This window comes from Rhinichthys klamathensis, unplaced genomic scaffold, assembly GCF_029890125.1.
Source record: "Rhinichthys klamathensis goyatoka isolate OS25496 unplaced genomic scaffold, OSU_Roscu_1.1 h1tg000123l_1, whole genome shotgun sequence".
In the NCBI taxonomy this organism is placed as follows: domain Eukaryota; kingdom Metazoa; phylum Chordata; class Actinopteri; order Cypriniformes; family Leuciscidae; genus Rhinichthys; species Rhinichthys klamathensis.
Genome location: NW_026606660.1, coordinates 3,173,412 through 3,383,981, shown reverse-complemented (window position 1 = coordinate 3,383,981; position 210,570 = coordinate 3,173,412). Strand labels below are relative to the sequence as shown.

At 39.4% G+C, this 210,570-nt stretch overlaps 4 protein-coding genes across 9 annotated transcripts; 3 read left to right on the top strand and 1 right to left on the bottom strand.

The window, feature by feature from the left end:
• Positions 1–12,135: 12,135 nt before the first annotated feature.
• qpct (glutaminyl-peptide cyclotransferase) lies at positions 12,136–23,623 on the bottom strand. The gene is made up of 7 exons (XM_056255904.1): positions 23,454–23,623; positions 17,304–17,450; positions 16,937–17,218; positions 14,556–14,723; positions 14,092–14,191; positions 12,731–12,847; positions 12,136–12,359 (listed from the first exon to the last, which is right to left on the bottom strand). The coding sequence occupies exons 1-7, from the start codon at positions 23,547–23,549 to the stop codon at positions 12,184–12,186; spliced, it is 1,086 nt and encodes a 361-aa protein (XP_056111879.1). The 5' UTR covers positions 23,550–23,623; the 3' UTR covers positions 12,136–12,183.
• Positions 23,624–24,710: 1,087 nt separating this feature from the next.
• Positions 24,711–39,708, top strand: mocs3 (molybdenum cofactor synthesis 3). Of its 2 annotated transcripts, none has more exons than XM_056255901.1 (13): positions 24,711–24,929; positions 25,325–25,457; positions 25,533–25,625; positions 28,030–28,150; positions 28,228–28,302; positions 28,406–28,523; positions 30,328–30,436; positions 31,512–31,574; positions 31,690–31,853; positions 32,267–32,314; positions 32,561–32,657; positions 38,089–38,190; positions 39,512–39,708. In XM_056255901.1, the coding sequence occupies exons 1-13, from the start codon at positions 24,837–24,839 to the stop codon at positions 39,667–39,669; spliced, it is 1,374 nt and encodes a 457-aa protein (XP_056111876.1). In that variant the 5' UTR covers positions 24,711–24,836; the 3' UTR covers positions 39,670–39,708. The 2 variants fall into 2 exon arrangements, with proteins under 2 accessions (XP_056111876.1, XP_056111877.1); XM_056255902.1 differs by having other exon boundaries at positions 28,228–28,309; positions 28,413–28,523.
• A 668-nt stretch (positions 39,709–40,376) lies between these two features.
• On the top strand, positions 40,377–143,248 carry prkd3 (protein kinase D3). 4 transcript variants are annotated; one of them, XM_056255898.1, is made up of 19 exons: positions 40,378–40,769; positions 41,122–41,781; positions 92,703–92,841; positions 119,854–119,985; positions 122,166–122,323; positions 124,607–124,796; positions 124,893–124,964; positions 125,055–125,238; positions 126,611–126,734; positions 128,179–128,256; positions 132,402–132,693; positions 135,973–136,025; positions 136,278–136,350; positions 137,103–137,209; positions 137,358–137,519; positions 139,016–139,114; positions 140,887–141,154; positions 142,679–142,764; positions 142,852–143,248. In XM_056255898.1, the coding sequence occupies exons 2-19, from the start codon at positions 41,494–41,496 to the stop codon at positions 143,023–143,025; spliced, it is 2,679 nt and encodes an 892-aa protein (XP_056111873.1). In that variant the 5' UTR covers positions 40,378–40,769; positions 41,122–41,493; the 3' UTR covers positions 143,026–143,248. The 4 variants fall into 4 exon arrangements, with proteins under 4 accessions (XP_056111874.1, XP_056111873.1, XP_056111872.1 ...); XM_056255897.1 differs by having other exon boundaries at positions 124,604–124,796; XM_056255899.1 differs by lacking the exon at positions 119,854–119,985 and having other exon boundaries at positions 40,377–40,769; positions 124,604–124,796.
• Positions 143,249–175,508: 32,260 nt separating this feature from the next.
• Positions 175,509–178,094, top strand: foxa2 (forkhead box A2). 2 transcript variants are annotated; one of them, XM_056255893.1, is made up of 2 exons: positions 175,509–175,950; positions 176,628–178,094. In XM_056255893.1, exons 1-2 carry the CDS (start codon positions 175,879–175,881, stop codon positions 177,786–177,788), a joined length of 1,233 nt encoding a protein of 410 aa, XP_056111868.1. In that variant the 5' UTR covers positions 175,509–175,878; the 3' UTR covers positions 177,789–178,094. The 2 variants fall into 2 exon arrangements, with proteins under 2 accessions (XP_056111868.1, XP_056111867.1); XM_056255892.1 differs by lacking the exon at positions 175,509–175,950 and adding an exon at positions 175,975–176,440.
• The last annotated feature ends 32,476 nt before the right edge of the window (positions 178,095–210,570 follow it).

The following is a 210,570-nucleotide window of genomic DNA, read 5'->3' as shown; positions in this document are numbered from 1 at the left end:
CAACTTTCTGCTAAGATATATGTGACTTTTTTTTGCAACAAAAATGCGGGGATAATGAAATCATACAAGCCCCGCATATTTTGCGTGGAAATCGGCAATTTATACGGCAAAAGTGCGGCGTATTTGAAAAAATGCCCCCGCATAAATATGCGGACTTTGGCTGATTATTGAATCATGCGATTGCATAATCGCGTTTTTCTGGAGGGACTGAAAGGTGATGTTCATAATAATAAATTCTAGATGGAATAGCAATTGGCATTTTACAGCACTCTAGTGCCAATTTTGGGAACATGCCATGATAGTTTACAGCAACCTATTTTTGTGAAATCATACTCGAAATAAAAAAATATTGCAGGACTTGGGACTTTCAGACAACTGTGGACATCTATACTTTATTTTTATGAAATAAAGATATTTTATGATATTTACAATATTTCAGTTAAACTACACTTGAACAATAACTTTTATCTTACTAACAGTTGGACCAAAAAAAGTGTTCAATGAGTACATAACAGATTACATCTAGCCTACAGTAATTTTATACAACAGACATTTTATAAAAATATATCAATAAAACCTAAATCAATGTATTCGGTATTGGACATCAATTTAACATTGACATTAGATGTTGAATTTACATTGAATTTTGGTCACCCGACGTCGCAACCAAAATTTAACCAAATATCAACGTCTTATGACGTTGTGTGCCTGCTGGGAATAATCTGTTATGTCTCATTTAACAGACGCTTTTATCCAAAGCAACAAGTAGGAGAGCATTTAACACACACTCGGCACAATCCGGCGCGACGTGACGAGGTCCATACAGGTTCTGTTGTCTTACACTTCTTACAGCGTTACAGTAGGTTAAATCATAATAAGGAAACTTTACGTGTGATTCATGTAATCGCGACATACTGTAACAGTGTGTGTTTGAAAAAAAATGATGTAGTCCTCTGCTTTTTTTTCTGGGGTGCATTAGACGGCCAAACAGCAAAGCGACTAAACAAACACGAAAATTCGCAAGAGCAACAAAAGATTTGAAGCTCATGGCAGACGCGCCCAATAGATGCTTCGCGCTGTGATTGGCTGAATGTTAGCTCACTCAAGTCTAAGTAACAAATCAGAGAACACGGGCGGAAATATTGGCGCGGAGTAAAAAAAAATGCGGGGGACAGAATCACCTGTTTCTAAAAGTGGGGGGGACGTGTCCCCCCCGTCCCCCCCGGTTGCTACGCCCCTGCTAACGCACTCACATCAAACTGACCAGTAGCAAACCACAACCATCCAATCAATTCCCCATGGAAAAAATGAAGTCCCATCCTATTTTATTCTCTAGTTTGAGAAGTGGTTATATGACCAACAAATTACTCAAACGCAGACTTACACGTGTACACAGGGTGTTTATATAGACAGCTCACTTACATGGAAAACACACACTAAATGGAGTACATCTTTATGCGGTTAAACCCAGCACAAAGGCGATCCTGAAGGAACTTCAGCACTGAACCAACTACTTGGTTCTGCACCAAAAAATTAAGAGTTTCTGCTTTAATGCATTCAGTTAAGGATGGCCTCAACAACTTCAGTTGAGAGACCAGAAGCAGAAAGAGGAGCAGAAAGATCAGGGGAAAAGAGTACAGGTGTAGCCTCGGTAACGGCCGAACCATGGCATCCAGCCCCAATGGAACTGGATTCATGTGGGAGAACCAGAGCGGCAGGGGCGTAGAATTTAGTAGGGACGCTAGGGACGTGTCCCTACCAATATCCAGTGACACTGATATATCCCTAGCAATAATTTCAATCAAAACTTAAAATATATTTATATATTGATGTCCCCGTCCCCACCAATTTCAAAATCAAACATACGCCACTGCAGAGCGGACAGTGCGTCGTCTCCTCTGATGCGACCACTTCCCTAGGCCATAGCCCCTGCCTCGAAAGGATGTCTGCTCCCAGAGTCAGGTGCCCAGGGATGTAAACTGCCCTCACTGAGAGTAGTTTGCCCTGGGCCCAGAGTATCTGGTGTGCCAATCTGCAGAGAGTGCAAGACTGCAGACCCCCCTTGTGATTTATGAATGAAACTACCAATGTGTTGTCTGAGTGGACAGGGACATGGGAGATCCGGGAGCATGTATATCAGTGCTAGAAATATAGCCATCATCTCCAGGGAATGTAAATGCAATAAAGGATGTTGACATCTCCACAGACAGGGGGCCTCCAGCACAAAAACCTGGGCCAAGAACCAAGGTTTCTTCCACATCTCTAGGGTATGAAGGCATCTGCAGGTAACCCAGATGATGTGAAATGGGTTGCCCCTTAGGGAAGTCTTAAGTCACCACTGAAATGGTCTCATGTCCCACTCCCAACAGTCTCTGAAACTGCTTTACCGTGATGGCTTAGCTTAGTCTGATATTGCCAACAGCTGAGAGAATTGAATTGATATGAGCATAAGACAGATGTGCCTACATCGTAGTCAAGTCCCATATCACTCTTAAAAGTGTAATGGAGAAAGTTCTTCTTGGAGTTTAGTTAACTCCAAGCATCTATGTGAGCGAGGGTGACACTTTGATGCTGAAACACCATCTTTCCAGACTGACCTAATAAATCAGTCATAAATGTAATTGATTGCATTCATGCGTTTTGCGAAGGTGTAAGGTGGCAAGCCTAGACCGAACGGAAACACCAGAGGTGGCGGGGTTAGTAGAAGGCTCACGAAGGCACCGAAAAAGAAGTTGCCACACTACAATCTTGGTGTGTGCTACTTCTTCTTGGAGGGGTCTGTCCACAAAGTCCTGAGCCCTGAGGCATCATGACTTTTTGCAAGAAGCCTTCCTTGAGAGGGTGACAGTCCTCAGATCCATCTCCCCGTGAGAAGGCTTCAGCTGCAAGTCAACCCCTCAACCCCTAGTCTCTCTGAGGGTGGGCTTAAGTAGGAGACACTCTGCTTCTATAATTTGCAAAACCCATGGAGACACATTTGGCAGAAGTTGCAATGCTGCCAAATATTCTGAAAGAGGAATCAGCCAGGTACTAGGGCTGTAATCAACCAAAGAAAATCTTGGTCGACTGAAGCCCTGAAATTTCGACTAGAAATCGACTAAATATCCGGGAAACCTGGAAAAACGCGGAAAAAAGCGTTAGATTAATTAGCTGCACAGTACTTGGTAGCCTTGTCCGCCTAAATTAATTATAAATAAACATAAAAACTAGTAAACTATTTGCAGTATATTATTTTGCACTGAGATAAACACTCGAGTCTGTCGGCTCTGACAGCGTTGCATCATGTGCAACGCCACTGCGCAATATTATAGCTATCCTATGATTTCCGTAAATAGTAGGCTACTATGTCAACTTGTGATTTCAGCACAAGAACTGTTGAGGAATATGCGACATAATTTAGACAATTGTTTTTGTCATATGTTATAATAACTGACAGACACTATCATTTCAGCCGCTCTGTGCATGTCCCCGCACAGAGCGAGGCTGAACATATAGGAGCTCAGCTTCGCGGCTGAGACACGAATAGACTATTAACTTAAAGCTTTTACTCTTAAACACAAAAGGCACGTCCACTTTAATAAAAAAATTATATTTATAAACAAACCAGATCAAGACGAGAGCAGAAACAAAATAAAGTGCATAACTGAAAAATAAAGCATAGGCTCAAAACAAATACAAACAGTGGGCACAGCGCAATTGCGCATTAGGTTTAGGCATTGGGTTGGGCTAATCCAAAAAAAGTGAAAAAAGGGGGGTGTTCTGAAGACAGACTGTTACCTGTAAAACAGGGTTGCTCTGAAAACACCCCCATTAGCAATTAGTGCTTTCCACCTGATTAAATTAACACGGTAAAAAAATCGACCAATCAGAATTTTGGTCGAGCCAGAACGTGTCGACCAATAAATCGTCTAGTCGACTGGGAGGTTACAGCCCTAGCAGGTACCCTAGTGGCTTGCCGGCAGGGGACAACCGAACATACTTCTCCAACTCTCTCCTTGGAGGGAGTGAGCTTCCCAGTTCTGAAACATTCCCGGGAGGAGACTGGGCCAAAAACTCATTGGAAACCGCTGCGCCCCGAAACACCAAAGGTGGTGAGGTTGGCGGACCAGCCTCCCGAGGGCAGTGAGGAGAAAAGTGGGCACACTAAAACTAGATGTGGGCCACTTCTCTTCAGAGGTGTCTGCCCTCAAAGTCATGAGCTCAGCGACAACAGGACTGACGCCTTCATCGAGAGGATGATGGTCCTCAGATCCGTCCGCCCCAGGGAGAACTTTTGCTGGGAATGGTGCCTCGACTCCCAGTCTCTCTGAGGGGGGGTTCGAGTACCGACACTCTGCTTATGCCGTTCTCTTCAGGATAATATAAGAGCAGATATAACACAGAGCACTTACTGAAGACACAGTAGCTGACAATGTTTGGTCCGGGTGTCCTTTATAGCTTCCTGGTGCGCCGTCATCTGGCCATGGACTACGTTTCGCGAATGAGATTGGAGTAATGTATTGCTCCAAATGTAAGACAATGTTTTTTTTTCTTAGAAATACATCTGAAAAAAATGGTTTGTCTTATAGTCTGGGTGTAAACGTTTTTATGTCAATAATAACCCCGCAACAATTGGTGGTGCCAAATACGTGTAAAACGAGTGTGCCCAGAAAATCAGTAATGTTAGAATATCTCAAGCTCAAAAAGACAGTCTTAAAAATGCAAACAGTCAAAGAAAAGCTTGCCGTCTAAGAGCCACGTGACTGTCATGTTTGCATGCCTTGCTAAAGGGACCAAACTTCCCCTGTACGCGATTTTAAAACGTAAGACGGTGTCCTGACATTCCATCCTACCCGTCAGATTGTCCTACCAAGGCTTACTGCGCATGCGCACATCAATATTGCGTCATTTTTGTCACGCTGAACAACACGCCCATAATATTTTACTACTTGCGTGAGAACTTCTTCATCTGAGGTAAGTTTTTCACTATTTATGTTAATTTTTATTATACAAAGATATATAGCAGTAATGAGAAGAGAACTGTTTACGGTCACATTCATACAAAGCCAGCTAGCACCATTGATCATATTAGCATTTTTCATGAAAACATTAGGCTAGATATGGGCGGGGCATATGATTTGATTGTTTGGTGTAAAATATAAACACACACAATTATGTCAAAATGTCCGTTTTGTCGAGTGTCCTCATAAGATCAGTCTTAAATTAATTAAATAAAGTATCAAATGATCGTAAAGAGTGTGAGGCGTGTGAGATCCGCGTCTCTCTCAGCAGCGGCAGGTCTTAAAGTGACAGCTGTTTTCATTCATAAAAATACGCCATATGATTAAACAAATATTTAAAATATATACTCTATATTGTTTTTGCATCAATTTGGAGATCAACTGTGAAATTATTACATTATAAAATACAATAAATGTATATATGTTTGTAATTACAATTAAGCACATCATTTTTTTTATTAATCTAGTTAACCCCCCTATATTTGTGATATTTTTTCTTGCATTTTTTGACAGCTATGGAAGATAAGTGGGAAGCACTGTATAATCTTATTTATATTCATGTTTATTTTTCTTAATTTAGGTTATTGATGCATACCTGCACCTGGTCGTTGAAAAACAACAGGTATGTATAGAATGTCTACTAATTTATACTGTAAGTATTATAGAACTAAGGGGTACTTATTCTACTATTATGATACAGCAATCTTACATTTGGGAGCAATTTAGCGAGAACATACACTGCGTACCTTTTTGTAATAATTGTGTACCAATACATACTGTATAGGCTTTTTTAAAATGACAGGGTACATATCTATTTTCTAGTTGTTGTTTTTTTATAGCAAAAGTGCATATGTTTAAGTTTGGCCTTACATGTTTCAATGCAAGAAAAGCTAAGACTATTGCAATGTTTTTTAAATACAGGGAAATATATCTTGTTTCATGTGGTTACAGGGTAAGTGGTGCTTGTATAATAAATAAAGGTTTCCGAGTCAGTGATATAAAATTGTGTATGCATTTTTATTGTACTTACCCTGTAACTACATGGAACAAGAGGGTAACAAGCACCACTTTAATTTACAGCCAATGAAACGCAATGTTTAATTTACCCCTTAGAAACGCAATGTCACACTTACCCTGTATCTACATGGAACAAGAGGGTAACAAGCGCCACTGCATGAAACAAGAGTATCTTTCCCCAATATTTAAGCAAAAGTTGCAATAGTTTTTGTTTTCAGTGCACTTTTGTTAAAAAGATTACTTTATAAATGCATAGATATGTACCCTGTAATTTTTAAAAAGCCTATAAAGTATGTACTGGTTCACCATTATTTCAAAAAGGTATGTTCTTGCTAAATTGCTCCCAAATGTAAGATTGTTATATCATAAAAGTAGAATAAGTTCCCCTTAGTTCTATAATACTTACAGTATAAATATTTTTATATGTTACCCCTTTATTCCCCAAACTTAAAATATTGTTCCCTTATACTTATATTGTAAGTACGTTATAGGTACACTATAATCACCGAAGGTTACGCTGTAAAATCGCTTTAAGTACTTTCCGGGCTGTAATCTAAAGCGTTACCGAAATGTGTTAGGTAATGCAGGGTCAAAGATGACACACTGCAAGTTTTAAAGTTGTGAGCAGAGAAGTAGGAGTAGGCTACTGCTCACTCCAAAGTCCCCACTTCAAGGGCTCTGCCCTTCGAAGGGAGTAGGGCATAGGGATGCTCACTTCCGTTTGGCATTTTCCCTCAGTATATTGCCACCATTCACTTATATTCTTATGTGTTATATTCACCTGCAAATAACTAAATCACTGTGTTGACACTTTCTCCATAATCTGCAGACATTCTTTAATGCTTTAGGTCAATAATTTAAAGGTTTATTTAAGCAGCTTCCTGTAGTTGTTAGTAGAGTGATCTAAAAATATTTTTAAAACCTTATTTATGATTACATGACATTATATTCCAGATTATCAACATGCCTGAAAAAACACTCCTTGTGATTGACCCAATGGGAAATGAACGTTCTTATGAACATAAAATTCTGCGGAACTGGAGGTAACCTTGTTAGAACTGTTTCATCTATTTTTTTTAATGCTATTCGATTCTAAACAGTACAAATGTCTCGACGACATCTAGGAATTGAGCAAACAGCCCAGTGGCAATTACGGACCCTGAAGCACGACCTGCAGATGGATTCCAGCAGTTGTGGTATTGAATGTATGTGTTCATATATTTTCAAGAGTGGCTTCAGGTCTGGATATGTTATAATGAATTTAATTAAGTCATCTGTCAATTAATGTCTCAGTTTGCTGAACAATACCTGCTGACAGGAACGATCAGCAATGTTCAGACTACGCCTGAAGCGGTCAGCTCAGCACGCATGACAGTAGCCTGCACACTTCTTGGATGTCGAGGTGAGTGCTGTTTTAATTCTGTAATACCGTAGTAATGTATGTATTGTAATGTACAGTGTGTCATGTAGTACACCTCTGTAGATGCTATCTTCACTCTGAAAAATGTATTTAATCAAGTAAGAATATCCAAATATACAGAGGGGATAGAGAAGAAAATTATATAGAAAATAACTTGAAGGATGCAAAAAGTAATGCAAGAATGATTTGATTTAATGTAATTTCGGAACAGGTCTGAGATTTTTTTTTTCATGGCGTTTATGTTGACATTTAGTACACTATGATATGATTGTCCAATGAATTCATATTTATCTTTTTTTTTAATGTTAACAAATGTATAGGTAATGCAGAGGAGTACTGTGTGGAAGACGACCCCAACGAAAGCATGATTGAAATGGTATACAACTTATAATACACACACCCAAAAAACAATAGTTTAACTTTATGTGCCATGTTTTTTTTGTAGAATTTTGTTATTTAAATGAAAAGGTCATTTTTCTTTTCATGTTTTCAGATTCTATATTGTTTTAAATGTACTAATTTACATATATATTCATCTCCTTTATTTCCAGGTACAGTGTGAGAGCTGCAATAGATGGGCACATTTTAAATGTTGCAACTTCAGTAGCCTAAATGTGTTTATGTGCAAAAAGTGTGTAGTATAGTTTCAGTGTATGTCCCTTTATCATTTGCATTGATAACAGTCTGCAGCACAGTGTGGTCTTAGTTCATATTTATATTAATAACTTATTGTTTTACTTGTTTTGTATTGTGCATCTCTGTTGCATGATTTTGAATTTTGAAATGAATTTGATTAATAATCTCCGTTCTAAATTGATCTGCTTGATTATAAATTATCTCAATAACTAATCTTATTTCAATTTACATTATCATCTGGTTTAGAGTAAATTTGTAACATCTGTCCAGGGACTATACAGATTAAAACTTAGACTGTCAAATCATCCTATCTGTTTATTTGTCTAGGACAATCTGATGAGGTATTTGCACTGTAAAATCATCCTACCCGATTATTTCATAGGACAATCTGATGAGGTAACGTTACTTTGCACTGTAAAATCACCTAATAAGAATATGCGGCAAAGTTACACTGAAATATTTGATGTAGTCACAGACGCGAAGCAGAAACGCGCAGTAGGATTTTACGATGTGGTAGGATGAAACGATAGATATGGCTATAATTTTGCGCTACGGTAGGAAAAACTGACAAGGTAGGACAGATCGACAGAACAACGGTACCCAGAAATTTTGGTAGACTACATGGTTTTCACTATGAGATGGCGAGCCTAATTGTTATTGTCAGATGGGCTACAGGTTATTTTTGTGGTATGCAAAAAGCGAAACAAATTTTTTTTGGCTGGGGGGGGTCTTAAATTCCGAACAATACGGTAATTTCCCACATGCTTCAGACGCAGTCACGCAAGAACGTTCCCATAGTATCAACTTTTCAATTGTTCTCTGATGACCCTTAGTTTTATATGTTGCTATGTAATGCAATGAAATGTTAACATGTTAACTGTATAATGAATATTCCAGACAGATTCCAGTTGTCTGACTGAACCAGTGTAGTTATTGTTAATAATCTAAAAGTATTAAAATCGTTTTGGTTTATTGAAATAAAATATAAAAATGAGATGAAAAAAAATTAAGCTTTAAAAAATTAAACGAAAATTTGAAATGTTGTCTTGGCAGTAATACAATTATTTTTAGCTGAAGTACTAAAAATACTAAAACTAAAACTGAAATAAAAATAAATTATTAAAAAATAAATGAAAATAAAGCTACATAGAAATATATATATAAAATAAACTAATAAAAATGACAAAAGCTCATACAAAATTACTAAAAAATTTAATTAAAAAAATTATAAATACTATAGCAGTATATGATTAATACTAAAATAACACTGGACTGAACATTGTAAACTTGTGGTAGTATAGTACTACTCAAGTACATTTTTAGTTGTACCTCACTGCAGTGACTACATTTTTAAAATGAATATACCAAAAATACACCCAGTGCCCGAAAACCCATATTTCTGTGTGAGAATGAGATAAATCAGGGGACTTTTGACACTGGAATTCATGGCAGGATCCTGATCATGTGGTCTGTAAGTTCATATTGCATGGGAACACCCAGTTCTAGGGAGGATGAAACCAGTCTATGCCACAGTTTATAGACAAACATAGAGACTAAGAGCTTCCTGCTTACAGACGTTCTCAGATGGAGACACACACTTCCTTGTAAATGAACCTTCAAAAAAACATTCAAAATAATTACAATCAGTCCTGCCCTAAAAACAGATCAGAAGTGAACATAAATCAACTCAAGATCAGTGTTATTTTAGATTTAGTTATATACAACTATTATAGTGTTTATGAATATTTAGAATTTGTTTTTATTTTATTTTCAGTTTTCATTGTAGTTAAATTTTTTGTAATTTTATGTGCTATTGTTTTAAATAGTGACATTCCAGTTTATTTTATTTTTCTGGTTAAAATCAACATATTTTTCATCAAATTAAACTTATTTGAAGGCAACATTTCTAATTTAGTTAAATGTAAAAAAAACAAAAAAACTTTTTTCTCTATGAAGACGTAATGATGTTGAGTAATATAGTATATAGTTGAGTAATATAGTATATAGAGGGTTAGTTCACCCAAAAATTATGTCATTAATGACTCACCCTCATGTCGTTCCAAGCCCGTAAGACCTCCGTTCATCTTCGGAACACAGTTTAAGATATTTTAGATTTAGCCCGAGAGATTTCTGTCCCTCCATTGAAAATGTATGTACGGTATACTGTCCTTGTCCAGAAAGGAAATAAAGACATCATCAAAGTAGTCCATGTGACATCAGTGGGTTAGTTAGAATGTTTTGAAGCATTGAAAAAACATTTTGGTCCAAAAATAACAAAAACTACGACTTTATTCAGCATTGTATTGTCTTCCGGTTCTGTTGTCGATCGCCGTTCACGAGTCCACAGTGACGCTGCTGACGTGTATCTGGTGCGTCCGTGTTTTCGGGTTCAAATAAATATGGCTGGGCAAAAAAATGCAAGTCTTCCTCTGTGTCGAAATCCTTAGACATGTTTTGCGAAGATTGTTTTGTTTCCAGCGTGCGTCTCCCTCAGACTGTAAACGAAGCTCGGGCGCACCAGACACACGTCAGCAGCGTCTTACGTCATCAGCGTCACTGAACGAGGATTGACAACGGAACCGGAAGAGAATACAATGCTGAATAAAGTCCTAGTTTTTGTTATTTTTGGACCAAAATTTATTTTCGATGCTTCAAAACATTCTAACTAACCCACTGATGTCACATGGACTACTTTGATGATGTCTTTATTTCCTTTCTGGACAAGGACAGTATACCGTACATACATTTTCAAAGGAGGGACAGAAAGCTCTCTGACTAAATCTAAAATATCTTAAACTGTGTTCCGAAGATGAACGGAGGTCTTACGGGCTTGGAACGACATGAGGGTGAGTCATTAATGACAGAAATTTCATTTCAGGGTGAACTAACCCTTTTAAAGCTTACGATGTACATAAATGCAAGAATGTAACCCTCCACAAATCCTCAACTAATCTGTACTGAAGCTAAAGCTATGAATGAACACTCAGAAGCCAAGAATGGTTTTACCACTGCTTTGTGAACTGTTTATTAGCTGTTTTGCTTTATAATCAGTTATTTAAAATGGATACATGTTTAAAGTAACATTTCAGATCTCACTGGACAGTGAGGAACACATTGACACCAGGAACACATGACAATAGCAGCAGCTCGCAGAATCACATCATGAAACACTGTGATTCTTTACACCAAGTTTGTTGATTCATAAAACAATTTACATTTAAGTCAAAAAGGCTACACAGTATAAGGCTACAATAAATTCTATTATTTACGCATGTAACCAGCAAAAATAAGATATACTGAGTACCAATATTTGTAAGTATTTCGTTTTGCCGTCATGTCCTGGTCTTCTGTTGCACAAGGACAGGGGCATTAACAGGTGACAAAAAAAAAAGAAAAAAAAGTGAACCCTGTATACCGAGTCAGATCCTGAATCAAGAGCCAGATTTACTAACAAACCCTCTTTTGGCATTAAAAAACTACTGTCAGGATCTACCAAGAACACGTAGTGAAAAATTTGTGCTGAAAAGGTGTGGACGGGGTTATTTTTGCGGCTGACCTTATTGCATATGCATTTGTAGGAGTTTCCCTTTCAGATGCAGTATTTATGAGAGGAGAGTATTTAAATGAATCAAGCAAGGTGATTTACTAAGGTTTGCACTAGTCAATTACCTGTATTTGCTCCATTATTTACAGTACTGCCCAAAAAAAGCACGTCTTAACCAGACGCTGATTTGCGCTGCTCTTGGTAGATCCCATTGGTCATTATGGAAATGATCCGGCAGTGTCTGTTCTTTAATTTCCGAGTCATCAGTAGATCACGTGAAGAACTTTCCACTCCCATCAGCGCTGTTTTTGAATTGCGCTCTCAAGCTAATTTGCCCTGTTAAGTAAATCTGGCCCTAAATGTCTTCTGAATTTTAACAGGCCGAAGACATTTGCAACCCCAGTTGTAGTAATGTGCATCTGTTTGGAACTCACATACCACAGAAGAACTTACTGATTGTGTGACAAATAAATTGTCAAAGAACAACCTGGAATAGGTGAGACTGGCTAACTTGCAATGCTTGTCAGAGAAATGTCATCGGGGACTGATGGTCTAGTTTGGAAAGATTAAGTGCTTTCAGCGATAGGGTTCTGACTTTTCTTGTTGAGGTACTCAAGAACAAACACCTGCAGGATCTTGTTGAGATTGCCGATGGAGGTACGATCCAAGTTATCCTCATTGTCATCGAAAGTGTGCCACACCGCAGGGAAAGGAGTCGTGATGAGATGAAGAATCCGGACTCCTGCGAGGGCAGAGAAATGGTGAACGTGATTTCACCAAGTACAACATCAACATCTTTATTGATCCTGGACCAACATTTCCATCAACCACTCAGATTTGAGGGACAAGTTCACAGTTTATGTCAAGTTTAGGCTTACAACCAGGGTTATGTGCTTCTACATCAGTGTTATTCACCTATCATTTCCCTCTGATTTTAGGCTAAGTTATGGATAGGGATAAGAGATTAGGAATTTTCAGACAGAAATGTTGTTCCTGGATCAACAATTCTTTTTTTCTAACATGAAAAATCGCGGCGACTGCAGAGGAATACATACAGAAGGCTTAAAAGCCTTTTTATATAAACATTCATATTAATCTCAGGAAGTCTTTTACCTTGGTTGAGAAATGGTATGTGGTCATCCAGAATAAGACCCACATGTAGGCCAGGCCAGAAGTACTGAACCTCATTAGGGTGATTCTCTAGGTGACCGAGCGCATGCAGCCGACGCTCTAGACAACAGTAAAGAGTTTTCCTCTCAATATCAGCTCATTTGGAGTATAACATTTATTATTTTATAAAGGTTAAAGGTGCATTCAGTAGTGTTTTTGTTTATGTTGTGCTTGTCAATATGACAGCCAGCTTTGATTATACTGACACCTAGTGGTGTAGATGCAAAAGCACTAGCTATGGGTTTTAGAGATAAATCCTTATTAATGAGGGAAATTCACACTGAGTAACTTATATTTTTATATATAATATTACCAGTTACAGTATATTTTTGCACCCCTAGTGAGTGTGCATCATTGTATGGAATGTGCACTTATAGTGTTCTTTGAAGTATATACAGTATATATTTTAAAAACTCTACTATAAAATATTCCTGGAATTAAAAAGCCACTTAAGTGCACTTAAAGATAAAAAACATGTAATAATGCCAAATTAATTTTTTTACCATTATATTTTAAATCATTGTTTAATCGTGCTTCAAAGAAGTGCACTTATTTTTGATGTGTTGATTATAGTAGTAGTTGATTATAATTTTAACTGTAGCATGTAATTATTAAATACTACATTTAAAGTTAATATATTTTTAAATGTACTAAATTGCATCTCCATCATTACAAATGTGCAATTACAAGTATATTTATATACAAATTTCAATAAAAATGACATAAAAGTAGATTTTAGTTACAAATAACATAACTGTTGGTCCGTACATCGGCAGTACACTCCAACCTAAACAATAGAAGTGAATATGAAACTACACATAATAAGCACCACTTAGGTAGGTCTGCATTTAATATAATTTTAAACCATTACCCAAGTAAATTCAAATAAGTGTCAGATAGTGTCTGAATAAGTTCGCACATAAGTATAATCTATATTTCTTTTTAAAAGTATGCTAAAATTGACTTTTTTCCACAAAGGCATGCTAATGAAAATATCTCTGAATGAAAGCAAATGAAAATCAACTGCACAAAAGCAACACATAGTGTTTAGTTTCTAAACGAATCAGTGTTTTTGGTGTAAAAAAAACAAAAACAACAACTGAATGAATGATTCACTGACTCATATATATGGGGAACATTTGACTCGAACCATTCAAGTATTTGAATCAATTATTTTCTTATGGACATTTGTTTAGACTTATTGTCATCCATAACTAAACCTAACTAAATTTCTCAGAGGAAAAGAATGAGAAAACAGAGGGAGAAAAGATGGGACAACAAAATGGAGCAGAAAAATTACTAACCAATTTTTTGAAGTTTGGAAAGCCATCGGGTCGTACTAGAGAACTGATTACCAAAGCGAGGATTAGGACCTCCAATCAAGTCCAGTAGAACAAACAGATCCTGGCGAGAAATTGAATGAATTAAACACTTTAACCGGTTTTGCGGTTTGCTTGCATTCATTTTCTTTAGCCGTACATTCACAATATATGATTGTCCATTTATGTAACACTTATACAGTGAATGAGGAAGTATGCAAGCACAAATTATCAGTGAATAACAACTTAAACTGTCTGTTCATCACACAAAGTTTAGAAAATCTTATAACACATCCCATAAGTCATATGGATCACTTTAATGGTACTTTTTGTATTTGGACAAGCTAAATATCAAAATATCTCATTTTGTAATCCATGGAGGAATGTAAGTTTGGCTGTATGTCAACTTTCTTTTTTTGTATTAATCATTGTTTATGAGGGAACTGTACAATGCTGTCGAGCTGGCTGGTGTTGGTGGCTTCTGGTGGATGTGGTGTCGTCGCCATTTTGTGGGCTAGGTGACGGGATCCGTACAGAGAGTCTTCAGAGGTCCACTGATACAGAGCCTCCTCTCCATCAAAGAAGAACAGCTGCAGAGACAGATCTGACCCAGAGTCCTGTGAGGGAAAAAACATATACATACTGCCATCTACTTGTGATGCTACAGAATACACACAAATGAAAAAAACATTTAATATGTAAATTCATTATCAATCCCATGAATTCCAATCGAATTAATAAGGAACCAAATAAGTAGGCACAAAATAAAGCTATAAGCTACCCACTGTCAAAGAGAGTTTACTGAACCACTGAAAACAACTTAGCAACCGCATTGCCACATAGAACAAAATAACTAAAATATCCGGTGAGTGGCGCTAAAAGCTCTATAGCATTTGCAAAAAAACATTCCACCTACTCTAACCCTGCCCTAAAGCGAACCGATAGAGTTGACAAAAGCAAATGTGAGATAAAAAGCATATGCTGAAACAACAATGAAATTTTAGTTTGGACTCGTACCTGAGCGCTCCGAATAATTTCACCAGATGAGCTGAAGAGCAAGTTTACTACATAAAGCCATACATATGAGCTGGTTATATGAAGCAAACATCAAAATGTTATTAGTTTACAAATCATGGGCTACAAATCAAAGTGTTTTGAGGTCATAACATAGTATTCTGCAGTGAACGACGTGAAAATAAGTCTTCATTATTCGATAATCTGCCCTTGTAATTTGTTGCCGTTTTACAGCCATAGTGTTCATTTTAGTTTGGAACTGCAGTGAACTGTATGTATAAGAGGATGCATTTTTGAAGATGCACTCTCCTGCGTTGCTCCTTCATTTATTCATCACAAACTCTTTCATTTCAATGTTCACGGTTATGTTTGTAGTGGCAGTGCTTTAAAGGGGGATGGATGCATACAACTTTTCCAAGAAAATTTTACTATAGACCCTTATAGACCCATTTATTTTTCTTGCAGGATTAACAATTATGTGCTTTTGAAACCTGAAATGTTTCTAAACACTTTGGTCAAAGTCAGTCAGTGTGTCTGAATCATGTCCGAATATAACAAAAGGGGAACTGAAACTAGACAAATGTTTAAATATAAAAACTCATGACTTTGAATAACACAGCTTCTACCTAGTAACAGAAGGGTTTGCTGAATAAGAACCAATTTTACAATTATGCGATGAATCATGTCACCTTTGCCATGCTCCTATTCTATAAAAACAGTTGTAGTGGGATTCTCCCTGAAATTGGTCTGAGATCCTCTGGCCGTGATTAAAACATATTTGAAGGCATTGTCTGGAGTCTGTTTAGTTCGGTTATAGGACACTAGAGATCTATATTCTCGAGTACTAGTGTAAAAAGGGACGAGACGTCGTCCGACTCGAAGACTGTAGACGCAGTGCTAGAGTATAAATATTATTAAGTAGACGCTTGGGTGTCGACGGGAGATGCCAGGTAAACTTAAGTCAGGTGCTTAGGGGAAAATCTACCACAAAAGCATTATCAAATACATAAAGTTCAAAAATTAATTAGCTGTATCTGGAATTTTTATTTCTAGAAAATATTCACATCTTTGAAATTGTACTGTAATGTCACTCTTTGGATGGTCGTATTCTGACCTTGGCGCTGACTAGGCAGAACTTTGGATCGTTTACACATAAGTCGTGTACGTGGCCATTCAGCAAATGGTTATAGGCATCTAAAGATTTATACGCCCTCAGTTTCTCTTTACGCTCGTTTTCTCTATGAGGTACTGTAGGTGTAGATGTCAGGCCACTCAACCGGAGCTAATCCTGTCAGATCGTCCATCCATTGAATGAGTGTGTACAGGTCGGCCAATCTGGTTCTGTCTATTAAAGTTAACCTTTTTAAATGACAATTGCGGTCCTGCAATTAAGATATTAAGATAAAATTAGATTTCCTCTAGTCATTGTTAAAAAACAAGCTATCAAAACGTTTCAGGTTGCGACTGTAACCATAGTTCCCTGAGAAAGGGAACTCGCGATGCGTCAACGACGCTTTGGGGACGCATTCACGCTGGGAGCGTTCCCAAAGCGTCGTTGACGCATCGCGAGTTCCCTCGAAAGGGAACTTGCTAGCCAGGGGAACTGTTTTGCCTCCACCTAAGCTCCGCCCACAAAAAAAAGTCACAATGTTTATAAAAACAAGTGACAGTGTTTTTTGCTGTCACCAAAGCTTATTTGCTAAAAAATCTTAAAACAAAAAATCTAGATATACATTAGATGATGACCTTACTAATCGACTAGTCAGTTGTTCAACCATTGGTGACCCATCCCTATTTTCTGTGTACATTGCCATACCTTCAGGGTCTTTAGTTCGTCATCTTGGGCTCTTGCCAATTCCAAAATCATTGAGCAGGGGACAGCAGAATCCGTTGCTCCGAGGAACTCACGGCCGTCCCATTGTGGAGGGTAGTATTTTGAGTCTAAGTGGCAGCCCAGCACCAACTGACGTTTTGCAGCAGGGTTGAGAGTAGCAATTATGTTGGTAAAGGGAAGTTGGCCGTAAGGAGTATGAGAATAGAAGGCGTCCTCTGTCACTTCCCACCCCGCGTTCATCGAGCCGAGGGTTGATTTAATATGCTGAAGAGAAAGAAACTCACACACTGATTACACTGTCACATTTAAACGTGAGATTTCATACACACACTCACACACACATACTGACCTCCCGAACTTGTTGGCTTCCAGTTGAACCAGGGTACCGCACAACAAGCATAGTCTTCAGGTCTTTCTGCCACATTCGGTCCAGATCGGTATGAGATATGACACTGCTCAGTTCACTGGAGCTCAGTGTGGTTGCTGCATGTTTTAGCTGAAGAGAAAAGGAATTACAAATTGTATTAATTTATTACACAGTGGGTTTTTGCAGATGCTGCTCATTAATCTTCATCCATATGAGCTTGTGATGTGTATCCACTTTCACTGTTTCTGTGTTGTGTGCATTCATACCTTTGAGCAGTGTTGTGGTTGAGACCAGCATATTCGACTCTGAGTAAAGTTTCAGACTAGAAGAGCGTTGAGATCAAGTTAGGATCAACTGCAAAACTGCTATTTTGTCAGACTGGTTTTTAAGATATACACTGCATCCAAAATCGATTACTTCCCTACAGTATAGTTTGTGAAAAACAGTACGCCAAAAGAGTGGTATGTCCGAATAGTATTTGAAAATCCAGTCCCTGGATGACCTTCTACTTCTGCCGAGATTCTGAAGTGTGCATTCGATGGACACTTTACTTTCTCATGAGGACATGGGAGAGGATTTGTGAATGGCAGTGAAGCGACGCAACTGACGCTGGTAGGTCACATGACAGTAACAACATGGCAAATGTAATACGTCCGAATTTCTTTCATACTACCCATATTCATATTATATAGAGCATACTTTTTTAGCGGTCGCAAAGTAAATTCAAATGTAGAACCTACACAGACAGTAGTCAAGTCAAGTCAAGTCACCTTTATTTATATAGCGCTTTTTACAATACAGATTGTATCAAAGCGCTTCACAGTGATAACATGAAAACAATATAACAAAGTTTGTTTCAAAAAGAAATTGCGTCAACGTCCACCTTAAGTAAGGCAGATCAATAATATTATTGAATATTAAATGTCCCCAACTAAGCAAGCCAAAAGCCAAGGCAACAGTGGCAAGGAACCAAAACTCCATCAGGTGACAGAATGGAGAAAAAAACCTTGGGAGAAACCAGACTCAGTCGGGGGGCCAGTTCTCCTCTGGCCAACGGAGGAACAGTGCATGATTCGGGCAGCATTACAAGTCAGATTGGATCGGAACATTTAGAGTATTTTTTGGAAGTCCAAGTATGCACGCCGGTCTTAAGACGAGTTGTTGAGGATCAGTGCCGTCCACCATAGAGAGTCCATATCGCCCGTACTGATTTTGGATGCAGCGACAGTCTTAACATATTGTCTGCGTTTATGTAACTGGCACCAGAAGACGGTCGAGTTTGAGTTACAAGTCTGAATCCACATGCTCCTGAGTCCATGACAAGAACAAGATCATTGAAATATGGTCCGAGTCCAAGACCATATTTTCATGGTCTCTGTATTGACATGGACTTGGGAGCATGTGGTCTCAGTCTCGACTCAGACTCAACCCTCTTCTGGTCTCGGTCTTGACTTGGACTCAAATGAGCTGGTCTCGACTACAACACTGCATTCACTGTATTCTTCAAGATTATCTGTACAGAGTCAATCTTCCCTCTCTTTTACAGCTGACATGCCTCTCTCTACAGCACATTGTAATACAGGGAAAATAGGGAGTGTCAGGTAGAGACAGAATTACAAAAGAAACCCGATAACAGGATCAGTGGCGTAGTAGAGTGTAAGGCTGGTGGTGTTAGCTTTTGACAAGACCGACACGAGATTTTAATCTGCCCATTTCTGAACTCATTCTAGTCCCTTTTCCCTTTGCATATCAGCTCAGAAAGGCGATTATATTAAATAAATAAAAAAGTGCCTAATTAATAGTGGGAATAGAGTGTTTAGCGGGTAGGGTTAGGTTAGGGGTAGGTGTAGGTGTAGGAGAGGGCTTTAGGGACATGGACAAGTAGTGACCCAATAAGACAGCATTCATTTATGATTTCAATCATTGTAATCATATATACTGAATATGTTATTATTGCATACTATTTTATAATGTACTACAATACACTTGTCCATGAACTGAATATAACTGAACATAATGGTGTCATTACTCCCCCCTCCGTAACAGAACAACAGAGGGAGGGCCGGAGGGGGCTCTGGAGGTGGACGAGGTGATGGAGAGAGGCTGGAGTGACAGGATGGTGAAGGGATGACAACGATTCCCTGGTGGGGCTGATGAAAGAAGCCTGGTGGCACAGACCCAGAGCAGTCCAGTGCCGACAGCCCACGACGGAGTAGAGGGAGGGAGGAGACCAGGTGGTGAAGAGGCTGACGGCAGCTGGGGAACGACCGATGGAGACTCTGCGGATCTCCAGAGCAAGTGAGGTCGCTTGAGTCCATCGGCTCTCCGCTTGCTCTGGAGATCTCTGCGATGCCGTAGCGACGAACACGGGAGGGGGAGCCAGAGTACCCGAGGGCTGAGGCGGAGCCGGTGTGATAGAGGACAGAGGTGATGCCGAGGGGAAGGAGGAAACCACTGCAGCCGTAGGGGTGGAGGGACAGAGCGCAGCAGACGGACAAGTCCGTGGCTGACCAAGGGGGTGCCGGCAGGGCAAGGGAACCCGATGGAGCCGTAAGTCTGATGGTCTCCAGTGGAGCCGAAGGTGGGAGGAGCCAAGACGGAGCCGACAGGTCGACAGGCCGAGATGGAGCGAAGAGGACCGTGGCCGGAGGGAGAGCAGCGGGATCCTCTTGCACGGGCGCTGAAGGTGGATGCACGACCTGTGGCTCGACGTCACAGGGACTCTCCGGAGATGGCGCAGGGCGGTAGCTCTACGCTTGCGGGGGGCACACACACGAGTTCTCCGCGGTCGAAGGTGGTAATTCGGGCTCTGTGTCTGGCTGTGTTCTGGATCAGGGCGCAACACTCTCCAGACACCTGATGACGGTCTCCTTCCAGTTCAGATTTGTGGTGTCTGGGAGGTCGATAGGATGGTGGAAGGTTGCCCGACCCAGAACAAGGTCTTCAGGGTTTCGTTGTCGAGGGGGCTGGTGACTGCAAGGCAACAAAAGTTGAGCCAGGATGATGAATTGGACTCAATAATCCATTATTTTTGGTCCAGTATTCTGTCACAATTAGATCCAAGGAAGACGGAGATGATTGAAATGTAACAAGTTTGTTTAATAAATAACTCAGAAACATAGCCAGCAGGCAAGACACAAACAAACAATACCGGACACTAGACAGAACACAGGCAGGAACTTAAATACACAATGGCGATTAACTAAAAGACTAGCAGCGGTGATGAATGTCATTAGTGTCCATGGTGACAGATCAGTGGCGGGAAACACAGACAAGGAAACACGTGAGGAATGAAAACAAACTAAAAGTCTGAACTGAACTGAATATAACTGAACATAATGGTGACAACACTGATATGCAAAGTATATGTATCTAACAACTATTTAAACTTACCAAAAATTGCTATTTTCACTTGGAGTAAATAGTATTTAATACAAACATCCTCTGACTTAAAAAAATCGGATAAAATCGAACATAATTAAGCAATATCACACTAGCTATGTTTACAGACACCTAAATAATTTGTTAGTAATTGGATTGATGGCTCAATCAGATTGAAAAGCCTTCACGTAAACACCTCAATCAAGCTCTTCCGACATATTTGTCAGCTTTCCTTTTAGGTATGTCATCAAGACAAAATGACAATTATACTCACAGTAGCTCCAGTGATATTATAGCGGTGGCTTTCTTTAGTTCTTAATGCTGTGACCGGGGAATTATGCATGCGCTGACGTTTTTTTTATATCAGCACAGCTGTGATTCGGCTGCAGGTAATCATAGTCGTGCTGATATTCGGATCATAATTTTGAGTCTGATATTGGTTTTATAACACTTCAGTAAGCGTAAAGTAACTTCTTTTATTGATATACTTTTGCTTCGCCAAAATAGTTCCAAAGCAGAACGAACCGCTGCATCCCTGAGCACAGTATTTTGAAGAAATCGGCTGAGTGAATCATTCAATGACTCATTCATAAAGTCACTTGCTGCCACCTACTGGCGTAAAATCCCTACTACTACTTCACAGGATTAAACAGTAAAGACATTGCTCTGCCAATCACATTTAAAGACCGGAGCTAACTAACACATTTATGTAATTTGACATAATAATTGTGATTAAAGAGCTCTGCTGCAATAAATCCCATACATGCAAAGTGATGAACCTAATAACTACAAGACCAATTATGTAGTTTTAATTATTTAGTGTTAATGCATTAACTATTACAAAAATGTGTCATTAAATGTTATAATCGATTGAGAGCCCTAGCTGTAATCCTTTCGCCTACCAGTTAAATGTGCAGACAACTATATGTACAGTTTGTTTGAACAATGGAAGACAATGAGCAGAGTGGAATACTACCAGTAAGTAGTGTGTGGAAACCAATTTTCGCACGTAACTTCAAATGCTAAAATGAATACCACAACTTATAACTTAAACTATACAATCTCATTGGCTTACAATGAATGAAACATTTTCTTCTTCATTTTCTTCAAAAACATAAGTAAAGTAGATCTTTTTAACACTTTAAAGCGTGTGCAACTAGTGACATCCTCTGCGCGCTTCTGTGTCACTTCAAATGTGGTAGCTTCACAACATGCTAACATTCATGTCATGCATAAACTCGAAATTCTTGTGAATGTGTACAGTTGGCCAGAAGCGATGGTTTACAGTTAAAAGTTTAAAATAATAATATAATAATAAAAGAATAATACATTTTTCAATTTCATACATACAACTATCATTTTGTTTCAAAAGATATAGGTTCATCCATTGGGATCGTATGGATTATATTGCATTATATGGATTCTTTTTCTAAAAATCTTTATCTGTGTTCACCTTAAGAAAGAAAGTCATATACATCTGGGATGACATGAGGGTGAGTAAAAGATGATTTTTTGGGCTGTACCCTTTAAGCTGGCTGAGACATCTTCCATGAAATGAATCTAATGTTCTTTATTAATAATGAATCATATATTAAAAAGTTTACACTTTCTCAATCTACAAAGCTGAAAAAAAAAAAAACCAACTTACAATACAATCTAATTCAGTGACTCCCATTACAGTCAGAAAAACATGATGATTACACTCTTGCTTAATGTTAATGTTGCAATCAAACTAGTATAGTCTTGTTTGTAGGATAAATTATACACTGCATATGTCTAGAGGATAATTATGTGTTCAAACTACACTATACATGGCAACAGAAGGGCTCTGAAATGAGTCGACACAGCTGGAGGACATTCACAGAGTCTGAAAGGCTTCTAGTTATATGATCTTTCTTGAATAATAATGTTAAGATGGATAGAAACACATAATTAAACTACTTCTGCTTTAAACACGATATTGATCTTCTGATGACATTTCGTTTTGTTTGGTCTCAAAGTCCAATTGTTCCTGTGCTGCGATTATTGATTCTTCATGTTTTATTTGAGCCACTTAATGAAAGTAGCTTGTTTTGAACAACACAGAAGTAAAAAATGTTTTATACAAAAAAGTATGTGTCAAGGTGAGGAAAATAAGATTATAAAAGATTATATTCCACTGTATAACTTGCCCTTTTCAGTTATCTGATCACATGCTGAAAAGCAATAGTGCAACAGAAGCATCATTCACAGAAATGTTCCCAAAATACTGATCTGCTATCTTTAGAACTGCACAAAAATAATTAATTCAAAAGAGTTTGAAAGTCTGTATTAAGATATCCTGCTGATGGATCAATGATGGGGATCTTGCTCCCATAGCAACTAGACAATGAGAGACAGACTGAGCAACATGAACTGAAGTCAGATGCAAGTGACCAGATCATGTACTTGTAAAGCCATGAAGCAAATTATCCTTACTTTCCTTAGTCAGTTTAAGTGATCACTGTCACGATTCTATTGGATATTTGAAATTAAAAAGAAGACATGCAAAAAAAGAAAAAAAAAAAGAAAAAAAGAATGCATGAATAAAACGGTTTTTCTTTTTGGTATGCATTAAAAACAGACAGATATTCCCTAATGAAAACACCATCCCTTCATGAGAAAAAAAATACATAGAATTCATGAATAATTCTAACTGAACATTGTTTAGATATCTATTCTATGCCAATTCTCTTAAAAGGAACCAAGCATCAGTTGTGTAAAGATTGCTACCTTCTCCTCCTGCCAGGGAACAGTGTCGCAGCTCGTCAGAGTCGCTATGATGCCAATGAAAGCCAACAGTCTCGCGGTCCAGCGTCGTTCGGCCATCTCATCTCCTCAGTTCTGTTCTCACGACGCTCTCTCACACACACATACACACACGCACACACACACAACTCCGATCATGTGAGAGAACGCTTTACAAACCCTACTATGGCGAACGCCTTGCTTATGAATATTAATAATGTTCCGTGACGCTCGGCAAACTGATTGGCTGAAAGGCAGTCATTGCTGGTGTATTGAAGGCTTAGCTCATGAATATTAACCAAAGGCAACCAACCAACGTCAGCGACGCTTTATTAATATGCATGAGTTACCACTTCGATTCGGCACAAAGAGCCAGCTGTTGTCGAGCGCTGGAGTTTTTTGTTACTTCGTCTTCTTTTCCTGTTCTTAAATAAAGAAACAATGTATATAATATTGATATGTTTTCTTTGTACTAATGGGTTCTGTGTATTACAGGTTCCATTTAAGGGATAGTTCACCCAAAAATGTAAATACTGACATCACTTATACTCGCCCTCAAGTTGTTCCAAACATCTACGAGTTTCTTTCTTCTGTTGAACACAGGAGATATTTTAAAGAATGTTGGTAACCAGACAGTTCACGGCACCCGTTGGCTTCCATAGTATTCCCATAGTAGCCTATGTTTTCCTACTATGGAAGTCAGGCAACCTCTGGGTAACCTCATCAGCTGTCTGGTTACCAACAATATTTAAAGATAAAAAACAACATTATAAAATAAAAAATAAAGAATTATAAAGATAATGTTATAAAATGGCTCATATCTACGCCACAATAAAGCAGAGTAAAATAATTCGAAGCTTAACTGTTGTTTATTTTAGTAGGCCATAAATATTAAGTTACAAACAATACTATTTAAGAAAACTCTAAACTGTATATTAGTGATGCTAAAAATAATGGCAGTGATCGGGTAACATGCCCATTTAGCAGGGGATTTTCACCCATAAACAACTGTAGGCTACTTATGGGACAGTTCGCCTGAAGCAAAATACAGCTATACAAGAGCTATCTCAGTAACTTTTGTTCATCTGCACCCTCGTGTTACTTAATGTTTCAGATTGTTCTATCCTTTTAATACTCAATAGTCTTTTCAAAATAGGTGTAATAACATTGAGTCGGTTATATCTATCTACATTAATCTCTGGGGAGCGCGTATTATGGATCTGTTGTAATCACGTGTTACGTGCGCTACACGTGGTCGCATGCGCGCGGAAACCCGGAAGTCCTGTGCAGTGTGATTTCTATACACATAATTGCTCGTGATAATAACTGCTTCTTAATCATAATTTGATATCGAGGTGATTGTTCGTGATGGATGATACAATTTTAAGTTTGAAGACACAGCTCTTGGAAAGAGAGAGAGAGATTGCAGCTTTGAAGAAGAAACTTCATCAAATGGAAAAGGTCTGCAATAGTTATTCACTTTACTCGGCAAATATTCAGATAACAAAGCCTTTGTGTGATTCTGTACCGTTATGCGTATGTAATGATTTTAACAATTATTTAATGCTAATTTATATGTGTTGTATGGAGTGAAAACAATATCAAAATTTTATTTTAAGGTTTAGGTTAGGTCAGACAACATTTATATTTCTGAAGATAAAGATTTAAAGGCTTGGATTGATAGAACAGTTCAAATCATTTATTTATTTTGTTTGACAGAATAAACTTTTGAAAGGCACCCCGTGTCATGGCGTAGATAAATAACGTTATGGTCATATATTTAAGAAGCCTTCTCAGAGCAGATCATTTTCTTGTCTGAAAACTGAAAAGACTTCTCCCCCACCCCCTTTTTTCAGGGAAACTCAATATCAACAGAGTTACAGGAGAAGGTTACCAATCTTTCACCACTGAAAACAAATGTAACGCTGAGCAATGATGACATCATGAGATACAGCAGGCAGCTTCTCCTACCAGAACTTGGTGTTAAAGGTTAAACAATATTTTGACTTTAACCTTTATAATGTAACTCTTTTCTTTTCTTAAACAATCTTCTTTTCTCTACAGGCCAGGTTGCCATAAGTAATGTATCTGTTCTGGTTGTGGGATGTGGAGGTTTAGGTTGTCCTCTTTCGCAGTATCTGGCTGCAGCTGGAATAGGTAAAGTGGCCATGTGTGTTTACTATGTTCATAATGCTGTTAAGTATAGGAGTTTATCTGTACAAGTAAGGTCCTGTTGACACCCGGTATTAAAGGGATAGTTCACCCAAAAATGAAATTTAGCCCATGATTTACTCACCCTCAAGTCATCCAAATGTATATGACATTTTTCTTTCAGACAAACACAATTGGAGTTATATTAAAACATGTCCTGGCCCTTCCAAGCTTTATAATGGCAGTGAATGGCCGTTTCTGTTTTTGAAGTCCATAAAAGTGCATCAATCCATCATAAAAGTGCATCAATCCATGATAAAAGTGCTCCACACGGCTCCAGGGGTGTCATAAAGGCCTTCTGAAGTGAAGTGATGCATTCGTATAAGAAAAATATCCATATTTAAAAATTTATCGACTAAAATAACTAGCTTCTGGCAGACGACCGTACGCATACTACACAAGTCGACTTACGCCACAAGAGTAACCAGTGACGCATGTGTAACGGAGGCCAGCTAGTAGTTGCTATGCGAGTAAACCTCACTCCTCTGTCCTCAATAGGCGCTCTAGCGACAGATGCTTGGACTGCAGTCTTTAGCCTCCTTGTTAGAGCGCCTGACTCTCATGCCGGAGACCCGGGTTCGAGGCCCGCTCGGAGCGGGTCGAGTGGGACCCGGGTGGAGGGGTTACACATGTATGACGTAGGATGTAAGTTTAGACGCCTCTCGCGGTTCAAACAAACAGGGCTCGGCATCAAACTCAAGCTCCTCCGACATTTCTCTTTAAAAAATTGACTTCTAATTCGTGACTGGTGTTTTGTTTTGCTCTATCCTCTGCGCTTCCGTGGTCGTCATTACGTTGTGCGTCAGGTCAAGGGTCACTCTTTCGCCGTAAATCGATGCGTACGGCCGTCTGCCGGAAGCTAGTTATTTTAGTCGATAATGTTTTAAATATGGATATTTTTCTTACACTAACAAATCGCTTCTTCAGAAGGCCTTTATTAATCCGCCAGAGCCGTGTGGAGCATGATGGATGGATTCACTTTGATGGACTTAAAAAAATATACGGCCATTCACCATTCACACAAATGACCCCACACTTATCATGGGGTAATTTTCATTTTTGGGTGAACTATCCCTTTAAGAAGCATTTTCGGCAATCCAATCACAAGTGGACGACGCTAAATACAGATGTAAACGGGGTCTATAATGACCACTTCCAGAGGTAGTCGAAAATGCGAATGCTTTCGAACAGCCACAAAAGACCGCCTTCTCCGGGATGGATTAAAACACCAGGGTTAAACGGGTATGTGTCTACTTGTGATCGACCAAAACGCATCTTAAAACCAGGTGTAAACAGGGCCTAAAACATTTTGAGCTTGTCCACATTTGACCACTTCCAGAGTTATTGCATTGGTAGTGTAGATACTCATGTGGTTGATCTGATAAGGTAGTTTGTGACGTCAGAAACACCAGCCATTTCAAACCGTGTTTTTGAGACTGTCTTTGGTTCACTGCAGTATTAAAGAGAAAATACTCAGAAATGGTGTTGACTTATGAATTTACACATTGTTTGTCTTAAAGCATATTAAAAACACCACATAGACATATAAACAACATTAAAAGTTGGATTTTCACCACAGGGGGACTTGTGTCAAATATGTGTATGTAATGTAATACATGTAATATTGTTAATCCATGTTAACTAAATAAACCAATGTTAACATATTAAACCTTATTGTAAAGTGGTACTACTAATTCTTTATATAGATATAGTTTGTATAGTTTAAATTATATATACACACTACCAAGTAAATAATAATAATATAATAAAAATAATAATAATACTATATGATGCATTAAATGGATCAAAAACATACAAACTTTTACATTGTTACAAAAGATTTTTATTTCAAATAAATGCTGTTCTTTTGAACTTTCTATTCATCAAAGAATCCTGAAAGAATTTATTTCACAAAAATAATAATAAGCAGCACAACTGCTTTTAAACTGTAATAATATTTGATAATATTACTGTTTTTAGATCAAATAAATACAGCCTTGGTGAGCAGAAGAGACTTCTTTCATAAGCATTAAAAAAATCTTACTGACCGGAAACTTTTGACCGGTAGTGTATAACAAACATATTTAGCTTTAATAGTTAGAGAGAGTCTATTTTTTAAATTAACTTTTTAATTTAAGAGAAATGCACACAAAACGGAAGTTACCATAGTTACCAGTCTAAATGCTAAAGTAGAAGAGATGAAGGCTGAATCCGCTGTTCATAATGGGTCCCATGAAAACCTTCATATCTCATTTTAGTTTCTGTCCCAAAGCAAACACTTGCATGAAGACACAGCTGTAATTGTACTATGGCACTAGTTGGCAGCCGTTAATGTAGTTTGTGTTTTCAGGACGTTTGGGCCTGTTGGACTATGATGTGGTGGAACTGAGTAACTTGCACCGACAGGTGCTTCATTCAGAAGTGACTCAAGGCCAGCCTAAAGCCCTGTCTGCGGCCCAGGCCATCAGCAGGTACCATCCTACCTCCCAAAACCAGTACAGGTGAACGACTGAACGACGGAGAGCTGACTGCTTGTGATCTCTTCCAGGTTGAACTCCACAGTTCAGTGTGTTCCCTATCACCTCCAGCTCTCCAGAGACAACGCCAGACAACTCATTCAACAATATCCACTCATGAATTGCTATTGAGAAGTTGATCTTGAACTTTTCCACAGTTCTGTACAGTGCGAAACCCATTTATTTGTCTCCTTGACTTTGCATCTTCATGTATGACATTGTGGCAGACTGTTCAGACAACGTTCCTACACGGTACCTCGTGAATGATGCCTGTGTTCTGGCCGGCAAGCCTTTAGTGTCAGCGAGTGCTCTACGAATGGAAGGACAGGTGAGCTCATCAAACCTGCAGACAGTGAGCTGTACATTGATATTTAAAGTTTTTATTTACAGTGGTCGCAAGTATTTGGATTCTTTTACACATTCTTTTAAATGTACAGTCAGCCAAAAATGAAAATATATACTGTATATGTATCTATACAGGAAGTCAATGGGATGCAATGCTTTTTTGACATCAACGTTCTTTAAAATCTCTTTATTTGTGTTGCGCAGAAGAAATAACGTTGTGAGAAAGTAAGTACAAGAACACTGAAAGTAATGATTTTTAGTGTATGTACCAATACCAATACTGCAACCTTGATTTTTCTCCCAATACAAATTGATACCAGGACTGTTTATATATTTATATGATTTAATGAAGGATCATGTGACACTGAAGACTGAAGTAAAGGCTGATGAAAATTCAGCTTTACATCACATCAATAAATTATTTTTAAAAGTATATTTAAAAAAAAAAAAAAACATTATTTTAAATTTTAATATTATTTCACAATATTACAGTTTTTTTTCTGTATTTTTGATCAAATTAATGCAGCCTTGATGAGCCACAAATTACCATTTTTACTCTGAGGTGGAAACAGGTTTCTATACTAATGTGGTGTTTAACACAGTTGTAATAAACCCTAAATAATATTAGATATTAAAGCCTAAGATATTAAAATATGAATAATCATATTTCGTAAATCATATCCATCAACAATATTAATAAATAATAAAATAAATAAATAAGTGAATGTGAGTGTAGACCTCTAATTAAAAAAACCTGCAATTTAAAACAACTATTTGTGTGACAAGAGTGTCAGCAATCTTATGAACAATACATTTATGATAGTTATTACTACATGAATATACACACTATAAACAGCATTTCTTTGTAATGTATGGTGCCGATTTTTAATAGGACAACAGACATGATAGATTAGATAGAACAAATATATAGGGTGAACATGAATTATCTCTGATTGCAAAAAATGGTGTGAAAGTTTTCAGTGCAGCGCAACACAAAAGCACTTATCGGCGCATGATGATGCGCTTTAAAGTAACCTCACGTTTTTGAGTCATTCAATCATGAGATTCATTAATTCTCCAGCACGCTCATCTTACAGACACTCAATAGTGAGTATAAAACCATTCAGAATCGCCAGTAAACTCCAGAAAAATACAGTTCTTTTCAACATATCACAGACCTTTATGTTCAGATTATAGATAATAATAGGAACTTTGTAACATCGTTCAGAGTTTTGCTGTCACAGCTGAATGTGGCATTCTGCTGCAGTGAAGGGAAGAGTTTCCATTTTGACTTAAGTTTAACATCCTCATATACTGTCTGTCTCTAAAATTAAGTTGCCGTTTGTCTTTAAAAAAACAGGAATATAGTGCATGAAAACGTTTATGGTGCATTTATAATACCTTTTGGTATTAACAGTAACAACCATAATGCACAGATTTGGATTGGTCCCGTCTGACCGAGACCCGGTTAAAAAAAAAAAGATCTGTATCGGAACGATGCCGAGTGTCGGATTGGTGCAACACTTCAGTTTAACCACAGTCACAATTGTTCATCCACTGACTTTTCACAAGAATAACGGGGCAGCTTTTTATTAGGGTTATCTCATTTTATTATGTTATATGTGTTTTGAATAACACTGTCACTTTTGATTAATTTAATGCAGCCTTTCTGAATAAAAGAAATTGTACTGACCCCAAACTTTTGAACGAGAGTATATATGCAGTTTGATTTAGTGTGTCTTGAGTTAATTGTGAGATTTTGATTATTTCAATGTTTTCTCTTGTAGCTCACGGTGTACAACTATCGAGGAGGGCCGTGTTACCGGTGTCTGTTCCCCTCTCCACCTCCTCCTGAGACTGTCACCAACTGCTCTGATGGAGGGGTTCTGGGAGCGGGTCAGTCGAACTCTACTTGACCTGATTATACTCCGTAGTTTCAGAGATCGCTGCTTCTTCCTCTTCATCATCATCTTCTTCTCATCATTCTTCTCCACAATGGGCGATATTTATTTCAGCCAGAACTACTTGCTTATTGTACAAAGTCTATTCAAACTTTGTTTCAGTCTTCTGTAGTGGTTGAGGACCCATGCCCTTTTACAAAGTCTTGATTTTGTTTTGGGCTCTACTAGAATAGGGTTTCATGCGTGAAAAAATTCCTTATTTTTCCACATATTTTACATTATTGCATCTCCTCTCTTCCCAGTCTGTCAGTAACACTTTTAGTTTCCTGCATGTCTCTATGAAGCCCCTCCTTCTGAAAAGCGCAATGTGTTCTGATTGGTCGGCTGGACCAGTGTGCTGTGATTGGTCAACCGTTTCGAGTGTATTTCGGAAACACACTACTAACACAACTCAACCAGGCCCCGCCCCTTTTTTGTATATGTATTGTGCAGCAATGATTTAAATGATGTGGCATTTACGTTCCTGGAAGAAAACTCAAGACTACAGTGACACTGATATAGAGAATCACTCCCGCTGGAGGGACTTTGTGCTTTGTATCTTTCAGAGCTTTTTAGTCCTCAAGCAGCAACATTACACACTAAAGAAAGATGAACATGTGTAAAAGCATAATAGGTCCTGATTAAGGTCATTTAGGAAGGAAATTGACTGACATTTGCATACTAAATTGCAGTTGGTCTTCTTTCATACTGAGTTTTGTATATGATGAGTGTCTCGACAAAGACCATCTCTCTCATTTACTTAAAACTGAATCCTTAAAAACTGAAAGAAACAGTATTGTTGTTTTAGATAAGCAAATAACTTCTTTGCTTATCTAAAACAACAATACTTTTTCTTTTTTTACTGCAGATCTTACCTCAAATTTTTTTTTTTAAAGTTATTTCTGACTTTAAAAAAAGTGAATATGAATTCTTCCACTGTAATGATCCCATAATCCCATAATTATAAGTTCATGTTGCAGTGTTCTGCATTGAGGATATGACTTTGAAGTGACCTGTTTCGATACTTGCAGTGCCTGGTATAATGGGTTGCCTTCAAGCATTAGAAGTTCTGAAAATTGCGTCCGGTCAAGGATGTATCCTTTCTACCCTTAATGACATCCTAAACTGAAACAATTATGCTTTTAAGCTCCCCTATTACCATACTGTAGGCAGAACATAATGAAGTGACTCCTTAACTGGTCTGTTCAGCCTCATTTGAGCAGCAGCTGCTGATGTTTGATGGTCAGGAGGGGCGTTTCCGGGCCATACGTCTGCGGTCCAGGCAGATGGAGTGTGTGGTGTGTGGAGAGAAGCCCACGCTCACTGAGCTCCAGGACTATGAGCAGTTCTGTGGCTCTGCTGCTACGGATAAGGTCTGAGGATGAGGAAATCTCACTTTCCTTCCTATAGTCATCCTTGTGTGTGTGTGTGTGTGTGTGTGTCAATGATGCAAACTAATCAGCTGTGGTTAAACGTCCACAAGGCGTCACTGTCACACACTTATTATGGAGAGTGTGTTTTGCAGAGACATGCTACTGTTGAGCTTTGAAAAGTTATTCAATTCATGCACATGCACCACACATTCAATGTAACTGTGTTATTAAACTTAGGAAAAGAAAACTCCTTTCAGCCATGGCAAACATTCAGTCAGAAATCAACTCTAAAACCAAAAAGGTTTAAGGTCACCTGATCAGACATTTATTTGTGGTGGTTTTGGTTTAAACGTTGTGTAATGAAAACCAGTGTTGATTTCTTCTCAGTTATTTCTGTTTTATTTCATTTACAGTGTCGGAGACTGAATCTTCTAACCAAAGAACAGAGAGTCTCTGTGCAGGTAGTACAGTTATTTGTCGTAATTCTGGGCATGCAGAGGAATGTAATAAGGGGTGTTTAAATTTCCATTTGGTAGTTTAGATTATATCTTTAGCAGAACCGCTCTATGTTAGCGAGTTCATTACTGAGCATTGTGGAAGTGTGTAGCTGGTCATTATATAAAGCAGATCTGATCTGTCATCTTGCATTTCTGTGCAGCTTCCCTCCTCAAATTTTGCCCATATATAATATTTGTCTTTCATTGCAGGAGTATAGAGCCATTTTGGACAGCTCAACCCCTCATCTCCTCCTTGACGTTCGACCCAAAGTAGAGGTGGACATTTGCCATCTGTCAACCTCAATCAGTATCCTTTCCCATGATCTCTCTTTAACAGTTTAGGATTGGACATTTGCTTCATTCAAATATACAACAGAAACTCTACATGTGAGTCAGTGCACTGTGGAGTTTCAAATTCCCCTAATTAGTTGTGCCTCCTAAGGCAAGTTTCACTAGTATTATTTTTGCTCATGGTTTGAGTTTGCGTTTGTTCAAATCCCTAACCAAAAAAAACGACTGTAACTCGTCCTTGTTTCCAATTTTTTTTGGATCCCACAATACATTTTTATGATTAATGTTGTAGATTAACTTTTTTTTTTTTTTTTAAGCTTTTCATAATATCTACTCTCGTTAGCTACACTACCGGTCAAAAGTTTGAAATAATCAATTTCTTTTTTGATGTTTTTGAAAGACTTATGCTCATTTATTTGATCAAAAATACAGTTAAAACTGAAATATTGTGAAATATAAATACATTAAATAAAACCTTTTCTATTTTATTAAAATGAAGTTTATTTCTATGATAATAAAGCTGAATTCTCAGCATCATTACTTTACACCATACATTACAGTCTTCAGTGTCACATGATTCTTCAGAAATCATTCTGATATGCTGATTTGCTGCTCAGTTATTATGGCCGCTCAATAGTCCTTATTATTATCAGTGTTGAAAACAGCTTTTGCAGCTTAATATTTATGTGGAAATCAAGTAACATTTTATTTCAGGATGCTGTGATGAAAAAAACAAATCAAAAGAACAGCATTTATTTGAAAAAGAAATCTTTTGTAACAGTATAAATGCCTTTACTGTCACTTTTGATCAATTTAATGCATCCTTGCTGAATAAAAGTTTTTATTTATTTATTATTCTTCGGTCGATCTGATTCCAAACTTTTAAATAGTAGTGTATTACAGTTTCCACAAAAACATATTAAGCAGCACAACTGTTGTCAACATTGACCAGGATACGAATTATATCTTTCTTGTGCACCAAATCAAAAATTCAAAATACATTTAAAATAGAAGAGTTGTTTTTAATTGTAATATAGAGTCCAATATTATTGTTTTTACTGTATTTTAGATCAAATAAATGCAGCATTGGTGAGCAGAGGGTCAATATAATCATAAAGTACCTTTTGAGACTTCACAATTTCCAAAATAAAAAGCTGAGATTTTCCATTGAACTTAGGCTGTTAGAAATGCCTGTTGGTCAAGCTCCAGCACAAGCAAACAATGTGCGGGCAAACCACAAAATATGTCCACCCTGTCATGGACAAAATCAAAGTAGAGTAAATACATTTTCATTGCATAGTGATTATAAAATGTAGATTTTCAGAAAGATATTTAGTCCCTTTCTCAACAATGCATTTTAGTTAATGGGAAAAGTCCTTTGATAATAATGAAATTACCACAACATATTTCTTTCCCTATAAAATATGTGATAGTTGCACTTTCTTTTCTAAATAACATCTAACAACAAATATATCTGGTCAAACAATACTAACTGGCCTCATTTCTTTATAAAGAAATTAAACAAAAGGTTTTGCTAACTTAAAATAATTAGCTTATTTTCATAAAATATGAAGATGACAGGGTGGACAAAGACTTTAATGTGTAAAGAGATTAGGAAGATGAGAGAAACAACAGGAACAGCAAGATACCCTTAAGCTATGTATGCTACTCTAAATATTGTAATGATTACAACCTGACAGAAACTAAAACCACTCACTTGATTAATTAAAAACAGCGGAGTAACTGAACACCGCTGTGTGTTGCTCGGAGATGCACAACAGTTTCGCTCTGGCTTTGTTTGGAAGTATTTTTGTTGGTGAAATAGAGCAAAAACTGACAATATTGACACTATTGTGTTTAAAATGTAACACTATAGTTTAGTTAACTGTTGTATAAAATCAATATCATATTTGCAATCAAGCAGATTTTCGGGAAAACGTCACTTTTGCTTGTGTGATTGCTTAACTATATCATATGATAAAAACCCATACAGGGGCGTTTTTCCATCCAATCTTGAGTTTTAGGCGTATTCTAACTGCAATAGGCTACATCACACAATGAGACGTTGCCTTGATCATGTTTATCACTAACCAACTGCATTGTGTTAAATGCATTAATCATTTCAACATGTTATTTTTTTCCATAGTTAATCGCACCAATTAACGTGTTAAATCGACAGCCCTAGTGAAAACATTATCAGAATGTGGCAAAAACTACTCGCATATCCTCCCTGTCATGGAAGGCTTGGTGACAGGTGGACAATGACAGGGTGGACATTTTCTTTTTACTAAAATTAGCATTTAATGAACACATGGTGTACCTTCAGTTAGCAAGGTGATTCATTGTTGAAGCTGACTGTGTACTGATGTTTAAAATATATATTTAGATATTTTGAAAAGTTTTTTATTCATTTAATTTAATTAATATTTTACTATGACAAGGTGGACATGTAAGCTTGACAACATCCAACTACAAACACAATATGAAAATTAGGAAATATAAGTGTAGAAGCTTGGTGTACTTGCTGCAGATGTTTTAACCTCCATTGAAGAAAGAGCAGATGTCACTGAGTACGCCTGCAGGTTTCTTAAAGGGGCAGTTACCCCATAATGACAGGGGCGACAGCAATTTTGGGGACACGTGCAAAATGTTTACCATTATTGCGAAAATAGCATATAAATGATCAAATTGACTTGTTTTATCAAACAACTTGAGGAAAATAAGAATATTTAAAAATTATTTAAATTTTGTGCCATTTAACCACTTTTTACAATGAGCAGCATGTGAGACATGCCAAAATCACACATCCAATCAAACAAAAACGCATTTCAAGAGATTTATCATTGTACTTTTATGTGTGTAAGTGTTTGGTTGAATTTCATTATTTTGCATTATGCTCATGAGTGATTCTGATGAGGACACCAGAGGCACTTTATAGTGATTTTGACCCAACAAATGTTAATAAATCTTAATTACTCTAAACTTTTGACTGGTGGTCTAGCTATTACCTTTTAGGCATTTTACCAGCGAGTCTGATTTCATACCGGCTACTGTAAAAAAATAGCCTGGTTAAAACCAGACCATTCTCAGTTGTAACTGAGTTATGGTCTGGCAAAGCGTCACAGACAAATCATTTCCAGAGGGGCGTCAACAACGGACGTCGCGGATAGACCTAAACCCAATCAGAGCGATGAAGGAGATGACGAATGCAGAGCGGCGGAGAAACATCTCCGAGTGTTGTTCTTTGTTAGGTTTTTAACAAAAAGGAAACGTTCAAATCGCTTAAAAAAGACGCGATGGCTGATTCGAATGAGTGATGTTCGACGGCGGCATCCATCTTTGTAATGTAGGCTACAAAATCATGTTCAAAATCCCAGAGCTGTCGTCATCGTGTAAAGCCCGCCCCAACGTTTCTGTTTGGTGCCTCGATTTCGACGGATTGGAAATGGGCTTGAATGAGCTCTTTGCCAGACTAACTTTCAGAGCAAATCTAAATTTGCCGGAAGTTGTCTGGGTTTTCCCAGGCTAGTAAAGAAAAAAGCAAATACAATAGAAATATTGTATTCTTTACACTGTGTGACTACAAATAGTGTAGTATATATTTGTTAAAATTATTAAGTGTATAGCTTGTTTTTCCACTGGAAGACAGTTTAAACTCACTAAATTATAGATACGAGAAACAAAAGCACGTGTTAACAGGCCAGAGGTGGAACACACTTATTCAGTAACATGTTACTGTCATTCCTTTTTCCTGTAAATGTAAGGGATTCTTTATTAAGATCCCATTACAATTTCCTGCATAAAGTTTGATGCATGAATATGCATATTTGGAGCTAATTTTTTGGGCTAATTTCTTGGTTTCCACTGCAGGCTCTTCATGCCACAGAAACTAATTGAAAGTGAAACGGTCACCCGCCATAATGACCAGGGGCCTCATGTATAAGAGTTCATCCTAAAAGTGTGCGTACAATCAAAAGTTTTCAGATTTATAAAACCATGCGTAAATTCCCTTAATGAAACTCAGTCAGTGGAAGACACATGCGTCTCCTCACCGAAATAATCATATGCAGTCATCTGCATATCATTTCCATATGCATATTCCCATCCACCTGATAGGCTACCATGTTTAACGATACAAGACTTTAGGAAAATATGAAATATGGACTATAAATCCCATTTGTTCAAGTCATATTACATTGCTAAAAATCATTCGGTATCCTTGTCTTGTTTTAGAATAAATAACTCCTTATTTGTTTGAAATACTGTCTAGAGAAAGTTTTCTGAGAAGAGTTATTTTCATTCTTTTCCACTGGCCAAATAGTATTTTTATTCGTGTTAAACAAATTCAAATGTATGCAGTTTTGCCTATAAGGTATTTTAGGATGTTTATATATTTTTAATGAGCTCTTCAGTTCAGATTAATGCATTTAACTTTAAACTGTATAAGTTTTCTTGCCCCTGGATCTAGAAGAACTGAGGTCCATCCCTCATTCGGGCTGTCACTTTTGAGAAAAATCTAATTCGAACGGATATCAAATATCAAGCAATGTATTCGAATATCTACTTTTTTATTTGAAGGTGCATCTTTTACAGTCGTTCAAACAACTGTAGAGTGAAGGGTGTACGTTTTTACTTTTTACAGTTCAAATTTAATAACTATGCTAAAACATACTCTATTGCTCTCTCTAGGCCCATTTTGTTGGATCATTTATAATTAGGCAATAAAACATTATGCAAATGAGGCAAATACAATTTTAGGCAATGTTTAAAAATGTAGTCTCACTTCAACTTAGGGAAAATGGGCAGTTATAATGTAATAATAAATAGTTATTTTTCCAATACTTTTCACACACAAAAATAAGCTCAAAGAGTGACAATAGTTCTATAAGAGGTTTTGGGGCCTTCATATTCACATAGGGCCCAACAGTAAGTTCCAGGGAGCCCTCGGAGTCCAAGAGCCTTATTTAAGAGGCCTTGTAGGCTATGGGACAGATATATTACAACATTAATAAACATTTCATTGTTAATGGGTTTTCTGAACCAAACTGGATTGCGCGCCCTTAAACCCCAGGGCCCCCGTGGGCTTCTGGTAGACAAGGGCCCCTGGGCAGTAATCCATCCCTGCATGTTCCTGTTCGCCATCTCAGTCTACCTTTTCAAAATCAGTATCCTTAGCGAAGTAATGAAGTAAACAAAATGATTTTAAACTCTGTTTTCCATTTGATATACACATTTAGATTAGCAATGTTTTTACAACAGGCCCCAGGTGACCAAATAGAGCATGTACCAGCTTGGCACAAACACTTGTTCATTTCTCGTGCTCAGGTTTGGAGGCACTAACACTCGTCTCACTTCTGCTGACGTTCCTTCATTCTTCATATTTAGTGTGAGATTTAGTAAAAATCAAGTTAATTCCTTCAGTTTAATTTTCTTACCTTGCATGACAGACATTCCACTAGCTAGTTTAGAGGATAAAAAGGCTGAGCACATCACACTTTTAAAAGATACAATTAGTAACCTCAAACAACAGACCAAATCTCAAGTCCCAGGTAAGAATCTTTATTGTTATATGCTGTTTTTTTGTGATTAATGTTTAACACTCCTTTCTCCTGCACCTCAGTTCTTTCTGCTCAGAAAAACTAAACTTCACAATGCGCAGGCATGAAAATGTATGGTGTTGAGCCACACATAATGATCCCATCTTTATCCAATAAGCGCTTATCTGAATGCCAAATGCCATCACTTATTATTAGATGTGTTGCGTATTCTGAGGACAGAGGAGGCATAATCATCAGAAACAGCTGGCCTCGTGTTGAATGATCAAGTAGTGTTTAGACTTGTATATTTAGATTTTTTAATGAGATGTTAATCTATTTAAACTAATTGGATAAGCCTTGATTTCACTTGAGATAGATACTAACTGCCTAAGAAAAGAGCCTGAAATTATAAAACTATATTACTGGAATATTTCACACCAACATCTCAAGGAAAAGGTTATAAAAAGAAATAGAAGAATAAAATCGAAGAAAGAAATAACACTTATCCAGCAAGTACACAATAAATTGATGATAAGTGATATTAAAGATATTCATAATGTTACAAAATATTTCTATTTCAAATAATTTTTTTTACAACTTTCTTTAGTAGCATGATTTTCAGAAAAAATTGAGGAGTAAAACCAGTTTTGACCATTGTTTGAACATTGTTAATAATGACCATTATTAGTAATTAAACATCAATAAAAATTGATAACAGAACCAGTTCAGCCAATTACATTTTAAAATATATTTTTGATATATTCATAAATATTCATTATAGTTATCATTATCCCATGGTAATTTATATAGTACATCTGTAGTGATCATTTATAATATAATTGTGATGAGGAGTTTACGTACACATTTTACACACACACACACACTCACGTTTGATAATACATAATTTGGTATATATATAATATTGGGTAAAATAAAGTTCTTTGTGTGCCGTATGATTGCTGTGAATAAGCTTACTTTGTAAAAATAATTTTTACTTTTATAAAAAGAAAGAAAATGATACTTTTATCCAGCAAGGATGCATTAAATAGATTTTTTTTTTTTTTCTGTATTTTTGATCAAATAAATGCAGACTTGGTGAAAATTATAATCTTCTATCAAAAATGAACTGGTGATATATTATATATATATATATATATATATATATATATATATATATATATATATATATATATATATATATATATATATATATATATATATATATATATATATATATTTGTAAAAGAAGATTATTTGTATGACTGGAGTAAATGAGCTTGAATGGAGTGAACCAGCTAACTTTATCTATGTGTTTACCTTTATTGTCTTGCAGTGTTTGTGGTGTGCAAACTAGGCAATGACTCCCAGAAGGCAGTTCAGCTCCTGGAGAAAATGTCTGGGCTAGAAATGGAGCAGATCACTGTGAGGGACATCAGTGGAGGATTGATGGCCTGGGCCAAGCACATAGACCACTCTTTCCCTCAATACTGACATTAATGAAGGAAAGCATTAAAGTTCAAATGATTTTCACTTTGTCTATTTATTTCATTTATGCTATAATTGGTTTGATTTTGGCACCTCATCACTCCCCAGCATTTTTGTTTTTCAATGCATCTTTTAATGTGTGTAATATAATCAGACTGATTTCTCCATTTATTATGATTCTAGTAAGTTATTCCTACTCTGCAGCTTTAATCATAATCATTATAGTTATCACTATCCCATGGTACATTTTTACAGTAGACCTGTAGTGATAATTTATAATATAATTGTGATGCAGAGTTTACATACACCATGCAATTGTGGAATATACAAAATGTTACAAAAATATTAATATATTAAGTGAATGACTACTTAATTGTAGCTATCATTACGTCATTACAAACATACAGGTATATGACTGTATACAGGTCATTAGTTAATGTGTATTGAAATTATTACAAATTTAATGCATGAATCAACCCCCCCCCCCCCCCCCTTTTTAAATTCCAATGAACTACTAAACCCTCCGTTTACATAATAGTACTATATTTGTGATCAATGCTATAATTATGATGAGCAAGAACAGCTTGAGCTTTGTGGACAATCACAGATAAAAGCCGCTACAATGTATCATTAAGGACTCTATAATGCTTTATTGCGTCATAGTGGCCGTGGAATGACGCCGCTAGAGGGCGCGCACACGCGGAATACTCACATAACGGAAACTGCGCGTGAGAGACATGCGCGTACGCCAGTGAGAGAAAGAGAAAAACATTTCTGCACTTTTGAAGCTCAACTTCACTTCTTCAGCTCGACAGACCTGCCATTTCCTTCAGCCTTTACTTTCTCTGTCTGTGCGGCGTTCGTTATTTGCCCGCGGAGATGGAGAGCGCACATTAAGACGCGTGTAATGTGACATGAGAAGAGGTTAGAAAGTTTTCAAATCGAGCTCATGTAACGAAGTCTATAACCGAGCGATGGTTAATAGGCTAAAATAAACCCCAGAAGCCTTAAACAAGAAACCCCGAAGCTTACAAGTCCTCGTTTTCCATTGATAGTAAGCCAAATATCTCTTCACTTGTCAGGGAAACGCCTTTCCAGCATTGAAGGTATGTGTTCCTTTCTTTCCCTCTTCTGTTCAGTGTGTTTATTTCGTCTTGAGATTCAGTTGTTAATGATGCATGGTGATAAAGCTCGAACAAAGACATTGTATAACTTGTTTTGCTGGTATTTGTGGTCTTGTGCCAGTTATGCGATCTAGAGTGGGAGGGTCTCCAGATGTGCTTCCAGATGTGAGCTGGAGTTCTTCATAGCAAAAGACAAAAATGTGCAAAACTCCTCCAGAAAAGTTTACACTCTTGATTAGGATATTCAATACTATTCTTATTAATGAATGAGTTCTGTAGCTCACAGTCAGGGAATTGTGGAATAAAGACTTGAATCTGTGTTTGTTTCAAACAGATATGAGGAGCTGGATTGCAATGGAAAGCACTTTGTCAAGCATCATGCTGGCATCCTGATCGCTCAGCCGTGGAGTGACACTATCAATTCAACATGTGCTGGATAGTGCACAGACAGCCATGAATATGCTATCGGGAATCCGTGTTTTTAGAGGGCGACGTAACGAAAAATAGGCACCTTATCCCTCGCTCCAATTTTGCTGCCTCGTACACCACGGCTTGCGCATGCCTGTGCCAAATCTGTTACCCTGCCTTAGGACAGAATAACATTGTGTTTGATTAAAAACACAACCTGTTCCCTCATCGGATATCGGCCACGGTTTCCAAGCTTGTCCGTTTTACACAGTTTACTCTCAACCTGTGGAGGTAACTAATGTCTGCCAGTAGTAGCACCTCTCCTCTGACCTTACCTAAACCCTTCGTCCACTCTCAGCATCAGACTGCCCCCCCGACCCCCTCTCCATCCCCCAGCCCTCCGGTGCCACTCTACGTCCGCCTCTCCAATGGGAATCACAGTGTCCCGAGCCCCACCTGCTCCCTTCACGGAGGAGTGTCCTTCCTCCTTCAGATCGGACTCACCAGGGAGATGGTCACCCTGGAGCCACACGATCTGTCACTCAATTCGGTCAAGGATTTGGTCTGCTCCATAGTCGATCAAAAGGTAATAACGTTTTATTTGTGTGACGATCTCTCACTTTCATCAAGAGTACTGAATCGTGCATGGTCACACATTATAACATCATTTGAAAGAGTGTCCCTATAAAAGCTCTACACACACTGTGTTCTTGCTTGATATTTAGAGCACTTGATTATTTATGAAATTGAATTCTGTTAATTTTTCTAAAAGGGTGAGACTAATTGACTGATGTGAGTTTATTCCTGTAATCGTCAGGAAGTTGATTTAGGTGGATGAGCATGAGGAGCATTAGTGACTGATTAAAGAACACATTTTCATTCAATCTCATCTAAATCTGCTTTGATCCACAAACACGGCAGATGAGGTGGGATGTGTGTGTCGTGCAGCACATTTCCGCTGGTCAGATGGTTAAGGCAATGGCTGTGAATTTTTGACCTCAGTCGTAACATAGTATTATAGTAAATATCTTACTGGAATGAAATGGTTATTTTAGTAGTAGTTTTGAAGAGAGACTTGAATGTTGAAAGCTGTGTGGTTGCTAGGGTGTTGCTTGGCCATTTCCATGGTGTGTTATTGGTTTCTAGGACAATTCTAAGTAGTTAGAGAGAGAGAGAGAGAGAGATACTGATATTAAGTGTTGATAGTTGATTAGATCAGATTTAAAAGGTCTTATTCGTCTTTGACCCATAATATCATGTTTTAGTGTTGTTTGCATTAGATTTCTTTAATTGCTTTGTCCTATAGTTACATATAGGCATGCATGTGTTATAGTTGATCAATTTAATATTGATATGTCAAACAGAGGTCTGGTGTTTTGGACTCATGTGGACAAATAGAACACAGTGACTCTCGAACTGATTTTTGGATATACAAGGTTACAAGCACATCTTTACCCTACGATGTGTTTCACAAGATTGTGTGTCTCAGTGTCTGTGTGATGCATGAGGCAGATAAGTGCATACGTGTAAAAATCTGTTAGAACGGAAACACACTTTTTCAATCAGTCACACATTGTGTAAACATGCTCTTTCTTCAAAGATGTCATCATTTACATTAAATATGATGAAGAAAAATATGATATAGCCTAGGCCGTGTGTGTGTGTGTGTGTGTGTGTGTGTGTGTGTGTGTGTGTATCACACTAACATACACACACACACACACACACACACACACTTGCATATATATATATATATATATATTCTTTCTTTTTTTTGTGTGTCCAACATTTAGGTGCATATTTAAAACATTTACAGGTAGGTGCATTTTCAGGTGCGTGAACAACGTCTACTCTGGCCCGCCCTCAAACACTGTAGCTGGTGTTGTGTACATGTCGAGAGGACACTTTTCTGCGCTGCAAAAGTAATTCATCTTTGTAAACACTTCCAAAGTATGAGGATGTGAAGAGTCAGTGGTTAAAATGACACAGCGATACAACAGCAGTACAATCTTTTAATGATTGCTTCTCAAATTTACATGGCGTCTAAATAAGATTTATTCAAATTCAAATTCAAAAAAGCTTTATTGTCTATCCCCACTGGGGTAGAAAATTGTCTTTAAACAAGGGCTCAACAAACAATACAAGAGACAACCACACAACAACAATTTAAGATAAAATAAAATAAAAATACCGGACATATGTGAAATGAACTATACAGGGGATGGGAAGAATCTGTCACAATAACGGAGGCTTTCCTTTGTACTGCCACAGTGTAAAGATCAGACAGAGTTACTTGTTTCTCACCAATAATTTTACCAGCCATGTTTATAATCCTTAAAAGTCTGTTTTTGCATTTAACAGAGAGAAGAGAGATGTACCAGGATACAATGTTGAAAGTGAGCACAGATTCAATGAGTGATTTATACACAACTATCAGAATGTCCTTTTCCATATCAAAACTCCTCATACAGGATAAGCCTTTTAAAAAAACACTTTCTGAATGCTTATCAAATCTAAACAGGGAGTCAGTCTCTGTACCCAGGTATTTAAAAGATCCCACCTGCAAAGATTCCACCTAATAAAGGCTTAAAAAGTGTTACGTGCAATATTAGCCCCACAACACATTTCTTTGGTTTTGTTAATATTAAGCTGCAAAGAACTCTCCTCCGTCCAGGCTGTGAGAGAATTAACAAAATTAAAATATAATGTCCAGTGATTGGGTGTCCTTCACACATCCCACCAGTGCCATGTCATCTGCATATTTTGCATAAAATTATCATTATTACAGGTTATAGAGAAAAGAATTGGTGATAAAACACATCCCTGTGGGAGAGCAGATTTACAAAACGCTTATCTATTAAAGATGGGTCAGTACCCACCAATTCGACCAACCCTCAAAATCACAACCTGTTATATGATTAATTATTGATGTATTTTCTACCAGGTGGTCAAAATGCGTAGTTTTGTGTTTTATATTGTGTAGGTCTCCGGCTAACAGCTAATCAGCTGTGGGCCACTTTAACTTAAAAATGCGCCCATAAATGCAGATTGTCTGTTGTTCTTGGTACTTTGAGCAATGATAAAGGATGGAGCAAGATTTGGTTTACAAACTTTAATGTTAAATCAGTCATTAACGCTAGTGCTGCTCGGCTAACATATGTGCTGTTATTGATACAGTTAATGATATGTTCCCACATGTGCACTGCAATAAGTTAGAAGTATACATGATTATATGTAGAAATATATTGGTTTGTTGTGGACATACACTTGTTAAAGGGTTAGTTCACCCAAAAATGAAAATGATCCTATAATTTACTCACCCTCAAGCAATCCTTGGTGTGTATATGACTTTCTTCTTTCAGCCAAACACAATCAAAGTTATATAAAAAAATGCCTTGCTCTTCCAAGCTTTATAATAGGAGTGAAAGGTATCATTTTTTTTGAAGCCCAAAAAAGCGCATCCATCGATCGTAAAAGTAATCCATACGACTCCAGGGGGTTAAAAAGGCCTTCTGAAGCCAAGCCATGCGTTTTTGTAAGAAAAATATCCATAATTGTAACTTTATAAACTGTAAATCACTAGTTATATCACTTTTTATATAACTCTGATTGTGTTGAGGGTTAGGAATTACACAGTTGCAACATCTCATAATGTAAAGTCAAGTCACCTTCATATACAATACAGATTGTTTCAAAGCAGCTTTTTAGTGATAATTGGAAATTAATGCAACAAAGACTGTCTTGGTTGTACAGCAGCTCTAGAGGAAAGTCATTGTCCAGCTTAAGTAGTAGGTTTTTGATTGATTAATTTCCATTATAAAAATCATTAGGCCTAGTTATTAACTTAGAGGCCGCTTACACAACACTTTTTTCACCTGAAAACAGAAAACTGTATACGTACGTCAGACTGAATAGTGTATGACCAGAGACAATTTATATAGAGACATGCCACTTCCTCAATCCTCAATACAAATAAAGGGAAAACCCGTAACGCCAAAGATGGCGGTTGTATGCACATGCCCCGCCCCTCCCGCTGGAAAGCCAATCGTCTGCTTTTAACAGTCAAGCCGGGAAACATGTAAGCCTATCGTCTGGTTCCACTGACGCATGCGCACAGTTGAGGTTTGCGACAGTGGAGACGAGAACCCTTGCACATGCGTAGTAAACTTATAACCTGTGGGGAAAAATACCTTTTAAACCTTATTTTGAGGCAAAGTCATCAAACTTTTTCAGCGATTTTTATCATATTTTACTGCTGTTTCTATACATGCAGTTTTTATGTCCCGGTGACCAGTGAAACTGCAGTTCTGACTCTCTGCCCATTCATTTAGATAGGAGCCTGGTCTTGTTAGTCCGAAATAGCTGCCCGGAGGCGTTGCCAAGATGGCGGCCGAGTGGCATGACTTGCCTAAAAGGACTTTGGTATGACTGAGAAACATCCTGCTTCAAGTCTTCCTTGCGATGGAGGTTCGGGTTGAATAACTAGTTCGTCCAATGTTTCATCATCAGATTCGCACTCGGATTGATATGGTAAAATCGACATCATTGTTCGTTACTGTCTTTACAGTGTGAACAATCGCTGAGCTTTAGGAAGCCTCTGGATCTGAAATTCAGTTATGGTAATGGGCGTTTCGTTTCCAACAAGTGCTGTAAGCGGTAAACCAATCACAACAGACTGTGCTATCTGGCCAATCAGAGCAGAGCAGCCTCGGGTAAAGGCGGGATTTAGAGAGAAAAGATCATTGAAAGAATGTGGTGATGTGCAATGTATATTATTAGAAAATGAAACTTTCATTTAGTTTTTTGCCTTTTGATGCATGTAAACCTGTTGTAGGAGACTCCAAAACAACATTAGGAACCTTTAAAATAGCATAATAGGGGCATAATAGAGGCTTAAGTTGCTTTAGGGTGTATTCACACCTGGAAAGTCCGATAGTTCACTTGCTTTGGTCCGGACCAAATAATGTTTTTTTTTTTTTTTTTTTTGGTACGGTTCGCTTTCACACTGCTCTTTTTGCAAGTGAACCAAAATTTGTAAACAAAACCACACGTGTGCTAAGGTCGTCCATTCATTGGACAAGGATTCTCAAGTAGGGAAATCAGGAAGTGCAAAAAAGGCTCAGCATGGAGATATTTCGTACTGCAATATTTGTTATTTTACTAATTTTGTGTAATTCTGTACAAACGCAATATGAAGAAACTGCGCAGAAGACGGATAAGGTATAAAGTTTTGATTCATAGAGAGGGGCTATGTTCACACATTCAAATTATGAGATTCTTATTGTATATACTGCTAACAAGTGCTGTCAATGTTAACGCTTGCGATTTAAGTTTGTCCAGTTTAACGCAGCGTCATCCTTGTATTGTAAATATCGTTACATTATATGAACTGCAAAAGCTTTTTTTGCATCTATGCGCGATTAGACTAAAGAGAACGCTGTGTATGTGAATGTCCTGATGCACACACTCATTCATTCATTCATTCCATTCCAATGACGCACACACGACGCGCAGAAAGACGCGCAACAGTATCGTGTGGCCAGACAGCGCGCCGGAATGGAATTCTCTTTCGCACTTGAACAACAATAACACAAACCATTATGCCAAAATCTCCGACTACGGAAGCCTGTTAACTCAAAGGCGCAGTGCTTTCTTGCAATTGGGTCGGTTCATGTTCACACCGTAAACGAACCGTACCAGAGTTCGTTTGGAACCGAACCGAGACCCACCTCTTCAGCTGGGTCTCGGTTCGGTTGTTTGGTCCGCACCCGAGTTCGATTGCTGTATTCACACCTGCCCAAAAGGTCCGCACCAATGGGGGAAACGAACTAGAGTTCGATTTAATCGAACCAAACAAGGCAGGTGTGAATACACCCTTAGTCTTTTCTTCCCTATTGTGATGTTTATCCGTGTGAAACGGCTTCTCAAACAAGAAAAAAATGTAGGGCGGGACTTGATTCTGTCCATGGGGACTTGATTGGATAGTTTTCTGTTGGTCGAATAACATCGTGTCAGTAAACACGTCATCACAGAAAAGAAGAGATGTCGCAAAAGAGTTATTTTGATTAAAGATTAAGAGTAAGAGTAAGAATAAACAAAAAAAAGATGTGAATCTGAATGGATAAATCATATATAATATATACCGCAATATTCTATTAAAAAAATATTAGAATCTAAAGACTAAAAAGTTATAGGTAAGGAGAAGATTTTTATTTTATTTTCTTTATGCTTTTACTCATACTGGCTTGTTTGGACAGTTTTAGGCTTTGGCTTTTCCACCGATGCATACAAACTGTGTAAATAAAAGATAGCCATTTGAAGCCTGAAAGCAGTTGCATCAAATCATGCTCTTGTTCTGAGAGCATCTATACAGTCAGGTGACCTGTGAATGACAGTAGCTGTGCCATTACACTCCGGTAAAAGCATCTGAATATCAGGTCAATATGCCACATAAGAGCAGCACAGCGTGTTAATGACATGCTTCATCTGGCTGGTACAGTCTGTCCAGTGAAGTTGGGGTCAAGTTCACATTCCTTCAGGCCAGTGTTCTGCTGCTGCTGTTATTTATGAAGTTCATACAGGTAGGTGCTGCAAAGTAATTATTCAGAGGGGAAAATACTCCAATGATATTTTATGGAGTCTTGTAAGATGTTGGCATAAAGGCAAGAATGTTGGACAAACTCCTAGTACAGTCATTCTGAGCAAACATCTGACCTGAAAACAGCCTCGGCACTTGTGCTTTCACTCTTTTTTTGTAATTGACACCCCTACCAAATTCCACTTAACGCAAAAATGTATGAGAATTCTTGACCAAAAACTCTGGACACACTGGGCCAAAAATATTTAAAGTTTGTTTGCACTATTAGGAATAACTTAACAAATTCTAAATATTGTATGAATACACTTGCTCTTCCTTTTGGTAGCATTATCAATCACATCTAGGCTCTAATAACTTTTTTTTTGTTTACACATTTTTATAATAAAATAAAAATTAAATAAAATGCTTAAGAATTCTTAAGGAAATAGTTTTCACGTTTGTTTGAATTTCTCTACCACACACAGGTAGTGCTGTAACTGCGCAACCTTGGCACTGGCAATATATCATCCAATCATCAGTAGCTGTTTCAATTCAATTCAATTCAATTTTATTTATGTATAGCACACTTAAAACAACCGAGGTTGACCAAGGTGCTTCACAAGGTAGATACAACAACAACACACTACTCACACAATAAAGTACTGCAATAGAACACTATAATATACCATAAATGAGATGCAATAATATTTACATTAAATAGATCAAAATAAAACGTTGTCAGGAGTGGTAACAGACCTAACTCGAATGAAACCCCAAGGAGAAGAGATATGTTTTTAGCAATGATTTAAAACATTCTAGAGTTGGACAGGTTCTGATATGGAGTGGCAGTTTGTTCCACAGAGTAGGAGCAGCTACGCTGAAGGCTCGATCACCTCTAGTTTTAAGTCTGCTTCTAGCCACATCCAAGAGGAGGAGATTGGCAGCACTCTTGCTGGGGTATGGAGATGGAGAAGCTCTTTTAGATACAATGGAGCCAAACCATTTAGACATTTAAAAGCTAGGAGTAAGATTTTAAAATTGATCCTGTAATCGACAGGGAGCCAATGAAGATGACGCAATACAGGTGTAATGTGGTCCCTCTTTCTCTTTCCTGTCAGGACGCGGGCAGCGGCATTTGAACTAGCCTAGCTGCAGACGCTGGATTGATGACTTGTCTAAGCCCACATATAAGGAGTTACAGTAGTCAAGGCGAGAAGTTATAAGAGCATTTATCACCCTCTCTAAGTCCTTAGGAGGGAGATACGCCTTTACCTTGGCTATAGTTCTCAACTGAAAGAAGCACGATCTAACAGTGGCAGATATCTGTTTGTCAAGTTTGAATGCGCCATCTAACATAACGCCAAGACTCCTCACAGTTGAGCGACTGTTTGCAGCTAGCGGGCCGAGGGAATCTACATCCAGCAAATTATGGTGTCCAAACACCATGATCTCTGTTTTATCGGCATTTAGGTTGAGGAATGAAACCGGTTTACATGAAATGAAATTAAAGCAGGATTATTTCATTCACATTGACACTGCTTTTTCACTGCTGTGTCAGTTTGATTTTAAAGTAATGGTTCATGTTCATTTCATGTTTTTTTTTCACGGCATCCCTAATATGAGAAATTGTATTACACTACCGGTCAAAAGTTTGGAATAATTCAGATTTTTTTATGTTAAAAGAAGTCTCTTCTTCTCAGCAAGGCTGCCTTTGTTTGATACAAATACAGTAAAAACAGTAATATTGTGAAATATTATTATAATTTAAAAATAGCCGTTTTATAATTAATATATGCATGTTAAAATCTAATTTATTCCTCTAATGGCAAAGCAGTATTTTCAGCAGCCTTGGTGAGCACAAGACACTTTCATTTTCATCAAAAACATAAAAAAAAACCTGTATTAACTTTTGACCAGTAGCGTTCATTGTGAATTTTATCTGATAAAGTACTATTTTCACAAAATAGCATGGCAATGAGTGCATAAAAACATTAAGGAAAAATAGAAATAGAAAAATATTAATGGTTAAATTTTTATTTGAAACTATTTTTTTTAAAGCAGTCATTCAGATATTACTAGAAGGCAGCATCAGATTTTGTCAGCATAGTAATAGGAGTCTAAAACCGACTTCATATTCAAGGTATGTGTCAATGTTTCAGTAAGCAGAACAATAAATGAAACCAAGCGACGGTTGTTTTTATGTTGTCCCTAGGTGTAGATTTCTGTTAATTTGCACCTTGGTCTCTACAACAGTAAATCCATTTTGTGATACAATCTTGGAAACGCTGAAGAGAATGCAGGCCAGGAACGTTTTTCTGCATCACTCTCTCCAAACCCAAGGGATGAACAGCAAACGCCATCTGCTGAGATCCAGTTGTGCAGGATCATATGGCTTTGATATCGGTGGAAAATATGACTCTGGTTTCTCCCATCATCCTGGCCATCTTTACTCTCTCACATACACACACACACACACACACACACACACACACACTGTGTGCTGTTACTAATACAGCCACTCAGCCTCCCCAGTGCTCTGCTGGAGGAATTTGACCTGACTTGGGAAAGCATGAATTCTAGCACTCAGCAGAACGTAACGCTGCCACAGTCAACAGGGAGCAGACTGAAAAGTGTTTTAAATGCTGATGCCTCATTAGATATGCTTTTGGATGAACTCAGTCTCTGGTGGCTATTATTTACACGAATGGAGGACACTCATGGAAGCCTTTACACAATACATTTATTCACAAAAACAGCAAGGCAGATGTGCTGTCCAATCCAACTTCTTATAATATTCAAGTCTGGTCAGGACATTTGCGGCCAAAAGGGTACTCAAATCATTAAAGGGCACCTATTATGTTTTTTTTATTCTAACCTTTCTTCATTGTGTAATATCATTGTGCTGCTAGACCTTTAAGATCGTCTCAGAGTTTCCTTTTAAAGTCCCCCTGTAGTCAATTTTATCCCTCAACTCATCTTTGATCACCAAAATGACAAATTTAAACTTTTTTTTTTCCCTTAAAATAGCTCGAATGTAACTCATTTATTATACGCGGTTCTATGAATATACAAATTAGCCCCACCTCCACTCACACCAGCTCAGAGATCCACTCGTTGACAATCACACGTTGATGTGATTGGTTACAAGGTAGTTTGTGACGTCAGAAACACCAGCAATTTCAAACATGAAACATGTTTGTCTTAAAGCATATTAAAAACACTACATAGACATATAAACAACATTAAAGTTTAAGAGTTTAAAACTAAAGGAGATTGTGACTTCTCAATGGCAGCGCCACGCCTCTGGAATTGCCTCCCTCTATATATTATCATTTGAATGTTTTAAATCTATGTTGAAAACACATCTCTTTTGCATATAACTGTCCTTAGGTGTATGGAGACTGAATAGTGATGAGTATTGTGTCTTAGGTTTATGTGTATCTGTTTTGGTAATTTTGGGAGTGTAAAGCACTTTGGTCAACTTGTATTGTTCTCAAATGTGCTATAGAAATAAAAGTTGATTGATTGATTGAACTGTTTGTGCATGGAAACAATCTGCAGAGTTAAAAAACACAAGGTCATTCCAAAAGGACTTAATCTCTCTAGCAGAAAAGACCAGCCTTAAACGCCTGGTTTGTAGTTCTTGCATTAAGCCCAAAGTATACTTAATTTTTCACACAGTGCACATAGACTTTCAAAGTATACTCCATTTGACGTGTACGTGTGTACAGGCGGGCTTCGGCCCCCCCAACAAAATGTGTTCAGCTCTATTTTCTGAACCCAAATTTGTGATCGCCTCCTTTAAAACTCATAAAAACGGCAGCCAGGTTCAGCTCCTTTTAGTCACTGTTACTCAGCGTGTTCTTCCGTCCTCAGCGTCAGAAGGACAAGGTGTGTGCATTAATTGGTAGATAGTTGTGATATCTGCATCTGTGCAATTCTTTGCTATAAATGCAGTTTACATAATGTGATGTTTAGTGATACAAGACTATAGAAGCTTGTTTCCGCCACTGAAAAAAAAAAGTAATTGCGACTTTTTATCTTGCAATTCTGACTTGCGTCAATTGAGTGATATAAACTCGCAAAATCTCACAATTTTTTTTTTGTCATAAAAACTAGCCAGAATTATTCAAACATGCATTAAATATTGAAGAACATAAATTATAATAAATATGTAATATGGTGCATATATTTAGCAAAATGCTCCTCTCTAGAGTTAATTTTTCTAGCTGACTGACGAGTGAGTTTATGTTCACTGGATATGGTTTTTCTGAGGTAAATGTGACGTTACATGACATTGTTTACAAGCTGTTTTACTGATGTCTTTCCACAGTTGAAACACTGATTGAGTGATTCCATGTGACGATACGGATTTCGATAAGTTGTATTCTATCTTTTTTACTCACACTTTCAGATGCTCAGTCATGTTTATTTTGTGCTGTAACTGGTATTATTAAGGCGGGAGAGAAGATCATGTGCGCTCCGCGCTGCTGCTCTTCTTGAGCTGAGCATGCGCCAGAGCGATCTCACGCCATAGCGCCAAAACGGTATTTATGTTTTAGAATTTCATAACAAAATGGACGTAATTTGAAACAAATTTTTTTTTCAAACAAAGCACAAAGATTATTGCGATTTATTGGATGGGATGCGCGCTACAATGTTCCATTCATTCATCAACTGAAAACAGGATGACTAGCCTAATCGATTCTTGGGATTTAAGAATCTATATCGGTTCGTAAAAATGAGAATCGATTAAAATCGAGAAATCTATATTTTTTACCCAACCCTTCTGAACACTGCTAGTACAGTTTCTGTTCTGATATTTTCCTTCCGTGAGATGAGATTATCCTGACTTGTTGAAAGTGGGCCAGAGGCACCAGCTCATTTGCATTTAAAGGGATATACACAAAAACGGCGCATTTTTGCTCACCCCCCAAAAGTGGGAATTTTAACATGCTGTATAAAAATATCTGTGGGGTATTTTGAGCTAAAACTTCACATACACACTCTGAGGACATAAGCGACTTATTTTACATCTTGTAAAAAGGGGTATAATGGGTGCCCTTTAATGGTAAAGGTGTGACTGCAGTCTAAGTGGAAGAAGGATGTTAAATGCCTCAGGGGGTACGACAAGCTAAAAAGTTTGGGAACCTGCATTAGAGTATGTGCGATTTCTTAAATTAATGGCTCGGAATCAGAAAAATACATTTGGGACAGATGAAAGGCCAAAACATGTCATTAATGTCATCAAATCTTAAAAAAACTGCTAGGATCTGTAGTTTTAGATAAGAAGGGCACTTGATACAACATGAGATTCTGCTCCTGAATGCAAAAAACCACACCACTTGGCTCTCTATGGAGAGGGATGAGCAATAGGATCACTTATGAATTATGTAGGAATACGGTGATCTCCGCTCCGCTTCACTGTCACCCCATACTCTCATTACCAATCAGTGGACTCTTTATGACTTTGACTGATTCTACACAAAGGTGACTGTTCATGTTTCTGGACTGCTGTGGCCCTTTTGTTTCCTGAGGTCTGATGGACGTGTTGTTCAGAATGACTTGTGCAATAAACATCTGATAGCAAGGCACTTCCTGTTTTGGTGTCACCCAGGCTCTTGTCTGCAGTCACAGAGGGAGGCATCGTAAAACAAGAGTTCATCGCACTAACACCGGCATGCAATCAGCGTTCCTCACATTCCTGAGGCCTGATGTCAAATCAAACATCTCAAACTGACCTAGAGTGAATTAGGTCATTTCTTTCAACTGCTGCTCTCGTTTCAAGGCCAGTCTATTGATTTGAACTTCATTTAAAATGTTGGGCTGCTGGACAGCTGGTGGATTGCGGGTCGCAGTTCTCTGCTCTGCTTCACAGTATGAAATAGTGAGTTTACAGTGTTCTTTGGCCCAGAATTTAACAGCCCATCTTCTCCTATCAGAGAATGGTAAAGCAAGCTCAGGGGAAGAAAATGCGCAGACAATAAAACCTGTCATTAGAATGTGTGGGGGAATCTAGTTTGATTTTGGTCAGTAATATTCATGAGCTTATTCACTAGTAAATGAGTAAAACCATACAGTTGATTAGGGGTGAGTAATATGACCAACAACTTATATCATGATATGAGTAATTTTATTTCATGATAACGGTATGCATATCAATATAGTTCTTACATGACAACTCTTGGAGTGTTTGGCATGGTAATGTATAGGCTATGACAATATGTTTGATATGTTTACTGCTAGAGAAAAGGCTGACCAAGTATTGGAAGGGTTGAGCGCTGGGAAGGGTTACCTTTCCGAAGAGGTCACCTTTCCGCATTTTCTTACAAAAACCCTTCGCTTCTCTTCAGAAGGCCTTTATTAACTCCCTGGAGCTGTATGGATTACTTTTATGATGGATGGATGCGCTTTTTTGGTGCTTCAAAACTTCGGGCACTAATCAATGTCAATTACAAAGCTGGGAAGAGCCAGGATATTATTTAATATCACTCCGAAGATACTTAAAAGATCTAAAAAGGTCATAAAACAAATCCATGTGAATGAAGCTGTTTAATCCATGTCTTGTGAAGAGATATGATGCTATGCTTGTATGTTAAATAGATTTAATTTAGGCTTTTTGGATCTTCTCAGCTTTGGTTATCCGGACAGAAAGCTCTGCAGATTTCATTAAAAATATCTTAATTTGTGTTAAAAGATTAACTAAAGTCCTATGGGTTTGGAACGACATGAGGGTGTGAATTTTTGGGGTGAACCTGTCAGTGACCCAGGCATCGTTCAAATAATGATAGATTTTGAAGAAGAAATAAACTTGACGTTGATGTCCTGGTAAAACAAAACTCAAAAGTGTGTGTTTGACATGTTTCCAGAGGGGAACGTCGTTGTCTTTTCCCAATCCAATAACTATTAGCCTAATTTTTGTTTCACTTGTAAATACATTGCGTTACATAAATACACTTCATGCAAATTGCAAATTCATGTCTTGCCATGCTGTTTCAAGTTGACTTTGCTGAACGTCTTTTATGTAAAATGGTTACTTTTGAAGTGTTTCGGTACTTTACTGGTGCAGAGTGTTTATTTGGTTCGTAGTTTAATAGTTTTGAACACATCTGGTCATTTTAAGTTCCATGGAAAATTCTTGCAGATATCACACCAGCAGCTATCTTGTGTTTTTTGAGTCACTTAGGCCTAATCATTATACTCTCACAAGTTCATTGGAGGTTAGTTGACAATATCACGTCATTACCATGGTGACAGAGACCTGGACATGGACTGCAAAAGAACTCAAATAGTGAAAAAAAAAAAAGTTAAATAGAGGGTGCACTTGGAAATTGGACTATGCTGTATTCCCACTGGCCAAAACTAACTGCAAAATGGGCAGGAAATAAATTTCCCCCAGCCCAACCCCAGTGGCCCATATAGCAAGCACACATCTGCTCTCTCCTATGGAAGAAACCATTTTTCATCTACTGACCAGGCTGTTATACAGTTCCTGGAAACATCCACATTAAAATGATTTTCAGTATTTCTTTTTTATTCGGCATGTCCCCTTTTTGCTTTAATGACAGCATGCACTCAAGCTGGCATAGACTCCACAAGTTACAAAAGCTGATGATTCATGTTATGCCAGCATGATGTGAGAATTTTCCAAAGGGGATCTTGGGCACTTCAGTGGAATTAAGGAAATGTGATCTTTTGACTTTCCTTAATTGTAATCATGTTGAAATGTCTCCATTTACAATCACACCCGTATTCTGATTATTGCGAGTAGGCCTAATTCATGTAAAGCAAGGTGTGAAAACAACTGGGCAAAAATGCCACTAAAATGAACAAAAATGCCCCCCATTAAAATCAAGGGGGCATTAATTGCCCTTGCACAATTAAACTAGACCAATGACGGCTGTTGTGATTGAAGTAAAATGTGAAAATGAAAAAGGTTGATTGTGGCTTTACTTTTAGATCTCTTTTTGAATGTTACACTCTGCGGAGTAACAACAAAGTGCAGATATGATGTAAGAGATTCATTTCACAATGTAAAAATGTCCAGTGATTTAACCAGAGTTTTTGTGAGAGTACAGGGGCCAGTTTCAATAAGGAGGTTCAACCAACTCTGAGTTAAAACTTGAACTCGGAGTTGATTCACCCTGAAATTGACCAGCCAGCCAGCGACTGAACTGAATCGCTTTATTATTGAACTGAATTGAATAAAAATTGACCCTAGTTGAGCTAAATATAACACTGTTGTCTTCTGTAGAGCTGCTTACAGATGAATTGAACTCATTTCATAATTGATAAACTTTACACAGTTATTGAACTGAATTGAACCAACACTGAACTGACTTGAGCTGAAAAATGGCATTTGTCTTTTAGAGCTGCTTTACAGCAGAATTTGAATTCGTCTTGAGTTTTTTTTATCATGTACTGTTATTTTCCTGTTTATTACTGTAAAGCTGCTTTGAGACCATCTGTATTGTATAAAGCACTATAGAAATAAAGGTGACTTGACTTGGTTAAAAAAAATATAGGGAGTCGGTGGCCGTGGTAATGCGGTGTAATTGGTGCAGCGATTCGACTGTATAACCTGCTTTCAAACTTGAAATATACTTCTGTTTTGTTAGAAAATATCAGAGGCAGTTTGTTGTGGCGGGACGTATGACCATGGTTGCAACCAGTGAGCGGCTGATCCAAACATTTCGCTCAGCAAACGCAAAGCCACATCATTCGATTGTTGACTGGAATTAGGCGTCTTTTGGTCGTGACCTAAACTTGATAAATGATTAAAACAAGAAAGCGGAAGAGTGTGGGTTTTTGTATTTTGTTGTCTGTGTAGCCCAAATAATTATGTGACGTTTCCCCAAACACAAAAACATTTGTCCACCTGCAGCATTATCAGCATTTGAGTGGAAATGTGATTGATGCTGGTTTCAGTCTACACAATATCAGCCTGCTACTTCATTAGTGTCACGAATTCTCTGTGTCTGGGTCCATGGACTTATATTTTGATATTATTTTGTCTTACTGTGTGCCTGTGTTTAGTTCCAGTGTGTTTAGTTCCTGTTTCCTTGGTTGCCATAGTCATTCATTGTTTCATTGTCTAATAATATTGATTAGAGTCTCAACTGTCCCTCATTGCCACTGTGTATTTATACTCTCGGGTTACGTTTACACCACAACAATATGCTTAAAACAGAGAAGTTTTTCCTTTGAGTTTTCCACGTAGGCCTACAGACGACATCATTGTCAAAACGATCCTCGTTCACACGGATCCACGAAAATGACTAAAAACGCAGTATTCTGCTGCCAGACCATTAGATGAAACACTATAGACTGAACACGTAATATTTGATGTGCATGACGTCATCGTCTTCAGAGATTCGCATTTTTGTTGTTTTCACGGAGACTGTTTTCAAAAACTTGCACTTTGAAACCCGTTTTCAAAAGTTTGCGTTTTCAGGCACCCCAAAACGCCGTTGTTGTGTAAATGAACGGCCAAAACACATAAAAGTTTTACGTTTTTACAACGTTCTTAGTTTGTTATCTGGATTATCTTTGTTTATTGGTTTCTGTTAAATGCTACTAAACTGCTCTTCAAGCCTCATCCCTCTGGATCAGCCAGCCAGCATAAAATAAAAAAAATAGTATTTGTAAAAAAATCCCAGTATTGAATCCGATACCGATACTGAATATCGAATTGGTGCATCCCTAATTTTGGCAGGGCAAGTAAAAATCTGAACAACTGGCCAGTAGAAAAATCCTTAGCATTGAGTCTTAATTTGGAAAAAGAAATGTACCAGTCAAAAAGCCTCCTCAAAAGTGGGTGCCAGCTGTGCTTCTGGATGGGAATTCCCACCCTACAATTTTTTTTGTATTATTATTGACTACTAGACTACTCTGTTTAATTGACCTTTCGTTAAGCCACGCCCGAAAACCGCCACTGGCCAATCGTGTCTTAGCAACCGTAACTAGGCGCGGGAGGTCTGGCAAGCTTTCGAGCGAGGAGCGTTGTGCGAATGGATTGTGCAAATCTGATACCCGGTATCCTAAAAGTTTGGAATTGTTTTCCTTCCCGAAAAATCTAAAAGCCGAGGGGAGAAATGCCGGGCGTGGATCAAGCAGTGTGGGAGACTCCATTCACAACTATGTCGACAGGATTAACAAAAACACCTATTGCTTGGAAGTTGGAAATAATGACGGTTCTTTGTTCATAATGCATATATTTTAACGTAAAATAAGATGATTAAAGATACATACTTTAAAATATATTTAAGCATTTTGTTAATCGATGGCCTACTACCCCTGACTGAGTATAACGTTAACTTTACACTAACACTAACTCCCGGTGTTAGTGTTATTCCACAAGATTTATGGATAAATCTGGATAAACTGTTTGATTTATAATTATTAGATTATTTTCACATCTCACTTACCCTGCTGTGCACGAACATAGCTGTTCCTCAATTTGTGTGTTTCCCATTTGAATGATCAGCGTATGAGGCGGTTGCTGTTTGCGTTGGGGATATAGGCTTTAGCTTCAATTTTTATGAAATTATTCTCTAATCGGTTGCATATTTTGTCGTGGATATATATCCCTCGAATGCATACTGCAGTCCCTTTTGTCTTGCTCTCTCAGATTGTCACATGTTCGCCAAAATTACTAATTATCTCATTGGGAATGTCTGACACCAGTGCATACACACTGTAATAGACGTGCGCGAAAGCTTGACAGGCGTAGCGTAGGCGTAGGTCGTAGGTCAATTGGTAAATGAAACTACTTCCAGTTTAGACATTGATTACTATCAGATTGAATTCATTTTGAGCTGTTTAGAACGGTTAATGTTCTGGAAAAGTCTGTGTGTGAAAGTGCCTATTGAAGGAATCTTCTCTGGAGAATGTTCAGTCATTTGTAGCACAGGTGTGTCATGCAGCAAAATGTCGATCCAAATAATGCAAGCACATCTCAGATTGGTTGAACAACAGAAAAAGTAACATTTTATAATAAAAGGCCAGGCTTGACCTGAAACATGGAGTTCATGCTTGAAAGCCTACAGATGTCACATGAGCTGAAGCAGTTCTGCTTGGAGGAGGGAGCCAGCATTACAGGAAGTGTTTGCTTGCAGTTTTCGCTTCTGAAAGTGGTGCAGCCAGTTATCGACTTACTCACTTCACATGATGGGGGCACTGGGTGTTTTATAGTTTTCTTTAACAAATGCATGAAAGATGAAGGGTTACCTGTGCATTCATTGGTTCTGGTTTAAAATCTGATGACATTTAGCAATAAAATGCAAAAATACAGAAAATCAGGACTGTGGTTGTCATTTGTATTTATTTGCTACCACTGAGAATCTCCTCCATCTGTACTTTCACTTTCGGTTGTTCTCCCCCGATGTAGCGGTAGAAAAATCCGAGGTGATGGATCAGCCTTGTGTGTGTGTGAACAGGAGTCGGTATGTTTAATCATGTGTTGCATGATGTGTGATGTGGATGTATAGATGGAGTGAAATGCACTTTATATGCTTGTGTTTCTTACTAGCCAGTAAATCCTATAGGCATAAGTAACAGATTTCATGATGTTTTAAAGCGATAGTTTACAAAAAAATAAAATTCTCTCATTATTTGCAACACACATGCAGATATGTATTTTAAGAATATTTTTTTTAATAAGTAGTGGTCGACCTATGTAAATGTTTTGATGGCCGATGCCAATATCTTAAGGAGAAGGTTGGCCGATATGTGATATCACACTATTTAATTTTAAAGGAATTGTTGATTTATGATTTCACTTTTCTAACTTTAGTTAGTGTCTAATGTTGCTGTTTGAGCATAAACAACATCTGCAAAGTTACGAGACTCAAAGTTCAAAGCAAAGGAAGGTATTTGCTTTTGGAGAAATTGTTTTTTTAAGGACTACAACAAACGGATGGTAGGGACTACACAAGCTTCCTCCAGGGTTAGTGACATCACTAACCCTAAAATGTACATAAACCCCGACACACCCCCGGGAACACGCAGTCCATGTTGACTGGTCTGGCCTGAAAAATATGCTTTTTAAAGCTATTTGAGCATAAGAAACAACATTTATGAGACAGTTCATGTCAGATTTTGTTGCTGATTTGAAATGTTATTTCATTGTGAGTTCAGTTTTTGAGATTTCAGGATGCCCCCATTCAAATAGATAGGACTTGGTCTTGGATGCCAGAAATAGCTGCCCGAAGCCGTTGTAAATATGCCTTCCGAGTGAACAGACTTTCCTTGAAAGGGACATTGCTATAATGAAGAAACTAATAAAATAGAGCTCATCTGCTGGTCTTCTCAGCACTGTCAAAATAAAAGTCCCATTTCCCACACAGGCCTAGCAGAAAAAAACATTTATGATGCTATTTTGCACATCCCTAAAATTAAGCTTCTACTGCCATGCGTTTGTTGTTTTACGTCCTGATGTCAATGATCAAGTTCTGTGATCCTCTAGAATGTGTGTCAAGAATTCAGAAAAGCTCAACCCTTCACAAAGTCATGGGCAGTTACAGGATGGAAAATATGATCAACTCTTTCCGTTGGATGTTCTCCAGAAGAACCTCAAGTCCAAACCCCTTTGAAAGATGCTCTGATGAAATTACGTGTCCTTGCATCCAGCATACATATAGGCTATTTTCTGAACATTGGGATGTTTAGATTTTTAAGTACATACTATGTGTGTCTGAAACTTAAGGGAAATGCATGGCAATTCATGACTTGACAGTGTGTTTTTTTTGGATCCAGAAACCAGTTAAAACAGCTTCTAAGGCACCATATATTGCAGAACTCCAATGGGTGCCATGCACTGATGGCCAGCTAAGCAGATCACAGGTTTTGGAATATGATATTATTTGAGATGCATGATTTAAAGCTGCAGTCCGTAGCTTTTTACCTTTTTGTCACCATATCTGTTCGAAATCTGTAACTGCAGTTATTCGCGGAATTATCATCTTTACGGGGGTTGTAAATCGGCATGAAACAGCGCGGATGAACACAGGTTTTGAGGCGAGTGCTGCTGTCAATCGCTGCACTGTGTGGATACTGTCAGTCAGAATCACAGATTCACTTTTTGAAAGCTTGACCAACATAAGAATTTTCACCGGAAAATGTCTTCTGAACAAGTAAGTAACATCCATTTTTGTTCTGATCAACTAAGGGGGGAAAAGCATTCGACATGACAAGCGATCCTTAGATTTAATCAGCGCGATTTACAGCAACCGTGCAAATCATTGCCTACTTTGTTCTCAAATTGTTCATGTTAACAACATCAGCTTTGCGTGACTAACGTTATTTAAAGGAGAACTCCGGCGCAAAATGAACCTTTGGTCTAATTACACATTGTTACCTAGTCAACCGTTATCTGAGATTTGTTTTCATGATTATCGAATGTAAATAGTTTTATCTCTAAAAACAGTTTAGCCTATAAAGCTAGTATAACGCTAGTATATTGGGCATAGATCAATTACAAATAAAAATCGCTTGTTAATACCACTAACAAGGCTCAAAATAGCCCCACACTAACACGGTAGCATAATGAGGGTCCCTACCTTCAAACCGAAGCATTGAGAACTTTGTCAGTGTCCAGACAGTTTAATAAGAAGATATTTAATACATACAGTCAACTTCGCGTATACAGGCAGGAGCCATCTTTGAAATACAGCCTTTACCAGTCAATCTACGAACGCCGATCCAAGCCTGCTGTTCGCGCTCACCTTATCACAACTTATAGCTCGTTCACATCTCACCAGCGCACTTGGATCGGCGTTCGTAGATCGACTGGTAAAGGCTGTATTTCAAAGATGGCTACTGCCTGTATACACGAAGTTAACTGTATGTTTAAAATATCTTCTTATTAAACTGTCTGGACACTGACAAAGTTCTCAATGCTTCGGTTTGAAGGTAGGGACCCTCATTATGCTACCGTGTTAGTGTGGGGCTATTTTGAGCCTTGTTAGTGGTATTAACAAGCGATTTTTATTTGTCATTGATCTATGCCCAATATACTAGCGTTATACTAGCTTTATAGGCTAAACTGTTTTTAGAGATAAAACTATTTACATTCGATAATCATGAAAACAAATCTCAGATAACGGTTGACTAGGTAACAATGTGTAATTAGACCAAAGGTTCATTTTGCGCCGGAGTTCTCCTTTAATGTGTTTTATGGTTACCTGTGTAGTTCAGAATTCATATTCTCCATAATAGCTAAACGAGAAAGGCACAACAAAGGAAACTCCATAACTGTGTGAATTAAGAAAACGTACTGTTACACGATTGAACTATTGAAATGTCTTACTTGTTCAGCAGAAAAAGCCGTCTCTTCTTCCGTTTCACGCACCTTTCAAAAGCCCCACCGATGTGTATCCTTGTGTCGCATGAGATGGTTTCTTTCTCTTTCCACCTTAAATCCGAAGTACGAAGTCTTTTGGGTTTTATAACTGCTGAATCTCCAGTTGACACTGATGATTGTTGTTTGGATCTTTCTGGATGCCATAAGTTTAATCATGTAAAGTGCTGCGAGAAAAGCCTATCTCTACATCTCCTCACACGCAGTATAGCCGGCTAGCCGAAACTCCTTCTTTATGTGTACGGATGTGATGTAAAGACGCAAAGACATGCTCGAATTTCCCGCGAAAACCCACCAGTACCACTGGAATTAAAATCATTATTACAAGCTAACCGTTTTGAATCTAGCTATGGCAAGCAGATAGTTTTGAACACTGGCTGAAGATGTTTTTTTTTAAATAATTAATTTGGATTATTTTTAACTTAAAAAAGTTACGGACAGCAGCTTTAAGCCAGGGATTCCCAATCCTTTTTTGTCAGCTGGACTCTTTAAATAATATATGTTCTTGAAGTACTCCCTTAGATTTTAATTTATTATTTAAGTATTTAACAACAGCGACAACAGCAAAAAATAAGAAAAGTAATAATAATTTTAACTCTAATTATGAAAAAATGAAGACCGAAATATATTTATAATATTATAATGCATTAAATCATTATTAGCTTTTCATCAAATCACAAACCCCCTGCAATTCCCTCACAAACCCCCATTTGGGGAAACTGCTGTAAGCTAAATAAGCTAAAAGTGCTTTCATGATATAATGTCATAATTTCAGGCCATTTTTCTCTTTCATGTATTATCCAATTCCAAGCATTTAGAGATACTCAAGGGAACATGTAATGCCATATAGAAATTCTTGGTCTAAATAGAATTGTAAAAAAACACACAAAAAAACGTAAACCTTTTTTTTAAAGCCTTTATATATAATACATTATAAAAGTATTTTTATGCATTAATTTTGCCTTGTAATAATCCTTATAATGCATTTTATGGTCTCATGAATAATTGTTACCACAGTCATGATACATTAATATGTATCTATCTATTAATTTTTACACCTGTAGAAAATATAATGCATTAAAACACTTAAAGGGATAGTTCACTTTGAAATTAATTTTTGGTATGTTTTAGCTTACCTCAAGGGCATCCAAGATGTAGGTGTCTACAGTAGTTTCTGCAGTAATTTCAATTTTGATATTTTTAGGTCAAACCGTTCTTGTCTGTCAGTCATATATAATGCAGGCCTATGGTCACCACCTCAAAGAGCATGCACAGAGAAGTCCAAATTAAACATGATTTAATGACTCGTAAATGTAAGTACACATTGATGGCCTAAGACACGAAACGAGCGGTTTGTGTGAGAAAACTAACAGTATTTATATCGTTTTTACCTCTTGTAAACACAGCCACGTCCAAGTGATCTGAGGGCGCGGGCGCTTCGGTCTTTTCCGGCAAGCGCCGGAAGTGATCTCTCGCGCGTGTACGTCACTCATTGTTTACAGAGAACAGAGATTGTAGGTAAGACGGCTAATTAAAATGGTACTAATTTGCGCTTATCCGGGATGTTTAAACCGTCGTAAAAGAAAACAATAAAAAAAATAAAACAATTGTATGAGTGACGTACACGCACGAGAGATCACTTCCGGCGCTTGCCGGAAAAGACCGAAGCGCCCGCACCCTCAGATCACTTGGACGTGGCTGTGTTTACAAGAGGTAAAAACGATATAAATACTGTTCGTTCTCTTACGAGAGTATCTCTCGTACTGCGTAATAGCTTACGCTAGGGGAAAACCTCTTTTCCACGAGATATTGAAGCCAAAAATTATCCTTAATTTTTTATTAATGTAAAACGCTTTGTAGCAGCAAGCAGACACAGGCGAGACAGCTCGCGCGCCTATTGGCTGCTCTTGCGGCAAATGCAGCAGCCTATCGAGAGAGACTCTGCGTGACGTAATGACCAATGGGGGCAACTCGCGCCCATATCGTCACGTCCCGCCAGAAAAGGCGTGGTCTCACTCTATAAATATGCTCGTTAGGCTGGTACAAGCTGATTTTCATCTCTTCAGCGAAGCACACGCATCGCTGGATCCGGAGTGAGAAGCCGCGCCGTCGAAGCAAGCTTTTCAGCGGGATGAGCTCTGGGGTCGCTGGCCTCGCCGCCTTCAACTGCCGTACCTGCTGCGCTTTCCGGCGTTCTATATCCTTTTATATCACTTTGTATCCTTACTCTGCTGAGAGTGTTTGCTCGCTTACTTGACGCGTCTCACACTTCTCATCACAAAAGAGCTACGTCTTTTTAAAGATGCCATCCTGTGGCTCGTGCCGCGCCCCACTCAGCGACGGGGACCGTCACGTCATCTGTGTGTCCTGCCTGGGTGAGGATCACGCGGCCATCGCGCTCGCTGACGGCGGATGCCCTCATTGCGAGCTTTTGCCTATGGTGACTCTGAGGACTCGCCTGGCATCATTCTCCGAGCCTTCACCACAGCCCGCCGTGGTGCCGCGCTGCAAGAAGCGCCACGCCCAGCGCGCTCCCGAGCTCTCTCCAGCCCGCCAAAGCTCGCCGGTTCGCCCGCCAGCTTCGCCGGCTTCGCTCGAGTCGCTCACTGACGGACAACGGCCGCCGCCTGCCGCCGCGTCCGTCCACGAGTTCGACGAACCCACCGAGGCGTGTTCTCTTCTGGCATCTGATAGCGAGGATTGGGCGAGCTCCGTGGACCTCCCCTCCGCTAGCGTTTCCCGCCAAACCACTGGTAAGAGAGCCGGCATTGAGACTGAGCTGATGCGTCTGCTCTCTCAGGCCGTGGAAAGCATCGGCCTCGACTGGGAGGCGCCCGCGCAACCGCCGCGCAACAGGCGAGCTCTGTGGACCTCCCCCTTCTGTCCGCGAGTCGTCAGGGAAACGGGCCAGCATCAAGACCGCGAGCCCTAAAACCGCGGCTAGCGGCCCATGGGCGTGCGTCACCGGCAAATGAGAAAAGAGTGTGTTTTAGTCCCCGCCGAGGCCGGACTAATCTCCATTTCTCAAACATTTCTCAGCTCCTAGTTTGAGCGGCTGAAAATGTCATTATTGCAGCAATGAGCCTGTTGTATAACACGCACACCTGCATACAAACGCCGACACACACAAAACTGTGATGACACTCTCTTATCTGCTTGTGCTATTGTAGTTCTCCCTGTGGCCCTGTGGCCCAGTGGCGGAACTCGAAGCCTTCGCGCGAGAGACCCGTGTTCGATCCCGGCTCTCGCAGCAGATAAAAATTTAGTCTCGCCGCGGCCAGACTTCCACCGAAACTTTTCGCTCGTTCAGTTCCAGAAAATGCGACTGTTCCAGTGTATTTTGCAGTAAACAAGCTGGTACCACGGCCCGCTTGCCTGCACATAAAGGCCGTTTCCACGGCGACCCAGAAAAATCATGTAATCATTGTATTTCTGGTTTTCCGGCCACAGCCGATGGTGTTATAAGTGTAATAAAATGCTCACAGCCCAGTGTTCATTTCTACACACAAACACAGCCCGCCACGGTACAGGGCTCGCACAAATGAAATCGACGCATGTCAATTGTCCATTAAATGTAGTGAATGTGCCCACAAACACTACCACGGTTTCTGTAAAACGAAACCAACACAAGTCTTCCTAGCCTTCTAGGAAATCGACGGTGTTTCAGTCTCGCCGTGGCCAGACTTCCACTGAAATTTTCGCTCGTTCAGTTCCAGAAAATGTGACTGTTCCAGTGTATTTTGCAGTAAGCAAGCCAGTACCATGCCCGCTTGCCTGCACACAAATTCTGTTCCCACGGCGACCCAGATAAATCACATAAACGGTGTATTTTCTGGTATTCCGGCCACAGCCGATGGTGTTATTGAAAATGCCCACAACCCAGGACTCATTTCTACACACAAACACAGCCCGCAAAAATGCAGGGCTCGCACAAACAAAATCGCCTCATGTCGATTGTGCACTAAATGTAGTGAATGTCCCTACGTCTCAGTGCCCACAAACACTACACACCACATGTCCCACGGGTTCTGTAAAAATGAAACCAACACGCATTCAGTCAGCTCAGGCCGACGGTGTTTTTTCATTGCAGTAAATGTGCCCGCTGTCCTGCGCCCACATTCACTCACAGACATGTTAAGCCCCACGGGGCTCGCCCCGCTCTCTCTCCCTCAGCAAACTGCTATAAGGGTTTTGAGCGCGGCCAGGCTGCCCGCCGCGATCGGCGCGCCCCCCGCCTCACACACTGTAAACACAGTGTCTGCGTTACAGCACGCCGGAGCTCCCTTGCCGTCACTATGTCTCGGCCAGAGCCCAGATCTCATTCTACCCCTACCTATTCACGCGAAAGTGTGGGCACAGCTTCCTGGGGTATCAGAATGGGTGCTGAACACTATAAAAAGAGGCTATTCGCTACAGTTCGCTCGACGTCCCCGCCGTTATACGGCGCGCGTCGAGACGACGGTGAAAAACGCTATCTCATCTACTTCGAGCCGAGATAGCGAAACTACTGAGCAAAGGTGCTATAGAACTTTTATCTCAAGCTCAGAGCAAAGGGGGCCTACACAGCAGATATTTTCTGGTACCGAAAAAAGATGGAGGTCTCAGACCCATTTTAGATCTGCGACAGCTGAACAGAGCGCTTGTGAAACGCCAGTTCAGAATGCTTACGACCAGGAAAATCCTCGCGCAAGTGCGCCACGGGGACTGGTTTATGTCAATAGATCTGAAAGACGCCTATTTCCAAATACAAATAGCGTCCCATCACAGGCGATTCTTGAGATTCGCTTTCGAGGGCCAGGCATATCAATACACAGTCCTGCCGTTCGGCCTGTCCCTAGCACCTCGTACATTCACGAAGTGCATGGACGCGGCGCTCGCACCCCTGAGACTTCAGGGCATGCAAGTCCTGAACTACTTGGACGATTGGCTGATTCTAGCTCGATCACGATCGGAGCTCATAGAACACAGGGCCGCATTACTCGAGCACCTCGAGGAGCTGGGCCTCACAGTCAATTGGGCGAAGAGCTCACTGTTTCCCAGTCAGAAAATTTCCTTTCTGGGAACAGTGTTAGACTCGCTATCCATGACGGCACGCCTGTCACCAGAGCGCGGACTAAATATTCAGCGCGTCGCGAAATCCTTCCGCCACGGCTCGATAGTTCCGCTCAAAAGGTTTCAGAAAATGCTGGGGCTGATGGCCTCAGCGGCCTCTGTACTCCAGTTGGGCTTGCTTCGCATGCGCCCACTGCAGATGTGGCTGAAAGCGCGGGTTCCACCCAGGGCATGGACAGCGGGTCTGTTTCGCCTCAGGGTCGACCTACAGTGTGTTTCAGCTCTGGAACCTTGGAAAATAACCGACTGGTATCAGTCAGGTGTGAGTCTGGGGACCGCTTCGAGTGTGAAGGTGGTGTCTACGGACGCCTCCACCTCGGGGTGGGGAGCGCTGCTCGAGGGCAGACCGCTAGCTGGCCTGTGGTGAGAACGGGAAAAGCTCCTTCACATAAACTGCTTGGAGATGATAGCAGTCGACAAAGCGCTACGGCGTTTTTGTCCCCAGGTAACAGGCCACCACGTCTTGGTCCGGTCGGACAACATGTCAGTGGTAGCATACATAAATCGCCAGGGCGGCGTCAGGTCACGAAACCTTCACAGGCTGACGGAACGCCTTCTGGTCTGGGCTCAGCACAACCTGCTCTCACTGAGAGCAGCGCACGTGCCTGGTCACCTGAATGTGGGACCAGACAGACTGTCCAGGAACAATGTTCCAGCAGGGGAGTGGTCGCTGCACCCGCAGACGGTCCAGCTGCTGTGGAAAACGTTCGGCAGAGCACAGGTGGACCTATTCGCGTCCCACGAAAACGCTCATTGCCCGAAAAGCAAGGACGCGCTGGCTCATGTTTGGCCCCGCTGCCCCCTATATGCTTTTCCTCCTGTCTCGCTCCTGCCTCAGGTGTTGGAACGAATCAGGGAAAACGGATGCCCAGTGCTGCTCGTAGCTCCGCTCTGGACAAACCAGACGTGGTTCCCTGCCCTGATGCAGCTGACCAGCACTGCCCCATGCCCTGTACCATTGAGGAGAGACCTCCTCTCTCAGGCGGAGGGCTCGATTTGGCACCCTCGCCCGGAGCTGTGGTCCCTGCACGCATGGGCCATCAACGGGTACCCGCTAGCCTCCCAGAAGGAGTGTTAAACACGATCGCGCAGGCTAGAGCTCCGTCTAACAGGCGGCTCTACTCCTCGAAATGGTCTGTTTTCTCTGCATGGTGTCAAGCCCAGAGCTTTTCACCTGTGGAATGCGGGGTTTCGGAAGTGCTTTCCTTCCTTCAAGAGCTACTGGATAAGGGCAGGACCCCATCCACGCTCAAAGTAGATGTGGCGGCCATAGCAACGTTTGCAAAACTGGTGTCTGGCCAGTCGCTGGGGAAGAACGACTTAGTCGTGCGTTTCCTTAGGGGAGCTCGGAGGCTAAACCCTCCCAGTCCCCCTTCAGTCCCGACGTGGGACCTTTCCACGGTCCTGGAGGCCATGAAAAGCGCCCCGTTCGAGCCAATCCAGCTGGTGGACATGAAACACCAGTCGTTCAAAACAGTGTTTCTCATGGCTCTTGCTTCAGTGAAGCGCATAGGGGACTTGCAGGCGCTTTCAGTAAGCGCGTCATGTATGGAGTTTGGGCCTAATGACTCGAAGGTCATTCTCAAACCTCAGCACGGGTATGTGCCGAAATCCCTCAATACACCGTTTAGGGCCCAGGTAATTTCCCTGTCCGCCCTTCCGGTTCTCAATGAGGAGGAGGACGCGAGTCTCCTTTGCCCCGTCAGGGCATTAAGAGCTTATGTGTCGCGCTCGTCTGTTTTCAGACAGACTGAGCAGCTTTTCGTTTTGTTTGGCGGGCGCTCCAAGGGACTTGCCGCCTCAAAACAGAGCCTATCCAGAACCAGCCTAACGAGCCGCCTCAAAACCAGCCTAACGAGCATATTTATAGAGTGAGACCACGCCTTTTCTGGCGGGACGTGACGATATGGGCGCGAGTTGCCCCCATTGGTCATTACGTTACGCAGAGTCTCTCTTGATAGGCTGCTGCATTTGCCGCAAGAGCAGCCAATAGGCGCGCGAGCTGTCTCGCCTGTGTCTGCTTGCTGCTGCAAAGCGTTTTACATTAATAAAAAATTAAGGATAATTTTTGGCTTCAATATTTCGTGGAAAAGAGGTTTTCCCCTAGCGTAAGCTATTACGCAGTACTCGTTCCCTCTCTAGAGAGAACCGAGGTTACGTTAGTAACCGAGTACGTTTTCTCACACAAACCGCTCGTTTCGTGTCTTAGGCCATCAATGTGTACTTACATTTACGAGTCATTAAATCATGTTTAATTTGGACTTCTCTGTGCATGCTCTTTGAGGTGGTGACCATAGACCTGCATTATATGACTGACAGACAAGAACGGTTTGACCTAAAAATATCAAAATTGAAACTACTGCGGAAACAAAGACACCTACATCTTGGATGCCCTTGAGGTAAGCTAAAACATACCAAAAAATAATTTCAAAGTGAAGTATCCCTTTAACAAACAACCAATTTCAGAAGGCACTTTGCACTTTAACTTTGGTTACAATTATTTATGAAAATATATAATGAATATTACATATGTACAATATGTACATTATGAATACCTTTATAACGCTTTATACATAAAAGCTTTAATTAAAGTGTCACAAAAAAAAAAGTATTTTGTCACATTTTTTTCATTTATTCCTAACCAATTCGGAACCGCGTGCGATTATGAGATTGTATTGGCAATGCTGCCCTCAAAAATGTATCATATTAAGAAATCTAAACAGACAGAAAGTTTTATGTGAACAATGGATTCAGACTTGTTTTGATGTTTTCCTCCAGATACCGACAAAGCAGCATGTTCATTTTTGACCCTTTAAAATTGTTGTCATGGTTTGCATATGCAGTGACAACAATTCGACAACAAATCTGTGGCCTGTGTCATTGGCAGATAAATGTTGAGTAAATCTCAAATTTACACCATGCTATGATGCTATAGTTTGAAATCTCATACAGATGGTGTGACACTGTCAAGTTTGTACTCTTACTGCCCAAATAGAAAGACCGCTGTCAAGATTTGTGTTCCATTATGTCTTTTTGCGGCTCAGAACCAAAGACAACAACAACTTCTAAAAGAAAAATACCCACATGTCACGGAGACTCAACAATGGAGCCACTGTTAGTGCACAAAAAATGGAGATTTCCTCCTATTATGTTAATAGTGGCAGGTTCATACAATGAAAACCATATGGAGGCCTCACTTTTCTCAGAGTCCTGAAACATGCTTCTAACTTTATCGATGAGAGTAGTTTGCACAGATTGACTAAACTCTGTTATGAGGTGTTTGTGTTTCCTGTCTGTGATATGCACAGCTGATAACCACACTACAAGGAAGTTTAAAAGGCCTTCAGAAGCTCAGACACAATCTGGTCCTCTCTGAAAGGGCGTTCACAATGACAGTGACTAAGCGACCGGAGGCCATTGGTGGTATGAGGTTATGTTCAGTGACGCAGCATAATTGAGACAAGTCTAACTTTATGCCAGTGGTGGACGAAGTACACAAGTCAAGCATTTAAGCAAAAGTATAGATACCCTATTAAAATAGGGACTTATTTTCGGGTTTACTTGAGTAAAAGTATAAAAGTACTTGCTTTTAAACAAACTGTTTGATGAACCGTATATTTATTCTAGCCAGCACTAGTCAGTAAATAATACAACTTTTATTTTATTTTATTTTATTACCGCCCCTTATTACTATCAAAACATTCAACTTTAAAATACTTAAATGTAAATTTACTGATACTTCAAGTGTGCAAACTTTTGAAATGATAAACCATATAGGATTTTAAAAATGGAGAAAAACTAAATTTGTGTAAATATGTGGCAACAAGTTTAAAAATACCATGTATAGATGTCACATGGGGCAAAATGTGTTACCATTTTTAGAGGAACATCGCAACTATGATGAGAAAAAACAGGTATGCTTGAGCATTCTGTCCTTTTTAGAGTCGCATCTTGTGACATTGTGTCCTGATTTTGGTTCGTTTACATGTCTTTGGCCCGTTTTGCGTTCATATTTCATTCAGACCGCATTAGAGTTTGTTTAAAAGCGGACAAAGGCCCATCTTTTCAGTGGTCTCGTCCCGCTTGTTTGGTACCAGGGTTCTGATGGCAGCGTTCACACTTATTCAACTGAACCGTACTAATAAAGCGTTTGCACCATAGTTTGTTTTATTTGAACCGGACCTGTTTGAACACCCTTAATATAAAGTGGGACCAATGTTCCTTTAACATGAATCATGAATCAAACTCCCTCAGAACGTCAAAGAAAATGTCTGCACACAATTTTTTTTTTTTAAACATCCCAGCATGTAAGCAAAGACCAATCTTATAAAAAAAATTAAAAGTACATTGTTCAAGCATCTGTACTTTATCAGTGTTTTTATTTTGGGAAATCTTTACCTTTCACTGCATTCCAAAGCATAATATAATGCTTTTTACTCCACTATATTCAGTAGCGTACCATGACAACCGTAACCACACCACACACACGGATACAAAAAATACAATCACGATGCACTACTGCGTATCACCAACGAGACAGTTGATCTTCAACCACAGCGCACGCACACCTCACACTGTGTATTATAACAGCTATAGGCACATCAACACAGCATCACCATCTACAGCCCAAACTCCAGCAATTCCAATCAGATACAACCATAACAAAAATGCTGTATAACATACCACAATAATTTTATCTCTCCTAAACAGTAAGACGTAACACTCACCCATTACTTGTAAATAAAATCCATCCTCCGATCCTTTCTGATGAAACGTTCAATGACCTCCTCATGCAGTTGTGCGTCCTGCTTAAGATGAATGAGCAGCTCCTTCTTTATGGCAATAGATGCCAATGCAGAGAGTCGTGTTTGTCCGGTTGTATTCCGTGAATACGTTTTGATGTGCTTGAGAGCTGAGAAAGATCGCTCAACTGATGCGGTGGACACTGGAATGGTCACGATCAAGCATGTGAGGGCATAAAGCTGTGACATGCTGACTGCAAGTCCCGTGCTCCTCAGAAATATCAGTAGGTCACTTGGACTCTTTCCCTGAAAGTTTGTCATGGTGTACCTCACTTTGAGCTCAGCTCTGAGTCTGCACAGGTCAAACTGTGCGCCGTAGCTCTCATCCAGGCTCCTGAGCTTTGCTTTGGGAAATGTCTGCTTGAACTTTGCAAACAAACAGCTGTGCATCCAGCAAGGCAACAAACAGTTGTGATCCTCAAATCGATTGCTGATTTGTGTGATGATGCTGTCGATCAGCGCTGTGTGTAGCTGTCTGTTGTGCGCACGCACGTCTGTTCGGCCTCTGCCTGCGCTCGGCTGTCCCGCGGCCTCCGCTGTCCTCTCATAGATGGCATCGAATTTTCTCCGCTCATCTTCAAGAATCTGGCAAAAATCTGCAATTCTGGCCAGACTGAATTGCACATCTAAGCTCTTATTTTGCAGTATTCCGTAGAGCACATCAGCGAAGTAAAAAATGTCGATGAAGGCAAAAAGAAAATAACACAAGTCAAAGCTTTTCAATTGTGACATGTGTCCTGATGCACAATGTACTATTTCACGGTCAAAATCCTCCACGTGATCGAGTATGTGCTGTAAAAGCTTGACCAGCTCAGCTCTTTTGTCATGGACCGTGCCCACCAACCTGGAGTTAAAGTTCCATCTCACCTGAGAGACCCGCGGCAGCCGCCTCTCGCTAAACTCATCCAGCAGTTTTGTGCGCTTGGGAGAACGTGTAAAAAATGCAGACAATCCTCCCAGATTCGCAAAAAAATTGCAATCCTTAATTTTTGATGCTCCCTGAGACATCACAAGATTTAATGTGTGTGCACAAAAAGACCCTGAGGAATGTCTTCTTTTACGCGTGCCTGTACCCCATTAAGTCCGGATGCCATTACAGCGGCTCCGTCATAACACTGTGCCACTAACTTTCTTTTGCAATCGTAGCTGCCCAACACTTCAAGCACTGAAACTGCTAGATCATGAGCTTGTTTTTTTCCTGTGACATCCTCAAACTTTAAAAATCTATCTTTTACTCCGATGTCAGTAACATACCGGAGTACAAATGACAGCTGTGCAGTGTTGCTGCAATCGGTGGTCTCATCCACCATAACTGCGACAACTTGGTGTTGTCAATCTCTTTTTTGATGGAATCATTTAGCACCTCAGCAACAGCATTTATGAGATCGTTCTGAATTTTCCCTGATGTTCCCATAAAAACGGTGGCCATGGAAAGGTGGTGTCAGCATCGTATTCTGATAGCAGAGACAGTAACTCCAAGTAATTACCTCGATTCAGGGACTCATTCCCCTCGTCATGTCCCCTGAAAGACAATTCTTGCTGTCCCAAAAAGATGACACAATCAATGAGGCGCTTCAGTATGTCCCGGTTTTTCTTCTCTCTCATTGTGCAGGCTTGTCTCTCGTCTCCGCTGGTCATCAAGCTGCAAATCCACCCTGGACTCACCAAAGGTCTTCAAATGTACCACCGCTGTGAGGTGACGCTCAGATGCCTGGTGTTTGATAGCTGCCTTGGTGAAGCTATTAAGGCTGTTAAAACCCGTGCTGTTCCATGTTCCCTCACTGGTATTAAAAAGCAAACACGGCCAGCAAAATAGCTTGTTCCGCTCAGTGCTAGCTGTTAGCCACTCATAGCGATCGTAGTTACCCTCAGTGAAGTGCCGCACAAATCCTTTTCCGGCCTTGGTCAGCCCATCCAGCTTAGGTGTAGACCTTCCTTTTAAAATGATCTCTTTCTTCTCTCCAAACATACGCCTTGAAAAAGGCACACGAAGGAGATCGGAAACAGGATCGGTAAGAGGTGTGAAGGCAGCGGCCATAGCTGAGTTTACTGACATTGCTCACAACCCGCCGAAATTTCAAACGGTTGATGACATCAGCGGGGATTAGCGCCGATACACATCACTGGCTCCCTGGGGCGTTCTGTCACTGCGCATCAAAATTTGATTAACTAATCAGTCCCTCCAGAAAAACGCGATTATGCGATCGCTGAATTCAATGCATAATCAGCCAAAGTCCACATATTTATGCGGGGGTCGCATTTTTTCAAATACTCCGCAATTTCGCCGCATAAATTGCTGATTCCCGCGCAAAATATGCGGGGCTTGCATGATTTCATAATCCCCGCATTTTCGTCGCAAAAAAGTCACATATATCTTAGCAGAAAGTTGGAAAATGTTGCGTTTGCTTCACACAAGAGCGGCCATTTCCCCCTGTTGCCATGGGAACGTTATGAAGTGACGTAATTATGCGACGTGAACATCATCGAAAAGCTGTAAAACAGGAGCACACTTTATTTTTAAATATTTCATTTATTCATTTTTACTGAAGTTGTAGCATATTCCTCTAGTTAAGCTACAGAACTTGTTTGACTCATCAATGTTTTGTAAGTTTGATGTGTTTATTAAGGTCTTGTGTAACGCATTGTGTCGGGAAGAAAAATAGGGATAGCTCAAAGCTGAAGTTATTGCAGAGGCCAGACAGACTCACGGAGGCGATTGGCATCTCACAACTCGCACTTTATTCCCAAATCGAACTCGTATAACTGTCTGTCACACGTTCTACCGTCCACATCGTTACTTAATAAATAAAATAAGATAAAAGAAGTAGCATCAAACAGAAATTACCCGCACACATGGGGTGTTCGAGGCGCATGGCACATACAATATAAAACTGCAGACAGTTCAACAGGGAGCGTGCAGCTCTTAAAGGGGCCACACCTTATTTCCACTCGTACAGTCTGAAATAAAACAAGATGAGAAATTAAATATTTCCAGCACTTTCTGTGATGTAGTATGCTTGCTTATCATAGGAAGTAATAAGAAAGGACTCTTTACATTAAGGTAGTAGCCTAGTGAGAACAGGGTGTTGTGGGAATCACTTTTTTTTCTCTTTTTCATCAAACCGCAGTTTTTGCAAGTTCCCGCAATTTTTGCAAGTTCCCGCAATTTCATCGCAAAAAATTGCATAAATATCCCGCATATTCCATCGCATTTTTAAAGAAAACGGGCCGCGTAATCAAGGATTTTTGCCCGCAACAATCACAAAAAAACTTTTTCTGGAAGAACTGACTAATGATACATGTTAGTCAAAGTTATGATCAAATGGGAAATGGCAGCTTCAACGGAAGGCTAGCTAAACTACTAGTGCTGGTCCAAGGAGCTGTGATGCGTTTAGATGACCATATGGAAAATCCAGCTCCGCCTCACAAAAAATAAGCATATTTTTTCAGGAAATATGTAAAAATATGTAACATCGTAAAAATGAAAAAATATATATTTTATATATTAATTATTATATTATATTATATTTTGACAGGGCCAGCAGAGAAGGCCCTGATGGCCCTGACAGCCCACCTCTGACTGTATTTCATAAAAAGACATATCATTCTTCGTTATTTTGAACTGATGAAATTGCAACCCCGTCTGATGAGTGATGTCCGATTTGGGAATGAGTTGATTCTTTCCAATTTACCCGTTGAACTGGTTCACAAATAACACTGAAAAATGTATTTGCGAATTGGACTGATCCATTTGCTGCTGCTCACCAAGAACTCACTGATTCAACGACTCGGCTTCAAAATGAGCCAAGATCAGGGGTATCGACGGAGCTTGAATGTGCGTGATAGTGCGAAAAGTTAAGTTTCTGAAGAATTTCAATACTGATTATAGTCAATGAAATCATATTTTTTTCATGACTGTCAGTTATTTTTAAACTAAATCTCCTATAAAAGAGGAAGCTATTTAAGTGCATTGGAATTTTTAAATGTGGGCATGTCGCATCTGTATAGGGTAGGAACTTTTAGGTAATATGATATATCATTTGAAATGGCTACAACAGTGCAATATAACATTAAATGGGTCATATGATGCGATTTCTTGTTTTCCTTTTTCTGTAGTGTGTTATGTAGCTGTTTGTGCATGTATAAGATCTGCAGTCAAAGTGTCAAACCTAAAGAGATATTCTTTGTAAAAGTTAAGGCTCATCCACGCCTTCCTAAAACGCTTTGTTTAAACACGCCCCCACAAATCTACGTCAGTGTGTGGGGGCAGAGTTTGATAACACCGCCCAAATGTATACGCAAAGAAAGAAGGCGTAACTTTTATAGTATTGTTGCCGCCGGCGCCACAAGTACATTCTGGCGCTTCTGACTCAGTCACAGCCTGTAAGTATGTTTTCATATTTTAACAATTTGAATTCAGAGTTCAGGATGTGGAGGAGCATATCATTTTTGTTTGGACTTGGACAGAATGAATACACCTTTCACTGAATGTTTAGTGTCATCTTTAATAACCAAACAGAATGAACTGGAATGCTGCCTTCATGAATGATGGATGCATCTAGTTTGTGAACAAGGATCTGCTGACTGTCTCATGTGAGTCAATCTCATTAACAACAAGCGGGGGCTGAAGAATTAGGAATGTTTAAAAATGACTATTGAAAATCATTTTTTTTATTGAGATTACTAGTGTTGTCTTTTTTCCCCTATAGTTTGATAAAAGGCATGCAGAGTAGTTGGAGGAAAAAGATAAATCTGCTTTGTCACATGTGGGGGAAACGCTAATGTTGCTTCAGCAGTCATTCATGAGTCTGTAGCACAAAGTCAGTGTATGTGGCTAGCCAGGGATGAGTTTTAACCCTTTACACCCTGAAGGCATTTTTGATGATTTCATGTCTAAGTGACATACTTAAAAGTAAGGACTTTGACTTACTATATTCAAATGATATATAAAAGCAACACGGACCAAAGAAATGTAAACGAAACAAAAACTGTTTATTTTTGTGTGTGTGCTGTCAACTGTGACAGTGTGTGTGCTTCGTTTGTGTGTGCTGTCAACTGCATCTGGGCCAAATTTTGTGTTGATATCTAAAAGCAATCAAAAGTTTTGGCATTTGGAACCAAAGGGAACGTTTATATCAAAAGTATAAACACCACAATAAAAATTTAAAATAATTTAAGGGGTATTGAAATCTCTTTTGAATGTGCGCTCACTTTTCACTTTTGCATTTGCATTCACATGTATTCTATAGAAAGTGACAGTACATAAGATATTTGTCATGAAAGCTTTTCTAATATTAACACGGGTCCTAAAGCTCTTGCCCAGACATAACCCTTTATTTTCCAGTAATTTCTTCTAAGCTTTTCTCTTTTGTATTGTGTCTCATCTCTTTTTCTGCAGTCTTTCTTCAGTTCATATCTCCCTCTTGCTCGTTCTCTCTCCTCCACCGTCATACGCCCCCTAATGCTGATTGGCTGACACGTTTGTTGTTGGTGTCGGACCGACAAACATCCAAACAGCATTTTTCAAAAACTACTGATTAATAGCTATTAAAATCATTTCTCCAGTGATGTATCGTACTATGGTAGTTAATCATTGAGTTATGTTGTAGTATGGGAAATACTCCAGACCAGTTTTTGTAGCCTATGATTGTAATTACACAGACAAAGGTATTTTTTTCTCTTTTGTGTGAAGTGAAAGAAAGAATCTCATTTGGGTTTGGAACAACAGAACGGTCAAGAAGATTTTATTTAAATTTCTGGGTGAACTATTCCTTTAACCAAATTTTTGGAAGTTGAAAGCAAGTCATAAAACACTGTGCAAACCAGATTCTGTCTACAAGTAAAACTGTTTTCACCAGCTACACTCTTAAGAAAAAATATTCTAAACAGTACCAAATTAGGGTTCTTCAGCTTGTAACAATAGCGGAACCCTTTTTGGTGCCAAATATAAAGCATTCTTCCATAAAGAACCAATGATTTAAAAGTGCTATGACCTTAATGGTGTTATAAATAACATTTTCAACCATATTTATTTTCATTAATAGTAGTATATCTATATTATTAATATAACTTTTACTATTATTTTTATAAATTATATATTTTTTTTTTAGTTCTCTATCTGCCTGGTCTTGTTATATCTTGTTGCCCATTTGGGTTTTACATAAAAAAAAAAACAGCATGATGTGTCAATTAGGTACTTTTTTTTTTAAAATAAAAGTACGGATTGTAGCAAAAATGGCAATGCTCTAACAACAGTTTTTAGCTGAATACATTAATAAAAAACAATTGACATTGAACACGATATAGATGTAATGAAGACCAAGTTCCAGTGAAATATCTTCACAATCCTATGATGTCTTTACGTCCTTCATTATGTGTGCATTCTGAGTGGCAGTTTCTCTCTGCAGATTATGAGGTTATGATACGTGACAGCATCTGAAATACACAATTGAGTTTAGAGTTACAGTTTATCTCTTCCAATTGTTTATGTAAAAACAATTATGTTCATGAAGGCCAAAATTAGCACAAATGGACAGTATGAGCCCTTTACCATGTTAATAGGAACACAAATTAAGATATTTTTGATTAAATCCGAGAGCTGGATCACTCCTCTATAGGCTTCTAAGGGATTGAAACTTGCCGGCCCAAAAAAGTTATGAAAGACATCGTTAAATTAGTCCAAGTGACTACAGTGGCTCAATCTTAAGTTTATCAAGCCACGAGAATACTTTTTGTGCGCAAAAAAAAGCAAACAAAAATAACGACTTTATTCAACTATTCATTTCCTTCTCTGTTGGCCTCGAGTTAGTTCACGCAGTGTAACAGCGCAGCGCTTCTGGGTTGTACGTCAATAAAGAACCCTAAACTCTAACACAAAGAACCATTTCAGCATATAAAGGGTTCTTCAGGATGATACGGTTTTAAATTGAACTGTTACTATGTGTAAATAACCTTTAAAGAACCATCTTTTTTTTAGAGTGTAGCAACACCTAAGTAATGTCACTAAATTACCTGTTGTTGGTTCGATAGAATGCATTATAAGCATTATCTGGCCCACTCCAAAAAGTACAGTTTTTATCCCAATTTGAGTTAGAGAAGCAAAATTATACCATTTGTGTCAGATGTTATTGCTGATCAGGCACTGTATGCCTGCCAGGAGACATTGCCAAGACAGCCAAGAGCGAAAGAACTTGCCTTAAAGGGACTTTAGTCCTGCCCCAAACTCATGCTATTGGTCAGAAGTCCAGAAGTTGACATGTCAGGCTGCTCAAACATCTTGTTTTGAAAGCACAGTGTTTACACTGTCTGGGACAATCAACCAACAAATGGCTTGAGACTTAAATTATTAAATCCCATGACATGCACATTGCTTATGAGTGGGTCTGCATCCATAAATAAGCTTTATAAACAACACACACACAGCATAAGTAAGACCATTCTTTCCCTTCATGCAAGTCAGTAACCAGAGTATATTTATTGTGTTTTTACTAGGGATGCACCGAAATGAAAATTCTGGGCTGAAATTGAAAATAACTTTTTTCCTAATAAATATTAATTTCTTATTTTAAATTTTGGTTTTTTTTTTTTGTATTTTGTATTCATTTTAGACTTTTTAATTAAATGCAATACGTTTATTGAATCTAGATTAAAAAAAATGCAAGCCAATAAAATAACCAGACTTTTATTTAAAGTAAAACCAAAATTGGACAGAAAATATATTAAAATAAAATGAATTATAAATGTATTATTTAACCAATTTTCAAAAGAAAGTATAGTCCTACAAAGCTATTATTATAAGAGCATGTGAGCTAAGCGTAGCTTAGGGTGGGCCAGTGAACGAGATTGTAGCGTCAATTTTTGCAGCCTTTTTTCTCTTTAAGCCAAAATGCCATTTTCAGCGGGCAAAATTTTGGTGCATCCCTAGTTTTTACGTATTTTTCATCTCGGTATGGGCATCATTTGCAGCTTCTTTGTGTCTCCCTGAGTGGTCTGGCTCGCTGCGGTCAATGGGAAATGCAGGGTGGAAAGTGTGTGGGCCGTGCCAGCAGGAGGAAGTTGAAGGGTCCAGGTCCAGACTTGGGCACAGAGCAGAGAGGAAAGCTCTCAGTGACTCTTCTCACAGGAAGGATGCATGTCAGGAGCAGCCCGTAAAACTTCTGGAGTATGACATAAGTTAAAAGCTGCAAATGAAAGCAGGTTTGTTGTTTTAAAGGGGTCATGACATGGATTTTTTTTTATTGTTTAATATTCTATATGCATCTGGCAGACACCTTCAAGGTATACATTTTATCAGCTCATGCATTCCTGGGAATTGAACCTATGTCTGTCATTGCCAGCATCCAGCAGAGAGTTAACAACTGATCTTCTGTTGGTGTCTGTATGCATCTTTAGACAACTTCAGCTTAAAAAAAGAGGCATTCAGACAGCCGAGGGATGCTCATACTGTATATCTACTGTGTATGAAATGGGATGCAGATTAGGTCCAGTGTCCAGCTGTGTCAAATGAGCTTATATAATGCAACAGAAAGACTAAGGCTTTCATGTTTCTTGTACATTAATGGATAAAGCAAGCCTGGCTGCATGGAATTATGCTGGTTTCAACATGACCAAGCCATTTTATGGATTTCAGCTGCATTTTGCAGATTAGTTATTTTAATGTCGTTTAAGGAGTGAAAAGATATTATGAAACTAATGGCTATGTTCGGGATAGCATTTCGCCATTGATTTTACTCCTACTATTTCTGCAGGATCTAGTATTATGCAATGCAATGCACTCAGTGTGTACCCCATATGGGCTTTTCAGTGTTTGATGCCAACGCCAATGTCTAGAAACCAGGATGACTGTTCAGTATAATCAATATAATGCTCTCAAATGGGCATAAATTGTCAAATTTTTCCACTTGGCTTATAAATTGTTCTATAACTACTAGGGATGGGCATTATTAATCGACGATCGATAATTGATCATTAAGAATTTCGTCGATCATGTTAATTTGTTATCGATAAAACTAAAACTAAAAAAAATAAAATAATAAAAAATAAAAAATCCTTTCCTCTAAATCCTCGCTTGCCTGGCTTATGCTACTCCGAGCTATGTCTGAACTTTGTATTTTGAGCACTTCTTGCGTTGCTTTTGCCTCTTCACGATGACTCGCTTGGTTTAGTCCTCAGTTGTAAGTCGCTTTGGATAAAAGCGTCTGCTAAATGACTAAATGTAAATGTAAATGTAATATGGTTGCGTTGCGTAATGTGAGCCTTGAAGCAATGAACCGCTGGATTGCACCCCTGCAGACGGGTGGAAAGTGAACGGAATAAGTTGTTTCCCGGGCTGGTCAAGTTAGCGCAGAGGTACCTGTGCATCCCGGCAACGTCAGTCCCCTCAGAGCGGGTGTTTTCGGCGGCTGGACTGAAGAGTTTGTTTACACTCGACCTCGACGCGTCCGCACAAGCACGAGCAAAGGTGCGCGAGGCAAAAATGACGTCATTGCGGTATTCGGCGTTTTACAGGCGAGCGCGTGGAGTATAAACGCCTCGTCCGTTTGCGGAGACTCACGCTGCAGAGCCAGGCAAAAGTATACACGAGGCTTGACGGTCACCATGTTGCGGTCGCGTCTGACCCCAGGCCCAGTCCATGTCATCAACATGCTTATCTTTCTCAACAAAAATCAGTAGACTGGTGCAGAAGTTTTATGTGAGTTAATAGATATTTTTTTTGAGGCTTTGTTAAGTAGCCTAATTTGTTGCTAGGTAGGCTAATCTCTCTCACACTCTTTCTCGACTTCGTACCTTGGATAGTTTTGAGTTACATTGAGTATTATTATGTTTTTGGTTAAGTTATTGTTTAACATGATTTTTTTTTATTATTATTTTGGAACAAACGATCGGGTCTCTGTTTGAGGACGCCAACTCGCAGCTGCAGGTTTTGTTGCTTTTTAGAGCACCGCAGCGCATATTTCAAGTTTAGCCGAATGTCCAGTTTAACTGCCGCAAGTTGATTATCTTGTAATAAAGATCTCATCGAGGAAAAACACGCTGTATTTTTGTATTTTCATTGCATTTTTAATTTATAAAAAGTTAAATAAATAATTAATTTTAATATATAAAAAATATGAATGATTAATCGATAGTCGATCGTTAATTCTCCCGACGATCGACTAAGAAAATTTAATCGAATGCCCATCCCCAGTGATGGGCAGTAACGCGTTAGAAGTAACGCGTTACTGTAATTTGATTACTTTTTTCGAGTAACGAGTAAAGTAAGGGATTACAATTGAAAAAATAGTAATTAGATTACTGTTACTTCCCCGTAAACAGTCTGCGTTACTGCGTTAGTTAACCGTGATTTTGTTTAGTGTCGTGAGACTGTCTCGTGACATGAGTCGTGCGTGAATAACAAATGATGTATGAGCGCCGCGACATCAGTGAGAGACGACTAGAACGAGGGAGAGAGCAGCAGAGCTGCCAACTCTCACACACGCTCGCTCACACGCACACCCCCGATTTCTCGCGCTGAAGTGTCAACCCCTTCGGTCAAACGCCTGAAAGATGAGTTTATCTATAAATCTAACTGTTGAGCCACATTTGTTATTGACTAGTTACACCGCAAATTAGTTAAAATCTCCCGGAATTTAGAGCGAGCGTGCATGCGAGACAGAGACTGTGCTCCATGTAGCGCGCACACGGACAGAGAGAGAGAGCAAACGCGAGAGACCTTGCATGTGCAGAGAGAGCATCCTGATCTAGAAACAGGACCCCCCGTTGGAGAATGTCAAAATTCTACCTCAAATCTGAGCAAGCATATGTCACGAGACAGTTTTACACGGTTAACTAACGCAGCAAGCCGGTACAGGAACGTGAAACAGGAATGTGAAACCCTACTGAAAAAAACCCTGGCCTGAACACCCAACTGACATGACCGCAGCGGCTACCTACATGCTGATGGGATATAATATATAACCACTGTTTCACTCCGAAAGAAAACAAAAAACGTGAAGCCAAAATGTGGCATGCAGCAGCATTTTCTGTTTTAATCAACTAATTTTTACTCCTCTCTGCACTTTACTGTTAAAAGACGTAAGTGTTAATAATTTGTAATACAGTCAGGAGCGAGTTTCATTTTAAATGATTTTATTGCTGTATTTTTACATCTTTTCAAATGAAGGATTTTACAAAAAATACATTTATTTTATATGCTGGAATATGTAGAAATTTAAGTTAACAGAAGAAGGACTTTCTTTATTTCATTAAAATATGGTGGAATGTGCAGAAAATAGGTTTAAATGTTCAACAATTTTCTTCTAGTCTGAGACTATTGCATTTAATTGAATTTTTTGCTTGCAATGTGCATAAAGTTAAAATATTGAAATAATAAAATAAGTTTAAAAAAAGAGAATGTTTCATTTGATTACATTTTGATGATGGAATATGCAGAAAGAATAGAATTAGGCTGAAAGGTCTATTGCTTTAGCGTATTCAGGTCGTGCATCATGTGTTTGAAAAGTAACTTAGTAAAGTAACTAGTAAAGTAACTAATTACTTTTGAAAATAAGTAATCAGTAAAGTAACTGGATTACTTTTTTGGAGAAGTAATCAGTAATCAGTAACTAATTACTATTTCCAAGTCACTTGACCAACACTGCCCATCCCTAATAACTACACAATTAACCTTCAAAAATAAATATCCACAACATTTCATTCCTTTCTTGACTCATTACTATATTTGTTAAATACCTGAAGAGAGCTATCATCTCATAAATAAATACGTTTATACATTTTTAACCTGATTTGGTTTAAAAATGATTAACTCTCAGCAGTTTGATCGAATAATGAGTCAGAAAATAAATATTTTTTTTTTTACATTTTTAATGATACTTTATTTGTATCACATTGGAAATGGAAGGGCAGGTCGAGCGCATTGCATTATGGCCAAGGTGTACTTTGTTTTCCACAATCTGCTCAATCTTCACAGACAGAAGATGAATATGTAAATATGTGCTGCACTCTTTCCTCTCAATAACAAAATAAACACAACAAAAATGACAGAGGTGAGAAAATAGCAGTTAAGAAAGCATCTGATCATACTGATGTGAATATGTTTGCTCAAGTTCTGTGCACGATATTAGCAGCATTGACACAATACAGAACATTTTCATACTACAGAAATTATATGATGGTCTGCTAGAAAATAAATTGGCTCATGATGTGGCTGGTTTGCCAGGACATTGGTTGGTGACTGTTCACAAATCCATTTTATGTGTACATTCATCTCTTCATGATATGTTGTGGACTAACAATGAATCAACAGTTCACTCTTATTCTTATTTTTGCCTTTCTTTTATGATTTCAGCTGATAGTCTTTTTGATGAGGAGTGTGTTTAGATGAATTCATTGTGTTGAGTATAAGTGTGGGACCCTGGAGTGGAGTCAGTACACAGCTTTTCCAAAGCCAAACAGGGATTTCTGCCCACAGGTGACATTGGGTCAATGCCAAAAACAGTGGCCGTGAGTTTCATTGGCCCTGGCATTATGGGTAGTATTGTTTTAGGTGCATTGTGTGTCGGGACCGAGCCGGGAAGCAGCTGTGTCAGATGGATTTTTTTCAGACCTGTTAGTTGGCAGTGAGGCGTAACCCCATCCAGACCCTTCACCAAGGGGCATCTTTGATCCTCAGCCATCTATTCATGTCTCCCCCTCTCTTCCTATCCATCATCTTTCATCACCTTGTTTCTGATATCCAATTTTTCCATTTGGCCTGTTGTGAAAGGCTTCAGAAATGTTTCCTCAGAGCTAGCAGACCCTAAAAAAATGTGGTAAAAAAAAAAAAGGATTTAGAAGTTTCCTGCTAGACAGAGAGACAATATCCATGAAGATGTGTTAGACACAGAATGCTAGTATGTAATAAACTGAACAGATATACTTCTTTTGACATTAAAAGTGTTAAAGAGGCCATATTATGTTTTTTTTTTTTTTAGAATAGGTTTTCAAAAAAAATCTTTTTTTAAAATCTTAAATCTCGTACACACCGGGACGAATATCGGCTCGCGTTATTCGTCAGCGTTTTTCAACGCGTTTTTTGTGTTCACACCCAAGCGATTTTCGCTGACGATGAGCCGAGTGAACATGCAAATTCATTCCCTGACATTAGATGGCGCTTAATGTAAAACAGAAATACCCCGGTCCACAAAGTGGCGCTGCGCAACTATGCTTCTGACACTCGCTTGTCACTCAGAAGAAGAGAGCAAGTTTGTCGCGTTTGTCATATATGCTGCGTCCCAATTCGCCTACTTATACTACGCCCTAAAAGTATGTACTCTTTTTGTGAAGAAAAAGTGCATACTTTTGAGTGTGTAGCAAAAGAGTAGGCAAGCTTTGGGACATACTACTTCGTCATCTTTAACGGACAGCTCTGTCGCGTGCGTCCTGTCACCGTAAACTGCCCTGTCAATCATTCTGTTACCGTAAACTGCCCTGTCAATCATCTCGTCACAGTTAAAATCCTCCATTCAATCTAATATAACTTCTTACCATTTCGGAGAGAAATGTTGTCGCACGTTCATCTGCCAGTCATGGGTCTTTCATGCAGAGACTCTCCTCATGTGTTTGGAATTTGAATATAATAATGCATTTAAAAGTTAATGGCTAAACGTATCTTTACAAAAGTTCACAATGCTGCTGCAGATGCAATATAATGTGGACAACATTGAATGAATACATTTTCGTCAGGTTAGATACTGATAATTAATCACTCAAACCCCTTTATCTAAACCTCTCTACATAACCGTCGGACTCGCGCGTCCTCCATGTCTGTAGTTTTTTTTAACAATTTTCACTCTGTTTGTAGTTCTAACCGAATCCTCATCCAGCGCGCGATGGGTTGTGGGTAATATCAGCCGTTAGAGTGCGCAACGATCTGCACTTCGGATTCTGACCGGATATAGTAGACCATCCGGGTCTCTTTGGGACACTCATTTCAACATACTACAATTTGGGACGTACTAATTCTATTTTCGAATACTATTTAGGATGGATAGTATGCGAATTGGGACGCAGCAAATGTTCTTTATTGTCATTGGTGTCTCTTTATAAAGACACCAACAAGACCAGCAGCTCTACATTCATCTAGCCTTGCATCTTCCTCGTCTTATTTCTTCCCGGCAGAGTTTAGACGCTGTATGTCTTCTTCGCCATCACGTATGTGTGCTCGGCAAGACCGTTTTGTGTTTGAGCGCCCCCAAGTTGTGTTTTACTGTAACTTCAGAAGCTCCAGACACGTGAGGAAAAGCGCCAATCTCATTGGTCGGATAGTTTTTGACGCGGCGCGTCAAACCAAAAAAACGATCCCGAGGCGTTTTTTTAAAAAATGACGCTTTTTTAAAACGCGTGGCGTTTTACGCGTCGGTGTGCACACTCACATTGGCACCCAATTGTTTAGTCACGAGGCGTTAAACGTCGGCGAATATCGCACGCGAAATTCGTCCCGGTGTGAACAGGCCTTTATGTTTCACATATTTTACATTGTTACAGCACCTCTCTTCCCAGTCTGCAGTAATGCTCTGGGCTGCGTTTCTCAAAAGCTCCGTAAGCTTAAAGGGATACTCCACCGTTTTTTCATATTAAACTGTTATTCTCTTAATAACATAGTTATCTCACGCACTGAGACGAGAGAGGTATGTATCAACTCGTCTTAGATAAGAGAATAACATAGTTTAATATGAAAAAACGGTGGAGTATCCCTTTAAGTAGATCGTATAACTATTTCCACCAATGGTCTCTACAATAAAGTTACCTCACAATGCTTTTGTAAAATACAGCCCTATTTAGTTCCTGTCTCTATGAAGCCCCTCCTCTAATAAAGCACAATGTGCTCTGATTGGTCGGCTGGACCAGTGTGTTGTGATCAGTCAACTGGTTCGAGTGTATTTCGTAAACACACTACTAATGAGATACAACACACTAACACAACTCAACCAGGCCCGGTCCCTTTTTTTTTTTATATGTATTGTGCAGGAATCATTTAAATGATGTGACATTTACGTTCCTGGAAGTAAACTCAAGACTACAATGGAGGTTTTCAGAGAAACAGTGCGACCTGATATGTAAACCAAAATGGATAAAACAGCTTAAATCCGATCTCTACATGTGGGCGGGAACGAAACACCCATTTTCAGTCACTGATTGGTCAATAAAAGATCAAACCGTGCCATCATCAGTTCTTCTTCATTTCGACAGAATAATAGTCATCCACTGCTACAGTTGTACGGATCATTTAAGCTTTTCTTTTTTTTGCAACTACATTGCATCTCTTTCTTATCAAACAACCAGACTAAAGAAAGGTTTGACAAAGCGTACTGTGACTACAGACAGAGCTTATTTCTGTCTGTAGTCTACATGTACCTGAGAAATAGGCTATTAGCCTATATGTGTTTATTTCAGAAATATGACTGTACCTTGCATCTGCTCACATTACCTATTAGTCTACTTCTTTGCCACACCTCCTGTTTTATTTAGCTGACCAACTTATAAAATCTGTGTGGCAAAGCTGCGTGACACACCGAACAGTGCGGAGCGAATATACTTTTACATTGTAGTGAATTATCATATAAATACGCAACATTTATAACTTGTTTTGGACAATACACTGAGTTTATATCATTAGTATTGACTATTAATTGATGTTACACAAAACAGTGTTTTATTTTCTCTGCCAACTAAACTTCAAAAGCAAAGTCATAGAACCGTTATGCGACTGACTCGCAGCATAGAGTGGTGTTTCGTTCTTGAATGAATACGAGTCTTTGAAAGAATCGTTTGAGTGTGTAATTCAACGATCCATTAATATATACAGCCACTTGATTTTTATGCCTGAACGTTTTGAATGAATCGGTTAAATAAATGACACATTCATTAACACAATCAAATTCAAAAATCAAGGGGGTATATTGCCATTATGAAAAAGTGATTTTCTGACAGTTATAGATGGCAATAAAAAAAAAATCTCTGGCTTTATACTTCAAATTGTTATTTCAGGTTTTTGTTATCTTGTAACTGAGAGAGCATTTCTATATATTATATCCTGATATAATGCTGATTTATTTAACTTTACCTATACAATTTAACTAGGCTGAGCGTGCTGCATATTCCGTTTTCTAGGAACCACAGCCTCACATTTTGTGTAGTTTGTCAATGTAACTTCACATAATGATACATGTAGTTCTAGTTGAGGTCATTTGTAGAGATAGGTGTAAGATGTGTCAAACATTGACTTAAGCCCATGCAGACCCCCCAGCCTTCTAAGTCATGCACATTATACATTTTTTTGTAATGTGTGTTATTTTAAATTTGCATCTCAAACGGGTTCGCCTTCTTCATCAAATCATGACTTTAAGTTCACAATTCAATAAAGTCAATCTCTAAAACAGTACTTCCTTGGGGAACAAATAACATGTGTAATGTGCCAGTGGGATAATGACATGATAGCCTGTGTTTGTAAACTTCTTTATGGAAAAAACTCAAAATAGAACAAAACTAGGGATGGGCGATATGGCCTAAAATCCATATTGCGATATACATTGCAGCCTCTTGCGATAACGATATATATCACGATATATAAATTATAATAGAACCATTTCAGAACAGGTTAGACAGACCATAAGGAAAGCCAAACTGCTAAATGTATTTGTTTTAAAAACATTTATTATGCAAAACTGTAATTATAGAACATAATGTTGCAGATGAATAAAATTCAAGTACACTAGCTGCAGAGACTTTAACAAAGAAAAAGCTTAAAGTATTGGGTTTATTTCCTGTAGTGCACGCCTGTTTCACACATACTCCGTGTGCAGTGCAGTGCGGTGGTGTGCGGCACAGGAGCAGCATGCGCTATTGTGCTTTCACATATGGTGCGTTTGCAGTGCGCAACTGATCTACGGCTGTACGACAAACAACATTAATCCTCTATTTTTTATTTCAAATCACTATTTATATTATTAGTGTCTTTTATAAAATAATATAAAAGAGTTTCAGCATTGTGATTCTATTTGTACACAGACAGTAGGCTAGTAATATGCACACTTTCACAAGACTTAGGCTATTCACGTTTAAATTTATAACACTTAAAAACGTATTATTACTTCTATATAGATTTATATATTAAGTTGCTCAAGCAAGTGGCAAAACATTTATACATTTATGTTAACATCGCAAACATTTTAAATTAAAACATACATAGTTGACATAAACAGCTCTCTCATACCTTTTCTTTTGCATTTAAATCTTTTTTTACAAGAAATATTGAACAAAAGAAATATCACAAAGAACTTGTTTCACGAAGAGACAAGTGCATCCATTATGTCGCGTTGTTGAGGTAATGTTACTGTGTAGTTTCCTTGCTTTAATTACCCCGAGCTTAAAGTTAAAAAGAAAATGATTGAAAAATAGTATAATTTTTTTTTTTACTATATTAGTAAAAAGATTACTATATTTTCATATCAATCCGTGTTCATTTTGACCATGAACCATGCGCTGTCACTTTAATTCAGCACGTGCAGCACAGCAGAAATAGACTGTGTGGAAACGATCACTGCACTGCTGTATACACACCGCTCCTGGAACGCATTGCCGCACAACTCCGCGTGCAGGCCTGTTAACATGGGTACGGAAAAAATATATAGCCTATATATGCACTGCAAACGGAATATGTGTGAAACAGGCGTTAGCCAGAACTGTTGCCCATACAGAGTATAGTTTGCTGCTGCTCGTCGGACGGCTTAAATCCAAACCAATGGATGTTGCACCGGTTTTTTTTACCAGCTCCTCCGTTTCGCTTTCAGCCATGTTTACTCAAGATGTCGAATACGATGATGCGTTGCAGCCGTTTGCAGCTCGTGGCTCTAAATTTTGCGGGTAGATTGCGTCAACATGCATTATCGCGATAGTGCAATATAATTAAAATCCATATCGTAGACCAATTTTGTATCGTTTATATTGCATATCGTTTATATCGCCCATTACTAAACAAAACTGTAGATACTGTGACCATTGATGTGAAATAATGTCATATATCTTTTCTTATCTGTCATATAAGTTCTACTTAATCCCTTGTTAAAAAAAAAGTCACTGTATTGTCTAAAATAAAATGCTGGTTTGCGATTCACTACAATGTAGCCTAAATGCATCCGCTGCGCGCTGTCCAACTGTAGCAGTGGATGACTAGTACTGTGTTACGCGGAACAGAGGAAGAACCATAGACTGTAAATTAATAGAAGAACTGATGACGGCATGGTTTGATCTTTGGTTGACCAATCAGTGAAAAGGGCCATTTCATTCCCGCCCACATGTAAAGATCGAATATTCAAGCTGTTTATCTATTTTGGTTTTATTGTATTTCCATTTGGTGCATTTCAACAAAGTGTGATGAAAACAAAAATAAAACTACGAAAACATGACATGATTTGTTTTTTATGATCACGAGAAGGGTCGAATATGTGATAAATTAGCAGTTTCATCGTTTATCCATTTTGAAGACAATAACTAGAAAACAAATTATCCGAAGGTACACGGACCGGTATTTTTGCCTTCAGTGTTCTTTAAGTCTGCATGGGATTTATGTATTTATTTGTTTGTTTGTCTTATCATCCTTCAGTTCACATAATTTGAGGTATCATTCATGCTCATAGTGCAAAGGATTCAAATCCATAACCGTAAATAAGTTACATCGATGCTTGCTTTTGTAAAGGGAATTATTAATCACAATGTTGACTTAGATTTGAAAAATGAAGCTAAATAAATGACATTAGGCATGATTGTTTATATCATTGCAAAAATGTAAATTGTATTATTATCTGTGTGTCTGTGTGTGTGTGTATACAGTGTGTGTATATATATATATATATATATATATATATAAGTGAGCTATATATGATATCCAACCTTATTCCTATACATACAGTACATTCATGTAAAGCAATATATACTATATTACAAATTTTAGCTGCCTGATTTTATTTTATATAGTCGCAAAATGTATCTATATTATCACCCAGCTCTTTATATAAAGTTAGATATAAAAGTATGTCCAGCTTTATCCTCATACAAACTGAATATTTTGCTTATGGCAAGATATACTATATAGCAAATCTCAACTGTTTGATCGCTTGCATTGTCGCAAAATATTATCACTTGGCTCTAATCTGCTAAATTCCACTATAAGGCATTATGACACAAATACAACTTGACTTGACATATTCAATTATTCTTTCTCTAAATACTCCCAAACATCCTTTAGCTTTAAAGAAGACCTGATGTAGATCCCAGAGATTCCAGAGTACACCAGAGACATATCAGTGTGAAATATTCTCAATGGGAGGGTGTTTGGTGATTCTTGATAAGAGGAAATACCTCAGAATTGGCTGTGATCACCATTTCCTGACAGGACTTCTCACCTCTGACTGTGTGACTATTCCACTTTGGAATGTTTATGCTTTCCTCTAAACTTAACTAGTGTCATCTAGTGTATCAGGTTAATTCCTCAAATTCTTGATCATAATAAAGCTGTACATTGAAAAAAGAAAAATAGGATTGAACAATTTTCTCTCAGAAATTTGTAACAGTAAATTTTAACAAATAATTACAAAGCAACTACAAAGCAAGTAACACATTGAGTTAAACATTACATTTTGAAGTAGAAAGGCTGAAATAGTATTTGCTTGTAAAATATTACTCAAATAATCGTTGTTTTATTTACAACTTCGAAAAATCAATTTACTGTGTATTTGATTTGTAGAGACACTGCTTGCTGTGTGGGCAAATATTTCGCTCTGTCTTTATGGATATATTTAGATGTAACTGGTCCTACTCATGCACGCTCCGAGCTGGATCTGAACCGGCTTCACCAGCACGAGAGGCGGGAGCATTAACAAAGACCACAGCCTCTAGCATCAGTCGCTAGTGCGCCTCTTGAGGCCAGGGGAGTGAGGTTTACCTGTACAGCTCTTTACTAGCTGGCCTTAAAAATGCAAAAAAAATAAAAAGGTCATATAAGCAAGGTTAATGAGCCCTCTCTATCTTGCAAATAATTCCACGTGGAGAAGAGCTATGGTGGAGGAAGTGAAGAACAGTAGTGTGACTCATCTGTGTGGGCTTGATTTCAACAGATGTTTTACAGACCTTCCCTTTGCCGGGCTAATATTTCAGGCGCTCTGCTCTGCATGCCTCCCAGCTTTAGTAATCTCCTTAGAGGGAAGCCATTGCTGAAAAACAGGGCCTGGATGTTCCTTTCTGTGTCTCTCTCTCTTGTCATATTGTCTTTGGCTCTAGGGTATTAGGATTCATCGCACATCATTATATGGATCTCTTGAATACCTGATTCTGACTGGTTGTGGGTGGCGTTGAGTGCTCAGATTTATTATGTGCTAATATTCCATAATTTCCCACAGCAACATACAAATGCTACTTTCATATGCTAGTCTTTTTATACCAACAATCTCTATAAAGATAGATAGATAGATAGATAGATAGATAGATAGATAGATAGATAGATAGATAGATAGATAGATAGATCTTCTCAAAAGTTTACAATATAAGATGCAAAGTTCTGATGAAGAAGCTCCTTTGATGTTTGATTTGATTATTAATAACATATCCCATCCTCCCCTCCTCAGTTCCCAGAATGTGGATTCTTTGGCTTGTACGATAAGATCTTGCTCTTCCGCCATGATCTGAACTCAGACAACATCCTCCAGCGGCTAATGTCGGCAGAGGATATCCATGAGGGAGATCTTATTGAGGTCGTCCTGTCTGGTGAGTTGTGCTAGCTGTGCCTTTAATAATATGCATTGTATAAGCAAAAATATCACTTTAAATTAACACCAGCTTTACCATTCTCAAATTTCATGTATAACCTTCTTATGTATTTCATCTATCTTACACCTCCATTCAAAAGTTTGGGATCAGCACAATGTTGTTGTTGTTGTTGTTGTTTTCTTTAATGAAATTCATACTTTTATTCAGCAAGAACACAAAATAAACAGTAAAGACATTTATAATGCTACAAAAGATTTCTATTTCAAAATAAAAACTGTTCTTTAGAACTTTCCATTCATCAAAGATTAATTGATCTCCACAAAAAATATTAAGCAGCACAACTCTTTTCAACATTGATAATAAAAATAAATGTTTCTTGGGCATCAAATCATCATATTAGAATGATTTCTGTAGAATCATGTGACACTGAAGACTGGAGTAATGATGCTGAGAATTTGTATATCTCACAATTCTGACTTGTTTTCTCACAATTGCAAGTTATAAGCTCAATAAAAACTCTTCCGAGAAAGAAAACTGAAAAAAGGTAATTGCACCTTTATCTCACTCCTAATTGTGTAAAGTTGCAATTACCTTTTTTGAGTTTTTTCTCTTTCTAAGTTATTTTTCACAATTCTAAGAAATAATGTCTTAATTATAATATATAAACTTGCAATTGTGAGAATAAAAGGCAGATTTATGAGATTAAAAACTTGCATTGGCTTTTTGTTTTCTGTTGAGAAAACCAGATACTTACAGCTTCCTTAGGTTTTTTTTTATGTTTTAATTTTTTTAAACAATTTGTAGTGTAGCCAGAACAGGTTATCTTCACTCGATTTAATTTATTTAGATTATGCAATGATTTATAGCTTTGCAGTTACACTGATGGCCATTTATGGCTCATATCTCTGAGACAGAGCAGATAAGTTTCACTCAGTGATTAGATTGCATTGGGTTGTGGCACATGTGTTCCAGATGGAGGGGCCCATGTTAATCTTGTCAATGTGAACTTCAGGTGGTTTCCCTTCAAATGCCTGTTAACACAGGCAGACCAATTCCCCTAAGACCACCTATCACAATCAGTTTTCTAATTTTACGACATGCTCAGTGTACAGAGCCATGTGTTAAAAGATTTATGGTCAATCATGTTGGCTCACAGGGTTCTGTTTACATGAAAAGAACAAGTGACTTTGTCAGATACATTTATGTGATAAATATGTTCCAACCAGGTCTATCCAGTTCTGCTGTCACTTAGTACAGTAGGTCTCCACCACTGAGGGTTTGAGCTCATCTCTGTTCCTGTGCAGAATGCTTTGTGCATCCTGTGTAGGCCTGCTGTATGAAACTGATCTTCCTGTCGGTGGTGTGTTCACATGGGAGCTGTTCAGCACACCTGCTCCTCACATCCTCCTCACTCCTCAGTGGCGAACAGCACTGTCCAGCACTGGAAATCAACACAATATGCATGACTGATTCCAAGCCAGTATTCTGGACTATTCTGTGTAAAATCCCAAGCGGTCTCCCAGAACTCAGATTCTTATTCATGAAAGTTTTCCTGACAGTTAGACCAGTGGCGGTTCTACATTGAATTACACCCTGGGCGAGACCCCCTTCTAGCGCCCCCCCATAACAACAAAAAACAACAACAATAAAATCACATACCGTTCATTTGAAAAACACAGTAATAAAATCCAGTTATTTTTCTATATTAATCTAACTTTCAGGGAGGAACCATTAGCTCATTGGTTACTGCCTCGAATTCTATGCATGGCACACTTTTAGTTATGACTTGTTAAACTATACTTTGTCAAGAAATAGAGTTTTTAAAAGTGAAAGTGGCCGAGAGCTACTTATGTAGTAACACAATACTTATCTCTTAAATAATTTCTAATAACTTTAATATTAACAACTATCCAAACTGTTTTAGACCTAAAATAGCTTTTGTAGGCCTATGTCACTCTTAAATGTCATAAGGACAGAATCAGAGATTATTTTTTAATAGAAAATTGTACTTTGCATATTATAGGCTACTGTAAAAACACATAATTATAGTTGATTTTAGTTGATCATTATGAAAATTATTTTCATTTCATGAATATAGTGACCAAAATGATCACGGTTAAACAGAATCTTGTTCAAAAAGTAGGCCTAATACACAATGAAATCAATTCACCAAGTTAATAACATTAAAGATGATGGCCAAATTTTAAAGGAGTGTATTTTATGTTATCTACTAACATGTACACGTTCAAATAAACTTTTGACAGAAAAGGTTTTATAAAAAGATAAACCTCACATATTTCAGCCTTTAAGTCATCTTTATAAAAAGAATGAGCCAATAAAGATAAATTCCTGACATTTATCTTTATTGATAAGCACATTAGCTTATCTTTTATGATTAATAGTAAAATTCGGTCCGATTTTCCCATGGCTGTCGTTGCTATGCAACCATGCACTGCGCTCTCCACAACGACAAAGAAGTTTTAGTAGCTAATGGATTTCCACCACAGAAAAACGCTTGCTGTAGCTCTGCTAAAAGATTTATTTACGGAGAAGAGAAAAACACCCATGTGTTTGGGTGCACCCCCATACTGAAAAGTTTTTTAAAAAAATCATCTCGCTGCTCCTGGAAAAAATGAGCGCGTCGCTTCAATTATGAGCGCGCTTCCCGTGCGCCTACATTTGAAACTATGCGCAAAAGACGCGATATGTGAACGGCCCCTTGGTGAGTTACCTCCAATCTGGAGACCCCCTTGACATCGCTTCTGTGCACGGCACCTTCTCAGCAAGCAGGGGCGCCATTGCCAATAATTGAATTGAAATGATAGAAAATAGAAAACCTTCGCGGCGCAGAGGATTTTTTTTAACTGCTCGTGCCGCCCCCCATGTGACATGAAAAAATGCCGCCCCGGGCGACTGCCCGGTTCGCCCGTGCCTAAAACCGCTACTGAGTTAGACAGCCGTGCTGAGAATTCCGGGCAGAGAACGATTTGTAATCGTGCCGTATTGAACCAAGCTCAAGTGGAAATATAACAGGAACTGTTCCTGTTCCGAAAGTGGAAAAGCAGCTCATGACTGCTGCTTTGTCTAGTATAGAGTCATAAATTATTGAAAAAGGAAATAAATAAAACGACTTTTTGATGAAGCAGGATTAGATTGACAATTTCTCCTTTGAGTCTTAATCATTGGCAAATGGACAAACAGAAATTACTCTAAAGGTGTCTTTACACTATGACGTTATCATCAGAGTATTCTAGATTTAAGATGGCGCCGTGTATGGCCGTTTTTGTTAGTTTATTTCAATTCAATTCAAATTCAAAGAACTTTATTTATCCGTTAGGAACTTCATTCGTGTTGAGCATCAACATGCGTGTACAGTTGCACAAACATAGCACAGTCTACCACACTCACATAAGTAATAAATAGTAATAAATAAATAAAGCTTGCAAAGCACAATAAGTACATGATAAATAAGCAGTAGGCATAAAAAGGTTACGTTAAAAAATAGATAAATAAGAAGAGATAAATAATTCACAAATCCGCACATACGGACATGCATCATGGTGAATAAATTTATCAACTATTCATATTTCTAATAGAAGTAGGCACAAAACTTGTCATGGCTCTCTTAGTCCTAAATAAGAGTGATCTGTATCTCAGACCTGAGGGTAAAATACTATAGTGACTGTGCAATGTGTGAGTGGTGTCAGAGGCTATTTGTATTCCTTTTATTTTTGTCCTCCTGTTGTAAATACTGATAAGTGATTCTTGCACCTGTCCGGTTATTTTACTACTCATTGTTATGATTTTGTTTAGTGTGTTACGATGAATATTGGATAGTGATCCAAACCAGGCTGATATGTTAAAGGTTATTACAGACTCAATGAAGCATTTGTAGAAAGCTATCAGGACTGACTGGTGAACCTGAAGTCTACGGAGCTTCCTCAAGAAAAAGAGGCGCTGCTGACATTTAGAAAAAAATGTTTTCACTGTTTAGTTGGAAAGTAAGTTTATGATCGAGTATTGTCCCAAGGTATCTGTATGATTCAACCCTTTCTATTGGCTGGTTGTTGACTAACAAAGTGGGAATGATGGAAACATCTTTACGAAAGTCAACAACCAGTTCCTTTGTTTTAGAGGGGTTGAGGTCAAGACAGTTCTGCTTGCACCACTCCGCAAAGAGTTCCATCTCGGTCTGTAGCTCTCGTAGTGAGTTAGTGGTATCCATGATCACAGTGTCATCAGAATATTTAGTGTATATAATACCTGGGTTATTGCTCCTACAGTCATTAGTGTATAGTGTATACAAAACCGGTGAGATTACAGAGCCTTGTGGTGCTCCAGTGGAAACTGTCTTAGACGAACTGAGGTGACCGTTGATGCGGACCCTCTGGTGTCTATCTGTCAGAAAAGACAGGATCCATAGGATAAGATGCGGATTCACGTCCATTTGGAGCAGTTTTTGTCCCATCAGGTGGGTTTGCACTGTATTAAAAGCACTCGAGAAATCCACAAAAACATTTTGTTTGTCAAATAGTTTGTCCTGATTTTTGTTTTTCTTATACAATCAGTTTCACCAGGGATGAACCGATGAACATTCGGCAGAACACACCACCCAATCTTCTACTGGTTTTTGATTATTCTTACGTTTTGTTGAACATTGTAGTTGGAGAAGCAGCAGTGATGCTCAAGCACTTCAAGACGCGCAAGCGTGGGAAGCGAGCTGGCACGCTAGTCAAGCTTAGACAGCGCGGCTTTAAAACTGCACTGCCTTGTATCCATCCGGCAAATCTCCGTCCTCTACCCAACAAACGGACGAACTTCCCCAACAAATAAGGACTTTTCAAAGTCTGCTACTCGGTGTTTCACAGAAACGTGGCTGAATGGAGCCATTCCGGATAGTGTGTTACATCTGCCGGCTTCCATCTGTTCAGAGCGGATTGCGACGCAGAATCAGTGAGGAAATCGCCTGGCGGTGGGACATGTTTCTACATCACTGAAATGTGGTGTACAGATGTAACAGTGTTTAAGATGTGCTATCCCGATCTAAAAGCGCTCCTCGTTATCTGTAAACCCTTCTACTCTCCACGGGAGTTTCCTCGTTCATTCTCGGAAGTGTTTACATTCCAGCGCAAGCGCGCGTGAGTGCAGTGCTGCAACAGCTGGTTGATCAGATCACAGACACTGAGCAGCAACACCTGGACTCTCTTACTATTATTCTTGGTGACTTTAATCAAGCAAACATCACCCTCGAACTGCCAAAATACAGACAACGCATTACCTGCCCTACCAGAGACAAATATTTTGGACCACTGCTACACCACATTAAAGGATGCATATCACTCTGTCCCTAGAACAGCTTTAGGACTCTCTGATAATTGTCTGGTTCATCTTATACAGACCTACAGGCAGAAACTGAAATCAGTTAAAAGAGGGCCTAGTTTCTTTTTAGTTTTACCTTTATTGTCATTGCATGGTATACAACGAAATTTGACATCTCTCATAGAAAACAAACTGTATTCATCCATATTACCCACATATACCAACACACATAAAAACAATAAGTTAAAACAATAAAAATAGCTCAAAGTGTCTTGTGCATGTTATTGCAACAATATGGCATACACGTCCATTCAAAATTATTGAAGCAGCTGTGGGAGGATAGAGGCAGGGGAGAGGGATTTCAGTTCAAAAATGGCTGTTGGGTAAAAGCTGTTTCGGAATCTGGAAGTGCAAGTCTTTAGCGCTCTGTAGTCTTCCAGATGGCAGTAGTGCAAACAGATCATGAAAGGGATGAGTACTGTCCTTAATGATAGTCGAAGCTCTGCTGCAACAGCGAAGCCTAGAAATGTCCTCAAGGGGGGGCAGTGGAAGTCCGATTATCTTTTGTGAGGTTTTTATGACCGTTGAACAGTTTCCATACCAGACTGTAATGCAATATGTTAATATGCTTTCTACCATGCAATGGTAGAAAGACTTCAGCAGTCTGGCAGAGAGATGGGCCTTCCTCAAAGTTCTGAGGAAGTAAAGTCTCTTGGGATTTTTTAACCAGGACAGCAGTGTTAATGGTCCACTTGAGGTCCTCACTGACATGGAGGCCCAGGAATTTCAATCTGAGCACTCTCTCTACCTCCTCACCCTGAAGCTCCTCCTGGTGTCCCCTTAAGTCTATTATTAGTAGGGGTGTGAACCTACACTGGTTTCACGGTTCGATTACGATTATGTCATCGACTCAGTTCAATTCGATATCACGATGCATCGACAATGCACTGCATCCTCAATTTTCAATTTTACTTTACCCCCTGCATATTTTATTTTTGCGTGACATGATTTACACACAGCGTGTGTCTTCTCCAGGTCGGGCTTACCAGGTTGTTCATAAAAGCCGAAATGTGCCCAGATGTCAGCTTTTAAAGTAGTTTGAGCAAGAGACCTGCACCCACGGGACCCAACGCAACAGAGTGCGGCACATGACTAGTTTTGATGGCCAAGTGCGGGCGCTGGCGGTAATGCACTCGTGTGTGTGCGGGTTGCGGGAGAATAAAACGATTTGCGGGACTCCCGCAAAATAGAAATATCTATGAATAAAACTTCTAAAAACGAATAAATTGTTATTCATCTGTTGCACGAAACCAACAAGAACAACTAAAACAAAATCGAAACGATTCAGAGTTTCTATTTATAACATGTTTGCAGCGTTGAGCAATGTAGCCAATCACAGACATATGTGTTGATTTCTTGAACGCAAAGGCCAATCAGAAGCATTTAAGATAGAATCCCCTCACCGCTCAAAACTGACTTTTTTTTTCAGTGCTGAATTCTGCATGCTGGCAAATCCTCTGATTATAACAAACAAAGTGTAGATATTATGAAAGATTCATTTTGCAGTCAGCTTCATTGATAATAACTGAGATTTGTGAGATCACGATGAACTGAGATGCCAGCTTTTTAGGAATTATTAAGGGAGTGCACTTTGCGTGCATTCAGTCATGCCAAACCATGCAGGCAGTAGCCTGCTTGCTTTTATGTTAAATTAACGTTTGTGAATGTTAAAGGGTTAGTTCACCCAAAAATTAAAATTATGTCATTAATGACTCACCCTCATGTCGTTCCAAGCCCGTAAGACCTCCGTTCATCTTCGGGAACACAGTTTAAGATATTTTAGATTTAGTCCGAGAGCTTTCTGTCCCTCCATCGAAAATGTCTGTACGGTATACTGTCCTTGTCCAGAAAGGAAATAAAGACATCATCAAAGTAGTCCATGTGACATCAGTGGGTTAGTTAGAATGTTTTGAAGCATCGAAAATACATTTTGGTCCAAAACGCAGCTTGACAACAGAACCAGAAGAGAATACAATGCTGAATAAAGTAATAGTTTTTGTTATTTTTGGACCAAAATGTATTTTCAATGCTTCAAAACATTCTAACTAACCCACTGATGTCATATGGACTACTTTGATGATGTCTTTATTTCCTTAAAGATGAAGGTCTTACGGGCTTGGAACGACATGAGGGTGAGTCATTAATGACATAATTTTCATTTTTGGGTGAACTAACCCTTTAATGCTTTAAAAACAAATAATTTATCGAGAGCATTTATGCTGATGTGTAGATGGTGGCGACACAGGCTAACTTGAAAGTATTTCATGGAGGTAGACTGCAGAAAAAAAAAATCTATTTATACTTTTTTATGGGCGGGAGCGGGACAAAACATGAATGTAGCTTGGGGGAGCGGGAGAAGGTAACATATTTTTGTGGGCGGGAGCGGGACAGAATCCTGTGGGAGGTCCCGCGCAGGTCTCTAGTTGAAGCATTTTTAATTACTTGCACTCGCGTCTCGCCTCCCTCTGCCATTGTATGCGACCAAAGCACGTACGCGACAAATGACGTCAGAAAAGCGTCAGTACATTATAATCGGTTATGGTCTATTACTGAACCGATACCGAATCATCCTCGTCTGCATTGCGATGAATTGTAGAAACGATTAATTTCGACACCCCTAATTTTAAGCTCCTTTGTCTTGATATTGAGAGACAAGTTGTTATTTGCACACCACTCAACCAATCTACATACCTCATCTCTGTAGGCAGCCTCACTGCCATTTGAGATAAGCCCCACCACTGTTGTATCGTCGGCAAATTTTATTATTGTGTAAGTGGGGTGAACTGGTGTAGAGTCATGTGTGTAGAAGGAGTAAAGGAGGGGTCTCAGGCACACATCTTGCGGTGCTCCAAGGCTAAGGGTCAGGGTTGAGGAAATGTGCGTGCACAGTCTCACAGTATGTGAGCGTTCTCTGAGAAAGTCCATGATCCACAAACACAGTTGGTTGCTGAGGCCCAGATCCAGCATCTTTGTGAATAGTCTGCTATGGTTGATGGTATTAAAAGCAGAACTATAATCTACAAAGAGCATCCTTACATATGTATCCTTCTGCTCCAGGTGTTTCAGTGCAGTATAGAGAGCAGTATTTATTGCATCCTCTGCAGATCTATTTGACCTGTATGCATATTGATGGGGGTCTAAAGTGGGAGGAAGTGCAGATTTAATGTGTCCCAGAATGAGTCTTTTGAAGCACTTGGATATGATAGGTGTAAGTGATATTGGTCTATAGTCATTCAGGGAAGTGATGTTGGACTGCTTTGGCACTGGGATGATGGTAGCAGTTTTCAGGCAGTCTGGTACGACAGTATGTGCAAGTGAGAGATTAAAAATGTCTGTGAAAACCTGTGCAAGCTGATGGGCACAATCCTGGTGGACCCTGCCTGGGATCCCATCCGGTCCAGCAGCCTTCAGGGCATTCACAGTTTTTAAAATTCTCGTGACCTCATGTGTCCAGTCCAGCTGTGGTGAAGCTTCATTGTCTGGTCCTCTCTCAAAACGGGCAAAGAAGCAATTTAATTCCTAAGCCAACATGGTGCTGCATGCTGTCAGTGGTTCTCTGCTGCCCCTGAAGTTGATTATATGATTCACACCCTGCCACGTGTGTCGTGTCCCTACAAGTAAAGTACTCCTCGATCTTCTCCTTGTATGCAGCTTTGGCTGATTTTATACCTCTTTTGAGGTTGTGTCTGGAAGTGCTGTACAGTTCTTTATTACCAGATCTAAAAGCTGCATCATGGAAGAAGTGTCTTTCAGAAGAAGTTGGACCTCCTTAGTCATCCATGGCTTCCTGTTTGGGTAGACACGGATGCGTTTGTTGATGGTTACTCTTTCCACGCAGCATCTGATATAAAAAAGCACAATAGATGTATATTCGTCTAGGTCCTGAGTTGAAAACAGACTCCAGTCAGTGCTTTGAAAGCAATCCTGCAGCTGTGAGGATGCTTCCTTCGGCCAGGTTTTAACCGTTTTGAGAACAGTTTGCTGTCTCTTAATGATGGGGCAGTATGCTGGAGTTAAAAAAAGTGACAGGTGATCAGACTGTCCAAGATTAGGAAGGGGTGACGCTTGGAAAACTTTGGGGATGTTAGAATAGATACAGTCCAGTGTGTTCTCCCCTCTGGTGGAGCATTTAACATGTTGTTCAAACCTGGGATAAGAGTTCTGTTACTTGTTTATAGCTGTTAACATGTAGCCGAGTGCTGCATTAGCGTTAGCGTCTGGTGGAATATACACAGCTGTAACAACAACAACAGACATCTCCCGTGACAGATAAAAGGGCCTGCATTTAACTGTCAACAACTCCAGGTCTGGAGAACAATGTCTATCAATAATGTGTTTGTGCACCAGTGTTTGTGCACCAGTTGTTGTTCGTATAGACACACAATCCACTCTTCGCCTCCCGACGTCCGCTGCTGGGTATGATATTCCACGTAGACCCCGGTGATCTAGTGATCTCCACTGGAATTCCATGCATGTGCTGAAAGGTGACCGATACTGACTGTTGTTGTTTCGTCCCAATATAAATCAATGATTCCCGGGTGAAACAAATCAATTCTGAAATACCCAGGTTAAACTTCCAGAGTATAATAAAAAATAACAACAAAATGCAGTTGCGTTTCAGAGAGACCTCAGCCGCCGTGTCTGTGCGCACCGCCACCTAGTTTTGATATGGTGACTAATGAAGCAGAGCGAGATTTACAAGCCGAGTGCACGTATTGGAATGATTTTGAAACTGCTGCCATGATTTAGATGAGCTCACAGATTCGGTCACATCACACATCAGTTTCTGTGAGGATATGTGCATCCTTTACAGGACTTATTTAACATACAACAACGTCAAACCATGGTTCTCAGTGAAACTCAGACAGCTTCATTAGGTCAAAAAAGATGCCTATAGGCCAAAAACACACTGACAAAAGAGATTCAAGAGATTCTCCATGCCAAAAAAACCCCAAAATCACTGGACTTTATGACTCTGGTCATGAAGACTGGAGTTGGTCTACCTGAAGGACATCACAGGACTAGACCCCGAAGCAGCCGCCAGCCGCCGCCATTTGCGCCATTTAGAATTTCAGCCGCCGCCAGCCAATAATTTCATAAGCCAAATTGAGCCGCCATCTGATAAAGTTTGGCTGAGCCGCCTAGAATTATTTGCATCAAAAAATAATTCTATCACATAGAGACATACACACACGAAATATATGAACAATACACAAGATCTATTTTCCCACTGGATTCATAACAGGACAGTCTTGTGCTCGTTGCTACGATATACAGACTTATATAGCACTGAACGTGATATTACTGAAGTAACAAACCACCGTTTCAATTTTCAGATTTTTGGATATTTGTCTTCAATAACATGTCTTCTTTCAAACTTGTGGTGAAAAAAAGTCCGAAATACACATTTAGGTCTTTATTTTACTACACTTCGTCTGTTTGCGTCTGTAGATTTCTCATAAATTCAACAAAAGTTTGCGTTCTTAATCAACATACTTCTCCGCGATCTCTGCCGTCACCCTCTCATCACATGCACCGTTAGGAAGCTCTCTCTCTTCTGTACAATCCTGTTGGATCCAAATATGGTCATTTCCTTTTTTTTTATCAGCAACCAATCGTGAAAGTAAAAAGACTGAATGCGCGATCTCATTGGCTGATGATAAATCTTTAAAGCCCGTTTTCTCAAAATGACCTGCTTCAGCCATTTGCAGCTATGAAAAGTTTGGCGGCTGCAGCAGCCATTTAGGTTTTGGCTGAGCCGGCTAGCCAGCCAATAACTTCATCAGCCAGCCATTATTCTCAAAACAAATGGCTTCGGGCTCTACACAGGACCCTTGCTGGACCCCCTGCAGTTTGCTTATTGAGCAAACAGGTCTGTGGATGATGCTGTCAGTATGGGAGTGCACTTCGTCCTGCAACATCTCGACAGATGATGTTATGGTCGGCCTTCAATTCCATCATCCAAGCACACCTCCAGCCTAAGTTAACTCAGCTCTCTGTTCCTAGCTTTTCCTAGCTATTTGTCAGTGGATCACCAGCTTTCTGACAGATAGGCAATAACTAGTGAGAAAGGGGTCTATCTCCCCTGCTATCTCCCCCCACTGCTCTTCTCCATGTACACAAATGACTGCACTGCCAAAGACCAAAGACTTCTGAAGTTTGCAGACGACACTACCATCATTGGCCTCATTCACAATGGTGACGAGTCGCATACAGGCAGGAAGTTGAACAGCTGGCTGTCTGGTGCAGTCATAACAACCTGGAGCTGAACGTGCTCAAAACAGTGGGGATGATTGTGGACTAGAGGAGAAACACCCCAGCATTACCCTCACTCACCATCATGAACAGCACTGTGAAAACAGTGGAGTCCTTTAGGTTCCTGTGCACCACCATCTCTCAGGACTTAAAGGGGGGCAATCATATTTGCTCTATTGCAAAAAAGATCCAGCAGAGACTGTACTTCCTTCACAGCTGAAGGAGTTCAACCTGCCACAGGTGCTGCTGATGCCGTTCTACTCTACAGTCATTGAGTCTGTCCTCTGCACTTCTATAACTATCTGGTTTGGCTCAGCTACAAAATCAGACATCAGAAGACTACAGAGGACGGTTCGGACTACTGTGAGGATTATTGGTGCTCCCTTGCCTACCCTTCAAGATCTGTTTACATCTAGAGTGAGAAAAAGGGCTCAGAAAATCACTTTGGATCCCTCACATCCAAGTCACTTTCTCTTTGAACTGTTTCCGTCCGTCAGGCCGGTGCTACAGAGCACCGAGCACCAGAAAAGCCAGGCACAAGAAAAGTTCCCCTAGGCAATCTACCTCTTGAACAGTTAAATGTTCTCCCCACTGTGCAATGATTAAATATATGAAGACTTTATTTTATATATATATGAAGTTCATCTAAAGTTTTTGTTTAATATTAACAATTTTATCAGGCTCCTATGTATAGGTTTCTACCCAAGTACCGGCATTTCTGAATGGTCTAGGCTGGGATTTAGTGAGTTTGAAGTGAAAGTATTTAATGAACACATACTACTGTATGTGCGGAGAGCATTCACTCAATATTATTATCTTTGACAGAGGTGGCTTTTAGAGGCTTTTGCATCGGAGGTCTTCATACATATACAGATGTGTATGTGTGTATTTTATTAACATATCTTTATTCTTTATTTTTTATTTTACTATCTGTTGTTGTCTCTGTGTACTGGAAGCTTCTTCTGTCACCAAAACAAATTCCTTGTGTGTGCAAACATACTTTGAATAAAGCTTGTTCTGGTATTTTGTGTCTCATTGAAACATTGTTTAATATTTTGACAATTATGAGAAATGATTTGAATGGAATCAGTCTAGGGTCCAGATATGGACCACGGTCCATTAGTTGATAATCTCTGGTTTAGTCAAAACTAATTAATATGCTTTCACACACTGCCCATCAATATTGTCTTGTCTTTCTCCTCTCTGCATCCATCGGCTGTGCTAATAAAACACTCTGCAACTTTTTGTTGGCGGTCAGCTCAAAGACAAAAGCTTGTTTTTGTTGCAGTAGGTGATGGTCGTGCTTCTGCTGAGAAGAAACGGGGTTTGTGCAGAGCAGCTCTGGTTCAGTAAACAGCAGGACGCCTATCACTGTGAGCTTTTGTCTGAGATAGTGTGTCGACAGGATCTGCTGTAGTAGACATTGTTGTCCTTCTCTGTGCTGTGTATTCAAGTGGAGTTTCAAACTGTTAGCTGTGTGTTTTGGTTTGATTTCAAGTTCAGCAGTGGAACAGATCACACTTTATTTGAGGAACTCCTGAAACTGTTTCTGATGAGGACTTCTAAAAGACTGCATGTATTGTTTCTAGAGTAAGAGTTTAGAGTTTATTAACCGTGTTTGGATTTTTTGCCTGAAGACTAATAGATGAGTTTTGAGATGCTGGGATCCTCATTTGTCATAATGTGTGTAGTGTCTTCATGAATGCCTCATTATGAGCCTGTGTTCCAGTGCTCTGGACTGCTGCCTGACATGTGATTCACTGCAAGCTCAAATGTTCTACTTTATCTCTTTGATGTTAAAAAAGGAATGCACTCTTTTTTTTCTTACTTGTTTCCCGGTTTGATTTGTTCAAGTTTTAGATTCTTTGTTCCTTTGGTTTGTATCCTAACATCAGAGAAGGCCATGGTCAAAAAACACATTTGAAAATGTGGCCTTCTAATGAAGACAAACAGTGAAATGAAGAATCATCATTGTACAAAAAAGATTGACATGAAAAAAATATCAGATCTGAATGATTTTCAAGACCTTTAGTTCCATAACACTTCTGGAACATCTGCATTCTTCCACCAATTTGAACTTTGCAGCAAAATAAAATATGCTTAAAATATATGCATCACCTCCACCCTAAACTTTGGCCTTATCATAAGGGATAGGTCGCAATTAGGGGTCTATTCTGAAATATTTGATGTCCTCCACCTGTCTGCAATAATGACCAGCTGACTGTGCATTATTCCGCTTATAAAATGGCCACTCGCCAAGCAAATAAATGACATTATTGTTCATTATTCCCTGTACATGAGACTTAATTGATATTTTAATTATTGGTTTAGTAAATTTTCAGTCACAATATGCAAATCTATATTACGCATACTCATTCAACAGCCTACTTATGTTGTGGGTCAACCCACATTTGATTTTTAAACAGCTTAAAACACTGGTTAATTATTTTTATTTTTTTTATTGTGTGGCCATTTAGGGTCAGAAATGGGCATGCAAAGTTTCGACACATAGTTGTTAACTGGGCTTCATTTTTTTCTGTCACCCGTTGACTACCGTTGTATGATCACGCTCTTATTAATGTGAATGATATTAAGCGCGACAAGACTAAAGAGATCGCGCTGTCCGGCCTACACACACACGCGCGCGCGCCCGACCCACAGAAAAGACGCGTGTCAGTATCGAGTTCTCTCTCGGGCTTGAACAAACCATAACACACAAATTATGCCAAAATGTCAGTTTTGTCGAGTGTCCTCATAAGAGCAGTCTTAAGTGATTTAAATAAAGTCTTAAATTAACGTAGAGATTTGTGAGAAAATGGGACGCGTGTCGATCGCGTCTCTGTCAGCAGCTGGTCAAAGTGTCATTAAAGTTAATCAAAGAACAAAGGTAAGAGAGTAAATGACTCACTCAGACCCAGAGCCAGGAGGATTATTACACCGGCAGCCTAATAATCATGAATGCACACTGCTATCTTTAACACATCTCCGGCGAACGGCTTCTTCACGCAAAAGAAAAACTCTTCATGAAGCGCAGTGAAATTCAGCGACCTATGGCATTTCCTGATGGATCGAGGTTGTTCGTTAACTTAATTTTATACGTGCAACTCACGTAGCCTATAAGGACACTGACAACGTGCTGACAGACAGGACCGAGCAGGTAATATTTAATATGAAACAAAGTCTCAACTTTCAAATTTGGTCAGTCAAAGAAAATTAAACAATAGGCCTACCGTTTTGTGGCTCTAATGTGTCGTGAGAGATTGCCTCAGTTAAAGACAAGTTCAAATCTACCGACGCTAATGTATATAAGTGAAAGTGAAGTGCACACTGCTGCACCAGCTTTTTATAAGTGATGTAAAAAAAATTAGTTTCTTTTTCAAATGAGCAATTCAGCGCACAATAACAAAACAGTTTTGCTCCGCACGACCACCATTATGCATGCATGTCCGTGCAAACGCGCGCATTTTACATGTGCCTTTAAATTAGCGATTTAACCCTCTGGGGTCTGAGGTGTTTTCGGGGTCCTTGAGATGTTTTGGCATGCTCTGACATTTCAGCTTTTTTCAGTTGCTTATAAACATATTAATGGCACAGGTGAAATTACACTCTATATAGCACACACAGGGCTACCATAATATGTGAGCAACATGTACATGTTTGTATATTTGAGAGAATATTGTTTATGCGTGGTTATTGAAAAAACTAAAAAATAGAATTTCTAATATAAGGCCACAAATAACATACTAAATATCTGTCCACAAGACTTTTGACTAGTGGATGTTGTCACCTACAGTTTTTGCTTCAAATTGATCTGAAAATCATTCTGCCTAATCATTCACATAAAACAATAGATTGTTTTAAATTGTGAAAAACATTTTTTTGTTTGCAAAGGCAATATGCGCATGGGCGGAACGGCCCAACCCCCTCATGAATAATTAGGCAGTTCTCACCTGAGCAGACTGCATACTAATGAGCCTTTCATTCAGGGGTGTCACACAAGAAAGAATGCAAGGACAATATATATATAAATAAATAAATATTTATACACACACACACATATATATATATATATATATATATATATATACCAACAATCAAAATATAAATGAAAGCCAAAAGCACATTTTTAGTCACACCTTTTAGCCATCCACATACCATTTTTAGCCATCCACCGCGGTAAAAATAAACCAGTCGCATTTCAAAGTCGTTCGCGAAATGACCGCCAGGTGGCGCAAAGGGACATTTAGCAAAACGTAAGTGGGGCTAATGTCAGTAGCCTAAGGATGAAATACTACAAGTTATGGTAATTTCCAAATAAGCCTACAACAAACATTTATAGCCTACTCCGTAATTGTTGGTCATACAGATAAGATATAATCTTTTAAAACTGTAAAAGGCTAAAGTATAGGCCTACACTCACAGGCTAAAGACAAAACGTTTTCTCGCTCATGTGAGAAAAATACGTTTAGGTATTTCTCCGTGAGAAAATTCATAGCCGAACGGTAGAACTTACGGTTCATCATCAAGATGACACGGGTTCAAATCCCGCACAAACATGGTCTGTTGTAAGTTTTATATTTATTTAGATTTGTCTAGCTCTAAAACTCTGTTACACCATACAGTTTTTTTGCTTATAATTATAAAATACAATTATCATGCATTTCCATTTTACACTAAGGAACAAAATAGTATCCAACAGAACGACTTTGCATCTGTATAATAATAGGCTACCAATCGTAATTTCAAAAGCAGTTCTGTAAAAAATAAATTATATATAGCCTATATATATATATATACTATATATATATTTTTTTTCAGGGCTGCCAACTCTCACGCATTGAGCGTGAGACTCACGCAATTGACCCAAATCTCACGCTCTCACGCCACACCCCCGATTTCTCACGCTGAAGTGTCAACCCGGTCGGTCAAATTCCTAAAAGATATACACTCACCGGCCACTTTATTAGGTACCCCATGCTAGTAACGGGTTGGACCCCCTTTTGCCTTCAGAACTGCCTCAATTCTTCGTGGCATAGATTCAACAAGGTGCTGGAAGCATTCCTCAGGGAGTTTGGTCCATATTGACATGATGGCATCACACAGTTGCCGCAGATTTGTCGGCTGCACATCCATGATGCGAATCTCCCGTTCCACCACATCCCAAAGATGCTCTATTGGGTTGAGATCTTGTGACTGTGGAGGCCATTTTAGTACAGTGAACTCATTGTCATGTTCAAGAAACCAATTTGAAATGATTAGAGCTTTGTGACATGGTGGAAGTAGCCATCAGAGGATGGGTACATGGTGGCCATAAAGGGATGGACATGGTCAGAAACAATGCTCAGGTAGGCCGTGGCATTTAAACGATGCCCAATTGGCACTAAGGGGCCTAAAGTGTGCCAGGAAAACATCCCCCACACCATTACACCACCACCACCAGCCTGCACAGTGGTAACAAGGCATGATGGTTCCATGTTCTCATTCTGTTTACGCCAAATTCTGACTCTAACATCTGAATGTCTCAACAGAAATCGAGACTCATCAGACCAGGCAACATTTTTCCAGTCTTCAACTGTTCAATTTTGGTGAGCTCTTGCAAATTGTAGCCTCTTTTTCCTATTTGTAGTGGAGATGAGTGGTACCCGGTGGAGTCTTCTGCTGTTGTAGCCCATCCGCCTCAAGGTTGTGCGTGTTGTGGCTTCACAAATGCTTTGCTGCATACCTCGGTTGTAACGAGTGGTTATTTCAGTCACTGTTGCCCTTCTATCAGCTCGAACCAGTCTGGCCATTCTCCTCTGACCTCTGGCATCAACAAGGCATTTCCGCCCACAGAACTGCCGCTCACTGGATGTTTTTTCTTTTTCGGACCATTCTCTGTAAACCCTAGAGATGGTTGTGCGTGAAAATCCCAGTAGATTAGCAGTTTCTGAAATACTCAGACCAGCCCTTCTGGCACCAACAATCATGCCACGTTCAAAGTCACTCAAATCACCTTTCTTCCCCATACTGATGCTCGGTTTGAACTGCAGGAGATTGTCTTGACCATGTCTACATGCCTAAATGCACTGAGTTGCCGCCATGTGATTGGCTGCTTAGAAATTAAGTGTTAACGAGCAGTTGGACAGGTGTACCTAATAAAGTGGCCGGTGAGTGTAGTTTATCTATAGATCTACCTGTTGAGCCACTCGTGATCTACTAGTTATACCGCAAATTAGTTAAAATATCCCGTAATCTATCTAGAGCGAGCGTGCATGCGAGACAGATACAGTATTGTGCTCCAAACCATGCGCGCGCATGGCAGAGAGGTCTGTTCCCTACAACCTAGAGTTTTTAAAAACATGGTTTTAAGTAAAGTGTGATTTGCCCGGGGGGATTGGGATTTCCTTCTGGTCTAAACATCCCTGCTTCTGCTGAATTATTTTAATCCCCACACCCCTCCCTCCACAGCTAATCAATGCTATAGGCTACTTCACCAATATCAAATATATAAAATAGAAATATGCAACAGGCACGTTTAAACGACAAACAATAAAATCAAAACCCGCGTTTCAGTTGTTCATTAGTTCCAGTGGCCCTAATGCATGCACGGCTTTTCAAAATTTCACAAAGCGTGTTGAGATTATTTTGAATGAAATATTGAAGTTTATAATTAAGTGTTTTGGCACACCACGCCGAGTGGCCCTATGCATTTTTCTAAAGTTGGGTTTTATTCTGGCATGGTGAGTTAGTGTTCGACAAACGCGGCGGCGCGTTCATTTAGATTAATTTATTTTTCTCATTATTACAGCTAAAATAACTTAATAGGCGACTCCGTAATTTTTTGGTCATACAGATAAGAGTAGAGTAGCTTACATCGTTCAAAACTGTAAACTTGTATTCATATTAGGCTAACGACAAAAACAGTATATCTGTCGTCTCTGTCTCCGGGAACTGCGCGTCACAAAAATGAACCGAAATAAGCCACTTCAGCTCAGTCACGATAAGAAATCGGCTATGTCTAAAGCCTTTAAATGTCTAAATATTTAGGCTAATAAATATTATCTGATTATGTAGGCTAATCCATATGAAAACGAGAGGTACAGAGGATCTACTCAAACATGTAATGTAAGCGCTTCCCAATGAGAAAATGACAAGACAAGGGTGAAAATCTCGCTCTAATTAAATAGGCTAAATCGCCCTGAATTAAAATGTAAAAACAGATCAAATAATGTATTTGTCGAAATGTTGCGATATTGTTACATTTAAGTTCATAATTATTCTATAAATGTTATTTAATTTAGCAGCATTACCACGAAGCACCGTGTTTCGATATTTATTTGAATAATACAAAATAAAATAAAAACTTAATTCACAAATTGCATGCCTGGTTGTAAGGATCCAAAGATCCCTGTAGACTTTAATATTGAGTTGAACATGACAACAAATTAACATGCGTTTTTTGAGATTATATTTAGTTTTGCTTGGAAAAAGCTGGCCCAAACCAGTTTTATTTCATCAATTATTGAAATAATGAAATATTTAGTAATAAACTTTTATGACAGAAATATCACTAGGCTACATGTAACTTAAATCATTTAATTCCTTCATTATCAACACTGTCTAGAATAGCGATTTAAGTGTGAATTGCGACTGTGAATTGTGAATTGTGAATTGTGAAATCTTTGTGTTAAGCCGATAGCCTCAGACTCCGATAGCCTGTGGGGGGGTTGGAGGGAGAGTTGCTGGACAAAGGTGTTAATGTTCCTCTTTCATATGGAGAGTGTCGGATAGCCAGCCTGATGAGCAGGCAAAATTATTGTAAGGATAAATCTGTGTCCAAATGTAGGCCCCATCTTATTAAATTATAAATATTGTAGTTTATTTATTGTAGCCTATTTAAAGTTTTTTTCACACAAAATTTCAATTGAAGTTATTGTAAGGTGAATTCAACAAGGCATGCTGTGTCTTTGAAGCAACAATTAAAGGCTAAATCATTTTTTCGTGATTTGTATGGCTGACACGCAGCGACATATACAGTATTATCAGCTGTATGATGTGTTTTTACCCTGAAATGTTTAATTTCGAGAGAGACCCGGCGCGCGCAGCGAGGGAGACTAAATAAACTTGTTAAAAAGAGATCCAGCGCGAGAGAGGCAAAGAGAAACGCCTGTTTTTAATTTAATTATGTTTCTTTGGACAATTTTCGTTTTGTACTGTTTTAATTGTTTAATTTAGCTGTAATTTATTTGGCAATACAAATTTAAAATGTCGCAAGAATAAGATTAGCCTAGTGTTTCTTATTTTGCATCGCAAAAGAAATAAACTCTAAACCCGATGCAACCCTGTTTTAAATTTAAAAAAACTGTGCCGACACTTTATTTAAACCTTGAAATGTTCGAACTTGGTTTCAAACTTAAGTAATTTTTGTGTTCTTTTACATTACACAATAATTTAGCAGACTAAAGACGAGCTTCTTCATTTTCATTTTCTGATGCAATCGGCTGACAATCTTCCTTCATCAGTTTTTGTCGTTTGTGCAGCGGCTGCGGTTCTACAGGAATGTAGCAAATTTATGTTGTAATGATAATTAAACAAAACTCTTGACTTTAAATAAGTAAACAGTTATAAACAGTTACCTATTTAAGCATCAAGGTGGTAAAATATAAACGCTGTAGGACAACATCAGTTAACAACATGTAGGCCTATGCTACATTGAGATTCGATCTCGGGTCGAATGAAGCTCCTCGAAGCTCGTGTTGTTGCGTTGATCACTGAGCTACCGTCTGTATGCTGTTAAAGTTGTAAAGTCTCATTGATGTAGCCTAAATGTTTTTATTGCAATGTTTTATGTTGAAATGTTTTCATTATTTATTCAATTACATTTCAGTAGCCTAATTTCAGTATTGTGATTATGAATTATTTTAACTACGTTTCACTTGTTGAATTCATCTGCTACCAGCTTTCAATCGCTCTGAATCAGATTACGCATTAGAGAGAATAAACCGGAATAAACGAACACTTTTCAGAGTCTATGATTGTAGCGCCTCTTAGCGGTAAAAGGCAGCAAATACACCACACATTTTCCCGCTGCGGTGGAACGGCTGATGTGGGCATTGTCATGGCTTGCCTCGACATTTGCGTTTGAATAGCGTGCGTCCTCCGTGGGCGTGTCAGATTAACGCGTAATGAAGTGTAATGAGCTGGGGAAAAAAATACTGACAGCACTCTCTTTTCATACAGATTGCATAAACTGAGAATATTTGTTTTTTATATAAATTACTTCATTTAAAAGAAGAGAATTCAAGCTTCATAAAGAAAAATCTCTCGTGCCTGTGTGACAAGTATTCGCGGAGTTACAGTTAATCTTAGGACGCGTTTCAGAATGGACTTCACTGACAGAGAGAACGCAGAACTCGCATCATGTTTGTTTTTCTTTATTTGGTGAAAAGCACAACACTTTGTTTTTATTGTGAGTATCCACAAAAAAAATAGAAACTTAACAGGATCTAATGATGTATCACACTTATATGTAAGATCAAAATCAACCGAGTATTTTGAGTCTCTTTTGCACTGATAAGAAAAAACGCGAGACAATCGCGCCGGCGCGATAGCCGACCCCAGGGGGTTAAAAGCCCCCGCCGGTGATACCGGTATTACCGGTGTTGTAACACGTCGATTAACCGGTGTGAAAAAATCCTCACCGTCACATCCCAAGTTCCCATTGCAGGAATATGACCATCTCTGTGTTGAGGTCAAGACTCGCCTTCGTTCGCGAGGGTGGAGTTCCCATCCCCAGGCCCCGCTCTGGTGTTTTTTCTGGGCTACCTTCCCAGAAGAAGGCTGGGTGACCTGGGGATTACAGTGAGGGGTAATCCACCTGGCAAAGCCCCGTGGATCCCTCACTCCTCTCTCAAACCGCAGCCGTTGGAGCTCCCCGATGAGTGTGCTGGTCCCTCCGTGGTGGACCGACCAGCCGTCTCGTTCGGGGCCCCTCCAGAGGACAGGATGTCCATCGCAGCATCGGAAAGGGAGCTGGGCTCTGGAGATGATGACTCGACTGCGCTGCCTCCCTTTGGGAGAACAGCGTTGCCCGAGCCGGATCCAGAGATGGCAGCTATGTTAAAAAAGGCCGCCAAGGCGGTAGGGCTCACCGTGTCCCGAACCTTCTCGGTTGGATTATTGGTATCTCGGAGCAGGTCGGTCTGGTTCTCAGCCCGCCGCTCCGGTACCTTTTTTTCCTGAAGTGCATGAGGAGTTGACAAGGGCATGGATGGCACCTTTCTCTGCCAGAAATCACCTGAGTAGCCTCACTACCCTTGATGGGGGAGCGTTGAAGGGTTACCAGGCTATCCTCCAGTGGAGCAGTCTGTTGCGATGCAGCACATCCTTGCCCAGGCGGTCCAGCTGTTTGGGACCACTTCGGGGCCGCACAGTTAAATCTGTTGCCCCTCCGGACTCGTCCCTCCACCAGTTTTTTTTTTTCCTGTCTGAGTGGACATCCCTCGACACAGAAAGACACTGGCCACAGCTGGTCCCGGGGCCCCCACAGAAATGTGTTTCCCAGTGAACCTTCTTACACACAACTGTGCTAAAGTCAGGGAGGAGATGGAGCAGGTCTTGCAAGTTGCCCCTTATTGGCCCAACCAGACCTCTCCTCTCGACATCCCTTCCTCTGAGTACTTTCTCAGGGATGGGGCATGATGGCACCCACGTCTAGACCTTGGAGAATTCCAGGTCTGGTTCTAAAAAGAATGTGACGCAGAGGTTCTGGTTATTACCGCAAAAAAAGTATGCCTGTAGACCATCACTTCTGTGAGAGCACCCTCTTAAAATGAGGCAGGCTCCCCCTTAAGCCCCGTTCACACTACACGCGACCAAGCGATGCGATACCATTCATTTCAATGGGGAGCTGGCGATTTCTGGCGACACGCGCGACAGCGACCGTTGGCGACCAGATGGGGCGTGTTTCGGGAGCGACTTTCGGGAGCGACAACCAATAGGAGCGGAGCGCGTATGGTCCTTCTCCACATCATTGGATGTCATTCATAAAGGCAACCAGTAGTGGGAACTCCCACTAGCGACCTCATCGCCAGCCACTGGCGACATGCAGCGACAAAGTCGCTTGTAGTGTGAACGGGGCTTTAGAAGTGGAACCTATTCGTTGAATTGAGTCTTCTCTCCGTGAGGAAATCCCAAAGGTGTTCGATCACTTCACTGCTTCTTTCCTGCTAATGGTTTGGAGTTAGGGCTGTCTCCTACAACTCAAAATGTTGTTGCCTCTGTATTTACGCACATCATGATGCAGTGGATACAAATCCGTGGGAAGCACGACTTGATCATCAGATTCCTGAGGGGAGCAAGGAGACTGAATCCACCTTGCGGATAATGGTCTCTTACCCTCTTGGGACTTCTCTCTGGTGCTACTGCACTGCAGAGACCTCCCATGAGCCCTGTAGGCAGTGAGTTAAAAATCCTGCTTTTAGAGAAACAGTTCTCCTGCTTGCTTGGTCTCTATCTAGAGGGTAGGGACTTGCACGCATCGAATTATGCCTGGAATTCGGGCCGGCTAAGTCTCATGAAGTTGAGACCCCGGCCTGAATATGTGCCCAAGGTTCCTACCTCTCCTACGGGACCAGGTGGTGAGCCAGCAAGCGCTGGCCTGGAGGAGGCAGACCCAGCCCTGGCTTTTCTCTGTCTGTCCGCTCCATTGCGGTTAAACGTGCTCAGAATGCAAAACCTGGACCTCAGACCAGCTCTTGTCTGTTACGGAGACCAGTAGAAGGGAAGGCTGTTTCCAAGCAGAGGTTGGCCCACTACTTGTGGTTGCCTTCATCTTGGTGAAAAAGTTTTCCCAAGATGCACGTGCCCACCTGGGTGGTGAGCTCCTTTTAAGTGAGATTATTGCTCCCTCCTTGGCGTTGACACAGAGTGCCTCGCTGAACAGATGTTAAATAGAATTGGGGGCTGGGCAACACCTATCACGTTCGCTAGAGAACTAGCCTATGTGTCGAACCGCTGCTTTCCGTGGGCTCCCTTCACATGAAACCAGTATCACTGTAAGCCCGGTTCGAAGTGTCGGCTTGCTGCGCCATTCCCCTCCCTGGGCTGGATACGTGCGCAATTCTTGCTCCAGTGAGTTTCCCTTATTAACCGAACCCTGTCGAGTTCCTCCATACCCTTCAGCAACGGACGTGGCGGAACGTCCGAAGCCAGGCCTATCACTCGTATGCACTGGTGGAACCTGTTTTAGGCTGGGTCCATATGTTGTGATCCCTACGGCGATCCCATATGTGTATTCTTCCACGGTACGCCTCCCTGCGGCGAGCCCGTGTCTTCTCTCGGCAAAGCCTGCTCTGCTGTCACTGTCCGGTTGAGTCTCCCCCTGTTTTAGGCTGGAGCCACCCAAGTGAAGTTCCATATGTTGTATTGCCCGGTCATCCGCCCAGTTCATATGTGTATTCTCCATGTTACCTCCCTTCGGGCAGGATGTGGCTTCCGCAGCGTCCCTTCCTTCCATTGATAGGGTATGTGTTCCCAGTGGTCCTGTGGAACAGCAGTGGCTTCCCTGGCCTAAGCCCAGCCATCTCCGCCTCAGGTTGCGGAGGGATCGGTAGGCTTTTGTCTAGGCACTGGAAGGTGACAGCACTAGTGGCGTTTTAATTGGCATCCCAGTCAGTCGACTACGTCGAACGTAGTCCCCTCGCCACTATTGCTGGACCACCGCTAACTCCGATTTACGCTCGGCTCCTCAGCGAAAAAGCAACTAGTGTGTGTATCCACTTTCGGATTTATACCCGCGCCATGTGATACAAGTCACGCACGCCTATTCCATTGGCTCATTTCAATAGTACCTTTGAGATGACTGGCTTCCTGACGTGATCCCAGTCAGTCGACACGTCGACTAGGTCTACGTTCCCTCCTTCAGGGAAGGAGGGTTACAAACGTAACCGAGACGTTTTATGGTCTTTATGCCACTTCTGTGTGTTTGCAGTGGAAAGGCGCCTTATAAGAGTGAAACTTTCAGCAAGGTCAGCGTGACACCCAGCAATCCACAAACTATTGATGATTGAATGTGACATCAATCCAATATAGAACCAAATCCACTTGGGAGTGAGTTGATCTGACATGTATTGTAAAGAAGAGTTCGTTAGAGCCATGATATTGGACCAATGTTGGTTTTTGAAAGTGTGCTGAATTTTTTGTGGATTGTAATTTTGTTAGGGATGGGATTTTAAAAAGCTACCCGAAAAAATTTGAATATTTAATTGACCGTTCGCAGGCCCCTCCCACAAAACGGCCATTGTCCAATCACACATCATAGCAACCATTACTATGTGAGCAGGTCCGTCAAACATTGACTCCAAGCAAGATGATGAAGCGGTGCGCCCACGGCGTTTGTAAATCACACACTAGGTACCCCGAGAGATTGTCTGGAGGAGTTGTGTTCTTTCCGTTTCCAAAGCCGAAAATACAACGTGAGCGGTGCCTACAATGGATAAAACAGTCTGGACGGCCCCACTCCCAGTTAAATGTGTCAAACATGGTTAACTCGAGTGCAGCGTGCGTGAGACTGAGACACTGAGATTAGTCAAAGAAACACAGATCAAAAGTAAAGATCAGCAGATCAAGAGGATCCACAAAGGAATTACGTTTTCTAAAGGGTTGTTGTTTACATGATATTCTCGGGGGAAAATGAGCAGCAATCAACTAGCAGTGCAGCACCTGTAGACTACAGTTTAGAGGAGCGCACGCTTGCAACGGGGAAAACATGAAGCTTAACGTTACTTGACAACATCAGTTCATATATCAATATCGTAACGAATAGAAATAACCTTAAATAATGTATTATTATGCAGGTTATCTGCATCTTTCCGTCTCTTATCTATAGTTACTTTTTAAACACGAAAAGCGCATTTAGCATGACACGCAAGCGGTTGCCGTGGTAATGAACAACCTGCTTGTTAAAGCGAACGTGTTAATCCTGTATCTGAGGCAAAATTACTAAATATGCAGCGTGAGTTATATATTTCTAACTCCAAACATTAGCCATTGAACCAGCTTATAAAATCTTCTTCAAGGCTGTGCTGGTTGCATTTGAGGTACAGGTCATGGGGTTTCTCAGATTTAGCTTGAGACCGGTATAAGCATTCGCCTCGATAGTAGTCGTGTCTCCTTCATTGGGTATTTTTATATTTTGAATATATCCCTCCACTGCATACTGTAACCCCTTTTGCCTCGATCTGGAGGATATCGCTGAGGTATTGCTCCAAAAAAGGTCACTGACACGCACGGGTATACCTCTTCCCGTCATGGCAATCTGTCGCGCTGGTCGTGTTTGACCATTTGTTTGACGGGCGTAGTAACAATAACTAGGGGGCGTGGCTTTTGCGAACGGTCAATTGCGGTCATTATTTACTGTCTGGTCTAATTATGTCACAAAATTAGACATTTTTTTTGGAACTCTGTCAAGTAAATAAACTGGGTGTGTATTTATAGTTTTCAACAATGGAAGAACAAGTTGCTTTTTAGTTGCTCACAATTTTGAGGAATACCATCCACCTGTGACAGAAATCTAGGACACTGTTTCTTTCTCCCCATTAGATATACTGTGTGGTTTTATCAGAAACAAGAGATTGCACGTTCTTTGCCAAGCAGCAAATGTTTCCAGACCTTATACTTTCATTTTAGGAGTGTATTTTGTGTCCTTGGCAGATGCTTTCTTACCGAACGACTGACAAGAAAGTGTTAATGTTTTGTGTGTATCAGACTAAACCTTAGGTTCTGCCAAAAACAGTAATACTGTATTGCCAGTACAGTCAGTGTGTGATTCACACTTAGAGTAGTCGCATATTAAGATAAAACCACAAACGATTCAACAGGAACTGTAGAAACACATTTGTTGCACAGTTTTGTTCCACAGGCTTACATGTTCACTTTCTTATTACACACATGAAGTGATATTCAATTATTTCAACCTCTTAATCATACCTCATCATGAATTATCTAAATGAATGCATTCCAGTCTGAGTCACATCAGTTAATCACTTACTTTGAATCAAACTAAAGGATAGCCTTGTGTGGTTTTGTCTATGATTTTGCCTTCAGGATATCAAACTGCTCATCTCCCATTGGTCTGTAGACCGCTGACTAAAAAAAAAGATAGAAAGAAGGTTGGACCAGTTGTTAAAAATCACACAAAACAAGTAGTTTCATTGTTCTTTGTTATGAAATATTATGACTACTAGACTTTTAATTATATGCTGCTAATGCTGACTAATGTTTTGTCTTTTTGTTCTTTTCTTTTGCTTTTTTTTAATTTGTATTATTTTGTCCAGTGTTTTGTTGCATCATTCATTCTTTGCCTGAGTTGTCCTTTAAGTTACATTTTGATTCCAGCTCAAGCTACAGTGGAAGATTTCCAGATCCGACCTCATGCTCTTTACGTCCACTCCTACAAAGCGCCCACGTTCTGTGACTACTGTGGAGAGATGCTGTGGGGACTCGTCCGGCAGGGCCTCAAATGTGAAGGTAGCAGTCAAATATAAACATTTATATTCTAAATAAATATATGCTCCAAAGGTTTTCATCATTGTTTAAGCATGCGAATTTAAGTAATGATTTGAGTATTATTGAATGTAGAATGCTGCAGTTATGACAACTAAAATCTCTGTCAACAGTCTACCAATATTTTATTTGCCATTGTCATGACAATCATTGCACAAGGATTAACAATCTCAACAATCGTTCATGCACTTGATACATCTTGTCCCACAGTTGTTATTATACATCTACGGACACACTGAAGCTTGCCATTGGCTAGTAAATTATTTTATTTTACTGGCCAGACTTTTTACATGGAATGCAAGAACAATGCTAATGGAAAAAAAATCTCTATATATAAAATATAAATCTCAAACATTAAAGACAATTAAACAATCTGTAGTAAAAAAAAAAAAAAAAAAATCTAATTACAAGCAATAGCACAAATACACAATAAAACAATAATGCAAATGAAATAAACAGTGCTTTTCAGGTTTTTCAGGTAGATCTAACAGAAGTTAGATGTAGATTATGTACAGAAATTGAATAAAGTAATCAGATGTAAAATAACTGCATAGTCTACACTGTATAAATTAAATATAGATTAATCCTTAATCCTAAAGTTATTCAGTCAAGAGCAGTGAGTGATTTTTTTTTTTGGTCTTTTGTTGTTTGATTAACATTAAAAACACAGTCCGCAGCAGGAATATTAGGCTGCTGTCACTTTAAGACATAATGCACGGATCAAGTACTGTTTTCTTTACACTTTCAAAAAGCCAACAAAACAACTGAAATTATATTTTTGTTTATGTTTATATTATCTTGCTGTTTATTAAAACAAAGTCAGAATCGCTTCGAGTTTTTAAAACCTTTTTTCAATGTTTCAAAAATCTACAATAATACACGGGAAAACACATATTGGTTGTATATTTTTTAAAGCTATGTTTTCTCTCTTTTTTGCCAAGCTGCTTAGAATTCTCAAAATGAACTTTGTTTTGGCCTGATTTTGTTCGAAACAAGTTCATTCTTTGATTTAGCTTGAATTTTATCTGGGTTTTTACGTGAAACATCTTGTTTTCAGTCTCCCATGTCCATGTTCGTATGAATTGAAGTCAATATAGTGCAGTCTTGTGTGACTGCAGATATATTATTAATAATAATCACTCAATCAATCAGAATATAAATGACTCAATAAAAACCAGGTGTTCAGTAAAAACCAGCTAAGATCATTACTACCATTGTTATGAAAAGAAGAAAAATTTAGAAAGGATTTAATGTAATCCAATCTTTGTTTGCCGAGTGATCTAGGTGACTGGTCTCCCTGATGCTCTTGTGTCTGAATGGGAGTGAATCCCTGCATTCATATTCCAACTTATGGAAAACTATCCAAAGAAGAGGGAAAGCTGTTTTAGCAGCAATTGGATGATTAATGCTTTTTGCCTGTTACAGTTTGACACACTTTTTTTTGTCATTTTGCACTTTTCAATTAAAATAATTTCAGTTTGAGTTGATGAAAATTACATAACGAATTATTGATTGGTTCAAAAGACAGCAACAAAAGAACAAGTGATCTGAATCAAAGGATTCTTCTGGTTCAGAGTGTTCTTATTGAGTCTGCTTTAAAGATCTCTAATGTATTCAGGCACGCTGTGTGATGTGTCAGTGCTGCCATCGGTCTTTGAAGCTGAAATCAGGGGCTGTTTGAATGGAACCCAGTGTTTCTGCCAAGCGCTGGATGTGACATTCAAAAGCTGCATGAAGATTATGGGCTCCAGTTGTAAGAAGCCACACTGATGGATACAAGCTGTTCATATGTAGAGGCATGCTAAAACACTTTATGCTTCAGACTCATGAAGTTTAGATCTAAAATCTCCACCCAGTCCTCAGGAGATTCATTTGGTTTCTCAGGAGGAACTAAACATGCCTAAGTAGCCACAGGTCTGCAAGTTTGAAAAGAGAAGCGGAGCCCCCTGCTGGAGGTCTGATGAAATTAGCCTTGTGTGTGTCTGTGTAATCTTATATTGAGTCCTTAAGCCTTATACTCGATTCTCATCTTCTTTACCTTATACCTGAACCCTAATCCTATTCCTGATCTTGTTTTAAATCAAATCTCAGGCTTTCTTCTGACTCTAATCCTGAACACTAAAGCTTTCCTTGTGGATTTTTAGGATGTGGCCTGAACTATCACAAGCGATGCGCCTTTAAGATCCCTAACAACTGTAGCGGTGTAAGGAAAAGACGCCTTTCCAATCAGTCTCTGCCCGGACCTTCGCTGTCTGTTCCCCGTCCTGCACCAGCCGAGCATGCTGTCATGGGCCTGGAAGAGGTGAGGAAAGATCTGACTTACTTACTATTTATTTATTTAGAAAATTCAAAATCATCTAGGAATCTTTCCATAGCACTCTACAATGAATCAAAACAAGGGGCATTTATTACTATAAATTATTAGGGGTAATTACCCTCCTGTCACGATTCGATACATATCACGATACTGAACTCACGATACGATATTATTGCGATACTCCATGACATATGCGATACTCAAGACATATGATAAAAGGTTAACAAAAAATGTACTGTTGATTAAAATGCTAAATTTGGTATTACATTGTGTGTGTAAATAGGCTTGATTCATTGAACCCAATGCACAGGACAATAATGACACCAGAATAAAAATATTCATGAATCTGAAGCTGAAAATACAGAATTATTTTAGACGAATATGCTTTCACTCCGTCACTGACTACATATATATTTAAAATAATGCAGGCCACTTTTTAGTGGTAACATCAGACATTTGGCATTATCAGGACCCACAAATATTCCGCTATTGCATTATTATACATTATATTCAACATTATATATATAGTAGTTTAATGTAGTACTGACACTAAAACTCTGTAAACTTGAATTGAAAACAGTCATTTTTATTCTGGGTGAACTATACACAATACATATTGTTGCATTTTTGTATTGCGATATATTGTGACATTATATATTGTTACACCCCTATAGATTATTGATAAAAATATGAAATATACATTTATTATATTTAATTTCTAATATATGACATGTTACCTGTGTAAACCTTAGGGGATCTGACACATGGACACAAGCTTTTTAAAATTGATTTACCAAATTTTAACTAAAAAATTATTAGTGACGAATATCAAGTTAGTTAGAAAATGTCTAGTATAATTTCTTGTACTACTTGGTTTGATATTTTGTGAAGTGGAATACACACTGTTTAAATGTGGGATAGGTATCCAAATACTTTTTATGCTTTTACCTGTCATTAATTCATAATGCTAGTTCAATTTAACACTGTGTTGTGACAAATGGGTTAAAAGATATGCATGTGATAAAGCGATGGCCTTGCATTAGCCTAAACCCAAACATGGCAAGGACATTATGTCCCTTTTAGTTGTCTCACAATATCTCCCTCTGACACTTTATTTTCCCTTTTAATTTTATGTTCATTTTATTTCAAATAAACACCTCTTGAGGCCTGGCACTGTTGCTGTCCCCGCCAAACCTTGCAGCTGTATTTAAAGCATGGGTACATTGTGAAATATAACAAAATCAGGCTGGTGGCAGTTCAGACCTAATAAAAACTCTTTCCACATAATTGCATGAATGCATAGAAAACAATAATAAAAAAAAATTAAGGTAAATCAGGTCACTTTTTTGTTGGTCAGTCTCAAAAATCATCTATGTTTGTAAAATCGTCTATGGTTGAACAGGTTTTATTTTAACTAAGTGGTCAGTTTCGAAATATTCTTGAGAAGACCGCAATGAAGTTCTCAGTTCTCTGTTTATTTGCAGTAATGAATCTGAGCTGCCATTCCAGAACGCTGTTACTGTAATGTGTGAAAAACAAACCAGTGAAGATCATTTCCACTCTTTCACATGCATCTAGACAAATTGCTGCAGCACTCTAATAAATGCCACTTCAAAGGTTTCAGTTTCTTTAATGTTTTTCAAAGTTATCTCTTATGCTCACCAAGGCTACATTTCGTATTTGATCAAAAATACAATAAAAACAGTAATATTGTGAAATAATATTAGTTTAAAATAACGGTTTTCTGTTACAATGTAATTTATTCCTGTGATCAAAGCTGATTTTTTCAGCATCATTACTCCAGTTAGTCAGTGTCACATGATCCTTCAGAAATCACTCTAATATGCTGATTTGCAGCTCAATATATATATATTTTTTTTACATTGTTGAAAAACGTTTGTGCTGCTTAATATTTTTGTGGAAACTGATTTTTTTTTTTTTTTGCATCCTTTGATGAATAGAAAGTAAAAAAAAAAAAAAAAGCATTTATTTGGAAGAAAATGCAACCATGTGAAAGACTTTACTATGCCTTTTGGTCAATTTAATGCATCCTTGCTGAATAAAAGTATTAATTTCTTTAAAAAATAAATTAATAATAATAATAATAAAATCTTTTCTTTTGAACCGTAGTGTATGTTCGTCATACCGTACTACTTATATTATTCTGTGGTATGCAGTATGTGTATGTGTACTGTGACCAATATGTGAATTGCAGCTAGTATTCTTTTCTGAGCCTATTTTTTCTTCCATTGATCTCCACTGCAGCAGCGCCTCCATCAGGAGCCAGGTAAGCGGATGCCATCGTGGAGCGGTCGGCCAATCTGGATGGAGAAGATGGTGCTGGGACGTGTGAAGGTTCCTCACACCTTTGTGATTCACAACTACACCCGTCCCACCATCTGTCAGTACTGCAAACGGCTGCTAAAGGGGCTTTTCCGCCAGGGCATGCAGTGTAAAGGTGTGTATCGCTGTCTTCCTTCACTCTTTCTAATAAAGAAGATATTTCTAGTCAAATGTAGGGGAAAAAATGATCACACAGTGTTTTCTTCAACAGACTGTAAATTCAATTGCCACAAGCGGTGTGCTTCAAAGGTACCAAAAGACTGTCTTGGAGTCTTCAATGGAGGTATGGTCATTTCAGCCACATCCAATTAAAATGAGAAAAAATGTGCTAACATTAAAAATCATCACATAAGTCTACTGTATGTTCTTTCAGAGCCGGCCAGCCCTGGTCCTGACTCTGATACCACGATGGAAGTAGACAGCAGTGATGTGAACAGCGATAGCAGTCGGGGTCTGGATGATTCAGAGGAACCTACCACTCCAGAAGACAAGATGTTCTTTATGGACTCCCCCTTCATGGACCGTGAGAAAGATGAAGAACCTGTGAAGACCATCAGGTATATGCTTTGGACAATACATATCTTGTGAAGGTTGGAGTTAAAGCATAAAGGAATAGTTCACCCAAAAATGAAAATTCTATAATCAAAAAGGCCTTTCTCTGGGTCCTCTGCTAGCTCCAAGGCACTCATGCCTTATCATTGACTGAGAGCATGTTACTCACATCTAGTTCCAGGGAACTACATGTTGAGTAAGTAGAGATGGATATTACGAATTGGTGGAGTTTATGACCCATGATATGGCCAGATTAAGTTTAAACTGAATCGCTTGTGGCCGGTTAGTCCTCTCCAGTGAGCCTTACATTTCTCCTGGACCTGCACACTGAGGTACACTGGTTCATGGAAGAATCCTTATTCAGCTTGTGTAGTTACCTCTGCACAGTTGAATTATTCGAATGCGTAGGGACTATGCAAGCAGGGATATGTGAGGATGCCCCAGGTTGAAGAGAACCTTGCTAGCCCTCGTCCCGTCTTGCTCTCTAAGCCACGTCAGACAACATTGCGGCTGGTGGGCAAGGCATGCCTTGAAGGCCTTCTTGAAGACCTGGACCAGGGCAAGGGGTTGTCCCCTGAGGCAGTCAAGGAACTGTGCACGTGTCAAGCATTTAGGGGTGTGATTAGACCGTCCTCCTTGACAACCTCTGGACTTTTCGGCACTCCCATTGAGACGGTGGTGAAGTTAATTGTTCATTCCTCACCTGATCTGGCTCCTCCTGCTCAGGTTCTCAACCTCTACTAATGGTCGTTTGTGGGGTATATATTTTTTTGTTAAAAAAGGGAGGAGAAACTTGCAAAGAAGATGGGTTGATACCCATTACTGGCTAAGTGAAAGTCAGAGCAGGGCCTTTAGCAGAGCTGGATGGACTTTATCGTGGTTAGCAATCTATTCTATGTCGCCCTCTCCAGTTCATTTAGTCTGGACAGATAGAGAACTGATGAATATGCCCTGCACGCTCCCTTCGGTACGCTCTTCCCTTAAGCTGGGGTGTTAGTGGCCGGTATGATGATATTAGAGTTGCTAAGAGTGACTTCACACTTCATCTGTCACCTGCTTCGGCTGCTGGACGTAGTATTGTGGACTTAGCTGAGGCGGGATTTTAAGATTGACGTCATTTTACACATGCCTCAGATACCGGGTTCAGTGGTACACATACCCATGGCATCAGCATCTGATGCCGCGTCTCATTACCTTGTCAGGGAACCAGGATTACATACATAATCCTAAAATGTTTTACAAGATTTCCATATCAAAGTCCTTCTTCCTAAACAAATTAAAGTGAAAATATGCAAATTTACCAAAGTTCTGAGTTTTTCTTGATTACTGATCCACATTCACGCAATAGATCTGATGTTTTTTCGTGTCTCTTTGAAGCCCCTCGACCAGCACCAATATCCCACTGATGCGTGTAGTTCAGTCCATCAAACACACCAAACGGAGGAGCTCCACTATGGTCAAAGAAGGATGGATGGTGCACTACACCAGCCGAGACAATCTTGTAAGATTTGATTCCATATTTACATGTAAAGCTGCTGTTTTGTTTATTTATGTGATGAATGCACTTTAAGAAGAAAGCATCTATGGGCATAACTGTAATACAATGTGGATGAATAACTAACTGAAACTGCTAGTTAGTGTTACACCGTATCCTAACTACACGCGAATCGACGCCACTACGCACGATAAAAGTGATCTTTTCCATGTTAATCAGAGTTTCTGTACTAACCAGCCGCGACGGCGATACGCAACTATTCTATTTTAGAAACCGTTTATATTTTTCTGCGACGCCGCGCTGGAACAACAAACACAAAGTGTGGCAATGATAATCTCAGGTACTGTTTATGTGCTTTATTTAATGTTAAAAGCATGCAATGTGACTTTGAATATCATTTAGTGCTCCCAGCTTTGTAGCTGTAAAAGCAACAATAGATAATTCACCTCAGATCTTGAAATTAAACAAATGGAAACAAGAACATTCAAACTGTTAACAAAAAAGTGTATTCTTTGACAAAAATTGTTTTAGTAACTCAGTAGCCTATGTATTTTTAATAATGTTTAAATGGTGTACTATTTGTGAATTTGATTATGTAGCCTACTTATCCATTTTCTTGCGAGTGCCGCCAAAATGACTCTCTGGTGCTGTGCACTTGCCGCTAGACTCCGCCCACACGCTGTTCTGATTGGCCGTGGGTTTTGATTGATTTTGACGCGTCTCGCAGTCGCATCTAGTGTGGACCGACAAATTATTTGTCGCGTCTGGTTAGGACACGGTGTTAGCCATTTTTCAGTAGCTCAGCTGGTTTCACCAGTGGCGTAACTTTGTTAAACCTTTGAAAAGTGGGTGGGACAGGAGTGTGTGTGTGTGTGGGGGGTTGCTCATACAATGCTTCATCAGATATGTGTAAAAAAAAAAAAAAAAAAAAAAAATTCCATGCCCAAAACCTATTTCAATAGTACATTGAGTTGACTTTATCAACATATAAGACATGTTTAACAAGTTTCATTCTTACATCTACTATAATCAAATATATTGGTAGTTCCGAGGTTCTTCATGTCAGTGAATAAATACATAGATTCGCAATGAATATTAGTGTGCTCAAATGGAGTGGTGGTAGAATTTTTGTTAAGCGTGTCAGAGGTTCTGGGTTCTAATCCACCCTAGCATAGTTTTCAAAAGGTGGTATGGACAATATCGACCCTGGCAAAAAGTGGTGGGAACATGTCCCACCTGTTCCACCCGCAGATTACGCCTATGGTTTTCACAATCAATTATTAATGTCCTTTCAACAGTTACACATTATAAGTAGCATAAACCTTATACCATCGTCTTGTACGTCAAATTATTTTGCATTAGAGTAAATATACTGAATTGTTTGCTCATTGTTTACTGTATTGTTGGCTTTCTGGAGTTTTGAAGTCAGTTAAATCTGTTTTGTCCTCAGAGAAAGAGACACTACTGGAGACTGGACAGCAAGAGTCTGACTCTGTTTCAGAATGACTCGGGAGCCAAATTTTACAAAGTAAGAGTTTTACTCATATTTAACTAAAATACTTTGATTACAAAAAAATGTTGTGTTATAATTGTCAGGGTTCATGTATAAATTATATTCTCTATTGGTTGAAAAATGTGACATTCACGTGAATATTTTAATGTGATTGAGAACAACCTTTAGAATGACACTGGAAATTATAATATTGCTCATATACTTATAACGAAACTGATTATGCTGCAGTTCATCTTTGATCTTTGTCATGTCAAAACATTATAATTAATTGCTCATCTAGAGCATTGCAGACAGCTAAAGGCAGTAGTATTTTCCCCTCTCATAAATACCACTGAGGTCTCTGGTAAGTACCACAGAATACCCCCTCCTCCTCCTCCTCTGCTTCAGCGCAGCCAAAAGCCATTTAGAAAGAGACAGGACGTGCATCAAATGCACTGTGTAGTGATATGGTTATTGCTATATTTTACTGCTGTATTGAACAAACCAATATAATAACTTTTATTCTGAGACGTGAATGGCATCACTGCATTTATGTATTGCATTATACAGTTTGTGTTTGTACATTCTAGTTGTACAGCAAGTATGATGGTAGATCATTTACTGCTCCTTCGCATTTTAAAGGATGTATGTTCACTTTTAAGTAAATTGGAATGCTGAGTTGACCAAATGTTATTATTAAACCTCATAAGTCTGCAATTTAATTAGGATTTTCTTATTTCTTTACTTGCTGTACAATTTTCACTCGTAATTGCTGGTACATTTTACAAAAATGACAAAGAAACAGCAAGTAACTGTTTTAATTAAACATTACAGTACATTTTTAAGACTAATATAATATTTTCTTGTTGAAAATACTCCAATACTCTTTTTTTTTTTTTTTACAACTTTGGAAAAATGTTTTACTATATAGTCTGGATTCCAATGAATTTAACAGTGAAAAGTTAACTTCACAAAAGTGAACAAAAAAGAACTCCACATACTGAGTATGATAATATAAGATGTTAAATGTGCATTAATAAATGTGTAGTTAGTTGTGTGGCTAGATATGAGTATAGTGAGTATAGGTTGCATATGGTCAGAATGTGTGTTTCAGATGCATTTTAATATAAGTGGAGAACTTAAAATATTTTAAATGGTGACTACTGGTGAGAATATTTTAAATAATACTTTTATTCAGTAAGGATCCATTCAATTGATAAAAAGTGACAGTACAGATGCTGTTATTTTAAATGTTCAGTCCAACTTTATATTCTTTAGCTACTATCTACTTTGTTTGGAAGTTGAAAAACATTTTGGTACAATGTATATGTTGTATTCGTGTTGTATTGCAAAACCCTTGCTGCTATTGAGGTGGGATGGTTGGGTTGAGGTTCAAGGGAAGGGTCAACAGTAATAACAGAAATGAATTACTGATATACTTACAAGCAGGTATTTTTAAAGGGGTCATATAATGCCATTTTTGTACAAGCTAATATGATTCTTTAGGGTCTAAATTAAAAGTTTGTAATATACTTTAATTAAAAATTCTCATTAGTATTGTAAGAAAACACTTATTTTACCTGGTCAAAAACAGCTCTGTTTTCAGCACGCCGTTTCAGTGCATATGACTTTACATGATAATGAGCTTTGCTCACCCCGCCTCTCTGTTCTGTGCATACACCGTTTGTAACACAATAACACACTAACCATAACGCGTTGTTCATTATAAACATGGGATTATGAATTATATTGAGAACGTCGTACATAGAAAACATGCCGTAATGTACCCTAAGTGTAAACCTTGGACGCATTCATTGTGAAGCGTGCAAGCGATTTGCAAAGATTAATATAAAGATTAATATAAAGATTAATAAAACGTTACACTCACTTCAGTTCTTCTGGAGGTTCAGCAGGAACACGAATAGATGGTACCGATCCTTTATTCAGGTGCAGCTTCTTAGCAAAACCAGCTTTATACTGATCCTCGTTTATAAAGCAGTCTGGTGTGTGAAATGATTTGCGCAAACATGAAAGCATTGACGTTGCTCGTGGGGAATATTCCCTTCGAAAACAAACTCAGCCACTGCGTCTTCAGCGGTTCGGATTTAGGAACATTAAAATGACTGCTGTGTTCCTTATTGCACCCAAGAACAGAACACCACAATCGCTTAGACGCCATTCTGCTCATAGACAGTGCTCCAGCATATCAACAATGACCGCGCTGGTCCGTGCAGACTATGATTGACAGCTCGCTCACGAGCGAGGGAGGGTTTGTGTTGAAACGCTGCTGTCAATCAACAATCGTGGGAGGGGCGTCCGAGCGTGTGACGTCACACGCTCGAACGGCTCAATTTGAGACAGGGGAAAACATATAAGGAGATTAAAACAAAAACACTGGATGGATTTTTATCATTATATGATGGTTGTGTACAGCCACTGCCAACACACATTTCAGTACAATCAACTTGTAAAAGTGCATGTATCATTATATGACCCCTTTAAATACAAGTACAATAAAAAAAAAACACATGTATGTACACAATAAGTGCCTTGTATCAAATGATACATTTTTAAATGTTAGTACATACTGTATAGTTAAACACACTTAATTTAAAGTGGATCCAAACTTTCTATTACCGGTAATCAAAGAATGCTGAAAAATAAATCTATAATTTATAATGCTGCACAACTGCAAACCATCATATTAAAATGACTACTAATGCAGGTGACACTAAAGACAGGAGTATTGAAACTTTAAATTCAGCTTTCCCTTTGATAAAAAAAAATGCAGATTTCTTTCAAAAACGGAAAAAATCGGACCAACCTCAAACTTCAGAACGGCGGTGTAATGACTACCTCCTTTTGGACTAACTCTGGGAATTGTGCTTTGGTTACGTCTTCTTTAATGTGCACACATCTGTGGATGTGAAGGTCATATTGCCATAGATTGAAAAAAAAAAAAAAAAAAAAGAAGAAAGGTTTTTTAAGAACTTATGTGTTTCTGTGAATGTTCCTGTATTCCCAGCTGCAAAACTAAAGTCAGGAAACCTCACCGCCCTGGGTGAGACTTCAGGGTGTGTTTAAGACTGTTTTACACACCACTTTATTATCATCTTGGCGCTCTGCTCGGGTCTTAAATCCTAAAAGACATGAACCCATACTCTTGGCAAAATAAGAGAGATTCACCATTATTGAAGCACTACATTATCCTAAAGAGAAACTCCGATCAATTTGGTAACAAATAGCGTCTCATTTGGCTTTATTGTAACGTTTTTCTTAGCTAAATTGATTGTGAGCCAAAGAAGCACACACTTCTCAGCAAAATGAGTAAGGAATATGATCCCAAAAAACAACCTTTAAACCTTATAACTTAAAGTACAGCGTGAGACATGATCATGCATTTGATTTCCATCTATAACTTAACAGAACCAGTCAGATTTGCACATTTGGAAATCATACTGTTCTCTTTTGAAGATTGAAGCCCTCTACTTTTGGTTTTTGGGTAAGGGGGTTTCAGGCCTTTCTCAGGATAACCACAGCCCACCCCCGTAAGTGTGACCATCTCCTTCATAATGTATCAGTGGCTAGAGTGAGACCTGCCTACACACTCATACACGTATACACACGCGCTTCTGCTGCTCTGCCCTGTAATCATGGGGCTCTTCATAGGGTTGGGTCACATGATTCACCCACCAAACCACAAGCACTTCATCTCATATTCAGAGAAGACCGCAGGCGCAGCATTCACTCTGATTGGCCACAGCTACTGTTTTCCTGAGCGCAAGTTTGGGGGCTGAGCAGAAGGTGGACTCTTAAGAGACTGCCTTTATCGGACTTGGCACATTAGGCTTTGCATCGTCAAAGAAGACTGACGCTTAACTCTGGATGGCAACCTTTATCTGCGTTTGTAGATGGTGCTTTTTTTGACATGTGATAAGGAAGATCTGTTTGAACTTGGAGGAACTACATGGCTCATTTCATCAGCCAGACACCATAGAATCGATGACTTTTTTAAGCCAAACTTCAAACTAGGCTGGAGATTTTTTATTCAGCATCACATGGATTCATTTAATGACTCATCTGCAGACTCAAAGAGCAAAGGTTGTTTAAGTGTTTAAACGGTCTTATCTAACTGTCAGTGAGTCAGTGTCTGAATTTCTGACTCATTGTCTGACCCGCAGGAGATTCCCCTGTCAGAGATCTTGCAGGTGGAGGTTGCGCGTGACTTCAGTAGTTTAGCCCTGGGAGGCAATCCACACTGCTTTGAGGTCATCACGGCCACCATGGTGTACTACGTTGGGGAGAACACCGGCGGCCCCCACCTCCACATACACAACCCTGCGCTGGCGGCCGGAGGCGTGGGGCTGGAGGTGGCCCAGGGCTGGGAGAGGGCCATCCGCCAGGCCCTGATGCCCGTTCCAGTAACACCACAGCCCAGCGTGGGCGCCGCTGCGGGACAGAATAAAGATCACAGTGAGTAGTAAAGTCTTCAAAAGTCTTTAAAAACATGTGAAGTGTTCACACTGTTCTTTTCCATAAGTTAAAGTGGTTGACAATTTTTTTTGAAAAAATTTGGTGCAGGATTTACTTTGAAACGATTTTCACTCAGAAATTGCTAGTAAATTTCACAAGTTATTGCAAAGATACGGCAAGTAACACAATGGATTAAACGTGAAATTTCGGAGTAAAAAAAGGCTGAAATAGTGTTTTCTTATAAAACGTACTCCAATGATCTTAGTTTTTCTTTATAACTTTAAAAAAATATATTTTTTTAAGTGTATGTTCCCAGTCGTACGATAGCTTTCTGTGAGGAAGAGACCAAAATGTAAGTTGTCATTGTATATTTTGTGCATCTGGCACTTTATGACACTTTATTCTTTTTTAGAAAAACGGTAACTTTTTTCTTTTTATAGATTAGGCGGTTATACAAATATGTTAAAGGGTTAGTTCACACAAAAATGAAAATTATCCCATAATTTACTCCCCCTCAAGCTATCCTAGGTGTATATGACTTTCTTGTTTCAGCCGAACACAATCAGAGTTATATTAAATAATATTCCCAGCTTTGTAATGGCATTGAATAGTGCCCGAGTTTTGAAGCTCCAAAAAGTCCATCCATCCATCATAAAAGTGTTCCACGTGGCTCCAGGGAGTTAATAAAGGCCTTCTGAAGAGAAGTGATTGGTTTTTATAAAAAAAATATTAATATTTAAAACTTTGTAAACTATAATCACTGGCTTCCAGCAACTGCTGTTCATGAGAGAGTGGAGTTCCGGCAGAAGGGTGACCTCTGACCCAACGTATGATGTAGGATGCAGCTCCTCTTCTCTTATATTGAATCCCTCATTTTTTTTTGAAATGTATTCATTTTTCTTTCTTCTCGTTTTAGACTTCTAATTCGTGACTGGCGTTTTGTTTTACTCTATCCTCTGCACTTCTGCGTTCTTCAATTCTCACCTAAGCTTACGCTAACGCCTACTTCTTACGCCTACATTACGCATATGTCGGGTCAGAGGTCGCCCTTCCACCAGAACTCGACTCTCTCGTGAACACGTGTACAGCCGTTGCTGGAAGCCAGTGATTATAGTTTTCAAAGTTTTAAATGGGGATAGTTTTCTTACAAAAATATTAGAAAATGTCATCACAAAGCTGGGAAGACCCAGGATATGTTTTGATATAACGATTGTGTTCGCCTGAAAGAAAGAAGTCTTAATTTATCAATTTTTTGGGTGAACTATTCCTTTAATAAAAAAGGTTCGGTTTAACATTTTGGTACAGACATTATTCTCAGTTGTTTGTCAAAGCACTATTACACACCAACAAAATAAAAAATGGCAAATCAAAAATCAGTAGATATCTCTTGTGTCCATTAATGTATTATTTAATCTACAGTTCAAGGTGTTTTGTTTTTGAAAGACATTCATACTTTTGTTCAGCAAAGATGCATTAAACTGATCAAAAGTGACAGTAAAGTGACTATTTTAAATTAAGTCTGTTCTTTTAAATGTTCTATTCGTCAAAAAATCCTGAAAAAAGCAGGTTTGATATTACATTAATATTAATGAGAAATGTTTCTAGAGCACTAAATCAGCATATTAGAATGATTTCTGAAGGATCATGTGGCACAGGAATACATTACATTTCTAAATATTTTAAAATAGAAAACAGTTCTTTTAAATTTTAAGTATATTTCACTACATTTACTGTATTTTTGATCAAATAATGGCAGCCTTGCTGAGCATAAGAGACTTTCAAAAACATTAACAAATCTTACCAACCCCAAACCTTTGAACGGTAGTGTAATAGTGTTACCTTAATTGCTACATATTGATGATTAAAATGCTGTACACTCACATGTGATGAAGGCCTATGTAAAGTGCTTTGGGTGTACAGTACAGGAGTACATATGAAAGCGCTATATAAATGCATTCATTCATACGTTTGGAAATCTTAAATGTTCAAACAAGCAGTCATTGATGAAGCAATGGTACAAACTGAGACAAGTGTGGCTTCCACACCACAGATTATGATTCAAGAAGATTCAAGAATGCAATTTTTATTTTGTTTTGTATGAAATGGATTTTTTTTTTTTTATGTGGCAGCAGTTAATGAACACGTGCATCTACATTGATAGGTCTCAGTATAAAGCCCAAGAGAACAGAAAAGAAGAAGAACAAAAACAGAAATGTACTGAGTGTGCCTTTAATCTGATGGTTGAATTGTGACTCTCGGGCAGATTTGCAGCTCTATTCTGGAGAGTGAACGGCTGAGCTTTACTCTTTAATATCCTGATGCACCTCCATTTAATTGTGTTGAGAGACAGAAGATTAAAGAGGTTTGACAGGTCTGGATTAATGAAAGCTGTTTAGTTATGAAACAAACACACTTTTAATTCAGTATTCAGAGGAGATTTCATCCCAGAGATGAATGGCATTCTTAATTAAGAGCTTGTCTGAAGACAAACGAATCAGATAATCAGAAAAAATAATCAGAAAAAAAAACACCTTTACAATTACTATGTCTAGCTCACCCTTCTTGTCATTCTAGTAATGTGCAATTTATTATATATTTCAGTTCGGATTTGCTTAAATTATTTTCACATGTTGCACAGGCAAAAGGATGGTGGAAAATATTAGCCTGGCAAGCCAGACCCACATCAAGATGTTGGGTCTGGGAACTCACCATTGGCAGAGCTCAATCCGAGGGGCGGGATAAACGGTAAAAAGTATCGGGATAAAGTATCGTTAGCCAACTATGGTCGCAAGTTCCATCGTTACCAATAGAGTTCAATGGAAATATGATCATAGTTGGATAACGATGCTTTCGGGAAACGCACTCCAGAGCGTTTTCGAAAGATTCGAAAGACCGCTATTCGCCAGCAGCAGCAGCCAATCTTTGTTTTCAAGTAGCAGGGAACCGTCGCAACTCTGTTAAGCCCGCCGACTCCATACACGATGTGATTGGCCTGACTAGAGTTTGGTTTTTCCAGCTCGAAAGCCAACGGAGAGTTGCTTGACCACCCTGGCTGCAAAATCAAATTTGCTGCCGCTAGGGTGCGTCTAGATTTGTAGGCTAGGATAATATGTCTACGGCAATCAAATTGATAAATGTCACATCACAATTTGTTGCATGTGTTGGATGTGATTCTAATTAAAATGATATATTTTTCTGCCTCACATATTATGAAATGCCAAGGCTAATCCAAATGTCTGTATTTTGTTTTGTGTGTGTGTGCGTGCATGTGTATTGCAGAGGAACTGTCCATCAGCATTTCTGTATCTAACAGTCAAATCCAGGAAAATGTGGTGAGTTTTGACTGTGTTTACTGACAATATTTCACAATTACAACCCTTATTATACACACTTCTGCTTGTTCGGTCATGGCCACGGTCAAGTCACACCGCAAGAAAATTATGAAAAGTTGAGAGAGGAAATTTAGGGTTATCAATCTCTAGATTGAGAAATTGTTATTGGGTTGAATGTACTGGTATTATAATTGTTCATAAATTATAGTTGATTTTAATATTTGTCTTCAACTTTGTTTGCTTTGTCTTTAGGACATCAGCTCAATCTATCAAATATTTGCTGATGATGTGTTGGGCTCTGGACAGTTTGGCATCGTTTATGGAGGTACAGAGGAAATATTAAGTATTATATATATATATTTATATATAATACACAACACTAGGGTTATTACAGTATTTAACATTTCTCCTTTACGATTAATTTAACTTGATGTACTAAAATAACTAAAACTGAAATAAAAAATAATAAAAAGTATATAGACATTTAAAAAAACAACTACATTTTATTGTGACAAAAACTAAAATTAAAAGGAAAACTGAAATAGAAAAATAAAAACTATTTGAAAATATGAATAAAAACTATAATAGTATCTGAATGATACTAAAATAACACTGCACCGCACAATAGATTACTTGATTCTGATAGGTCAGTTTTCAAATATTTAAGTTAAACTATTTTACTGACCATATATCTGCTAATTTCCCATATCTTACAGCATATTATTCTTCTGACATTCTAAAATCATTTCTCTCATTATATAAATCTTACAATATAAACTCTTATCAAATATAAATAGATTAGCATGAAATTATTTTAGAAGTAGCTGGATTATTATCCGGTCTCCTTTCAAGATCTTACAAGTTTGCTCTATCTGGGTTTCTTTTGTAGGGTTTATATACAGTGTCCCCTTACATGTACTATTTATAATATACACTCTTTACACACCAAATACTTTTCATCTCAATTTCAAATGATCTGTTGTTTTATAACTTGAAACCTAAAAGCCTTTTTTGTTAAATCTTTTCCTTAAAATGTGTTTGTGCTGCGTTTCAAATGATTTTCTATTCTGTTTCAAGGGAAACATAGAAAAACAGGCAGAGATGTGGCCATCAAAGTAATAGACAAAATGAGATTTCCCACCAAACAGGAGAGCCAGCTGAGGAACGAGGTTGCCATCTTACAGGTAATCAGTCTTTTTAACGTGATTATGGCAAGATAAGAGTTGTGGATGTGGACACCACCGCAAAAATGTTAATGTCTTCCTTAATGCATTATGGTAGAGAGAGCTGTTCTTTTTAATATATTTGACGTGGTTGTTCTTTTTCTTGTAGAATTTGCACCATCCTGGCATTGTAAACCTAGAGCGGATGTTTGAGACTCCAGAACGAGTGTTTGTTGTCATGGAGAAACTCCATGGTGACATGCTGGAGATGATCCTGTCCAGTGAGAAGAGCAAACTTCCAGAGCGCAACACCAAGTTTCTGGTCACACAGGTTTGCAAAGACTTTCCTTCTCCTCCTATCCCCTCAAATCAAATTTCTCCGTTTTTCTATTCTGAAGTGCATTTTGTTTAGATGAGGCAGTAATCTGGATGTCATCTAGAGCTAAATTAGAGCGGCGAGTCTGTGGGTTGATTAGAGCAGTTGGGCCCCTGGGGGCCGCGGGAGCTCATCCATTAGCCATGGATCTAAAGCCCCAGAGCTGCTGCCATGTGGTTAAGATGCTTCTGTCTGCGGTGTCAGGAGCCAGTGCTTCTATGAAAGTAAATGGAAACATTGAATGATTGTGATTTCACCCTGATAGTCAGTGACTTTGCTTTGGTTTAGGAATGAACATTGTTGTTGCTTTTGTTGTCCATTTTATACCCTGTACAACCCAACTGTCATCCTATCAAGTAAAGCATTCATACACTACTTTCAAAGTTTGGGGTCAGTAAGATCTGTTAATGTTTTTGAAAAAAATGCTTCTTCTTGCTCATCTAGGCTGCATTTACTTGCTTAAGAATACAGTAAAAACTAGAATATTGTCAAATATTATAACAATTTAAAATAACTGTTTTCATATTTTGAAATAGAATGTATTCCTGTGATCAAAGCTGAATTTTCAGCATCATGACTCCAGTCTTCAGTGTCACATGATCCTTCAGAAATCATTCTAATATTCTGATTTGCTGCTCAAGAAACATTTCTTATTATTACTGAAAACAGTTTCATATTTTTGGGAAACAGGGAAACATTTTTTCAGGATTATTTTTTAAGAATAGAAAAAAATAGTATTATTTTTATTCGTAAAAATGCAACTGTCACTTTCGATCAACTTGTAGCCACTTGCTGAATAAAGGTATTCGTTTATTTAAATTTAAAAAATGCAATTGACCCCAAACTTTTAAATGTAATGTAAAATGAGATGGGATAAGGTCAATAATGGATAATGGACATGAGTTTTGTTTTAGGTACTTAATCTTGAGCAAACATGTTTATATTTCCTCTTGCCTGTTTTACCTTTTACTGTGTTGAACTAACCTTTTTCTAGCACAGCATGAATCCTAAATAAGAATTTACCATGTTGTCACTGTTTCTCTGCTTCTATTGTGTTGAAAAAAATCTAATCTTTACATCTGGAACAGTACTATGATTAAGTGTAATATCCATGGGATGTGATGTTATGAATTGTTACTGTGTGTTACTGGCATTACCCTACAATGTCAGTCCAGAAAGCTAGAAAACTTGTCATATGTCATACTGTCATATGAAACTTTTAGCTGCTCATCTAGAAAGATTTCATATTTTGGAGAAATTCTCCGATTTATTCAATCAGACAGAGCAACATGACAGTGTTTCAAAGTTTCTGTTGATGATAATCAGAAACAAATCAAGGGTTTTTCTTTACATCTAAAGTGGATATTATTACATTGATGGCCAGTTAAAGCTTCAGAAACACCATCCAGTTGATAAATGCATGAAATTAAGTGTCTGCTTTACTGTTATAGATCCTTGTGGCTTTGCGACATCTCCATTTCAAGAACATTGTTCACTGTGACCTGAAGCCAGAAAATGTGCTGTTGGCGTCTGCGGAGCCGTTTCCTCAGGTAAACAACAGTGAATAAACCATGCTATCCTTGATGAATTACTATATAATAACACCTAAGTGGAGTTGGTGAACCTCAGGGGTTTAAAAAGTGAAGTCAAAATTATTTCTAAAGCACTTTTCACAATACACATTGTTTCAAAGCTGCTTTACAGAAAATCATGATGTTAATGTTTATAATTATCTTCATGCCTTATAGTCACATTTAGCAGATTAGAGCTAGACGATAATATAGTTTCATTTTGGGACTACACAAACAATCAAGCTGTTGAGATTTGCTATAGTATATATTGCTTTAAGTGAGTATACTGTACGAATGCAGATAAAGTTCTGAACATACTTATATCTTTATATAAAGACCTGGGTGATAATATAGTTACGTTTTGCAGCAATATAAATAATCAAATAAATTTGCTATATAGTATATTAATTTACATGAATGTAAATGTATGTATGAGGATAAGTATGGGATAATGTACATCCAGCCGGTTGTTATCTCAGAATAAACCCTGACAGGGCGATCAGGACGCTCTTGCATCACTCTGATGTGGGTTTGTTCTGAGATAACAACCGACTGGATGTACATTATCCCACTTATTACACGGCTACTTACCACATAAGTAAATAATTTGACGCATTATATTGATATGTTGACATAATGATATGAGTCTAAATATTTTATTAGCTCTTTAAATGCAAAGCTTCCGCTGAGAGAACAGTTGCTAGCAAGCGGCAAGTTCAAACTAGACGGACATTTAAGGGATACGGTAGAGTCTTACCACTTATTATTACACAGTATTTCGCCACATAAATAATTATGCTGATAAGAGATATTGATTTGAGATTTAACTGTTTTTAAATGTTTGTTGTCTTATAAATTAAAGTGTACAAAACTATCGTCTCAAAATGGCAGCAGCTGCATTTGTATGAAACGAGAGAGAGCGAGTCCACGATACCAGACATAATTAAACAACTGTACACAAAATATTGATTTGAGTTTAATATTTTATTAGCTCACCAAACGCAAAACTTCAATAAGGAAAAAACGTTCCTAGCCAGCGTAAGCGCTGACTTCAGTTACCCGGATGAGCCTGCGTTATCTGTTTTTACCGGCTGTTATCGGGAAATAACACACCGCTGGAAGCTGCGATTGATCAGTCAGAATCAAGTATTCCACAGAGCCGTGTAATAAAACTGTATTGTACCTGGAACATTTTTTTTTAAATAAAAAATTTACAATTAAAACAAATAAATCATTTACTATGAAAACAATCAAAATGAAACACTTAACAGGAAACTATTACATCTTTAATTTGTTTACCTGCATGTCTTGTGACCGTTAAACAACATCAGAAAACCGTATACATGCAATTGTGTTTTTAAAAGGGATGGTTCACCCAAATATGAAAATTCTGTCATTAATTACTCACCCTCATTTCATTTCAAACCCATAAGATTTTCATTCATATTCTGAACACATATTTGTTATGTCCCTCCATTGACAGTCTATGCAACTACCATTTTTCAAACCCCCAGAAAGGTAGTAAAGGCATCATTAAAGTAATCCATGTGACTCCAGTGGTTTAACCTCAATTTAATGAGGCGACGTGATTGCAAAACATACTTTACCACTTTATTTGCTAAATATAATATTTATATTGAAGTATTAACTTCTCATTGGAGTAAATGCTTTGGGTCACATCTGTAAATCCACATTTGAAATCCCCTGTAACAACACATGACTGAACTCGACCGCTTGCTCTCATGTTCCAGGTAAAACTGTGCGACTTTGGGTTTGCTCGGATCATCGGGGAGAAGTCTTTCCGGCGCTCAGTGGTGGGAACACCAGCGTACTTGGCCCCGGAGGTGCTGCGCAGCAAAGGCTACAACCGTTCCCTAGATATGTGGTCAGTGGGAGTCATTATCTACGTCAGTTTGAGTGGCACCTTCCCCTTTAATGAGGACGAGGATATTAATGACCAAATCCAGAATGCAGCGTTCATGTACCCTTCAACACCCTGGAAAGAGATCTCTGCAGACGGTAAGTCCCCTGCTTTACTGGTTTACACCTGAACTCATACATAACTACTTCCTAAAAAATTTGGAAGTGTTTTTGTTACAAAAACCATGGGATAAAATAGTTGCAGTTGCAACCAAATATAAACTGGTCTTAAAGGCAATAATGTATGACCGTTCTACAAACGACTGAGGTGTTTTTCATTTGAATATGTGTGTGCTATACTGCGTGGTTTCTATCTTTTGCGGCAGAAGAAAGAGGGAGATGTCTAGATGTGTGTCAGACAGCAGGCAGACTGTCCACCCCCATGTGTGTTTAGAATAGTTCTTTCCGCCCGAGACCTGAGAGATTATACCAGCCTCTCCCAGTTTCAGTCTGTCCTACTCCTCTACAACTCTATAAATGTCATTTCTCTGTCTCTACATTTCACATCATTATGATTTAGTTTTATAGCTTGGTTTATTTTTGTGGGAGCAATTATACTTAAATTCATCATTACATTAGTTTAATTTATTGTTGAACTGTTTGTGAAGGAACCCTCTGTACAGCTCTATATCTGTTTTACATTTATATTACTGCCGTTCCGTTCCAGATTCTGGGGGTCAGTAATTGAATTTAATTCAGAATTTTCTATTCATCAAAGAATCTTAAAAAATATAACCACAAAAATATTAAGCAGCACAACTGTTTTCAACATTGATATAATAATAAATGTAAAGTAAATTGCATTTTGTATTTTAAATTTTACAGTATTCCACAATATTTCACATGCTCTCTGTCAACTGATCGATAGTTTATACTTTTTTTTATCAAGTAAAAGGTCTTTTAGTATAATTGTACAAACGTCCACCTTCAGCTCATGGTTCACATGTCTTTTTTGCTGTGAAATCTTTACTCATTTTTATAAAGTAAACGTAAGTTTAACCTTTATATTAGTAATGTTTCAAAATAAATATGCATTATTTCATTTTTTTTTAAGAATCATGTTCAAATGTGAGAATCATATATGATCCATCAGGCTTTTGAGGAACGTTTATTCAGCGTTGTTCATCTCTCAATAAAAAACTACAGAGCTTTGATCATAAAACTAAACACTTAAATATCATCTTAATAAGACTTAATAGATATTATTAGCAGATATAGAATGGCAACTGATATTTCTATGCATTTTATGTAAGTAGTCTATTATACTGCTATAATAGCATTTCAGCATTTCTCTTTTTTTATATATTGATTTTTCAATGGACTATTTTTCCATATGTCAGGCTTTACTAGGGTTAATTATGCATTTCAAGTATAGGCCAAATATATTTTCTGTATATCTGTCAGTATATGCCAAGTATTCTTGTCTTATTTTTCTATTTAATGTCTTTCTTATAAGTATATCTCTGATATGTAAATAAACCTAGAATGAAAGTATACTCTCTTTTTTAGTATACTAACAGCACGCTTGAATAAACCTTTGTATGTGTTCAGATTGCTCTTTTGGTAAATGCGGCCCAGATCTGTAATTTTAAAACACCCTTATCGTGTATTTGAACTCCACAGCTACAGATCTGATCAACAATCTTCTCCAAGTGAAGATGAGGAAGCGTTACAGTGTGGATAAGACTCTCAGTCATCCATGGCTACAGGTAAGCAGCCTAGAGACCTGTAAAATCCCTTCTGAATGTTTTATTACAGCTTTATACCTCAACCTGTCCATGTGTGCGCTGTCCCAGGACTACCAGACGTGGCTTGATCTGCGAGAGTTTGAGACGCGCAGAGGGGAACGCTACATCACTCACGAGAGTGATGACGCACGCTGGGAAAAGTACGCTTTCGAGCACAGTCTGATGTACCCTAAGCACTTCATCATGGCTCCAAACCTGGACGATATGGACGAGGACCCCTAGTGGCCATAGGAGCTGAACTGAGAACGGGGTCATTTGAAGACAGCAACCTGTTAATGGTGTGTCGCTACGGAGACTGAAACACATCAGCAATCTGAAGCGGACGATGAGGAGAGCAAACTGTCTCGAGGCCAGTGAGGTTGAGCGCTCTCGGGATGTCCGCGAGAGTCATGGAAACTGTGGATCCTTTTTCAGAGCGTGGAAGTATTCAATGGAAGTGCGTTCAGAAGTCTGAATAGCCGCGTTTCCACCGCAGGAACTTTACCCAGGAACTAGGAACTTTGGCCTGGTACTCGGTGTGTTTACACCGCAGGAACCAGGGTCTAAATGAAGTTCCGGGTAGATATTTCCCCCTCCGAAAGTCCCTGCTCGCGAGGTAGTACTTTTTCAAAGTTCAGGAACTTTCGCGGGTGGGGCTTGTGCGCTGAACATGCTGATTGGTTGTGTTCACGCCGCATTATGATTGGATAACTCCGCGCAGCATTTTATTTTAACCGGAATTTTTAGAATCTATTGCAGTTCGTGGCTTCATGCAGTAATGAAGTTCCATGCAGTAAGAGTTGTCTGTCTGCAAATATGGAATTTAATAAAAATAAAAAAGGCAGCTGGACCGACGACGAGATTCAGGCTTTATTAAGCGTATTTGCGGAAGAGAAATTTTCTGCGCGTTCGTCCCAGCCTTCTCACGGTCAATGTCCGCAATAGCTGATAACATACGCTGTCTAATTTTAGATCTAACGTTAGCATTACGAGCTTTCTGAACACGCTTTAGTATCAGTGCTCGTCTCTTTTCTGCCGTTTTGTTAATTACCTGGTTAGTAAACCAATACATCTCAAACAACTGCAGCACAGTGTGAATCTCTTCCATATTTATTATAAATGTGGCGCTCAAAACTGATTACTGTCTTTTACAGTCTACTGTCCGTCACAAGCAAGCAATGAGCAGTCGCGCGCAGTTTACCCGGTACTTTAGACCGCGATGTAAACGCAGAAAGCTACCGGTCTGGGGCAAAAAAAGTTCCTGGGAAAAAAGTTCCTGGGACAAATTGTTCCGGGCAATTGCGGTGGAAACGCGGCTATTGACTGTTCTTTTCCAAAAGGTGCTGTTATGCTTGTTTCTTATCGAGGTGTGTGTTCACTATGTCAGAAACTCACGTTACAATCATACAAAGGATGCAACAGAGAGAGCGATGTGGTCGTTCACAGCCTCTCATTTTGAATGCATCAAACTGGAACATGCATTTGTTTTTTGTTTTTTTATTCCTGGTCTATTATTTTCTACAGCATAGGTTTTACAGCAGATTGAATGATTTCAATAGGGTCGTTTTTTTTTTGCACTAAACTATACAACCACTGCAGCTGGTGCAATTAAATGGATTATGTGAGATGACAGCACACCATTCTTCAAGAACCCAGAAGATCGGCGGATAAAAGGAGATCTCCACTTAAGCTACAGTATGTTTAAACTCTGAATTAATGTCTGGATTGAATCTGTCAGATGGAATGGGAGATGTTATCTTCCTCGGACCAAAGACATTTGTGTCTGTCGTGACTCTTGTTCTTACATCGGTTTAGAGCTGTTGTCCTCAGAGCCATTCTTTTTATTTATTCCTCATACTGCAGTCTTAAAGTCTAATAACAGCTGAGCAGTGCAGAAAGATGTGTCGGTCAAACCCCTACTGTGAGAAAGCTTTATGACCTATCAGCAAAGCTCTTTTTAATACAAAAAATATATATGTATTGAAAATAACTGCTAACAACTTTTATTAGAGAAAGAAGATGAACAGTGTTATCTTTTTTTCGAATCTTTTTTTTTTTTTTTTTTTTTTGGTATGTGCTGTACCAAAGAATGAACCTTTCTAACTATGAATCCCAGAACTGGAAAATCTGAAAAATATTTTTGGACTTTTTGTTGTAAATACTACCTACAACATTAAAATAAAGCTGGATTAATTGGGTTTCTGAAAGTAGGCAGTACATTGTACCCACATCCCTCTACACACACACACACACACACACACAGACACCCTAGCAAGAATTAACGAATATCAGGGTAAAAGAAGCCGTTTCTATTCAGTTTCTTTTCACCGTCCATGAAATGAAAGCTGTTCCATACACATTGAAATCTGAGAGAAAATAATTGAGGATTTCGTTGCCGCTGGATTGGCAAGTGTCAGTGTTCTGTATATTTTAGTACATCCTCATTCAATAAAAAATATATACACTCCATGAGTGTGGGGTGATTTTTCAGGTTTAAGGTTTTGGATTTGCCCCTTGTTAAGGAGAGATTGATTTTACAAATAGCCTCGGTAGGTCATAAATTGGTGGGAAAATACTGTGGAGGAATATTTGAGGGACCCGGGTCATATCATGTCTAATGACCAGAATATCATAAACTGTCAAGTCAAGTCACCTTTATTTATATAGCGCTTTTTACAATACAGATTGTTTCAAAGCAACTTTACAGAGATAACAGGAAAATAATGCAACAAAGTTTATTTCTAGAAGAAAATAGCGTCATAGTCCAGCTTAAAGGAGAACTCCGGGCAATTTTTAAGTGAATCTTGATCGTTAGACCTTTGTGAGTACTGACTATAGGGAAAAAAACGAACCGGATTGGTGCTTGCTACGCGGAGCTGCGACCGCGAATGCCCAGAGCTCCCACCCAGCTAAAACGGCAGCTATGGGGGCATCGACATAAAGAGCGTTTTTGAGCCTCTTAACAGACACAAAATGCAATTAAAATGTCTGTCCAACATGAACAGGGACCCTACATGTGAACAAGATGCGTTTAGCAACTTATTGTTTCAACTCACCTAAATAGTCTTTTAGACGGCAAGCTGTAGTCTCGCGCTGCAGTCCCGTGCTGTAGCCGGAAAAGGTAAACAATGTCCAGGTGGGAGGAGCGTTGATCATGTGCGACGAGTTATGATCAGAGTTGCTTACAAGTGAAGAAGAAATGGCTCCTCCCACCTGGACATTGTTTACCTTTTCCGGCTACAGCACGGGACTGCAGCGCGAGACTACAGCTTGCCGTCTAAAAGACTATTTACGTGAGTTGAAACAATGGCTAAGTTGCTAAACGCATCTTGTTCACATGTAGGGTCCCTGTTCATGTTGGACAGACATTTTAATTGCATTTTGTGTCTGTTAAGAGGCTTAAAAACGCTCTTTATGTCGATGCCCCCATAGCTGCCGTTTTAGCTGGGTGGGAGCTCTGGGCATTCGCGGTCGCAGCTCCGCGTAGCAAGCACCAATCCGGTTAGTTTTTTTTCCTATAGTCAGTACTCACAAAGGTCTAACGATCAAGATTCACTTAAAAATTGCCCGGAGTTCTCCTTTAAGTAAGTTCAGTGATGGTTCATTTCTGTTGTAAAAAAGTTATTCATTTAGTTCACTTCATCTATACAGCTACTCTGGAGAAAACAGTGATGTCATCGTCCAGCTCAGTTCTCATATAATTGTTGAATATTAAGTGTCCCCAACTAAGCAAGCCAAAAGCAAGGAACCAAAACATTATCAGGTGACCGAATGGAGAAAAAAAAAACCGTTGGAGAAACCAGGCTCAGTTTCACACATGTAGTTCTTTCCGCAAAATTGCCGCTAAATTTCTGTTTACAGATCTTGTGTGAACAAGACCTTTTGAGAAAAACGGGTAAAACAGTTCTGGAAGTTTGCAGGGATGAAGAGTTATAACATTACCAGTAAATTGCCATGTGTTAACAAAGCATAAGGCCAGAAATACTTAATCATGATTATGTGATTCTAGCTGCGAGTTCTTAGCCAATCCGTGTAATTGCATTCAATTAGTTTCTAGCGATGCAATGCCCACTTTGCATTGTTGTGTTCAAGTATTGCCTAATTCAAGTGAGAGCACTGGCCAAGCACTCACAGCTCAAAATAACACACTTTTGTGTTTTATTGCATTGCTTTTCAATTGTTTTAGTTTTGTTTGTTATGGTAATGTGTATGACAATGTTGATATATTTGGTTTTTGTGGAATAGATCTAGTACGGGACTTGCTATTGCCAATAAATACATGACACTCTGCTGTGAGCAAGTAACACATGTTGCTGCTGTACATGAATGTATTACCAGATCTGTGACAGATCTATATACAGTAGGTAGAGCTGGGGAAGGTGAAGGGTTTCTGAAAAAATATGAATATATAGAAAATATGCTACTGGAGTACAAACGATATAGAGAACGATGTGATAGCAAGCAGATTAAGTATTAAGACCTATCAGCCTGCGCCATCTAGAGTTTCATGACAGAACTGTGTTCAATGGAAAGATGAGCTAATCTCCAACCACATTCACCAGCCTTAACCAGGGCACACTTTTAAACATCATGGCATCACTGTTATTACACTTTGTTAAGGAGCCTGTTTTTTGGGGGGTGGTCTCTGCTTCTCTGTTGGTGATCTTAAAGTCCCCCTGTGGTGAAAATCAAGTTTGTAATGGTGTTTATATGTCTATGGTGTTTTTAATATGCTTTAAAGACAAACCATGATGTGCAAATGCATTATTTTCTCCTTAAAACTGCAGTGAACCAAAGACAGTCTCAAAAAACGCGGTTTGAAATCGCTGGTGTTTCTGACGTCACAAACTACCTTGTAACCAATCAGATCAACGTGTGATCGTCAACCAGTGGATCTCTGAGCTGGTGTGAGTGAGTGGAGGCGGGGCTAATTTGCATATTCATAGAAACGGATATACTAAATGAGGCACGGGTGTAGAGTTACATTCAAGCTATTTTAAGGCATGAATAATTTTATTTCAAGGGGGAAAAAATGTAATATTTTGGTGATCAAAGATGAGTTTTAAGGGATACAATTATTGACTACAGGGGGACTTTAAGGCACCCACACACTTCAAGATAATCGGGCCGATTTCGTGCCCAAGTCTCCCATTCCAACAATCCTAGGTAAAATCCCTATTATCTTGATGGTTCTACAGATTATCTAATCAGAACGTTGGGGCCGCACTTATTTCAAAGCGTAAATATCCAACATGTTGAATATTTATGATGAGAAATCCTGAGGACAAACGTGTGCACACTCTGTAGATTGTCACGTGGAACGAAGAGATACCCAATCAGAAAGCGAGCTGTCGGAAGCAGAGAGATTTTGCCAGATTTCCCTTGTTCACAGTCGGGACTCTGGTTGTTTGTGAAGGGACACTGTTAGTGTATGGTGTGCTGTCTTGGTCACATCGTCATATGACTGACGCTTTTGACCATACGTCAACATCCGACGTTTTAGGGTACCCTTTAACGTCAGTTAGATGACGATCCTAGGGCGTCATCTAACTGACGCTTTACCTTTAGCGTCAGTTAGATGACGCGGGTATAGGTTTAGGTCTGGGGTAGGGTTAGGATTAGATAGCGTCATCTAACTGACGTTAAAGGGTACCCTAAAACGTCGGATGTTGACGTATGGTCAAAAGCGTCAGTCATATGACGTCTTGGGATGAGACTGGGCTGACATCGCAGCACTCCACAAACAGGATTTTTTTTTTATCGCCATGTTTGTGGTCTCTCACATTTTGTAAATTGATAAGATTTTAAAAATCTTTTAGTGCGGGCCAGCTTTTATCAGTGTGTCCGTCCTCCACACACACATCAGCTTCAGTCAACAGCAGCTGGATGCAGTTACGCTGAGATCAGGCACTGTGGCCTTCCTCACAACACTCACATTTATGAAACAGAAGAGGGCTGGCTTAGTTTACTTTCATATTTAAATGTGCTGGTATGTCTTCATGTTACTCCGAGATTAGCACATAAACTCAACAAAAAAGAAACGTCCACTCACTTTCAACTGCTTTTATTTCCAGCATACGTGTAAATATTTGTATGGGCATAACAAGATCCAACAACTGAGACATAAACAAGTTTCACAGACATTTGATGAACAGAAATGGAATAATGAGTCCCCGAACGGAGTGGGGGTCAATGTCGCAAGTAGCAGTCAGGATCTGGTGTTTCCCTCGGCTGATGTAAGCACTACAGTGCATCTCATCTTCATGGACTGAGACAGATTTGCTCGTTCTTGCTGTGAGATGTTACTCCACTCTTACACCAAGTCACTGCAATTTCTCGAACACGTCTGGCGTCTTACGTTATGGATATTGCAGGTTTTTTTTTGCCACATCTGCAGTCTTAAGTTATTGGAACTGTGACCTTTGTCTGCCGCCTGTTAACGGTTCGTATGTTAAGGACTGTACCACAGGAGCATATGCAATAATTGTTTATGGTTCATTGAACAAGCTTGAAACCCTTTCCAATAAAGATCTGTAACGCTTATTTAGATTTTGCTAAATTATCTTTAAAATACAGAAAGGGACGTATCTTTTTTGTGCTGAGTTTATATTCTGTGAAATCTATAATGCCATGCTGATTAAACTATGAGAAAAAAAGTTTGGTGTTAACTTACTGTAAGTAAATAGAAATATTGAACATATACTACCGTTCAAAAGCTTGTGGTCAGTAAGATTTTTTTTAACCCTTTCACTCATAGAGGTCACTCACTACAGTGGACAGCTATTCAAAAAGCATTTTCTTGCGTATGCACGGGTTTTGATGGCAAAGTTGCAGATCAACATCTGCAGTGGACTATACAACTACAACTCTACAACCTCTACAACTATACACTGTCACCAAGTGTCAATTCGATGCATGTGATTTACTTTTCTCCAAACCAATATGGCCAACGGCCAGTCAGAAATGCCAAGTTGCTGCGGAATATCCATCCATTCCTTCTATCCTAGGGGACTCTTGAAGGTAAAAATAAAATAAAATACATGTTGTAGCATCAAGTAAAAACTAAGGAGTCATATCATTGTTACATTTTCCAAGTGTTGATTTTAGATTGAGAGGAAATGCTGATTAATCATCTGTCCACTACATTGGACATCATGCATCACTAGCTATATTTCAGCAACAATTCATACTCATACTGTGACTTGTTGACTACATGAAACAAGAGGGTTACAAGCACCACTACATGAAACAAGAGTATCTTTCCCCAATATTTAAGCAAAAGTTGCAATAGTTTTTGTTTTCAGTGCACTTTTGTTAAAAAGATTACTTTATAAATGCATAGATATGTACCCTGTGATTTTTAAAAAGCCTATACAGTATGTACTGGTTCACCATTATTTCAAAAAGGTACGCAGTGTATGTTCTTGCTAAATTGCTCCCAAATGTAAGATTGTTGTATCATAATAGTAGAATAATTACCCCTTAGTTCTATAATACTTACAGTATAAATAATTTTTTAATTCTCCTGGTTGTTACCCCTTTATTTCCCAAACTTAAAATATTGTTCCCTTATACTTATATTGTAAGTACGTTATAGGTACACTATAATTACCGAAGGTTACACTGTAAAATCGCTTTAATTACGCAGTACTTTCCGGGCTGTAATCTAAAGTGTTACCAAAATTGTAAATATATTTCACAATATTACTGTTTTCACTGTTTTTTTATCAAATAAATGCAGCATTGCTGAGCATTAGAGACCCCAAACTTCTGAACAGTAGTGTAATATGCAGAGATGTATATATACAAGGATTTAAAGGGATAGTTCACCTCAAACAAACAAATAAATAAATAAAAATAAAACAAAATTTGCTCCATGTGGTTCCAAACCTCTCTATAGAAACACATTGCAGTCTAAGCAACACTGAACCCCACTGGCTATTATTGAATGACCTTTTTTTGGAATTGCATGAATTACAGGATGAGAATTTTTGGGTCAACTATTTCTTTAACTAAAAGCTTTGATGGTTCAGCAGATATATGCAGGTATTTAAGATAGTTGATAGTCTATCAAAACACGTTAAAAAAGTCAGAACTATAAAGTACCGAAGACAGCGCGCACGGAGGTCTGCTGTCAGTCAGTCTCTTATGAGTGAGTCTCATCCACTTCCCCTGAGATGAAGGGACCCTGAATGAGCTTCTTTATCTGCTCTCTCCGCAAATGGCTTAAAGATGTGCGCCGTGCCACATGGCTGACTGATAAGTGTTCATCTTCGAGAGACAGGAAAACGGGGCAGATAAATTTTATTTCATGACCAGACCTTGCAAACCAAGGATACATTTGGTTTTATCATAAACTGGTTTAGATAAGGGACCTACAGGCCTGAGATCGGAAATAAGACAATCATTCTCAGAATAATACGAGCTAACATAAAACTAGACTTTTTTATTTATTGATAAAGACTCAACAACAGTAAAATAACAATTGTGTTGACATTACATCTTCCATGGAACATAAAGATATTTCAGGAAATGTCTCATTGTTTTTTTTACAATACAATGCTCAATGGCAACCAAAACTGTCTGGTTACAAACATTCTTCAAAATATCTTCTTTTGTGGATAAAGAAAAAAAGGCAAACAGGTTTGGAATGGCATGAAGGTAAATGTGACATTGTATATGAAAATCAGTATGTCCAGTACCTGCCTGTACTCCAAGAGAGCTTTTCTAGCCTTTCATAAGTACTGGGCCACAAGCCATTTCCTCATATTTTGATACTTCTTTTTTAAGATACTGTTTAGGATATGTGGATATAAATGACTTTACCTGCTGTACGGAGCATGTTAGTACTTCAGAAGCTGCACGCTCAAAAAAGAGCTGCTTCATCGCAGACACACAACCGATAGAATACATTTGCGAGTTTTGTTTCATACAATGGATTGTAAGTAAATATCACCTAATCCAGCGCTAGTTTTGTTTTCGGTCTTAAAGTGTCCCGTTACACTCCCAGACAACAACATGGTGTCAGCCCGGATCCGGCCCACATCTGGTACACGTAGATTCCACATGGCCCAGATGTGGGCCGGATCTGCTGACACTATGTTGCTGCCTGGCAGTGTTGGGAAAGTTCACTTTCTACATGAACTAGTTCAAAGTTCAGTTCACAAATCTTAAAATTAACTAGTTCAGTTCATAGTTCATACTTCACAATTTTGAACTAAGTTCACAGTTCCAAAAATGAACTAGTTCATAGTTCTTTTTTTCCATATGTTGCTGCAAGCTATTTTTTTTATTATTATTATTGCCACAGCCCAAATACAACCACAGACAGCAATTATTTTATCAGCGGGCAAAGTTTGCACAGAAATTTAAGATTTTTTCCTTACCGAACTTGTCATAAAACTCGTTTAAATGATCATACAACGCCTCCTCGATGCTTTGTCGACTATATGCTGCTTTTTGTTTTGATGACGCATGCGGCGGTGCGTGAGACACTGGTGGCTGGTGTTGCCAGATTGGATGTTTTTTTCGCTACATATTAAGGCCTGTTTACGTGTTTTTTAGCCGTGTTTTCGCCTGGAAGGCTCTATAAAAATCTGGCACCCTATTGAACGAAGTTAAACTGAGAGAGCGTGTGTTCACAGACACCAGAATGAACGAGTTCACAGTAACGGTCATCAGGCAGTAATACAGTACGTTCAGTTCACGTTCGCCCAAAATATGAACGACACAACACAACACTGCTGTCTGGGGTGTGTGAAACCGCTACAAACGATTAAATGCATGAGTGAACTGAACTGTCCGTATGAATCAAATTGAATCACAAAAAAATTGAATTAATTCACAAATCAGTTCTGATTCTAAACCACTGATATATCACATCGTCTCAGATTACGCATGTAACCATGGTTCCCTGAGAAGGGTAATGAGACACATGCTTCAGACATCGGTCATGTTGGAGCTATTCCCCATAGTGTCCTCTTCTAGAGGACGCAGTGTCTCATTCCCCTTTTCAGGGAACCTGAGACGAATGGGAACTTGAACTGCATCCTCTAGAGTACACTATGGGGAACAAATACCCAATCCACCATGCTGAGGGGATTGCATGCCTTTGAGACATAAGCACTCAACATTGAATCTACAGTACCAACCTGAGGGAGTCAAAGTTTCCTTAAAGGATGGACCAGCTAGCTGTCAGTGACACTATTCCCTACGGCCATTGCCCAAGCTACATACCTTACACGAGGAAGATACAGTTCCTTGCTCCTTCCCTCGCAGGGCCAAAAAAGGCTTGGCCCAAGGGTACAGCTCAAAAGCTTGGAATCATACTTAAAAAAAATACATTCCTTAAAGGTGCAGTGTGTGATTTTTAGCGACATCTAGTAGTGGTGAGGTTGCGAATTGCAACCAACAGAAGTTACAGTGGCCGACAGGAAAAGATGTCGTCATCTGAGACAGCAGAGAGTAGCCAGTTAAGCAATGAGGTTTCTTTACAAAGATGAAATGAGAAATTATGTTTACTTACCTAAAACGTCACCCATAAAACCCACCAGGGAGGGTAGTTCCACTATCTTGGCAGAAAAAGCCTATGACCTGTCTGCCTAAGCAGAATCTCTAGATTTAGCATTCTCACAGATGACCCCAATGAGAAGGGATTGCGTTTTTAGATACAATGCCACTTCACACCAGAACCCAGAGACAACAGTCCTGGAAAGTAGAGCCTCTACTCATTTTCATTTTGCCCCGAGAAGGCTCTCCAGGATCTATACATCAAGGAGGCTCTCAGAGAGCCTAACAACTTGTTACTGTAAGTGCGCAGAACTCTAGGGAGCGGAATACTCTGCCTAATGACCCTGTAAAGTGAGGGAGAACAGCTTATCAATTAGGGTCACAGAGCCAATCAACTTGAAATAACCATCGAACAGAGCTCTTGGGAACGAAGTACTCTGCTTAACTACCCTCAAGAGCGAGGGGAGACCTACTGTGCCCAACCAAACTCGCTAAACAGAGCTCAAAGAGTGGAAGCCTCAGCAAAAACTTCTCTCTCAACCGAGAGGAGGCCTCACTACACTCTATGTCAGAGACAATCTTATCAAAAAGGCTTGTCTTTCACCCCACCTAGCTAAAACACTGTCACACCAATGGGGGGAGGGGGGTAGGAGGATGAAAGAGTGCATATGTTATAGTCTTTAAACTGGAAAGGAGGGTGGATGTTATTTACCCCTACCAGCTCTGGAGTGCTGACCGGGGGGAAGTGATCCACTGGATGAGCCCTCGTATTTTCTTACTCGACTCCCACCACCTTTGTGACCTACTCCTTGGAGGAGGAGGCCACGGGTAGCCACACCTGCTATCCGGCCCTGTCTCTGATCCGCAAACCGAGGCGGGCCAGGTCCCCCCACTGGTTAGTGCATGGACTGTGCAGTATGAATGTTTAAAAGATGCTAAGGCACCTTCCCTCCTTGAATTTACCGACCACCGCCTCAACGGATGTGCCAAACAACTCAGAAGGTGAAACCTGGTGCACTTTCAAATGAAAGATTGGTATCAAAAAGCACACCCAGGTTCCTTACTGATGACGACGACTTGACAGAGCAGCCATTAAGTCTTAAATAGTATTCTAGGTTATTACCTGCAGAGGTTTTTGGTCCAATAATTAGAATCTCTGTTTTTTTTTCTTCCAGAATTAAGTGGTAGGAAATTACTAGTCATCCACTTTTTTGTTCCGTTAAGTTTGTGAATTTGTAAGTTTCGTCAGGGCGCAAAGAAAAAGCTAATGCAATGTTTCCTAATGATATCTCCCAAGGGTAGCATGTACAGAGTGAACAGCAACGGTCCTAGTACTGAGCCTTGTGGTACTCCATACTGAACTTGTGATCAATATAACATCTCTTCATTTACTGCTACAAACTGATATTGGTCACAACAAACGATCCCTGAAGACAAAGAAGAGGACGATGTGTTCCTCAGGCGCCCTTTTATACTCACAGTTGCACAGGTAATGACGCCATAGGCTGTTACTGGCCAATGCAATTGACATGTTTAGAGAAGTGCTTAAAGGGGTCATCGGGATGCAATATTCACTTTTATATGGTGTTTGCATATAAATGTGTATTTGCAGTGTGTGGACACAACTACCATACAATGAAAAAAAAATTCACTCCTTTTTTTTAATCCTCAAAAAGTCTAAACACATTAAATAATCAAGCCGTTCGGAAATAATCAAGCCGTTCGACCACTGATGGACTGTATTAGCATATTTCCTCCCTCAGCCATTTGTATACTGTCCACTGAGGCAGGTTGCCAAGGCAGCACTTTGTGAGTATTGTGTCAACACCCCTCATGGAAGAGAGGGGTGGGGTGAGCAGTTGCTCATTATCATTTAAAGAGACATGGTAAATGGACTGCATTTATATAGCGCTTTCACAGACCCAATGGCCACCAAAGCGCTTTACAGTTTGCCTCACATTCACCGACGGTGGTGTCAGCCATACAAGGCGCCATCCAGCTCGTCGGGAGCAGCTGGGGTTAGGTGTCTTTGGTGTCTTTGGGCATGGACACCTCGACACTTGGTCAGGTAGAACCGGGGATTGAACCACCAACCTTCCAGTTTGTATGAACCACTGAGCCACTGCCGCCCCAACATGCACCGAAACGGGTCACTGTGAACAGAGCTGTTTTTGAGGAGGTAAAAAGGGTGTTGTTTTACACAACCATTGAGGAATTTTAGCCAAAGTATGTTACAAACTTTACATGAAGACCCTAAAGAATCATACCAACTTGTGGAAAATGGGAATCCGGTGACCCTTTTAAGAGACTGATCATGCCAGATATGAACTAAAACACAATGCAATGCAGAGGTAAAATCAAAACACTTATGAGTAACTTGGACTCTATGAGCAGATTTTAGCCTTCCCAGAAGATCTGTTTTGAGCTTAGATTTAAAATCAGGTTCTGTTGAAATTACTCGAAAGGAGACTATTCCACAGTTTTGGCTCAGCAATGAAAAAAGCACTGTCACCCCTCAACTTTAGCCTAGATCTGAAGTCAGTCAATAATTTCTGCTCAGGTGACCTCAGACATCTAACAGATGTATTTGCACTCAGAAGGTCAGAGAGATAGTTTGGTGCGGATCCGTATCTAAAAAAAAAAAGGTACAAAATCTGTCACAGGGGCCAAACCCTTTTAAAGGTAGCCTAATATGTAAACTTTAGGTACACATGTAGGATACCTTTTAAGGTACTAATATGTGCACTTAGGGGGTATATAAGGTATAAACATGTACCTTTTGAAAGGGTACTTGTCACAGTGTCTGGTTATGTTCCTGGTGTCCACTAGAGGTCCTCGTTCTCACGGTGTCATTCACATTATGAACTACATTCCCCACGATCCTTTGTCTCATCATTGCACTCAGCTGTTCCTTATCACTGATCATTGCACTCAGCCTATTCCCCATCATCATGATTGTCTTGTTCTGTGTATATATACCCTGTTTTTGTTCTAGTGTCTGTTCCCGAGCCGGTGTCTGTTCCCGAGCCGGTGTCTGTTCCCGAGCCGGTGTCTGTTCCCGAGCCGGTGTCTGCTCCCGAGCCGGTGTCTGCTGCTGCTCCCGAGCCGGTGTCTGCTGCTGCTCCCGAGCCGGTGCCTGCTGCTGCTCCCGAGCCGGTGCCTGCTGCTGCTCCCGAGCCGGTGCCTGCTGCAGTTCTTGAGCCGGTGCCTGCTGCAGTTCTTGAGCCGGTGCCTGCTGCAGTTCTTGAGCCGGTGCCTGCTGCAGTTCCTGAGCCGGTGTCCCCGCCACGGCCGCCCGAAGGGTCTTCGCCGCCCTGGCCGCCCGAGGGGTCTTCGCCGGCCTGGCCGCCCGAAGGGTCTTCGCCGCCCTGGCCGCCCGAGGGGTCTTCACCGCCCTGGCCGCCCGAAGGGTCTTCACCGCCCTGGCCGCCCGAGGGGTCTTCACCGCCCTGGCCGCCCGAGGGGTCTTCACCGCCCTGGCCGCCCGAGGGGTCTTCACCGCCCTGGCCGCCCGAAGGGTCTTCACCGCCCTGGCCGCCCGAGGGGTCTTCACCGCCCTGGCCGCCCGAGGGGTCTTCACCGCCCTGGCCGCCCGAGGGGTCTTCACCGCCCTGGCCGCCCGAAGGGTCTTCACCGCCCTGGCCGCCCGAGGGATCGTCTCCGCCCTGGCCGCCCGAGGGGTCTTCACCGCCCTGGCCGCCCGAAGGGTCTTCACCGACCTGGCCGCCCGAGGGATCGTCTCCGCCCTGGCCGCCCGAGGGATCGTCTCCGCCCTGGCCGCCCGAGGGATCGTCTCCGCCCTGGCCGCCCGAGGGATCGTCTCCGCCCTGGCCGCCTGATAGACTGTCTGTCTTGCCTTGGCCGCCGGTTGAGCCATCACCTCCTGTTCTGGTTCCCCTTCATGGACCTGGCCCCCCATCCCTCCCCCTGATCCTCCACCGCTTCACCTCCCACCTGGACTCTTGTTTGTTTGTATGGTCTTGGAGCGTCTGGTAGCCGCTCCGTAGAGGGGAGGTTATGTCACAGTGTCTGGTTATGTTCCTGGTGTCCACTAGAGGTCCTCGTTCTCACGGTGTCATTCACATTATGAACTACATTCCCCACGATCCTTTGTCTCATCATTGCACTCAGCTGTTCCTTATCACTGATCATTGCACTCAGCCTATTCCCCATCATCATGATTGTCTTGTTCTGTGTATATATACCCTGCTTGTTTAGTGTTTGTTACGGAGTCCTTGTATTATGTTACACCACTTCCGAGTTCTGTGTTCTTGCCTGTTTCTTGTGTTTTGGATTGCTTATATGGATTTTGACCCTTGCCTGGACTGTTGTGAGTACGGATTACCCCATTAAAATACTGCGATTGGATCTAACCCCTGTTTCCCGTAAGTGTGTGTCGTGACAGTACTGCCACAGGGAAAGCTTTTGTACCATTTTTTAAAGATAAAATCACAACATGCACAGCAGTTTCACCATTTAAAAAGGTCCATCGATGCCCCTGGTTGTATCATCATCATTCATCCCAACCTGCTCACAGTCATCATGAATGTTTGAATGTTTGCTTCATTTTTACTGGACAGGAACACACACACATGTGGTCTCACTTTCCATAAAGCCTGGAATATACCATCTTTACCATGCAGACTGCAGCCACAGGGTTTGGCATGGCCCCAGACAGCGCTGCTTTGACCAGTCCTTTAGGAAAAGTACACCCATCCAATGCCACACAAACCATGAAGCACTGAGAAGCAAAGCTCTGTGCTTGCGGTCGTGAGGAAAGATTTATTGCTGTAGATTCAGCCTCAATCTAGATGTAAGGCTTGGCAGTCCATTAAATGCTGGAAAGATTGAGGGAAAACATCAAGATCAAAACGTGCTTAAATGCACATATTGTGTAAATATGGGTTAATGAACTCCAGATGCTGCTCCAGAAGGGGAAGCAGAGTTAAAGGGGAGCCTGGAGGTCTTATTCATTCTCATCTGCATTACCTAAGATCTTTCTAGACACATTTGTTATAGATGCCATTGAGGGATGAAAAGCTCATTCAGTCAATTATGAGACAACATGATAACAAATTTGCATATATGTGTGCTGGTTAAACCACAGCCCATTTGATTAATGGCATCACATGAAGGCATACATGCAACGATTCTTCAACGAGTTGAGATCTGCAGTAATCTTTTAAAACAATTGCATAGGCCTATATTATAATAACATATAATATAATTATATAATTGTAAAATTATTCATGATCATGTGTTCATGAACTCTTAAAAAATTTTTTTTACTGTAATTTGATCATTTGAAAGTGGTGCAATGCACCATATCTTATATATAATTTATGCGGTTGGTAAAGCTAATAATTACAAAATAGACGGATATAGTTAAAACCCTGTGGAATACAAACAAACTCGTTTTTCTGCAACCTAGCCATCATCTATTCTTTTGGAAGGGTCGGACAGAACTCATTTAATTTTCTCGCCACTAGAGGGCATTCTGCTCATAGAATTCAGAGAAAACTTTTTGTGGGCAGTGCGTCTTTGTGGTGTATATGCCTATCATTAAAATATTAATTTCGCCAAAGCCGTTGTGCGCAGGTTCGAATCAGGACTTTGTAATGTTGGAATACCTTCTCCATCTATCTGCTTTTTGGCTCCGGTTTCATTTAAGATTATTAATGCAGATGCCCATTAAAACAAGTAAAATAAATATTTGGCATAACCCTCAATGTGAAAAAGCGAATGTTGGTTTGGAAGTCTGAGTTGTCATGAAAAAAAGAAGACTATCATTGGAGTGATCCATGTATTCATGCCTGAATCTGCATCTAACCTCGGTCTGCCTCATGTGGACTAATTTCATGAACTTTAGAACATATACTTGCATATGACATAAATATGAACATGAACACTGGTTTTAACATTTGGGTAACTTTTTTGTTACATAGCAGATAGACTAGAAAATGTAATTAAAAAATGCATTGCATTGTGTGCATTACAAAAGTACATTGTGCACCATAGTAAACATACGGGGCATGCATATGACCCACAAATGTACATGAGGGCAAGTCATGCAAACTAAATGTTCAAATTGTTCCCATGATCAAAGACACCTTAATTGAGGAATTCCTGGAGTGCACAATTTTAGGTTAAACAGTCAGATTTTTTGGTCACATTAAAACAAGATAACCTGCTGATTCAGATTCTAGTTCTGTCTAGTGCAGTTTCTTTCATTTAATATTCATTAAGAAGATGATCACAGATCAAATTATTGCACAATACACTCTAAAAACAAATGTTTTGACTCAAAAATATTTAACACAGCAGTTTGCATCATTCTTTTTGAACTGACAACTTCTAATGAAATCATGTTCAACTGACAATAGCATAAACACAAATTTGTAAGTAGATTACTATTTTTATTTTTAAAATAACCTTAACCCTCAATGGGTCTAGAAAATGCATAGCTAGTTTAAGGCTAAAATCCATTTTCCAAAATGTGGTTTCTACATCTGACCTTTGACCTTTTTTAGGTTGCCAAGAAGTTGTAATGCAGTTGTATTGTTTCTTTTATGTCAAATAAACTCAAGCTCAATCCCTGCTTGTCAGTGTAAGGAGGCCAATAAGCAGTGGCATCATTCCTGACCTCAGGTTATGGATCACATCTTCCAAACTGCCATAGGATAATGTACCAAAATGTCTGACTTCCACATCAATTTATGACTTGTAATCTTTATCTCTGCCATCATCCTCACTGCTTCTCCTGCTTGATCTTCAACTTCTTCCTTTCCTACTACGCCCTTATTTTCTGATTTTCTGATGCAGTGTCGTCACTATCATCAATACTTTCTGGAAAAGGTACAGAAAATATGTATCCCCTAAAAGGACTTTGTCATTTATGCATGCACAGGTGGTTTTGGTCTTTGAGTCGTTGATTTTACAAAATTACCAACACCTTTAGAAATTTGGATGTACAATGATATATTTTACTATAAAATGAACTCACCTGTGGTGCATTGACAGCATGACCTAACAGCCGGTGTGCTAATGTCTCATTCACTTTCTTGTTGCCAAAAATGTCAAGAACATGGCACAAAGATTTAAATTTTATTGGGTGAAGGGGATGTCATATGATAATACTAACATGTAAAAAAAACTTGGTTGAATATTATTACTGTATTTTAATTTTTTTATTTGCGTCATTAATAAATGACGATGCCCCATGAGTGGTGGCCCTGAAATCAATTCAGCTTAAGTGAAAAATTAACCAGTTAAAATTAGCATAAAACAAGCTAAATGTAACTTACTTAACATGCTAATATATAATGAACATGTAAGATATGATCTGTCATTGCTCATATGGTGAATATATACCATCTTGTAGCAACCCACAACTTAACCTAACAAACTCACACTTAAGCGCAATGGTAAACTTCAGCAAAGCGGAAACTCTTTTAAATGTCATAACAGCTTTAAAACACATAAAATAACACTTCACTTCAACATTTATTATCACTATCCAGTCCTATGCAAAGGATGCTGGGAACTAGAAATGCACTTTCCAATTTTCAAAGTTATCAAGACAATTTCATTGTTACAATTTTTTGAATGCAGACATTTCAGTTAAAATTACACACAATTTTAAGATTATGTAATTAACAACGTTATGTCAACAGAACTCATCAAAAAAATGTTGGCAACATAAAAGGTATAATTAAAGCTGCACTCCGTAACTTTTTTGGGTTAAAAATTATCCAAAATAAATTTTTGAGCAAGTACATAACCAGCCAGTGTTCAAAACTATCTGCTTGCCTTAGCTCGATTCAAAACGGTAAGCTTGTAAGAATGTTTTTAATTCCAGTGGTACTGGTGGATTTCAGCGGGAGATTCGAGCATGTCTTTGCGTCGTTACGTCACATCTGTACACATAAAGAAGAAGTCTCGGCTAGTAGGCTATATTGCGTGTGAGGATGTTGGAGGTGGAGATTTATAGCCTTTTCTCACAGCACTTGATATAATTAAACGTATCAATTTGATGGCGGATCCAGAAAGGTTCAAACGACAATCACCAGTGACAACTGGAGATTCAACCGATGTAAAATGCAAAAGACTTTGGACTGAGAGTTTGGAAAAAGGAAAAAGAGACTGCAACCGGGACCATGCGAAAACAAGGATAAATATCGGAAGGGTATTAAATATAGTCACGCAATGCTGATGTTGTTAACATTAACAATTTGAGAACAAAGTATATTTTTGCACTGTTTGACGTGATATGATAAGCGATCGTTAGATTTAATCAGCGCGATTTACTGCAATGCTTTTTTTCCCTTAGTTGGTCAGAACAAAAGTGGACGTTACTTTTCCGTGAAAATGATTATGTTGGTCATACTTCCAAAAAGTAGAATCTATGATTGCGAATGCCAGTATCCACACCGGCACGGTGACTCACGGCCACACATTCTCCTCAAAACATTGGATTCATCCTCGCTGTGCCGTGCCGAGGTACAACCCACGTAAAGTTGATAATTCCGCGAACAACTGCAATTGCAGATTTCGAACAGAGAGGGCGACAAAGAGGAAAAACTACGGATTGCAGCTTTAAATAAATCAACAAATTAGATTTTTTAACTTGGAACCATGTATTAATTTAATAGGTCCCTTTATAGGTTTCTTTTAAGAATGTACTAAACAATGCCCAGAAATGGTTTTGTCCTGTAAGTCCTTTATTTTTACACAGCAACTTCTGCTGTCCTCTCAGGATGGAGGTGGTTATGTACTGTATGATAGTTATTTCACCCCTGTAGCTCATTTCTCATAAGATTAACTGATGATGTCACAACTCACCCTATGTTAAAACAAGCTGCATCTGAAATCGTATAATTCCCTACTATATAGAAAGAAAAAAAACAGTATGTGACAAAAGAAGTCTGTCCGAATTCACTGACCTACTGCTTCTGCCGAGATTCTGAAGTGTGCATACAATTGACACTTTGTTATCCCATGAGGCCGCACGGGAGAGGATTTGTGAATGGCAGTGATGCGACGTAAGTCACATGATAATGACAACATGGCAAAAATATAGCACGTCCAGATTACATAGCCTACTATATTCATACTATATTGAACATACTCTTTTAGCAGTCGCAAACTTATTCAAAATAAGTGTCTCCTCAAGAGAGTATGCAATTCGGACGCAGCCACAGTGGTACATTTTATGTCACTAAATTATTAACAATTGTTTAATTATTGCTTAACTGCTTAAAGCTACAGTCCGAACCATAGACTGTGTAAAACAATATACGTTGTGTTCGTAAAACATCACCCGTAGGTTTCTGAATAGCATTTTTTAAGCCCAAAGTGGGCGGAGCCTGCCGTCGCCATCTTGGCACTGAGCATCACTCCCGGATAACTGAAAATGGGCAAAGAGGCAGGATTAGCTGAGGTGACGTGACGGCTAACAGACAGCAGACAAACGACTAGTAGTGACAGCAGCGGCAATCCACCTGTCACTCAAGTGGCCACGCCCTTAATTATGCAGAACTTTAATATAATTTAAACGGAGGAGTTATAAAAAAATTCACCCCCCCTCACAGTTGTCATAGCTATATAGACCAAAAACACTTTTTGTACCAGGCTGTAAATATTTTTTTTCTGTAAAGTTTTTAACATGGGGGGTTTATGGGATTGCCTCTCTTTTGGAGCCTGTCTCTATTGGCCAATCGATGAATTGCAGTTTAAGTCACTTCCGCGTTTGCTTCAAGAGAGAGACCGAAAGCTTGCCGCTTGGTCCGAAACTTTTGGTGCTCTAGAGGTTAATAAACAGAACTGCAAGCATCTTGCGGAAGAATATTGTAAAATAGTCCCAATATAAACACTTATTATAGGTGTACCGTAATGATTCAGGATAAGACAAAAACACGGTTTGTAAAATGGATTCATGATGTACTCGCTAATTATATACATTTTGTACATTTTGAACACAAAAAAAGTTACAGACTGCAGCTTTAAATATGAATTGATTGCTTAATTATTTCTTAATTCCTGAATTTCCTCTCAGTAGTCAATAAGTACACCTGTCTGTCTTAAAATTCTGCCGTTTTCATTGTATTCTGTTTAATAAACTTCACGTTTATGACATATAAAAAAAAAAACCAACCTGCTCTATTGCAATCAATAAAATATGTCTGTCAGATTATCTTGCAGTATGGGATCTGTGAGTTACTCAGTGTATGCTATCAATATTATCTCCTGATAAACATCGCATTCTTTCCATTCCAGAACTCTGCTTCTGATCAAACACACTGTAAATGCATATAAACCACCATGATCTAAGTATAATACGGTCTAGCATCAGCATTCCTCAGCCAACTCCAAGGGTGGTCCATGTGGAGCGTCGTCTAGCTGCTGTCTGCCTTCACAATGCAAGGCATCGACAGGCATTATAGCAAACAAACAAACCAACAAACAAGCAAACACACAAAGAGTAAACAGGATCAGGAGCAGATTCATTTGAGGTGTGAGAGAGCTGATTGCAGTCTTTTTCATGGACACCCCCTCTAGAGTAGCCTATCTTAGATTGACCACAGAGGTCTAGCTCTCTCCAGCTGTGTGTCTTTGACGTTACGTCTTGTTGGAATGCATTGTCGGAGCGCTGCCGTTCTCATGCTGCTGGCTTTGTTGACAGGTCTGTCTAATGTGAACATTAATTCTGTTTTTGTTAATTATTTGATTCTTACTTGCCCTTATCTTGATTTTCCAGAAATCCTATTGAAAAATTACGGTGAAAACATCATGCACTTTTAGAAATTAAGACTCCAACAAGGGTGTTTTTTGCAGCGATGTCACAGAAAAAAACATTTTAGGTTTCCTAAAGAACCATTCTAGAACATTTTGATAGTCGAAAGAACCTTTTTCCATTGTAAAAAAAAAAAAAAAAAAAAAAAAACGGGCCTGGTTTCTCCCAAGGTAATTTTTCTCAATTCTGTCATCTGATGGATTTTGGGTTCCTTACCACTGTCGCCTTTGGCTTTTGGCTTGCTTAGTTATTCTTAATATTCAACAATATTATTGATCTGCCTGCATTGACACCATTATATGAGAACTGAACTGAGGTGGACGATGACATCACTGTTTTCTCCAGAGCGGCTGTATAGATGAAGTGAACTAAATGAATAACTTTTTTACAACAGAAATGAACCATCCCTGAACTTACTTAAGCTGGACTATAACACTATTTTCTTCTAGATCTGCTGTACAGCAGAAACAAACTTTGTTGCATTATTTTCCTGTTATCACTGTAAAGCTGCTTTAAAACAATCTGTATTGTAAAAAGCGCTATATAAATAAATGTGACTTGATTTGACTTAAAGAACCTTTTGTGCAATGCAAAGACGTTCTTCATGTAACCATCAATCCCAATAAAGAACCTTTATTTTGGAGGGCTCAACATAGGGAGCTGAGTATAAAAGAAACTGACTGGGGTTTCGTAAACTATTGGCACTTTTATGTCCCAGGGCTTAATTTAACAAATTTAATATTTTAACAGATTTCATTCTTGTCTTGTGTTCCTTTACTCCTTTTAAGTGTGTGTGTTGTATGTATAAATATAAATACTGTCATAGTGCCTACTGTGCCTTGTGTGTATAGTATCTGAACAGAAACTCTAGATAGTATCTGAAAAGAAACTCTAGATGGCACTGACAATCACATCATTCTCTTTATGGCACAGCTGATTGGTTCCTGCTGTATCAGTAGCCAATGAGCTAGCTGCTCAACCTTCAAATTCTTGGTAAGCATTTGCTGTGGCAGTTGCAGCTTGCTTTCAGAAACCCTCCTCCCTCCCCAGCTCCACCTGTATAGATCTGCTATGGGTAATTCATTTAGCAGTCGTTATTACACACTTAATTTTTTTTTTACACTAAGCCTTAAATTCCCTTATTAAAACAAAATACTTTTGGCGTGATTGTCCAAATTAGTCGAATTTAGTGATGACATTTCCTTGAAATGATGAGTAGCTATCAACGTCGTTTACCTAGCTGTTGCCGATAGCAAATTTTACAGAGGGAAATGTCATGAGAACCAGCCGTGGTTTAATGTTATGTCAGAATTAAACGAGAAAGAAGGTATTTTTTAATGAATTCATCTCATTATAATGGTTGAGTGATGACGCTGAACGCACACGATTATTGTCCTAAAAAAGCTTGAACAGGACAGTTAAATATTAAAAATGAATACAATACATAAAAATTACATAACATAATGTACACTTATTGGTGTGTTTATTCTTAATATGGGTTTTTAATGATTTATGATTAGTTTTAATGAAATTAACAATATTAAGTAGTATACCGGTCCTTCTAAAAAAATTAGCATATTGTGATAAAGTTCATTATTTTCCATAATGTAATGATAAAAATTAAACTTTCATATATTTTAGATTCATTGCACACCAACTGAAATATTTCAGGTCTTTTATTGTTTTAATACTGATGATTTTGGCATACAGCTCATGAAAACCCAAAATTCCCGTCTCAAAAAATTAGCATATCATGAAAAGGGTCTCTAAACAAGCTATTAACCTAATCATCTGAATCAACTAATTAACTCTAAACACCTGCAAAAGATTCATGAGGCTTTTAAAAACTCCCAGCCTGTTTCATTACTCAAAACCGCAATCATGGGTAAGACTGCCGACCTGACTGCTGTCCAGAAGGCCATCATTGACACCCTCAAGCAAGAGGGTGAGACAGAAAGAAATTTCTGAACAAATAGGCTGTTCCCAGAGTGCTGTATCAAGGCACCTCAGTGGGAAGTCTGTGGGAAGGAAAAAGTGTGGCAAAAACCGCTGCACAACGAGAAGAGGTGACCGGACCCTGAGGAAGATTGTGGAGAAGGACCGATTCCAGACCTTGGGGGACCTGCGGAAGCAGTGGACTGAGTCTGGAGTAGAAACATCCAGAGCCACCGTGCACAGGCGTGTGCAGGAAATGGGCTACAGGTGCCGCATTCCCCAGGTCAAGCCACTTTTGAACCAGAAACAGCAGCAGAAGCGCCTGACCTGGGCTACAGAGAAGCAGCACTGGACTTTTGCTCAGTTTTGCATGTCATTCGGAAATCAAGGTGCCAGAGTCTGGAGGAAGACTGGGGAGAAGGAAATGCCAAAATGCCTGAAGTCCAGTGTTAAGTACCCACAGTCAGTGATGTTCTGGGGTGCCATGTCAGCTGCTGGTGTTGGTGCACTGTGTTTTATCAAGGGCAGGGTCAATGCAGCTAGCTATCAGGAGATTTTGGAGCACTTCATGCTTCCATCTGCTAAAAAGCTTTATGGAGATGAAGATTTCATTTTTCAGCACGACCTGGCACCTGCTCACAGTGCCAAAACCACTGGTAAATGGTTTACTGACCATGGTATTACTGTGCTCAATTGGCCTGCCAGCTCTCCTGACCTGAACCCCATAGAGAATCTGTGGGATATTGTGAAGAGAAAGTTGAGAGACGCAAGACCCAACACTCTGGATGAGCTTAAGGCCGCTATCGAAGCATCCTGGGCCTCCATAACACCTCAGCAGTGCCACAGGCTGATTGCCTCCATGCCACGCTGCATTGAAGCAGTCATTTCTGCAAAAGGATTCCCGACCAAGTATTGACTATTGAGTGCATAACTGAACATAATTATTTGAAGGTTGACTTTTTTTCTTTTTTTATTAAAAACACTTCTTTTATTGGTCGGATGAAATATGCTAATTTTTTGAGACAGGAATTTTGGGTTTTCATGAGCTGTATGCCAAAATCACCAGTATTAAAACAATAAAAGACCTGAAATATTTCAGTTGGTGTGCAATGAATCTAAAATATATGAAAGTTTAATTTTTATCATTACATTATGGAAAATAATGAACTTTATCACAATATGCTAATTTTTTGAGAAGGACCTATACTAGCATATATTTGTTGCATTAGCATAAATTAAACTATGAAGGAATTACAAATTACAATAACAATGACTGTTATTTATTTCTAAAATAAGATACATTTTAGGATAGAGGTATATGACAAAGTTGTTTCTGCGACAGCTCCAGCTCTCAGACGCACTGTGTAATACATCAGTTTCCAAATTCCTCGTTCACTCCTTGCTGGTATAGTGCACTCAACGCCCACACATACGTATATAAGGATTAGATAATCAGTGAACAAGTGAGCGATTTCGGATACAGCAACAGAGTCGGCGATGAGAGTTGATTCCTGTGCTGGATATAGCCTAGGGCTATTCAGAGTTGAGGAAGTGACTCCTCATCACTACAAGTGATATACAGTATGCATTGCTGAAAATGCTGGTGCCGGCTGGAAACGTAAAAAAATATATATATATATATATTTTTTTTTAAATGCTTGCGGGGAAAGAGTTAGAGTACAGTTAAAGGTATTTCAGTTATAAGCCTACGTAAAGTGCAAAAATAATATGTAAATATTAAACTATAAGTTCGATGTTAAGTTCACTTAAAGAAAACTTAAAAATATACTTGCATTAAAAAACTACTAAACTAGTAGTTTACTGAGAGTATACTTCAAAGAGTACTTTTATCAACTAAAAAATGTGTTTTAAGTATTTATCTAGTAAACTATCAGTATACCTATAATAAGTTCACTTGTAGTATAGTTGCAGTAAACGAAAAACATATTTGTAGTTGTGTACTCAAAGTTTACTACTGTTATACTTACGGTATATTTAAAAGTATACTGGACCAAATTAGTCCTAAGTAGTACACTTACAAGTATACTACTAGTACATTGATATTAGTATAAATGAACTTGAAGTATACTTATTTTTTTGCAAGGGACCCAGTTGAGAAGCTGTTGAACGCTAAAAGATAAAGGCAAAAAGGACCTAAAAAATTATATATATTATTTTAGCACTTTACTTCTATGTTCCTATTTAGGTTTAGAATGTTTAAATTCACAACTTTGAATGGAAAGATAGTCAAATTTCTGCACGAACCAGTAGTACAGCGCTGGTGTGAAGTATTAGCGCAAATGTATTTCTTTTATTAATTTATTCGGGGGCTAAAATGCTAGATAGTTTATCAAGTTCTCCCAGCAGGGTTTGGGATCAAAGACTATTATTCAGTTGAAGGTTGGGAGTTTGTTTCACCACCAAGAAACAGTGAGTGTGAAGGCCTTTGAAAATGCTTGAGGTCACAACCAGACTTTCTAATATGAAAAAAAAAATTCAGCTCAGTCACTTCAAATGTCTTTGCATTAAGCTAGGAGCTAAATAGCCAGTTGGCACTTTTGTTGATGCTTACTGAGGACAAGTGTGTCTCAAAAACAGCAGGTGTTTGATTAGGTCAGTCCTCTGGTACTGTGAGTTATGGAATCGACCATCCAAAGAGTGTCCGTTTCAGAGAAAGGACACTTTCCCTTTCCAGCGGTCCATACGTCAGAGTTAAATGAGCCCGACAGAATCCACAAAGAGGCTGAAATCTAAGGGCCAATCCGAGAATGGACTGATTGGATGACTCCAGCTGTGCTGAGAGGAATTCCCAGAGCTTCACACCTACTTCCTGCAAGCGAGTGACTGCAATACGCAACCTCTGAAGGGGGCAACCATTGAACTCTCAAGCAAGTGGCAATATTTGCTCACCTGAAATACACACAACTCTTCAATTGGGCCACAGGGCTGGAGCAGGGCTTGGTGGCTCAGGCAGCTGTGAGGCAGAGAGAAGGGGAAGGTCAGGAAGTTTAGTGAGGGGGAATCGGACCCCCGCTGGGGTGTTGTTTATCGCCGGCAGTCCCATTGTATTTTACGGGAGGGAAGGCTATATTTGTCCTTAGCCACGGGAGGCTGATGAGGTGCTAATCTGTTGAGGGGCTTGCCATTGGAGTCTCCTTGTTAGCGGGCTAGCTTGTTAGCTATCCGGGCCTGTAAAACAGAGCTTGAATTTATGGGCTTCCCTCCCTGAATTCTGCCACTGTTCATGGGTAAGCAAACACAGATTGGGCACTGATGTTGGGGCGGTGGTGTCTGGGGGACCTTTGAATGAACGGCTGGGATGACAAAAAGATTGAGCTTCCCTGCAGGTTCCCCCATGCTGTTTTTCAGTAAACATTACAAATTAGCCATCTGCATATGGATTGATCTTCAGGTGAGGCAGGAAGGAATTGCAGGGCAGCATTCTAATAACATTCCCTCATGAGTCTGACAGGTGACTGAGTAGATATCAGTTTATTAACACATTTATAGCCCAAAATCTAAGCATTCATACTTACGATTTACCCTGTAATACCTGACACATTTTAGTCAGAAAAATCGAATTTTATGAAAGGGAACAGTTTATTGAACCTTTAGAGAAAAAAAAAAAAAAAAGTCTGTATTTTATGTTTTGCATAATATTGTATACATTTGTCCCATGGGAGACTATGGATCTTGGACTCTAGGAGAAAAACTATGAAGCAAAGCTATGCAATTTGGTGCAGTTGCTGATATTTATATGACCAAAAAGTATGTAAATCAGTGAGATCTTTATAGCAGAATACTTACATGAAATGCACATAAATATAAGATGTCATATATTTCATACATGTTATATGTTTCAATGCTTAGTTTTATAATCAAAGCTCTGTTTTAAAACATAATGTAATACAATATAATAAGGATTGAGAGATAAATAAACCTTCCTCAAAAGACTGACGGATCATATTTCCATAGGGTCATATTGAATTATTCAAAACAATGTAAAAGTTATTCTTATGTTTTTATTTGATAAAAATCAGATTTCACAGCAAAAAAAAAAAGACACGTGAACCATGACATGAAGAGGGACGTTTGTACAATTATACTAAAAGACCTTTTCACTTGCTTAACAGTATGAACTATGAATCAGACGATAGAAGGCATGTAGTAGATTGTGTACAACAGGTTTTTCAGTTTTCCTCATGGAGATAATTTAGAGCTCTTAAAAATGTATGTATCAAATATGATACTGTAGTATAGGGTTAAAAACTACATACGGCTTAAATGAATTTTGCAACAATTATTATATGTTTTAGGCATATAGAATGTGTTAAAGAAGTTAGTATATGAATACGTGAAGCTGAGAAGAGAGTAAAGCTCTTGGTGATGGTTGTCTTGGGTCAGCCTTCATTCCAGCTACTTTAATCCCAAACTCACTATCAGCCCGGAATACAGATAAGACTGCCCTCTGGCAGACACGGGAATAATGGAAAATGGGAACAGTCAAATGCCTTCTGACTGATGTAAAGCGGAAACGTGTCTGTTTTCTTAAGGGGGTCTGAACGCCTGCATCAGTCAGTTCAAGCAATGGAAACACTGGTAATGACTGGCATTGATTTACTGAATCTACCAATTAAGAAATGTTCTGGGCTTTCTAGATACATCTTCTTATATCTTAAAAATCTACTGCTGCTGGTCTTAAACTAAAGCATACTAATGAAACGAGAGAAAGAGGTGGCAAGGAAACACAGGAAACTCTAATCTCTCGCTAACTTCACTTTACACATGCTGTCACCTCTTTAATAACTTTCCCTAATGAATTGATTTCAGTCAAGCCTGTGTTTACTCTACTGCAGCTCGGAGGTGAAAATGTGTCAGGTGAGTGTGAACGATGGCAGCTCGTAGTGCTCAATCTGGACTGATAGCGGTGATATTTAAGAGCTTCTCTTCCCACGGGAGCCTGCCATTTAATTAGCATACTGACGCTTGTCCTCACGTTTAATTGCTTTTGGCTTGTAATTAAAACGTGTGTTGACTTTGCAGTTCCCTCACTGATGAATAGCAATGGAGGGTTATGTGATATTACATTTTTGCTGTGGCATACATTAAAATGGAAGGATTAAAATAACAGATTTAATCCGAACCTTTTTGTCCTCGACGGGGTAATAGTTTGTCAGACATGCCAAAGCATTATAATGCATTAATCTGATCAATTAAGAGATTTACCATCTCAAGCCTTTCGATAGGCTTTGTTTTGTTCCCTCTGTCACCCCGTTCAACTTCTGCCATTTAGCTGAAATGAAGAGATGTTTGATTTTGTGCATTCAGACCCTCGCAGGACGTGGATTGGCACCTTGTTTGAGGTATGCATGATTGTGCTGTGGTCTTTTTGCATTACAAGAGAAGTGTATTGCACTGGGCCTTGGTTACAGACCAAACAGAAGTGCACTACGGGGCAGCCCTCTGCGAATGCTCCTCAATATGAAAATGTGCGTATTTGAGGAAGTCCTTTAGCCCATTTACGCCACTGTTTGCGCCCCAGGCCCCTGTGCAATATCTTCCGTACCACCCCTTTGGCTTTGAATGGCATTTCAATGGCGGGCCTGCATTTCCCCCCCTCTGCATCCAACCAGCGTTGTGTGCATTCCCCGTCACAATACTTTAGAGATTCATTTCCAGGTAAACATGCTTTGGTTGGCCGCAAACCTGCAGCCAACAGGGGTTGTCACAGCTGTGCCAGATAATAGCCAGAACAAACTCCTGTCTCGCTCCGGAATGTTTACTGTCACCACAGACATTTTTGCATCTTTTATTTGGAAAGAAAGAGATCCAGTTATCAGTTTCACACAGATGAATCATACGCTTAACCTGTTGGCCCTTTTTTACTTCAGCAGATAAATAAAGGGGTAAAAGTGCAAATGCCAAAAAAAAAAAAAAAGGGAAGAAGAAATTAGAACAAACACACTTTTGTTTAAAGACCTCTTTTGTGGTTTAAAAGCTTTGAAAGAGGAGCTCCAAGTAACACATTCCTGCAAACAGCAGCCGGGAATTAACTGAATCTATCTATCTATCTATCTATTTGTAAAAAGTGTTCAGTTCCCTTACTTGAAAAGATTTAGTAAACCCATTGCCTTAAAATTATTAAGTAGATAAACGTAATGTTTAATTGAACGAATTAAGTTATGTGAACTTGACAATGCCACATTACTTAATTTTTTTCGATTAAGCATGAAGTTTATTTACTTAATGATTTTAAGGCAAAGGGTTTCCTCAATTTTTTTAAGTTAAGTCAACTGATCTATCTATCTATCTATCTATCTATCTATCTATCTATCTATCTATCTATCTATCTATCTATCTATCTATCTATCTATCTATCTATCTATCTATCTATCTATCTATCTAAGACAGGTTCTAGAAATGTAAAAAATATCCTGACCTCTCTACGATCTCAAACATGTATTCCTGGTGACAGAAAGGAGAATGGAGGTCAGTGTTTGGAGATTCCATGGCAATATTTACTGAGAATACATGCCCTAATGTATAAGATTCAGGAGGATCACCAAGGCGCCACCCACAGTGACAGTACATTGCAACACAACCGCATGATGAATGATCGAGCAGAGAAGCAGAGCAAATCCTGAAGCTATAGAGGAAGACAGTGCTCCTCAATAAAACAAAAAAGTTTTGCCATCTATTGTTTTAGAGCTCAATGTTTCGAAAAACGTGACATATGCCAACCTAAGTTCAGAGGCGATCAAAGTTTATACCAATGCTGCAACGTGGTGTGTTTACTCAAAGACACAGTCCTTTTGCATTTTCACCAAATACAAGATAGTGACCTTCTACACAGAATGCGTTCACAGTCTGTCCCTCGTCTATTAATAATTAACTTCAAAATAATCCAGGAGCACACTGTGTCACGTAATTTAAAAAGTAGTACATCATTTCTCAAAAGTAGGTAAGCCTAGTTAATTAGTTTAGTCTGGCTTGGCAAAACTAGATAAAAAAATGTAAATGCGTATTCATGTAAATTGTGTGATTTCGATTTGGACAGCTGGACAATGCTGTAGGGACTTGATGTTCAGAGAATATGTAGTATTTATCCAGTCATATGAGGATTCTTTGTATTAAGACAACGTGTCTGTCTATTTGTCTCAAATTGTGAGATGATCCATGGTTTCTACCAGAGACTGATAATGAAAAAGTGCCATCACTGTTATTGGAATTACTGTTATGATGTTATTTGTATGTATATTTTATTACCTCAATTAAGAGTAATAGCAAATCTAGCAACAACACACACACTTGTATTTTTATGTTTTATGGGGACTTTCCACAGATATAATGATTTTTATACTACAAACTGTATATTCTGTCCCCCTTCACTACCCCTCAAAAATGTCCCCTCAAGGACAAGGATTTCAGATATCGCCATCTTTGTAGGGACATTTTGTCCCCATAATGTGGGGTTTACCAGGACACACACACGCCAATGTCATTATTTGAAGATGCAGCAGCTTGCTGAAATGATAGGGCTGTTTTTATAGTTTATTTTAAATCATAAAATAAATGAAAGAAACATAGAATGAACATAGGCCTATGAAAATGATCAATAAAATGGACAAGTGTTAAGACGACTACAAATGGCAGCAATGTCAAACTTTTCAGCCTGTAATAATTTAATGCCATCTGTATAGAAATGCTTGAAAATGATGTAAACATGTAAACATGCTAAACACGGTCGGCAACTAAACACAATGACAGGCCATTAAACAGAAGGAATACAGTTTCTTAATACTCAACGAGTTCTCCAAACAAGGTACATATATTCACTAAATATAAAGCCTATTTCCAGTAATGACCCCGTTTTAATTGAGTAGCCTACGAGTTACTGTCGCAATATTTCATCGAACGTTGTAAAAGAAGGGTTTGCCTTCATAACAGTACCATCTTTTAAGATGCCAATATCATAAGATGACAATCCACAATAATAACTGCGACGACTTTGCAGAAGGTTTTTTCTTCGGCGATGTTCCACGCGTTTAGCGGTGTCTGTGAGCACGTCAAACTTACACCGTTTACACATTACACACAGGTCCAAATAAACTCCGTGATTATATTTGCAAATGGTTATCCCTGTTATACGCAAATACACATATATCTGATCTAATTACGATGCTGGTGAGGCACGTGTCACATTGAATAAGAGTTGATGTCTCGCTGATTATTTAAAGAAATTGTTTGATTAAAATAATTTCCTAAGGAATGCCCAGTCTGCAAAATTAGCTAAAATGTAAATATATATATATAAAAAATGTAAACCAAACTGTAACTTTTATGGTTTTGATCATTTATATAATCAATTTTTCATTAGCCTATGTAATGCATAAAAAATCAGTAGGCCTATATTTAATGTAGGCTACACGCTTGCTTTGAGCATTAATGTAGATTGTAGGCTATAAAAAATATATATTTCGTGACTAGCCTATTTGAATGGCACTAACTGTGATCTGTTAAACAATAATAAATACTAAGGTAATAAAAAAGTAAATAATCATGAACGTTATTTTAATGTGATAGCAACTGAGCGTATCCATGTAGGCTATTTCTGTGGAAAAATAAATTTGTATACCAAGAGAGGGCGCACTCATATATTTTTTTTGTAAACCAAATCGCATACCATCAAAGGCCAAAAGAAGGATATGAAATATAGGCTTAAAAAGTATCTAAGCAGTTAAGTTGTATAAAGTATTTTGTTTTTCGTTGTCTTCAGCTTGTGCACCAAGCCGCCACCAGCTATCGTGGACAGTCAAACAAAGTGAATAAATGTTAGGATACTTTGTTTAATGAAGGCAATCAAATCTTGCCACTGAGCTTTGCAGAATCAACACCGATGACCTGCTCTTACATCAGCAAACTGTGTACCGCTATTAGTTACATAAACTAGAGCGCAGGTAAACAAATTAATTCAAAACAGCCGAAAACATTTACGCGTTTTGATCTATCCCTGTATCACTGTTATCCTTGTTTCTCTCATATTTAATCTTATTACAGAATTAAAGGCTATATTTTTTAAATACAGCCAGCTGTCCTTTTTCAATTTGGCTCCTTTTAAAGATTTAACGAACAGTTAAACATTTTGTTTAATGGAAATGTTTGGGCTTTAAAAGAAAAAGAACTAAATTAATAATAATAATAATAATAATAAAACAAAGTGAGATTGATTTGCTTAAATATGTCATGCATTTAACATCGATTACCATTGGCTGTGCATAATAAACGCTGCTTGTGAATTATGAAAAACAAAACAAAAACAAGACATTTAGGCATGATGATTCATCTGAATAAAGACTTGAACCCAGAGCTGTTGGCGTTCTCCCCAATTTTATCTGGATGTGATTTCAAACCACTCCTCTCACGGTAGTCCAAACTTCTATTCAACCCCTTTCTCCCGCTGGAATACAATAAGATTAGGATATAATGAATCTTTTCAAATGGGGCTGCTCTTTTCAAGCTGCGCAGGTGTACAATAGGGGGGCAAATGGAGAAGTCTCACGCCTAGGTGTGAGCAGATTATTCAAATAGGGGCCGAGTGGAGCAGTAGGGATTGGAGGCTCGCCCGGGCGCACAGAGCTATATCACAGCGCTAAGAGCCAGCAGCAGGCGTCATTTCAACCAGAAACACACACACACACACATACACACACACACATGCGCCAGCTCTTGACAGGAGGAGAGCACAACGACGACACGAGTGTATCCCGTGGTTGTACCACCTTTGGCTGCCAAAGGACACACAATACCAGCATTTCTCGTGTGGGGAAGCGTTTTGAAAAGTAGAAGGAGTTTTTTCCAGGATGCTCGGTGCTGTCAAAATGGAGGGACACGAACACGCAGCAGACTGGAGCGCTTACTACGGAGAGCCCGAGGTGGGTAACTCACCTAAATAAATATATATGTATTTTTTTTTCTCCTCGTCGAAATCCGATCCGGTTTTATACAACTCAATATTAGCCCTGAGATAATATTAACTTTGAGATCAAATATTGACTTGAGGCGCCTCCAAATCCTCCCCCATCATCTCGACGCCCTGCACTATCCTAACAAAGTTGTGCTTGACATGCAATGCAAACTTTTCATTTCCAATTATGGATACCGACGAATACATGGGTTTTATTATTCGACAACATCGGGCGTCCAGAAGCGAAAATAACCGCGGGCGTTTGACTTTTGAACAGATCTAGGCTACTATTGGTTTTTAATTTCTGAGCGGCGGTAATATCGACTCAACAACAGCGTTTTGCGGCAATATGTTGGAAACCTAAAAATAACCAAAATAAATAAATGAATAAAAGTGAAAAAATCCTCCCGAAAACAAACTTTCACTTTATCCTGACGCATGGTTCTAAATATCTAGCAGTTTTATAGTTTTTAAAACCCCAACTAAACGAGCTATTTAATACAAAACATTTCTGATTTGGCTATGATTAAAGAACCTTTAGGGAGCCTTGTTATTTTTAAGTTAGCCATGCAAGCCAAAATGAATTTTAAACGTATACAACTTGGAGTTGCAATAATTAATCGCATTATCTGATTTCTTTCGCAGTGTTACACCTCGGTCAGCAACATGAACACTGGACTGGGAATGAACTCCATGAACACTTACATGACTATGTCTGGAATGGGTTCGACTGCAAACATGACAGCAGCAAACACCATGAACATGTCCTATGTCAACACGGGAATGAGTCCTTCAATGACAGGCATGTCCCCCGGTGCGGGAGCGATGGCCGGCATGGGTGCGGGTATGACGGGCATGAGTGCAGCCCTGAGCCCGACCATGAGCCCAATGGCAGCGCAAGCACCCTCCATGAACGCCTTAACCTCGTACAGCAACATGAACGCTATGAGCCCCATGTACGGCCAGTCGAACATAAACAGATCGAGGGACCCGAAGACCTACCGGAGGAGCTACACGCACGCCAAGCCACCCTACTCGTACATTTCCCTAATAACCATGGCCATCCAGCAATCCCCCAGTAAGATGCTGACCCTCAGCGAGATCTACCAGTGGATAATGGACCTTTTCCCTTTTTACCGACAGAACCAGCAGCGCTGGCAGAACTCTATCCGCCACTCGCTGTCCTTCAACGACTGTTTCCTGAAAGTCCCACGCTCCCCGGATAAGCCAGGCAAAGGTTCGTTCTGGACCCTTCATCCCGACTCCGGGAACATGTTCGAAAACGGCTGCTATCTGAGAAGGCAAAAGCGCTTCAAGTGCGACGTTAAGAAACTTAGCAAGGAGCCGGGTCGGAAAACATCGGAGGGCGGATCGAACAGCAGCTCCGAGAGCTGCAACGGGAACGAGTCTCCTCATTCCAACTCGTCTAGCAACGAGCACAAAAGATCCCTGTCTGACATGAAGTCGGGTCAGGGTCTGAGCCCGGAGCACACAGCCTCTCCGACCTCCCAGGCGCAGCATCTCCTGGCGCAACATCACTCTGTTCTGGCGCATGAAGGACACCTGAAGCCAGAACACCACTATTCCTTCAACCACCCCTTCTCCATCAACAACCTCATGTCCTCGGAGCAACAGCATCACAAAATGGACCTAAAGACTTATGAGCAAGTGATGCATTACGGTTACGGCTCTCCGATGGCCGGCGCGTTATCCATGGGCTCCATGGCCAGCAAAGCGGGCCTGGATTCGCCGGACACATCCTATTACCAAGGTGTGTACTCCAGGCCCATCCTGAACTCTTCCTAAACACCCACGGACCTCGTGACAATTTGTACATTTGTAAAATGGTTGTGTATATGTATTCTGATTTTTGACGTTTCCCGTTCTTTTAGATGTTCATTAGTAATTATTTTGTAAAAGAAATGTTGACAATGTGACGAACTCTTCGAGGCGGCTTTTGAAAATGGACCAAAATCACACCGAAGGACTGCGGACGGATTGAACTTCTTCAATCACTTGTGTAAACTTATTTATGGCTTGTAAATGTGTATTCTTGTAGTTGATGACAAGAAAAGAATCTATATTAAAGTGTTATTTGGAATTTTTTCTCAATTCTGATTTTCTCTCTTTTGTGGTGTTGTCAACAACGACAATAATAATAATAATACGTGTCATTTTGCTCAACGAATTATCAATGCATTTGCACATATACGAACCTTGTTACTTGTGAAGCTACACGTTTATATCAAATCATGCCACAGATAAATTATATAGATCGAATTAATTTGATTGAAATGTTCTTGAATTTGTTTGCATTTCAACCCTGACCTAAATTAATATCAACAATAAAAACACACAAATAGACCATGATTTTTTTTTTTGATAAATGAAATAAGCTGAAATGCGTTTAATTATATATATTTCGAAAAATTCATCATATTCAGCATTAAAATGCTTACAAGTTCTTGAAAGATGTGTTGCATTTTACGTAAAAGAGCGGCAACTAGCCTTTGAAATATATTTTCCCCCATCACGACAAGTGTTGTGCTCATAAACCCATTTTAAAATCACATATGGATTCGCAAATTATTTGCATATAATATAAATATAATATGGCCAACACATTTTTATATATACTGACTATGTAGTAAACAATGTGTACTGTTTATTATAGCTATTGTATATTTTATATGCAAATAATTTGCGAAGCCATACGAAACCTCCTTTGTTCCCTTGTCTGTCGTTCTTCAGACGTTACAATAATATATATATATGTGTGTGAAGCTCTCTATCTCTCATAGTTTAATGGCGGTAATTGCAACAAATAAGATGAGCATCATTTAACAAAATGAGGCATATAAATAAAACTCTGAAAACTTCTGAACTGAGAAACATCTTCTGTCATGTTTATGAAGTCTCTCGTTTCTTTCCAACATATGAAAAAGACGTGAGACCCATTTGATGCAAACACTGGAAAAATACGCCCTATTAATTAAAAACAGAAAAATAAATAATTGAGTGGAGGGGCATATAGGCCTGTATTAGACAGGCACAAATAAGGAAGCTGTGTTACAGGCTTTCCCCATTTAATAGTAAACTTGCGGATCAAGAAGTCACCTGTGTGAAACAGATCATCACACGAGTGTGCGCGCGGACAGAATTATCCCTCAACTTGAATAATGTCAAAGAAGGCCTGGTTTCGCTACCTCTGTGTTTTTAGTTCTCAGTCCATGCCATTGTATTTCAAACCCCCATGATCTGCGAATAAACACAAACTGGTAAACAATGAAAAAGGCGGTATTAATACATATAGGATGTGTACATGAGCAATCAAATCACACGAGTGTAAACTTTGAATAAGAGCACGTCATTTCTAGGTAAATTTACACAGAAATTAAATTTCGGTGCCCCTCGTTTTAGACATAATGCTAGGCTGAATTTTTATAGCGCACTGATCGATATCTTGGTAAAATAATCATTTTTTTAAACTAGCGGGGCAGTGAAATCTTTGCTTTGTTGCTAAAGTCAACAGTGTCAGAGTTTGAGCTCAAATAAATGCCGTGAGGCTTCCAGCCCTGTGCAGAAGGCAGCGGGAGAGACTCCAGGACAGGTACGAACATTTTCATGATTAAATCCAGCTCGCTTCTGCTGCTGCTGAGGCTTTTCCATGCATGCTGTGTTTCGCGTAATGGGGATTTCTGCGCGCAATTTCGATTTCACGGCAATAGTGTTGGACGCTTGAACAGACACAACTCAAGTGCTGATGTGAAGGGGCTCTTTCAGCCGACTGTCAGATGGCTATTCCAGCTGATTGATGCCAATGATACTGGAGAAGAAATGCATTGGTTTCGCCGTGCCAATAACTGATGCCCATCAAATGGAGTTCAGGTACATAGCAATGATGTTTTTCCTCCGGCAAACTTGCTGTCGTCGAGTCTCGAGATGAACGCGCAGGCAATGCGGCGAAATGATCAGCGCGGATAAATGATTTTACGCTTTTTCTCATTTAACGAAAGTGAAAAATTCGACGTATTTAATTATTTTCACCAACCAAGACGCAAATTTTGCTGACGAATTTCTGGCGCGTTTACACATTTCCAGAGACACAAATGACAGCAGACATAAACGTGAGGATAACATTTAGGAACACCCTAGGTGCACTTCATGCTTGACAAAAGACAGAATAAGTGTTAACATGACAATCTACAGACAGATGAGGGGCCGGTTGCAGAAACTGCTAATTACAAATTAGTCATCAATTTTTTATTACTTTAAGACTGTTCATTACTTTTTTAAGTCATTTACATATACACGTAGATTGGACTAATTTGATTCAGAAAAGTAAGACCGATTACCTCTAACTAACTGCTAGTTGGTCAGACTAGTTCTTAAGACACAGTCTTAATATAATGGTTATTGACCCCAGGTTTAATAAAAAGACAAAAAAGAATGGTAGCTACTCTAATTGTCTCCCTTATGGTTCTGCACAATTCTAACAAAATAAGCATAATTATTAACAACAACGATAATAATAATAATAATAATAATTATATTAGAGATTATTTAACGAAGGCCTGTAATGAAAAAACTGCTATGCTTTCAGGGTATATAAAAGTGAGATCTAAAAATAGCTATATTTCGATTGCTAATACCTATATACATTTTATTTTTTACAAACATCGTGGGCATTTTTAAAAAGCTATAAATTAAAAATAATTAAAACAAACTATAGCTTATGTCTTGTTATAGCAGCGAGATCAGCTTTTCCCTGGTGTGTTTTCCCCTTCTCATTTAGGTAACCCTGTTTAATTGGAGTCGTCCAATTTGCATATCATACTGCAAATGAAAGCCAGAATGTAAACAACTGATCCTCAAAATTCTCATTAAGAGTATGAAGTTTCTCAAGGAGAGCAATGGTCATAATCACCTAAACTTTTCAAGTGCGTCACATACAAACATACTTTATAATGCAGGCCTAATGGCTAACAAATCGTTAGTTATTGTACACTTAAATCAATTGAAATCAAACTTTTTTTATTTTTTTTATTTGAAAATATTTCCTCATTTGAATACACATTAACTCCTGATATTGTTAGTGCTAGCTAATTTTGGAATGGAAACAAAAATTAAAATAGATTAAATGAAATAGTTAATTGGATGAACGTGTATATGGTGGCATTTAAATGAGTACATCGGGTCATCTAATGGTTTTAGCCCGTGTTTTGCTCTATACTCAGTGCTGGAACACCCAAGTGGAGCTGGTCTCCAGGGAGATCTGCGGGACACCCGTCTTACAAGCTGTAATGCCGCTTTAACCCATTGCTGGGGAGGGACCGTTCACACTACCCGATTTAAAACCAAATACTCTTAATCCTGCTGCTGTGCCACACTATATTAATGCTCAACACAGACGCCTAATCTACGCCCTAAAGTTAGAAAGGCAGTTTCACTGCAATATGCCGAATAGGATTAGATTAGTCTTTGTAATATTCTTTAAGGCATTTTAAACGCTGCGCAATGCGATTACATGTAAACTAGTCAAAATGTCCCCCCCAAAACAGATTATGAAAACATAGTTATAACGCATATAAACAACCACAGTCATCACAAAAATAATAAGACTAATAATATATTAAAGTATACTTCCATGAATATTTCTACGTTATGTAGCCCGCTGAGTGAAATGAATTGTGCCTGCCTCCCCCAAAAATTAACAATATTTTTTTTCCTTTTTTTTTTTTTACATATCATAAAATGTGGATTGTGCTTTTATATTACATTTAAACTACTTATTCTAAGTTAATAAATACAATGATATATTCAAATATAAAATAATTTCACCTGCGTAATATGATAAACATGAATAGACACGCCTCTGTCTGTTTAAGTCAATAACCTGATCAAATGTACATTTAAGATTCATTCCACACAGTAAAAAAAATCGAATTAATCTAGCGCTCTAATTCACCACATTTCATTGGCTGGAGTTATGCATATTTTCTGACATTTGATGCAGTGCACAAATACAATATTGGAGATTACTTTATCAATATGATATGAGCTGATTTATTTTCTAAATAAAACACTCATGAGCATTTATTGAGCAATTTACTATCATGTAGATTAGGTCATTAAAGTGATGAGTATGTGGCATTGTTTTGACATGAATCATCACCAGATGTTTTTTTTTTAAACTTTTTGTGTGTGTGTCACATTGCTTTTAATGTCATGTACATGCCCAACCCTTCAAACTCTGAATAGGAACATTGTCTGTTATTCTGTAGCGTTAAAAGGCTGTATGATATATGGAAGCTGCTGTTAAATGGCCTGCGTGCTGTCAGGGTGTTGTGGTCGGAGAATCTGGCCGAATGCAGCGGAAATAGTGTAAGAGAGTGACGGGTCAGGCCTGTGTTCACACACATCCAACAGCTTGGTGTGAAATTCTTTCTGAGATGTACAGGCCAAACCACATGTCCATTCAACAAACCCATTCGCCCGATTCACTGCTTAAACATAAGCATCTTTTAGGGATAACATTACCTGGATAAATGCCAGAATCTGTTTTATGGCTAATATTAAATAAGAAATGACAGCGAGAGGCTAGCCGTCTCACGTACATTAACATACATATGTACATGGTATGGATGCCAATAGTTCACAGACTTGCCCGACGTTTCTTGCGGTCAAATGACAAAATCTAAGTCATTGGGAAGGACACTTGACTCATTAAATCTTAATGAAAGCAATAAACACAGACGCCAGCAATTCATTCAGACCTCCAAACCAATCTCCATTTCTCACCAAAGGCAAACAAGCCCAGATGCCCCGGCGTGATTCCCTGCATAACAAAAGCGAATCAGATTGTGTCCTGCATGTGTTCCCAGTGCCGAAATGGTAAAGGCGATAGGTTATTCTAAGATAGAGCTTGTCCAATTTATTGTACGTGAGAGTGGTATGTCACAAAGGTGATTTCTGCATTTTTTTTTTTCAACATTGAGGAGCTTGTAGTTTAGAGGGTGATGGACATACTCATTCAACATTCATGAGAATCTTTTCCCTCAAGCATTCATGGGAAACGCACACACACACACAAAATAATCTGGATTTATGAGTTTTGTGGTGATGCCTCCTTATGTTTATTAGAGCGTCTGCAATGTGATACTTGATGAAGATGGCAGTTTATAAAGCTCCTTTATTTCACTTCTGCATTCAAATCATCTGTCTGGTAAGCCACTTAACAAAAGCAGACACGAGCAAACGTGATGGGAGAGCAAATTCCAGCCGATGTTCTTTCATTTGATCAAATATCTCTGGATGTTGTTCTCGGCCCCGGGCAAATTTAACCTGCTAGTAAATACATACGCAACAACTCCACAGTGTCCCCAGAGACTCTAGCAAGAGCTCTTAAAGTAAATCCCCCCAACTCAGGCCTAAATAATTCACCAACCCTTTCTCAAACTAAAGGCAATCTTCAATTTAATCCAGTATAAATGCATTTATCACAAAGAGATTAATCTGTGGGTGTTGGCTGTTAAAGAGCCTCTGCTAGGTTAGAACAGATTACTCTCAGATGCTACACAGTAGTGGTCCCCTGACACACAATGTTTAACCCCTCTCCTCACGCCGACAGCCACATAGCAGACAGTTTAATTCAATTTCCTGTCAGATCAAGAGCTTCCTGGTTTGTTGTGGCTGATTTATTATCGGCGAGCATGTCTTTGTTTTCCGATTTACAGAAGCGACGACAATAGCATCAATTAGCGAGAACGTTAACAAGGCCCCTTAGCCACATTTAAAGCTATAATAACCATCTGAAGTGTATGTTTTAACAGCAATACAAAAACAATTGTGAATTGATTATTCCCATGAATGGCATATCAGTAGCTGTGAAGCACGTACCTTGAAAAAGTCCTTAAAAAAAAAAACGATTTCCATGAAAAAGAGTGCATTTTTGCTCATCCACTTTCAATTTCAATTAATTTTTTTCCCGCAGGGATTTTTAAAAATCTTCTTTGAAGTGTTATTAGCACTGAATGAAGCCACAACCTTTTTATTTGAATCACAACATACTTTTATTTGAAGCAAAACAATATTTGAAAATCACACAAAAAGACTACAAAGAACTATACAATCCTTCGCACACATTGCAAATGACAATATAATTTAATATTCATTTAAAGCTGTTTATAACAGAGCCTCTAGGGACATGGTGGTGAAAAAAAAAAGAGATTGGAGGAAAAATAATAAGTTAATGCTTTTGCGTTCTCTCGCAAATGTGTTTTCCGTCCGCGAGAAACTTTGCATTCCCTGCAAAACCTTTTGAGCTCTTTGCGAGCGAACACAAAGTTTTTCGGCGGAACGCAAAACATTTGCGAGAGAACGTAAAAGCATTGACAAATAAGTTTTCCTCCATCAACTTTTTTTTCCACCAGCATGTCCCTTTAGGGGCTCCGTAGACTATGATGCCTAGAATAAATATATTTTAAGTTTAAAATATATGCAAATATATATATATAATTAAGTATTTTGAGAGCATAGGAAGGCAATTCCATCATTCCCCGTTGCTTCATGGGAAAGCGTTCCCTGCAGAGCTCTTTTGGTGTTATTTGCTCGCGAAACTCTCTGATTGGTGGGATTTTCTGTGCAGCATCATGGGTAATGTAGTTTCACCACACATTCCACAGTTGAACGATTGTAAAAAATGAGTTGAAATCATGCAAACAGATGGCTTTAACATAAGCATATAACATTGATAAACAACCTCTGAGCGCACAACAAGTTTATAATAAGTTTGCATTAAAAATTAATTTCCCTATGGAAAAAAAAATGATGGAATTAAAAAAACTAAAATAATTAAAAGAGAAAAGAGTCAAAAAACTGTCGCTTTTATATTTTACAAGGCTGTGTTTGGTAGGCTATCACTAGCAACAACCGTTACCATAACTGTGAATTAGGAAGTTTAAAAGGCTCAACCCATCGTTGAGGTCACTCTTCCCATAGACCGTTCTACAACCAATGCAAACCTATACCGATGCAAATCATCCACAGAGCCATTTTTACATGCAAAACAAAGCATTGTTGGAGGATGCCTTGCAATGATGCCACATTTAAAGCAAATCAGATGATGGATATGAGCAGGGAGACATATATGAGAGGCCTTTCATGCGATAGGCTGAGGCTCATATTGCCTTTACAATGCAAATGCTCTCTCTGTTGAAGCTATAGAAAAAGGGAAAAATGGGAATAGGGAAGATGAATTATTTAGCATTTGCAGTGCCCTTTGATGGTAACGGACAAGAACAACAATAGGGTTTACAATTAATTGCAGATGTTAAATGGTGCTTGACGAAACAGCTATGTCCTTTGTGACATTTAGGAATTGTTGTTTGGCTTGGAAATGTGTTGCGCGCTACTCAAAACAGACAGAAAAATGTCACTTTGCAAAGGAAAATGGTGGAAAAAGTTTGACCCGTAGTAAACAGACAAAAAATGTCAATCGAACAGTTCTGCCAGTGTGATATCCAACAGTATGAATGTGCTCTTTTTTGACTTGGAAAATGACTTTAACGTTAACCATACATGCAGGTTCATTTGGTCTAGATCCTGAGGCATCTGCGGCATGTTTCTAAAATATAAAAGCCGCCAATCGAGGAGCTCGCGGCCGAAGTCGAGGGCGTAATTGCTAGGAAACATCTTACTGAACAGTTGGTGATAAACGTAGTCAGCCCCCTCCTCGGCTTAAAGCAATTAATTCAGGCACCCTGACACCAACTCTCCAATCCTCTGACAGCTTGGAGCCCAAATCAAAATGCTAGTTCTCCTGGGAACAGCAGAAGATAGCCGGCTCTTTTCTGGACTGTTTGCTCACTGGGCCTGAGAGCAATCTTCCTTGCCGAATGAAATGCAAGGACACAAACAATGTGCCGGCGAGAGAATGGAAGACGGGGAATGAACAGTTTGGACTATTTGCTCAGCAGAAGGGCAGTCACAATAGCTGGCCCATAGCTTTCCCATGCATCAAGCCTCTTAGTCTTAGGGCTCCTTTGTTGCTGGGTTTCGTTCAGATAAGAGTCCAGCTGCCCCATGTGTTTAACTCTCATTGTATGTCGTACTGTATGGTCATTTAGATACTTTAGCGTGGCTTTTCACAATTTCGGGAACAAACACGCTCATGCTACATGCTGTGCATATATCTGGGCTTCACGTCTGCATGTGCACGGGACGGTTGAGGCTAAAAGGGGGTCAAGATTGAGATTTGAGGACAATGCCTTATCTTGTCAAGTATAAGGGTTCTGATCACAAACCCCATGTGCTAATGATACACTAGCTCTCTGATCTAGAATTTGTTTCACAAATGAGTGGTAGCAAAAGAAAACAATATGAAATTGACATGACCCCCTTTTGATCAGAAAGTAAAGAAGAAGGAGGGATGACAATGCAATGGCGACTCGGAAAGAGAAAGCCTTCATGTGTTTCTTTGCTGTGATTGCACACTGTAAAAAACAGTTACACGGTTAAAAATGTATTAACAAATGTTGAAATTAAGATTAAATAATGCTCCAGAAGAATTGTTCATTGTTAGTTCATGTTAACTAACATTAACATAAGTGTTACATAACTATTACAATTAAGCTCCATTTCTGTCCGATTTAAGCCTTAAAAAGAAAACTAGTCAGTTTGTTTGAGTCATAAATTTAGGCATAATTTTTAGGTTAACTAACCACATATTGTTTACACTGCAGAATGTACCTCACACACAACAGCTTTTAGTCAGTTTAAATTAAAGTAGGTTGACCTCTGATAAGTTGTTTTGCTCATGATCAAATCAGAAAAAGAACTTGGATTGATCGCACAGTGTAAAAAGTAGTTACACATAATGGTTCGAAATGTATTAGGAAATGTTGAAATTAAGATTTAAAAATTGCTCTAGAAGATTTGTTCATTGGTAGTTCATGTTAACTAACATTATTGTAAAGTGTTACCCAAATAACTATTACCATTAAGCTCAACTTCTGTCCGATTTATCCCTTAAAAAGAAACCTAGTCTTTTCAGATGTACATTTAAGCATTATTTTTAGGTTAACTAACCACATATTTTTACACTGCAGTATTATGAAACCTTTTTGACTATATGGGTTTGTGTTTTCTCCTAAAAGTCCTCTGTACCTCACACACAACACACAACAGTCAGTTTAAATTAAAGTTGACCTCTGATAAGTTTTTTTTTTTTGTTCAGAGACCAAATCAGAAAAAGAACTTGGACATCTCAGGCAGCAAGATAACTGAATCTAAGAAGAGTCAGTTTTATTCTCATGGACTAATCTAATGCATTTGCGGTTTAAGAGATGGGATCTCAAGTCGACAGATTTCACTGCTCGGTCGGAAGGATGTTGGATTTTAATGAAACCAAAAAGAGTTAGTGACTTAAAAAAGAAAGAGTACAAAGATTTGTTTGTGTTTTGTGTTTTTTCTTTTCTTTTTCATATGCAAGCATGTAAGTGCAAGTATGTACGCATGCACATTTGTGTGAGTGTGTGTGTGAACAGGTCGTGTGTGGGATGGTGCAGTCTTACGGTTCACTGATAGTAAAGTAAAGCTCTGTTCATGGCTTTTCAGCACTTCTTTAAGTTGCCACCGCTGTGTAATTTATGGGTGCTGAGAATCGCTGTGTTGAAACATGACGCAGATCTCCACTGCACAGAAATAGCTGAGAACGACTGACTCATTTGAGATGAAACACACAAAATCTGGGTGATTAGCAAGTACCGGAACATGCCAAGGATACGGCTATGGGAACACACACGAATAAAAACACACCCTGTTGAAGGGCTGTTGCGTATACCGGAGTGAAGCGCAACAGTGATACAGTATTTTGTTCATGCATTAACTGAGAGTCCATGAGCTGTGAAAGGTGTGAGTAATACGTTTATTTAGGTATTATGCTATGAGAAATAAAAAAAATAAAAAAAAATAGGGCCAGGTGGTATGTCCCAAGACAAGAGTATAAAATTAATAAAATGATTTCTGTTCAATTCTGCCAAGTTTCCACGACTGAATTATTTGATATGGTGATGGATTTATTTATTAAATTGCATTTGTGAGGTCTTTACATGTAAAGAAAAATCAATATTATAAATATATTATAAATAAATGACATCTTAAATGGAAGTGCAATGTTTGCTCAGATTATTTAGCTTGTAATAGAGGTAATACTATATATATATATATATATATATATATATATATATATATAGAGAGAGAGAGAGATAGACACTATATAGATATATAAAGAAAACTATAGGTAAAAAGGAGACCACTAGTTATCCTCTTAATGTAACACTTTAAAAAAAAAAGTTCATTTGGCTTTTTAAACTACACCCACTTCTCTTTTAATATATATTATTATATATATATTTCCAATAACTTTTTAAAATTAAATTTCATTATTTTGAGAAATGCTCAATTTTAACAGAAAAAGGCCAAACATTATAATCTGTTTCTCTTCAAACGTTCCTTTCGCTCTCACTCACAGGTCTGGTCTCAAAGAGAAGCGCAGAGATAAGACACGGCCACACAATGTCCCCTCAGTAGGTCTCATTGACCGGCCCATGGCACCGGCCAGGTATGCCAGCAATGTTTAACCAGCTATCCATCTTCTACCTGCTGCCGGTAAACAGGCACCTTTGTTTAAAGCTCACCACGGTTAGGGCCTGCTCTGACTCAACAAATGAACTATTTATTTCCCCATTGGCCCGGGCTCAGGAAATATGCCACTTTATAATCCGCTTTTTATTTCTCTGACAGGAGCAGTGTGGTAATGTGTGTGTGTGGGTGGGAGTTTCATCAGGGGCGCATCGTCTGGTCAACTAGTGATTTTGGTGGTGAACTCCTGTTCCAGGCTCTTATCATTAGCATCCAGGGTGAACAAACAAACAGTGTGTGGTGTAAATCTGGCGGGATGTCTGAACATTGTGGGTTCAGGTCTTGTTTCTTAAAGTTAAATTGTATTTAACACAACCTGTATTTGTACAGGTTTGCTATTTCATTAGATTGCCCATATTGCAATATCAAATAATGAATAAATGGTATTTGTTTATAAGCAATTAATTACTGTAACTAGAATATGGCAACATTGAACCTCAGTCCTATACATTTATATAGCCAAGGTATTTGAACCTTGCTGACTTAGTTTTTTCAGCCTCTTCCTAACATTTTTTGATCAATATATGACTTTGTTGTTAGGAATGATTAACTACAGACATACAACAACTGAAGCCTTACTGATAAAGTGCTCATTCGTTTTCTGGGACTAAATATTTCTGCATATCTGTACCTATACACCCCATTTCTACACTCCTAAAATAACGGTCTTTATTTCTATGCTTCCATGAAGAACCTTAAACATCAATGAAACCTTTCCAATGCACAAAAAGGTTCTTTAGATTATTAAAATGTTCTTTAGACTAAGACAAAATGGTTCTTTTAAGAACTGGTCACTTATTTTCACTTATACCTTAATTTATTTTCTCAATACATTGCCACAAAAAAAATATCTTTTTTGGACCCTTTATTTTTGTTTGGGTCTTTGGAACAACCCAACAACAAGTTGAGGCAGAAATGAAATCAGAGTAATCTCAGTATTTTTTTTTTTTCAGTACAGGATTGTGTTTCAGTCAACGTAATTTTTTAAAGATGAATGAGGTCCATGTTAGCACAAATCACTTTTAATCACTTATTATCACTTCCAAGTTCTCAGTCTCCATGTCAAACAAGACCCCGGTGGTTTCTGCTATATTTGTACGATTTTATTTCAATGTGTTCAATGTGTTCAATCATTTTACGCTGTAATCATGTTGAGCATGTTTTTCTTTTTAGAACCAATCAGCAGCCGTCTTCTCCGTCATGCCATGCCTCTTCATTATATGGCAACTGCTGGTTCAACCCGTTCCATCAACCACGTTCACCTGCAGCTATACCCACAGTCACGTCTGACCTGGATGCATGAGCAAGATAACATTCACATCTGCAACGTCAAGAGAGAGGGGCACAAGGAAGCCTGACGTTAATGATTAACAGCGCTAAAAGCCCCTGCTTTTGTATTCCCATGGTGCCGGGGCTATCTGCCGATCATGTGACCTGCACCGAGAAGATTGGGGAGTGAGCGCAAAAGCAAACACAGGTGTTTGGGCTGGAGCTGGTCGGTGCTGTTAGGGACAACTGCAAACACAGGCTGCCATGCCTGGAGACACGGGCGCCCGCCCACACCAACAGGACAGCCAACCGGAGTCACCGACTCAACGCTGACAGACTCTGCCTGACTGTTCACTTCACAATTAAGGCTCTTCATTGGCCTATTAAAGTCTGCTGTTTTATTACAGTTTGACCTAAGGAGCTATGGATTCTAAATTAAGCATCATAAATAGGCAGAAACATAAATGGAAAAATACAATGCTTTTATAAAATAGATGTTCAGCCATCTAAAGCCATACATTAGTACATAGATTAATAGATTAACCCCCCCCCCCCCCCTCCCAAAAAAATAAAATATATTGGTTGATTTAGTTTTGTCATTCACACACGAGCACATATACCAGTAGCTATAAAAACCTATATTAATAAAGGAACTAAAAATCAAGTATGCCTATGTCTGGTTTGTTTTGCCATTGCCATGGCTGCTAACATGCTACTGTAAAAGTGATGCAGCAAAATGTGGAAAAAAATGACTAAACCTCTTATGAGGTCACCACTGATAATGTCATCGTTTTGAATTTCATATAGAATCAAGTGGAAAGTCCATTGTTTACAAGAGATTAGTTAATCTAAAAAGTCAACTCATTGTAAGCTAGTTTCGAGTTGATTGAGAATGGCGGTTGCTTTGTTGTTTTAAATGTTAATATATGGTTGTAATTTACTTGGATGAACATATAAAAAATAAATAAATACGTTGAAATCCACAAATTCTAATTTATTTTACAGTTTCATTGTTACATATGTTACATGTACTTACCATAGCAATAACTGTAAATTATTCATAATTACATGAACTAACCCTCAACCAAAACCTAACCCCTATAGTAAGTACATGTAGTTAATTAATATTACTCGGTACTTCAATATATAATTACCCTGTAACAATGACACCTTAAAATAAAGTGTAACCAAAAATCGTTTTATAAAAAAAAAAAAAATAGAATGGAAGTTGACATGTTTGCTGCGGGTGCAGTAATGAAGTTGAGGCAGCATTTCCTTTCTAATAGTAGCCTAATTATTTTGGACCTGAGGTGTTAAAACGTTCTGAGACCAGCATTATTCGGAGCAGGTAATGGAATTCATGTGGTCAGGGGAAGAACACCTATGAATTTTACTTGAAAATTGAGCAGACTTAGCATAATGATTGTAGTCTTTAATGAATGTCGACAGGGCCCATGAATTGACTAATGCTCGCTGTATAATTGTATGATTTTGGTCTGTCCTAGACGAAAGATGTCCAAACGTGGCGGCGTAATGATAATTCATTAATGTCATGATGTCTACTGACTAGCCAATCAAAATGCATCAACGCGACATGGCGCTAAAACTTAAAACTATACTTATCTCAAGCTCCATTTGCAAAATTGACATGCCTATTTGACCTATTTTCCCTAGCCATGACCGCGTCCATTTTCTCCACTTTTGCCTCCTCTTTTTTTCAGCGCACATTTAAACCATAATTGCTAAAGTGTGATTCATCGTACTCTGTTTGTTCACCACGAGCGCATGATTTGATTTTGATTTCTTTCAGATGATTTCTGCAAAGTGAACTTCACAGTGTATTTCGTATCTGGGCAAATTCCAAACAGCGTTTTTGAACCCTTGTAAGGCACTTCGGGAAGGGGACGCCATTTGTAGGGGTGTTCCAAACGAAAATGAATAACTGGATGCCTTCACGAAGGGCCCTTCCACAAGACCGTTAGGGTTTGCAATGTAGCCACTTCAAGGAAGTAATTCTATTATTTATGGTCATGTGACCCTAAATACTCGTGATCCATTTTAAAGCTAGATGGCGGGAGAGTTCAAGTTGACAGAGCAATTCAAGTTGTTTTGTTTTGTTTGTGTTATATTTCAAACATTTTTGTCATGTTATGTTTAAATAAGTTCCATAGGTAAAAAATGTCTTTGGCAATGCAGGGTCCAAAGATGAGACGGCACATTTTAAAGTTGAGAGCAGAGAAATACACTCACACACACATATATTTTAACGCATATTTTAAAAACTTTTTTATATAAAATGTATATTAATTTGCAACAGTTACGTTAACAATCATAATAAGAAATTCCTGTTGTAAGTACAGCTAATCAGTGTTGTCAAGTGAAGATAATGAGGAAATTACATTGTTGCTCCCTTTGCCAAGTGCGTTCCAAATGGCTTCATAGTGCCCTGCTCACTGCAAAGTCCCCACTTCAAGGGCTCTGCCGTTCGGAGAGAGTAGGGCATAGGGATGCTCCCTGCCGTTTGTAATTTGCCCCTTAAGTGCAATTCCATCACTTCACAGGATGTGGAGAGGGAAATTTATACTACTTGTCATTGCGCATGGCCACAGATCTGCAAGTTTGACTAGAATAAAAGCAGGGGAAATGAGGCTCTGCCGTTACTATTGAGGTTAATTAGTCAGATTAAAGCCAATGATTAAGTGTTACAGTTCAAATAAAACACATCTAAAATTTCCAAATTACCTTTATTTTGCGATTTGTCAAGTGAATCGCACTTAAACAGATATGTTTAGGGAGCAGTGAACTATAGCTTTACTGTGTACTGCCACACATATGTCGTGAATAGAAATTCCGCTGGACCATGCCCACGATGAGGCCATGCCTCTAGTGGAATGAGACCTTTTGACGCATAAGCGGCTGCTATCGCGTCCACAATCCATCTGGACAGGCTTTGTTTCGAGGCGGCGAGACCTTTGGTGCGCCCACAAAACGAAACGAAAAGCTGTTCCGAGCTCCTAAAAAGGGGCGGAGCGCGCAGTGTAAACCCTCAGCTCCCTGACTGGGCAGAGGAGATTAACATTGCTCTCGCTATCGGATGAAGGCAGAGCCGATAGAGAAATGACCTGCGCTCTGAAAGGCATGCCAATCACTTTAGGAACATAGCCGTGTCTAGGTTTGAGGATGACTTTTGAGTCATTTGGCCCGAACTCAAGACACGCAGCGCTGACGGACAGCGCGTGTAAGTCCCCCACACGTTTAACTGATGACAGAGCAGTCAGAAAAACGGTTTTGAGTGATAGGTACTTTAACTCCACGGAATCTAGAGGTTCAAAGGGAAAAGCTTTCAGGGCCTCGAGGACCAAAGAAAGATCCCACATAGGAACCGATGGGGGGCGCAGAGGGTTCATCCTTCTGGCTCCTCTAAGGAAGCGAATGACAAGCTCATTTTTCCCTAGCGACCGGCCGTGCGTCGACTCAGCGAACGCAGCAACGGCCGCCACGTAAACTTTAAGCGTGGATGGGGACCTTCCCTTATCCAACAGCTCTTGTAGGAAACTGAGCAGCCGCGAGACCCCACATGTCCGTGGATCCAGATTTTTTATCGGTGCACCATTTGGAGAACACAGACCATTTAGACGCGTAAAGCTTTCTGGTAGAGGGACCTCTAGACTGCATAATCGTGTTCATCACTCCTTCTGGCAGGGCAACGGGTACCCGTTGATCAACCATACGTGCAGAGACCAGCGCTCTGGATGGGGATGCCAGATCGAGCCGCGAGCTTGAGAGAGGAGATCTGTTCTCACCGGAATCGGCCACGGGGCTGTGTGTGACAGCTGCATCAGCTCCGGGAACCAAGTCTGATTCTCCCAACGCGGGGCTATAAGGAGCACCGAGTGGCGCGTTTCCCTGATCCTCTTGATTACCTGTGGTAGCAGAGAGATCGGAGGGAAGGCATACAGCGGGGGGCTTGGCCAGATTTGGGCTAGCGCGTCCTCGCTCTTTGAAAAAAACATCGGGCAGTGAGCGTTGTCTTTTGACGCAAACAGGTCGACTTCCGCTTTGCCGAATAGGCGCCATAGTTTCTGGACTGTTTGGGGGTGCAGGGACCATTCTCCTGGGGGAACGTTGTCCCTGGATAGTTTGTCTGGGCCGTCGTTCAGGTGGCCTGGCACATGCGCAGCTCTCAGTGAGCGCCAGAGGCCCAAGCTCGGCGAGACGCTCGAGCGTTCAGCCAGCGCTGAAGCGGGCGCATGCACAGTAAGCCCAGCTGAAGCACTGCTGCAGCCGAGGACATACAGCCCAGCATCCTCTGGAATGTCTTCAGAGGGATGCTGCTGCCCTTCTGGAAAGAAGCGGCCAGGTGTCGAACACGGCGCGCGCTGTGTCGATAAACGAGCCGTCATAGCCACAGAGTCCAGTTCTATCCCTAGAAAGGAAATTGACTGACTGGGCAGTAATGAGCTCTTGGTCCAGTTGACCGTGAGACCCAAGGTTTCTAGGCAAAAGACCGTAACTTCGTGTTTGGTCGAAAATTAGTTTTTTTTATATTTTTGGCACATTTAAGACCCCCTTTATCATGTGGATAAGTATCTTGAGTCAATTCCGTCGTTTTTTCGAGAAAATAATGGGTTGTCTTAACAGTAACTTCCAAAAGCCCGTGAGAAACCAAGGCAGAACACCGTAACACCAGTTACCGCTCTTTGGCTTTGTTTTGGAACGCTCATTTTGAGTTACGGTACTCTGCCTTTGTTTAGCCGCGCGTCAATATGAAGTTACGGTGCTGGCGTTCTATCAAATAATGCTACCTTTCAGATTGTACGGTGTTCTGCCTTTGTTTTGCTCTCCATTAAAATTGAAATTACGATGTAGCCGGTGTACTTTGTACAACTGCCATCAGTCCCTGTAACTTCTGATGTCCTCAGAGCTTTGTCCAGTACAAATGCGGTCAGAACATTTAGTATGGCCTGAACCCGCTGCATCGACAAACGTGCGATAGTCTATCCATCGCGAATGATATATGCAGAGTTGACAGAAAAAATGTTACACACGCCGTAGCAGGTGAATACAACAAAGAACTAAAGCCCCGCCTCACCCAGATCGGGTACCGGACCTGGTTGAAACAATCATGCATATAGCTGGCAGAGTGCCAACACTTCACCGGCGCCTTCAGCTCCGCCCTGAACACAGTCGGGCCGACGCGGGACTAATATGTCACAGGGAGTGATAATAATAAAGCAACAACGGTATATTGGTGCATACAACATAATGAAGCAAGAATTGCTGGTGCATACAACATCAGACAAGCTGTTACAAGCGGGTTGTACCTACAATCACACTGTCCGGAATAAATCCGCGGGACGAGCGAAGTGCACTGCACAATAAAAGGGCAGACAGCTGAAACCACCGCTACTGAAAAGACGCAGAACACAGAAGGTTGTGCTATAAATGCATTAGTCGTCTAGGTAGTCCAGAGCGCGCTCCCCACCGAGTCTCAAGATGGAAAGCACTGCGTTCGTACTTCGTACTTTTCGTGAACGTACGAGGAGCATGACACCTTCGAACACGAATATACAAAACGAGTCCCCGGGTCGAATGTGCGCGAGGACCTGTTTTATCGTGATCATTTTGAACGCGCGTTTATCAAGTCTTATGCCACTCGGTACCAATTGAAGATCTTACCGCTATGGAGGTATTTTGCCATGTCTCATGTATTAATAATGCCACCAGAATGCAACCAAAGCACAGGGTAGCAATAAGTAGATGTCTATAAGTGTAAATCATACAAAACAAATGCCATGATCACTAGATTTTATACAGGTGTTACTATAATGATTTTGTTAATGGTGATCAGCAACCAAATATTGATAATGTGGAAGTTACTGCCTTTTGCCTTGGCATGACTTCTCACTTTTTGCTGACAATGCAAAGGCAGAGTGTACAGTAACTTTAAAATAGTGGTCAAAAGTCAAGTTTGAGCTCAAGATTTTTTTATGTAGATAATTTTCATTACTAAAACATCTAATTGCCAGATTTACAGTGTCCTACCTATAATTAATTTGGAGGGACAACTGAAAATCTTTAAAGTCCTTTTTCTCAGTTCCACACTCTGAGTTAAGGTCTTTCTCATTATTTTTTTATTTTGTAATATTTTGTAACTATTGATGTAATATTAACCCTTACTAGACAGAACTTACTAAATGTTATTTTAAGGCTATCGTTGTTATCATAGAAATGTTTGTATAGAGTGATTGTATAGAAGTTAAGGTATTTTGCCTTTGTATGACCCCTTATTGTTTTGCAGATAATGCAAAGGCAGAATACAGTAACTTCCGAATAAGGGTCAAAGGTCAAGTTTGAGCAATTTTTTTTTAATGTAGATAAATATATTCATTATGACAACTACTTGGCAAATTTTCATTGTCCTACCTATCATACAATTGGCTGGACAACAAAAAAACTTTAAAGTCATTTTTCTCAGTTTCACACTCTGGTGAGTTAAGGTCTTTTGCCTTTGTAGGGCAGCATAGTTCTGTGAGATAGCAGTTCTATCTCTGACTGTGCTAAAATCAACCAGTCGTCCAGATAGTTCATGATTCGCAACCACTGATTTCTCAAGGGGGCGAGAGCCGCGTCCATACACTTCGTAAATGTACGGGGTGCTAGAGACAGGCCGAACGGCAGGACGGTGTATTGATATACCTGACCGTCGAAGGCAAATCTCAAGAATGGCCTGTGATGGGGTATTATCTGAATCTGGAAATAGGCATCTTTCAGATCGAGAGAAATAAACCAGTCCCTCTGGCGAACATGCGCGAGGATTTTTCTGGTCGTAAGCATTTTGAATGGTCTTTTCATAAGCACTTTGTTCAAATGTCTCAGATCTAAGATGGGTCTGAGGGCTCCGTCCTTCTTGGGTACGAGGAAATAACGGCTGTAAAAGCCCGACTCGCTCAGAGAAGGCGGTACCAATTCTATAGCCCTTTTGCACAGCAGCTTCGCTATTTCTGCGCGGAGTAGATGTGCTACTTCCGCATTCACAGTTGTCGCGGTCCGTGCTTGACAGCGCGGGGGACGGCGAGTGAACTGTAGTGAATAGCCATGCCTTATTGTGCTCAGCACCCATTCTGAAACCCCTGGGATAGCTTCCCATGCTTTTATATGTGTAGCTAGGGGGCGAATGGTCTCCGGGTTCTGATCGCCGCGCTCTGCGGGCTCGAGAAACTGAACCGGAGAAGTGGGCGTGGCACGCGCGCTCTCGGTGCTTGGAGGCAGCAGCTCGCTGACAGCCGTGACAGGCTGATATGTGTGTGGCGTCCCGATAGCCATGAATGGGGAGCGCACCTTTACCACTTTGTGATGCGCGAGCCGAGCCCTGGGCAGAGTGTTTATTAGTAAGCGTGTACATGTAGGTTTGACGCCCCGATCGTTTTTGATGGGGAGCGTCTTATAATCGCCCTGCATTTTGTGACAACTCTTAAATGCACGGGCGACGCTCGGGGAGAGGCATGTGTCAGTAAGCGTGAGCGCTCGTGGGCGGGCACGTGACTTACGTTCATAACCTGATTGATATGAGTCTTTAGAGGCCGTGTAACAGAGCGGGCAGAGAGTGGGCACAGACCTGTGGACACATTTCTTGTATTCAACACTCGAGCGGCTTTTGCCTGCTTTATGAGAGTGGGCTCTGTGAGTGACACGGGGAGTGTTGTGCTTGTGTGTAGGGGTGAACACTGGGGCGTGGGCACTTTCTCTACACTTAAAACACCATCGGCGTGAGCCGGACAACCAGAATTTATACTCTTTTTTAGATTTCTCTGGGTCGCCGTGAAAACGGCGTTTGTGTAGAGGGTAGTGTTACCGGCTCGTTGGCTGCTAAATGAACCACTGCAGTAGCCTGTAAAGAGGGGACTGACAGGGAAATGGGCTTCGACGGCGGTCCGGCCGCAGCGGGACTCAACCGTCTCTTTCTTCCTCTTGCAGTTGCTAGGAAGATTTTGCGTGCTCGGGCTTCAGCGCAATCTTCTGCCGAGGCCCTCTGGGGGGCGGCGGTCTGTGATGGCTGTCCGAGCGCGACCTAGGGCGGCCGCCCTGACGTCGCTACGAAGGCTGGCTAGGCTGTGCTGGACGCTGAGTGGTGGCTCGTGCAGGCGGCTGGTCACGTGAGCGGCCTGTAGAGGAACTCGAGCGTAGAGGAAGAAAGAGGTTCATGGCCTGCGTGGTCTTCTGTACCTCGGAGAAACGGTCGACGATCCCGCTCACCGCTGGGCCGAAGAGACCAGTGGGGGAGAGAGGCACGTTGAGGAAGGTGGCGCGCTCAGATTCCCTCATGTCAGCAAGCGTTAACCAAAGGTGGCTTTCCGTGACGGTTAACACGGCCATAGACCTCCCGATGGCTTGAGCTGCGGTCTTGGTCGCGCGAAGTGAGAGATCCGTCGCGCTCCTCAAGTCAGTAACAACAGCTGGATCCCGGTAGAGTTCTCAACGGGTCGGGTCGGCCCGACAAACGAAAATATTTGCAAATGACTCGGGTCGGGTCGGACCTCGGGCTTAATCTTTTGAATTGTACAGTGAAAGAAAAAAAAACATTTATTATTCATCGCTGCTGTTCACTGTAAAGAAAGTCTGGCTGCTGCGTGCAACGTGCATCGCGACGCGAGGGCAGACCTGACGCCGCTGCGTGCACGCCTTTAGCCCGGAGAAGAAGATGGAGTTGGTGAAAAGTAAATTTGCTGCAGGTGAAATCACCGTTGCTCAGGGGGGCGGCGCGACACGTTGTGTGATTATCTCGGCAGTTTAGGACATCGCACAAGATTTGTGTTAATACAGAAAACATTTAATCACTGGATAGTTTTTTTCGTTTATTGAAATGTGGTTTATGTCAGCTGGATGGGCGGACTGTGTGAGACGTGAGAGTGCGCGCGCGCGCGGCCGGGGCTCTCTCTCTCTCTGCGTCAAGCGCAGCAGTCATTCTACATACATCACTCACCGATCAAAAGGGTGGCGTCGGGCCGCGGGTCGGGTTCGGTCAGATAATTCATGTTGATGTGTCGGGTTACATCGGGTCCGGGCTTTAAAAGCCACGGGCCGGGTCGGGTCTGGTTGTAATTTTCAGGCCCGTTGAGAACTCTAGATCCCGGCCCTTCTCGTCCCATTCACGGAGGAAGTCGGCTTGCAGGATTTGAAGCACATCCATCGAGTGCAGAGCGGACGCGGCCTGTCCGGCGGCGGTGTATGCGCGGCCGACAAGGGCGGATGTGGCTCTGCAGGCTTTAGACGGGAGGGCAGACCTTGAGCGCCATCTCGCGGAGGGCGGACAAAGGTGCGCTGCGACCGCCTCTTCCACAAGAGGAATGGCAGAATATCCCCTCTCGGTGGCGCCGTCTACTTGGGAGAGCGAGGCGGAGACGTGGGACTGAAACCTGGTGGAAAATGGTGAATTCCACGACTTTCCAGTTCCGTGTGGAGTTCAGGCAGAAAAGGGGCGGACCTGGCTGTGGGCGCTTGACGGCGGCGACTCTGGAGAAAACAGTGGGTGCGGGCTCCTTCGGCGGCGACCACTCGAGCCCGAGTCGTTCGACAGCCTGAGACAGGAGGCGCATCAGCTCGGCGTCCACTCCAGCACGGGTCCGGCCTGATTCCTGGATCGAGGAAGAGGAGGAGCGTTGAGAGCCAGACCATTCCTCGCTGTCCGATGCCAGGACGGAACAGCAATCCCTTGTGGCGTTTCCATCGGCCTCGTCATCAGACACGACGGCAGCGCGGCTCGGAGGTGGCGGCTGCGCGTCCGTGAGGAGAGGCGGAGAAGGTGAGAGCGAGGCTCGAGGGAGGGAATCCGGCGAGCGCGTCGCTGTGGCCACAGGCTCCGGCGGCCTTCGAGAACGGCGCTTCTTCTTGCGCGGTCCTGCAAAGGGCGGAGTGGGAGGGTTGAACACTTCGAGTCGAGCCCGCAGGGTCGACATCGGAAGCGATTCGCAGTGCTCGCAGCCCCCTGACGAGAGGGCGAGAGCTGCGTGTTCCTGGCCCAGGCAGAGAGCGCAGTTAACGTGGCGGTCTCCATCGCTGAGCGGTGCTCTGCACGAGCCGCAGGATGTGCGAGGTACCTTGAAAAAGACGCTTGCGCTCTTTTGGATGCAAGTAGCAAGGTAAGTAAAAGGATACGTCGCCGGATAGCGTAGCTCGCACGGATGGCTGAAGGTGGCGAAGACGGCTGGCTTCTTCAGGCGCTGTCCTAAGCTGGTTAGTCGCTTTCCTTGATGGCGGCGGCGTCTTCTCTCAAAATCCAGCGATGCAGAGAGCGTCGCTGAAGAGATGAAAATCAGAGAATGAGCCTCCAAGCCTTGCTTATATACTCTAAGCCACGCCCATTCTGGCGGGCTATGACGCTGTGAAGGCGCGAGCGCCCTTCATTGGACGTGACGTCACGTCGGGCTCACTGGTAGGCTGCTGCAGTTCCCGCAGGGCAGCCTATGAGCACGCTAGATAGCCTGCTCTAGGTCTGCTAGCTGCTGCACTGCATTGACAATGAATACAAAATTAAGGATAATTTTTTGGCTTCAATATCTCGAAAAGATGAATCTTCCCGTATCGTAAGCTAACTTACGCAATACGAGAGAACCTCTCGTAAGAGAACCCCGGTTTCACTGTCTACACGACAACACTGTAACCGGCGTTTCTGAAAATCTTCACCCTGGCAGGGGTTTTCAACAATGTTCGGTTTCAGTGCGTTTCCGTGTGGACGTAGGGCCGAACCGCGTAAAAAAAGTCACGGTTATAAAAATACTCGTGTCCGTGTGGACAGGGCCTTAGTTTTTAATTTTCTGCATGCTGCTTTATATGGCAAACTCTGGTTGACTGTTTTGCGTAGATTAATACTATTAACATTTTGTCAGTCAAGTAAACACTTTAAAATAACCAAGGTTTTGATGAGAAAGTGGATGGGGTGTAAAATACAGACAAAACCAGTTAGAAAGAATACAAAAGAGTAAAGGATTTTTGATATATGAGAAATATAACTGGCTATTTAAATGAGATATCTATTTTAAATGGGCAAATTCCGAGACACTCAACAGAAAATAATTATTTACTTTAATCTAAATAAATATAGGCCATTTTTTTGTGGATAACATGTCACTAATTTGCTTATTTGATCAGTGACTAAATCCTAAAAAATATATTCAAAGTTTTAAATTAGGTTTTGAATCCCAGATCTTCAATGTGGTCTCAGACTTTTAGTTTATGGACTTGTTAAAATGCTGTTTTCTTTGGTTATGATTGTCAAAACACCATAAACATATACGACACATAATTAAACTTTTTAAGATATCTTCGGAACTGCCTAATAGTCCTCTATGCAGTAAAACAATGCTAGGTACAAATATTCAACCATCGGCCAGTCTGTACTGTATTTTGAAGCAGATGAAGGCACACATGCTAAACCAGGATTTGAAGCATCAGCTTTGTAGGCATTGTCTCACTCCACCAAGATATGTGTCTATTGTGAGCTGAGAGTGAGCTAATCAAAGTGAGCCGGCAGCGATAAGCTGCAGATGAACGGCGCTTTGCTCAATTGAGCTTTTGATGTTGCAGACACAATGCAACATGTGAAAAGAGCAAGTGTCCTTAGAAGCTTTTTTTGTCTGGCTCCACACCTATAATGAGGTCACACAGCAGCCTGCGGTAAAGCTGTCTAGTGAATTCATTCCCACGTTAAAAGATGCCACTAACACACAAACTTAGATAAAAAGGGGGAATTTACGTCTGTACAGTGAGAATCTTACCTTCTAAATCCCATAACTAAAGAGAGACCAGAAAGAGCGTTTTCCACTATGGTCTTTAAGACATGATGTAGGCCTCAAGGGTTCAGGGATGATTCAAGCATGTGTGTGTGTGTGTGTGTGAGAGAGAGTGTGTGTGAGAGTGTGTTTGTGTTTTAATCTAGGGTGGTAAAAGCTTAATTGCAATGCTCTTCAGGTAGCAATGCAGAGGCCAGGTGTGTGTTGCATGGGTCACCACAAGCCTCCTGTCCAGAGAAGCTCTTAAGAGGTTGAACCAGTGAACTTCTCATATTAACCCGCAGCCTTCACTACAGAAGTGAAGAATTAAAAACATAACAGCATTAGACAAAACAACGTTGAAGTAGGATCTTTTTTAATTACCCCGGGGGCTGGAAATTACAAAATGTTTGTCTTTGGAATGAGTCATAATAATTGTTCCTCTTTATGGCTGACATCATCAAGTCCTCTTTTTTTTGTAGCATCTGCTTTATTCCTGTTTCACTTTTATATTTTGATGCACATAATGCAACCCTTCATTTTTACAAAGGTTCAGAGCACGGCAAGTTCCATTACTGTATACAGTGAAAACTAATATATCTAACAAGTCATTTTACAGTAAAAAACAAATTTGCTAAATGTACAGATTATGGAAGAAAATGCAGTCATCTTATAATTTTCAGAGAAAAAAAATTCCCACATATATTCCCACAGTTCACGAGACTTTACAAATTACATATAAGGGTATTTGTTTTGTGTTAGTTTTTGTTATCATTTATGTACATTTGGGGTTATGTAATATCTTATGCTGCATGTTTAAGTAATGATTATTGCATTATTTTAGCGTTGTTTGTTATGATGATGGTTTTTTGTGTTTCTGTGCATGACACTGACCACCTTATATATATTAGCATTTACCTCAGCTTGTGGAAAAAGCTACTGGTGATACTTTTACTGCTTGTATTATTATAGTTATCGGTATAAAGTACAAAACAGAGTAAATTTAAGATCAGCTCCGTAAAATCTAAAATGTCGCTAGTGTATTTTTCAAAAGTTCTGGCAAACGCAGATGCCGTTTTTTAACCTAAATTTCCCAGATTCATGTTTTACAGTTTAGCTCCTCAAGATAAGAAATGCACATTTTCACTTTTACATAGATTTGTCACAGCAATACAAATGATTAGGTACAGTTTTAGTCCAGGTGGTTTAACTGTATGATGGAGAGCATGTGATGTGGGCTTTGATAATGTGACCACTGTTTGATCTCCTTTATTCAACTAGGAACGAGAGGGGGATGGGAGAGGAGAGGAGAGGAGAGGCGGCTGACTGGTGACAGGTGTATCTGAGCAGAGGTGTGGAAAGCTGGAAGCTTTTGCCCTCTCTCAGACGCATGTAAAGGGAACAGACAGAGGCCATTAGAGTACATTCACTGCCATCATAATACTGAGACAAAGAGTGTGTGATGCTGTCAAGGCTGGACGGGACTACAAGGACGACACAAACAAAAACCTCTTAAATGCTCTTTCAGCTTGTAAGTTGCATCGTAATGTTGCCCAGTTTATCTTAAATTGATATACACTCTTAAAAGTAAATGATCTTTATTGGCATCTAGGGTTCCATGAAGAACCTTTAACATCAAAGGAAAAAATATATATTTTTGTAACCCAAATCTTTAAATTTTACAAATTTTTTTTAGATTTTGAACCTTTATTTTTAGGAGTGTATAGTTTTGAATTCTGTGTCTGGTTCGTTTTTAATCAGTCAATAAATTAGAACAACAGAAAATACAACATTTATTCAGACACCTTCAACATTTCTCACATTATCACAGTTTATTTGCTATAGTTTAGAAAATGGTAATTTATGACAAGAACTGACTATCTCACTTGATTTTAATTGCTCTGCCTCTTTCTGTTGTTTTTTAATGTTGTTTATTTATTTCTGGTGCTTTTAAATGTCTTATGTATCCTTGTACGGTGTCCTTGAGTGCCGAGAAAGGCGCCTTTAAATAAAATGTATTATTATTATTATTATTAAGAACTCAGAGTTATCAAATCAATTGATATTTCACTGGTTTTGGTCACACACCTTCTGTTAGACTATTTTACAAATTAATTAGGTTGAATAGTCAGTTGTACACAATTTAGACTATACCAATTTGGGTCAACCGATTACCAAGCAATGCTTAATGTTGTTCAGTCTGCGGTGTAAAAAGGTTGCATTAAAGAAAAAAATACTTAAGCAAACCATGGTCAGGTCAAAGTGTCTGAATAATTTTTGGTCCCAAATTGTTATATATTGTGCTGGTAGTCCACTGTATGAAGAATGTTTGGGTAAAATACCGTATGTCACAGTTTACTTTATTTCGCTATCCTCACTTACATAAATGAACTATAGTGACCTGCACCCACTAGTAAAAAAAAAAATGAAAAATGATATCTGGTGTCTGAATCATTTTTGGTTTGACTGTTCTTACATTTCTGATGAATCTTAATTAAAAATGCACTGAAAGTAAATACAAACAGTAATATGCATTTTGGTTGAGTCCCATGAAAAAAGAATGGCTCTGAAACTGTGTGTCAGAGCATGTTGCTCCTTTAGCTGGGCATCTGAGCAGAGCTGATTGTTTAGGGTGAATGGCTGTGTGGGAGTGTATGCATTTATGTTTTTGAATGAGTGTGACTGGATGCGTGACTGACTGTTTGCGAGCGAGTGTGAGTGAGTGTGAGACAGCTGCTGTCTGCTACAGGTAGCAGCTGGGCCGACTCACCTGTCACGCAGATCCAATCCCGTCCATCAGCGCCGGCCACGAGGAAAAGCCTTGTGTTCATTCAGCGGGGATCCGAGACAGAAACAGAAACAAAGGTAGAAGGCAGTTTCCATGAATGACAGAGGAAGAGAAGAAAAACACATTAGACTGTTATCCATTTTATCGACCACCACTCATGCTGTCCTATAAAGACATTTAACGGAAACAGAACGATTCCAGGGATATCTTATTAAGGTTGTTTAGTTTCATTATTATTAATTTATTATTAACATGTTATTTATTTAATATCAGCAGCTTGTGGCTTATTTTTTGTAAGGTTATTCACATGAGTTTATTATATTGTATTTTATAACATTTTATTTGAATGTGGTTTGTTATGATGTAATTATACAAGTAAAAACCAAGTAATAGTAATTGTAATAATATTAACACTAATATTAGCATGTTCTGCGAAAAAATGTGGTGTAGGATGTGGTGTAAAAAAATAAACACAAAGAAACAACAAAAAATTATTTTTTTACAGTATTAGGTTTAGGGTTAGTAAGTAACATATGAATAAAGGACATTTTACCCTTAATTTGACCTCAGTTTTATATTTAAATCAGATATTATATTATATTACATTATATTATACACATGTACAAATAACGTGTAACATAGACACTGTAAAATAAACAGTTACTGCTCATTATTTTACCTCAATTTTATTTTTCTATTTAAAACAGATTTTTCTGTAAGGTTTTTTACACAAGCTTATAAATTCCATTCTATTCTATTCTATTCTATTCTATTCTATTCTATTCTATTCTATTCTATTCTATTCTATTCTATTCTATTCCACTTGTCCTCTGTAGGGTCATGGGATACTATATTAAGTACAAGTAATGTGTAATAAACACTGTAAAATAAATAGTTACTGCTCATTATTTTACCTCAATTTTATTTTCTATTTAAATCAGATTTTTTTCACACACTTAATTCTATTCTATTCTATTCTATTCTATTCTATTCTATTCTATTCTATTCTAAACCTTCTGTAGGGTCATGGGATATTATATTATATACTTGAAAAAAAAATCTGCTGCTTTTTATTTCTCCCGTTCTGAAGGGATTTGTCTGTCTCGATAGAGCAAATTGAAGAATCCTGCAAGCGGATTATGTGTACGCAGAGCTGCGCTCATGTGCCGGTTCTGATGCAGTCTGCCTGATCGGCCGGGGGTCGGGATAGGGCTGATAAAGAGATGACACTGCGGATAAGATAACACAGCCATATAGGAGACATTCAGATAGGGGGCAGGAGGAGTGCGATGCAGAATTGGCATCAGATAAAGCGAGAAGGGCCCCTAGAGGGCAGAGAACAATAGGGGGAGGCGGAGAGGCAACGAGCTGACTAAAGAATCGTTTCCGGAAACATGCATGGAGAGCAGGCTTGAAAGAGTGGGCAGGGCCGGCAAGATGAGCCTCAGAGATCCCTTCCATTAACCTCATTGAGTGCACGCACACTACAAATTCATTAACACACAAAGTGAGACGGCTGTGCCTGATAATGCCAACATACCGGTGCAGTGGATATGTCAATGTGGCTTAGCAGTGCTTTTAAAATAAAAACAAATAAGCAAGAAATTACAGTGATCAGATGAAATTGTGCTGAATGATTACATCAGTGAACCATTGTTTTGAAATGCACTGTAATTATTATTACCATAAAGAGCTTTTTCTACCTAATTTATTCTATATTTGTATTGTTGGCATACATTGATTGGTTCATAATATGTTTAACTTGAATAAAACCAGTTATTTTAGATGTTAGCTTTTTTTGCAGTGTGGTACTCCAACATGCATGTCTAAAAAACATGGTATTACCATTGTCTTTTTGAGTATTTAACGTCTTTACCAATGAAGAGGGATTTAAACTAAGGTCCAGATTTAAGAGCAGAAGAGGACAATAATTACTGCTTTATTTATGGATGCAAACACACAACAGAACAGGCTCTGAATCTAAGATGAACTCATTTTACTGCCACGACATTGACAGTGTGACAAAGCCGCCGAACGCCCCGACACAACGGGAGAAACAAAGAGAAAACTAACTTTCACGTGTATGAAAAGGAGAGGGTATCAAGCCAAGCCCTTTTTAATGGCAGCAACATTGACAGGAGGCAGGCCGTATTTAACGGTGCACATCGGCCCATTCAGCGGAGCACAGAACAGCCTTTCACAGGCCTTTGTCAGTAACCTGTGGTGACCTGCATTCACAGCCACGTCAGGGTCCCCTGCACAAAAGGTGCCGGCGGATGGGGGTGTGAGGCTGTCCGCTGCTCGTGACCCCACAAACGCCACCCGGACTGAGCAAGGCACGATAAAAAATGGACTGGGAGTTTAAAATAAGACACATAGACAAACAAACGAAGGAAGAGCTAGGTACACACGTACAAAGAATGTACAAATAACGTGGAAACAAAAGGGCTCTTGTAACGCAGACCGGGATCTTGATGAAAAATTCAAACAATATTATATGGAGAATGTCAACAGCCGCCACACTTCTGCTGAGGGCCTTACAAACAGACGGAGCAACTCTGCACACACATTACGCTGGCCCATCTCAAGCTCTCAGCGTAATGATGATGACGGCTCCGGCTTGCTTTTAAAAACACTGCAAACAGCAGAAAAGGAGGGTGAGGAGTCTGGACCTGTCCTGAATGTCTGCCACACACTCGTATGTGCGGAGGATACGGGTCACCTGTGTAACCTGCGATCCCTCTGACCGCTCAGGAGAGTGCCTGTTTCTCAAAGAGATTAAGATATCACCATTCTTGCATTCCACCAGTCCTGCTCCTGAACATCAGACTTTAATTCCTCCTGACAGAACCAACACAGTCTCATGAAAGTGCGTATCTATACCACGAATGTCATTTCTCGTGCCATTTATACGCCAAAAATGGTTTTTGCGTGCATATGCTACGCACTGAAAACCCCTTGGGTAGGTTTAGGGGGGAGGGGGGTGGGGTGTGCGTGCATATTACACGCCATAAAGTGCGTATCATATGCACGCGAAAACTGCGTATCATATAGACGCAAAAAACATTTTTGGCGTATAAATGGCACGAGAAATGACATTCGTGGTATAGATACGCACTTTCATGAGATCGGGCTCGACAGAACAGCTTAAGCACCCAATGATTCCACTGCATCCTTCAATCACGTATCAGAGCCTACACACTCACACACTGCAATTCTGAGCTGTTGGATGAGTCTCTGCCCTCACTGGTTTGTGAATGATTAACAGATCCAAAACACCAGAAGAGCTTTTTTCACCTGGTTTATGCATAGAAACATCATGTATAGAAGCTTCACATTACTGGAAGAGTGAGTTGATAATAAGCCAGGGCATTTGTTCCTTCAACATTTATTAAAATAAGGTTAATGGAAATTTAACCAAATCTTATTTTCCCAAATCAGAACAAAAGTATAGTGTGTTCCAGAAGCCTGATTTTTTATCAAGTCACCTTTATTTCAAGGCCATTATACAATACAGAAAGTAGCTTTAACTGAACAGAAAAAAAAAATAGGATTCAATGACGCAAAAAGAATTCAGCTCTGCTGTAAAGCAGAAAAGATAACAGTAAACAGTCATTATTTAGTGTTGATTCTTTTTGGTAACTGTGTAAAGTTCCACAATTATGAAATGAGTTAAAGCAGCTCTGCAGAAAACAGTGATGTCATCATTCAGCTCAATTCAGGTCTCATACAATAGTTTCAGTGCAGTCAGATCAATAATATTATGAGCCCTCATTCAAGAACCGCTATAAGGCCAAAACAATCTGTTACCTTCAATTATATGTTTATCTCTGTAAAGCTGCTTTGAAACAATCCATTGTTAAAAGCGCTATATAAATGAAAAAAAAAATATTGTTGAATAATAATTATTAACATTTTTTTGTGTTATTAAAATGTCTTCTGGCTATTATTGAAGTCCCGATTTGGGTTACATTGGGTTTGTTTACAGTATGTTTACCAAATACTGTTAATTTGACTAGTGAAATCATTGTACTTTTTTCTTTTTTAAAAAAAATTCTCTTTAACCTTTATTTAACTGACAAAAGATCTGTACAACGATTTCACTAGCCAAATTAACAGTATTTGGTAAACATAAACAAATTTTGATTTTGATGGCTGCAACACACTCCAAAAAAGTTGGGACAGAGGCAAAGTAAAAGTGAAAAGACTATAGAGTATCCAAGTTAAACTGTTTTGAAACAGTCCACAATTAGCAGGTGAACTGATAATACGGGAAGGTATCGTGTTTGGGCAAAAAAAATAAGCATTCATCAAGAATTCACTGTGTCTTTGCAAGCAAAGATGAGTCATGGCTCACCATTTTGAGCCAAATTTCACGACAATTGTCAAATAGTTCAATAATCACATTTCTAAATCCAAGCTTGCAAAGTATTTAGGTCTTTCACCAACTACCATATAATATTTTGAAAAGATTCAGGGAATCCAGAGAAATCTCAATACATGTAAGGCAAGGCAGGAGACCTCAGTTGAATGTGCATGACCTTTGAGCCCTCAGATGGCACTGCATGAGAAACCATCATGCTACTGTGTTAAATACAGCCACATGTGCTTGGGAGTACTTTGGAAAACTGTTGCCACTTAACACAGTCTGCTGCTGCATCAAGAAATGCCACTTGAATCTCTGTTATGCAAGAAGAAAGCTATATATCAGTTCAATGCAGAGATGCTGCCGAGTTCTCTGGGTCCAAGCTTTTCTCAGATGGTCTAAAAGACAGTGGAAATGTGTGCTGTGGTCAGATGAGTCCATGTTTCAGCATGTTTTGGGGAAAAACTGACCTTAAGTTCTCAGTCCAAAACAGGAAAAGGAACATCCAAACTTTCATCAGCGACAGGTGCAAAAGCAAATATCTGTCATGGTATAGGAGTGAATCAGTGCAAACGGTATGGGTGACTTGCATATGTGTGAAAGTATCATTGATGTGGAGGTGTATATTGGGATTGTACAAAGTCATAAACTGCCATCAAGATGACATATTTCATGGGAAGCAGGACATTACCAGGCCTCATTCTGCAAGTGCTACAACAGAGCGGTTTCAAGACACTCTATATTGTACACTTGATGTGCCTGACTGCTGTCCAGATCTGTCTCTTATAGAAAATGCATGGCCCATCATGAAAAGGCAGCCTCTTCTCATTGATAATACGTAGGTATTAATACGTAACTTTCAAAGACACAAAACATACTTTTTTGTATGTTTGGATAGATGCTGAAACATTTAATATGGACGTATCTGCAACATCTAAACGTATCATTTTTACGTTTTTACAGCTACAAAACGTTAAATATTTACGGATCTTTCATATCATAAAGATATATCAGTATAATTTTAGGATATTATATAAAATATAATTCTACTCTATTCTATGTCTAGATGTTAACAGCCTTAAAATGGTAAAAAAAACAACAACATTTTATAGATAAATGTAAGATCCTTTAACCAAACTCCCAAACCTACCCCAGTGTTAAAATAACTTTCCTCAGAGTCCACACTCAAGAGTGTTAAAATTAATGCTGGAGCAGCGTTAAAGTTAATGATATAATTAAGTGATTAATTGAGTGATGATTGACCATCAGTGAAGACACCTGATGATAATGAGCAGAATCATTGAAGAAAAGAGTCTTTTAAATGTCACATTTTAAGCCACCATTATATGATCAGTGTTTGATTTAGTTGCTCTCTTGCACCCTTGATTTTATAACATTATATTTACTCTAATATAACCTGCTCTAATATAAGGCTGCTGTAACCAAATTATTGCATTGAGACAAGCCAAGAAAAAACGTGATCAAGTGTTGTTGATTATGTTTTGATACAATCATCATGAGCTAAATCACAAAACTCATTTAGAGCCTAATCTCTGAGTTAGATTTACTTTATTGATTAGCAGCACTGTGACTCTACAGCATAATATCTGGCCTTTTCTAAATAATCAGAGGGATTTTTAAAAGTTGTTTTGATCAAAAAGGTTTGAATCTCTCTGTCATTTAGACACACACAGA

Excerpts from the sequence above, each read along its gene's own strand:
- foxa2 (XM_056255892.1), top strand. The coding sequence starts at position 176,366 with ATGAATAAAAGTGAAAAAATCCTCCCGAAAACAAACTTTCACTTTATC. Across the intron at positions 176,441-176,627 it reads ATGGTTCTAAATATCTAGCA|TGTTACACCTCGGTCAGCAA; the intron begins GTTTTATAGTTT and ends TTTCTTTCGCAG.
- qpct (XM_056255904.1), bottom strand. The coding sequence starts at position 23,549 with ATGGCCGAACGACGCTGGACCGCGAGACTGTTGGCTTTCATTGGCATC. Across the intron at positions 17,451-23,453 it reads TTCCCTGGCAGGAGGAGAAG|CTAAAACATGCAGCAACCAC; the intron begins GTAGCAATCTTT and ends TTTTCTCTTCAG. Across the intron at positions 12,848-14,091 it reads TTCCAAACTTCAAAAAATTG|AGCGTCGGCTGCATGCGCTC; the intron begins GTTAGTAATTTT and ends ACTGTTGTCTAG.
- mocs3 (XM_056255901.1), top strand. The coding sequence starts at position 24,837 with ATGGATGATACAATTTTAAGTTTGAAGACACAGCTCTTGGAAAGAGAG. Across the intron at positions 32,658-38,088 it reads CCATCTGTCAACCTCAATCA|ACATTCCACTAGCTAGTTTA; the intron begins GTATCCTTTCCC and ends CTTGCATGACAG. Across the intron at positions 38,191-39,511 it reads GACCAAATCTCAAGTCCCAG|TGTTTGTGGTGTGCAAACTA; the intron begins GTAAGAATCTTT and ends ATTGTCTTGCAG.
- prkd3 (XM_056255897.1), top strand. The coding sequence starts at position 41,494 with ATGTCTGCCAGTAGTAGCACCTCTCCTCTGACCTTACCTAAACCCTTC. Across the intron at positions 137,210-137,357 it reads ACGAGGTTGCCATCTTACAG|AATTTGCACCATCCTGGCAT; the intron begins GTAATCAGTCTT and ends TTTTTCTTGTAG. Across the intron at positions 139,115-140,886 it reads CTGCGGAGCCGTTTCCTCAG|GTAAAACTGTGCGACTTTGG; the intron begins GTAAACAACAGT and ends CTCATGTTCCAG.